Source organism: Hemiscyllium ocellatum, chromosome 16 (genome assembly GCF_020745735.1).
Source record: "Hemiscyllium ocellatum isolate sHemOce1 chromosome 16, sHemOce1.pat.X.cur, whole genome shotgun sequence".
Lineage (NCBI taxonomy): Eukaryota > Metazoa > Chordata > Chondrichthyes > Orectolobiformes > Hemiscylliidae > Hemiscyllium > Hemiscyllium ocellatum.
Genome location: NC_083416.1, coordinates 68440795 through 68699821, shown reverse-complemented (window position 1 = coordinate 68699821; position 259027 = coordinate 68440795). Strand labels below are relative to the sequence as shown.

Below are 259027 nucleotides of genomic sequence, written 5' to 3'. Positions count from 1 at the left end.
CCATTGTTTTTTATTTGTAGGAGCTTACTCCACACGTGCATTGTATGTTTTTGTTTCATTTGCTTGCGAAGCAGTGTTTGTTCACTTTGAATAAAGTGGATTTTATACTGTTTTCAACTGAAGTTTCAGCTGAGAATTAGGTATACTTAGCAGATCAATTCATGCTCTACAAACTGAATTTGCTTATGTAAAAGTAACATTGTACTTTATTTTTAACATACCATTTGTTATAATGCCAGGATCACATGTTAGAAAACTTTTGTGGTCGTGATTCTCATTTCTAGCTACGTCAATTAGGAAACATAGAAGAATAAAGTAGAACACAAACTAATTTGACAAGTTATTTCCTTACCCTAAAGTGGTGCTTTGTAATAGAGATGATGAGAAGGATTACTCAAATATCTCTGACCTACTTATTTTAAACTTTACATTTGATTGGGGTGTGGTGGAAATGAGTCAAACTGAAAGGGAATGCTTTGGAATTTAAAATTTGAGGATTTTTTGATGTGATTTGTGGGGAAAGAGGTGTTTTCTCATTGATTTAGTGATGTGAAAGGCCGAGCTTAAGATCTGTATAAGGGGACAATGAGGATTTATTTGTGTTGAGGATTGTTTGGACATGGAATGCTCAACCAGAAACAAGTGACAAATGGTAAAATCCATGATAGATTTTATAAGGGAGATAAATAGATATTTGACAATACTTTTAAAGATAACCAAATCAGAGCAGAGGAATTGTAATGGGTGGCAACTGTTTTAGAGCCACCACAGGCATAGAAGATCACCAGATGATCTCCAGTAGTAGAAAGTTCTGTGTTGGGTGAATGTAGATGCCTGTATAACTACAAATAAAATTTAGATTTGAGTCTACTGATGACTCAGTAATACTAGTGGGAAATTTAAAATGTGAGCCAGAAAGAACTACAGAATGTAGTCTCCTACCTAATCCTTTTGTGTTAACCTGTAACAATAAAAAAGGGACAATAATAGGTGCTTTTGATTGCAAAGGGTAGAAAAGTTGGAGAAAAATTGAGAAAAAAAGCGTTACCAATTATCAAATGACCCGAAACCTATGCCCTCTAGTTCTGGACCCCCTGACACCAGGGAAAAGACTGTCTATTTATCCTATCCATGCCCCTCATGATTGTGTAAATCTCTATAAGGTCACCCCTCAACCTCCAATGGTCCAGGAAAAAACCCAGCCTGTTCAGCCTCTCCTTATAGCTGGGTACTGGCAGGTGGGACTAGATTGGGTTGGGATGTCTGGACGGGTTGGACCAAAGGGTCTGTTTCCATGCTGTACATCTCTATGACCCTGAAAAGCACAGCCAGTCCTGCTTGGTGCTTTAGACATTGGTTGAGCTTAATGTTCATGACTTTTTGACTTCAGAGCAAACACATTTGCCCATGCTGTAGAAAACAAGTTATATGTTGGCTTTTTTAGGTTAAAAACCAGGCAAACATGAAATCATGTTTACTGTCTCCATCTAATGTCACTTATCTTCATGGTCTCACGTACACATATACCTTCACCTGTCCATTTTTGTTCAAAAACAAAAACTTTTAAAGTGAAGCATCATTTAATGGCCTAATATCTTCCTGAGTTTATTTTTGATCTTACAGGTTAGATGGTTAATTTCTTCAGATGAAAACACAATTTTCGCTGAGAGTATAGTTGGGACGGGAGGGGAGTCAATTAGTTTGAAGTCCCGAATAATCACTTCAGTACCAAATTATGTACCATTTTAGTGTAATTATTCAATAGGTAACTCACTTTCATATAGGGCATTTACAATTCCCATTCCAAGTTAAATTTTGCCATCATTTATAAATTGAATTGTAATCGTTTTTCCAACACCCTCCTTGTAATGGTATGCAGGGAGTTAATGGCAGTTGACCAAAATGAGAATTATCAACACTAATGAACATTTTAAAAATATTAGTAGCAGATTAGAGATTTGAGCTTTTATTCATGTAAGAAAACAATTTTTTTTAAGATATTAGTGTTCGGTGCACTGTATTTAAGCCTGAAAATGGAGGTTTGAAGGGTTTTTTGAGTTACAAATGAGAAAGGAAAACTGGATAATATTGGCAGTGAGTCTTCAATTTTTGACTGTCTTAAGACAGTGGCTCAGTGCTTAGCACTCCTGCTTCCCAGTGCCAGGGACCCAGGATCAATTCCAGCCTTTGTGCAGAGTTTTCAGAATCTCCCTTTTGTCTGCATGGGTTTCCATAATGAGCTCCAGTGGTTGATTAGACATGGTAAATTGCCCCATGGTGTCCAGGAATGTGCAGGCTAGGTGAGTTAGCTGTGGTACATGTGGGGTCATACGGCTGGATCTGAGTGGGATGCTCTTTGGAGGGTTCGTGCAGACTCTATCTGAATGGCCACTTTTTGAACTGGTAATGATTCTGATTCTGTTTGCTGATTGCTATTGAGCATTGCTTTCAGTTGTTACTGATTTGGCAACATGAGGAAAAGGTGATGTTTCCTGGCAGTTAAGCAACTATCCCAACACGATTGTGAGGTAACCACTGTGCTTGCTAGATATAGATCCCTTGCAATGAGATTTTCTGCAATGATATAATATATTTGGATATATTCTACCATTTATGATTTTTGTTAATATTTGTGTTTTGATTAAATGCTGATCGAAACAAGAAATCAGACTGCTGAATAAAAAATATATATTGATCTGGGCTCACCTGTCACCAAGTGCACTATGTTCATTCAACTGTTAAAGTATAAATACAGCTGCTTGATTGCTGGCAATGCAAGTTTATAATTAACACGAAGCAATATTGGGATCTTTGCCAGAAGTATGGAGTACTGGCTCAGGGATATGAAAAGAACTCAACACGTGAAGAGAAGATGGTTGATCATCTGAAATCTGCTCCATAGGCTACCAGGACAAGCTGAATGAACCAAGATTGGAAAGCGTATGAATGATTAAGTTAGAAAATATGGATAGGATCATGCATTGTCATTTTGGAAGCTGCTGATAATTTTTCCGTATTTGATAGCCCATGAGGAAATCTGCAGCTGGGTGGAATGATCTACATCCTGCCAAAAGATGCCTGAACATGAGGAAAGTAAAATTTACATCTAAAATTGGAGCAGTGACAGGTGTGGATTGAATTTCAACCGTGCAGGATAACCAGATGTGACTGGCTCATTGCCTATAATCAACAAATTGAGCTGCCTCAGTAAACTGAAAGATGCAAACACATGGGCACACAACTGAAATAATTATAGCAATTCAGCTATGGTGATGGCAACAGTTATATTGAAGAAAAACAATTTTCTCCCCTACATCACCACCACCACTGCATTCATCCAGAAGAATCCTTTGTAACCATAATATTGACAGTGTCAAGGATACAGTGTGAAATGTAACATGTAAGATTACATTATCTTGTAAGGATCCAGCTAGGAACAGGTTTGTTCCCCTTTTAGTTTAGTAGGTTTACACTGGACGAAAAGCAGCGGTTGCTAATCTGTATGCGGTTTTCATTTCAAAATGTTTGTTCTATTTACACATGAATCATTCGAGAAGCCTAGTAAATCATACTTGAAAACGTAATTGGAAGTACTTGGATTAACATTAACCTAAAATTATATAAGCACCAAACGGTTGCATTGCTGATTTGTTTATATGGCTAATTTGTTGACATCCATACAAGATCCAGGGGTGCCCTTGGCAGGGTGGATGTGAAAATGTTCCCCTTATGGGTGAATCTACAATTAGATAATACTTCAAAAATAGAGGGTCACTTGTGTGATACAGATAAGAAATATTTTAAATTTTTTTCAACTGGGTTAAGTATTTGCAATTCATCCTCTAATGGAAGAGTAGTGCTGCAATTTTTTCTCATTGAACACTGGTTCAACGCCGACTAGTATGTTCAACCAAAACTGACATCCATTTAGAAATGATGAAGTTTGTGGGAAAGGCCAAGGAATAAGGCATTTTTGGTTACACTGATATATTGGAGAAGTAAGGATTATTGTTTGAGAAGATTGAGGATCTTTAGTGAGCTGTTCAAAATCATGATTGAAAGTGACCCTTGTAGCTATTTGTTGCAGAACTGGAAACTAGACATTGATTTAAGGTGATTAGTAAAGTGGTATGATTTACAAGATGCACTTCAGTATACCTGGATCAAATATCATGAACTCCCTTCCTAACAAGAAGTTGTATAATATCGACTGCAAAGTTAAGTAGCTTCCCACTATCTTCTGATGGGCAATAAATGTCCGTGAACAAAAATGAAAAAAGTAAGCATATCAATTACTCCAGTTCCTAATCTTTGCTATCAAGCCTGCTGTGTTATTTAAGGTCATAATGGTTCCACTACCTCAAATCTATCTACCTGTTCTATTCTCAACTTTCTTCATATCTCTTGTTTGAAAGTGTTTAATACTGTGGCTCACAAGGGAAATTAGAGATGGATAATAAATACTGAGATTATTAATAGCTGAAGAAAGCAAATGTGTGAAAACAGTGAGTGCAATAAGTGGTTACAATCTGAAATGCACTGTTTGAAAGGGTGGAGACTGAATTTTGTAATCAGTCTTTGACACTAGAAGTTTCAGTTATAAAGACAATCCTGTTATAAAGTCTCCACTAGCTATCAAGTACGCTATCATCTTTGCAACGTAAGTTTTTGTTTTTGAGGCAATTACATGATCATTGTCTTCGGTCTTCTCTATGATGTGATCTCAACTGCACTATGATGTTAGTTTTATGAATAAAGTAGAAGAAGTTATATTTTATAAATGCTATTTTTTCCATCAAACTTGCAATGTATCCAGTACAATGTTTGGAAGTCAAATAGTATGATTTATTGTGCTTGGTACAATCGATGGTACAGACTTTTCCAAAATCTTGTGCTACCAATATTGTGCCATTACTGAAGCATAAAAAGCCTGAATTGAACCTTCTTAAGCTTTCTGCACCTGCATTGCTTTGTGCCTTTTTTAAAAAAAAATAAAAGGATTGAACCCCTACTTTTGATAAATAGGATCAGTGTTGTGTAAAAAAAATCATCTGTCAGCTTTGGATTTATGCAGTCTTTTGTATATTTTGGACTAATGTCTACTAACCTTAAACAAATGAGTGCAAGGTAGCCTTTTCAAAGAGTTCTTTACTGATTAGCGTTGACATTCTTGTTTGTCTGAGTAGTGCTTGTTCCTGGAGTTATAACCACCACTGCAACTTGCAGGCACAAAGCTGCTTCACATCAGCCCAATGACATTGCATACTTCAATGGGAAGAAAAACTAGTGGCATTTTTTTACTATTTTAATTTAAGTTGGTCCTATCTTTATCAGTGAATCACCGTATTGTTCAAAACATTGTAAGTTAGATGGATTAGTCAAGGGGAATGCAGGGTTACAGGGATGGGGTAGCGTGTGGGTCTGGTAGGATGCTATTCGGAGGGTTAGTGTGGACTGATGGACCAAATGGCCTTCCCACGTAGGTATTCAATGATTGTTCACTGAGACAATGGAGTATTGAATTTGCATTACCATCTGATCATAACCACCTCTTCAAAGTTACTGCTGAGATATAAAAATTACGCAAGGTTGAAGATATATTGACTCACTTCTAGACTATGGGTAATATAACTATAATATGCAAGTTCCTTATTGCAAACCAGGTTTTAAATGGGACTGAATGGTGGCTTCTAAATTCAATAATGTTTTTTGTTCATTCATGGGATATGGGCATCACTGGCTAGGCCAGCATTTATTGCTCATCCCTATTTTCCTGGAGGGCAGTGAAGAGTCATCCACATTGCTGTGAGTCTGGAGTCGCATGTAGACTAGACAGGTAAAGATTGCAGTTTTCCCCAACGGGCATTCATGAGCCAGATGGGTTTTTTTCTTCTAAAAAACCTGTTAGATGAGGAGCTAATGAGCAAGTTTGATAAAGGAGAAGCAGTGGATATGATCTATTTGGATTTCCAAAAAAGGCCTTTGACAAGGTGCCACACAGGAGGCTTGTAAATAAGACAGGCCAATGGTTTTAAAAGCATAGTACCAGTATGGATAGAGGATTGGCTAACTAGCAGAAGGCAAAGAGTAGAAATATATTTCGTATTTGAGTATTTTAGGCATCCTTTCATAAAGACCATGTAAACAGCGTGTAAGTATATTTTCAAGGTAGATCCTTTGTAAACAAAGGGTTGACAGGTTATCAGAGATGGGTGGAAATATGGATTTAAGGTTGCAATAAGATCATCCAGGATCATATTGTAGAGCAAACTCAGGCTGAATGGCACACTGCTGCTCCTTGTTCAAAAATGTGTGGGCTTTATACAATAGAGTAGGGCAGAGAGGCAGCCTACTGTTGTGGGGATCCAGAGATTATTGACCAGGCAGCTGTAAGCAGAGCTGTTCGTGCAGCGATTAAAATTGGGATTGCCCAAAACATCAAAATTAGATATGTGCAGAGATCTAACTGAAGCTCATACAGTTGCCATATAGATTGTTGAAGTTAGTGGCTTAGAAATAAAGTTTGCAATATGGACTGAAGGCAATACCTGGTCATTATCTAAAATATTAAATCTTGAGCCCATTCTAAACATTACAACAAAAGTAGCAGAAAATGGGGGTGGCAGATGCTGGAGAGTCTGTTGAAAAGTGTGCAAACTCAAAGGAATGTTAGTTAATCACAGTTATTTTAAAATGGTTTTAACCTTGGATTACTGCCAAGTAGTTAGCTCATTAGGATGCCATTGCATTGTAGAGGCAACAAGTAAGGTAACTCTTCCTCTAAAATCATATCACACTCTGTTATAAGCACATTAATATTTGTAATGATAAGCCATTTGCAGCTGTTTTTTTTTAATTTAAATCATCAGATGTGGCATCATTGCCAAAGCTAACATTTATTGGCCCATTTTTCATTACCCTTGAGGGTAATTGTGAACTGCTTTACCAAACTATGCAGACTATTTGATGTAGCTATGCCTTCAGTACTGTTAGGGAAGGAGTTCCAGGACTTTTAACATAGCAATAATGAAGGAATAGCAATGTAGTTCTAAAGTAGGATACTGTCTAACTTTAAGGGGCACCATCTGTTTGCTGTCCTTGTGTCTCTGGAGAGTAAAGGTCATTAATTTGGAAGGTGCTGTTGAAAGGCTTGGTAAGTTGTGTCAAGTTGGTGCAATGTATCCTGTTGGTAGTACTGAACAGTGTCAGTGAGGTGAGAGTGAAGTTAAAGTTTAAGGTTGTGAATGGATGTCAAATCAAGTGAATTGCTTTGTCTCATTGCATAGAGATTTGCGAGTGTTACTGGAGCTCTGCTCATCCAAGAAAGTTTAGAGTATTCTGTTAAAGTCCTGGCCAGTGCTTTGAGGAAGTTGGACTGACTTTGGAAGCATGAGATGACTTATTTGCCACAAAATTTCCAGATTCTGGCATCCTCTTGTGCACACATTTTTTCTCTAAAACCTAGTTAACTAATGTATATTTAAGGTGAATGGTAGGTATCTTTTTCCTTGGGGGATTTCAAAACTAGTGGGCATATTTTTAAGGTTAGAGGAGAAAGATTTTAAAGACATGAGCAATTTTTACAGTGCTCAGTGTGGAATGAACTTCTAGAAGTGGTAGACATGGGTACAGTTACAGCACTTAAAAACACACTTAATAAAATCCATGAATGAGAAACGTTTGGAGGGGTATAGGTCAAGCACAGGCAGGTGTGACTAGTTTTTTGTATTTCAAAAATATACTTTATTCGTAAATATTCATAAAATAATTTGATACACTGTACATTGGGTATTGCCATACATATGTTCACATTAACATACACAGTTTAGAATTTTCCTTCTTACATGCAGGTCTGTGCATTTCTCGCTCCTACGCCCATATATTGGGCTGAGGCGTCAGCAGAGCCCAAATGACTGCATGGGCCCCCTGATCTTCTTTAGGACAGGCAGATGTTAAACGGTGGTCCTTCCCCACCGCGCCTTGGCGGCAGCTGCTCAAGCTTCAGCGCGTCCCTCAACACGTAGTCTTGGACCTTGGAATGTGCCAGTCTGCAACACTTAGTCGGGGTCAACTCCTTCAGCTGGAAGATCAACAGGTATCGGACCACCCAGAGAGCGTCTTTCACCGAGTTAATGATCCTCCAGGCGCAGTTGATATTCGTCTCGGTGTGCGTCCCGGGGAACAGGCCGTAGAGCACGGAGTCACGCGTCACGGCGCTGCTCGGGACGAACCTCGACAAATACCACTGCATTCCTCTCCAGACTTCCTCTGCATAGGCACATTCCAGAAGGAGGTGTGTGACAGTCTCGTCCCCCCCGCAGCCGCTTCGAGGGCAGCGTGCGGTGCGGCAGAGAGTCCGGGCGTGCATAAACGATCTCACAGGTAGAGCCCTTCTCACCACCAGCCAAGCCATGTCTTGGTGCTTGTTGGAAAGTTCTGGCGATGAGGCATTCTGCCAAATTGCTTTGACAGTCTGCTCAGGGAACCACTCAACAGGATCCACCCTCTCCTTTTCCCGAAGGGTCTCAAGGATGCTACGTGCTGACCACTTCCTGATGGACTTGTGGTCAAAGGTATTTTTCTTCAGAAATTTCTCCACGAAGGACAGGTGGTACGGAACGGTCCAACTACTCGGAGCGTTCCGCAGCAGCGAGGCCAGGCCCATCCTTCGCAACACCGGGGACAGGTAGAACCTCAGTACGTAGTGACACTTGGTGTTTGCGTACCGGGGATCCACGCACAGCTTGATGCAGCCACACACAAAGGTGGCCATCAGGGCGAGGGTGGCATTGGGAGTGTTTTTTCCCCCATTGCACCGGTCTTTGTACATGGTGTCTCTTCGGACCCGGTCCATCTTTGATCTCCACGTGAAGTGGAAGATGGCCCGGGTGACTGCAGCAGCACAGGTTCTGGGGATAGGCCAGACCTGTGCCACATACAACAATACTAAGAGTACCTCGCACCTGATGACCAGGTTTTTCCCCGCGATGGAGAGCGACCGTTGCTCCCATCTGCCTAGTTTCTGTCTCATCTTCCTGATCCGCTCCTCCCAGGTCTTGGCGCACGCCCCAGCACCCCCGAACCAAATACCCAGCACCTTCAGGTGGTCAGTCCTGACGGTGAAGGGGATATAGGATTGGTCGGTCCAGTTCCCAAAGAGCATGGCCTCGCTCTTGGTTTATCTTGGCCCCCGAGGCTCGTTCGAACTGGTCGCAGATGCATAGGAGTCTGTGCACGGACAGCGGATCCCAGTTTAGTTTGAGATTATGGTGGGCATTGACTGGTCGGACTGAAGGGTCTGTTTCTATGGTGTATGATCCTGACTCTCTAACTTTCTGGTAAATGTTCATGTGCAGATTGTTCATAATTAGGTATTCACTGAGGATAATTCTTTTGTATGTCAAGGGAAGTTTATTAAATTTTGTCTTTTTGCAGATGGGCATTTTCTGACATCTTTGTGTATGGTGAACTGACAAACATGCAAATTAGGGTCTGGAGTCAGCCATTCAGTCCCTTTTGAGTCTGCTCCACTACTCAGTAAGGTCATGGCTTATCTGATTTGTAATTCAAAATTTTCATTTCCGTTTACCCCCTCAATCTTTCATCTGCAGAATCTACCTTGCTCTGCCTTAAAAATATTGAAGGATGTTGCTTCCTCTATCTTTTCAGGAAGAGAATTCTGAAGATTTGTGACCTTCTAAGAGAAAGAGATTCATGAACTAGTTCTATGACCTCCCAAATGATGAATTATTTTTCTCCATATCTACCCTGTCAAGATGCCTTATCTTCTATTTTTCAATTAATTTAAATACTTTGGTCCTTGTTTATTGATTTAAAAAAAATATTCTGTCCAATAAATATTTCTGATATCTGACCTTCAGGGCTCAGTGATACTTGCTAAGCTATTTCTGTTGGTGGACTTTAGGAACTCCATTCAGAGTACATTCTGTCCCTTTACAACCCTCCGTGCTTTCTCTAGCTTGTTTTTTTTTAAATTTTGGGATGTTTGTGTTACTGGCTGGGCCAGCTATTTTTTTGTCCATCCCTAATTGCCCTAGATCTACATGACTTGCAATAGCCATTTCAGAGGGCAGTTAAAAGTCAGCCACATTGCAGAAGGCCTGGAGTCACATTTTAGCCAGACCAGATAAGAATGGCAGATTTCCCTCCCTAAAGGACATTAGTGAACCTGATGTGGTTGCATGTTGTTCATGGAGTTGAATTTAATTGTCAGCTGATGGGAGGGCCCTATGTGGTAATCAGCAGAATACTTCCTTTGTCCATAGTTGACAACAGGGGTTCACATTCAATGTTGATGACTTCAAGGATCGTTTCATTTTGATTATATTCCATTCTGTTTCCACCACCTCGGCCAGGTCAATCCTATTTGTGAGGCAGTATGAAGTAAGGGATAGTGATGGATGCATCTTTGACGTGAACTGCATGGTCTGACTGTGTCAGGCTATTAATTAATTTGTTGAACAGGTACCCTTAATGCTAGTGGGGAAGACTTTACCTTTGTCATTTCTGATTATGGTAGAAAGATTTATAAAGGCTCCAACCAAAGCACTTTATTTAACAGGTGTAGGAAAAGAAATGCATGGTATTTCTGACTATGAAGGACAGAAAAATCTGTTTACCCTATTAGAAGTTGGAAATCACCATCTTAGCTATAGAAGGCAGAAAAATCCTAGAATAATTCAGAAGCCACCTTTTTAATTGTTGGAAAAGATTGCAAAATCTTGAAAAAGGTGGGGAAAAAAAAACAAGTCAGCAATGTAGAGATACAATGTTACGAAGTTTAAAAAGATTGGTAGATTCAACTTACAGAATAGTCTGTACGTGAGCAAATACATTTTAAAATTTATTGAAGATTTCAATGCAAAAGAAATAGTTTAAAAGATTTCCAAAAAAAATACATTGCTGTGATACAGATTCTAGTTCTAATTCAAGCTAGAGCTAATTAGAGCTAATGTTATACCCCTGTTTAAGGAGGGACGGAGGCTAAAGATGGGAAACTACAGACTGGTTAGCCTGATCTCAGTTGTTGGTTTTAGAGTCAAGAGTGTGATGCTGGAAAAGCACAGCAGGTCAGGTAGCATCCGAGGAGGAGGAAAATCGACACGTCGGGCAAAATCCCTTCAATAGTTTCTGGTTTAGGATTCTCTTAAAGTTAACATGAAGGTTCAGTTGGCGGTTAGGAAGGCAAATGCAATGTTAGCATTCATTTTGAAAGGGCTAACGTAAAAAAGCAGACAAGTCAGGAAACTATAGACCAGTGAGCCTGACGTCGGTGGTGGGCAAGTTGTTGGAGGAAATCCTGAGGGATGGGATGTACATGTATTTGGAAAGGCAAAGACTGGTTAGGGATAGTCAATATGGCTTTGTGTGTGGGGAATCATGTCTTACAAACTTGATTTGAGTTTTTTGAAGAAGTAACAAAGAGGACTGATGAGGGCAGAGGGGTAGATATGATCTATATGGACTTTAGTAAGGCGTTTGATAAACTTCCCCATTGAAGACTGATTAGCAAGGTTAGATCTCACTGCATACAGGGAGAACTAGCCATTTGGATACAGAACTGGCTCAAAGACAGAAGACAGATGGCGGTGGAGGGACGTTTTTCAGACTGGAGGCCTGTGACCAGTGGAGTGTCACTAGGATTGGTGCTAGGTCCTCTACTCTTTGTCATTTATATAAATGATTTGGATGTGAGCATAAGAGGTATAGTTAGTAAGTTTGCAGATGACACCAAAATTGGAGATGTAGTGGACAGTGAAGAAGGTTACCTCAGATTACAGCAGGATCTTGATCAGATGGGCCAATGGGCTTAGACGTGACAGGTGGAGTTTAATTCCGATAAATGCGAGGTGCTGCATTTAGGTAAAGTAAATCTTTGCAGCACTTATAGACATGATGGTAAGGTCCTAGGGATTGTTGCTGAACAGTGAACCTGTACTCCAAGGTGTCTCAGCTCCTTTGAAAGTGGAATCATAGGTAGATAGGATAGTGAAGAAGGCGTTTGGTATGCTTTCCTTTCAGTCAGAGTATTGAGTACAAGCGTTGGGTGGTCACGTTGTGGCTGTACAGGATATTGGTTAAGCCACTGTTGGAATATTGCATGCAATTCTGGTCTCCTTCCTATCGGAAAGATGTTGAGAAACTTGACAGGGTTCAGAAAAGATTTACAAGGATGTTGCCAGGTTTGGAGGATTTGAGCTATAGGGAGAGGCTGAACAGGCTGGGGCTGTTTTCCCTGGAGCATCGAAGGCTGAGAGGTGACCTTAGAGGTTTATAAAATTATGAGGGTTATGGATAGGATAAATAGACAAAGTCTTTTCCCTGGGGTCAGGGAGTCCAGAACTAGTGGGCATAGGTTTAGGGTGAGATGCAAAAGATACAAAAGAGACCTAAGGGGCAATGTTTTCACGCAGAGGGTGGTACGTGTATGGAATGAGCTGCCAGAGGAAGTGGTAGAGGCTGGTACATTTGCAACATTTAAAAGGCATTTGGATGGGTATATGAATAGGAAGGGTTTGGAGGGATATGAGCCGGGTGCTGGCAGGTGGGACTAGACTGGGTTGGGATATCTGGCCTGCAAGGTTGGGTTGGACCGAAAAGGGTCTGTTTCCACGCTGTACATCTCTGACTCTATGACCAAGATGAAGGGCGTGAAAAAATTGTAGCTGTAACAGCTGCTCCTTTTTTTATTTGAGGTATTTTAAGTGTTGGAGGTGATTTCCTTGAATTCCAGGAGCAACAGTTACTGTTTTATAAGCTGTTGTAGTTGTTTTGGAACTTTGGAGAAAGAAAAAGTCAAAACAATGGCACTTTTAAAAGAGAGAAAGACAGACAAAGGCGGCGCGCACATTTTCTGTAAGGGAGAGAGAGAGAAAAACCTACACTGCTAACTGACACAGCAGTGAATCTGCGCAGTTTCTGCCTGTGCTGTTTGAATTCATGTATCACTGGACATCGGAGTATTTTTAGGAAAACTTAACAAACAGCGAAAATCACAACTGATCTTGGAGGAGCCTGTTTGGGAGAGATCACAGTACAAAAATAGTTAAGTGAATAATTTTAAGAATGATTTGGAGATGCCAGTATTGGACTGGGGTGTACAAAGTTAAAAATCACACACCACGTCATAGTCCAACAGGTTTAATTGGAAGCACACTAGCTTTCGGAGCGACGGTCTTTCATCAGGTGATAGTGGAGGGCTTGATTGTAACACAGAATTTATAGCAAAAATTTACAGTGTGATTTACAAGTTTTAAGAATAGCCTTGTTGTGAATCTGCAATAAGGAATAGATTGGGCTCTTTCTTGATTATATGTTTTTATTGGGTTCTGTCTCTTGATTAAATTTTAAAAATATTAAGTTAGCCTGGAGCAGTGTTTTGTAGAGCAATAAGATGGTGCTATTTTCTGGGTCTGTAGATTAGAAGGAGAAAAGTTGCCTTTAGTAGAGTGATATGCTCCTCTTGTCGAATGTGTCAGTTTTGAGTGTGTTTCCGGGCTACTGACTATTATATCTGCAATAAATGTCGTTGATTGCGAATCCTGTCAGATCGAATGGATCAGTTGGAGCGACAGTTGGAGGTGGCGAGGAGCTGGGGGTGTGATGGATGGCTGTTAAAGGAAGGGAGAAAAGCTGCAGATACAGTCAAGTAGATGGGTTGACTTCAAGAAAGGTAGGCACGTAGTACAGGAGTTTTCTGTGGCTATCTTCATTTCAAACGAGTGTGCTGTTTTGGAAAATTTAGGGAGTGATGGACTTTCAGGGGTATGTAGCACAAACAGCCAAGTTTCTGCTATTTAGGCTGGCTCTAATGTAATGATGGGTACATTGGGTTCCAAGTGATTGATTGTGTTAGGGGACTCTCTAGTCAGAGGCACAGACAGACGTTTCTATGGCCAGCAGGGAAAAATCAGAATGGTGTGTTGCCTCCCTGGTGCCAGGATCAAGGATGTCTCGGAGAGGGTGCAGAATGTTCTCAAAGGGGAGAGGGAACAGTAGGAGGTCATTGTACACATTGGTACCAACCACATAGGAAGGGAAAAGATGAGATTCTGAAGGGAGAATATAGAAAGTTAGGCAGGAATTTTAAAAAGGAGGTCCTCAAGGGTAGTAATATCTGGATTACTTCTGGTGTTCCATTTAGTGAGGGTAGGGATAGGAGGATAGAGCAGATGAATCTGTGGCTGAGGAGCTGGTTTATGGGAGAAGGATTCATATTTTTGGATCATTTGAACCTCTTATGGGATAGAAATGACCTGTACATGAAAGATGGATTGCATCTGAATTGGAAGTGGACTAATATACGGGCAGGGAGATTTGCTAGAGCTGCTCAGGAGGATTTAAATGAGTAAGGAGGGGGGAGGGGATGGACCCAGGGAGATAGTGAGGGAAGAGATCAATCCGAGACTGGTACAGTTGAGAACAGAAGTGAGTCAAACAGTCAGGGCATACAGGAACAAAGCAGAGATCAAAGAAAGGACTGATAAATTAAACTACATTTATTTCAATACAAAAAGCCTAACAGTGAAGGCAGATGAACTCAGGGCATGGTTAGGAACTGAGACTGGTGTAATATTAAAAGATTAAATGGGAATATCTATCTGCATGTTAATGTAATATTAAAGGGTTGAACTGCACTGTCTTTGGGTGGGTGAAGACAATCATGAAAGAATATGGATGACTATCCATTGCAATTTCCATTTCCATTAAGACAGTAATTTGCTATTACACCCGTGCTATTGTCAAGTTAAAGTACGATGCAGTCTCTTCCATCCAGAAATGCTTTCTGGCCAGAACCATGTTGTAGCTGCATTGTCTTGAGGAATCACTGAGTCAGGAAATCATCTGCATAATGATTCCTCAGGATTAAGGAATTAGTATTTGCCTTATCTCTGAGGATGATCTCATCCTGCCATTTTACCAGGGGTAGAATGTGACTGAGTAATTGGGGTTTGTCTTGAGTGGTATGTGACTGTGGGGGAGTGGCCAGAGTATCTGTGAGCATGGCCAACTGACCTGTTTAAAGGGGATACGTTTTCTTTGTTCAGGGCCTCACTTTGACCCGACTTCACTTGTCTGTGAAGAGGGTTAACGAGATTGTACAAGCTTTAATAAACTTTAACTGTTTACAGACTGTGTGTGAACTGCATCTAGTGTGCGAAACCTCTGGAAAAGAACCTAACAATGGGATATCATAACAATTATAGAAATGTGGCTCAGTGATGGGCAAGACTGGCGGCTCAATATTCCAGGATACAAACGCTATAAGAAGACAGAAAGGAATGCAGAAGAAGAGGGGGAGTGGTGCTTTTGTTAAGGGATAGCATTTCAGTTAGGGAAGATATTCGTGGAAATACATCCAGAGGGTTTATTTGGGTAGAACTGAGAAATAAGAAAGGGATGATCACCTTATTGGGATTGTATTATAGGCCCTCTAATAGTCAGCGAGAAGCAAATTTGTAAGGAGATTTCAGTTATCTGTAAGAATAATAGGGTGATTATGGTAGGGGATTTAACTTTTAAAACATAGACTGGGACTGCCACAGTGTTAAGGGTTTAGATAGAATGGAATTTGTTAAAAGTGTACTAGAAAATTTTCTGAGTCAGTATGTGGATGTACCTACTAGAGAAGGTGCAAACCTTGATCTACTCTTGGGAAATAAGGCAGGGCAGGTGACTGAGGGAGCACTTTGGGGCCAGCGACCATAATTCTATTAATTTTAATATAGTGATGGAAAAGGATAGACCAGATCTAACAGTTGAAGTTCAAAATTGGAGGAAGGCTAATTTTGACTATACTAGGCAAGAATTTTCAAAAGCTGACTGAGGGCAGATGCTCGAAGGTTAAGGGTGGTTGGAAAATACGAAATGAGATAATGAGAGTCCAGAGAAGGTATATTCCTGTTAGAGTGGAAGAATGACTGGTAAGTATAGGGAATGCTGGATGACTAGAGAAACTGTGGGTTTGGTTAAGAAAAAGAATAAACCATATGTCAGGTAGAGATAGGAGAGATCGAGTGAATCCTTAGAGTATGAAGGCAGTAGGTGTATTCTTAAGAGGGAAATCAGGAAGGCAAAAAGGGGACATGAGATAGCTTTGGCAAATAGGGTGAAGGAGAATCCAAAGGGTGGCAGTGGAGTGTAATTAAGATAAATGCAAGGTACTGCATTTTGGGAAAACAAATCTTAGCAGGACTTAATATACTTAATGGTAAGACCCTAGGGAGTGTTGCTGAACAAAGAGACCTTGGAGTGCAGGTTCATAGCTCCTTGAACGTTGAGTCACAGGTAGATAGGATAGTGAAGGAGGCGTTTGGTATATTTTTATTGGTCAAAGAATTGAGTACAGGGGTTGGGAGGTCATATTACGGCTGTACAGGATATTGGTAAGGCCACATTTGGAATATTGTGTGCAATTCTGGTCCCCTTCCTATCGGAAAGATGTTGTGAAACTTGGAAGGGTTCAGAAAAGATTAACATGAATGTTGCCAGGGTTGGAGGATTTGAGCTATAGGGAGAGGCTGAATAGGCTAGGGCTGTTTTCCATGGAGCATTGAAGGCTGAGGGGTGACCTTAGACGTTTATAAAATAATGAGGGTCATAGGTAGGATAAATAGACCAAATCTTTTCCCTGGGGTGGAGGAGTCACTAGGGTGAGAGGGTAAAGATATAAAAGGGACCTAAGGGCCAATGTTTTCACGCAGAAGGTAATGTGTATATGGACTGAGTTTCCAAAGCAATGGAGGCTGGTACAATTACATTTAAAAGGCATCTGGATGGGTATATGAATAGGATGCATTTGGAGGGATATGGGCCAAGTGCTGGCAAATGGGACTAGATTAGGTTGGGATATTTGATCGGCATGGATGAATTGGATCAAAAAGTCTGTTTCTGTGCTGTACATCTCTATGACTCTCTGACTTCATGTATTGCTAAGGCTATACAAGGCTCTAGTTAGAGTACATTTGAATATTGTGAATAGTTTTGGATCTTGTATCTAAGGCAGGATGTGCTGGCCTTTGAGGGGGTCCAGAGGAATTTTACAAGAATGATCCTGGGGTTGAAAGGCTTGTCATATGAGCAGTGGTTGAGGACTCTGGGTCTTTGGGTAGTTTAGAAGGATGAAGGATAATATGATGGAAACTTACAGAATACTCATAATCCTGGGTAGAATGAACATGGAGAAGATGTCTCCTCCAATAGGACAGACTAGGTTTCGAGGGCACAGTCTCAGAGTGAAGTGACAGCTCTTTAGGACAGATGAGAAATTCCTTGAGCCAGGGGGTGGTGAATCTGTGGAACTCATTGTCGCAGAGGCCTGTGGAGGCTAATTCATGGAGTGGATTTAAGAACAAAGAAAGATTCTTGATTAGTCAGGGGATCAAGGGTTACAGGGCGAAAATCATGAGAGGCAGAGGTGAGGTGAAGAGCCAAGGCCTTTTTCCAAGGGTAGGGGATTCCAAAACTAGAGGGCATAGGTTTAAGATGAAAAAGGACAGATTTAAAGGGGACCTGAGGAGCAATGTTTTCACGCAGAGGGTGGTGCATATGTGGAATGTGCTGCCAGAGGAAGTGGTGGACTCTGGTACACGAATAAGAAGGATTCAGAGGGATAAGGGTCAAATGAAGGCAAATGGGACTAGTTCAGTTTTGGAGACCTGCTTGATGAGTTGGATTGAAAGGTCTGTTTCCATGCTGTATGAATCTATAACTCTACAATGAGATTGAGAAAACTATCAGCCATAACTGGCCAAATTCTTAGGTCTTATCTGGCTTCCCAGGCATGGCATAACCTAAACAGAAGGAGGAATCAAATAAGATAAGTTATGTTAGAATAACAAAACTATTTCATGTTCTCAACATAGAGAAAGTCACAGATGTCATAGTGGAAATATTCAATCCTCTATCTTCTAGAACAATCAATGTCTTGAAGAGAATAGAGTGCTATGTCTGAAGTTAAGAGACCAGTGGAAGATGTTTGATGGGTAAATGTAGCACAGTAAATATGTGATTTTGTAATGGGTTCAATATGGGGAAGAAAGCTTGCGGGGGAGGGGGGAGATATTTTATAAGGTCATGGTTCTGAAGAGATTTTGTTCAATTTGTATTGGCTCCACCCATTCTGCTGATGTCACATACAGTCTCGTGAGTTCTACTCCAGTTTTCAGAGGAAACAGATGTAACTGTATCAGTTCCACCAGGTCAGAGTAAATAAGCCTGAGTAAATGTGATTGTACTTACTTCTATCATGCAATGCATTTACTTGTTATCTCAGAACAGTGCCTCTCCTGTTGGTACTCTGCAATGATGTATCCATCCACTAATTATCAACCAGGCCTGAGACAAAGCAAGGATCAAGGAGGATTTGGTGAAGTGAACTATGTCAAGCATCTTACCCTGTGCCCCACGTTGGTAGACATGGCAGGTCAGCTCAGAAAATATCAGAGAAACCTGACAATTCGTGAATTTTGTTTCCAGTCAGGTTTTAGTTTCAGGTAGTCTACGTGCACAGTTTTCTCTACAATGGCAATTTAGCTTATTTTTTTTTTAATTTTCCATTTGAATTGCAGGTTTAAAATATGAAATTCACAACACACTTAATGAAAGATTCATCCCTATCTATATTCTAATCATTCACAAAGTTCCAGTAAGTTTCTAACATTCTCTGTTTATCTGGCAATTTTATATAGCCAAACAAAATAAATCTCGAAACACTGGAAGCAACATCAAAGAATATCCGATATACCTTTCGGATGTGTGGTCAGAATTTTTGAATGTAGCCCTCTTGACATATCTCACAGTGGAGATTGCATCTTTTACCCAAGACAAAGGCATCTCTTTAACTATTATAAAATCATTATTAACAAGAAACTTGAAAGTTGACTCTTGAAATAACTCCGTAGAGCCCAGTATCCTACCAACAAATCACCATTTATTGACATATGCATAGTACTTGGCATTGGTCTGGCTTCCTCTGACACTCTTGTTTATAGCTGTCAGCCAGAGCTCCCTGATTGAAGCTGTTAATTTGGTCCGATCAGCAAACTCATTCTATGAGGTACACTTGGCTGACCTTGTTACAATCACTCCATCCTTTCAGCACTAGTCCTGGGATGTAGGCCTGTTCTTTTTCTTCTAGCCTCTCCTGGCACATTTTTGTACAGGGTCTAGTTCCTCCAAATCAACCTCAGATGTGGGTGTCATGAATCGGAGTGTAGCCTGCCTCTTCCCTCCAGAGCATCTCGCAAGAAATTCATTCCCTTCTTCAGGTGCTAAAGACATCGAGGCTGCAACATCTGCCGTATTCACCTCAGACTCTGAGGTCTCTTCAACACTGCAAGGAGGGGGCGAACCTATAAGTTCCAATAGCCTTTCTAGCTGTTTTGAGGAGCTGAGTGTGTTTTGTTCCTGCCCAGTTTGCAAGTTTTCAGCTTTCATGTGGTCTATTTGCTTGGTCAGGACCACCTCACTTATCAAACTTTGTACATCATGGGACCTGAGCTCACATTGACCATGCCTCTTGCTCATGCCGGTCCATTTCTGTGGTTCCCTGAAGTAAACCTTCTCTCTTGCTGAGTGGAGTCTTGTGTCCGGCATTGATATTCCTGATGCCAATTCACTCCCCACCCCTACCGACCCCTGGAACAGGAAAATCAGATGTACTCTGGTGTGGAGTCTTGTCCCCCTTAGCAACTCTGCTGGAGCTATTCTGTAGTTATAAGAGGAATGTTCTGCTAATCAAATTGGAACCAGGACGGTTTGGTATTGAGTGAAGGTGGAGGCTGTTTCTTTAAGCCTGTCTTCAAAGTTCTTTCTGCCAAATTATTAGATGGTGGATGGTGTGAAGCTGTCTTTATATGATGAATGCCATTTGACTTTAGGAAATACCCGAATTCCCTGCTGGTAAATAATGGCCCATTGTCTTTGACAAACACTTCCAGGAGTCTATGTATTGCAAAAGATACATGCAGCTTTTCTATTGTTGTCTGTTTGTTTGATAAATGATCTCTATGCATGTCCAACCACTTTAAATGGGGTCCCTAATGACTGAACGTTGACCTGCATAGTTGATTTCTAACCAGGTCCAGGGTTTACCCCCCAGTCATTCCCTCCAACATAGGGGAAACTGCTGGTAGTAACCTTTGACCTTTTTGGCACTCTGGGCACTGCCCCACCAACACGGCTATGTCTGCATTCAATCCTGGCCACCAGACGTAACTCTCACCAACATCTTCATTTTGGATGATTCTGGTGGAGGTCAGCCAGTATCTGGTGGTGACCTTTATTTGGGACAATCACTCCTGCTCCCCATAATAAAACCGCATCTCTATGATGATCTGGTCTCACTGGGTGCGGAAAGGTTTCAATTCTGGCTGTGATGACCCTTTTGCTTCCCTCATCACCACAGCTGGTTTAGATCGGTCAGGACCGGATCTTTATGCATCCATAGTCAGTTATTATTAGCTGTAACCAGAAGGACATTCAGAAAGTTTAAATCTAGAACAGACTCTGTCAGCAGCGGCACCACCAATGGAGTATCTGCTAGCTCAAGGTCTCCTGGATAGTGTTCCAACTTGTAATATTACACACTTAGAATGAGAGCCCACTGCTGAATTCAGCCTGAAGCTATGGGCTGTACAGCCTTGTCTTCTTTGCATAATGCTGGCAGGGGTTTGTGGCCAGGTAAATAGTGCTGTGAAGAAGGCATATGGCGTACTGGTTTTTATTGGTAGATGAATTGAGTTCCGGAGTCCTGAGGTCATGTTGCAGTTGTATAAGGTTCTGGTGCGGCCGCATCTGGAGTACTGTGTGCAGTTTTGGTCGCCATACTATAGGAAGGATGTGGAGGCACTGGAACGAGTGCAGAGGAGGTTTTCCAGGATGTTGCCTGGTATGGTAGGAAGATCATATGAGGAAAGGCTGAGGCACTTGGGGCTGTTTTCATTGGAGAAAAGAAGATTTAGGGGTGACTTGATAGAGGTGTACAAGATGGTTTGGGGTTTAGATAGGGTTGACTATGAGAACCTTTTTCCACGTATGGAGTCAGGTATTACGAGGGGGCATAGCTTTAAATTAAGGTGGTAGGTATAGGACAGATGTTAGGAGTAGATTCTTTACTCAGCGAGTCGTGAGTTCATGGAATGTCCTGCCAGTAACAGTGGTGGACTCTCCCTCTTTATGGGCATTTAAACGGGCATTGGATAGGCATATGGAGGATAGTGGGCTAGTGTAGGTTAGGTGGGCTTGGATCGGCGCAACATCAAGGGCCAAAGGGCCTGTTCTACGTCTGTTACTAATACAAATTTATATCTTTGAAGGTATTGGTGGAACTTTCTTACACCAAATATACATCCTTCCCTATTTGGCCATATTTGCAGTCTGCATCAGCCAAAGTCCAGGAAGCATACGCTATTGAACATTCTTCTCCATTGGAAGTTTATGAGCAAACACTACCTTGATACCATATGGGGAGGCATTGCATGTCAGCACCAGATCTCAGTTCAGATCATAGTATGCCAACATTTTAGACAATGATAGTTGCTTCTTCACCTCCCTTAAGGCGACTTCTTGACCCCAAAGCCATTTCCAAGGCTGACCCTTTTCAACAGCACATGAAAAGATGCCATGATGGAAGCCAGGTTACCTATGAGCTTTCCATAATTATTTATTCAAGGAAAGACCTAAGCTCTGGTACAGACGTGGGAGCCGGGACACATTTTGTCACCCTCAATTTATCTTCCAACACGTGTAACCCAATCTTGTCGACTCTGTGGCTCTAGTAAGTCATTGGGCTGCCTGGAACATGCACTCTTCTTTCTAAGGCATACAGCTGCCTTGAAGAAACATCTGAGGACTATGAGTAAAAAGTGAGGTCTGCAGATGCTGGAGGTCAGAGCTGAAAATGTGGTGCTGGTTAAAGCGCAGCAGTTCAGGCAGCATCCAAGGAACAGGAAATTCGACGTTTCGGGCAAAAGCCCTTCATCAGGAATGAGGAAAGTGTGTCCAGCAGGCTAAGATAAAAGGTAGGGAGGAGGGACTTGGGGGAGGGGCGATGGAAATGTGATAGGTGGAAGGAGGTCAAGGTGAGGGTGATAGGCCAGAGTGGGGTGGGGGCGGAGAGGTCAGGAAGAAAATTGCAGGTTAGGAGGGCGACGCTGAGTTCGAGGGAATCAACTGAGACAAGGTGGGGGGAGGGGAAATGAGGAAACTGGAGAAATCTGAGTTCATCCCTTGTGGTTGGAGGGTTCCCAGGCGGAAGATGAGGCGCTCTTCCTCCAACCGTCGTGTTGTTATGTTCTGGTGATGGAGGAGTCCAAGGAGCTGCATGTCCTTGGTAGAGTGGGAGGGAGAGTTAAAGTGTTGAGCCATGGGGTGGTTGGGTTGGTTGGTCCGGGCGTCCCAGAGGTGTTCCCTGAAGCGTTCCGCAAGTAGGCGGCCCGTCTCCCCAATATAGAGGAGGCCACATCGGGTGCAGCGGATGCAATAGATGGTGTGTGTGGAGGTGCAGGTGAATTTGTGGCGGATATGGAAGGACCCCTTGGGGCCTTGGAGAGAGTTAAGGGAGAAGGTGTGGGCGCAAGTTTTGCATTTCCTGCGGTTGCAGGGGAAGGTGCCGGGAGTGGAGGTTGGGTTGGTGGGGGGGTGTGGACCTGACGAGGAAGTCACGAAGGGAGTGGTCTTTGCGGAACACTGATAGAGGAGGGGAGGGAAATATATCCCTGTGGTGGGGTCCATTTGGAGGTGGCGGATATAACGGCAGATGATACGCTGTATACGGAGGTTGGTGGGGTGGTAGGTGAGGACCAGTGGGGTTCTGTCCTGGTGGCGGTGGGGGGGCGGGGCTCAAGGGCAGAGGAGCGGGAAGTGGAGGAGATGTGGTGGAGGGCATCGTCGATCACGTCTGGCGGGAATCTATGGTCTTTGAAGAAGGAGGCCATCTGGGCTGTACGGTATTGGAACTGGTCCTCCTGGGAGCAGATGCAGCGGAGACGAAGGAATGGGGAATATGGGATAGCGTTTTTACAGGGGGCAGGGTGGGAGGAGGTGTAGTCCAGGTAGCTGTGGGAGTCAGTCGGTTTACAGTAGATGTCTGTGTTGATTCGGTTGCCTGAGATAGAAATGGAAAGGTCTAGGAAGGGGAGGGAGGAGTCTGAGACGGTCCCGGTGAATTTGAGGTCGGGATGGAAGGTGTTGGTAAAGTTGATGAACCGTTCAACCTCCTCGTGGGAGCACGAGGCAGCGCCGATACAGTCATCGATGTAGCAGAGGAAAAGGTGGGGGGTGGTGCCAGTGTAGTTGCGGAAGATGGACTGTTCCACATATCCTACGAAGAGACAGGCATGGCTGGGGCCCATGCGGGTGCCCATGGCAACTCCTTTAGTTTGGAGGAAGTGGGAGGATTGGAAAGAGAAGTTGTTCAGGGTGAGGACCAGTTCAGTCATTCGAAGGAGGGTGTCAGTGGAAGGGTACTGGTTGGTGCGGCGGGAAAGGAAGAAGCGGAGGGCTTTGAGTCCTTCATGATGGGGGATGGAGGTGTACAGGGACTGGATGTCCATCGTGAAGATAAGGCGTTGGGGACCGGGGAAGTGAAAATCATGGAGGAGGTGGAGGGCGTGGGTGGTGTCCCGAACGTAGGTGGGGAGTTCTTGGACTAAGGGGGACAGAACCGTGTCGAGGTACGCGGAGATGAGTTCGGTGGGGCAGGAGCAGGCTGAGACAATGGGTCGGCCGGGGCAGTCAGGTTTGTGGATTTTGGGCAGGATGTAGAAACGGGCTGTGCGGGGTCGTGGGACTATGAGGTTGGAGGTGATGGATGGGAGATCCCCTGAGGTGATGAGGTTATGGATGGTCTGGGAGATGATGGTTTGGTGGTGGGAGGTGGGGTCATGGTCAAGGGGGCAATAGGAGGAGGCATCCGCGAGCTGGCGTTTGGCCTCAGCGGTATAAAGGTCGGTGCACCAAACTACTACCGCGCCTCCCTTGTCTGTCGGTTTGATGGTAAGGTTGGGGTTGGAGTGGAGGGACCAACTTCCGTCATCACGCGTAACCCCACCCTCACACCGAGCTTCGTCACCACTTCTAACCCCGCCCTACGTCGATATCCGCCCCCGCCCTGCCCCTAACCCCGCCCCTGCCCCTAACCCCGCCCCCACTCCCAGCTCCAGTCCCACACCAAGTCCTAGCTCCCAGCCTTGCCGGATCTTCACCATCCCTCCAGACCTCCCCCTCTCTGAGGATGAAAGATCAGTCTTCAGCAGAGGCCTCACCTTCATTCCCCTACGCCCTCGGATTAATGAGTTCAACACGCGGCGAGATATTGAACAATTCTTCCGCCGCCTTCGCCTCCATGCCTACTTTTACAACCAAGACTCTCGCCCACCCTCTGACGACCCCTTCTCCCGCCTCCAACACACCCCATCCACCTGGACACCCCGTGCTGGCTTCTTACCCGCCCTCGATCTATTTATAGCCAACTGCCGCCACGACATTAACCGACTCAATCTGTCCACCCCTCTTACCCACTCCAACCTCTCACTGTCAGAACGTGCAGCCCTCCACTCCCTCCACTCCAACCCCACCTCACCATCAAACCGGCAGACAAGGGAGGCGCGGTAGTAGTTTGGTGCACCGACCTTTATACCGCTGAGGCCAAACGCCAGCTCGTGGACGCCTCCTCCTATTGCCCCCTTGACCATGACCCCACCTCCCACCACCAAACCATCATCTCCCAGACCATCCATAACCTCATCACCTCAGGGGATCTCCCATCCACCACCTCCAACCTCATAGTCCCACAACCCCACATCGCCTGTTTCTGCCTCCTGCCCAAAATCCACAAACCTGACTGCCCCGGCCGACCCATTGTCTCAGCCTGCTCCTGCCCCACCGAACTCATCTCCACGTACCTCGACACGGTTCTGTCCCCCTTAGTCCAAGAACTCCCCACCTACGTTCGGGACACCACCCACGCCCTCCACCTCCTCCATGATTTTCACTTCCCCGGTCCCCAACGCCTTATCTTCACGATGGACATCCAGTCCCTGTACACCTCCATCCCCCATCATGAAGGACTCAAAGCCCTCCGCTTCTTCCTTTCCCGCCGCACCAACCAGTACCCTTCCACTGACACCCTCCTTCGAATGACTGAACTGGTCCTCACCCTTAACAACTTCTCTTTCCAATCCTCCCACTTCCTCCAAACTAAAGGAGTTGCCATGGGCACCCACATGGGCCCCAGCTATGCCTGTCTTTTCGTAGGATATGTGGAACAGTCCATCTTCCGCAACTACACTGGCACCACTCCCCACCTTTTCCTCTGCTACATCGATGACTGTATCGGCGCTGCCTCGTGCTCCCACGAGGAGGTTGAACAGTTCATCAACTTTACCAACACCTTCCATCCTGACCTCAAATTCACCGGGACCGTCTCAGACTCCTCCCTCCCCTTCCTAGACCTTTCCATTTCTATCTCGGGCGACCGAATCAACACAGATATCTACTATAAACCGACTGACTCCCACAGCTACCTGGACTACACCTCCTCCCACCCTGCCCCCTGTAAAAACGCTATCCCATATTCCCAATTCCTTCGTCTCCGCCGCATCTGGTCCCAGGAGGACCAGTTCCAATACCGTACAGCCCAGATGGTCTCCTTCTTCAAAGACCATAGATTCCCGCCAGACGTGATCAATGATGCCCTCCACCGCATCTCCTCCATTTCCCACTCCTCCGCCCTTGAGCCCCGCCCCCCCCACCGCCACCAGGACAGAACTCCACTGGTTCTCACCTACCACCCCACCAACCTCCGTATACAGTGTATCATCTGCGGTTATCTCCGCCACCTCCAAACGGATCCCACCACCAGGGATATATTTCCCTCCCCTCCTCTATCAGCATTCCGCAAAGACCACTCCCTTCGTGACTCCCTCGTCAGGTCCACACCCCCCACCAACCCAACCTCCACTCCCGGCACCTTCCCCTGCAACCGCAGGAAATGCAAAACTTGCGCCCACACCTCCTCCCTTAACTCTCTCCAAGGCCCCAAGGGGTCCTTCCATATCCGCCACAAATTCTCCTGCACCTTCACACACACCATCTATTGCATCCGCTGCACCCGATGTGGCCTCCTCTATATTGGGGAGACGGGCTGCCTACTTGCGGAACGCTTCAGGGAACACCTCTGGGACGCCCGGACCAACCAACCCAACCACCCCATGGCTCAACACTTTAACTCTCCCTCCCACTCCACCAAGGACATGCAGGTCCTTGGACTCCTCCATCGCCAGAACATAACAACACGACGGTTGGAGGAAGAGCGCCTCATCTTCCGCCTGGGAACCCTCCAACCACAAGGGATGAACTCAGATTTCTCCAGTTTCCTCATTTCCCCTCCCCCCACCTTGTCTCAGTCGATTCCCTCGAACTCAGCACCGCCCTCCTAACCTACAATTTTCTTCCTGACCTCTCCGCCCCCACCCCACTCTGGCCTATCACCCTCACCTTGACCTCCTTCCACCTATCACATCTCCATCGCCCCTCCCCCAAGTCCCTCCTCCCTACCTTTTATCTTAGCCTGCTGGACACACTTTCCTCATTCCTGATGAAGGGCTTTTGCCCGAAACATCGAATTTCCTGTTCCTTGGATGCTGCCTGACCTGCTGCGCTTTAACCAGCAACACATCTGTGGACTATGTCCAAGTTTTCTAAGTACTTTTTGTTGATGTTCCTTACTTTTAGCACATCATCCAGACAGATGGCAACCTGTGGCAGACCATGTACAATGTTTTCCATTGTGCACTGAAAAGTGGCACAGACTGATGTTGCAGTCTCATACATTGGTACAAACCCTTACAGTTATTCATTATAGCATATGTTTCGGAATTCTCAACTAATTGCAAATGCAGTTATGCATGACTCATGTCCAGCTTCGTCAAGGGCAGACCTGTCTGCCAGCTTTGTACATTAGTCCTCCACATGAGGGTTTAGGTATTTATCCAGCTGCAAGAAGTGGTTAAAAACCCCACAAATGTGGACTGATCCATCAGGCTTCACAATCAGTACGACCGGTGCTGCCCATTCCACAAACAGGACTGGTTTGCAGATTCATTTGCATTCATGCCTCCTGATTTCCACCTCTACTTTTGCCCATAAGTCAAATGGCATTGGACGGGCCTTGCAGAGTCATAGAATTACTTCCTGGTCAACATGCAATGTCCCTAGACCTTCCTGAAAAGCTTCCAGGTATTTAATTAGGACTTCACTCAGGCAGCCATTTTCTTATCGAAAAATGTTGAGCCAATCAAGGTGAATCTTCCTCAACTAATTTTACCCCATCAAGCTTGGGTCTGATCTTTTTACTCCAACCAGTGGTAACTGGACCAACTGCTTCTCATATGAGACCAGTACAAAAGTTGTACCCTTAATCTGTAAAGGTTCCCTGCTATAGGATCTCAATTGAGCCGAGGTCTTGCACAAACTTAAGGATTGGAGGCCAGAACGAATTTTTTAAAGGCTGGTTCTGCAATCAGCTGCACTGATATCGACCTCCATGAGAACCGGGTGACCATTTATTTTGATTGCTTAGCAACATCCAAATCAGAACTAATGTAACTCTTCCAAGTTTGATGTAGGTGGGCTTTCCTGGGCGTGCACTCTCTTGGATACCGGTCCATGAGTTCTCTTACTCAATTCAGGCCTAGTGGGACTCTTCTGCTGTCTTGAGTCTGCTCACTGGCAGTAACTACAATGGCTTGCCAGCCTGTGTCCTGAAGAAAATGTTAACTGTTTGGCTGAAGTTTAGCTTTGTTTAGGGGTTTTGCTGTGACTGAACTTGAGCCCCTCTATTCGGGATATGTCCTGGGTGAGGCTATGCAATTGTCCCGTAAACTTAGTCGGCCTGACGAGGGTGTCCATTTCCATTGGCATACCCTGTAACTCATATGCTCCTCTCACTGCATTTCTAATGTCAAAGGTAGTTATAGCACCTGTTTGAAGTCTTGTTGGGCTTCAGCTAATAGGCGCTTTTGCATGGTTACTTCATTAACCCACATATCAAATGGTCACTCAGTGTCTCATTAAGGGTTAAACCAAAGTCACATGCTTCTGACAGTCATCTTAGTCTAATCAAACATCTTGATACAGATTCCCCTAGTTATTAAACTGCCGAGTAAAACAAATAACATCTCAGAATTAGAGGATGCTTGGGGTCGTAATATTCCTTAACTAAACCTGTCAACTCTTGAAAGGCTTTAGTATCTGATGCCTCAGGAAACATTAGGCTCCCCATAACCAAACAAAAAACTGTGGACTCACAAGCTGTCAGGAGAATTACTCATTGCTTTTCATCTGCCTCAATGTTGTTTGCCCTGAAAGATTAATACACTTTTTCCAAATACTGGGCCCAGTTTTGAAGGCGGGATTGAACAAGTCAAACTTCCCAAATAACAGCATGATGTAAGAAATGGTTAACTCAAGACAAAGTTGACTATTGTGAGTGAATTTCTTCATGACTGTAATTTTTTCTCTCATCACCACAGAGGCTGGTATCCTGTCACCAAGTCACCCTTTATTTATGCACTCATAGTCCTTGACACCGCTTCAGGTTCCTTAGAGCCAGTTCTCAGAGTGAACAGAACCTCTGACACTCCTGTTTATATCTATCAGCCAGGGCTGCTTGATTGGATCAGCCTCAGTCAGGGAACTTTAGTTCTATGAGGTCCACCTGACTGACCTCATTACAATCACGACAGCTATAACTCAAATCTATTTCCAGACCTACTGAAAGTAAGTCTTGTAACCTAAATATTTTAGTGTCAGCCTGAGATGTCATTAAAAAGTCAAAAATAGCTTTATTTCTACAAAAGTTAGACCTCGGAGTTATCAATGTGTCTGTTTCACTAACTGACAAGGACAAGTTGTCCCATTGCACTTATCAGCTTGTGCGGAACTCAGTCTAAAACAAAAGAGAACCTAAAATCAGCCTCAAAGCTAATTTGTTACAAAAGGAAAGGACGCGAAGGTATTATCAGAGAATCTCTCCCTATTTGGGAGAACACCAACTTCTTCTTCGTCAGAAATGCCTCATACGTGCAGCTATCGTCGCTTTTCGAAGTGATATAGAGAAAGCACTTTTCTAGTTTGAGAGGAAGGATTGTCAGTTGTGAGAAGACTTTATCCTTTACCAAATCACTGCCAGCATGGGGTTAAGTTAGGAAGTACCTTTTTATAGACTTTGGTAGTGTAGCAGTCTACTTTGAAGTTGGGGGAGCTCCCAGAGGCAGCACTACATTTTGTAATCAAGCTCCTCTGAGTTTTATTCTTGTGACGTGTCATAGACTTATAAAATGTTACTGAGTTGAATATTTACTGTGGAGAGAGGTTTATGTTTAGGTCTCACACTTTTTGAACTGATATGGAGGAGCCAGTGTTGGACTGAGCTGGACAAAGTTAAAAATCACACAACACCAGGTTATAGTCCAATAAGTTTATTTGCAAATACTAGTTTTCGGAGTGCTGCTCCTTCATCAGGGAGCTGTGGAACAGGATCATAGGACACAGAATTTATTGTAAAAGATTACAGTGTCATCCAACTAAAATGATATATTGAACAAACCTAGGTTGCTGTTAAGTCTTTCATCTTTTAGAATGGATTACAGATTTTGGTTCATTAATATGTAAATCCCAGAAAATCTCTCGAGATAATTTAAGGTTAATTTATGAAACCTTAAGTTAGCTTGAGAATGTGATTTAAACAAGTTCTGGGATTTACATATTAGTGAACTGAAACCTGCAATCCATTTTAAGAGATGAAAAACATAACAGCCACCTAGGTTTGCTCAATATATCATTTCAGTTGGATGACACTGTAATCTTATACTATAAATTCTGTGTCTTATGATCCTGTTCCACAGTTACCAGATGAAGGAGTAGTGCTCCGAAATCTAGTGCTTCCAAATAAACCAGTTGGATTATACCCTGGTTTTGTGTAATTTTTAACTTTTTAAACTGCCTTTATTTGGCCTACTAGAGACCTATTACAGTGGCAATTTTCTTTGGTAATACTCCTACATCAACCAGAGGGATTGATTAATCAAAACTAGCATCATCTCTTGATCGACTGCTCCATTAAAAGACTATTTTTCCACCCACATTTTCCAGACATTTCCTTCCCTGTAATCCCTCTTCTAGGTATTTCATCTAACCACCATTTCTTTTGCATCTCCCTTTAGCTAAAACAAGTGTCTCACACTGATATATATCTCTGCGTGGGCCTGCACTGACAATATTATCAGGTCATTCAGCTACAGGTGGCCTCATAGTTAAGACCAATCCTTTCCCAATTGATATTTACATGTGAATTTTCCAACACTAATCTACCAATAACGATCAAGAAATAGAACAAGTGTCGGAGAAACTCAGCAGGTCTGCCAACATCAGTAGAGAGAAAGACAGAGTTAACATTTCCAGTCCATTGAACCTTGAACTTGTGACCAATGAACTCAAAACACTAGAGACAATGTTTTTCTCTCTACAGACCTGCTAAATTATTCCAGCACTTGTTATTTTTGTTTCAGATTTTCAACAGTACTTTAATTTTAATTGAATCAAGACATGAAGCACTGGTTGGTGTTTATTTTTTCTTTCCAGGTGCAAAATGTTTTGTAACAGTTATATTTGCCCTCGAGTGGTCTGATAAAAAATGACTTTGAAGCAATCACATTACACAAGGGTATGCATGTGATGATGCATGAGTGGGTGGACACTTCTAGGACTGCGTGCACAGTTGTTATTAGATATAATATTTTGTTTTCAAGTTTCTTTTTATTTTATCATAAATTCCTTACTGATTATGCCATGCTAAGGGACCACTTGATTTATAGTGGATGACACAGAAGTAACCTAGTGAGGCGGGATAGAGAGAAAGAGAGATAGACAGAGGGAGAGAGTGTAGGACAATAGCAAAGGAACACTTATAGAGTCTTCAGTAAGGACAGTACCAGTAAAGGAAATGTGTGCGGAAGTAGTTGGAGCAGAATTCTAGACCAGTGGGTCAGCCTTGAAGAATGAAAACCAAAGTGCAGACCATAGCTCCTGCTGCAGGAGACTTTATTGGACCATCTGTCCAGATCTTTGAGTTTGAGAAGTTACAAGGAGAGGAAGGTCTCCTTTGTGTATGGGAGGCAAGTGATTACATTGTCCCAGGAAATCAACAGTAGGAATTCTTCCAATTGAAATCATACCCAGCTAATTGGAGATCAGGAATTAAACTTTACAACGGTATCATAATGTGTATGCAGCACCCATTAAAAGTAGTTATTTCCTTAAGCTGTGCTGTTGCATTAATCTTTTATAATGATTTGTTGATAGAAGCATACTTTCAATATGTTCTTTGAGCTTGCATGTATTTCTGATTGGCATTAGCTTCCAAACTATCTTTAATGATCACTTCCTCCAGAATTATTTTTGTTGGTTTAGATGAATAAAGCAGCACCAAATGAATTTTACTTCTATTATTCAGACCATTTTTAAGTTTAATGAAGAGGTGCACCACAACGTTCTGAACACATTCATTTTCGCCCCACTGATTCTTCAAATGTGGAGCCTAATTTCTGCATCTTCGCAATTTCAAGTACGTATTTGCTTACTTTCTTACTGTTCAATTATTTTTCAGGTTTTGGTATTTTGTATTCAGTTTAACAACTGCTCCAATCAGTTCAATTGGCTCGGTATCAGAGTTATCAACAGATCCACTTCACGTGTTGATCACTTCAGCATTCCATACATTTTGGGAATTTTTTTCTCCATGGTTCCCAATTGCTCTTGAAACATTTTCAAATTACTCATCAGGCCCTTATTCCGGTCCTTAAAACTTTTTCTTGTGACTTTTAAAGTATGGATTTGCATTGGAGTTCTCCACTCTCTTTGTACTTTTCAAAGTGAAGCTTTAATAATTTTCTAGTCTCAGCCTTTAATTCTGTATTCAACCAATTGTTCAGCTTCTTCAGCCAATTCTTTCTCCTGCTCATTGCATTTTCACAATACTTTGCCTGTAGTTTATTGGGCTTTAATTGGAGTTCTGTCTCAGTTGAACCTCTGCAGGTTATATTCCTCCAGACTTTGAGGAGACAATGAGCTTGTGGTATTATCACTAGACTATTAATCTATTCCTGATGAAGGGCTTTTGCCCGAAACGTCGATTTTCCTGCTCCTCAGATGCTGCCTGACCTGCTGTGCTTTTCCAGCACCACTCTGATCTAAACATTAATCTATGAAATTCAGCTAATGTCCTCTGGACCACTTTCAAGTCCTGCCATGGTAGATGGTGACATTTGAACTTAAAAAGAAAATCTGGAATTAAGAACTACTGATGACCATGAAACGATTGCCAGAAAAACTTATCTGTCTCAGGGAAGGAAATTTGCCATCTTCAAACTGCTCTGGCCCACATGTGATTATAGACCCACAGCAATGTAGTTCACTGTCAGCTACCCTCTGAAATGGCCTAACAAGCCATTCAATAGACAATAGACAATAGGTGCAGGAGTAGGCCATTCTGCTCTTCGAGTCTGCACCACCATTCAATATGATCATGGCTGATCATCCTTAATCAGTATCCTGTTCCTGCCTTATCTCCATCACCCTTGATTCCACTATCCTTGAGAGCTCTATCCAACTCTTTCTGAAATGAATCCAGAGACTGGGCTTCCACTGCCCTCTGGGGCAGAGCAATCCACACAGCCACCACTCTCTGGGTGAAGAAGTTACTCCTCATCTCTGTCCTAAATGGTCTACCCCGTATTTTTAAGCTGTGTCCTTTGGTTTGGCACTCACCCATCAGTGGAAACATGTTTCATGCCTCCAGAGTGTCCAATCCTTTAATAGTCTCATATGTCTCAATCAGATCCCCTCTCAGTCTTCTAAAGTCAAGGGTATACAGGCTCAGTCGCTTCAGTCTTTCAGTGTAAGGTCATCCCGCCATTCCAGGAATTGGTTTCGTGAACCTACGCTGCACTGCCTCAATAGCCAGAATGCCTTTCCACAAATTTGGAGACTAGAACTGCATACAATACTCCAGGTGTGGTCTCACCAGGGCCCTGTACAGCTGCAGAAGAACCTCTTTGCTTCTATACTCAATCCCTCTTGTCATGATCTCCCTCGTCCATCTTCAGAGTTACATCCTCAAAAAATTCCAGAAGATTAGTCAAGCATGATTTCCCCTTCATAAATCCATGCTGCCTCTGACCTATCCTGTTACTACTATCCAGATGTGTCGTAATTTCATCCTTTATAATAGACTCCAGCATCTTTCCTACCACTGACGTCAGACTAACTGGTCTATAATTTCCTGCTTTCTCTCTCCCATCTTTCGTAAAAAGTGGTACTACATTAGCCACCCTTCAATCTGCAGGAACTGATCCCGAATCTATTGAACTCTGGAAAATAATCACCAACGCATCCATGATTTCTTCAGCCACCTCCTTCAATACCCTGGGATGTAGACCATCAGGCCCCGGGGACTTATCAACCTTCAGACCTAACAGTCTCTCCAACACCAATTCCTGGCAAATATAAATTCTCTTAAGTTCAGGTCCTTCAGCCAATGTTACCTCAGGGAGATTGCTTGTGTCTTCCCCAGTGAACACAGACCTGTTGTACCAATTGCTATGAAATCTCAACAAAGAAATGAAACTGGACAAACCACCTGGCATTGACCTAGGCACTGGAAAAGACAACAACAGGAACAGCCCTTTTGATCCTGCAAAGCCCTCCCATCTGGGGGCTAGTACCAAAATTGGCAGAGCTGTCTCACAGACTAGTCAAGTCACAGCCTGATATTGTCATACTCACAGGATCATACCTTACAGATAATGTCTCAGACGTTGCCATCACAATCCTGTGATGTCCTGTCCCACCAGCAGGATTGATTCAGCAGAAATGGGACCACAGTGGTAAACATTGACCCTGGACTCCATGAAGTCTCAGCTTCAGGTTAATCATGGGCAAGCAAACACTTAAGGTGGCAAGGCAGAAAATGCACTCTTGGAGGGATTTCAATGTCCACCACTAAGAGTGGTTTGACAGCAGTATTACAGATCAAGCTAGTCAGGTCCGAAAGGACATACCTGTTAGATTGGATCTGCAATCAGTGGTGAGAAACCAATAAGAGGGAAAAGCAAACTTGATCTCGTCCTTACCAATCTGCCAGCTGCAGAGGCCTCTGCCTACAACAGTATCAGTAAGAGTGACCACCACACAGTTGTTGTGGAGATGAAGTCCTGCCTTCACATTGGGAATAGTTGCCATTGTGTTGTGTGACACTATCATTGTGCTAAATGGGGCAGACTTTGAAAAGATCTCAAAACTGTGGGCCATCAACAGCTCAGAATTGTATTCCAGCACAATCTGCAACCTCATGGCCCTGCATATCCCCCACTCAACCATTACCATCAAGCCAAGGGCTCAATCCTGTTTCAATGAAGAGTGCAGAAAGGCATGCCAAGGGCAGCAGCACGCATACATAAAAACGAAGTGTCAACCTGGTGAAGTTACAGGACTACTTGCATGTCAAATGGCATAAACAGCAAATATGGACAGAGCAACGTGGTCCCAACAGAACAGATCTAAGCTCTACAATTCTGCCACATCCAGTTGTGAATGGTGGTAGTCAATTAAACAGCTCATTGGAGAAGGAGCCACCCTAAATATCCCCATCCTCAATGATGGGGGACTGTAGCTCATCAGTGCAAAAGATAAGCCTGAAGAATTCACAATAATCTTCAGCCAAAAATGCACATTGAATGATCCATCTTTGCTTCCTTCAGTGGGTTCTATCATTACAGATAACAGTCTTCAGCCAATTCGATTCATTCTAAGTGATATCAAGAAATGGTTGGAGGCACTGGATACTGCATAGGCAATGGACCCTGATGACATTCTTCAAAAGTCCTGAAGACTTGTGCTCCAGAACTTTCTGCTCCCCTAGCTGAGCTCTTCCAGTACAACTGCATCACTGATATCTTCCCAACAATGTGGAAAATTGCCCAGGTTTCCTGTCCATAAAAAAAAACTGGAGAAACCTAACCCACCCAAATAAAACCAGGTCAGTCTACTCTCATTCATCAGTAAAGTGATGGAAGTGGCATCAACAGTGCTATCAAGCAGCGCCTGCTCAGCAATAACCTGCTCAGTGATGCCCAGTTTGGGTTCCACCAAGGCCACTCAGTTCCTGACCTCAGTACAGCCTTGCTTCAAACACAGACAAAAGCCTTGAATTGCAGAGGTGAAGTGAGAGTGATAGCCCTTGACATCAAGGACATATTCAACAGAATGTGGCATCAAGGAGCCCTGGTAAAACTGGAATTGATGGGAGCAGACTCTCTACTGGTTGGAGTTATACCTGGCACATAGGAAGATGGTTATGATTGTTGGAGTCATCTCTGCAGGACACCTCTGCAGGGGTTTCTGAGCATAGTATCCTAGCCCTAACCATGTTCAGTTGCTTCATGAATGATCTTCCCTCCATCATAAGGTGAGAAGTGGGGGGGATGGTCACCAATGATTGCACAATGTTCAGCACCATTCATGACTCCTCTGAAGTAGTCCATGTTCCAATGCAACAATATCTGGGCAATATCCAGGCTTGGGGTGATGCTGGAAAAGCACAGCAGGTCAGCCAGCATCCGAAGAGCAGGATGCTCTTTCATCATTCCTGAGCAAAGGCTTTTGCCTGAAATGTCAATTTTTCCTGCTCCAGCATCTGCAGTCCTCACTTTCACCTAATATCCAGGCTTGGGCTGGCAAGTAACATTCAAGCCATACAATTGCCATGCAATGACCATCTCCAATGAGAGGCAATCTAACCAGCACCCCTTGACATTCAATAGTGTTACCATCACTGAATCACCCACTATTAATTCCTTAGGGTTATCATTGACCTGAAACTTAGTGGATTCACCACATAAACGTAGTATCTATAACAGCAGATTAGAAACCAGGAATACTGTAGCAGGTAACTCATCTCCTGACACCCCAAAACGTGTTCACTTTCTACATGGCACAAGTCAGGAGTGTGATGGAATGCTCCTCACTTGCCTGGATGAGTGCAGCTCTAACAATACTCAAGAAGCTTGACACCATCCAGGATTGATTGACACCACATCCACAAATATCCACTTCCTCCACCACTGATGCTCACTAACAACAGTGCGTGCTACCTATAAGATGTACTGTAGAAATTCACCAAAGATTCTTAGACAGCACCTTTCAAACCCACAACCACTTCCACCTAGAAGGACAAAGGCAGCAGATAGATAGGAATACTACCACCTGCAAGTTCCCCTCCAAGCCACTCACATCCTGACTTGAAAATAGGTAGCCTTTCTTCTCTGCATCAAAATTGTTAAATTCCTTCCAGAAAGGCATGGTGGGTCAATCTATAGCATGTAGACTACAGCAGCTCAAGGTAGCCGCTCACCACCATCACCTCAAGGGCATCTGGGGGTGTGCAATAACTGCTGGCTAGCCAGGTCCTAAGACTGAGTTAAAAAAAAGACCAATGTCCCATTCTGACATTGAACCTTTTCAAAGTTTCAGGATTTGGAGATGCCGGTGTTGGACTGGGATGTGCAAAGTTAAAAATCACACAACACCAGGTTATAGTCCAACAGGTTTAATTGGAGGCACACTAGCTTTCGGAGTGACGCTGCTTCATCAGGTGACAATCACCTGACGAAGGAGCGTCGCTGCAAAAGCTAGTGTGCTTCCAAAGTTTCAGTGTACCCTGCTGTAGATTGAACTCAGTCACGGTAAAATTGTCATAAACCCAGAGAATCATAGGACTCATTAGAGAGAATGACAACTGGGGCTGAGTTTAACCTCAGGCAAAGGGCAAGTTTGAAAAGGTGTGTCCTCCATTGTAACATCAGCTGGTGTGGAAATTGAACCAACGCTGTTGGCATTCGGATGGCTGAATTGAACTAAATCGTTATACAGTCTCAATCAATTATAGTAACTGGAAAGAAATAACAAGTCTGGTGAAAGTATGCCTTATATCTTGTTCTGAGCTCTGTCTCTTTCAAGTGAAAATGGATATTTAGCAATGATTGCCTAATGTGGAGGTACAGATTACAATTTGAAATAAATAAGGATCCGATGGACTGTTATATCATTGATTATTTAAAGAACACAACCGACAAGTTGCATCAATTAATCAATCTTTTTTCTTAATTAGAATTCATGCTATATGCCACAGAAATGTTACACTCCTATACACATCAAAGGAAATTGCCAGGAGCACAATTATACACACCATTGTTATTAGGTTTGGCCCCAGTCTGTTGAACTGCAATGATTCATGTGGAGTTGTACTGCACTTCTGTCAGTTACATTTTCAAGTCGCCCTCTGGTGTTCTTGGGTTGTACAACACCATAGGCAAATACATGGAAGAGTGAAAGCTCTGTTTCAATAGGATTTTGATTGGAGAGCGACGAAAGGTAGTGATAGCAGTAGTTTATATATAATTCTTTCACAGTAGTATATTGTATTTTTCACTCAAGAAGCAGCAGGATCCATACTGGGTGGACCAATCACAGAATTGATAACTGCTTTACCGAATCACTCCATTCAGTTTGCAAGCATGACTCTGAATATCCAAAAGCTTGCCACCTTAATGGTCCATCTTGCTCTTATCCTCACGTCCTTGTCGTTGTCTTGAGGAAGTGTTCCAATGAAGCTGAACAGAAGCACAAGGAGGAGGCACATTTACAGCCTCTTGAGCTCAACATTCAGTTCAATTGCCCAAAACGTTGATTTTCCTGAACCTTGGATGCTGCATAACCTGCTGTGCTTTTCCAGCACTGCTCTAATCTTGACTCAACAATATATGTCTGCAATCTCAGCCTCAGACTCTCATTTTGTTTCCCTTTCTTAGCATCTGTTGGTCTTATCTTATTTTCTTTGTTTTTGCTTTTGGGCAGCAGCTGTTGATTATTCCACCAGCCACACCCTCCCGGACTCATTGTTTCTTTCTTTACTCTGTCTTATTGTCCTTCATCACATGGAATAAGGTTATAGTCCAACAGGTTTATTTGGAAGTACAAGCTGTCGGAGCATTGCTCATTCGTCAGCTAGCTAGTGGAGCAGGATCATAGGACACAGAATTTATAGCAAAAGGTCATAGTGTCATACAATTGATGTGATATATTAATGGAGCCCAAATTGGAAATTTGATGTACACAGTGTACCTGAGGCTGGGGGAGTGCACTGTAAATCCAGTCCTACTACTCTACAGGTCACAACATAGAGAAAGAAAGCTTTTTCCAGAAACCATGCAGCTTAGGGGAATGTTGCATGCAGCATCTTCCCACACTTGGTCTTACCCATGCAAGACACTCCCCCACAGTATTCACCCTGCAAGGTCTCTATGCTATCTACTCATTCACTCAGGGTAGTCACCACCTTTCCATCATCTGCAGCAGCACTAAAAGCTAAGCCAGACACAGTCACTTCACTCAATCCCTCCCTTTCTTGCATTGCAAAGGAAACAGCCCACAACAGGGCAAAAAGAGCAAGGTGAGTGGTGGTGTGCCCAGTGCATGGCTCCTCACCCACAACGAGAGGACCCTGACCGCTGTGAGCATCTGGCTCACCATACCCAAACCCTTGGATTGATACCTGAAGCTGTCCTTGAATGAACCAGGACCTCCTGACTGTCAGCGTCTTCCTGAACTTCATCAAAGACTACTCCCCTTAGACTTTGAGGAAAGGCTATTTGCTTGCAGCACATGCAGTGTGTTTGCCACATAAGCTGCAGGCCTCCATGGTGCAGGTGTGGGGTTGTCAGAGCAATGTGCTATGCAGTAACACGCCTGTCCTTTTGGCTGATAACTTCTGACAACCAGGCCAAACTGCTTGTTATTGTGTTTACACCAACTGACAAGGCAATTAAGCTGTACTGTGAGCCTTTAAACTCTGGCTGAAGCTGCAAATTGTGAAAAGGCAAGATATATTAGGGATGCTATAATCATATGAACAGTCCTGACATGCAACCTGGTCCAGTGTGTTCAGGCCCTTGAGGTAGGTTCCTATCAAGTGAAAATTGAGGATGAGTTATCACTGATCTCTCACACAATCTGCATTCAAATGTACACTCGATACCTTTGTGTAGAAAAATAAAGGAGAAAATTGGGCATATAACCTCGAGCAGACTAAGCTTCATGATCAAGCAGTCTAACTGTAATCAACTAACTTTACAGCTAAATATTTGATGCAGTGAAAGTTTCAGAGACACTATTCCTGTATTGGCTTGGAGGAGTTACAGTTATATGTGGCTATTTATCCACATGTCAACATTCTCCACTGTCATTAAGATCGGATCATTTGAGGCTCAATTCTTTACTACTATAAGGACCAAAGGTTGAATAGAGTGGCGATCAGTAATCATTTTAATCTTTAAAACTCTGACAGAACATTTAGTTCTTTCTCACGGTCTACTGAACTCTTTTTTTCCGATCACTCTTTCCAAGTTATGCTCTAGTGCTCTATCTCTTTCTTTCTTGTTCTTCCATTACCTCTTTCAAGCTTCAGTGCATACCCACTCTCACTGTCATTTATTCTTTCTCTCTTATCATTTAATATTCCTGTCAGATATCTCTCTTTTATTCTCCAGGTGCTCCCTTCTTGATCCAATTCTCGTTTATTTGATGTTAACTTCCTTGCTCCATTAGTTGCTCCGTTGATTGCTCACTCATTTTCCCTCTGATAAACTGTTGTAGATTAGATTACTTACAGTGTGGAAACAGGCCCTTCGGCCCTACAAGTCCACACCGACCCGCCGAAGCGCAACCCACCCATACCCATACATTTAATGGGCGGCACGGTGGCACAGTGGTTAGCACTGCTGCCTCACAGCGCCTGAGACCTGGGTCCAATTCCCGACTCAGGCGACTGACTGTGTGGAGTTTGTACGTTCTCCCCGTGTCTGCGTGGGTTTCCTCTGGGTGCTCCGGTTTCCTCAGTCCAAAGATGTGCGGGTCAGGTGAATTGGCCATGCTAAATTGCCCGTAGTGTTAGGTTAGGGGTAAATGTAGGGGTATGGGTGGGTTGCGCTTCGGCGGGTCGGTGTGGACTTGTTGGGCCGAAGGGCCTGTTTCCACACTGTAAGTCTAATCTAATCTAATCTAATCTAATCTAATCTACCCCTTACCTAACACTACGGGCAATTTAGCATAGCCAATTCACCTGACCTGCACATCTTTGGACTGTGGGAGGAAACCGGAGCACTCGGAGGAAACCCACGCAGACACGGGGAGAATGTGCAAACTCCACATAGTCTGTCGCCCGAGTCGGGAATTGAACCCGGGTCTCAGGCGCTGTGAGGCAGCAGTGCTAACCACTGTGCTGCCCACGGTTATTTTTGATCACCCTGTCAATCTCCCTTTTTGTTCTTGTTCTTTTCCCCTCATTCATTCAAGTCTCTCCTTATCACCTCTTTCTGACATTCAAACTCATCCTGATACTACTGTCATTCCACTATTTGCTGTTTTATTTCAAGTACCCAATCTTGATCTTTCTCTCCAGTTTTCCACTCGTTGTCTTCTAATTTTATTGATTGTCTGCTGTTCCATTGTTAGCCACTTAGCACACCATAACAGCATAGCGTTATACTGTGATTTGAAGGAGTCTCCACTGAACTAATTTCCAGCTGTCACATTGATATCTAAATGTTTTGATTCCTGAAATTCTGGATTTTTAAATCTTTAGAACAATCATGAGTCAGAAGGTAACATAGTTAGTTCTTGATAGCTTCTAAAAACCTTTCTCTTACTTGCATTATGCTGTGCCATTTCATGTCATCAAGAACATTTCAAAGCGTTTTACCCACTGAAAGCTTTGCTAGTTCAGTCATTATTTGTAGGCAAATAGATTGTCTCTGTGTGCACCTTCCCATCAACATTTATTTCTTGAGTGAACATCTTGCAGTTGTACGAGAAGTAGCAATTTTTATTTGAAACAGAGACAATCTGACAAAATTTAACTCTTTGTAAAATCAACACAGCAGTGAGAGAGGAGGCAGTAAATGGATATATTGAAAAACGGATATATTGACTCAAAGCAAATGAAATGCTGGCATGATAACAAACAACTATTTTACAGTCATTTAGCTGCATTTAGCTGTCATCTGCTAGAACCAGGATCTGGATTAGTGGTGCTGGAAGAGCACAGCAGTTCAGGCAGCATCCGAGGAGCAGTAAAATCGACGTTTCGGGCAAAAGCCCTTCATCAGGAATACAAGCAGAGAGCCTGAAGGGTGGAGAGATAAATCAGATTTGTCAGATTATCCCAATAACCTTTCTCTTACTTGCATTGTGCTGTGCCATTTCATGTCATCAAGAACATTTCAAAGCGTTTTACCCACTGAATGCTTTGCCAGTTCAGTCATTATTTGGAGGCAAGCAGATAGTCAGTCTCTGTGTGCACCTTCCCATCAACATTTATTTCTTGAGTGAACATCTTGCAGTTGTACGAGAAGTAGCAATTTTGATTTGAAACAGAGATAATCTGACAAATCTGATTTATCTCTCCACCCTTCAGGCTCTCTGCCTGTATTCCTGATGAAGGGCTTTTGCCCGAAACATTGATTTTACTGCTCCTCGGATGCTGCCTGAACTGCTGTGCTCTTCCAGCACCACTCTAATCCAGAATCTGGTTTCCAGCATCTGTAGTCATTGTTTTTACTTGCTAGAACCAGGAGTCAATCAAATCCTGTCCAGCCTGCAGAGCCCGAAGCAGCTAAACTCTGTCATGCACAAGGAGAGCTTTCTCTTCTTCAATGTTGTCATCGGCCTTAGAAGTCTAGTTTAATTAGACGAGTTCCTCAGCATCCAGCACATTTCTTACTTACAGTGTGGAAACAGGCCCTTCGGCCCAACAAGTCCACACCGACCCGCCGAAGCGCAACCCACTCATACATTTACCCCTTTACCTAACACTACGGGCAATTTAGCATGGCCAATTCACCTGACCCGCACATCTTTGGACTGTGGGAGGAAACCGGAGCACCCAGAGGAAACCCACGCAGACACGGGGAGAACGTGCAAACTCCACACAGTCAGTCGCCTGAGTCGGGAATTGAACCCGGGTCTCAGGCGCTGTGAGGCAGCAGTGCTAACCACTGTGCCACCGTGCCGCCCACAAATTGATCGGATCACTGGAGGATGCAGCATATAATGGAGACCAACCTCAGCCTGACACCTGAAACTCAGTTATAAAATTCACCTTGTTGCTGCTGACCTCAAGATAGGCATTGCTGCTGACCTCTCAGATGATTTTCCCAGATATTTTGCTATAGTCCAAGTCATTCAGGCCCCTATAGCATTCTCCTAGTAACTTGTTTAACATTTGACGATGAACAGTATATTATGCGCACATAGTTGCCTGATCACACTGGCTCAATTACAAAGAGTGCCTGAATTAGCTTTATTGTCACGAATTGAATTAGCTGGGGTGTGAATCTTTATACTGGAATGTCATATTTCATTATGCCATTTGACTGTCCTAAAGGTGCAAGCCTGTCTTGTCTGGAATCAATGCCAATATAACATCCTCCCGATTCCCTTTAAAGAAGGGATTCCATTTTCCACTAACATGTGTGAGGATATACATGGATATATCATCTCTTTACATTCAGATAACATCTTGGTGGACAAATGGACAACCAGATTTAATCCTTATACAGTTACCTTGGATGATGGTGTAGATTTACTTGGCAAAGTGCTACCTTTCATCATGGGTGATGATACATATCATCTTTGTAGATGTATGGTTATGGTCTGGCATAATACCATTCATATCTAAGTCGTCGTCATGTGTGGTGGTGGTTGGTTTGGAGATGCTGTCTATTTTTTCGTGAGATTTGACCGTCACAATGCCCAATGATCGAGATAGACACAATGTATCTTTCCAGGAACCCACTGAAAGTCTTGACTTCAAAAACCTTGAGCTGGGATCTGTCTCCTAGACATAATAACTGTTAGTGAAGGTAAACCACTGCCTAGAGAAGTAACATGTAGATTTAACATAGCTATATGAAAATATGGACAAGTCAATCCATATTTAATTAGCAGGGATTTTTCTGTACAAGTGGTACATTCTGACAGCTTGTTTGACTGACAGTAATGAGGAGAAGATATAATATGCTGGACACCCCATTTTCTTCATGTGTTGAAAATCCTCCTTCCATTAGTGTCCCAATATAATGTATATTATTTGCATCCAGAAATACTTTTCTGAATAAATTGATGCATCTAAAGTCGAGAGTATGGTGAAGGAAAAGCGCAGCAGGTCAGGCAACATCCGACGAGCAGGAGAGTAGACATTTCAGACATAAGCCCTTCGTCATGAATGAGGCTTGTGGGCCAGGTGCCTGAGAGATAAATGGTGGGGGGTGTAGGGTAGTGTGGCTAGGGGCAAGGTAGCTAAGAATGCAATAGGTAGATAAAGGTGAGGGAGATGGTGATAGGTTGGAGAGGAGGATGGAATGGATAGGTGGGAAAGGTGATGGACAGGTCAGGAGGTGGTGTCCAGTTGGAGGCTTGGGACTGAGATAATGTGGGGGAGGGGACATGAGGAAACTGTTGAAATCCACATTGATCCCCTGTGGTTGCAGGGTCCCAAAGCAGAATATGGGCAAGGATAGATTCCATAAGCCTTTTAGCTAAATTAACTTTGGTGAATCCAGGTTTGTATCTTTACATTATAAATTATGTATATAAATTATTTCACCAGGCTATTGCCAAAATAACATGAACTTAAACTGTGCATAGATTGTTCTGCTATAACATACATCTTATTAACACAATTTCGCTGTAACATGATTGACGAATTGGGGACACTGTTTCTAAAGCGCATTTAAAACATGTGTTGGCTGTAGCACAACTAAGTTGCCAATACATTAAGCATAATTTTTCTATATTACGGGGTTGTACAAAAACTACCTGTATCCTGAAAATAACTTGAATTTTAAGTTAGTCTTTCATGGTTTGAAATGTTTTCAGCATCTTTGCAGTTATCATCAGAAAAACCTTTAGATGTAATTCCTTTTAGTACATCATTTCCCAAAACACTGAGCATCTTGAATCATTTATCTTTCTTTCCCAATTTGAATTAGAATTAGAATTAGGGTTATTGTCACATATACTCAAGTACAGGGTTACATGAGTACAACAAAAAGTATACAAAATTGCCAGTTCTGACACCATCTTAGGTACAAACATATCTAGGTACAAAACCTGAGGTATAAATTTGAAAAATAAAGAAATAAAGTTAAAAGATCAGGAAGTAAAGATCAACTTTTGCTTTTGCTATAATTCTGATTGGAGGGACTGTGCACTGGAAATCAAGTCCCACCACTCCCCAGGCTATGATGTGTGTAAGTGCCCTTTTCAATCACCATAAAATGGTCAATGTATTTATCATTATGACCATTAATTTGAACAAAAGAAACATTTACCATATCTTTCAATATCAAAAATGATGTTTCTTTTTAGCAAACTAGTTCTCAACTAAGGCAGCAAGCAAATTAAATCATGTCCCTTTAATACTAAACGCATACAGGCTAAAAATACAAGACGTACCAACACTGGATAGCAATTAAGAGTGAAATAAAAACTGAGAAATCCTCTGGAATAAGAATCCAAATTAAAAGGCGGAATGAAGTGACCTTCTCACAGTTTCTTTGGTTTCTGGTCGACAAGTTCACGTTGATATTAGTTGAGAAGAGTAGAAAATATTTAGCTTAGATTTTAGATTCAGATGAGAAGCTGTTTGAAGTTCTGATATTTGAAATGTCATCAGTTTTGTTTTTCAAACACTTTACTGGGAGATATAGAGTATGCTGGTTTGGAGTCCAAGCTCTGATTTTTATAGTCTGAGAGAGACAGTACTGCATTCTTGAAAAGTTTTCCACAAACTTGTCACAGCTTCTACATGGGCACTGAAAGAACAGCAATTCTCTCAGTCCAGAGACAGTTGCTAGGCATTGGCAGAAGGGATTTTCAGGTCTGTTTGCTCAATGAATAAAGCAAGATTCACCCTTACCCCTCTCTCTCTCTAAAATATAATCAATTTTTCCATAACTAGGAAATAGACCATATTCTCCCTTCAGTTTGCACTTTTCAGCAAATATAAATAAATCCTTTGTAACCTATTAATGTTCAATTTCCATTTTCCAGTTCTCATAATGAATAAATATATGCATTCCCAAAGCTACAATCAACTGGAGATCTGTCAGAATGTCAGTGGAATACCAATTCACTATGTGATTTCTATATTTTCTGTTTTGCATTCTATGCTCTTTAAAATGTCAGATAAAAATTTGAATTGCAGCATGGCAATTTTTCTATTATTTTGTTTCTTGCTGTTAGCTTCTCTTTTCTTTTATTTGTTTCTTTATCTTTAAAAGTAACAATTGGCTTCTCATCATGTTGGTGTTGAGTATTTCAAATATCATCGCTTTCTGCTCTGGAGTTGTACCTTTAGACTTTTCAGGATTGCAGTTGCAGATTTTAGCCTGTAGGTGGAGTTCATGTCAAAAGGAGTGTTGTTATTGCACAAGTTTTATTTTATTTTTAAGTCTTTTCTTAAAAAGAAAATAGCAGAATCAATTGATCCCTGGAACACAGGGAAGGACTTTTTGGAACAGAAATAATTTGTTCGATGATTTTAAGCAATACTTTTTGTTGAGTGTGCTTCGGAACTGACCTTTTAAGACCATTTAAAACCCATACTTCAAATCTGATTAGCAGCAGCCTCTTGTGTTTTTGTTACAAGAAAGAGTCAGAAAGCAAGATAAAGTCTTCAGTATGCTCTAGTATAAGTTTGCAGCCATTAGGTTTGGTTTTCACCCTTTAGTTTTAGTTGTAGTTGTAACTTCAGCTCTGAGCTCAGACAGATTGATGAATGACTGTTAGGAAAAAGACTTTTCACTACTGACTTTATGATACGACTTTTTCACTCTTTAGTGTCTAATTACTTCCATTTGCTAGCTGTTATAAATAGCTTTTGATGCCCACTTGCTGCAACCACGATATTGACTGTATGTTTTTATAGGCTAGCCAATGTAGCATATATTACAGATAGTCAAATTCTTGTGCATTAAACACCTTGAGGTTTATTTGCAAAGCTATGAGCCACAGATTCACACACACAGAGGGCTGAATCTTATGACATGTTTTCTAACTGTCAATTTCATTGAGTTTCATGGAGGGATTCTCTCTGTGAGACATGGTGAGTTTTCTAGCATTATCATCCTACACTCCACATTTTGGTGTATGCTGTCTATAGAATCCCTACAGTGTTGAAGTAGGTCATTTGGCCTATCAAGTCCACACCACATTCCAAAAAGCATCCCACCCTATCATTGTAACCCTCTATTTCCCACGGCCAATCCCACCTAACCTGCGCATCTTTCGAACATGGGAGTAAACCAGAGCACCCAGAGGAAACCCACATAGACACGATGAGAATGAACAAATTCCACACAGATCTGAGGGTGGAATTGAACTCAGCTCCCTGGCACTATGAGGCAGCAGTGCTAACCACTGAGCCACAGTACCTTACTTATGTATTTGAAAAAAGACTACATATAATTTGCGGTGTTTGTTAGTCCAAACAAGGAGGAGCTCAGAAATGATTCCTATTGAGTGACTGCCCTGCAGGTTGAGTTTCTTTCATTGTCATGGTTCCATTTACTGCCTCCTTTAATTAATGAAGAACTTTGAATGTGCTGTTTGTCACCTCAGCAAAACCACATATATTTTATAATCAATGAAATACAGTCATTGTTGCAAAGTAGGAATAATTGTGATTTAAGTATACGGAGGGAGGGTGGGATTATGGTATTGAGCTTGATGAGCAGTCATAAACATATTGAACAGCACAGCAAGCTCAAGGTCCTGAATGGTCTATTCTTGCTCCTGTTTCCTATGTTTCTTTGTTGTGGTTCTGCTCGCCGAGCTGGAAGTTTTTGCTGCAAACGTTTCGTTCCCTTGCTAAGTTTGCAGCAAAAACTTCCAGCTCGGCGAGCAGAACCACAACAACGGATACCCGAGCTACAAATCTTCAATCAGATTTTAAACTCCTATGTTTCTTTTATGCAGCCAATTGTAACACTTCAAAAGTTCATACAAAGGAAGTAAATTATCACCAAGTGCATTATTTTAATGGTTATGGCTGAAAGGTAAATACTTTCCAGGGTAAGTCCCCTGCTCTTCTTCAAAAGGTGCATGGGATTGTTTTATATTCACTCAAAAGGACAGATGGGGCTGTGGCCATCTCCAATGAAAGGCAACATCTCCGATAATGCCCCATTCTCTCAGCACAGCATTAAATACATTTAAGAATAATTATTTGCATTGATACCCACTAGAAAGCATCAAATTCCTAGGACAGCTCCTCAGATGCTGGCTGACTGGCTGTGCCTTTCCAGCACCACACTCTTTGACTCCAAGCACAGCCGGACAAAGATGTTGATTAGTCATCATAGAATCATACAGTACAGAGAAGCCCTTTGGCTGTGAGTCAGTACAGTCAAATATGCACTAAATCTATACTAGTCCCACTTTACAGCATTGGGCCCATAACTTTAAACATGATGACACTTAAAAGTTCTCATTCAACTACCTTTTAAAGGTAGTTGCTTCAACTACCCTCCAGATCCCTACCACTCTCTGAATGACAATCCTTTTCCTCAAGTCTCTTCTAAACCTCCTGCCTTTCTACCTTAAATGCGCATAACTTATTATTGGCCTATTAACTAAGGGGAACAGCTGCTTTCTATCCAGCCCCTCATCATCTTATATACTTATCTCAAGTTCCCCCTCAACCTTCTCTGCTCCAAAGAAAACAACCCGAACTTACCCAACCTTTCTTCATAGCTAAACTGCTCCATCCCAGGCAACATCCTGGTGAGTTTTCTTTGCAACCTATCCAGTGCAATCACATCCTTTCTCTGGTGTGGTGACCAGAACTGCACACAATACTCTAGCCTAACCAAAGTCCTGTACAGCTCCAATATAACTTCCATAATCCTATAATCTATGCATTGACTAATGAAGACACGTGTCTGCATGCTTTCCTAACACACACTGTTGCTTTCAGAGATCTGTGGAAAAGCACCCAAGATGCCTCTGTTCCTCTGAGCTTGCTGGTGTCCTGCTATTCATTGAATACTCCTTTGTCTTGTTACTTCTTCCAAAGTGTACCACCTCACATTTTCTGGATTAAATTCTATTTGCCACCAATCTACCTATTTGAACAATCTGTCCATTTCCTTTTGTAAGCTAAGACTTTCTTCCTCATTGTCAACCACCCAACCAATCTTTGTGTCATCTGCAAACTTACTTATCATCCACCCCCACATCTTCATCTACATCATTTATATAAAGTGTACAAACAGTAAGAGACCCAGCACTGATCTCTGTGATACATTATTGAATACCGGCCTCCAGTAAACAGCTTTCTACCACCACCTTCTGTCTCCTGCCATTTTGTTACTTTTGGATCTATTTGTTTAGGTGTTCATTCTATTCATATTCTATCCAAGCATGCCTTGATTTAGAGTCACAGACACATACAACACGGAAACAGACCCTTCAGTCCAACTCATCCATGCTGACCAGATATCCTAAATTTACTTAGTCCCATTTGTCAGCATTTGGCCCAAATCCCTTCAATCCTTTTCTAATCATATACTCCTCCAGATGCCTCTTAAAGATTGTAATTGTACCAGCCTCCATCACTTCCTCTGGGAGTTCGTTTCATACAAGCACCACCCTCTGCATGAAAATGTTGCCCCTTAGGTCCCTTTTAAATCTTTCCCTTCTCACCTCAACTCTATGGCCTCCTAGCTTTGAAGTCTTCTACCCTAGGGGAAAAAAGACCTTGAATATTCATCCCATCCATGCTCCCTACGATGTTATAAACTACTATAAAAGTCACCTCTCAGCCTGTGATGGTCCAGGGAAAATAGCTCCAGCCTATTCAGCCTGTCCCTATAGCTCAAACCGTCCAACCCTGGCAACATCCTTGTAAATCTTTTCTGAACCCTTTCAAGTTTCACAACATCATTTATTCCCTGGATACCCAATATTTTTAGAATTCAATTCTTTAGATCTTCTTGTTAAGCACATTCAGTTGAATCTGAAGTGATCTATATTTTGTCTGTTGGGCTCATGTAACAAGACTAATACCACGGGATTTGGAAAGTGTGTCACAGATCGGGCAAAATGTAATAATAGCACTAAGGTCTGAAATGACGCAAATAAAACACCATGCAGCTCCTTTCTGTATTTGCAGAGGACATTCTTCTCTAATGTATGAATAATTCTAATGCAATGGCAATGAGCCATATTCAAAAATCTTTTGATGTTTCATATAGTTTTATCCAGGCCTGAGATTTTTTTTTTGTTGTTTCCTGTGTAATTATGTGTATGTTTATTTCAGTCTATATGTGTAATTATGTGTTGTGTTTCTGGATGCTTCATGTTTCTGTGTTTACGTTCGACATAATGTCATTTAGCAAATCTAAAAACAAAGCAGAGTATAGAGGAGCATATTTTGATGCAGTATGATTTCTTGGAAAATCCTCTGATCTTTACGAGACAGAGGTAGAAACAGATGAACTAGTCTTTTAAAATCAGTCACTGTTTATAACTTTTGGATCAGTTCAAATGAAAGCCAGTCGGATCTTATAGTGAAGCTAGGCTGGAGGCAGAATCTTTATGTTTCGCTGTGACTTTTATTCAATATGTCTCTGCATTCCCAAATTTCTCAACATTTTCAGAAACTCCAGCTGTATTTCCAACCTTTTATTGCCCTGAAAATAATCATCCACAATGTTGTTTTATGTTGTTTGAGGAGGTATTTCATAGAATTACTGTTCTCCTTGTGATTCAGATAACAGTGTTTTACATCAAACAGTGGAACAAAATGACTGACCTTCAAGTGTGTGGAAAGCAAGAGGAATACATTAAAACAATAAGTCTTTACTTAGATATGATTAATAAGGCACTATTACTCTAAAGGATCTTTAAATTACAATGAATTACTGAAGGATCATTAGCTAAGCAGAAGCATTTTATTTTTATTCCAACTTTTTTTAATTAAAGAGATTATTTTGTAATTTTGACCAAACAATGTAAATAGACACTGAAGGGTATAGTTCAAAAAAAGACATACACATTTTAAGGTTTGGATTTAATGTATCATTTTGACCATAATTAATGATTACCATAATTAGACTCTGGACAAAAGTATTATGAGCAGTATAGGCACAAAAATAGGTGGGAAGGCAAGTGGTGAGGATGACACAAAGAGTCTGCAGGGGAATACAGACAGGTTAAGTGAGTGAGTGAAAATTAGGCAGAAGGACTATAATGGAGGTTTTGCAATTTGGCAGAAAGAACAGAGGAGCTGACTATTAATTAAATAAGAAAGACTGCAAAAAGCAGTGGAACAGAGGGACTTGGAGTTCATCTCTATGAGTCACATAATATTAGCATACAGATTTAGCAGATAATAGGAAAGGCAATTGTAATGTTGACCTTTATTTCAACAGAATTTTAACAGTAAGGAGTTCTTGCTAAAAACTATACAAGTCGCTAGTCTGACCACAGCTAGAATACTGTGAACAGTTTTGGGTCTTATCTACGGAAAGATGTACAGGCCTTGGAGATTGTCCAGTGAAGGTTCACCAGGCTGATACCAGGACTATCTTAAGAGGAGAGGTTGAGTAGATTAGATCTGTACTTATTGGAAATTATAACAATGAGAGGTGACCTTATCAAAACCAACAAAATTATCGCAGGAAGGACAGATAATGCTGATGAAACTCAACATCTCTGGCAGCCTCTGTGGAGAGTTAAAGTTTTGAATCTGGTATGACTTTTCTTCATAACTGAAAGGTGTTGGAAAGTCAGTTCTTTTTAGCCTTTCATAGCTGAATTACTTACTTACAGTGTGGAAACAGGCCCTTCGGCCCAACAAGTCCCCACCGACCCGCCGATGCGCAACCCACCCAGACCCATACCCCTACATTCACCCCTTCACCTAACACTACGGGTAATTCACCTACCCTGCACATTTTTGGACTGTGGGAGGAAACCGGAGCACCCGGAGGAAACCCACGCAGACACGGGGAGAATGTGCAAACTCCACAAAGTCAGTCGTCTGAAGTGGGAATTGAACTCGGGTCTCAGGCGCTGTGAGGCAGCAGTGCTACACTGCCTTTTTACATCTTTGTTTTATTTCTCCACTGTTAACAACCTCTGTCTTTTGAACAAGATCTCTATACCATCTGTACTCTTGCTCCTCCTCTGCCTCTATCGAAAGTATAAAAAAGATCCTATTTTCCAACACCTTTCAGTTCTGAAGAAGAGTCATACTTGGCAAGAAATGCTAACTCCATTCCTCTACAGACGCAACAAGATCTGCTGAGTTTCTCCAGCATGCTCAGTGTTTGTTTCTGATTTCCAGCATCCACAGTGTTTTGTATTTAGCTAAGATCTTAGGGGACTTGACATTGTAGAGAGTTTGTTTTTCCTTGTGGTGAACTTAGGACCAGAGGGCATTATCTCACAATAAGGGAGTCACACATTTTAAACAGAAATGAAGAGGAATTTCTCCTCTCAGAGGTTAGTAAATCTATGGAATTCTTTACCAGAGTGGACTTTTGAGACTAAGTCATTAAATATATTCAAGGCTGAGATATATTGATTTTTAATCAGTAAGCGAATCAAAGATTATGGGAAAAGGCAAGAAAGTGGATTTGAGGATTATTAGATCGGTCATGATCATATTGAAGGGCAGGGCATACTCAATGGACTGAATGGCCTAACCTGTTCCTGTACCTAATGGTCTTATGCTGCTCGCACCCACTTACAATAAAGGTGTGGAATGCTTTGCTTGACACACATCAGCATTTTTCAAGTGAATAAGACCAGATGAGCTCTCAGCTGCAATTCTGATGGAAGGGGCCCAGGGAAGGACCTTTACTTATAGTGAGGAAGGATGCTGCCTCATTCTCCTGTGGCCCTGCCCTGCAGCAGCTACTTGTGCTTTGTCCATCTTCCAATCCTTGGCCATTGTTCTTTGGGAAACCTAGAAAAGACACCCATGATCAACCATTATACTTGTGACTCCTATACCATATCTAGTAAGGCAGAATAGCACTTACTACTTTTACATATCGTTCTCAGGGAATTTCCAGAATAAATGTGGTGTAAATGTTGGTGAAGTTCTAACAAAGGTTCTCAGAGTTTCCCCAAAGTGTTTCAGAAATCCTCCTCATAGTTCCAGAAACAAGAAATGGTGGGAGTATCCTTCTTCAGAAATCACCATCAATGTTGTTATTACTTCAACAGCTGCATCAGTCAGGGCACCTACCATCAAAATGTCTTGCAGCCTCATAATGAGTGCCAACAAGTATTTAAAGTGACAATGTATCGCTTAATAAGCCGGGTAACCATTCCTAATACTAGCTTCAATGTTACCAAGATGTTTTCTTATACAAAGTGCTAAACTGGTGTTTCAGCTGAAGACCCTATTTTGGACACTTCTTTAGCCTTCTAGCATTGTTTACAATATTCAGTGAGAATCACATAGAGCTAACCACATTATGTGGGAGTGGAAATGCTCATTCTATGATTCTAATACAGAATCATAGAACAGTGACAGCACAGAAGGAAGTTGGCCAGCTCATCAATTATTATAAAATAAGTAATCCTGTTACATTTCAACACAGTAACTCTATTTTTCAGGTATGAGCCTTTACATTTCATTGAAATCTTTCACAGATGGCCTTGTTGTTTAGTGAGTTCAAATCTGTCTATCCATGTACTGCCATAACCACACTGCTTAGCTTGACCTAACTTAATGAATGATCCTGGGCTGTACTTACTTTTATTAAATAACTCTTAAATTATTGTGTTTGCATGATGTTATTATCCTGATAATTTTCAAGCAGTTTCCATTACACTGTAAAAAGTTCTTATTGTACCTTATACTTCACCTTCTGTGAAATTTTGGTTGTATTATAGGACTCCATTTAACAAAAAACAATTATGGGGGACTGATGGATTTATTTATAGCAAAGATTTGAAATCAGCAATTAAATTGCATGGACCATTTATTTCCTTTTTTCCTGACCCATCATGCTTCTCCAAGGCTACCATCTGCTCCAGTCAAACACTCTTGATTGTTCATACTCTTTCATCTATCTTTTCCCTCTCTAATCTCATCCTTGGTATCCACCTCCAGTTCTCTTGACCATCCTCCCTCTCAATTTGTGAAGTATCAATTCTCCTTCTCCTCATCATTATTCTTCTCTTAAGAAACAAAAACTGGATGAGACCATCCAGCCTGTTAAGCTTGGACTATCATTCATTACAGAGCTAATCATTGTCTTCAACTTCATGTAACAAACCATTCTCTGTAATTCTTGATTCCCTGAGAGACTAAAATTTTGTCTATCTCAGCCTTAAATATATTTAATGGAAACTTCCAAGGATTCACAATTCTTTGATCCTGAAGTACCGAAGACTTATGCTCCAGAACTTCCAAATGCCCTGGACAAGTATAGTTACAACACTGGAATCTACCTGACAATGTGTAAATTGCCCAGGTTTATCCTGTATGTAAAAAAAACAGGGGAAATCCAACCCAACTAGCTACCGCTCCATCACTCTACTCTCAATCGTCAGTAAAGTGATGGAAGATATGATCAATAGTGTTATCAAGCAGCATCTTCTCAGCAATAACCTGCTCAGTGATGCCCAGTTTGGATTCTACCAGGGCCATTTGGTTCTGACCTCATTACAGCCTTGGTTCAAACATGGAGATGGATTCTGAATTCCAGAAGTGAGGTAAGAGTGACTGCCCTTGACATCAAGGCTATATTTGATTGAGTGTGGCATCAAAAAGCCCCAAGAAAACTGGAATTAACAGGTATCAGGGAGCAATCTCTCCACTAGTTGGAGTCATACCTGGCATATGGGAAAATGGTTGTGGTTGTTAGATGTCAGTCATCTCAGCTCCAGGACATCTCTGCAAGTGTTTGCCAGGGTAGTGTCTTAGGCCCAACCATCTTTAGTTGTTTCATAAATGAATTTCCTTCCATCATAAAGCCAGAAGTGAGAATGTTCGCCAATGATAGCACAATGTTCAGCACCATTTATGATTCTTCAGATACTGAAGGAGTCGCTGACAAGTGGTAAGTAACATTCATGCCACACAAATGCCAGGCTATGACCATTACCAATAAGAGACAATCTCATCAGCGCTCCTTGACATTTAATGGTGTTACCATCCCTGCATCCCCCACAATCAAGTATCCTGGGGGTTACCATTAGCCAGAAACACAACTGGACTTGCCACATAAACACGATGGCTACAAGAGCAAGTCAGAGGTAAGAAATACCGTGGTGAGTAAATCACCACCTGACTCCTCAGAGCCTGTCCACCACCATTCAGAAGGCACCAGTCAGGAGTGCAATGGAGCACCCTATTTTGCTTGTTTGGATGAAGCTCCAACAAGCTTTAAGAAGCTTGACACCATCTAGGTCAAAGCAGCTTGCTTGATTCGCACCATATCCACAAACATTCGTCATCGACTGTGTGTGCTATCTACAAGATGCATTGCAGAGATTCACCAAAGATCATCAGACAGCATCTTCCAAACCTATGACCAGTTCTACTGAGAAGGACAACAACAGCCTATTCAAGGGAACACCACCATCTACAAGTTTCCCTCCAATCCACTCACCATCCTGACTTGGATATATATTGTCATTCTTTCATTGTTGCTGGGTCAAAGTCTTGGAATTCCCTTCTTAAGAGCATCATGGGTAAACCCACAGCAGGTGGACTGCAGCAGTTCAAGAAGGTAGCTCACCACCATCTTCTCAACGGCAACTCGGGATGGGCAATAAATGCTATGAATCGGTGATGCCCACATTCCCATGTCTGAATAAAAGAAAAAAAAATTCTCTTTATCTCAGTCCTAAATTATTCCTTGATCTATGACACTATTTTTTAGCTTCTCTAGCTACAGGTTTTCAGGTTTCCAACCGTTTGAGAATCCTGAATATTCCAATGAGATAACATTTCATTTTAGCATACAGTCCCTCTAATTTCTGCTGCTGCTGTGGGGTGCTCAGTAGCAGCTTCTGGGACTGGAAATGAATATACCTGCTCATCAGTCAATGTGCGCAGTCCCTCCAAGTGGCCATCACTAAGCTTAGATGGAACATTGATTTAAAGCCCAAAGAATATAGAACAAACTTACTCAGTCTATCGTCATAGCACATCTCACTTGACCCAGGGATTGCTTGGATGAACATTCACTGTAAATGGAAAGTCACCATTCTCACATACAGCTGCTTTTTTTGATTAAAGGGAGACAACTGCTGGTGATTAAATCTGAGGGTTACCACCCCTCAGGTGTGGGGAGAGTTTGAGAAGGTCACCTCAGCCAGTGCAGGAACTAAACCTGTGCATTTTTTGTCACTCTGCATTGTAAACGTGCCTAATCCCAATAAGGGGATTGCCCAATAAACTAGCCTGATCCATTCAGTATTTCCAGCACTTTTCCTTGCTTTTATTAATAACTTTATGCTCCTTATATGATTGCACCTAAATCTCTTTGAACTTGAATTTTACAACTTCCCATCTCTTAAATAAAGTAAATAAAAGTGAATAACTCCAGACTTCCGTACATTATATTTAATCTATGACATTATACGCACTGACTCAGCCTCTAGATCTCTTTGTCAGCCTCTCTCACTGTGTTACAACATAAAGATACACTGAGCCTACATTTCAGATTACCTTCCACAAAATCTTTTGCATCTGCACCTCTTCCTTTACTTTTAAAAGCCTATGTTAACACCTATTTCTTTGACCTAGTTTTGTTTTCTTATAATATGACAATGACCTTGCTGTATAATATGTCTATGAACAAATCGCCTTGGGACATTGCTATATAAATTCATTTTGTCATTGTTGTTGTCAGGGAGCAGAGGTGAACACGTTTCTGTAGGAGTTAGAAAGTTGAGCTATGAAGAAAGGATTAGAATTTGATCTTGTTTTATCCAGAAAAGTCTTTCAAGTGATCCATTGAAATTTTGAAGCTTATGAAAGAATTCAAAAAACTGATTCGAACAATGTACCTAATATTGTGAATGTGGCGTTTGTTATTAAATAGCATTTTAGGAATCTAGTAACTTTGTTTGTCATTCAATGGCACTACCACTGCTGAATATTTAAGTGTCTCCACTCCCCAGAAACTCACATGGAATAGCTATATTAATGAGGTGACCAGAAGAGCAGATCAGAGTAGGCATGTTTACTCCCCAGAGGATTTGCACATTTGCAAGGCATATGGCAGGTCTTTGATGGAATATCCTTCACTGGCCTAGTTCAGTGTAGCTCCAACAACACTCAAGAAGTTCAATACCATACAAGAGAAATTAGCTTACTTGATTGTAACCTCATCTACACCTACAGCATTCGCACCCTCCACCAATCCTACAAGATGCACTGTATCAACTCAACAAGCAACATTTCCCAATCCTCCAGCCTCTACCATCGAATAAGAACAAAGACAGCAGGTGCATAGGAATATCACCAAATCCAAGTTTCTCTTCAAGTCATACACAGTCCCAACTTGGAACTATTTCACTTAACCTTCATTATTACTGTTTCAAAATCCTGGAGGTCTCTACCTAAAGGCACAGTGACTTTACCACATAGATTGGAGCAGTTCACAAAGGTGGCTCGCCATCACCTTCTTAAGATAAATACTGACTTTGTCAGCAATGTCCACATATCATGAACAGATTAAAAATAGATCTCCAGAGAAACTTGTGCACCCCACAGGTGTGCTGAATGTGAGCACTGTACATGGATTCATCAGATTATTAGGTGTGTTTCTGGAGAAATAAGGGAATAACTCATCTGCTGATAAGGTAAATTGATCTGTGAACAAGAGATAGGTCTGAATGAACTTTCCCTGTTCTGATGGGCTGGTTAGCTGGTTTGCAATGCAGAGTGATGCCAACAGTGCAGGTGCAATTTCAGCTCCAGCTGATGTTACCACGAAGAACCCTCTTTCTGATCCCTTGCCTGAGGCATGATAACCCTCAGCTTAAACCACCCTGTCATTTCTCTCTAATGAGAGAGAAGCCCTATCTTATAGAGGTTTACAAAATTATGAGAGGCATGGATAGGATAAATAGACAAAGTCTTTTCCCTGGGGTTGGGGAGTCCTGAACTAGACGGCATAGGTTTAGAGTGAGAAGGGAAAGATATAAGAGAGACCTAAGGGGCAACTTTTGCACGCAGAGGGTGGTACATGGATGGAATGAGCTGCCAGAGGATGTGGTGGAGGCTGGTACAATTGCAACATTTAAGAGGCATTTGGATGGGTATATGAATAGGAAGGGTTTGGAGGGATATGGGCCGGGTGCTGGCAGGTGGGACTAGATTGGGTTGGGATATCTGGTTGGCATGGACGGGTTGGACTGAAGGATCTGTTTCCGTGCTGTACATCCCTATGACTCTATAACTATTACTTCCTTAAAATTTTCTGAATATTTTGTTGCTTTGTCACATGATCTGTACCCTCCTCCTGCTGTTTTGTGTCTCAAGCCATCTGCCTGTGCCCCCTCTCTTTGTTTCCAATAATAACAGTGAATCAGTATTAAAACTTCTTAAGGTCTGTGCCTTGCCAGAACTCTACACACTTTCAAAAGGCTCCTCAAAATATGCTTCTCTAACTGCAACTGTGGTCAACTCTGCAACTGAACTCAGGAATTGCTTGAATCAGGGAGGGTCCCAGAGGTCTGGAAAATCGCTAACATGACACCCCGGATTAAAAAGGGAGTAATGCAAAAGACAGAGCATTACAGATCCATTAGTCCAACGGTCATGGGTCAGATCATGAAATCCATTGTGAAGGGTGAGACTTCTGAATACTTCGAAGTGTGTGGTAAAATAGGGCAAAGTCAACATGGTTTCATCAAGAGGAGGTCATGCCTGACAAATCTACTAGAATTATTTGAAGAAGTAACGAACAGGTTAGACCAAGAAGAGCCAATTAATGTTATCTACCTGGACTTCAAGAAGGCCTTTGACAAAGTGCCACACAGGAGGCTACTGAATAAGATAAGGGTCCATGGTGTCAGAGGCAAGGTACATGTATGGATTGAAGCTTGGCTATCTGGAAGAAAGCAGAGCGTCCTTCTCAGGATGACAGCTGATGAGAAGTAGTGTTCAACAAGGCTCAGTTTTGGGACCATAACTTTTCACTTTATACAATAACGATGTAAATGAAGGAACTGAAGGCATTCTGGCTAAGTTTGCCGATAATACAATTATATGTGTAGGGACAGGTAACATTGAAGAGGCAGGGAGGCTGCAGAAGGATTTGGACAGGTTAGGAGAGTGGGCACAAAAGTGGCAGATGGAGTATAACGTGGGAAAGTGTGAAGTGTGAAGTGTGTAGGACCTTGGTGGGAAGAATAGAGGCATGGACTATTTTCTAAATGGGGAAAAAATTCAGAAGTCTGAAGTGCAAAGAGATTTGGGAGTTCTAATCCAGGATTCTCTCAAGGTAAACTTATAGGTTAAGAATGGAGATGAGGAGAAATTTCTTCAGCCAAATAATAGTGAATCTATGGAATTTGTGGGGTCAGGTCACTGAGTATATTTAAGACTGAAATAGAAAAGTTCTTGAGTATCAAGGGGATCAAGGATTATGGGGATAAAGCGGGAGAATGGAATTGAGAAATTTATCAGCTATGACTGAATGATGGACCAGACTCAAGAGGCTGAATAGCCTAATTTCTGCTCCTATGTCTTACGGTCTTATGGTCTTATGAATTCTTATTGATATTCCACTGCAACGTTCTGTAAAACATTTTTTTTTAACTACACTCAATGGGCTGAACACTCTCTTTCTACATTGTTGGGATTCTATGATTCTAATGGCACTGTAGTTGTGCAGGTTGGAGTTGTTAAATTATTGGATGAACTCTGGGATGGCCACAGGAATCTAATCAGATTCCATCTCCATCCATGAGTGCATTGGCAACAATTTTTTTTAAAGATTTTCCATCAGATGCATCAAAAGGTTCTGCCCACGTCCCATGATAGTCTTAGAGGAATTGTGGATGGAAGACTGACCAGCATCAAAGTTGCATTGTCAACCTCATGTGGCCAATGTGTTACCTGATGGAACTTTGCCCTTTCAATGTGCCCCTGAGATCTTGAGCCTGTCACTTTCTCCTTGTATATGGATACAAAAAGACATTTCCTTCATATGGTGGTTGATTTGACTCTATGCCACTTGGATGAAGACTTACTCTTTAAAATTTAATGCCATCCACTTGTGGTGAGTTTGGTGGTCTGAATCATTTTGTTGGGTTGAGGGCAGTTTTGGGTGGCTACCCTGTCACCTTCCTTCCACTATCCCGCTTAGATCTGTGGTAGGAAAGCTCGGGGACAGTTTTCTTCCCCTATCACCAATTGAGGCCCTTCAAGAGAGGTCACTGTTAGCTGCATTCATTTCTGCCAACTATATAATTATAGTCCAACCTTTAACTTGACATGTTAAAGCCCACCACATTAACACAGTGGTACAAGAGCAGGTCAGAGGCTAAGAATACTGCAGTGAGTAACTCACCTCCTGCCTCCCCAAAGCCTGTCCATCACCTACAAGGCACATGTCAGGAGTCTGTTTGAATATTCCTGACTTGCCTGGAATGGTACATCTCCAACAAAACTCAAAGAACTTGCCACAATCCAGGACAAAGCAGCCCACTTGATTGTCACCATATCCACAAGCATCCACTCCCTTCAACAGTAACACTCAGTAGCAGTGGTATGTGCTATCTGCAAGATGCATTGCAAAATTTTGCCAAACATACTTAGACAGTACCTTCGAAACCATTGACCTTTTCCATCTAGAAGGACAAAGGCAGCAGATATGTGGAAACACCACCACTTGTAAATTCCCCTCCAAGCCATTTACTATCCTGACTTGGAAATATATTGCCATTCACTGCTGCTGGGTCAAAGTCCTGGAATTCACTCTCAATAACATGTGGATTGTAACACTTAAAAATGCAGCTCTCAACCAGTTCTCAAGGGCAACTAGGGATGGGCAAAAAATGCTGATCAGACAACAAAACCCATGTCCCATGAGTGAATCAAAAAGAAACATATTTCTTTTTGGATGCAATGTGTTGGTCAGTCACCTGGTGTGACACCAAGTTAGTCTCCATGCTGTGACAAGAACCATGGTGGAACAAACAGTAGAGCTGTTGAAAGCTAAGTTCTGCAGCTGTGTCTATAGATGCCCTCCAGTAAAGTCTGGAGAAAGTGTGCTGCACCATCATGGCATGCTGCGCTCTGCACATTTGGAACAGGCAACTATGCAATCTGATAGATGCTGGGGACCCGCGAGAACAGAACAATTGTCTGAGAAGAAGGACAAAGACATTGAGTTGGAGGAGACTCTCCTTGTGGCAGTCCAAGCTTAGTTATATCAGACCTTACAAGACAGACACAGCATGATTGGCACCCAGTTCCAGTAGATGCCAGCTGGATGCAATAGATCATCATGGACTATCAAGGTCAAAATGACAACACTTAGTTCATGTTGTCAGGGTGAACTGCAGTCTGTGCTGGTTTCCTTTGTGTTCTCTTTTGTTGGTTGTCAATGAAAACTCATGTTTTGCCTGTATAGGATGTTCCCCTACTGGACAATGTCAAGACTCAGGTGACTACTGGGCATTGGAAAAGCATATCAGGGTGTTTCAGTGGGATGTATTTAAAGGACATGTAATATGTGACAAGGTGGTTAAAGAGTTGACTATGGTGCGAATATATAATGCGAATAGCTGTGGCCCTAACACTGAACCCTGCGGGACACCGCTCGTCACCGGCTGCCATTCTGAAAAAGAACCTTTTATCCCAACTCTCTGCCTTCTGTTAAACAGCCAATCCTCAATCCATCCCAGCAGCTCACCTCGAACACCATGGGCCCTCACCTTGCTCAGCAGCTTCCCGTGTGGCACCTTATCAGAGGCCTTTTGAAAGTCTAGATAGACCACATTCACTGGGTTTCCCTGGTCTAACCTACTTGTTACCTCTTCAAAAGATTCCAACAGGTTTGTCAGGCATGACCTCCCTTTACTAAAACCATGTTGACTTGTTCTAATCAGACTCTGCTCTTCCAAGAATTTAGAAACCTCATCCTTAATGATGGATTCTAGAATTTTACCAACAACCGAGGTTAAGCTGATTGGCCTATAATTTTCCATCTTTTGTCTTGATCCTTTCTTGAACAAGGGGATTACAACAGCCATCTTTCAATCATCTGGGACCTTTCTTGACTCCAGTGACTCTTGAAAGATCTCAACCAATGCCTCTGCTATTTCTTCAGCCACCTCTCTCAGAACTCTAGGGTGTATCCCATCGGGGCCAGGAGATTTATCAATTTTAAGACTTTTTAACTTTTCTAGCACTATCTCTTTTGTAACGGCAACCATACTCAACTCAGCCCCGTGCCTCCCTTTAATTGTTGGGATATTACTCATGTCTTCCACTGTGAAAACTGGCGCAAAGTACTTGTTAAGTTCTCCTGCTATTTCCTTATCTCCCATCACTAGGCTTCCAGCATCAGTTTGAAGTGGCCCAGTGTCTACTTTTGCCTGTCGTTTGTTTCTCATGTACTGAAAGAAACTTTTACTATCATTTCTAATATTACTGGTTAGCCTACCTTCATATTTGATCTTCTCATTTCTTATTACACTCTTTGTTATCCTCTGTTTGTTTTTGTATCCTTCCCAATCTTCTGATTTCCCGCTGTTCTTGGCCACTTTATAGGATCTCTCTTTTTCTTTAATACATTTCCTGACTTCCTTTGTCAGCCATGGTTGTCTAATCCCTCCCCGGATAATCTTTCTTTTCTTGGGGATGAACCTCTGTACAGTGTCCTCAATTATACCAACAAACTCCTGCCATTTTTGCTCTACTGTCTTCCCGGTTAGCCTCTGCTCCCAGTCTATTTTTGTCAGTTCCTCTCTCATGCCCTCATAATTACCTTTATTTAACTGTAATACCATTACATCCGATTTTGCCTTCTCTCTTTCAAACTCCAGACTGAACTCTACCATATTATGATCGCTACTTCCTAAGGGTTCCCTTACTTTAAGATCTTTTATAGAGTCTGGTTCATTGCAAAGCACTAGGTCCAGAATAGCCTGCTCCCTTGTGGGCTCCATGACAAGCTGTTCCAAAAAGCCATCCTGTAAGCATTCCATGAATTCCCTTTCTTTGGATCCACTAGCAACATTATTTACCCAGTCCACCTGCATATTGAAGTCTCCCATGATCAATGTGACTTTGCCTTTCTGACATGCCTTCTCTATTTCCCGGTAGATGTTGTGTCCCTGGTCCTGACCACTGTTCGGAGGTCTATACACAACTCCAATTATGGTTTTTTTGCCCTTGTGGTTCCTCAATTCCACCCACACAGACTCCACATCATCAGATGCTATGTCATTCAATACCATTGATTTAATTTTGTTCTTAACTAACAAGGCAACCCCACCCCCTCTGCCCACCTCTCTGTCTTTTCGATAAGTTGAAAAACCATGGAGGTTTAACTGCCAGTCCTGACCCCCCTGTAACCAAGTCTCTGTGATGCCTACCACATCATAATCATTCACTATTATCTCTGCCATTAGTTCATCGGCTTTGTTATGAATACTACGAGCATTCAGGTAAAGTGCCTTAATGCTAACTTCCTTATTATTAGAGATGTTGGAAGTCAAATGATGTCCTAAGTTATCCTTGCTTTTTTCTGCATTCTCAGTCTGCCTCAATTTTAAATCCGCCTGGACACATGCTATCCTGCTGCTTATCTTTCCATTTAACGCCATACTCCCTGTCGCTTTCACTTTCCCTTCCCCCCAACTCAGAAGTTTAAAGTCCTACTGACCACCCTATTTATCCTCTTCGCTAGAACATTGGTACCTGATCGGTTAAGGTGGAGACCGTCCCAACGGTACAGATCCCCCCGTTCCAAAACTGATGCCAATGCCCCATGAAGTGGAATCCCTCTTTCCCACACCAATCCCTTAGCCACGTGTTTACTTGCCTAATTTTCTTGTCCATATGCCAATTGGCACGTGGCTCGGGCAGTAATCTGGAGATTATGACCCTTGAGGACCTGTGCTTCAATTTCCTGCTTAGTGCTTTGTAATCCCCAAACAGGTCCTCCACCCTAGTCTTGCCTATGTTGTTAGTACCAACGTGGACCACAACAACTGGATCCTCCCCCTTCCGCTCCAATATCCTTTCAAGCCGGTCGGAGATGTCCCGCACCCTGGCACCGGGCAGGCAACACACCATGTGAGACTCCCGATCCGGCTTGCAAAGGATACTATCTGTCCCCCTAATTATAGAAACCCCTATAACCACTACTTGTCTATTCGCTCCCCCCTCTTGAATGGCCTTCTGCACCATGGTGCTGTGGTCAGCTGGCTCATCCTGTCCAGAGCCCTTTTCCTCATCCGAACATGGAGCAAGAATCTCGTACCTGTTGGACAAGGTCAAGGGCTGAGGCTCCTCCACTCCTGAACTCAGGTTCCCCCTACCTGCCTCACTTACAGTCACACTCTGTTGTGCCTGATCACTAGCTGAATGTGAATTACCTAATCTCCCAGGTGTGACTGCCTCCTGAAACAAAGCGTCCAGGTAACTCTCCCCTTCCCAGATGTGCCGCAGTGTTTGAAGCTCAGATTCCAGATCATCAACTCTGATCTGGAGTTCTTCCAGCAACCAACACTTGCTGCAGATGTGGTCACTGCCGTTCACAATGGGATCAGCCAGCTCCCACATCATACAGCTACAGCACATCACCTGCCCAGCCATCTCTGCTTAGTTAGTTAATTACTTAGTTACTTTGTACAAGTTTGAGTTAGAATACTTTCTGATACCTCTCTGCTATAGTTTTTCCCTAAAAAAGGAATAATATATATACACACACAAAAAAAACGAAGTAAATTTTTAACTAGTCACTAGGAAAGATATAAAAAATCCTTACCTTTAAAAAAAAGCCCAGAGTAGTTAAGAAGGTTAGAGGAGGAGGGTGGGTGGGAGATACTACAGGTGTAGAATCTCGGGTCTAGCTGTCTTCCTGAGTTGTATACTCACTGTTTTCCTTCCCGGCTGCCACTCTGCTTGCCGTCACTTCCTCTGCTGCTCCCGCTCTTTCTGTGAAGAGAGAGAGAAAAAAAAACCACATGATAAAGAACACCACATCAATTATGATAAATTTTAGCAAGATTTCCCATTCAGAGGACATTTGTACCAGCATTTTATCACCCTTTGATAGTTAATGATGATCAAAGACATGCTTTGAGTTGGTTCTGTCCACTGGAGAATGAAATGACTCCATTGTGAGCTTCAGTAATATAGCTTCAGTGTACTGTTACATTGAGTGATTAATTAGAGACCCACTAATAACAGAAGCTCATAATAAATATGTGTTAATATTTGTTGTGTTTAAATAGAGAAGGCATACAAAACATGATGCTTTAGTCAGTGAGATTTATTTTCTGTTGTTATACCTCTTACTCTGTTTACCATTAAGCCTATAACCTGTGGCTGATGTGTGCCAAAAACCTCAATTTAACAATAAATATTTCTATACACAAGTAAACAATTAAGTACAATCAGGCACATTCACTGTGGTAGCTTTATGGTACCACTGTCACCTTGTGATTGTAAAACATAATCTGACACTTCCATACCCATAGTATACATCCAATTTCCATAGTCATCAGTGGCATATCAAAACTAAATTCTAGAGTTCTAAAGTGTCCTGTACTCCTATTAGATCTTCTAGAGAAGTCAACTCCCAAACAACCACTTAGACAGTGCTATGTTCTATTGACGCTTGTGTTGGGTTTCCTGTTTATAGAGGTCTACAATTAGCATGAGAGAAACTTAGAATACTGCCACCAGTGCCACATTTGACAGTATTATTGGGGATAAGCTTACAAAGTAGACCTGTTTTAGCACAACATGATGCACCTGAATAAGTTCCTGTACATTGCACTAACTTTATGGAGGGGACCATAGTCCATGGAAGGTAATCATTCCACAGAACAGGAATAAGTGATATCTTTTCCCTGGAACCTCAGTTTCCAGGGACATTGACGATTTTACTATTGCAAGATGACAATCGAGAAGAAGAAGAAAAAACTATGATACAAAACTTTGCAGGTGAAGAATGGTAGGGTATTTGTATAACTTGCTGACTCAGGGATACAGGCCAACAATAACTATTTAACCTGCTGTACCAGGTTATGTAGTCAGCATTTGTACTTGTATCATTTCAAGCACGAATGTAACTGGTAGTATCCATTACATGCACATCTAAATTCATCCTCACTATTCCATGGAATAGTAGATGCTTTCATGGCAAACCTGCCTTTAAAATAGCAGCAAGGTCATTTTCTTCCCTTGAGGTAGCTTTATTTGTACACTAATTCAAGTTGTCATGTCCTATTTGATTCAAGATGTGATGACTAATGTGTGAATAGCTCACAATATATAGATTTGTGTTATTTGGCTTGCACTTTTAACTATAACTGGTAAGTTAATAATTATTAAAAAAAGACTATTCTCAAGTTTGCTGGATTTCTTACATAGTTCAAATGTTTCCAGAGAAATTAGGGATGCACTGCTCAAATGATCATGTCACCTTTCTGAATGTCCTGTTGGCTGACCTTGGTGGTAACTCCTACAGAAGTAACTTGCATGACACTCCATCGACTCCACAACTATTTGTGACAAAACTCTGCTTGCAAACTGAGCTCCTCTTCTCGGCTGCTGCCATTGTTCCCACTTCCCACAGTGTCCTGCCTCTGCAGTTTATTCATTGAACAGCCGTTCAATCACTAAGGAAAAGTGAAACAAGCATAACATTTCTTGTGGTTTTGGATTCACCAAGTTTCTAGTATTAGCTTCAACTCAATTGGGAAACATAGGACTTAATTTTACAGGCTGTCAGAGGCCACTGGTATTTTCAACAGAGTTGTATGTATGTTTATCAATTATTTAAATCTGGGGCAATTTTGCTAGCTTCAGTGAACTATGGAGGGAACTTAAACAAAAGCATCACTAAATCATTTAACGTTACCAAATATTGATATTTGTACTCTTTTTAGCAATTACTGTGCCCTGTTATATTAAATTATCAATTTAATCTAAATATAAAGACTAAAACATAAGACCATATGACCATAAGACATAAGAGTGGAAGTAAGACCATTCGGCCCATCGAGTCCACTCCACCATTCAATCATGGCTGATGGGCATTTCAACTCCACTTACCCGCATTCTCCTTGTAGCCCTTAATTCCTCGAGACAACAAGAATCTATCAATCTCTGGTAATAAGTTGGTAAAATACCAAACTAACTAGATCACTGTGAATTGTGTTCATAATGGACAAGATCACTGGCCAACTGACTAGGTCACTGTAGTTCCTTGAAATCCTGTTGATGTGAAAGTAATCCTACAGTAAAGAAAGGCCCACCATCTGTCAGCTTTAAGCTAACAGTAAATAAAGACAAATAAGAAAGGGGACAATTGATCTGCAGAGAGATGAAGCAGGTCACCACCTCAGTGGAGCCCACCTTGCCAATGGAAAGCAGATAGGACTGGTGATGGTAAGTATATTTGAACATGGCAAGTTAACTATTTTACTTTCACTCAATTGTTGAGAACAGATTTGAACTGGGTTCTGGTGTTGGTGTCTGACCTTGTAATTCATAGAATTACAAAATTGTTGTGGCACAGAAGGAGCTCATTTGGCCCATCGCGCCTGCACCAACTCTATTACTTAGTGCCAATCTTCTGCCTTTTCCCGCTATCCTTGCACATTATTTCTATCCAAATAATCATCCAATGCTTCAATTCCTGCACTTGCAAACAACAAGTAGAGTTGAACATCCACACAGGAGGGGCATGTAACTCAAGGGTTACAGGAATTCTTCCCACGGAGGAGATGATCCAGCTAGGGTACTAGTTGAATCCTGAAAGGCAAGATGTCCATAAAGAAGGGGCCTAAGAAGGAGAATGTGCTCATACTTGGGGAGTGAGAGCAGAGCCTTGTTGGTAAAAAGATGGATTTTAATCATTGAAGGAAATGATGTTATGGCCCCTGTGGGAAAAAGCACCATGGCAGACAGCTTATGACAAATGCCACCAATAGGATCAAACAGAAGTAAGAACCTTCAAGAAATAAGGTAAAGGTCTTGAATGTGAAATTCAATGAGAGAGAGGCAATGGTGAATTCTTTGACTGAAGAGTTGAGAAGAAAAAAAGTACAGACAGAAGCAGGACTTAGAAATTAGGAAACATAGAATCCCCACACTGTGGAATCAGGCCATTTGGCTCAAAGAGTCCACACCACCCCTTTAAAGTGCATCCCATCCAAACCCGACCCCCTATCCCTGTAAGCCTGCTTTTCCCATGATTAATCCACCTAGCCTGCACATCCCTGGACACAATGAGCAATTCAGCATGGCCGGTCCACCTAATCTGAACACATGGGAGGAAACTGGAACACCCAAAGGAAACCCATGCAGACACAGGGAGAATGTTCAAACTCCATGCAGATAGTCACCTGAGGGTGGAATCGAACCTAGGTCTCTGGCCCTATGAGGTAGCAGTGCTAACCATTGAACCACCATACAGACCTATGGTTATGGAAATGATTTATCACAACTAAATGTATACTTTTGAAGAGGAGGAGGCAGAGTTTCAGGGTATGTTTGAGGGACAGTTAAACGAGTCATGGCGAAAATGTAAAGGGATTACAGCAGCCTATGTGGTCACACAAGAACAAAGTCACAAAGGTACAGGCCACAAGTGGAGGCAGAGAGAAATGCAGAGATTGAAACAACAATTTCAGTTGCAACAGTTTGTGGTTAATCTGATGGGAAAAGCAACTTGTCATTTTAATTATAAGGAACTTCCGAAATGTAACCCCACCAATGTATCCTTTGACAACAGATAAGACATGGTCCTGCAGATGCAGTTGGATAAAACCCTCCACTGTTTAGCATTACACAAGAGAGTTCATGGGTTTCAAAGTAACGCAAATCAAAGATGTCCCCTCCAAATACTTTGGGAGTAATGTCAATGTTCTTCAAATGGATGGTTGAGAGAAAGGTCATTGAGGACAGTTGATAGTGGACAGCCTGTCTCCTCAGGCCCATCCCCTCAAGATATGCAAGGATTTTGTTGGGATAAAGACATGGAGGCTAATGGATGGCAGCAAGGATGCTATAATGAATACTGTGGTAATCCATTCCTAGGTCTGAATGATATAAGGCAGGAGCCTATTCAAGTTATATATAGTTATGCACAGAGGAATTGTGGAGACATGATGTTGAGTTGGATAATCTCGTTCAAAGAAAATAATTTGCGGCAGGTTGCATGGGTAAGCTGTATGCAATCAGGACCACAGATAGGATTCAAGGGTTAGATGGAAGAGTGGTGTGATATACAGGACTAGAAGGCTATAGAAAGCACCTAATATCAAACAGGATGAGAGGGAAGAATGATGCAAGAAAACCAAGTGATCCATGAGGAAGCAAAACCTAAACACACTAACAGTGGAATAAAGACCAAACATGGGGGGATCCAAGATGGCGGTGACCCAGCAAGTCTGAGTCTACAGTGCTCCTCCCAAGACTTGGGCAAAGTGGGTCACCCCCCACCACACTCACCAAATCATTTAAAATAGCTGTTTAATTTAATTAGTTATTTAGTATTCAGTAAAAGTGACTAAAGGGAAGGGAGCCCACAGCTCTTCGCAAGCAGGAACCCCTCCCCCACCCTCTCCAGCTGCAGCAGAGGCGTTCGCAGCCGCCTCGGGGGACTTACCTACGGTGGCGAGCCTCATGGAAATCATCCCAAGCTGGATGCGAAGATCAATGCTTTTATTGAAGAATCCCAAAGTTGATGGGACTCACTCTTGGTCACGCTGCAAAAGCACGACTGAGACATTAAGGAAATCGAGCGCTGAGTCGGAGGGGTGGAGATAAAGGTCGTTGAAAAAATATTCGTTTGCTGGGCCTTCCCGAACGGGAAGAGGAAGGCCAGCTTACAAGGTTCCTTGAAACAGTATCTTCCACAGCTGTTAAATCTGGAGGCTGGATCAGGCCAGGTAAGGGTAGAATGGGCCTACCGGGTTGCAATACGTGGGCCCGGCTCGAACCAGCGCCCCCGCCTGGTCCTGTTCCAGCTGCAGAGCTCTAAGGAGAGGCAGATACTCCTAGAAGCCTCTAGAAATCTTGGAAAAGATCCCCAAGCCATGATCTATAAAGGATCCAAGATCATGTTATTCCAGGACTTTTCCCCAGCTCTGGTCCGAAAGAGGAAGGCATTTGATGAGGCGAAGAAGTGTTTAAGAGACTTAAATATTCAGTATTCCTTAACGCTACCCAGCCACGCTATGCTTTAACCATGAAGGATCCGTGTATAACTTCAGATCACCAGAAAAAGCCAAGGAATTTTTGGACTCTCTTAGATAAATTGTAAGAGATAATTGATGTTGGTTTGCCTTCCCCCCACTCTGGTTTATATCACCCCCCTTTTTTTTACCTTACTGTTTAATATTATCTCGGGGGAGTGGGGAGAGGGATTTATTTATTTGTTCTCTACTTAATGATTTTCTCCCCCCCTTGGTTTTTTAAAAATTATTTTATATATATATATATATAGACTGGGGGGGGGTGGGATCTAGTTAGTGGGGGGAGGTGGTTACCTTATTCTATTTTACCTCTGTCTTTAGGAGCGGGGTTGTTTTCCCTTGTTATTTTGTATTATTATATTTAATTATTACTTGTTGAGGTTGTAATTTTATTGTTATATGTGTTTATATATGGTATTAACATTACCAAATATATCCAGGCGTTGATGTTGGTGGGGGGGTGGGGATAGGGTGCTCACTGTTAACTCTAGCTCTGTAGTATATTTGAATTTTCCTCATCCTATTGAGGAGTGCCTGGGTCAAGGGTGGGGCACTGGTTGGGAGAGGATACGATGGACCTTTGGAAAGGAAGTGATACCCCCTGGGAACAAGGGGGAAAATCTCCATTTAAATATGTTTTATATTGTTTTTATTGAGAAATAGTTTTTTAATTATACTGTTGTGAGTGTATTAGAGAGCCTTTATTTTTATGAATTTTATATGCTCTATGCTTGGGTGTTCTGGATAGGGTTTCTCCTCCCGAGGGGTCTCGGATTTGCCCGGACGATTATGGTTGATCAGTCAGTTAAGTGGTGCACCTGGAATGTCAAGGGGAGTAATTCGCCAGTCAAAAGGAAGAAAATATTATCAAATCTCAAGAAAGAAAGAGTTGATATAGCTCTCCTACAGGACACACACTTGTTGGATAAAGAGCACTTGAAATTATGACAGGGTGGATTTGATCAGGCCTTTTTTTCTTCTTTTAGCTCAAAAAGCAGGGAAGTTGTTATTCTTATTCGGAAGAATTTCCCTTTCAAAATCCTAAATCAGATAAAAGACGAATCTGGATGATATATTCTGATTAAAGCCCTTATAAATGGAGAGGAATATGGGATTTTAAATTTGTATTGCCCCCCGGCACATCCTTTTAAATTTATAACGGAAGCCTTCTCAAAATTGATGGCTCTCGGTGCCCATCATACAATTATAGGGGGAGACTTTAATTGTATTATGGATCTGGAAATAGATAGGATTCCCAAGAGTACTGCAGGAGTATCTCCCAGATCTGGACAATTGGTGGATTTGAACAAAGAACTAGGATTAGTAGATGAAGGGAGATGTCTTCATCCACAGGGCAGAGGTTTTTCTTTTTACTCCAATCCACATAAATGTCACACCAGAATTGATATGTTTTTTGCCCTCTTGATTTTTTAAAATTCCATATCATCCTGTAAAATAGGTAGTATAGCAATTTCCGATCACGCTGCTGTATATATGGAAATCAAGGCGAGGAACAATGGGACATCCCCTCGGCATTGGCATATGGACCCCTTCCTGATGAAAGATAGTAAATTTGTAAAGTACTTCTCTCAAGAATTTAAAACGTTTTTAGAAATTAATTTAGGTACGGCTAGCAACCCATCAATGATGTGGGAGACATTAAAGTTTACGTGCGAGGTTTGATCATTTCATACTCAGCGACCCAGCAAAAATTAAAGGGAGAACAACAGCATCTGCTTGAAGCTCACTTAAAAGCGGCTGAAACAGCATACGCTAATAGACCTTCTATTATCAAATTGCAAAGGATTACGGCCCTTAGGACAGCTCTAAACACCACGCTTACTCAAACAGTTAAGAGGGAAATATTATTTGCAAAACAAAGGTTGTATGAATTTGGCGACAAACCAGGTAGATACTTAGCATTTCTTGTAAAGAAAAAAAGGCCCCTCAAACTATCACGTCTATCAAGGAAAGTACGGATATTTTGACTCATGATCATTAAAAGAATTAACGCAATCTTTTGAAAGTTTTATTCTGATTTATATAAATCGCAGGACTGTGAAGACAGAACTAGGAGGATGCAATCATTTTTAAAAAAATTTGACCTTTCTGGACCTAACTCCGGAACAGGTATCGGTCTTAAATGCTCCCCTGACAGTCCAAGAAATACTTGACACAATCAGACAACTTCAGAGCGGTAAGACACCTGGCCGAGATGGCTTTCAAGCTGAATTCTATAAAGAATTTACAGGAATATTGGCTAGTCCACTTATGGACATGTATAACTACACATCCAGTCAGGGCTGTCTCCCGCCTTCGTTGAAAGAGGCAAATATCTCTCTTATCCTTAAAAAAGGAAAGGACTCAGAAGATTGTGTGTCATACAGACCAATATCCTTGCTAAATGTAGATTTTAAAATCCTTTCTAAAATGTTAGCATTGAGACTAGAAAGGGTATTGCCACATATCAAAAAGGATGATCAGACTGGGTTTATTAAGGGCCGTAGATCATCCAATAATATTAGAAGGGTTTTGAATATGATTCAAGCCTGCCATCAGGGAAAGATACCAGGAGTAGTAATCTCATTAGACGCGGAAAAGGCATTCAATAGGGTTGAATGGTCATATTTGTTTTATACATTGGAAAGGTTTGGCGTTGGAAAGGTATTTACCAAATGGGTCTCAAAATTGTATAGTGATCCCAAAGCAGTTGTAGTTACCAATGGATTAGGCTCGGATAGCTTCAGTGTGGATAGGGGCTGCCGTCAGGGATGTCCTCTCTCACCATTCTTATTTACGCTAATAATTGAACCACTAGCAGAAGCTATATGGGCTGATACTAATAGAACGGCCCTGAGGATTGATACAGGTAAACATAAAATTACCCTTTATGCAAATGATGTTCTTCTATTCCTCAGTAATCCTCTGATGTCTGTGCTTCACTTAATCCAAGTTATTAATACATTTAGTGCATTCTCAGGCAATAAAATTAATTTCTCAAAATCGGAGGCTATGCCTTGCTATGATACCCCACTTAGTGGACGGATCCCACTTTCCCTTTCGGTGGTCCCTGGAGGGTTTCTTATATTTAGGCATTTTTATTGCCCCAGTATTTGGTCAGTTATACAAGGCTAACTTTGTGCATTTACTGGAAAGGATAAGGCAGGACCTCCAGCAATGGGGAGACCTTCCAATTTCCTGGCTGGGTAGAATAGCACTAATTAAAATGAATGTCCTGCCCCTATGAGAATGCTTCCGGTGATGCTGCCGAGGCTGGCACTAGTTAAATTATATGGCTGGTTGGGTGCCTTTATCTGGAATCATAGATGGCCCCTCAAAAAGCTGAAGAAAGTACAGCTTCCGCAGGCAAGGGGAGGATTGGACTTCCCAGATTTTAGGAAATATCAGTTAAGTTCCCTATTAAGTTACAGAGCTGATTGGATCTTGTCTGACCCGCAATCAATCTGGCTGGACATTGAGGCTTCTCAAGTAAAATGCCCACTTATTAACCTTTTATTTTCAGACTAGAGGAAAATCATTACGGATCACTGTAAAAACCCTATAATACTAAACACAATTAAAGCTTGGAGTATAATGCGGCAAAATGGGGGCAACTCACATAAAACATCCCCCTATGCTCCGATAGTGGGAGCATGGGGATTTCAACCGGGGTTTACAGATGCCACTTTTAAACTCTGGAGATCCAGGGGTATCTCATGTTTAGGGGACCTATTTACAGAAGGGGTCCTGATGTCTTTTGAACAGCTGCGTCAGAAATTCAGATTACCTAATGGAGACCTCTTTCGATACTTCCAAATTCGAGATTATATACAGAAGAAGACTGCATTATTAGATAGTCTTTATAAATCAGATAGAGAATGTAGAGTGCTACGGCCAATGGGGGTATCTTCCGTCAGTACTATTTATCATTTACTACATGATGAAGTATCGGGAGATATGGACAATTTGCTTAAAACATGAGATCAGAATTTGGGACTAGAAATCTCTATAGAAACGTGGAATGACATTTGGGAAAACACCAGAAGAATCACCATCGCAACAGAACTCAGGCTATTCAGCTGAAGATACTTCATAGGGCCCATATAGCACTGGATCGATTGGCAAAATTTAAGGCAGGAGCATCTCCAATGTGTCCCAAATGTAAAATAGAGGTGGGGACTCTTGTACATTGCCTATGGACCTGTCATAAGATCCGTAGATACTGGACTAAAGTAGCAAGTACCCTGACAGAAATCTTAGGAACGGAAATTAAAGTGGACCCTGTATCTCTCCTTTTGGGCTTTTTGAACTTACCCTCCCTGGATATGCACGGGAAGAGATTATTTTCTATTCTCTCTTTCTGTGCAAGGAAAAATATTTTGGTGAACTGGGTGGCTGAGGGCCCCCTGGACTTTCAAATTGGCACAGATTAATGATGGAATGTATTCCCCTTGACTTCCTGACAAATATAGTGCACCGAAAGACCGCATTATTTCATAAAATATGGCAGCCCTTCTTGAATTATATAAATACAGATATTTCGGCTATCTTAACAAGGGCTTTTATTTAATTGAGATTGCGAACCTGGGTGGTCCGGGGCCCTTGAGAGAGGAATCCAGCACGAATACAGGTTTTGTTACATTTGATGTTAACACATTCCGAGCATGTATCTCACTATCCAATTTCTGTGTTATCCATTGGCTTTTTTTTCTTTCTCTTATTTGAATAATGTAAGAGACTTAATTATACACTCTGGTTAGTTGTAGGTTAGATTTGTAGTTAGTTGAGTTTTTTTTTCTTTCAGCATTTTTCTTTTGTTAAATTTTGTTTATTATTTATTTAAGATTTAATTGTATATCAATGTTTGTACTTGAGAGATTTTTTTATTTTTTTAAACTTGTAAAAATGTTAAATTTCCAATAAAAATATCTATTAAAAAAAGACCAAATATGAGAAATGTTATTATAATTGCATAAGGCAAGGCATTTTTTTCTGGGATTGTAAAGCCTCTGTAAAAGACCGAGTGAAATAGAAATCAAAAGAGGGCAGGGAGAAAGGAACCTCTGATCAGTCAGGAGGGATAATACAGTATGAGCTAAAGACTGAATTGAAGAAACAAAGGCAGGAATTGCTGGTGAGATTTTGTTTCATATTTTCAGCATCCACAGTTCTTTGTTGTACTTTATTGAAGGATGCTCTTTCAGAGTTAATGGCAGAAATTAGAGCAGAGAGAGAGATCCTGTGAATATGGGAAAGGAAAAGACAAGTGAGTGAAACTCCAAAAGGGATGATTTGCAACGCTGAAGAACTTACACCCATCATGAATATCTGTATCCCTTTGGGCAGCACATGTGTTGACCTCAATATTAGTGGTTCAGCTTTGATAGTAAATGCAATAAGAATTCTATTGGTCCTCATAGTCTGGCAAGAAACCATACAGCTTAGAGTGCATCAAAGAAAAAGCTGAGACTGGGGTGGCGTTTCACTTTGTGATTCTGTGAGAGGGATCTTTGAAGACGAGTGAAAAGTAAAATTGATGAAAACCCCACACAAATAGGGCAGGGTGTGTAGAACTCACAGCATCTTACATGTTTGCAATATGTGTCTATGGCAGATAAGAGAAGAAACTGAAGATCTTGTGATTTTTCCAAGTGATATGGGAGTTATCCCAGGAGTGGTAGATAAATATAATTAAAGTCAGCTGTTGGAGCATTTATGGTCAGTATGAGAGATTCAGAGGAAAGCTTTGGCTGAGCATAAAGATGACTTTCTAACCTGTTCTTCTAGCCACTGCTGTTAAGTGTCTAGTCCAGTTCAATTAGATGTTGAGGAAATGATCAGTTCCCTGCTAGAGTAGAGTTTTTATGCAATCCAATATTTTGTTCAGTGCTACTTCCCCAGTGATTGTTATTTCATTTAATTCCTCTCTTCCCTGAACCTTCTCATTTACAGATATGATTGCAATTTTTGTATCCTGTCTTTTGACGACAAAAGCAAAATATTTATTCATTATATTCACCATTTCGTTGTTATCTCCTATTAACTCCTGCTGCTCCCTCTCTAGAGGGCCAACACTCACTTCACTTACAATGCTCCCTTTTAGATACATATAGCAACCTTGCTATGTGTATTTTACAATTCTAGCTGGCTTCCTCTCATGCTTTAATTTATTTGTCCGATGTAATCTTTTAGTCATTCTCTCCTGTTCTGTGTATTCTGACAGGATATCTCTCCTATCACTCACCTTTGAGCATGATATACTTTATCATTAAGTTAGCTGTACTCCACGGCTTCTTTAGTGAAGCATGATTAGTGGGTGCACCCCTTGGAACTTTTCTCTGTGGTTAGAATGTATTTACTTCGAGCCTTCTGGAGTATTCCTTGAAATGTCTTTACTGATCTCTCTCATAAACTAATATCTCAGTTCACTTTAATTAGCTCACCTTTCATGCCCATGTAACTGCCCCTTCTAAAGTTTAAAATATTAGTCTTAGATCTTCTCTTCTCCCTTTCAACGGGATATAAAGTTCAATCATATTATGATTGCTGCGACCTAGAAGTATAGTTACTCTGAGGCTAATTAATTCTGTCACATTACACAATACCAAGTGTGTTCTCTGGTCAGTTCCAGAATATGCTACTCCAACAAGTTATCTCAAATGCTTTCTATGAACACCTTAACAAGGCCACTATTGCTAGTCTGATCTCTCTATTTTATATGTAGATTAAAATATAATTATTATCACATCACTTGTGTTACAACTGCATTGCAGCAACGTGAAACAGCTATCTTCACCTGTTACTTAAAGTTTTGATACCTTCTAGGGTAATGTGAAGTAGACTCAGCAATTTTCAGGACTAAAAATGTTGCCCTTTGACCCATCCATCAATGTGTGAGCTATCTAGTGAGTAAGTAGGGCAGCTAATACAAAATTTACTTCATGTTCAGATCGTAAGTTTTGTCTCTTTTATTCTATTCAATGGTGTTGAGAACGGATTTGAAAACAAATTTTTTGTTGGTATCACAACTTGTAATTATAGTGCTTAAGAACAAAGAAAGGGAGTTGAAAAGATACAAATATAGAATTGCTACAGTGTGGAAACAGGCCATTTAGGCCATCACGTCCACACCAACTCTCCAAAGAGCATCCCACTTAGGCTCATCTCCAATGGCTACCTACATAACCCTGGAAACTTCTGGCCAATCCTCCTAACCTACACATCTTAGTACTGTAAGAGGAAACAAGACCACCCAGAAAAAAAACAGGCAGACACAGAGAGAATGTGCAAACTCCATATAGATAGTTGTTCAAGGCTGGAATTGAACCCAGGCTCCTGGCACTGTGAGGGCGCAGTGTTAACTACTGAACTTCCATGCCACCCCTGTCATGCCAGGGATTTGTAACCCAGTGGACACAGCTACACTCTGGTAATGTGCAATCCAGGGAAATGGCTGCACACCAGGGGCATATCACCTGGGGTGTATGACTACACATTGTAACATGTAACCCAGAGGATGTGGTCTTCTTTTTGGACTCTGATTGCCAATTAGAGACTCCATCACCCCTCGCTTTGTCAATCTCGTTCCAGCAAGACCCCATTTTGGAGACATTTATGGATGTGGCAAACCTCTTGATTTACCTGTTGGCCTCCAATTGGCTAGCATTTTATGAGGTATAACTCCTTTCTGCAAATTGGAGGAAGTCTCATCTTATACTAAGTAAAGGGCCAGCACCTAAACAGTTAAAGTGGAACAAGCTCAAAACTTGCACTTGGTTTGTGGGGATCCTGCCCTCAGTGGAAAACTAGCTCGTGAGAGATTTCCAATGGCATTACCCTAAGTTGATGAAATTAGACTATCAGCAATGAAAATAACAAAAATGGAAGACGTACTCACTGTTTGTAAGGAGAGCTTGGCATATTCAAGAGGACTACCAGAGTTAGTCACATTTATCTTCAGAAAACTGTTCTTGACTTTGTTTCTATGTAGTGTAGTGATTGGAACCAGGGCTGAAAATGTATTGCTGGAAAAGCGCAGCAGGTCAGGCAGCATATCAGAACAGGAAAATCAACGTTTCGGGCATAAGCCCTTCCTGAAGAAGGGCTTATGCCCGAAACGTTGATTCGCCTGTTCCTTGAATGCTGCCTGACCTGCTGCACTTTTCCAGCAACACATTTCAGTTCTGATCTCCAGCATCTGCAGTCCTCACTTTCTCCTGATTGGAACCAGAGTCTGGTAGATCCCATTGACTATGAGATCTTTGATTGGGGTTGTTCATTTGGGGCAGTCAGGGAGCCTTGGCTGACAGATATAAACAGGACATTCAGAAGGTCTCCTCAGTCTAGGGACTGGCTTGGAGCAGGCTGATCAGAGCCAGTGTACTGTGCACATGTAAATAAATGGTGACTTGGTGACAGGATACCAGCCTTTGTGCAGTTATTTCAGGCCACATATTAATAATGGGCAAATAAGTAATCACAGACAGGAAAAGGGCCCTTTGTTTGAAACCTCACAACCCATCATGCTTCACTATATATAAACTTGACATTTTGTCCAAAAACCATATGACTTCTTGGAAGAAGTAGTGATCGATAACAATCTAGGCCAATCATGAAAAAACTTAGAAAATTCTGCTTAGACCTCTTTTAAGTGCACAAAACCATTGAAGAAGACCACTCCTCTCCTCGATAATGTTATATAGTATCTATTATTTTGTAAGAGGTGATCTCCACCTGACCAGAATATGGGCATGGTCAAACAATGGCTATGTTATTGCATCCAGGGGGCAGGGTAATAATCCGGAGACATGATTTCAAATGCCATCATTGCAGTTCGGAAATTTAAGTTCAGCTAATTAAATAAATCTGGTTATAGAAATCTATCATACTTAGAATAAAATTAAAGCCACCATAGTCAGACCAGACTATAGGGAAGCTCTTTCTTTAGAGTGACAACTGGTGGTAGCTTAACCCAAAGATCATGAGCCCTCAGGCAAGGGAATAGGTTGAGAAGGCAGGACCTTCATGGGAACTTCAGTTGCTGCAATTGATTAAATGCTGTTGGTATTATTCTACATTACAATTATACAGCCAACCAAGCTAACTCAACCCCAGTAAAAGTACATGTGAGACTGCAGAATTGTGATAAAACCCCATCTGATTTAGTAATGCCTTGTAAGGAAAGACAACTATCATCTTTACTTGATCTGCCATTGTGACTTACAGCAATGTGATTGTATTTTAACTCCCCTCTGAAATAGCCTTGTAGGACACTCAGTTGTTTTAAAGAAGATGAATCATCACTATTTCTTCAAGAATAATTGGAAATAACAAGTCATTGCTGGTCTGGCCCATTATACTGACATCCAATGGATTAACATTAAAGCAAAGAAGTATATCCAACTCTCATTTGAAAAAATTCAGTTATTAAAACAAATTTCTTTTCTTCAACTAGAATATCGCTTTAAGTGGTATTTACAGAGATTGAAGCAGTGCTGAATTCATGACATGCACTATTCATAGAGTCAGGAGGTATGGCATACAGGGAGATTTGGCTCTCTGGATTCAGAATTGGTTGGCTGACAAAAGGCAGAGAGTGGTTGTAGATGGAAAGTATTCTGCCTGGAGGTCAGTGGTGAGCAGTATCCCACAGGGCTGTTTTCTTGGGCCTCTGTTCTTTGTATTTTTATAAATGACTTGGATGAGCTCGTAGAGGAGTTGATTAGTAAATTTGCTAATGACACAAAGATTGGAGGTGCTCTTGATGATATCGAGGGCTGTTGCAGGCTGCAGCACAACACAGACAGGATACAGAGCTGGGTTGAGAAATGGCAGACATAGTTCAACCTGGGTAAATGTGAAGTGATGCATTTTGAAAGGTCGAACTTGAATGTTGAATATAGGATTAAAGACAAGATTCTTGGTAGTGTGGCGGACCAGCGGGATCTTGGTGTTCAATTGCATAGATTCCTCAAAGTTGCCACCCAAGTGGATAGGGTTGCTAAGAAAGCATGTGGTGTGTTGAGTTTAAGAGCAGCAAGGTTTTGTTGCAGCTCTACAAAATTCTGGTTAGACCACACTCGGAATATTGTGTCCAATTCTGGTCGCCCTATTATAGAAAAGATGCAAAGGCTTTGGAGAGGGTGCAAATAAGGTTTACCAGGATGCTGCCTGGACTGGAGGGCTTGTCTTTACAAAGAGAGATTGACTAAGCTTGGATTTTTCTCTCTGGAGAAAAGGAGCAAGAGAGGAGACCTGATCGAGGTGTACAAGGTAAGGAGAGGCATGGATAGAATTGATTGCCAGAGGTTTTTCTCCAGGGCAGGATTGACTGCCATGAGGGGTCATCATTTTAAGATATTAGGAGGAAGGTAGAGAGGAGATGTCAGAGGTAGGTTCTTTACGCAGAGTCGTGAATGCATGGAATGCATTGCCAACAGTGGTTGTGGAAACAGAGTCATTAGGGATATTTAAGCAACTGCTGATGTGCACATGGACAGATGTGAATTGAGGGGTGCGTAGGTTAAGTTATTTTATTTTGGATTAGGATTAATCTTTGGCACAACATCATGGGCAGAAGGGCCTATTCTGTGCTGTAATCTTCTATGTTCTATGTTCAAGTTTGTCAATGATTTATTTACTAAGTTATATAAATATTCTCATACCCATTAACAATAATTCACAAGCACATAACAGTGCATAAAATCTGTTATGATTTTGGCAAATTTTAACTTCGATAATCTGATTGTTATACCTGAGATCTTTCACAGCTTAAAATGGTTTTAAAAAAGGACAAATGTGAACCTGAACACAGGTGGAGGTAAGTCGAAACGGCAATATGGAATTTAAAACATAAAAACTGCCTGCTTTTTTTTCCAAAAAACATTGAAAAAGATATTGAGAAATTTGCATCTCTTATTTAAATTCATATTCATTTTGATACTTTTGATACATGTTAAGAGATGAAAGGCTCTGCTCTGTTATCTAGCTTTGAAAGAGAATGAAGCCAGACTCTGGAAAACACACTGAATTTCATTTCATGTAACATTGTTTTAGAAAAGGGGAGAGAAAAAAATGAATTTGTAATATCAAGAGTTGGGCATTTCCCTACCTTTCCCTGTTTGCTCCTCATGATGTAGAAGTGAACGCCTGGTCAGAAAGCAAATTGAGGAAACAATCATTCACTCAGAACTCAGATATCCCAAACTTCACCAATGCTGAGGATACCAGTCAACAATTAAACAATTATGAATTTAGATTAAGAAACTTAACACTTCAAGGAGTCTATGGACTTTTAAACTGCATAGCCATTCTACTTAATATTTGTACTAGACTCTGTGTCTTTTAAACTTATTGTGCATATGTTTGATGTTACATTTTTATTATTTGCTCGTGTGTCAAAAATTCCTCTTTCTTTCACTGAACAAAACAAAAATTGACTCCTTCATTGACATGTAATAGAGCTGTGTGTTGGAAAAAAATTGTGGTGACCAACTGAGAGTGAGTTAGAAAGAGGGAAACCAAACCATTTTTCCTCACCTGGTCATAACAAAAGACAATGCAGCACTCATTTTGACACATATCCTTATTCAACACAATGTATCTTCAGCTTGCCTCATAAAATGAGAAATTTGGTCATCTTGCAGTGGATCACTAATTGTCCACATATCAATTTGAAGCAGAGATATACAAAGGAAGAGGCACAAGCCATTTGTGTTGATTTTAATGAAGAGACATCACTGGTGATTGATGATAAATTAACTGTTACAGAGCAAGGGCCTACCTTACTGAGTATTGTTTAACTGTTCATACCTACGTTTTGAGCTGGTGATGACACCAACAATAGTATGGAGGTATTTGCCTCCTCACATATTGAATGAGAAGGTGTTGTGTACAGCTTTTGCAACCTCCTTAACAAGTTGTGAGAATAAAGGATATCTATGCTATATGTTACATGCTGTCAGCAATTCTGTATATGATAATAAAAGCACGAGCTGCACAGGAAACCAAATGAAAGAGCAATAGATACATTAGGAGCATTATTAATGTTTCCACTGCTATTGTGAAATTTGGAAATTTCAAGACGATCTTTAGAAGTGATGTACATGGCACAAATGTTAGTTGGTTAGCAATCATGTCAATGCTAATTCTGATGAAGGATCACTGGATTCGAAACATTAACTGTGGTTTCTCCCCACAGACATTGCCAGACCTACTGAGTTTCACCAACAATTTCTGTTATTGTTTCAGATCTCCAGCATGCGCAGTTCTTTATTTTATCATACAAATATCTTGCAAAGGGGACATAACGTGAAACTCCAGAAACTGTCTGATGAGTTATGGCTCATCCACAGAAAAATTTGACACTTATTTGAAGCAAATGCACATCAAAAAGACATTAAACACATGCATCACCATTACACAATATTAAACGCCATTTACTATATCTTACAGTCTGCAAATCGCAAGTGCAGAAAAGGTCATGTCAGCTGTGAGAAAAAGCAAGCAAAGCTTCTCTCTTTGGAGCTCTTGTCCATATTTGCCTGATGACCATTCAAGTTGACAGTACAGTTTTTGGTATCACTGGGTAGTGCATTGGAGTTGACCAGCTGTCCACTGCAGGTTTTCATGCCTGACATGAGACATCTCAGGCATAGTATCCATGGCTAGACTCTGCTCTTTATGCATTGCTTCTCTACCCTTTCAAGGTGGCTACCTGCTTTAAGAGGTAATTGCTCATTATGAATCACTTGTTGTGCTCCACTATGTTTAATCAGTTATGAACATAATGGAGACAAAAGACAAGCTTCCTCCAAATGACTTTTAGCATGAATATTAAAATTATGTCATTCATTTACCTCAATACTCAATTAAATACTTACTTTTTGGTTTGCTGGAGGAATGCTGCTTGAGATAATCAAAATAAGCCTTAATAAAATTATCATTATCATTATTTTGGAGTAACTGAGTATATTCTTAAATTAAATAAAATAAATAGCACTCCATGAAATAGGTTAGACCTGGAATTGTGTTGCTGTAGTATAAGCAGGTAAACTAAAATGGGGATATCATTCATTTCCTTAAGTATCTGGATTAAATATCTTTTCACTCACCTTGCTGGACATTTTTTACACTGAATTAAAACAAAGAACCACCACTCAGCTGAATTTAAACACACAATCCAAAGACACCAACAGAATAGTTCTGAAAATGTTTAATTTGGATTGGATCAGAATTCATAAATATATCTTTATATACAGTGATTGCCTAAATTATACATTCTCTTCAAAATTAAAGAATTAGCAATGGGCAGATTACCATTTCATTTATACAAGCCAAAAAATATCTCATATTCTGTTTATCACATATTCATGCAAAATTACATATGTGTAAAGTACAGGATTTATTACTGTATATAAGTGAAACAAATCTGCCTGATGCAAATTGCTTCACTTCGTGCTGATGAGTTCCAGCTAAAATAAATTAAAACAATTAATTAAGGTTACACCAATCTTTAATTATTTCTTCCATTAGTTCCCCTGTTTTTAGTTCTACACAGTTTGGCACAGCTCATCATTGGCATGAACTCAAAACTAATTCACTTATGACTCAATTTGATTATAACCATTTGTATGTAATTGAAAGTGATGCTTTGCCAGATGAGTCATTTTGAAGGAGTTTCATGTTTTTCAAGCTCCCATTCATGGTGTTATTGCACTGGTATTACATATTATATTGCTCATGCTTTGCATAAGTGTATGGCTCGCAAAAACTTTGACCAACTTCTGTCTCACTGGAGGTGTAAATCTACTGAAGAGCAACCAAAGTTTGAGAAGTCATATCTAGTACCAAAGACTTTTTTCTACTATTTATAATTTCATCTTAACCATCATAGTTGGCCTTGTTTGAAATACATTGTCCAAAGCAATGAATTTGGATAAACTCAAAAATTCTTATTCTAAATTCTAATCTTAAGAGCACAGAATATGAATTTCTTGTGATTGATGAGTCTGAGGTCATAGTTTTTTTTAAATTATGGAGGCTGAGTGTTTTTAGATCCTGTAGCCAAATTGACACGATCTTACCAAAATCTCTATCAGGGATCACCAAAGACTAAAATTGATCTAAATAGACAATTTTCTGATCAATGAGAAAGTACCTCTGAATCATCATTAATACATTCTTCCTTTCTCATTGATTGGATATTTTGTCCAAATCCTGCAATGAAATCAATTATGACATACCAATTTTGACTGTTGGACATATAAAGAATATTAACCCTTGATATCAGATAAACTCCAAGTTATCTAGATGAAAATTATTCAATAATAATGAATCTACTCTTGATATTAGATCAATATATACACACCATTGCTAATATTTGACCAATAATGACACTCATTCCTATTTTAGGGTCAAATTGTAATTAGACTTTGCAACTTCTTGTTCAATATTCCTTTGATATAATAATATTGCACTTCCCACTATTGTTTGTACATGCATTTGTCTACATAACTAGAATAACTACAATTCAAAAGTAATTAATTGGCTGTGCAGTGCAATGGAACATCCTGAGGACATGAAAGGTGCTACATAAATGCAAGTTATTTCTTACCTTCACTAAATGAAATATATTTATGAATTTAAAATGAACAGATTTGAAACAACTTAATTTTCTTCTTGTTGTTCATACTTTATTGGTAAACTGGGAAATGAGACTGATGTTGTCGTAGATGTGACCAAGTACTGTTCTGCTGCTGCACGAAAGAGAATAGTTTGCACTGCATAAAATGGAACTTGAGAGAAATACTACAGCAATGAGATGAAAATAGGCCACAGAATACTTAAAGAATGTTATCATATGATGGTTGAAAGCGCTACAGGGAACAAGACAGATTTCAAAGATCTTTGTAAAAAATTGGTGTGACCTTAAATGGGATATTTTAGATCAAGCACATGATGTTTATTATTATATAGTCATTCCATTTTTCTCAAGATTTATACAGATCAAATGATCACATAGAGGAGTCTAATGAACCTCATATATAATATATTTAATTATATGAAAGATTTTTTGACTGTATCTTCTCCTGTGTAATGCATCTGTATTGCAGTTTATAAGGATGCCTCCCTTCAGTCTGACTGTATATAGAAATTCTCTTTTATATATTGCCATATTTCCATTATAATCATGCCTTACTGCATTGCTTTGTGCCAGATGCCAATATTCTTCCTGGCAGTGGAGCGTTTTTTTCCCTCTCCAGACCTAGTCTTTGTGGATATCCTCACTCCTCACGATCTTGTAGATCACCCAGTAGAAAATATTAAAAATCAAGAAGACAAGGGGAAAAGCCACTCGTGATACTGTGTCAATTCGTTTTGCTCGGTGGATGAAAAGTTTCCTCGTCTCATCAGATGATTTTGCCGGAGGTGAAGACGACTTTGCTGTATTGTTATTGCCCTTAATGGCAACTCCATCCTTCGCTTGCAGGCAAGCAGGTCCCATTCCATATGCAGTGAAGCTGAAACGGCCTTCTACCACCTCATCCTCCTGGAACAAATGAGAAAAATTGAGATCATGAAAGCCCTCTAACCTTTTTTACACATGGGATGTTTCAGCAGAATTTGCAGAAAGTTGAAAGTTCAAGTGCGATTACTGGCTTAGTGCAGTTCGAAATAGTTTCATTACTGACATTGGTGTGTCTTTCTGATCTAGATACACTTTAGGTTATGAGCCTGATCTGACATTGACTGAATATTTTACAAAAATTGACTCCGATCCAGAATGCTTCTCCCAGGAGACCTCAAACGAATGCTTTAACAAGTGTTGTTAAGATAAACAGACAAGGTGGATTGAAAATAAGCAGCACAACAATGAAATTATCTGTTCATTGAAATGTAACCAAGAATACGTTTCTGAAAATAATTTCCATGAATTGCTGTGAGTCAAAATCCTATTGATGTAAAGAATAAAGAACAATCCTCATAGGAACAGGCCCTTTGGCACTCCAAGCCCACGCTGACACAGTTTGCCCTTCCATACTAAATCTGTCTTCACTTTACAGGATCTGTACCCTTTATTCCCTATCCCTCCAGAAAATTTCCAATGACTTTGCCTCATTTTTCGGCCTCAGGAACATTGCTGCTTGCTTCTCTCCCTTTCTGTTCATCGGTGTCTACTTATGTAACTAGGAGATCATTGAATGCCTCCCCAGCCCTAAGCCAATTATAACTCATGTCTACTTGTTCATAGCAATTGTTATTTATCCACTAGAACCCGCAAAAACTCCTTTCTTCAAAAGAAAAATAATTCTCATCCATTTTTCAAATGTATCTATGGCTTGGCCCTGCCCTAGTTTTTTAATTGCCTCCAAGACATCTTTTAATTCCAGTCTTTGGAACTACATTATTAATGGCCGTGCATTCAGATTCCTAGGGCCTAAACTCTGAAATTCCCTCTCTACCATCCCAGCTGACCTTACTCCTCTAAGACATTTTTAAAGTCTACATCCTTGGTTATATTTTGCTAGTCTCAGCTAGTGTATAATATGGGTGGCACAGTGGTCGGCACTGCTGCCTCACAATGCCACAGACCAGAATTTGATTCTGGCCTTGGGGTGACTGTGGTGTGGAGTTTGCGCGTTCTCCCTGAGCCTGTGTGAGTTTCTACTGGATGTTCTGGTTTCCTCCCACAGTCCAAATATGTGCAAGTTAAATAGATTGGCCATGCTAAATTTCCCTGTCGTGTCCCGGGGTAAGTGGGCTAGGTGGATTAGCCATGGCAAAATGCAGAGTTACAGAGATAGGTGGGGCTAGGTGAGATGCTTTTCAGCAGATTGATGAAGACATGATGGGCTGAATGGCCTCTATCTGCACCATAGGAATTTTATGTTGCTTTTTGGAGAATTGATAATCTGTCAGTTGTTACCTATTCCTACCTTACCATACTTTCAATGGCTCTACACAAATGCAGAAATGCTCAATCGTTCTCTTGATACACAGTGCTGAGGGATCACAATATTTAGCAGAACATTTTCCTGTTGAACCGAGTGACAATTAAAACAACGTAAAGCTTCTTTTTCCTTTTAAGATTCTGACCATGGTACCTGTGGGCATTGACTCCATTTTCTCCTGACCCACAGTCCTTTCTCTCCACTTAGTCTCTGCCAGGGTATTTAATTTTGATCCTGAACTATCACGCCTTACAGGACCTGCGAGATTTCACTTACTCTGATTTTTATGGGAATATGCTTAACCTTGACATCATTGAAATTTAAAGCAGTAATCCTAGTGTTACGAGTTGAACATTGAGCCATCCCTCCATTCCATACTTTAAAAAATGTGTGTAATCTTCAATTTTCTCCTCTTTTGTCCCATGTCCTTGTCTGGTCTTTCAACCATTTACATGTGTTGATGGATGAACAATGAGCTGTCCTTGTATTGGTGCCTGATTTATGTCAGTTGTTGGCTCTGTGATGTACAGTTATAAATAGCTGCAATGCAGGCAGTTCATTTCCAGAAAACATTCATTCAGGCCTTAATTTTGATTCATAACTTCACCTTTGATTGAAATCAGAACTAATCCCTTCTGTAATGCCTGCCCTATATGACTGCTGTGCATGTCGGACCTGGATATACTACCACTGGAGCAGTGAGAACAAGGAATTGAGTACCAGGCACTATAAAGACAAATAACAGGCGAATATAAAAGAGTAATGGAGACAAAAGGAATGGGAATATTAGATACAGTGAAGTACCAGGCACAATAAGTGCATGACAAAGGCAAAGAGAATCCCAAACAGAATTGAATGGAGGGAGTCATAGAAATGTACGGCAGGGAAACAGACACTCTGGTCCAACTCCTCCATGCCGACCCGATATCCCAACCCAATCCAGTCCCACCTTCCAGCACCTGGTCCATATCCCTCCAAACCATTCCTATTCATATACCCATCCAGATGCCTCTTAAATGTTGCATTTGTATGAGCCTCCACCACTTCCTCTGGTAGCTCATACCCTTACACGTACCATCCTCTGTGTGAAAAAGTTGTCCCTTATGTTTCTTTTATATCTTTCCCCTCTCACCCTAAACCTATGCCCTCTAGTTCTGAATTCCCCAACTCCAGGGAAAAGACTTTGTCTATTTATCCTATCCATGCCACTCATGATTTTATAAACCTCTATAAGGTCACTCCTCAACCACCGACGCTTCAGGGAAAACAGCCCCAGCCTGTTCAGCCTCTCCCTATAGCTCAAATCCTCCAACCCTGGCAACATCTTGTGGATCTTTTCTGAACCCTTTCAAGTTTCACAACATCCTTTCGATAGGAAAGAGACCAGAATTGCACGCAATATTCCTAACTAATGTCCTGTACAGCCGCAATATGACCTCCCAACTCCTGTACTCAATACTCTGACCAATAAAGGAAAGCATACCAAATGCCTTCTTCACTACCCTATTTACCTGTAACTCTACTTTCAAGGAGCTATGAATCTGCACTCCAAAGTCTGTTTGTTCAGCAACACTCCCTAGGACCTTTCCATTAATGCATAATTCTTGCTCTGATATGATTTTCCAAAATGCAGCATCTCACATTTATCCAAATTAAACCCTATCTGCCACTCCTCAGCCCATTGGCCCATCTGATCTAGATCCCATTGTCCTCTGAGGTAACCTTCTTCGCTGTCCAGTACACCTCCAATTTTGGTGCCATCTGCAAACTTACTAACCAAACCTCCCATGTTCAAATCCAAATCATTTATATAAATGATGAAAAGCAGTGGACCCAGCATGGATCCTTGTGGCTTACCACTGGTCACAGGCCTCCAGTCTGAAAAGCAACCGTCCACCACCACCCTCTGTCTTCTACCTTCAAGCTAGTTCTGTATCCAAATAGCTAGTTCTCCCCCTATTCCATGAGATCTAACCTTGTTAACCAGTCACCCATGGGGAACCTTGTCAATCACCTTACTAAAGTCCATATAGATCATGTCCATACTCTGCCCTCTTTGTTACCTCTTCAGAAAACTCAATCAAGTTTGTGAGAGATGATTTTCCACGCGCAAAGCCATGCTTACTGTCCTGAAGCAGACCTTGCTTTTCTGAATACATGTAAATCATGTCCCCCAGGATTCTGTCCAACAATGTGTCCTCCACTGATGTCATGTTCACCAGTCTATGACTCCCTGGCTTGTCCTTACCACCTTTCTTAAACAGTGGCACCACATCAGCCAACTTCCGGTCTTCTGACACCTCACCTGTGACTATCGATGATACAAATATCTCAGCAAGGGGCCTAGCATTCACTTCTCTAGCTTCCCACAGAGGTCTAGGTACACCTGATCAGGTCCTGGGGATTTATCCACTTTTCTGCATTTCAAGACATCCAGCACCTCCTCTTCTGTAATATGGATATTTTTCAAGATGCCACCATCTATTTCTCCACTTTCTATATCTTCCATGTCCTTCTCCATGGTAAAACGCATTCAGTATCTCTGCCATCTCCATAGGCTGCCATGTTTATCTTTGAGGGGATCTATTCTATTCATAGTTACGTTTTGTCCTTAATGTATTTGCAAAAACCCTTTGGATTCTCCTTCACCCTATTTGCCAAAGCTATCACATGTCCTTTTTTTGCCCTCCTGATTTCCCTCTTAAGTATACATCTACTACCTTTATATTCTTCTAAGGATTCATGCGATCTCTCAGATCAGTACCTGACATATGCTTCCTTCTTTTTCTTAGCTTAAACCTCAATCTCTCCAGTCATCCAGCATTCCCTACAATCACCGGCCTTTCCTTTCTCCCGATCAGAAATATACTTTCTTTGGATTCTTGTTGTCTCATTTCTGAAGGCTTCCCATTTTTCAGCTGTCCCTTTACCTGTGAGCATCTGCCCCCAATCAGCTTTTGAAAGTTCTTGCCTAATACTGTCAAAATTAGCCTCCCTCCAATTTAGAACTTCAACTTTTAGTTCTGGTCTATCCTTTTCCATTACTATTTTAAATCTAACAGAATTATGGTCGCTTGCCCCAAAGTGCTCCCCCACTGACACCTCAGTCACCTGCCCTGCCTTATTTCCCAAGAGTAGGTCAAGTTTTGCACCTTCTCTAGTAGGTACATCCACATACTGAAGCAGAAAATTTTCTTGTACACACTTAACAAATTCCTCTCCATCTAAGCCCTTAACACCATGGCAGTCCCAGTCTATGTTTGGAAAGTTAAAATTCCTACCATCCTATTCTTACAGATAACTGAGATCTCCTTATTAGAGGGGTCTATAATAAAATTCCAATAAGGTAATCATCCCTTTCTTATTTCTCAGTTCCATTCAAGAGTCATTGGCAGAAATGGAACAAAAAATCTAACAAAATAGCAGATATAAGATGAACTAGTGTGCCCAAGTAATGGGAATTTGATGTCAAGAAATATCGCGAACAACAAGTAGAAAATTAAAGTCATACTTCCTGCAAGCACTAAAATACTGAGTACAACCAACAGAAACATAGTGTACAAGGTGTGACAATCCAGACCTAATGAAAAACTTGACATCAGTAGCAGCAATGCACAGGCAGAGAAATAAGGGGCATTAATAGCAGCGAATAGAAGCACAAGCAACAGAAATAATATTTACACACCAGAAATGCCTGGAATAGACTATGGAGATACTGTGCACAAGCAGCAGGACTAACGAGTGCAAGTAGCAGCAATACTGATAACAGGCATTAGTAAGACTGTGTACAGCAACTGAAATGCTGAAAACAAGCATAAAACATATTGCATAGAGTCAAATGCTGAACATAAGCAGTGTAAAGATCTCGTACAAACAACATGAATACTGATTTAAAATATTGTGTCCAAGCAACAGGAATACTGATCACTAATGGAAAAAGCATTGTAAGAATGCAGATTAAATACGGATATAAGGAGGCTACTTATTATATACAAGCAGCAGGAATATTCATAATACCTTTTAAAAATAATGTGCAAGCAGTGGGAATGCTGAACATAGGAAGTTACAAATACTGTGTACAAATTGAAAAGCAGTGTAAATACTGGGCATAAACAGCTTCTATACTGATCGCCTGTGCAAATATTGTGTACAGCAGAAAACAAGGGAGGGTGGGGGGAATCCCATGTACAGTTTAAGGAAATACTCATAACAGGGTGTATAAGAACCATGTAGTTCTGGGTTAGTACTGATTATAACCGATATAGTTGCTGTATATAATCAATAAGAATATAAATAACAAGCAGTATAAAGGTTGTGTGCAAGCAGCGGGAATATTTATAGGACAAGTGGTATGAAAGTTTTGCAAAACCAACATGAATATTGGTAACAACCAATAAATATACTGTGTTATAATCGCAAGTATAATTCTACTATGATAGCAATTATCAGTAGAAATGCCATGCACAAGCTGCAGACATACTTATAGCAAGCAACATAGATACTATGTGCAATCAATCCTCAAACTGATAATAGGCAAGGCAAACACCATGGAAAAGTAGTCAGAAAGCTGAGTGCAAATTGTCTAAATATTGCATAAAAGCATCAACAATAAAACATTAAAAGTATTTGTACACTATCAGGAATGGTGAAAACAAGCAATAGTGTGCAATCAGCTTACATTATGATAAGAATAATTATTATGTACAAACAGCTGGAGTACTGATAACAAGCAGAATGTATATTTTACAAAAGCAGCAGGATAGCAAAAAGAATAACATGCAAAAGGTGAGAATACTGATAACAAGCAAAATAAATATTGTGTGCCATCATCTCATTTATAGATAACTCATAGTATAAACACTGCATAAGCAGAAGAAACACTGATAGCCAGTGGAATAAACGTTGTGTACAACTGCTGGGATTACTGATTAAAATCAGTAGAAACATTGTGTATGAAAAAAAACTAAAGTACTGATCACAAGCTGAATATGTATATAGTGTACAGTCAGCAGTAAACAGAAGGAATACCGATAACAAGCAGAATTAAAACTGTGCACATGAAGCAACAATACTGATGATATTCAAATAATTATTGCATACAAGATGCAGTACTGATAATAAGTGGTATAAATACTATGTAGAAGTGCTGAATGCGAGAAACAGAAATACTGCACAAGTGATTGCAATTCTGATAACAAGCAGTATAATGACAATGTACAAGCTGTTTAAATAATGATAAAGCAGATGATAAGTATCATGTACAGGCAGGCTAACAACTGATAACAGTATATAATACTATTTACAAGCAGCATCACATTCATATAGATAACAAGCAATATAAGTTGTGTGCACGAGCCATGGGAATACTGGTAATAAGTGGTATAAATATTGTTTACAAATACCAGGTAAACTGATAACAAGCAGAATAAACATAATATCTGCCATTGAGAATACTGATAAAAAGCAGAATAAATACTGCTTAGATCAGAAAACAATTGTTTACAAGCAGCAGCATTACTGTTAAAAATAGTATGAATGTCTGTAAAAGCAGAAATAGTGCTGTTAACAAGCGGTATAAATATATGTACAAACAGAGTTAATACTAATAACAAGTAGTATAAATATCTGTACAAGCAGAGGTAATACTTTTAACAAACCCAGTATAAATATCTGTATAAGCAGAAGTTGATAATAAAGAAGAATAAATTGTGTACAAGCATCAATACCCACGAATATGGATATAAATACTGTTTACAACCAGTGGGAATGATAATGATAAACAGAATAAAGGCTGCATATAAGCAGGAAGTATACTGATGAGAAGTATAAATATTGCATCCCGTAGTGAGAATATGGATAAAAAGCAGAATAAATATTGCATAACGACAGAATTAATATTTTATAAAATGGCAGCATTACTGATTACATGTTGTATAATTACTGGATCCAGTCAATTTAAATAATGATAATTACTAGAACAAATATTGTGTAAAAGTAATGGCATCGCAGATAACAGTAAAATACTGTGTACAAACACCTCATATATGGATGATACACAGTAACAATACCATGCACAAGCAGGAGAACACTGATTATAAGCGGAGTAGATACTATGCACAATTTATGGGATTACTGATTAGAAGTAGTAGAAGTATGATCACAAGCAGTTCAAATGCTATTACAAAGCAGAATATATCTTGCGCACAACCAAAAGTGAATACACATAACAAGCCAAAAACTGGGTACAAGCTACAGGAATGCTGAGGATAAGCTAGCAAATACTGCGTACAAGACTGCGTAAAAGCAGCTTAAATAATAACAATGCACAAAATAAAATGTACACGCGGAATCAGTTCTTTATAAGGTGCAGCAATACTGAGAACAAGAAGAATGAATAGTCTTTAAAAGCAATCTGATAAAACAGAATCAATGTTGTGTAAGAGAAGTGGAGTGCATAAGTAGCATGAATACCTTGCACAAGTAGCTTAAATACTGATAAGAAGTGACTACAAGCAATAGCAATACTGATAAAAGTTGAAATATATTGTGTCTGCAAATTTGTAGCAAACCTGACAACAAGTGATATAAATATTGTGTACAAATAGTGGAAAGATTATGAACAAGTGTTATAAATATTGTGTACAAGCTGAATAATAACTGTAACCAATATTGATAACAAGCAGAATAAATATTGTGTGCAATTTGTTGCAGTACTGATAATAAGTGACATAAATCTAGTATATAAGCAGCATAAATACAGATACCAAGCAGAGTAAGTTATTTACATGCAGCAGCCATGGTGATAGCAAGTGTTTCTAAATATATTGTACAAATAGTTATAACATCAATTACAAGCAAGGTAAGTGCTGTGTCTAGTGTTAGGTATGCTGATAAAAAAGCAGAATAAACATTGCACATGTGCAGCAGTAACATTGATAATAAGCAAAATAAATATTGTGCATAGACAGCTGCAATATAGATAACAAATGGTTTAAATACTGAATACAAGCAGTTGTAATACTTTTTAAAATGTCATAAAAATACTTGTTTTAAGCAGTAGTGATAACAAGTAGAATTAATTCTGTGTAAAAGCAGTTTAAACACTGTTAATAAGCAAAGTAAATAATTTGTACAAGCAACATGAACATTGATAATTAGTGGAGTAAATATTGCGTGTGAACATTAGGAATATTGACAACAAAGAACATATAGGAGCATTAAAATAATGGTAACAGGGGAGTAAATAGTGTTCAAACAGCTGCAATGCTGTTAACTGTTAAATACTGTCAACAGACAGAATAAATACTGTATTCAATGTGAGATAATAATTAAATTACAACAATGTTACAGTGTAGAAATAAACTATTTAGCCCACTGCACCAATACTTCAGATGAACTTCATTGCCTACTGTCAATCTTCTTTCTTCCTATACCTTTGCACACTACTCTTATTCAAATAATTATCCAATATTTTCTCTTGAATGCCTCAATTGAACCTGCCTCCACTACACCAACAGGCAGTTCATTTAATGCCCTAAATGTTCACTGTCAGAAATAGTTCCTCCCCACCTCACATGTTACTTCTTGTGCCCTGTAGTTCTTAATCAGGAATAGACTCTTCCAATCTAATCTGTCTGGACCCATGATTTTGAGAACTTCTTATAGATCTCCGCTTTGCCTTCTTCTATCCCAGGAGAACAGTCTCAACTGTTCCGAATACACCCAATGAATTATTCTTCATGGCTATATCCATGGAATCCGACAATCACAATCTACATGACAATTAAAGTCATGCACGATTTATGTACTAGTTGGCAGATATGAAACAAAAGTTAGTCACTTGTGTGGCACTGCCGGGATCAGCATGTGGACCCCAGCTATTCAGAATCCATCTTAATGATTTTGTTGAGGGAACTAAATGTAATAAGTATCTCCAAACTACAGATCACACAAAACTGGGTAAGAGAGTGAACTGTGAAGTGGGTGCAAAGAGTATTGAGTGAGTGGGCAAATGCATGGCAGATGAATTACAATGCGGATAAATGTGAGGTTATCCACTTTGGTTGCTAAAAAAAATGACAGGCAGATTGTCATCGGAATGATAATAGGTTGGGAAAGGGGAAGATGCAAGAAAACTTGGCTGTTTTGGTACATCAGTCACTAAAAGTAAGCATTCAAGTGCAGCAGTTGGTGAAGAGGCAAATGATATGTTGGCCTTCATAGCAAGAGGATTTGAGTACAGGAGCAGTGATGTCTTGCTACAATGCTTTAGGGTCTTGGTGGGATCACATAACTACAATATTACAAAAGGAAAAACTGTATTGAGTTGTGCAGATGCAGGTGAGGGGGATGGGGGCTTGGGGGTCTCTGTGGAGAGGAGAGGCAATGCCTCATTTTATACTTCTGGAGCCAGAGGGTGAAGGAATGTTTTGGCTTCCCAAAATAACTTGATCCATCCCATCTTAATCCCTTATGCTCTGCTCACTCCCTATATCTTGGCATGTGGCAACACTTAAAACCCCTTGATAGCTGAGCTGTGTTATGCCCCTGATTGGCACATGCAGCTTGCTTGATTTATTTTAGGGAGGTGTATCTGAAGTTTCAATATTGCGCATATCCAAAATCATATCTAGCAAATACTGGAGCTCTATTTTGAAACAGGAATAAATAACCAATTTGAGAACATTCGTAGGCTATTATACTTTCAACAGATTGAGTGATACTTCTCTGCTCAAATCACCTTCCTTAGCGGGAAGGTTATAATAACATTATTATGCTTCACAATATTGTAATTTGATGGCACTTACACTATCTTGAGTTCTATTTGAAGGCTCAAGGATTTGAATGAATAAAACTAAAGAAAAAGACTTAGCAGACACCAAGTGACAATTTATTTGTTCTTTAAACCAATCTCATACATGAAAATGAGTGTAGAGTTTGAGATTTATTGGATGATTTCCCAAGAGAATGTTTAAAATTTAGCCAAATCAGGTAGTTCGTTCTCCAAACAATGCTATTGTATATTAGTCAATTTAAAAACAAGTTCTCAACGACATATAAAACCAGTGCAAACAAGAACATCTGGTAAACATTCATTGAGATGAAATGTTAACTCTATTTCTCTCTTCAATGATGCTACTACACCTGAAGAGTTTGTTGTATATGGGTCTAACATAGTTAATGCTGAGAAGTGCAATAAGTACCACCCATTTTGATGATGTCATACAGACATGGAGGCAGAATAGTTTAGATCCTAAAGGATGAAACCTAATATCTGGAACTCCTCAAAGTTTCTGTGAGAATGTCTATCATATCAATGCAATTTGTAGTTAACAGGTATGTTGTTACCACAATGTAACTAGCTGCTAATGTGCAAGAAACTACTTTCTGTTCAATTCAAGAGACACTTGTAGTTGGACCAGTCATAGGATTTTTCTCTATCACACATGAAACGGTAGGTTGTGTATATTCTATACTTGGTGGCAGGAATCCTACTATGCGAAGAGGTGCAGACTTTATTTAGTTACACAAGCAACATGGTGAGCAACTGCAGTGGTCTGGAGATTTTACAGCATTTTCAGCCTCAGCTTTATGTCACCTGCTTATTGAGAGAGTCAGCAACAGGAAAGAGCCTTCAAAAACCTCACAAAGGAAACACTCAGCAAGATTCAACAAAAAATAACTTGCAGTTATTTTTATTCATTCAGGAATGTGGGGTTTGCTGGCTGGGTCAGTAATTATTAGTTTTCCCTAGTGTTTGAGAAGATGTAGTGATCTTCCTTCTTAAACTGTTGCACTCAGTTTGGTGAAGGTACATCCACAATGCCATTAAGGAAGGAGTTCCATGTATTGACACAGCAACTGAAGGTGATATACTTCCAAGTCAAGATAATGGGTGGCATGGAGAAGAATTTGGAGACACTGGTGTTCCAATGTCTTTTCAGCCCTTGTCCTGTGCGATGGTAATACTCGTGTGTTTGCAAAGTTCTGTTTAACGAGTTTTGGGGAATTTCTGCAGTGCATCTCATAGATGCTATTATTGAGTGTTGGTGGTGGAGTGAGTCCATGATTATGGTACCAATCAAGCTGTTTTCTTAGTCCTGGATGGTGTTAAGCTTCTGGAATGTTGCTGGACCTGCACTCATTAAAGCAAACGGGAGAATTACATCACAGACCTGATTTGTGACTTGAAGATGGTGGGCAGGTTGTGGGGAGTCAAGAGGTGATTTACCTGCTGCTGAATTCTTTCACTCTAACCTGTTCTTGCAGCCGCAGTATTTACATGGCTAATTAGTTCAGTCTCTGGTGAAAGGTAGTATCCAGAATGTTGATGGTAATGCCATTGAATATCAAGGGGCCAATGTTTAGATCCTCTATTGTTGATGATAATCTTTTTTTGGGAATTGTATTGTGTGGATATAACTTGCTTCTGAAACACTGTGAGGGAATGGAGGGACGGCAACTTCATAAAGAGTGGAAGAGAGTGTGGAGGATGACGTCAAAACGAACAGGAGAGAACATGGGAGAGAGAAGCTGGAGCACAACGCATGAGAGGGACAGCTGATTCTGAAACTGAATAAGAGTGTGGGACATCAGATTATGAAACTGAATGAGAGTGTGGGACATCAGATTCTGAAACTGAATGAGAGTGTGGGACATCTGATTATGAAACTGAATGAGAGTGTGGGACATCAGATTATGAAACTGAATGAGAGTGTGGGACAGCTGATTCTGAAACTGAATAAGAGTGTGAGACATCAGATTATGAAACTGAATGAGAGTGTGGGACATCAGATTATGAAACTGAATGAGCGAATGGGGTCAGCAGATTGTGAAACTGCACAAGACAGTGGGGACAGCAGATTCTGAAAATGCACGACAGGGTAGGGACATCAGATTCTGTAACTGAATAAGAGTGCAGACAGAAGATTCTGAAACTGAATGAGAAAGTGGAGACAACAGATTCTGAACCTGCACAAGACAATGAAGAAAGCAGATTCTGAAACTGAATCTGAGTTGAGACAGAAGATTATGAAACTGCAGAGAGAGAGGAGACAGAAGATTCTGAAACTGAATGACAAGAGTGGAGACATCAGATTCTGCAACTGAATAGCAGAGTAAAGACAGATGATTTTGAAACTGAATGGGGGAAGTGGAGCCAGAAGATTCTGAAAATGAATTAAAGAGGGGGAAATTCAGAATCTGAAACTGAATGGCAGAGTGGAGACATCAGATTCTGAAACTGCACGAGAGTGAGGGGACAGCAGATTCTGAAACTGAAGGAAAGAGATGAGACATCAAATTCTGAAACTGCATGAGAGAGTGGGGACCGCAGAATCTGAAAATGAATGAGAGAGTGGAGACAGAAGATTCCAAAACTGAATAAGAGAGTGGGAACATCAGATTCTAAAACTGAATGACCAAGTAGAGTCAGACAATTCTGAAAATGAAGAAATGAGTGGGGACATAAGATACTGAAACTGCATGAGAGAGTGGGGACGTCAGATTCTGAAACTGAACAAGAGAATGGCAACATCAGATTCTGAAACTGCATGAGAATATGGAGACAGAAAATCCAGAAACTGAATTAGAGAGTCGAGACAGAAGATTCTGGAACTGAATAGGAGGGTGGAGACATCAGATTCTGAAACTGCACAAGAGAGTTGAGACAGAATATTCTAAAACTGAATGCAAGCGTGGAACATCAGTTTCTGAAACTGAATGACAGACTATAGACAGTCGATTCTGGAACTGAATCAGCGAGTGGAGACAGAAGATTCTGAAACAGAACAGAGTGGGCAAAGCAGATTCTGAAACTGCAGAGACAGAGGAGACAGAAGATTCTGGAATTGAATAAGAGAGTGGGGACATTAGGTTCTGAAACTGAATGAGAGAGCGGGCACAGCAGTTTCTGAATCTGAAAGAGCGAGTGGGAACATCAAATTCTGAAACTGAATGAGAGAGTGGAGACATCAGAGTCTGAAACTGCACGAGAGAGTGAAGACACCAGATTCTAAAACAGCACGAGACAACGGAGATGTCAGGTTCTGAAACTGGATGACAGAGGAGAGACAGATGACTATGAAACTAAATGAGGGTGTGGAGACAAGATTCTGAAACTGAGTGAGAGAGTATGGGCAACAGATTCCAAAACTGAATAAAAGGATGGGGTCATCAGATTCTGAAATTGCACAACAGAGTGGAGACAGATGATTGTGAAACTAAAGTGACAGAGTGGAGATAGAAGATTCTGAAAGTACATGAGTGAGTGCATATAGAAGATTCTGGAACTGAATGAGAGAGTGGGGACAGCAGATTCTGAAATGGAATGAGAGAATGGAGACAGAAGATTCTAAAACTGAATGAGAGAGTGGGAATATCAGATTCTAAAACTGAAAGACAGAGTAGAGTCAGACAATTTTGAAAATGAAGGAGTGAGTGAAACTGAGTGAGAGAGTGGAGACAGAAGATTCTGAAAGTACATAAGTGAGTGGGGACATCAGATTCTGAAACTGCATGCGAGTGTGGGGATAGCCCATTCTGAAACTGAATGAGAAAGTCAACACAGAAGATTCTGAAACTGAATGATAGGGTGGGGACATCAGATTCTGAAACTGAATGACAATGGAGACATCAGATTCTGAAACTGAATGAGAGTGAAGACATCAGATTCTGAAACTGAATGAGAGTGAAGACATCAGATTCTGAAACCGCGTGAGAGAGCGGGGCCAACATATTCTGAAACTGAATGAGAGAGTAGAGATAGATGAATGAGAGTCGAGACGGAACATTATGACACTGATTGAGAGTGAGGGCACAGCAGATTCAGAAACTGACTGAGAGAGTGGAGACAGAAGACTCTGAAACTGAATGAGAGGGTGGGGACATCAGATTCTGAAACCGTACGAGAATGTGGAGACATCAGATTCTGAAACTGAATGACAGAATAGAGGCAGGCGATTCTGAAACTGAATGAGGGCATGGAGAGAGAAGATTCTGAAACTGAATGGGAGCGTGCGCACAGCAGATTGTGAAACTGAGAGGATGGGGACATCTGATTCTGATATTGCACAACAGAGTGGAGACAACAGATTAAGAAACTGAGTGAGAGAGCGGAGATGGTAGATTCTGAAAGTACATGAGTGAGCGTGGATAGAAGATCCTAGAATTGAATGAGAGAGTGGGGACATAAGATTTTGAACCTGCATGTGGGTGTTGGGGACAGTCCATTCTGAAACTGAATCAGAGAGTGGAGAGTGAAGATTCGGGAAGTGAATGAAAGGGTGGGGACATCAGATTTTGAAACTGCACGAGACAGTGGGATAGCAGATTCAGAAACTGAATGAGAGAGTGGGGACAGTAAATTTGGAAACTGAATGAGAGGGTGGGGACATCAGATTCTGAAACTGAATGAGAGAGTGGGCACAGCAAATTCTGAAGCTGCAGAGAGAGAGAGAGAAAGAGGAGACAGAAGTTTCTGAAAGCGAATGAGAGAGTGGGGACATCAGATTCAGAAACTGAATGACAGAATAGATTCAGACAATTCTGAAAATGAAGGAGAGAGAGGGAACAGAAGATTTGGAGATTGAATGAGAATGTGGGAACAGCAGATTCTGAAACTGAATGAGAGAGTAAGGACAACAGAGTCTGAAACTGAATGAGAGAGTGGAGACATCATATTCTGAAACCACCTGAGAGAATGGGGACAGCAGATTTGAAATTGAATGAGACAGTGGAGACAGAAGATTCTCAAACTGCATGAGAGTGTCGGGACAGCACATTCCGAAACTGAATGAGAGATTGGAGATTGACGATTCTAAAACTGAATGAAAGGAACAGGACAGCATATTCTGAAACTGAACCAGAGACTGGGGACAGCAGATTCTGAAACTGACTGAGAGAGTGGAGTCATCAATTCTAAAACTGAATGAGAGAGTGGGGACAGCAGATTCTGAAATAAATGTGTGTGTGTGAGAGAGAGAGAGAGAGAGAGAAAGAGAGAGAGAGAATCTGAAACCGAATGAGAGAGTGGGGATAGCAGATTTTGAAAATGAATGAGAGAGTGGAGACTGAAGATTCTGAAACTGACTGAGACAGTGGGCAGAGCAGATTCTGAAACTAAATCAGAGAGAGAGAGAATCTGAAATCGCAAGAGAGAGTGGGGATAGCAGATTTTGAAAATGAATGAGAGAGAAAGAGAGATTCTGAAACTGTACGAGAGAGTGGGGAAAGCAGATTTGAAACTGAACGAGAGAGTAGGATCATCAGATTGTGAAACTGAATGAGAAAGTGGAGACAGAAGATTGTCAAACTGCATGAGAGGGTGTGCACTTCATATTCTGTAACTGCATGAGAGATTGGAGACCGATGATTCTGAAATTGAATGAGAAGGTCGGGACAGCATATTCTGAAACTGAATGAGAGAGTGGGCACAGCAGATTCTGAAACTGAATGAGGGAGTGGGCACAGCAGATTCTGAAACTGAATGAGAGAGACAAAGAGAAACTGAAACCGCATGAGAGAGTGGGGACAGCAGATTTTGAAACTGAATGAGGGAGTGGGCGCAGCAGATTCTGAAACTGAATGAGAGAGACAAAGAGAAACTGAAACCGCATGAGAGAGTGGGGACAGCAGATTCTGAAACTAAATGAGAGAGTGGGCACAGCAGATTCTGAAACTGAATGAGGGAGTGGGCGCAGCAGATTCTGAAACTGAATGAGAGAGACATCGAGAAACTGAAACCGCATGAGAGAGTGGGGACAGCAGATTCTGAAACTGAATGAAAGAGTGGGCACAGCAGATTCTGAACCTGCAGAGAAAGAGGAGACAGAAGGTTCTGAAACTGAATGAGAAAGTAAGGACAACGGAGTCTGAAACTGAATAGGAGTGTGGCAACAGCACGTTCTGAAAGTGAATGAGAGAGTGGGGACACCATATTTTGAAACCGCACAAGAGAGTGGGGGCAGCAAATATAAAACTGAAAGAGAGAGTGGGGACATTATATTGTAAAAATGAATGAGGTAGTGGTGTTAGAAGATTCTCAAACTGAATGAGAGGTTCGGGACAGCACATTCCGAAACTGAATGAGAGAGTGGGGACCACAGATTCTGAAACTGAACAAGACAGTGAACAGCAGATTCTGAAATTGAACAACAGAGTGGGGACATCAAATTCTGAACCTGAATGAGAGAGTGGAGACAGAAGATTCTGAAACTGAATGAGAGAGAGAGAGAGAGAGAGAGAGAATCTGAAACCGCACAAGAGAGTGGAGACACAAGATTCTGAAACTGAATGAGAGATTGGAGACAGAAGATTCTGAAACTGAATGAGAGACTGTGGCCATCAGATTCCTAAAATTGAATGAGAGGATGGGGACATCAGATTCTGAAACTGAATGAGAGGTTGGGGACATCAGATTCTGAAACTGCATGAGAGAGTGGTTGCAGATGATTCTTAAACTGAATGAAAGGGTCGGGACAGTCTATTCTGAAACTGCACAACAATGTGGAGACATCAGATTCTGAAGCTGAATGACAGCATAGTGTCAGACCATTCTGAAAATAAAGGGGAGAGTGGGGTCATAAGATTCTGAAACTGCACAAAAGAGTGGGGACATCAGATTCTGAAACTGAATGAGAGAGTGGAGACAGAAGATTCTGAAATTGAATGAGAGATTGGAGACAGAAGTTTCGGAAACTGATGGAAAAAGTGGGTGCAGCAGATTCTGAAACTGAATGAGAGCGTAGAGACAGATGACTCTGAACTGCACGAGAAAGTGGACACATCAGATTCTGAAACTGAGTGACAGAGTAGAGACAGAAGATTCTGAACTGAATGAGAGAATGGGCAATTCAGCTTCCAAAACTGAGTGAGAGAGTGAGGACATAAGATTCTGAAACTGTACGAGACAATGGGGACATCAGATACTGAAACTGAATGACCGTGTGAAAACAGGCGATTCTGAAACTGAATGGGAGAGTGGGCACAGCATATTCTGAAACTGAATGGGAGAGTAGGCACAGCATATTCTGAAAGTGAATGGGAGAGTAGGAACAGTGCACGGGAGGGTGGGAACATCAGATTCTGAAATTGCACAACAAAATGGCTACAGAAGGTTTGTGAAACTGAATGAGAGAGTCGAGATAGAAGATTCTGAAAGTACATGAGAGAGTGCGGACAGAACATTCTAAACTGCACACAAGTGTGTGGACAGCCCATTCTGAAACTGAAAGAGAGAATGGGAACGTCAGATTCTGAAACTGAATGACAGAGTAGAGACAGCCAATTCTGAAACTGAATGAGGAAGTGAAGACAGAAGATTCTGAAATTGAAGGAGTGGGTCTGGAAGCACATTCTGAAACTGAATGGGAGAGTGGGCACAGCAGATTCTGAAATTGCGCAAAAGAGTGGAGACGGAAGGTTGTGAAACTGAATGAGAGAGTGGAGATAGAAGATTCTGAAAGTACTTGAGAGAGTGCAGATGGAAGATTCTAACCTACACTTGGGTGTATGGACAGCCCATTCTGAAAATGAATGAGAGAATGGGGACATCACATTCTGAAACAGAAGGCAGGAGTAAAGATACACAATTCTGAAACTGAATGAGAAGGTGTGGACATCAGATTCTTAAACTGCATGAAAGAGTGGAGACATCAGAATCTGAAAATGAATGAGAGAGTGCAGACAGAAGATTCTGAAACAGAATGGGAGAGTGGGGACAGCAGCTTCTGAAACTGAATGAGAGCGCGGGGAATTTAGATTCTAAAACTGCATGAGAGAGTGGAGACAGAAGATTCTGCTAGTGAATGAGAGAGACAGGAGACAGAAATTTTGGAAACTGATGGAAAACGTGGGCAGAGCAAATTCAAAAACTGAATGAGAGGATGGGGACATCAGATTCTGAAACTGAGTGAGAGTGTGGAGACAGACGTTTCTGAAACTGAATGAGAGAGACGAGACAGAAGATTCTGAAACTGACTGAGAGAGTGGGCACAGCAGATTCTTCAAATGAATGAGAGAGTGGAGACATGTGATCCTGAATCTGCATGAGAGAGCAGACAGAATATTCTGAAAGTGATTGTGAGAGCGCCGATGTCAGATTCTGATAATAAATGAGAGGGTGGTGACATCAGATTCAGGCACTGAATGAGAGCATGGAGACCGAATTTTCTGAAACTAAATGAGAGAGTTGAGACATCAGATTCGGAAACTGAATGAGGGAGTAGGGCATCAGATTTTAAAACAGCACGAGCGTGAGGGGACATCCGATTCTGAAACTGCATGAGAGAGTGGGGACAGCAGATTCTGAAACTGAATGAGAGAATGGAGACTGAAGATCCTGAAACTGCCCAAGAGAGTGGGGACATCAGATTCTTAAAATGAATGAAAGTGAGTCATGAAATTCTGAATGTGCACAAGAGATGAGACAGAATATTCTGAAAATGAGTGTGAGAATGGAGACATCAGGTACTGAAACTGAACTAGAGAGTGGGCACAGCAGTTTCTGAAACTGAATGTGTGAGTGGAGACATCAGATTCTGAAACTGAATGTATGAGTGGAGATATCAGATTCTGAATCTCAATGAGAGGGTGGGAACATCAGTTTCTGAAACTTCATGAGAGCTTGTACACAAACGTTTCTGAAACTAAATCTGAGAGTGGAGACAGATGATTCTGAAATTGAATGTGAGAGTGGAGATAGAAGATTCTGAAACTGAATATCAGAGTAGAGACAAACGATTCTGAAAGTGAATAAGAGAGTGGAGACAGAAAATTCTGAAACTGAATGAGAGAGTGGGATGAGTAGATTCTGAAACTGTAGAAACAGAGGAGACAGATGATATACTGAAACTGAATGAGAGAGTGGGCAAAGCAGATTCTGAAACTGAATGAGAGAATGGCGACATCAGATTCTGAAACTGCACGTGACAATTAGGACAGCAGTTTCATAAATAGAATGAGAGAGTGGCGACATCAGATTTTGAAACTACACGAGAGAGTGGGCACATCAGATTGTGAAACTGAATGACAGAGTAAAGACAGACGATTTTGAAACTGAATGAGGGAATGGTGACAGAAGATTCTGCAACTGAATGAGAGAATGGCGACATCAGATTCTGAAACCGCACGTGACAATGAGGACAGCAGTTTCATAAATAGAATGAGAGAGTGGCGACATCAGATTTTGAAACTACACGAGAGAGTGGGCACATCAGATTGTGAAACTGAATGACAGAGTAAAGACAGACGATTTTGAAACTGAATGAGGGAATGGTGACAGAAGATTCTGAAACTGAATGAGAGGTTGGGCGCACCAGGTTCTGAAACTGCAGAGAGACAGGAGACAGGAGATTCTGAAACTGAATGAGAGAGTGGGTCCATCAGATTCTGAAACTGAGTGAGAGCGTGGAGATTGATGTTTCTGAAATTGAATGAGACAGTCGAGACAGAAGATTCAGAAACTGAATGAGATTGTGGACACAGCAGTTTCTGAAACTGAGTGTGAGACATCAGATTCTGAAACTGCACAAGACCGTAGTGACAGAAGATTGTGAAAGTGAATGAGAGAGTGTGAACATCAGATTCTGAAACTGGACGGGAGAATGGGGACATCAGATTTTGAAATTGAATGAGAGTGTAGAGACAGATAATTCTGAAACTGAATGAGAGCATGGAGACAGAAGATTCTGAAACTGAATGGGAGAGTGGGCACAGCAGATTCTGAAATTGAATGAGAGAGTGGGCACAGCAGATTCTGAAACTCAATGAGAGAGAGAGAGTGACAGATACCAAAACCACATGAGAGAGTGGGGACTGCAGATTCTGAAACTGAATGAGAGTGTGGAGAGAGAGGATTCTGAAACTGAATGACATCATAGAGTCAGACCATTCCGTAAATGATGGAGAGAATAGGAACATAAGATACTGAAACTGCACAAGAGAGTGGTGACAACACATTCTGAAAAGGAATGAGAGTGTGAAGACAGAAGGCTCTGAAACTGAATGAGAAAGTGGTGACATCAGATTCTGAAAGTGCACAAGAGAGTGGGGATTCTGAAACTGAATGACAGAGTAAAGACAGATGATTCTGAAACTGAATAAGGGAATGGAGACAGAAGATTCTGAAACTGAATGAGAGGTTGTGCACACCAGATTCTGAAACTGCACAGAGACAGGAGACAGGAGATTCTGAAACTGAATGAGAGAGTGGGTCCATCAGATTCTGAAACTGAGCCAGAGCATGGAGACAGAAGATTCAGAAACTGAATGAGAGTGTGGCACAGCAGATTCTGAAACTGAGTGGCAACATCAAATTCTGAAACTGCATGAGAGTGTGCAGACAGAGGATTCTGAAATTGAATGAGAGAGTGGAGACAGAAGTTTCAGAAACTGATGGAAAAAGTGGGCGCAGCAGATTCAGAAACTGAATGAGAGCGTAGAGACAGATGACTGAAACTGCACAAGAGAGTGGTGACAGAAGATTCTGAAAGTGAATGAGATAGTGGGGAACATCAGATTCTGAAACTGAATGTTAGAGTGGAGAGATCAGATTCTGAAACTAAATGAGAGATTGGGGACATCAAACACTGAAAGTGAATGAGAGAGTGGAGACATCAGAGTCTGAAACTGAATGAGAGAGTGGGGAACTCAGATTGTGTAACTGAATGACAGCATAGAGTCAGACCATTCTGAAAATGATGGAGAGAATGGGGACATAAAATACTGAAACTGCATAAGAGAGTGGCGACAAAGGAATGAGAGTGTGAAGACAGAAGGTTCTGAAACTGAATGAGAGAGTGGGCAAAGCAAATTCTGAAAGTGAACGAGAGGGTGGCGACATCACATTCTGAAAAGGAATGAAAGAGTGGAGACATCAGATTATGAAACTGCATGAGAGCGTGGAGACAGAATATTTTCAAAGTGATCGAGAGAGTCGAGACAGAAGTTTCGGAAACTGTTGGTAAAGGTAGGCGCAGCAGATTCATAAACTGAATGAGATGGTGGCGACAACAGATTCTGAAACTGAATGAGAGGGTGAGGGCATCAGATTCTGAAAGTGCACAAGAGAGTCGAGACAGAAGATTCTGAAACTAAATGCGAGAGTGACGACATCAGCTTCTGAAACACGAAATGGATAAATCCCTAGGACCTGATCAGGTGTACCCTAGAACTCTGTGGGAAGCTACAGAAGTGTTTGCTGGGCTCTTGCTGAGATATTTGTGTCATTGATAGTCACAGGTGAGGTGCCAGAAGACTGGAAATTGGCTAACGTGGCGCCACTGTTTAAGAAGGGTGGTAATACAAACCAGGAACTTTAGACCAGTGAGGCTGATGTCAGTGGTGGGCAAGTTGTTGGAGGGAATCCTGAGGGACAGGATGTACAGGTATTTGGAAAGGCAAGGATTGATTAGGGATAGTCAACATGGCTTTGTTTGTGGGAAATCATGTCTCACAAAATTGATTGAGTTTTTTGAAGAAGTAACAAAGAGGATTGATGAGGGCAGAGTGGTAGATATGATCTACATGGACTTCAATAAGGCATTTGACAAGGTTCCACATGGGAGACTGATTAGCAAGGTTAGATCTCACAGAATACAGGGAGAACTAGCCATTTGGATACAGAACTGGCTCAAAGGTAGAAGACAGAGGATGGGGACATCAGATGCTGAAAGTGCACAAGAAAGTGGGGACATCACTTTCTGAAACTGAATGGCAGAGTAGAGACAGAAGATTCTGAAATTGAGTGAGAGAGTGGGGACAAAAGATTCTGATAATGAGAGAGTGGGCACAGGAGATTCTGAAACTGAATGAGAGAGAGAAAGAGAGAGAGAGATTCCAAAACCGCATGAGAGAGTGGGGACTGCAGATATTGAAACTGAATGAGAGTGGAGACAGAAGAGTCTGAAACTGAATGAGAAAGTGGGTCCATCAGAATCTGAAACTGAATGTGAGTGTGGAGACAGAAGATTCTGAAACTGCAAGAAGAGAGTGGGGACAGCAGATTCTTAAACTGAATGAGAGAGTGGAGACAAAAGATTCAGAAATTGAGTGAGAGAGTGGGTACATCAGATTCTGAAACTAAATAACAGCATAAAGTCAGACCATTCTGAAAAAAAAAGGAGTGAGTGGGAACATAAGATTCTGAAACTGCACATGAGAATGGCAACATCAGATTCTGAAACAGAATGAGAGAGTGGAGACATCAGATTCTGAAACTGCACGAGAGAGTAGGGTCCTCAGATTCTGAAACTGAATGAGAGGGTGGGGACCTCAGATTCTGAAACTGCCGAGAGTATGGGGTCCTCAGATTCTGAAACTGAATGAGAGGGTGGAGACCTCAGATTCTGAAACTGCACGAGAGAGTGGGGTCCTCAGATTCTGAAACTGAATGAGAGGATGGGGACATCACATTTTGAAAGTGCACAAGAGTTTGGTGACAGCAGATTCTGAAACTGAATGAGTGAGTGGGGACATCACATTCTGAAAGTGCATGAGAGAGTGGGGAATGACAGAGTAGAGACAGATGATTCTGGAAATGAATGAGAGAATGGGGAATTCAGATTCCGAAACTGAATGAGAGGGTGGGGACATCAGATTCTGAAATTGCATGAAAGAGTGGAGACAGAGGATTCTGAAAGTGAATGAGGGTGTGGGAAAATCAGATTTAGAAACTGCACAAGAGTGAGGGACATCAAATTCTGAACAGCATGAGAGAGTGGGATCAGCAGATTCTGAAACTGAATGAGAAGTGGAGACATGAGATTCTGAATCTGCACGAGAGAGGAAACCGAAGATTCTGAAAATGAATGTGAGATTGGAGACGTCAGGCTCAGAAACTGAACGAGAGAATTGGGACATCAGATTCTGAAATTGAATCAGAGAGTGGAGACAGAAGATTCTAAAACTGAAATGAGAGATTGGAGATAGAAGATTCGGAAACTGAATGAGAGAGTGGGCATCACAGTTTCTGAAACTGAACGTGAGTGGAGACATCAGATTCTGAAACAGCATGAAAGAGAGGGGACATCAAATTCTGAATCTTAATGAGAGGGTGGGAACAGCAGTTTCTGAAACTGCATTAAGTGTGGAAACAAAAGTGGACAAAGCAGATTCTGAAACTGAATGAGAGAGCCGAGAGACAAGATTCTGAAACTGAATGCGAGCGTGGGATCATCAGTTTCTGAAACTGAATGACAAAGTAGAGACAGCAGATTCTGAAATTGAGGGAGAATGTGGAGACATCAGATTCTAAAACTGCACAAGAGAGAGGGGACAGCAGATTCTGAAACTGAATGAGAGAGTGGAGACAGATGATTCTGAAAGTGAATGGGAGAGTGGGGGCAGCAAATTCTGAAAGTGAATGAGAGAGTGGGAACATCAAATTCTGAAACCGAATGAGGAAGTGGGGAATTCAGATTCTGAAACCGAATGAGAGAATGGGGACATCAGTGTCTGAAACTGCAAGGGAGAATGGGGACATCGGATTCTGAAACTGAATAATAGAGTAGTGAAGGATGATTCTGAAACTGAACAGCAGGGTGGAGACAGAAGATTCTGAAACTCAGTGGGAGAGTGGGCACACCAGATTCTGAAACTGAATGAGAGCTTGGGAACATCAGATTCTGCAAGTGAATAAGAGGATGCACACATCAGATTCTGAAATTGCACAAGAGTGGAATTAGAAGGTTATGGAACTAAATGAGAGGGTCATGACAGCACATTCCAAAACTCAATGAGAGAGTGGGGACAGCAGATTCTGAAACTGATTGAGAGAGTGGAGACAGAAGATTTAGAAATTGCATGAGAAAGTGTGGGAAGCTGATACGGGAATTGAATGGGAGAGTGGAGACAAAAGATTCTGAAACTGCAAGAAGAGAGTGGGGAAAGCAGATTCTGAAAATCAATGAGAGCATGGGGACAGGACATACTGAATCTGCATGAGTGAGGAGACAGAAGATTCTGAAAATGAATGTGAGAGTGGGGACCTCAGATTCTGAAACAGAATGAGAGGGTGGTGACATCAAATTCTGAAGCTTCACGAGAGCATGGAGACAGAAGATTCTGAAATTGAATGAGTGTGGAGACAGAAATTTTGGAAACTGATGTAAAAAGTGGGCACAGCAGATTCTGAAACTGAATGTGAGAGTGGGGACATCAGGTTCTGAAACTGAATAATAGAGTTATTATTAAGCGTGGAGACTGAAGCTTCTGAAACTGAATGAGAGAGTGGGTGCAGCAGATTCTGAAACTGAATGAGAGTGGAGACAGAAGTTTCTGAAACTGAAAGAGGGAGTGGGGACATCAGATTCTGAAACTGCGCGAGAGTGAGGGGACGCTAGATTCTGAAACAGCATGAAAGAGTGATAACTGAACATCTGAAACTGCACGAAGAGAGTGGGCTCATCAGATTCCTTAAATGAATGAGTGTATGGAGACTTGAGTTTCTGAATTTGCATCAGAGAGGAGACAGAAGATGCTGAAAATGAATGTGAGAGCGCTGATGTCAGATTCTGAAAATGAATGCGAGAGTGGAGACAACCGATTCTGAAACTGGAGGAGAGAGTGGCGACATAAGTTTCTGAAACTGCACAAGAGAATGTTGACATCAGATTCTAAAACTGAATGTCAGAGTAGAGACAGATGTTTTTTGACCTGAATGAAAGTTGAGGCAGAAGGTTCTGAAACTGAATGCGAGAGTGGAGTCTGAAGTTTGTGATACTTAATGACAGGGTGGGGACATCAGATTCTGAAACTGCACGAGAGAGATTGGGGCCATCAGGTTCTCAAACTGAATGACAGAGTAGAGAAAGACAATTCTGAAACTAAATGACATTTTACAGACAGACAATTCTGAGACTGAATGAGGGTATGGAGACAGAAGATTCTGAAACTGAATGGGAGAGTGTACACAGCAGATTCAGTAACTGAATAAGAGGACTGGGACATCAGATTCTGAAATTGCATGACAGAATGGAGACAGAAGATTATGAAACTGAATAAGAGAGTAGAAACAGAAGTTTTGGAAAGTACATGAGAGAGTGCGAGCAGAAGATTCTGGAACTGAATGAAAGAGTGAGCACAGCAGATTCTGAAACTGAATGACAGTGTGGCGACATCAGATTCTGAAACTGAATGAGAGATTGGAGACAGAAGATTCTGAAACTGAATGAGAGAGTAGACGCAACAAGTTCAGAAACGAGAGAGAGAGAGCAGACAGAAGATTTTGAAACTGAACGAGAGGATAAGGGCAACAGATTCTGAAACTAAATGAGACAGTGGGCATAGCATGTTGTGAAACTGAATGAGAAGGTGGGAGTCATCAGATACTGATTCTTAATGAGAGAGTGGGGACATCAGTTTCTGATACTGCACAGGAGTGTGGAAACAGAAGTTTCTGAAACTGAATGAGAAAGTGGAGACAGAAGAATTTGAAACTGAATGAGAGAGTCGGCACAGCAGATTCTCAAACAGAATGAGAGAGTGACCATATCAGATTCTGAAAACGTACGAGAGAGTGAGGACAGCAGGTTCTGAAACTGAATGAGAGAGTGGAGAAATCAGATTCTGAAACTGCATAAGACAGTGGGACGTCAGATTGTGAAATTGAATGAGAGAGTGGGCACAGTAGATTCTGAAACTGAAAGAGAGAGTAGAGACACCCAGAAGATTCTGAAACTGAATGAGAGAGTGGGCACAGCAGATTCTGAAACTGCAGAGAGGAGACAGATTATTCTGAAACTGAATGAGAGGGTGGCAATATCAAATTCTGAAACTGCATGAGAGAGTGGGTATAGCCCATTCTGAAACTGCATGAGACGATGGGAACATCAGTCTCTGAAACTAAATGAGAGATTGGAGACAGCAGATTCTGAAACTGAATGAGAGAGTGGGGACAGCAGATTCTGAGGTGAATGAGAGGGTGTGCATCTGATTCTTAAACTGCACGAGAGAGTGGAGACAGCAGATTCTGAAACTGAATGAGAGGGAGGAGACATCAGACTCTGAAATCGCATGAGAGTGGGTACAGAAGATTAGATTCCTACGGTGTGGAAACAGACCCTTCAGCCCAACAAATCCACACCGACCCTCCGAAGAGAAAGCCACCCTCTTTATTTACCCCTGACTAATCCACCGAACACTACAGGTAATTTAGCATGGCCAATTCACCTAACCTGCACATCTTTGGACTGTGGGAGGAAAGTGTAGCACCTGGAGGAAACCCACGCAGACACAGGGTGAATGTGCAAACTCTAGACAGTCAGTTGCCTGAGGCGGGAATTGAACCCAGGTCCCTGGTGCTGTGAAGCAGCAGTGCTAACCACTGAGCCACTTGCCACCCAGAAGAATCTGAAACTGAATGAGAGTGTGGACACAGCAGATTCTGAAACTGCATGAGACAGTGGGTACAACACATTCTGAAACTGGATCAGACTGTCGAGGCTGAAGATTCTGAAGCTGCCTGAGAGAGTGGGGACAGGAGATTCTGAATTGGAATGAAGGAGTCGGGACTACAGATTCTGTAACTGTGTGTGAGAGTGGAGACAGACGATTCTGAAAATGAAGGAGAGATTGGAGACAGCAGATTCTAAAATTGAATGAGACGGTGGGGTCATCAGATTCTGAAAGTGAATGAGAGAGTGGGGACATCAGATTCTGGAACTGATTGACAGAATAGAGACAGAAACCTCTGAAACTGAGTGATAGAGTAGTGTCAGCAGATTCTGAAACTGCATGAGACAGTGGGAACATCAGTCTCTGAAACTAAATGAGAGATTGGAGACAGACGATTCTGAAACTGAATGAGAGAGTAGGCACAGCAGATTCTGAAACTGCAGAGTGAGAGGAGACAGAAGCTTCTGAAACTGAATGAGAGAGTGGCGATATCAAATTCTGAAACTGCATGAGAGAGTGGGTACAGCACATTCTGAAACTGGATGAAACAGTCAAAGCAGAAGATTCTGAACCAGTCTGAGAGTGCGGGGACAGCAGATTCTGAAACTGAATGAAAGAGTGGGCACAGCAAATTGTGAAACTTAATAAGAGAGTGGAGACATCAGATGCTGAAACTGCACAAGAAAGTGGGGACAGCAGATATTGAAACTGAATAACAGAGCAGAGACAGATGATTCAGAAACTAAATGAGAGAGTGGAGACAGAAGATTCTGAAACTGAATGAAAGAGTAAGGACAGAAGATTCTGTATCTGTATGAGAGAGTGAAGACAAAAGATTCTGAAACTGAATGAGAGAGTAGGGACTGCAGATTCTGTAAGTGTGTGTGAACGAGGAGACAGAAGTTTCTGAAAATGAAAAGCGATTGGAGACAGCAGATTATGAAATTGAATGAGAGGGTGGGCATATCAGATTCTGAAAGTGAATGAGGGAGTAAGACATCAGATTCTGAAACTGAGTGAAAGAGTACAGCCAGAAAATTCTGAAACTGCATGAGACAATGGGTACAGCACATTCTGAAACTGGTCAAAGAGTCAAGGCAGAAGATTCTGAACCAGCCTGACAGTGTGGGGACAGCAGATTCTGAAACTGCAGAGAGAGAAGAAAGTGAAGATTCTGAAACTGAATGAAAAAGTGGGCACAGCAGGTTCTGAAACTGCATGAGACAGTGGGTACATCATATTCTGAAACTGGATCAAACTGGGCACTGCTGAGGCTGAAGATTCTGAAACTGCCTGGGAGAGTGGGGTCAGCAGATTCTGAATCAGAATGAGAGCAGGGACTACAGATTCTGTAACGTGTGGGAGAGTGGAGACAGAAGATTCTGAAACTGCAAAAAGAGAGGAGGCAGATGATTCTGAAATTGAATGAGGGGGTGGGGTCATCCGATTCTGAAAGTGAATGAGACAGTGGGGATAGCAGACTCTGAAACTCAATGACAGAGTAGAGACAGAAAACTCTGAAACTGAATGAGAGAGTAAGCACAGCAGATTCTGAAACTGCAGACCGAGAGGAGACAGAAGATTCTGAATCTGAATGAGATGGTGGCGACATGAGATTCTGAAACTGCATGAGACAATGAGTACAACACATTCTGAAACTGGGATGAAAGAGTCAAGGCAGAAGATTCTGAAACAGTCTGAGAGTGTGGGGACAGCAGATTTTGAAACTGAATGAGAGAGTGGGCACAACAGATTGTGAAACTTAATCGGAGAGTGGAGACATCAGATGCTGAAACTGCACAAGAGAGTGGGGACAGCAGATTCTGAAACTGAATGACAGAGTAGAGACACATGGTTCAGAAACTAAATGAGAGAGTGGAGACGGAAGGTTCTGAAACTGATTGAAAGAGTAGGGACAGAAGATTCTGTACCTGTATGACAGAGTGGAGACAAAAGATTCTGAAACTGAATGAGAGAGTAGGGACTGCAGATTATGAAATTGAATGAGAGATTGGGGACAACAGATTCTGAAACTGAGTGAAAAAGTATAGCCAGAAAATTCTGTAACTGCATGATAGAGTAGGGACAGCAGATTATGAAACTGCATGAGATAGTGGGTACAGCACATTCTGAAACTAGATCAGACTGTCGAGGCTGAAGATTCTGAAACTGCAGAGAGAGAGAGAAGAGACAGATGATTCTGAAAATGAAGGAGAGATTGGAGACAGCAGATTCTGAAATTGAATGAAAGGGTGGGGTCATCAGAATCTGTAAGTGAATGAGAGAATGGGGACATCAGATTCTGAAACTGAATGACAGAGTAGAGACAGAAAACCCTGAAACTGAATGATAGAGTAGTGATAGCAGATTATGAAACTGCATGAGGCAGTGTGGACATCAGATTCTTAAAAATAAATGAGAGATTGGAGACAGAAGATTCTGAACCTGAATGAGAGAGTGGGAACAGCAAATTCTGAAACTGCAGAGCGAGAGGAGACAGAAGATTCTAAAACTGAATGAGATGGTGGCAGCATGAGATTCTGAAACTGAATGAAAGAGTAGGGACAGAAGATTCTGTGTCTGTATGAGAGAGTGGAGACAAAAGATTCTGAAACCGAATGAGAGAGTAGGGACTGCAGATTCTGTAACTGTGTGAGAAAGAGGAGACAAAGATTTCTGAAAATGAAAAGAGTTTGGAAACAGCAGATTATGAAATTGAATGAGAGGGTGGGCACATCAGATTCTGAAAGTGAATGAGAGAGTGGGGACATCAGATTCTGAAACTGAATGAGAGAGTAGGGACTGCAGATTCTGTAACTGTGTGAGAAAGAGGAGACAAAGATTTCTGAAAATGAAAAGAGTTTGGAAACAGCAGATTATGAAATTGAATGAGAGGGTGGGCACATCAGATTCTGAAAGTGAATGAGAGAGTGGGGACATCAGATTCTGAAACTGAGTGAAAGAGTATAACTAGAAAATTCTGAATCTACATGATAGAATAGGGACAGCAAATTCTGAAACTGAATAGGAGCGTGGAGACATCAGGTCCTGATATTGAATGAGAGGGTCAGGACAGCAGATTCTGAAACTGCACGAACAGAGTGGGGACAGTAGATTCTTAAACTGAATGAGAGGGTGGAGACATGATATTCTGAATCTGCATGAGAGAAAAGACAGATGATGCTGAAAATGAATGTGAGAGTGCAGATGTCAGATTCTGAAAGTGAATGTGAGAGTGCAGACATCAGATTCTGAAACTGAATGTCAGCATAGAGTCAGATCATTCAGAAAATAAAGGAGAGAGTGGGGATATAAGATTCTGAAACTGCACAAAAGATTGGTGATATCAGATTCTGAAACTGCATGAGAGCGGGGACACAGAAGATTATAAAATTGAATAAGAGAGTGGAGATAGAAGTTTCAGAAACTGCTGGAAAACATGGGCACACAGATCCTTAAACTGAATGAGAGGGTGGCGACATCAGATTCTGAAACCGAATGAGCGAGTGGGCACAGCAGATTGTGAAACTTAATCAGGGAGTGGAGACAGACGATTCTGAAACTGAATGAGTGAGTGGAGACAGAACATTCTGAAACTGAATGAGAGAGTGGCGAAAACAGTTTCTGAAACTGAATGCGAGGGTGGGGACATCAGATTCTGAAACTGAATGAGAGAATGGAGACATCAGATTCTGAAACTACATGAGAGAGTGGAGAGAGAAAATTCTGAAACTGGGTGAAAGAGTGGAGACATCACATTCTGAAAATGCACGAGAGTGTGGGGACAGCAGCTTCTGAAACTGCATGAGAGCGGGGACACAGAAGATTATGAAATTGAATAAGAGAGTGGCAACATCAGAGATAGAAGATTCTGAAAATCAATGAGAGAGTAGAGACAGATGATTATGAAATTGAATGAGAGAGTGGGGACATCGGATTCTGAAAGTGAATGACAGAGCAGAGACAGAAGTTTCTGAAACTTCATGACAGAGTGGGGACATCTGTTTCTGAAACTGAATGGGACAGTGTGGATATCAGATTCTGAAATTGAATGAGAGAGTGGAGACATCAGATTCTGAAACTGCATGAGAGTGAGGGGACATTAGATTCTGAAACAGCATGAGAGATTTGGTTCAGCAGATTCTGAAACTGCATGAGAGAGTGGAGACAGACGATTCTGAAACTGAATGAGAGGGTGGGGACAGCAGCTTCTGTATCAATGAGAGAGTAGGGACTGCAGAATCTGTAACTGCATGAGAGAGTGGAGACAGAAAATTCTGAATCTGCAGAGAGGAGACAGAAGATTCTGAAAATCAATGAGAGGTTCGGGACAATAGATTCCGAAAGTGAATGAGAGAGTGGGGACAGAAGGTTCTGAAACTGAATGAGAGGATGGGGAGATCGGATTCTGAAACTGAATGGGAGAGTGAGCACAGCAAATTCTGAAAGTGAATGAAAGAGTTTGGACATCAGTTTCTGAAACTGAATTAGAGAGTGGGGACATCAGATTCTGAAACTGAATGACAAAGTAGAGACAGACGATTCTGAAACTGCTTGAGAGCATGGGGACAGCAGATTTTGATACTGAATGAGAGAGTGGAGACAGAAGGTTCTGAAACTGAATGAGAGTGTGGGGACATTCGATTCTGAAACTGAATGAGAGAGTGGAGACAGAAGATTCTGAAACTGAATCAGAGAGTTGAGACATCAGTTTCTGAAACCGCCCGAGAGAATGGGGACAACTGATTTTGAAACTGAATGAGAGAGTGGAGACAGAAGATTCTGAAACTGAATGAGAGAGTGGGTAAAGCAGATTTTGAGACTGAATGAGAGGGTGGGTACATCAAATTCTGAAACTGCACGAGAGAGTGGGACATAAGATTGTGAAACTAAATGAGCGAGTGTGGACTGACAATTCTGAAACTGAATGAGTGAGTGGGGACATCAGATTCTGAAACTGCAGAGAGAGAGAGGAGATAGTGGATTCCTAAACTGAATGAGAAAGTGGAGACAGAATATAGTGAAACTCAATGAGGGGTAGTTGAGAAAGAAGATATTGAAACTGAATGAGATAGTGGGTATAGCAGATTCTGAAACTTGATGAGAGAGGGAGAGCAGACAGAAAATTCTGAAAATGAATGATAGAGTGGGGACATCAGATTCTGAAACTGCATAAGACAGTGGGGACATCAGATTGTGAAACTGAATGAGAGAGTGGAGACACAGGATTCTAAAACTGAATGAGACAGTGGGTACAACACATTCTGAAACCTGGTCAAAGAGTAGAGGCAAAAGATTCTGAAACTGCCTGAGAGAGTGAGGACAACAGATTTTGAAACTGAATGAGAGAATGGGCACAATAGATTCTGAAACCTAATCAGAGAGTGGAGATATCAGATTCTGAAATTGCACAAGAGAGTGGAGACATCAGATTCTGTAACTGAATGAGAGAGTATGGACACCAGCTTCTGAAACTGAATGAGAGAGTATGGACACCAGATTCTGAAACTGAATGAGTGACTGGAGACATCAGATTCTGGAACGGAATGAATGAGTGGAGACAGAACATTCTGAAACAGAATGAGAGTGTCACAAAAGCATTTTCTGAAACTGAACATGGGGTCATCAGGTTCTGAAACGGAATGAAAGGATGGGGACATTAGATTCTGACACTGCAGAGAGAGAGGAGACAGAAGATTCTGAAAATGAATGAGAGAGTGAGCGCAGCCCATTCTGAAACTGAATGAGAGAGTGGCAATGTCAGATTCTGAAGCAGTACGAGAGAGTGGGGTCAGCAGATTCTGAAACTGCAGGGAGAGAGGAGACAGAAGATTCTGAAAATGAATGAGAGAGTGAGCGCAGCCCATTCTGAAACTGAATGAGAGAATGGCAACATCAGATTCTGAAACAGCACGAGAGAATGGGGACAGCAGATCCTGAAACTGAATGACAGAGTAGAGATGGACAATTCTGAATGAGAGACTGAAGACAGAAGATTCTGAAACTGAATGAGAGAGTGGGCACAGCAGAATCTGAAACTGCACAAAGAGAGGAGACAGACGATTCTGAAACTGAATGAAAGGGTGGGGACATCAGATTCTGAAACTACATGAGAGTGCGTGAACTGCACCTTCTGAAACTGACTGAGAGAGTGGGCACAGCCTATTCTGAAAGTGAATGAGAGAGAGAGATTCTGAAACCACATGAGAGAATGGGGACTGCAGATTCTGAAACTGACTGAAAGAGTGGTGACAGAAGATTTTGAAACAGAATGAGAGGGTGGGGACAGCAGAATCTGAAACTGAATGTGAGTGTGGAGATAGAAGGTTCTGAAACTGAATGAGAGAGTGGAGACAGAAAATTCTGAAACTGACGAACAGGGTAGGGATAGCAAATCCTGATACTGAATCAGAAAGTCAAGATAGCAGATTCTGAAACTGAATGAGAGAGTGGGGATATCGGTTCTGGAGGGCGGTGCCGAGTTGGAGGTTTGGGACTTGGATAATGTGGGGTGAGGGGAAATGAGGAAGCTGCTGAAATCCACATTTATCCCATGTGGTTGCAGGGTCCCAATATGAAGCATCAGGTGGTAAAGGTTTGGCGGTGGAGGAGGCCCAGGATCTGCATGTCCTTGACAGAGTGAGGGGGAGTTGATGTGTTCAACCACGGGGTGGTGAGGTTGTTAGGTGTGGGTGTCCCAGCCATGTTGACACCGGTGTCCTCTGCATCAGGGAGACAGGACACCCTCTTGCAGATCGTTTCAGAGGACATTTCATTATCCCAGTTCCAAGCCTCCAACTCAGCACTGCCCTCCAGACCTGTCCATCACTGCTAACCCTGACCTATCACCTTCTCCCTCACCGTCATTCACCGATCGCTTTCCTAGCTACTTTCCTCCAACACCATCCCCCTTCCCTTTATCTCACAGCACCGACCCACAAGCCTCATTCCTGATGTAGGGCTTATGCACAAAACGTCGATCTTCCTGCTCCTCGGATGCTGCCTGACTGGCTGTGCTTTTCCAGCACCACATGCTTGACTCTGATCTCCAGCATCTGCAGTCCTCACTTTCTCCTAAGCGGGTGTAGACATCAGATTCTGAAACTATATGAGAGAATGGAGACAGAAGGCTCTGAAACTGAAGGTCAGAGTGGGGACATCAGATTCTGAAATTGAATGAGAAAGTGGAGAGAGAAGATTCTGAAACTGAATGAGAAAGTGGAGAGAGAAGATTCTGAAACTGAATGAGAGAGTGGGGAGAGCAGTTTCTAAAACTTAGAGTTTCGAGCAGCATATTCTGAAACTACTCGAGAGAGTGGTGACAGCAGATTTTGAAACTGAATGAGAGAGTAGAGACAGACGATTCAAAAAATGAATGAGAAAGTGGAGACATGAGATTCTGAAACTGCATGAGAGAGTGGGCACATCACATTCTGAATGAGAAAGTGGAGACAGAAGATTCTGAAACGGAATAAGAGGGTGGGGACATTAGATTCTGAAACTGAATGAGAGTGTGGGCACAGCAGAGCCTGAAACTGCAGAGAGAGGAGACAAAAGATTCTGAAACTGAATGAGAGAGTGAGGACAGAGGATTCTGAAACTGCACGAGAGAGTGGGGACTACAGATTCTGAAACTGAATGACAGAGTAGAGACAGATGATACTGAAACTGAAAGAGAGAGTGGGGACAGAAGATTCTGAAACTGAATGAAAGGGTGGGGACAGCAGATTCTGAAACTGAATGAGAGAGTGGGATATGGATTCTGAAACTGAATGAGAGAGTGGGGCACAGCAGATTCTGAAACTGAATGAGAGGGTGGCGGCATCAAATTCTGAAACTGAATGGAGAGTGGGGACATCAGATTCTGAAACTGAATGAGAGTAGAGACCGATGATGCTGAAACTGAATAAGAGATTGGGGACAGAAGATTCTGAAAATGAAGACGAGATAGGAGACAAAGATTATGAAATTGAATGGGAAGGTTCAGACATCAGATTCAGAAAGTGAATAAGCAGACGCAGAGTCGGGAGTGTGGTGCTGGAAAAGCACAGCCGGGTAGGCAGCATCCAAGGAGCAAGAAAATCGACATTTCGGGCATAAGTTCTTCATCGGAAATGATGCTTGTGGGTCAGGCTGAGAGATAAATGGGAAGGCTGTAGGATTGTGGGTGATGTATCTGGGAAAGCGACAGGTGGATGAAGATGTGGGATAAGGTTATAGGTCAGAGTTAGCAGTGATGGACAGGTCCAGAGGGTGGTGCCGAGTTGGAGGTTTGGGACTGGGATAATGTGGGGCGAGGGGAAATAAGGAAGCTGCTGAAATCCATATTTATCCCATGTGGTTGCAGGGTCTGAAGGCGAAATATGAGGCATTCCTCCTCCAGGTGTCGGATGGTAAAGTTTTGTCGGTGGAGGAGGTCCAGGATCTGCATGTCATCGACGGAGTGGGAGGGGGAGTTGATGTGTTCAGCCATGGGGCAGTGGGGTTGCTGGGTGCGGGTGTCCCAGAGATGCTGACACTGGTGTCCTCTACATCATGGAGATAGGATGCCCTCTTGTGGATCATTTCAGAGAACATTTCATTACCCCAGTTCCAAGCCACCAACTTGGCACTGCCCTCCAGACCTGGCCATCACTGCCAAATCTGACCTATCACCTTCTCCCTCACCTTCATCCACCTATCGCTTTCCCAGCTACCTCCCTTTCAGCACCATCCCCCTACCTATGTATCTCACAGCACCGACCCACAAGCATCATTCCTGATGAAACTTCGATCCTCCTGCTCCTCAGATGCTGCCTACTGGCTGCGCTTTTCCAGCACCACACGTTTGATTCTGATCTCTGCCATCTGCATACTAAGCTGGTGTAGACATCAGCACCGTGTGGGCAGCACGGTGACACAGTGGTAGTGGGCAGCACGGTGACACAGTGGTTAGCACTGCTGTCTCACAGCGCCTGAGACCGGGGTTCAATTCCCGACTCAGGCGACTGACTGTGTGGAGTTTGCACGTTCTCCCCGTGTCTGCGTGGGTTTCCTCCGGGTGCTCCGGTTTCCTCCCACAGTCCAAAGATGTGCGGGTCAGGTGAATTGGCCATGCTAAATTGCCCGTAGTGTTAGGTCAGGGGTAAATGTAGGGTTATGGGTGGGTTGTGCTTCGGCGGGTCGGTGTGGACTTGTTGGGCCGAAGGGCCTGTTTCCACACTGTAAGTAATCTAATCTAATCAGATTCTGAAACTGAATGAGAGAGTGAGGACATCACATTCTAAAATTGCACAAGAGTATGGGGACATCAGGTTCTGAAACTGAATGAGAGCGTGGTGACATATGATTCTGAAACCATACGAGAGAGTGGGGAAAGCAGATTCTGAAACTGAATGAGAGAGTGGGGACAGAAGATTCTGAAAATGAAGGAGAGATTAGAGACAGCAGATTATGAAATTGAATGAGGGGGTGGGGACATCTGGTTTTGAAACTGCATGAGAGAATGGGGACATCAGATTCTGAGACTGAATGAGAGAGTGGGGAGAGTAGTTTCTAAAACATGTTGAGAGTGTGGGGCAGCAGACTCTGAAACTGAATAAGAAAATGGGTAAATCAGATTCTGAAACTGAATGAGAGAGGGAAGACAGCAGATTCTGAAACTGAATGAGATAGTATGGACATCAGATTCTGAAACTGAATGCCAGAGTATAGACTGATGATGCTGAAACTGCAGAGAGAGAGGAGACAGTAATTGTGAAAATGAAGGAGAGATTGGAGACAGCAGGTTATGAAATTGAATGAGCGGGTGGGGAACAATAGAATCTGAAAGTGAATGAGAGAGTAGAGACTGACGATACTGAAACTGAATGAGAGAGTGGAGACATCAGATTCTGAAACTGAATGAGAGGGTGGAGACAGAAAATTCTGAAACTAAATGAGGAATGGAGTCAGATGATTCTGAAACTGAACGTCAGAGTGGGGACAGGAGGTTCCGAAACTGCACAAGAGTGGTGGGGCAGCAGATTCTGAAACTGAATGAGAGAGAGAAGACATATGATTCTGAAACTGCACAAGAGACATCAGATTCTGAAACTGAATGGCAGAGTAGTGTTAGACGATTCTGAAAATGAATGAAAGACATTGGAGACATCAGATTCTGGAACTAAATGAGAGGGTGGGGACATCAGATTCTGAAACTGATTGAGAGGGTGGATACATCAGATTCTGAAACTGTATGGCAGACTGGAGAAAGTCGATTTTGAAACTAAATGAGAGAGTAGGCTCAACAGATTCTGAAACTGCAGAACGAGCAGACATCAGATTCTGAAACTGCACAAGAAGTGTGCGAACAGCAGATTCTGAAACTGAATGAGAGAGTGGAGACAGAAGATTCTTAAAATGAATGAGAGGGTTAAGACAGCATTTTCTAAAACTTAATGAGAGTGAAGGCCAACAGATTCTGAAACTGAATGAGAGAGTGGGGATAGCAGATTCTGAAACTGCAGAGAGAGAAGACAGAAGATTCTGAAACTGAACGAGAGGGTAGGGACAACAGATTCTGAACCTGAATGAGAGAGTGGAGACAGATAATTCTGAAACTGCATGAGAGCGTGGGGAGAGCAGATTCTGAAATTCCATGAGCCAGTGAGGATAGCAGATCTGAAACTGAATGAGAGATTGCGAACAGAAGATTCTCAAACTGAATGAGTGAGTGTCAACATCAGATTCTGAAACTGCATGAGCAAGTGTACACAGAAGATTCTGAAACTGCAGAGTGTGGGAGAAAATATTCTAAAACTGTATGAGAGAGTGGGGACAGAAGATTCTGAAACTGAATGACGGGGTGGGGACCTCCAATTCTGAAACTGCATGCAAGAATGGAGACACAGGATTCTGAAACTACATGAGAAAGTGAGGAGAGAAGATTCTGAAACTGAATTAGAGAGTGGGGACACGAGATTCTGAAACTGTACGAGAGCATATGTGAACAACAGCTTCTGAAGGTTTGACAGAATGTAGTGAGAGCAGGTTAATTGCTCAAGATGGGTGCTCATGGTATTGGGAATAATTGGCATACTTGAAGATTGCTTGCTACAGAGAAAACAGTTTCAGGCTTATTGGATCTTTTCTTTTAGTTGGAAAAATGTACCTAGTGGAGTGCCACAACTATATGTCCTAGTTTTTCCATTATTTACTGTCTATATTAATAACTTGAATGGGGGAAGAGAGTGTATTATGTTCAAATTTGCTGACAAATCAAAAATAGGTGGGAGGGCATGTGGTGATGAGGACATAAGGTATCTATGAGGGAATATTGCTTGGGAAAGACAGAGTTACAGATGGATGCACAGAGATCTACAGCACAGAGAATTGTCCTCGATAATGGCACAGTGGTAATGTGACTGGACGAGTCATCTTGAATTAAGATCTAGGCTGTCTCCTTAACATGTTTTGAAGGGGTTTGGTCTGGTCCAAAACAGTTGAGAAAATCTGGAGTTCTCCACCGCAGAGAGTTATGGAGGCTAGATCACAGTGAGTGTTTTTCCCCTACCAGATGAGACCAAGTAATCTCTGTAGATCATTACACTTCAAGAAGGCAGTGGTTGGAAACCTGCCACAATGTGAAGTGCAGTCTCAGTCAAGCGGCACACAGAGTGAGTAGTTCCAGCAATTTTTATTATTCATGGAGAAGCTATGATACTTGGATAAAATCTCCAATGAATTTTGTTTACAGGGCAGTCATATTCAAGATATTCATCGGAAGTTATGTAAAGAATGCTAATTTTTTTTCATAGGGTCATAGAGTCATAGAGATGTACAGCATGGAAACAGACTCTTCGGTCCAACCTGTCCATGCTGACTGGATATCCCAACCTAATCTAGTCCCACCTGCCAGAACCCGGCCCACATCCCTCCAAACTCTTCCTATTCATATACCCATCCAAAAGCCTCTTAAATGTTGCAATTGTACCAGCCTCCACCACATCCTCTGGCAGCTCATTCCAAACACGTACCACCCTCTCTGTGTGAAAAAGTTGCCCCTTAGATCTCTTTTATATCTTTCCCCTCTCACCCTAAACCTATGCCCTCTAGTTCTGGACTCCCCAACCCCAAGGAAAAGATTTTGTCTATTTGTCCTATCCATGCCCCTCATAATTTTGTAAACCTCTATCAGGTCACCCCTCAGCCTATGACGCTCCAGGGTACACAGCCCCAGCCTGTTCAGCCTCTCCCTGTAGCTCAGATCCTCCAACTCTGGCAACATCCTTGTAAATCTTTTCTGAACCCTTTCAAGTTTCACAACATCTTTCCGATAGGAAGGAGACCAGAATTGTGCGCAATATTCCAACAGTGGCCTAACCAATATCCCGTACAGCCGCAACATGACCTCCCAACTCCTATACTCAATACTCTGACCAATAAAGAAAAGCACACCAAATGCCTTCTTCACTATCCCATCTACCTGCGACTCCATTTTCAAGGACCTATGGACCTGCACTCCAAGGTCTCTTTGTTCAGCAACACTCCCTAGGACCTTACCATTAAGTGTATAAGTCCTGCTAAGATTTGCTTTCCCAAAATGCAGCACCTCGCATTTATCTGAATTAAACCCCATCTGCCATTTCTCAGCCCATTGGCCCACCTGGTCAAGATCCTGTTGTAATCTGAGGTAACCCTCTTTGCTGTCCACTACACCTCCAATTTTGGTGTCATCTGCAATCGTACTAACTGTACCTCTTATGCTCGCATCCAAATCATTTATGTAAATGACAAAAAGTAGAGGACCCAGCACGGATTCTTGTGGCACTCCACTGGTCACAGGCCTCCAGTCTGAAAAATAACCCTCCACCATTACCCTCTGTCTTCTACCTTTGAGCCAGTTCTGTATCCAAATGGCTAGTTCTCCCTGTATTCCATGAGATCTAACCTTGCTAATCAGTCTCCCATGGGGAACCTTGTTGAACGCCTTACTGAAGTCCATATAGATCACATCTACTCCTCTGCCCTCATCAATCTTCTTTGTTACTTCTTCAAAAAACTCAATCAAGTTTGTGAGACATGATTTCCCACGCACAAAGCCATATTGACTATCCTGAATCAGTCCTTGCCTTTCCAAATACATGTATGTCTTGTCCCTCAGGATTCCCTCCAACAACTTGCCCATCACCGAGGTCAGGCTCACTGGTCTATAGTTCCCTGGCTTGTCCTTACCACCTTTCTTAAGCAGTGGCATCACATTAGCCAACCTCCAGTCTTCCAGCACCTCACCTGTGACTATCGATGATACAAATATCTCATAAAACAATAAAATATCTTTTGATTATTTTGATTGAGTATAGGAGCTTGTAGTTCATGATGCGGCTGTACAGCACCTTGGTTCGGCCACTTTTGGAATATTATGTTCAGTTCTGGTCTCCCTGCTATAGGAAAAATGAGGTGAAAATCGTAAGGGTTCAAAAAAGATTAACAAGGATGTTGCCAGGGTGGAGGGTTTGAGCTATGAGAAGAAGCTAAATAGGCTGGAGCTATTTTCCCTGGAGCATCAAAGGCTGGGAGGTGACCTGACAGAAGTTTATAAAATCATGAGGGGCATGGATCAGATGAATAGACAAGATCTTTTCTCTGTGGGTGGGGGAGTCCAGAAGTGGAGGACATAGGTTTAAGGCAAGAGGGGAAAGATTTAAAAGCGACCCAAGGGGCAACTTTTCACATAGATGGCGATACATGTATGGAAGTTGTGGAGGCTGGTACATTTACAATATTTAAGAGGCAACCCTATGAGGTTATGAGTAGGAATCGTTTAGAGGAATATGGGCCAAATGCTGGCAAATGGAACTAAATTTATTTAGGATATCTAGTCGGCATGGTCAAGTTGAACCGAAGGATCTGTTTCCTTGTTTACATCTCTATGACTGTGACTTTATGATTGATTGGGTCAGAATATTATCTGCCCTGATTTGATGAGGTGCTTACTTAGCAGACTTAGTAAAGTATGGATGAAGCTGCAATAATTTTAGCCAATTCACATCAATATGGGCAAATACATGAAAGAGTCCAAAACAAGAACATTGCAAATATCTTAACCTTAATCTTTCAAAGTTTTTAAAGATTGAAAAATTGTGCACATTACTCTGTCATTTAGGAAAGCTGACAGAAGAAACTCAGGTCAGTGTCGACAGGTCACTTAACATCTGTTGGTGCTATACTGGTAAGTGTCTGGAATTAAGGACAGCGAGACTGAACAGGTTGAAAATTTTCAGCTGGCCAGAGATAGAGTCAGGGTAGATTTGTAGAAGGTAGATTATGCCTGAAGAACTGATTGAAGGTTTTGAAGAGGTGATTAAAGTAAGAGACTGGAAAATGAGCATAGGAGGTATTTTATGTGGACTTCCAGACAGCATTTAAGAAAATCCCTCATTGGAGGCCATTAAATTTGAAGCCTTTGAAATTGAAAGCCAAGTACTCACCTGAATAGAAAATTAGCTGAGTAGCTAATTAGCTGAGACAAAGAGTTGGGATAATAGCTATGTGCTCCAATTGGCAGAATATGACTAGTGGAGTGTCACAAAGATCTGTGCTCAATGCTCAACTAATTATGATATTTATTACCAACTTAGCTATTACGATAGAAAATTCCATGTCAAAATTTGCAGAAGACATAAAGATGGATCATTAATATGTGATGAACAGGAACAGTAAGTAAATAATCAAAAAGGAATGCTGCCCTTCATATATTGGAGACTAGAATTCACAAAGTTATGCTTTGGTTATTCAAAACTCTGGTTCGACTGTGCCAGGGATAATATGAATAGTTCTGTGCATTACACCTGGGCAACAACATATTGATCTTGGAGCAGAATACCTGGCCTCCAAGGGTTACATTATGTCGAGAAATTATATTAGCATCTGAAAGCTTTGGGAATACAAAGGCCAATTTGAGTGACTTTTCAAAATGCTAATGGGGAACAGAGAGTGGATAGAAAGAAATTAGCTTGGAGTCTTCTATCTAAACTTCATCTGGGCACAAAGTCACATTTCAGTGCACAAATGGCCACAGTTAAGTTTTGTTTCTTGGAGAAACTCCAATTTTCAAATAAACCTGTGATTAAGAAATGGGTGTAAGCCCTTCAGTCCCTTGAGCTTGCTCAGCCATTCACTAAGGTCATGGTTGATCTGATTGTACTTGTTTGTTACATGAGTCTATTTAACTCTGCCTTAACACCTTTCAGAGACACTACTGCCACCATCTTTACAGGAAGTGTGTTCTGAAGACTCATAACATTGAGTTTAAAAACAAATGCAGTTTCTGTTTTAAATGAATGATTTTTAAATAGTGATTTTAAAATAGTGACCTTTCGTTCTAGGTTCTACCATAAAATGAAACATCCTTTCAAGGTCCACCCTGACGAGTTTCCTCAGGATCTCAGATGTTTCAAGTAAGTCACCAGTAGAAGCCAAGCTATCCAATCCTTTCTGAAAAAAACAATCCAGTTGTTCCAGGTATTACCCTGGGAGGTCTTCTCTGAACTGTATGCTATTCATTTATATCCTTCCTTAAATAAGGCGACACAGTTCTCCAGATACATCTCATCAGTGCTCTGTATAACTGAAGCATAACCACTTTACTTTTGTATTCCACTTCCTTGATAATAAATAATAGCATTCTGTTAGCTTTCTGATTATTTGCATACATACTATACATACTAACCTTTTGTGATTCATGCACTAGGACACCCAGATCCCTCTGCATCTCAAAGTTCTGCAATCTCTCATCATTTAGATAATATTTTTCTTTTAATTCTTCCTGCCAAAATAGACAATTTCACATTTTCTCACATTACATTCCATTTACCACATTTTTGTCTATTCAATTAACCTATCTATATATTCTTTGTAAAGAGGACATAGACAACAATTTACTTTCCTTTCTACACTTGTGTCATCAGCAAATGTGACAAACATGCTTTCTGTCCTGTCATTCATGCCATTTATATATATTGTTACATCCCTACGGCACATGATTGTGATAACCTTAAAAAGATTCATTGATGGTAACTTTCTGCTTCCCATTAATCAACTAATCTTCTGTCCATGCCAACAATCCACCACCTACACAAAAAGCTTTTATTTTCTGCAATAATGTTAAATGAGGCACTTTCATAAATGCAATCTAGAAATCAAAGTATAATATATCCAAGCAGTTTCCCATCTGCATGGCATGGGTTACCTCCTCAAAGAACTGTATTAGATTGGTCAAATATGATTTTCCTTTCACTAAACTGTATTGACCTTGCAATGGATTTAACCAAGTGTCCTGCTAAAACATCTTTAATAATAGCTTCTAACATTTCCATTTAACAAATGTTAAATGAACTGCCCCATAATTTCCTACTTTCTGTCTCCCTCCTTTTATGAACACAGGAGATATCCAACCCAAACTCATTTCTCCTCTGGCCTTTTTATGAAGGGGGAGTGTCTACTAAGGTTGGAGTCTCCATTATAAATGGGTATGTATACCATTTTCCTCCACAGGTGCAGAAGTTTTAAAGCTACATCAGGTTTGAGAGTTTGTCAAATGAATGGAAAGCTGGTGAATCTGAAACCTTTGGAAAGGTAAATAGAAATGGTTTTCTCAAGTTCAAAGCTACTGTCTTGATGTGAATTAATGCAGTGATCTGTCATAAGGATCTGACCATGAAATAAGATAGGTTGACGATTACATTGACCAGCATCAGTAATTGCTCACACTTTTACAGTACTTTCTAATAGAAACAGTACCAAAATGTAGTGAAAATATCTTTTAAAATATCCTGTGTCTTTTTTACTATTATTTTACGTGTCCTGGCTGTTTTAAAAACACAGCTTTTGATGCTTGTAACAAACTTTTGACACTTTGTTAGGAATCTCCTGTAGACTTGAATCACATCAACCAATACCAACTCTGCTGCATCAAACATGACAGAAGCCCACTTTCATCATGGATTCATGTCTGATAAGTTCATAACTGATGTATAATATCATGAGGGAAGCCAAATTTTTTTTTTTATCTTGTTACATTCACACGCTGCCATTTATACATTGTGTACTACTTCCTCTTTCACATAAATGGAAGATTCATTGCCAAAGAATCTTTGACATTCAGGTGTTATGAAAGCACCCAGATAAAGAGTATGTAAGTTTTTTGCTTTTCTGGGAAGCAATCACAAGGTGAACCTCAAATGAAAAGAAGATTTAATATTTTTGTAAAATAATTCCAAAGTTTGCAAAAGTCCTCAGAGTTCAAATTGTGAAATTCTGAAATGGTATGACCTGGATTACATTCAGATTGGCTGATAAAGTGGCAGATAACATCCCCATACAACAAACATGCCAGACAATAATTATCTCCAACAAGGAAAAGAAGCTAACTATCTCCTCCTGATACTTGTTACAATTGTTGAATCCTTGCATTAACGTTCTTGAGATTGCAATTGACTATAAATTTAACTTCACAAGCTATACAAATACTGTGGCTACAGGACATAAAGGAAGGAATTAACTGTCAGTAAATCTCTTGAATCTCATCCAAGTGTGGATGAAGCTGGGCTTTGTTCAGCTGAAGGATTTGTCAATATTTTTATGACTGAATTTTTCTCACCATTTCAATATCCTTTTGAGGCATGGTTGCAAGTCCATTGTTCTGTCAATAGTTATTATGCCAAATGGAAGTCTCATCCCATTTCCAAAGATAGGCCAAAAGACTTTGTTATTATTAAATCGCCTCAATTATGTTTCTTCTGTTTCTCTTTTTTCCCCCTTTTAGACAGTCTCCTGCTCCAAGTTGTATTTTATCTGTCATTCTTAATCTTTATCCTCATGAATAGCAAATACTTTGTACCTGTTAGATAGGATCAGCTTCTGCAGATTGTCTTACAGTATCCAACCTGAGGTTCATTTATTCCACATAAAAGCTGCCATACAAACCCAGTTCTTAACCTGTACCCCTTCCTGAGGTGGGATTGCAGATAGGAGCTGCCTGCCAAGATACTTGTCTGTCACCACAATTTCTCTTGACTGTTCTTGACTCCCATTCCTGCTCAATGACCAAAAGCTGAAGATTTGATTGAGAAACAATTAACTGATTGGCAGATGAATTTGCAACTGTAAATCTACAAGAATATAATTTGTCAACAAATATGGGGCCAAGTCAGTTTACTATGATTTTGATTTCCAATGTTAATATCCTGTCTTGCTCTTAATCCCCACATACTAAACATTTGCAGATTGAATGAAGCAGCAAGATTATTGTTATCAATATCACAAAAATACTGAACAGAAATCATTTCCAAAAGTTCAAAGGCAGAGGAATGTCCTCAAAGAACATAAGATCTTCCACATTTTTCCTAAAGAATGTGAATATTCCCATGAACTCAGAGTGAGCTCCTGCATCTAACTGGAAACTACATTAACTGCAATCTTTGGCAAATCAGCATAAATTCAATGCTAGGCTTTTTATTTTGGAAAACAACATAATGATAATATTTCATTTTTCATGTTTGTTGTTTGAAATAAAATCTGCCAAGCAGATTAGCAGGCACCTTACCCAGACTGACAGAACCTGCCATTACACCATTTTCTGTTCCCATCATACATATCTGGCAGTGAACATGGAATTATGACTCTGGGGGCCTTGGATCATTAGGGCACAACTCACAAGTCAATTCCATCCCTTACTGTGTCACTTGTGCTCAGTCTGAACCAGAATGGAAGACACCATTCCCTGTAAGTTTGATTTTCTTGAAATAATCCTTTCCCAGATTTACAAAGAGAGGCTCTGCACTATCTACCAATTTATTGGGCATCGATGTAGGAACCAAGTGATTGATCCTTCAGTCAGCATAGCCAGTATTTCTTTTCCTGTACCATTGACCAGCACCAGACTTCCTAATATGGTGCAGGCTAGCTGTATTGGAAACAAAGGTATTTACCAGAATGTCCCTGCTCTTTACATATCACTAGTAAGTGCTCATCATTATTCCATTCTGTGCAGTACAATCTTTATCAGTACAATCTTCAGTATCTGTGCTGGTGTTCGAAATTGTTGGCAAAAGGGGTGCAAAATATTTTTAGTGGCTATTATTTTACTGCATTGACATAATCCAATGATTATAAGAATTGACAAACATTATATTGTTGTCTCAAAGAGACACTTTCAACTCAAGTCATTAACAATTGTAACTTTTGGATGGTGGATCCACAATAAAGTTTCCCCTTTAAGGATGTGTAACATGCCTGAAGTACTAACAACAGACTCTTATGTTACCAGGTCAATGAGAATTTTTAGTTCCAGTGGGGTCAACACATATTTGATCCAACGCCTGTTTAACTCATTACAATGAGTACCAATCAGATCTATTGATCAACTAAAAAGGTTGATATGGTTCTTATGAATTAATTACAAGTATTGGTCAAAGAGATCTTGCCAAATGCATTTATGTTCATATCACACCAAAGATATTCCCATGCCTAGTTTCTGCTTATTCCATGCATATGAGGCAGAGGTAGGGAATTCAGTTGTGAAGAAATTTCAATATATACCTGCCTCTGATGGCTCAAAAATACACTTCAATGGAGTTCCAACTGACTTTTTTCTTTTTGCATGGGGGATGTGACTATCTCTGGCCATTTATTGGCCATTTCTAATAACCCTTGAGAATGTGGTGTTGAGCCACATTCTTGATCGTTGCACTCCATGTGGTATAGACACACCCACAAAGTTCTCTATTCGGAATTATGGCCCAGTGATAGTGAAGGAGTGACAATATAGTTCCACTTCAGGAATATGTGGGACTTGGAGGGAGACTTGCAGGTGCTGATGCTCCCTTATTTCTGCTACCCTTGGCCATGACATTGGAGGGTGCTATCGAAGAAAATGTTGATAAGCTGCTGCAGTGCATTGTGTAAATGGTAAACATTAACACTTCAATGATAGAGGGAATAAATGTTTAAGATCATTTGGGTGCTGATCAAGTAGGTTACTTTGTCTAGTATGGTATCGATCGACTTTAGTGCTGGTGAAACTGAGCTCTTTCAGCAAAATGGAGAGTGTTGTAACATGCATCTGACTTGAATCTTGTGGATGAGGTGTCAGAGATTAGTTACTTGCCAAAGAATTTCCAGCCTCTGTCCTGCTCATTTAACTGTACTTATTGAACTGGCTTATTTCTACTTCTGACCTGACCAATGGTAACTCTGAGGACATTAATGAAAGACACTCAGCAGTGATAACACCATTGAATGACAATAGTACCTGTTTAGATGCTCTCTTTTTGGAGACTGTTATTGTCTGGCATTTATGTGGCATGAATGTTCCTTTCCAACTACCATTGCAAGGCCAAATATAATCCAGGACTTTCTCAATTCAGATCTGGGTTACTTCATTATCTGAAAAGTTGCAAATTATTCCAAATATTGCAATCATCAGTGAATATCCACACTTTTGACCTTATGGAGAAAAGTTCATTGATGAAGCAGTAGAAGACAGCTGTTGCAAGAACACCACACCAAGGAATTCCTGCAGTGATACTGTACATCTGAAATGATTGCAGTTGTTGGAGTTTAATCATCTTCCTTTGTGTTATTTATGACATTAAGCAATGGAATATTTCCTTTTTGATTCCCTTTAACGTCAATTTTTCAAGGGCATCTTGATGCCAGGCAGTACTACTCTGACGATCACTGTGCTCTCTTATAAATCATTTCCGTTATTATAATTGAAAATTCAGAGAGACTTGGATGATCTACCGCATGTTCACCTCTGCAGCATGGATTTACATTAGGCAAGATTGATAGTGTGGAAATGTATTCTCAATAGCAACTGCAAAGACCTTATGAAAAGTCATGTTGAAGCGACAATCCAATACGAAATTGCTCATAATTAGTTCTTAAAGTATTAAATTAGAAGTCAAGCTCAGCTAATACCAAATGGTTGTGTGTCTATTGCCTTTTTGCCTGACTGACTATTTTATTTGCATAGTTAAGAAAACATGGCACTTCAAAAAATATTTTATTGTGCAATTTTCTGAGATATTTAGGCATAACATGGTGTGAGTATTTGTATTAAGGAAAACCCGTAAGAATGATTGGAAAGGAAACATTATGGTGGGGAGAATAAAAATGCTATTCTAGGATTGAGTTGAAGGAGTGAAGTGAAGTCAGTTTTATTCCACATCTGACTCTGATCTGTAGAAATGTAACATTGGCAATGGATGTAGTTATGGACAAATTCAGTTCCCTAACATCTTGGTAGGCACATTTATATGCCACTCCCACCTGCCACAAATATAAAGAAAGATAATACACCGTGAACCCTTAATGCTTAACACTATGAGTATATTATCAATAAAGCAGCCTGATACCATAATTTGCAGTTCATTTGTTGTCATGATCTGAATTTAGATCAAAGTCATACAGTCATAGAATCATACAGCTGTACAGCATGGCAGCAGACTCTCCGGTCCAATTTGTTCATGCTGACCAGATATCCTAACCTAATCTCGTCCCATTTGCCAGCATTTGGCCCATGTTCCTCAAAACACTTCCTATTCATATACCCATCCAGATGTCTCTTAAATGTTGTAATTGTACCTGCCTTCACCACTTCCTCTGGCAGCTCATGCCATACACACACCAGCCTCTAAGTGAAAAATTTGCCCTTAGGTCCCTTTTAAATCTTTCCCCTCTGACCTTAAACCTATGCCCTTTAGTCGACACTCCAGGGAAAACATCCCCAACTTGTTCAACTTTTTTCTATAGCTGAAACCCTCCAAATCTGGCAATATCCTTATAAATCTTTTCTGAACCCTTTCAAGTTTCACAACAAGTTTCTGGTAGCAGAGAGACCAGAATTGTATGCACTATTCCAAAACTGGCCCAACCAATATCCTGTACAGCCACACCATGACCTCCCAACTCCTGTACTCAGTGCTCCAACCAATAAAGGCAAGCATACCAAACACTGTCTTCATTACCCTATCTCCATGCAACTCCACTTTAATGGAAGTATGAACCTGCATTCCAAGGTCTCTTTGTTCAGAAACACTCCTCAGTCCCTTACCATTAAATGTGTGAGACCTACCCTGATTTGCCAAAATTAAGCACCTCACATTTATCTAAACTCCATCTGCCACTCCTCAACCCAATGGCCCATCTGATCAAGGTCCTCTTGTACTCCTTTGCTGTCCTCTGTACCTCCAATTTTGGTGTCATCTGCAAACTTACTAACTATACCTCCCACGTTCAAATCTAAATCATTTATATAAATGGCAAAAGCAGTACAGCATGATCCTGTGGCACATTGCTGGTCACAGGCCTTAATTCTGAAAAACAAACCCCCACTACCACCCTCTGGCTTCTACTTTTGAGCCAGTTTTGTATCCAAATGGCTAGTTCTCCTTGTATTCCATGTGATTAACCTTGTTCACCAGTCTACCATGAGGAACCTTTTCAAACCCCTTACTGAAGCCTATGTAGATCACATCCACCACTCTGCCTTAATCAATCCTCTTTGTTACTTATTCAAAAAACTCAATCAAGTTAGTGAAATTTGCCATGTACAAAGACATGCTGACTACTGTTAATCGGTCGTTGCCTTTACAAATACCATAATTTCCAAATACATGTAAATCCTGTCCCTCAGGATTCCCTCCAACACCTTGCCCTGCACTGATGTCAGGCTCACCGGTCTATAGTTCCCTCGCTTTTCCTTAACACTTCTCTCAAATAGTGGCACCATGTTAGCCACCCTCCAGTCCTCTGGTACCTCACCTGTGACTATCAATTATACAAATATCTCAGCAAGGTGCCCAAGTCATTTAAACACAAATTCAATCCCAGTAATAGTTCCTCCTGACACAATTTTTAATGTTAGGGATGCTTTCTCCCTTTCACAAATGGTCATTACCTTCAAGTAAAGAAATTCCTTGAAAGTGTGTATTTATTTTCTGATAAGAAGAACCCTTCATTAAGGCACCCCAAATTTCAATTCTAAAGATCTCATTCCTTCCTATCTCTGTAACCTTTACCTATCCCACAACAATCCAAGAATTCTATATTTCCACTAACTGGTTTCTGGTGCACATCTCACACCTTTTATCCCAGCATTAATAACTGCACCTCCAAATGTCCAGGCTGTTCGCTGAAACAATCCTTTCATAAAATTTCTCTATTTCTGTCTCTCCTGCTATTAACACCTATCGTTGATCACGTCTTTACTGATTTCTCCTTATAATCTCAACAATAATTAGTTTTCTGTGAAGCGCGTTGATATATATTTCTGTATGAAAGGTGCTAGGAAAATACTAATTATAATTCACACATCTTGAAGAAATAATTTCTTTGTTCTTCAGTTTGGGTTCATATCATTATCTATAGACACATAAACCAACAGTCCTCTGTCTCTATCTGTCAAGTTATACCCTAATCAAGTGTGTTTTTACAAAAGGGGTCTTTTTCTTATCTCTCTAGTCTCTACCTTGTGCAGGCGTCTTCGCCGGCGAAACCTCAGCAGTTCTTTATGTTGACGAGACACAAAGTTAACAGCTGCATATTCCAACAGTGCAGAGAAGACAAAGAGTAAGCAGACAGCCATCCAGATGTCAATGGCTTTTACATAGGATACCTGAAGTAAGGAAAGACAATTATTATTTGTGATGCTGTTATTAGCATCCGCATATTAGTCAGATAACCAAACTTTAGTTGCTGTTCCATTCAACAGAGTTTCACTTGAATAAGCCTTTTAATCATTTTCCACCACAACATAATTTGAAAGAGAAACAGGAGATGGAAGCACAGTTTGATCCACTAAGAAAGACCTAAAAGAACAGAAAAAAGATATGAGCAAGTGATGGGAAAGTAGGTATTGGAAATATTGGGATTGTCCAACAGATATTGTCAGGAATTTCTCACAGATACTGAGAACTGAAGGACAAGAGAAAGTTTTGAATAAGAAAAAATTGCACCCACAGTCTGTGCATAACTGCTTCAAACATGGATTTCCCTCTTCCCTGCCATGATATTGGTATTTTTATTAATCGAAATGGCTCAAGCAAATCTCTAGCTGTAATAATTTCATTATCCTTATAGACCCAGAGGACATCTATATAACTCTCATTTTCCTTTTTCATTTGATATTACTTTAAATTATTTTTAATCATAACAGTTACCCAAGCATAAAAGCAGCAAATTCTGGAAAAAAAAGTCAACATATCTAGCAGGGGAGGTGTCATAGTGACATTGCCACTGGCCTAGACTCTAGAATGCTGTCTAACGTTCTGGCAACATATGTCCAAAGCCCACTCTAACAGATGGTGAAATTTAAATTCAATAAAAATGTAGAACTGAAGGCTGCACTGTTAATGACCACATGACTACTGCCAATTGTTGTTAAAAGGCAAAAAAAACTATCTGGTTCATTATAGGGAAGGAAATCTGCTGTCTACCTAGTTTGGTCTAATGTAACTCTAAACCCACAGCAATGTGATTGACTCTTAACTACCCTCTGGGCAATTAGTCCTGATTTAGCCAGTGATGCCCACATTGTCTGTGTCCAGACAGCGAGAGAAGAAAAGAAACGGAGCTTAAAATTTTCAGGTCATGACCATTCATTAGAACAGACAAAATATCTTGACCTGAAACAATAACTGTCTCTCTCTGAAGTTTTCCCAGTATTTTCTGCTATTATTTCAGAATTCTACCAAATGCAGTATGTTATTTCTGAATTAAGTTTGGTAGGCTGTACTTTATTATTACTTTGGAACAACTAAATTATTAAAATCCATATTTTTTGAGTTCTTTGTTCACTGTCAAACTAAGATAGTTATTTCCCTCAACCTTAGTGCAACACAGCTTATGGGTGGCTCAGTGGTTAGCATTGCTGCCTCACAGTATCAAAGATTTGCGTTCAACTCCAGCCTTGGGTCACCACCTGTGTGGAGGTTGCACCCCTCCACATGTCTGTGTGGGTTTTCTCTGGGTGGTCTGGTTTCTTTGTGCAGGTTAGATAGATTGGCTGCAGCAAGTGTGGGGATCTGAATGGAATACTCTTTGTGGACTCAATGAACTATTTCTGTACTTTAGGGATTCTATAAATCATTCTTGCACATTTTATTAATCTAAAGACCCATATCATATTGTTTAACTTTTTCAAGTGAAGATATATTCTATTGCCTGAGTTTTTCTTATAATGTAGTCTCTGAGACGTGCAATTACCCTTATTACTTGATGCTGAGTCTTTTCCAGTCTACCTATATTCTTGTGAAGGTGTTTATAAATTGCATAAAATACTTCAGATTTGGCCTCATTAGTAACCTATGTAAAAAGCTATTCCCAATGTTCTAATGTAATATCCAAAATAAACAGAAGTACCCAACTATATAATTTATTTTACTGCTGCAACTACCCTTGGGAAATAAAGCAGGGCATGAGACTGAGGTGTCAGTGGGGGAGCATTTTGGGGTCAGCGACCATAATTCTATTCATTTTAAAATAGTGAAGGAAAAGAATAGACCAGATCTAAAAGTTGAAGTTCTAAATTAGAGAAAGGCCAATTTTGACGGTATGAGGCAAGAACTTTCAAAAGCTGATTGGAGGCAGATATTCGCAGGCAAAGGGATGGCTGGAAAATGGGAAGCCTTCAGAAATTAGATAACAAGAATCCAGAGAAGGTATATTCCTGTCAGGGCGAAAGGGAAGGCTGGTAGGTATGGGGAATGCTGGATGATGAAAGAAATTGAGGGTTTGGTTAAGAAAAAGAAGGAAGCATGTCAGGTATAGAGAGGATAGATTGAGGAATCCTTAGAACAGTATAAAGGAAGTAGAAGTATACTTAAGAGGGAAATCAGGAGGGCAAAAAGGGGACATAAGATAGCTTTGGCAAATAGAATTAAGGAGAATCAAAAGGGTTTTTACAAATATATTAAGGAAAAGAGGGTAACTCGGGAGAGAATAGGGCCCCTCAAAGATCAGCAAGGCAGCCTTTGTGTGTAGCCACAGAAAATGGGGGAGATACTAAATTAATATTTTGCATCAGTATTTACTATGGAAAAGAATATGGAAGATATAGACTGTAGAGAAATACATGGTGACATCTTGCAAAATGTCCAGATTACAGAGGAGGAAGTGCTGGATGTCTTGAAACGGTTAAAGGTGGATAAATCCCCAGGACCTGATCAGGTGTATCCGAGAACTCTATGGGAAGCTAGAGAAGTGATTGCTGGGCCTCTTGCTGAGATATTTGGATCATTGATAGTCACAGGTGAGGTGCTGGAGGACTGAAGGTTGGCAAACGTGGTGCCACTGTTTAAGAAGGGTGGTAAAGACAAGCCAGGGAACTATAGACCGGTGAGCCTGACCTCAGTGGTGGGCAAGTTGTTGGAGGGAGTCCTGAGGGACAGGATGTACATGTATTTGGAAAGGCAAGGACTGATTAGGGATAGTCAATATGGCTTTGTGTGTGGGAAATCATGTCTCACAAACTTGATTGAGTTTTTTGAAAAAGTAACAAAGAAGATTGATGAGGGCAGAGCAGTAGATGTGATCTATATGGACGTCAGTAAGGCGTTCGACAAGGAAGACTGATTAGCAAGGTGAGATCTCATGGAATACAGGGAGAACTAGCCATTTGGATACAGAACTGGCTCAAAGGTGGAAGACAGAGGGTGGTGGTGGAAGGTTGTTTTTCAGACTGGAGACTGTGACCAGTGGAGTGCCACAAGGATTGGTGCTGGGTCCTCTACTTTTTGTCATTTACATGAATGATTTGGATGCAAGCATAAGAGGTACAGTTAGTAAGTTTGCAGATGACACCAAAATTGGAGGTGTAGTGGACAACAAAGAGGGTTACCTCAGATTACAACAGGATCTTGACCAGATGGGCCAATGTGCTGAGAAGTGGCAGATGGAGTTTAATTCAGATAAATGCGAGGTGCTGCATTTTGGGAAAGTAAATCTTAGCAGGACTTATACACTTAATGGTAAGGTCCTAGGGAGTGTTGCTGAACAAAGAGACCTTGGAGTGCATGTTCATAGCTCCTTGAAAGTGGAGTTGCAGGTAGATAGGATAGTGAAGAAGGCGTTTAGTATGCTTTCCTTTATTGGTCAGAGTATCGAATATAGGAGTTGGGAGGTCATGTTGCGGCTGTACAGGACATTGGTTAGGCTACTGTTGGAATATTGCATGCAATTCTGGTCTCCTTCCTATCGGAAAGATGTTGTGAAACGTGAAAGGGTTCAGAAAAGATTTACAAGGATGCTGCCAGGGTTGGAGGAATTGAACTGTAGGGAGAGGCTGAACAGGCTGGGGCTGTTTTCCCTGGAACGTCGGAGGCTGAGGGGTGACCTTATAGAGCTTTACAAAATTATGAGGGGCATGGATAGGATAAATAGACGAAGTCTCTGGGTCATGGAGTCCAGAATTAGAGGGCATAGGTTTAGGGTGAGAGGGGAAAGATATAAGGGGCAACTTTTTCATGCAGAGGGTGGTACGTGTATGGAATGTGCTGCCAGAGGATGTGGTGGAGGCTGGTACAATTGCAACCTTTAAGAGGAATTTGGATGGACATATGAATAGGAAGGGTTTGGAGGGATAGGGGCCGGGTGCTGGCAGGTGGGACTAGATTGGGTTGGGATATCTAGTCAGCATGGACAGGTTGGACTGAAGGGTTTGTTTCCATGCTGTACATCTCTATGACTCTGACTCTCTAACTACTTCACATTTGCTGCATAAATTTTGGGCAATGTTAAAAATCAGACAATGACAGGTTATAGTCCAACAGGTTTATTTGGAAGCACTAGCTTTCAGACCGCACTTACCTGCTTCCAAATAAACCTATTGGACTACAATCTGGTGTGGTGTGATTTTTAACTTTGCCCAGCCCAGTCCAACACCAGCATCTCCAAGTCGTAATTCCTGGGGACATAATAATTCCAAGTCTCTTTCCTTTCCGATCCCTCTCAATGTAAAGCATTTCACACTATTCCATGTTACATCGTTATCTGCAATGCCAGCGGCTACATTATGCCTCCATTAATTGAAGAGGCTCCTTTGGGTAATTCTGAATATATTCTGTTTATTTTTTGGTTACATGATGTGCAGGACAAATCTATAGGGGACCAACTGATGGGCCTATGACCGAGTTTGGTCAAACCAGCCATCCATAGACCCATGATTCCTTTAACTGTTTGCACATGTTTAAAGTCATAATTTTTATCCAGGGGAGCATTCAACAGAAGCATGTGGTGACACAATATCTTCCTCCCATGAAAAATGATCATTGTTTTACATTTTTGTTTTTGTTTGGATTTTCCCCAGATCCTATAATTTTGGTTTAGTTTTTGTTATTCTGTTGGCTTCTTTCGTTTTTTTTTACAGACGTCCAGTCAATAAAGTTCAAGTGGCATTGCTATTTTTTGGGGAAACATTTTACGTATTTTGGCAAGTTTCAAGTTAACCTAATCCTGTAGTCCTGTTGGCTTCTTCCGTGCTAAACAAATATTTCCAGTCCCTTCCAATGTTCAATATGTTACCTCACACTGAGCTGAAGTATACTGATGGACTTGGGAAACGGGAGTGAGACTGCTTTCAGGCTTAAACCCACCTCCAGTGGGAAACTGATTAAAATCTAGATTTTCATGTCTGTGAGCCCTTAACTAACATGGGGATTGACTCTCAGTTTTCACAGAAGCATCCAGCTGCAAAGCAAAGCAAGTAAGTGGGAGAATGAGTCAAGCGGAAGGCATTTTTCTAAATACATTTTCAAATTTTAACAGAAAAAATACAGTAACTCGCCACAGAGTGGTGATGGTGGTTTGAGAAGTATTGGGCCCGTCAATGGTCTGTACTTTGGCTGTACCTCCCAGTCAGTCAAATATGGCCTTATAAGAATGCTTAAAAATGTGTTGCTGGAAAAGCGCAGCAAGTCAGGCAGCATCCAAGGAGCAGGAGAATCGATGTTTCGGGCATAAGCCCTTCTTCAGGAATGAGGAGGGTGTGCCAAGCAGACTAAGATAAAAGGTAGGGAGGAGGGACTTGGGGGAGGGGCGCTGGGAATACGATAGGTGGAAGGAGGTTAAGGTGAGGGTGATAGGCGGGAGAGGGGGTGGGGGCGGAGAGGTCAGGAAGAAGATTGCAGGTCAAGAAGGTGGCGATGGAGGGGGCCAAGGACCTGCATGTCCTTGGCGGAGTGGGTGGGGGAGTTAAAGTGCTGCCAGACCATGGCAACATGAAGCCTGGAGGAAGAGCGCCTCATCTTCCGCCTAGGAACCCTCCAACTACAAGAGATGAATGCAGATTTCTCCAGCTTTCTCATTTCCCCATCCCCCATCTTTTCTCAGTCCCAACCCTCAGACTCAGCACCGCCTTCTTGACCTGCAATCTTCTTCCCGACCTCTCTGCCCCCACCCCCTCTCTGGCCTATCACCCTCACCTTAACCTCCTTCCACCTATCGTATTCCCAGCGCCCCTCCCCCAAGTCCCTCCTCCCTACCTTTTAACTTAGCCTGCTTGGCACACCCTCCTCATTCCTGAAGAAGGGCTTATGCTCGAAACATTGATTCTCCTGCTCCTTTGATGCTGCCTGACCTGCTGCGCTTTTCCAGCAACACATTTTTAAGCTCTGATCTCCAGCATCTGCAGTCCTCACTTTCTCCTTATAAGAATGCTGACAGGCCCAGTCTACTGGTGGGTGCCCAACTCTGGACAGTTGACCAATCACTTTCAAAAACTGAAAATTGACCGCAGAATTCCAATGTGTCTCCACTAAGGCACCAGTCCAGGTGAATTTCCTACTTCCTTGTGAAGGTGATGACCTTCCTGGCATTGGAACACACCGGCTAAAGCTGCACTTTCAGGAATGGGGTGAAGAAGACAAAAAGCCAGCACACTGATCTGTTTCATAATTTTTAGCCCCATCCATAGCAAACCTTGGCAATAATAAATCCTGAAAGTTTATCCCAAAATGTCTGTGCCAATTCTCAACCTATTTAACCAGCAGGAATAATTGCTTCAAAATATTAGCAGTTTCTTATTTTCTCAACAACTGCATACAGGTACTTATCTGCTTGTATTGCTAGTAGCTTGCTTGATCAGGAAGCATCAAATAACCAAGAAGGCAAGACTGTGGAGGACCACTGTGGATCAGTGCATCACTATTACAGCAATTCCACATATCACTATCCTTTCCTGTTGATCAATCATTTTCACTCCATATAATCTGTAATCTTGCACCAGCCAACATAGGTCTGAACTTTCTCCTCTTGACGCTGAGCAAATCTGCCTCTGGGTGTCCAAATGGGAGGTTTGCATGGCTTAAACTGCACACGTTTACACCTGCCACGCCAGTCCTGCTGTGCTTCATGTTTCATTTAACAGTGAGGATGGCAGATTATAAACTGGCACTCGACAAATATGATTTTGAGTTTGTTGTTTAAATATGTTCTCCAAAGACAATTTTCCCTAAGATTGCTATTTTCACCAGAGGAGGATGGGTTCACAAACCGTACCATGTTAAGAGATTTGATTGGCTCAATCTGTTTTTTAATGCATGTGAGTCTGTCCTGGTGACATAGATGACAAGATTAAATTGACCAGCATTGTGTGAGTGTTCACATACATTAGTGTTCCTTTATCTCAAAATGTCCTTCGGCATTCAGCAGTATGAAAACTCAGATAATTATGTAAGTGGGATATACTGTGGTTTAATTTACATATTGATTTAATGTTGTGATATCTGCTGAATGTTTGAAGCAGTTTCCAGTATCCACCAAGAATAGAAGCAATATCACAAGTCTTTAAAATGCTCACAAAACATTGATCTTTCCAAATCCCTTTTGAGAAGAATTATCCCTTTTATGAGCTCTTAAAATGCAAGTAGAATACATGCATTCATACATGAAAACATTTCTAATTTCAACATTTCTAATTCAACTGACATGCATTATTCCTGTACAAATAAACAGACAGATTGATGAAAATACTTTAAAGAAAGATATGCTTATTTGAATACTATAAAACTGTCAAACAAAGCTAGTATGTTCATTTGCAGCTGTATAAACAATCCCCTACAGAGCTGAAGCTGAAGTGAATCTTGGATCTCCACTAGTATTCATAAAGAGACCATTTGCTGAAACTGGTTCTAGCCATTGTTCAGTCTATTTTATTGATTCAGTTGCCCATGGGAGTTGAATGAGAGGTAATGGCTGGAAGCTCTAACAACCATGAAGCAAATTGGGCTCTTGTCCCAAGAAATGAGGTTGCACCTTACAACCTGCTCACCAAGGCATTTGTCCACTTTTGTTGCTGCATTAGGCAGTGGCAAGGCTGACTCCAGGCTATTCTTGATTCTCAGACATCAAATTCCAGATGAATGGGCTGCCTTCCAAAGTTGCACTATGATGTTAGCAGGTAATAACTTGCACTTCCTGAGCTGAAGTTAAGCCCATAATGCAGAAAACAAAGGTTATGCATTGAATGTTGTTATAAGTTATATACATGCAAAATTCCGGACAGAACAAGACTTTAAAACTACATGTAAAATATGTAAAGTGCTTATGATTTATACAAGACAACTTTGCCCTTCCATCAATTTATGGTCTGTTACCTTTGGTAGAGATGCTCGGGATCCTGAACTCTGAGTGGTCATGGTAAGCACAGTTGTAATTCCTAGACCAACACGTGCTGGTGCTGCATCCATATTGATCCAGAAGGAGACCCAGGACAGGATAACAATGAGGAGACTTGGGATATACATCTGGATTAAGTAGTAACCCATCTGTCTTTCCAGGTGGAAACGTGCCTCTATACAGGTAAATTTCCCTTAAGTGGGACAGAAAAGTCAATGTGATATGAATTAGGTTAGTTTAAATAAAGTCTGCATTGTTTCAAGGAATATTCAGTGTGTTTCAGAGAAACTGTCTGCATTGGTGGTAAGGTCAATGACCAGAGAATAGAGATTAAATAAAGATAATCAGCAAAAACATCAGAAGGGCGATGAACAGAGTTTCGATTTTTTGGCATATTCGTTTTTTTTGACATGGAACCACATGGAGTGGTGGAATCAGATTCAAAGTAATTTTCAAAAGGGAACAACAGTACATGGATAATAACATGTGCAAAGACATGCAAAGCAATGGGGAAAGAGAAGGGGAGAAGGACAGCTCTTTTAAGGACCTTGTAGAGACACAATGATGAATGATCTTCCATGCTGTATGATTCTATAATTCACCTGGTGATTGTAAGTAGGTTAGGGGTGTGTTTAATGGGAGTATGAATGGCTGTACTGTTGAACATTTTATGTGTTTCTAAGAAGGACAATTTTTTTCAAAAGTGATTTTGAAGGGCTGAAATTTTTTGAGCATTATAAAGATTTGCTCAGTCTTAAAGGGCTAATACTCTGACTTTGTCTACCAGTAACGTTTCTCAGAAATCTGGAGTTAGGCTTCCCATGAATTTCTGATGACTTGCAATGGCAAAACACAAAATACATAATCTGTACACAAATTTCTGACATACGTTTTCAGCAAGCATGCCCCTTAGCCATGCTGTAAAATTGGGAAAAGATTTCTTTAAAGGCCTTAAGATAATTGATATGTGTAATTTAGATAGAAACTTAGACGCTATAATGTTCTCATGGTCCTGTTGGTCTTATCTGGCTATCTGTAAGAGGAGGTGGGATTGAGGTGTGCTACTGTAGAAGTCTTAGTGAGTTTCAACAATGTACCAAAGTGGAGGGAGTTATGTCTATGGTGGTGGATAGACTGCCCAATAAACAATTGCCCTGGACAATGTGAAACTTTTTTTTAGTGCTGTTAGAATTGTACTCATCCAGGCATTGGCAAATACTCCATCACACTTCTGACAAGCCTTGTAGATGCTGAAAAGCCTTTGGGTAGTTTGAAAGTGCAGAATTTCAAACTTCTGACCTGCTCTAGTACTGTCGTTATTTATGTTGCTGATTCAGTTAAGGTTCTGGTTTATAGCAATCTCTATAATGTTGATGGTGGGAAATTCAGTGCTGGTTGAACATTAAGGAGAGGTAATGATACTCTCTTTTCGGAAATGGTCATTGGTTGATATTTATGTCCCACTCATCAGCATACACATGGTGGTTTTCCAGATCTTGTTGCAAGTGAGTACGTATGAGCTAACTGTCTGAGATTTTGTGCATGGAACTGGACATTTAATGTACTATTTACTGTATAGACATTACATTCTCCTTAGTGGGATTGATTTAGTTAAACAATGCTTTTTCCATTGCGTATGAAATTGAAAGAAATACATTTTAAAAACAGCACATATATATGACAACAAAGTCAAGAGTTTTATTTAAAATGTGTACAGATTAAGAGCAACTATTGTAAATGTTACATTTCCTATTCCCCCAAATCAATCACATTATGACCTGAGTGAATAAATTGGCACAGCAAGTGATTTATCACTCAGTTCCAGACTTGCAACAGCAATTTTGTCGCCTCTGGGACCTGTTTAAAATTTAGATATTTATTCAGCAAATTGTAACACATTTGGCAATGGCAAGTGCAAAAATCCATGAAATGCTATACCACATCACATGCTTTCCTGATAAAGTACTATCCATCAAAGCTGAGCATCAAAGCAAAACAATTTAACAGACACAGAATACCTTGAGTCAAAAATGCTGAACAATGATTAAAGGCAAATTATTTACATTTTTTTATTGATTGGATTTAAATGTCTTATTTAAGTTATCCAAAAACATTATTAATGCAATGGAAAACTTAAATGGGAAAAAGAATAATTTGCAGCACAGAATTCTATAAACTCAATAATTAGAAGGTAAGATCTATGGTTACAACAGGCTCTAACATTTAGCCTTCCAGTGTTAAATGTTTATGCACAATTGCTGAGCATATAATGTTTACCAAGCCTGTTGTAATGGCACCTTGCACATCACGTTGGTGACAATGTTTCTGGTTATAATACTGACCTGTATTGTAGTGCTTTGTGCAGTCTCTTAAATCTTTCTCCTCTTGGAGAATAAACTGTGGTAAAGTTAATCCGTCAGCTACCTGTACAGCTTTTTCATCCCATTGAAATATCAAATCATTCATAGTGTAGCCAACTGAAGGATAAAAGAGGGAAAGAAATTTCATATTTGAAAAACCTAATACTGCAATACTGAGCATTTGAAAATTCTCATCAGGTTACATGAGTCACTTAGAAATATGTATAATGTCCACCATGTGCTATTTTTCATATCTTTATCAATACTTTTTTGTAAATCTGCAGTGTTTTAAGATATTTATTGAAATCAATTATAACAATAGGAGAACAATTAGGGGCAAATGAACAGTTTCTCTAAATACTCCAAAAAAGTCTAATGAACAGGGGTTAGAAGCAGAAGACTAGTACAAATGGAAATGCTTAAAAGGTTTCTGTCACCTCAAGGTAATTCGCTCTGAAACTCAGTGGCACTTTCTGGGAGACAGAACATTGGTTTCAATGGTGGGAAGGTCCATGAAGTCAGGATACACAACATTGGTTGCATGTGGTGGGATGGACAATAGATAAGGTGATAAAAAGCAAAATACAGTAGACACTGGAAATCTGATAGCAAGACGTTTCATTATTTTCCCCAACAATATCCATTACGGAAGTGAACTTTCACTCCTAGCTTAACTCTTCCTTTTTTTTTAACTTGACAGAATCTTTCCAGGTATTATGGTCTCGAGATTTCTTGCCCGATTAAAATTTTATTTGAACTGAACTCAGGTTGCTAGTGACCCATGGGCTACTTTCTCAGTTGGTCATAAAAGTTCAATTTTGTGGTGGGGATCCAAGATGGCCGCGATCTGATAGGTCTGCTGTGCGAGGTCTGCACCAAGTAAGGTAGGCTTTCACACCCCCCTCACTAATCATCCGTAAGAAAAATCGATAAAACAAAGTAATACAAAATTCCTAGAACCTTTTTGATTCTGTTTCTAACATTCTGGGAATAAGATGAAGATGAATAAAGGAAAGGGAGCGAGAGGATCTCAGCAAGCAAGGCACTCCCCTACAGTGCCAGGCACATCCATGGCTGCAGCCCTGGCTCCTGCGGCAACGCCCTTGAACCTGTTGGAGCAGCAGAAGCTAGTCTCAGAGTTTGTAAAACTTCAAGAGAAAATCGGCGCTGGAACCAATCTCTGCCATGCTACAAAAACATGACCAGAAGATCCAAACGCTGGAACGAAATGTTGAGGTAGGCGAACAAAGGACCTGTTGTTGGAGACCACAACGGAGAATTCTGAGGGGCGGATCCAAATACTGGAAGGCCAGGTTCGGGCCCCTGCTGGACCAGGTCAATGACCTTGAGAATCGAGGTTGAAGGAAAAACTCATGGATAATCGGGCTCCCAGAACGTAAAGAAGGTGAGAGTCTGGTCAGTTTCCTTGACCAGTGGCTCCTGCAGCTTCTGGGGCTGGTAATCGAGTTGGACCGAGTGCGTATGGAGTGGTCCCACTGAGTCACGATGTGCAGGTCTGGGTTAGATCAGCACCCCTGCCTGGTCCTAGTGTGACTCCAGTGTTATAAAGAGAAGCAACTTATAATGGAAGCCTCCAGAAGGCTGGGAAAAGACTCACAGGCTCTGGTGTACAAAGGTTCAAAAATTATGTTTTCGCAAGACTTCTCTGGGGCTATAATCAAGAGGAGGAAATCTTTTGATGAAGTCAGGAAGACATTGAGAGATTTGAATATCCAATACGCTGTGAGGTAACCAGCAGGATTGTGCTTCAACCATGAGGGTCTTTCTCAACAGAGAAAGTAAGGGATTTTTGACTCTTTGAAATAAATGATCTTGGTTGGAGGGAAAACAACAAAGCTATGGACAATGGCCTATCATTTCCTTTTGTGGTTGTTGGTCCTACAGCCCTGGCATTGCTTTGATGTAAAAAATCCATTTTTTTCTCTTTTTTAATAATTTTTGTTATTTCTTTGTTTCCTCTGGTGTGGGGTGGGGTTGATGTATGGAGGGGATGGGGTGGGCATCTACTTTTAACTCTCACTTGTGTAAATGATAGTTTTTCTTTGTTTCTGTATTGCTTGGGTTTGGGGAGCAACCATAGCTGGAAGGAACCAGAATGGTTGTAAAGTTTGGGATGAGTGCCTTCTATGGGCAAGGGAGGAACTCTCCAATGATTCATTGTTCATGTGTTTCTTTGTTTACTTTAAGAGTATTGGTTAGTTTTTTAAATAGTTTTGGTAGTATTTTTAGTGGTAGTTTTTAGATTTTTATAAATTTTGTATTCTCTCCACTTGATGCACCATGAATAAGCTTCTTCCTCCCAGGGTGGGGGAGCTGTGGGCTGCTCTGGGCAGTCATGGCTAGTGGATCATTTAGATGATGCACCTGGAACATAAAAAGGAGCCATTCCCAGGTCAAAAGAAAGAAGGTGTTCTCAAACCTCAGAAAGGAAAGGGTTGACATCACCCTGTTACACGAAACACATTTGAATGACAAGGAACTGACCGGCTTGAAAGGATATTGGAGCGGGAGGGGAAGGGTCCAGTTGTTGTGGTCCACGTTGGTACTAACAACATAGGCAAAACTAGGGTGGAGGACCTGTTTGGTGACTACAAAGCACTTGGCAGGAAATTGAAGCACAGGTCCTCAAGGGTCATAATCTCCGGATTACTGCCCGAGCCACGTGCCAATTGGCATAGGGACAAGAAAATTAGGCAAATAAACACATGGCTAAGGGATTGGTGTGGGAAAGAGGGATTCCACTTCATGGGGCATTGGCATCAGTTTTGGAACAGGGGGGATCTGTACTGTTGGGACGGTCTCCACCTGAACCGATCAGGTACCAATGTTCTAGCGAAGAGGATAAATAGGGTGGTCAGTAGGACTTTAAACTTCTGAGTTGGGGGAAGGGAAAGTGAAAGCGACAGGGAGTATGGCGTTAAATGGAAAGATAAGCAGCAGGATAGCATGTGTCCAGGCGGATTTAAAATTGAGGCAGAATGAGAATGCAGAAAAAGCAAGGATAACTTAGGACATCATATGACTTCCAACATCTCTAATGATAAGGAAGTTTGCATTAAGGCACTTTACCTGAATGCTCGTAGCATTCATAACAAAGCAGATGAACTAATGGCACAGATAATAGTAAATGATTATGATGTGGTAGGCATCACAGAGACTTGGTTACAGGGGGGTCAGGACTGGCAGTTAAACCTCCATGGTTTTTCAACTTATCGAAAAGACAGAGAGGTGGGCAGAGGGGGTGGGGTTGCCTTGTTAGTTAAGAACAAAATTAAATCAATGGTATTGTATTGAATGACATAGAGTCGGATGATGTGGAGTCTGTGTGGGTGGAATTGAGGAACCACAAGGGCAAAAAAACCATAATTGGAGTTGTGTATAGACCTCCGAACAGTGGTCAGGACCAGGGACGCAACACCTACCGGGAAATAGAGAAGGCATGTCAGAAAGGCAAAGTCACATTGATCATGGGAGACTTCAATATGCAGGTGGACTGGGTAAATAATGTTGCTAGTGGATCCAAAGAAAGGGAATTCATGGAATGCTTACAGGATGGCTTTTTGGAACAGCTTGTCATGGAGCCCACAAGGGAGCAGGCTATTCTGGACCTAGGGCTTTGCAATGAACCAGACTCTGTAAAAGATCTTAAAGTAAGGGAACCCTTAGGAAGTAACGATCATAATATGGTAGAGTTCAGTCTGGAGTTTGAAAGAGACAAGGCAAAATCTGATGTAATGGTGTTACAGTTAAATAAAGGTAATTATGAGGGCATGAGAGAGGAACTGACAAAAATAGACTGGAAGCAGAGGCTAACCGGGAAGACAGTAGAGCAAAAATGGCAGGAGTTTGTTGGTATAATTGAGGACACTGTACAGAGGTTCATCCCCAAGAAAAGAAAGATTATCTGGGGAGGGATTAGACAACCATGGCTGACAAAGGAAGTCAGGAAATGTATTAAAGAAAAAGAGAGATCCTATAAAGTGGCCAAGAACAGTGGGAAATCAGAAGATTGGGAAGGATACAAAAACAAACAGAGGATAACAAAGAGTGTAATAAGAAATGAGAAGATCAAATATGAAGGTAGGCTAGCCAGTAATATTAGAAATGATAGTAAAAGTTTCTTTCAGTACATAAGAAACAAACGACAGGCAAAAGTAGACATTGGGCCACTTCAAACTGATGCAGGAAGCCTAGTGATGGGAGATAAGGAAATAGCAGGAGAACTTAACAAGTACTTTGCGTCAGTCTTCACAGTGGAAGACATGAGTAATATCCCAAAAATTAAAGGGAGTCACGGGGTTGAGTTGAGTATGGTTGCCGTTACAAAAGAGGTAGTGCTAGAAAAGTTAAAAAGTCTTAAAATTGATAAATCTCCTGGCTCCGATGGGATACACCCTAGAGTTCTGAGAGAGGTGGCTGAGGAAATAGCAGAGGCATTGGTAGAGATCTTTCAAGAGTCACTGGAGTCAGGAAAGGTCCCGGATGATTGGAAGATGGCTGTTGTAACCCCCTTGTTCAAGAAAGGATCAAGACAAAAGATGGAAAATTATAGGCCAATCAACTTAACCTCGGTTGTTGGTAAAATTCTAGAATCCATCATTAAGGATGAGGTTTCTAAATTCTTGGAAGAGCAGAGTCTGATTAGAACAAGTCAACATGGTTTTAGTAAGGGGAGGTCATGCCTGACAAACCTGTTGGAATTTTTTGAAGAGGTAACAAGTAGGTTAGGCCAGGGAAACCCAGTGGATGTGATCTATCTAGACTTTCAAAAGGCCTTTGATAAGATGCCACACGGGAGGCTGCTGAGCAAGGTGAGGGCCCATGGTGTTCGAGGTGAGCTGCTAGGATGGATTGAGGATTGGCTGTTTAACAGAAGGCAGAGAGTTGGGATAAAAGGTTCTTTCTCAGAATGACAGCCGGTGACGAGCGGTGTCCCGCAGGGTTCAGTGTTGGGGCCACAGCTATTCGCATTATATATTAATGATTTGGATGAGGGGACTGGGGGCATTCTAGCGAAGTTTGCCGATGATACGAAGTTAGGTGGACAGGCAGGTAGTACTGAGGAAGTGGGGAGGCTACAGAAGGATCTAGACAGGTTGGGAGAGTGGTCCAGGAAATGGCTGATGGAATTTAACGTGAGCAAGTGCGAGGTCTTGCACTTTGGCAAAAAGAATAAAAGCATAGACTACTTTCTGAATGGTGAGAAAATTAGTAAAACCAAAGTACAAAGGGATCTGGGAGTGCTAGTCGAGGATTCTCTAAAGGTAAACATGCAGGTTGAGTCCGTGATTAAGAAAGCGAATGCAATGTTGTCTCTTATCTCAAGAGGGTTGGAATATAAAAACAGAGATGTGCTATTGAGACTTTATAAAGCTCTGGTTAGGCCCCATTTGGAGTACTGTTTCCAGTTTTGGTCCCCACACCTCAGGAAGGACATACTGGCACTGGAACGTGTCCTGCAGAGATTCTCACGGATGATCCCTGGAATGGTAGGTCTAACATATGAGGAACGGCTGAGGATCCTGGGATTGTATTCGTTGGAGTTTAGAAGATTGAGGGGAGACTTAATAGAGACGTACAAGATATTACATGGCTTGGAAAGTGTGGATGCTAGGAAATTGTTTCTGTTAGGTGAGGAGACTAGGACCCGTGGACACAGCCTTAGAATTAGAGGGGGTCAATTCAGAACAGAAATGCGGAGACATTTCTTCAGCCAGAGAGTGGTGGGCCTGTGGAATTCATTGCCGCAGAGTGCAGTGGAGGGCGGGACACTAAATGTCTTCAAGGCCGAGATTGATAGATTCTTGTTGTCTCGAGGAATTAAGGGATACGGGGACAACGCTGGTAAGTGGAGTTGAAATGCCCATCAGCCATGATTGAATGGCGGAGTAGACTCGATGGGCTGAATGGCCTTACTTCCACTCCTATGTCTTATGGTCTTATGGTCTTATGGTCTTATGGAACATTTGAAGTTACAGCAGGGAGGATTTGGTGGGGTATTCTTCTCCTCTTTCAATTCTGAAAGCAGAGGAGTGGTCATACTAGTACAGATGAATCTCCCATTCCAGATAATGGAACAAATTAAGGATGAGTATGGGCAGTTTATTATCCTGAAGGCCTTAATAAACATGGAAGAGTATGGCATCTTGAACGTCTATTGCCTCACGGCGCACCTCCTTAAATTCTTAATTGAAGCAGTCTCCAAATTAATGGCTCTTGGGGTGCGCCATACAATTATAGGAGGAGACTTCAACCATCTCATGGATCCAAAGGATCTTTTTTTTTAGATTAGACTTACAGTGTGGAAACAGGCCCTTCGGCCCAACAAGCCCACACCGACCCGCCAAAGCGCAACCCACCCATACCCCTACATTTACCCCTTACCTAACACTACGGGCAATTTAGCTTGACCAATTCACCTGACCCGCACATCTTTGTGACTGTGGGAGGAAACCGGAGCACCCGGAGGAAACCCACGCAGACACGGGGAGAACGTGCAAACTCCACACAGTCAGTCGCCTGAGTTGGGAATTGAACCCGGGTCTACAGGCGCTGTGAGGCAGCAGTGCTAACCACTGTGCCACCGTGCCGCCCACTTTGCCACCGTGCCGCCCACTTAACCACCGTGCCGCCCACTTTGCCACCGTGCCGCCCACTCTCGGGTATCTTCCTGCAATCCAGACAGTTAGTAGGCCTGTGTGGGGATCTGTGGCTGGTGGATGTGTGGAGATGTCTCCACCCTAATGGGAGCAATTTTACCTTTTACTCCAACCTGCACAAGTGCCACATGAGAATTAGTATGTTCTTTGTTCCGTTGACCTATCTGGATTCAATGTTATCCTGCAGGATTGGAAACATAGCCATTTCAAACCATGCGGCAGTGTACTTGAATGTAAAGGTCAGGGATAGTAGAATAGACACGCAGCACTAGTGCATGGATCCATTTCTTTTGAAGGATAGCAAATTTATAGAATACTTCACAAGGGAGCTTAGGACCTTCTGGGACATCAACTCGGGTGCGGTAAGTAACCCATCGGTGCTTTGGGAGACCACCAAGGAGTATTTAAGGGGTTTTGTTATTCCATACTCAGCACCCAGGAAAAGACAGAGAGGAGAGCAGTAACTGTTGCTGGAGGCCTGGCTGAAAGCAGCCGAATCGGCATTTTATGAGAGACCATCTGTGGTTACGTTAGAGCGGGCCACAGTTCTCCGGGCTGCTCTGAATTCAGTACTTACCCAGGAGGGAAGTCTTCTTTGCGAAGCAAAGGTTATTTGAATATGGGGATAAACCAGGTAGATATCTGGCATACCTGACTAGGAAGAAAAGTACCCCGCAGTCCATCCTGTCTATCAGGGAGTACTATTACTCGTGAGTTGACAAAGATGAATGCCATATTCAGGGAATTCTATGCAGTGTTATACTGGTCGGAGGGCTATGCAGATAGAATAGCAAGGATGGAATCCTTTTTTTGAGAATCTGGACCTCCCAGGTATAAATGCAAAGCAAGCCTTCCTTTTGAATGCACCCTTAACAATACAAGAGATACAAGAGGTGGTAAGGCAGCTCCAAAGTGGCAAAGCACTCGGTCGGAACACGTTTCCAAGTGAGTTCTACAAGAAACTCATAAACGTTGGCCGAGCCAGTATTGAGTATGTCTAATTATTCATATAGCCAGGGCTACCTTCTGTCCTCTCTAAGGGAGGCCAAAATCTCTCTTATTCTCCAAGAAAGGGAAAGATCTTGTGGACTGTTCCTCATACAGACCTATCTTACTGCTGAAAGTAGATTTTAAAATCCTGTCTAAAACACCAGCTCTGAAATTGGAGAAGGTATTGCTCACTATTATAAACGAAGATCAGAAGGATTTTATCAAGGGTCATAGCTCTTCCAATAATGTCAGGAGGGTGTTGAATATAGTGCAGTTATGTCAGCAGAGGTCAACTCCAGGCTTGGTGATCTCCTTGGACACGGAAAAGGCATTTGATCAGGTGGAATGGCCATATTATTTTGGTCTTGGAGGGAGGTGGGGTGGGGACTTCACTAGGTGGGTCACAGTGCTATATAATGACCCCAAGGCTGTGGTCTTTATGAACGGTGTAAAATCAGACTATTTTAGCATTGGGAGAGACAGCTGACAGGGGTGTCCTCTCTCGCTACTGCTATTTACCCTAGCAATTGAACCGTTGGCAGAGGCTATTAGGAAGGACTCTGAAATTGTGGCACCAAAGGTAAGAATGGGAGAGCACAAAATTACTCTCTAAGGTGACAATGTTCTTCTCTTTTTGGCTAACTTGGAAAAGTCTGCACCTCGGCTAATACAAAAGATTAAGTTATTCGGCACTTTCTCGGGTTATTAAATTAATTTTACAAAATTGAAAGCCTTGCCTGTGGGGTCTTGGTGGGAGTGCCTGACTTGGAGGATGGAATACAATTTCTTTTCTGGTGGTCACAAAAAGGTTTTATTTACTTGGGTATTTTTATTAACCCTGCTTTCCACCAGCTGTACAGAGCTAACTTTGTGTATTTGTTGGATGGGATAAAACAGGAGCTGCAACTTTGGGTGGGGTTACCAATATCATGGTTAGGCTGAATAGCCTTGATTAAAATGAATGTTCTTCCTCAGCTACCTCCATTATTGTTTTTCAGAGATGCGTTGTGGAAGCTCAATGGCAGGCTGGGGTCCTTCTTGTGGGGTCATTGATGCCCTCTTATTAAACTTACCAAGTTGCAACTCCCACTGGGTTTGGGGAAGGTGGATTTCCCAGACTTTAACAGGTAAGCGCCCTATTGTCCCATGTGAGTGATTCGGTGTGTAAGGATCCAAAGTCGATATGGCTTGATGTTGGGTTGCCCCGGGCAAGATGTCCCCTCCTTAACTTGCTATTTATGAACAGGATGAAATCTGTTGCTGAGCAATGTAAAAGCCCGATCATTATAAACACAGACAAAGTGTGGAGAATGATGTGGCAGGGGGAGGGTAATTTACATAAGACCTCATTGTTCACCCCCTTAGTTGGAGTCCCAGTATTTAGGCTGAGATCAATGGATTCCAGCTTTAAAGCATGGGAGGTTAAGGGAGTCTCCTGTTTTGGAGACTTATTTGAGGGAGAGTACCTGGTGTCTTTCGACCAGCTAAGTCACAAATATGGGGTACCTAGTAGAGAAATCGTCAATTATTTTCAGATTAAGGATTATAAACCGAGAAGGACCACACTTAATGCTCAGCCCTATTAGTCTGATATGGAGAGAAGAGTCCTTCGGTGCTGGGCACTCTCTTGGTTAGTACTCTACATCATTTACAGAGAGGGGCACCTTGGAAGAGTTGGGAAGACTCTACCGAGTCTGGAATCAGGAACTAGGAGTATAAATTACATTTGAAACATGGGAGGACATATGGGAGAATGTGAAGAAAATCTCAATATGCAATAAAGCGCTGGCAATGCAATTGAAGATTCTTCACAGGGCCCATATGACTCCAGAGTGATTAGCAAAGTTCAAGAAAGGAGCACCCCCAGAAGGTCCTAAATATAAAATAAGCTTAGGCACCCTTATTCATTGTCGATGGTCATATCATAAGATCCGTAGGTACTGGGGTGCCATAGCGAGTGAATTGGAGGGAATCCTGGGAATTGAAGTTCGGACAGATCCAGTATCCTTCTTTTGGGACTGCTGAACCTGTCTTCATTAGATGAACATAGGAAGAGATTATTTAACATTCTCACGGATTGTGCAGGGAAAAAACATTTTAATGAACTGGATCTCAGAAAATCTCCCACATCTCATGGGATGGCACAGACTAGTGATGGAGCATGTCCCTCAAGATTATCTTACGAATGTGGTGCACCAAGAAATGGAACTATTTTATAAGTCGTGGTGGCCCTGTTTATTGACCAGGGACTTTATATAGCCATGAAGGCTGGGTTTGGTGGTCCGGGGGCCCTTGGGGGAGGAAGCTTGATAAATATGAGTATAATAACTGATATCCCCATGAAGGAAGCTTCTGTTGATGTGCGTCGAGTGGTGTAATTTAATTTAATTTATTTTCAGTTAAGTTAATCCAAGGTGATTTTATCTAATTTGATCTAATGTAAGATAGGTCAGTCTAGTACAATTTATATTAATTTAAACTAATTTGCTTAGTATAGTCATTTATTGAATCTTAACATGGAAAGATTGTTTTGTACCTGTGTGATAGTTTTGGTTTGTTCTGTAGAGTAGTAGGTAGTTTATTATTAAAGTTTTTGTAATATAAGATTGCTATACTACGTTTAGTATTTTCTTAATTTTGTAAAAAAAACTTTCAATAAAAAAAATCACTTTTGTAAATGCTTTATCAATTTGATTCACCAGGCATCCTGCCAGGCATCTAACTGATGTCACATGCTTTCTTGGAACTCATGTCATTAGTTCACTGTTCCAAATTACATTCTGATTCTTTAAAAGAAACTTCTCAAAACTGAAAACAAACGCTTATTTTACTTTAAAAACTAAATTCATAAAATGACAATAAAATATTTTCCCACTTTATCACACAAAGAACAACATGATAGAGAGAGAGAGAAAGTATTTCAGGAATTGAATGAAACTTGTAAATTGCACCTCATCATATCATTTTCATACCAATTATGAGCAATGAACAAGACTAGGTTAGTTCATTTTAGCTGGGGCAGTATGAAGAAGGTGTAATTGAATTTAACATTTCTGGCTTAGGTAGAGAAAACTCAGCCAGAATTTCTTTTCCTGATAATGACTTTATTCAACCCCAGCCAAGCATGCATGAAAAGGACATTTAGTGAGGTAGCATTGTGCTCAGCTAATATTTCTCCATGGTCAGCAGTGATTGTGCGGCTCATTAGACAATGTGTACATGGAGTCTCTTTGATAATGTGACATTGAGAGAAACAATGTTTATGCAATGACAACAGAGAACAGAGTGCAACAAAATAGGGAACGTAGATAACTGGAAGGTTTCATGTTATCAGAAGTTAATGAATACTATAACGTGACCAACCATTACTAAAGAAACTACACAGATACTCAATGTAACCCAATGTAACAATGATTGTAATAACAATAAAACTGACAACCAAAAAGATCAGTCAGAATCATCAATCAGTAACAAAGTACATGGAATAGATGTTGATTTCACTGCACTAGCAGTCCAGAACCTCAGGCCAATACTTCAGTGACATCTGTTCAAATCCCACCTGGCAAATGGTGAAATTCGAATTCAGTAAAAGTTCTGGAATAAAAACTGGCCTAGTGGCGACCACTACTAATTGTCACTTAAAAACCCATCTGTTCACTAATGTCCTTTGGGAAAGGAAATCAGCTATCCTTACCTGGTCTGGCCAACATGTGACTCCAGACCCACAGTAATGTGGTTGATTTAACTGAATGCTAGCCTTGTCAGCATCAACCGTACCCCCTGAACAAATTTTTATTAATATCTATGCACTTATAACAAAGGAGACTAACTATTTGGTGATAACACAGTTAAAGCAAAGTATCAGCATGGATAAAATCATAGGAAATCTGTAATACAGAGCAAATAAAGAGTGAAAGTTTGTGAAGAGAAGGAACATGGTGCAGGTCAAAGCTAAGGTTAGTAATTTTATAGGTTCACTCCTGATTATGCAGTAGGGAGCAGGCTTTGGACGGAAGATGATTCCTAAACTCAGTTGACATTGTGGTGCCAGGACAGTTGCATACTGGAGGAGGGATTCTTAACCTTTGCTGCTTAAAGTTGCAGCAACTTATCATCATGAATAAAGCAGAGTTAAAATTGAGACATTAATTTCTTTTCTCAAAATTTTTGAAGTTGCTCCTGTCCAGGCTCCTTGTCGATTGCACCTTCCAGTAACCCATAACTATGTGAAAATTGAATATTCTATGTATGAAAGCTTGATATTAGCATTGAAACAAAAAGGTCAAAGATAGGCAGATATTGTTGTCTCACTTTAATTTCACATAAGGCTGAATCTATTTTATGCAGTTGTACCTGCCCTCTACAAATGGAAGTAGATGGACAAGACATGGCAAATTACATTTCATAAACATTTTAGCTCCATTCAACCCAGATCCAACACAAACCGGTCTTGTCCATTTCATGCAAAAATAGAACAATGGTATTAATTAACCTTAGGTCACTGCAATAGTACCAAACTGACACATTTTATCGAAGTGATTTCACTTAAGACTGTAGTTTTCAGCAGCAATCATGTGATGGGCAGTTATTGTACAGTGTGTTAAGTAAATCAGCTTTGTGGCTTGTTAATTTTTAAATTAATATTAAAATAACCTTATTCATAGAGAATACAATAAAAACGGTATGTGCAGGAGGAACTAAGCTGGTCTGGCTATGACTGGTCAAAAATCACGTGACACCAGGTTATCGTCCAACAAGTTTCCAGAGCCTCACTCCTTCTTCAGGAGAGAGGGAGACGTCAGAAACAGAATTTGTAAGTAAAAGATCAAATGGTCATATAACTGATGCAAATTAATTGTACAAACCTAAGATGGCTGTTAAATTTTTAATCAGTTAGAGTGGAGGTGCAGATTTCAAATGATTAATCTGCAAATACCAGAATTTCTTTCAAGTCACTGCCCCAAGATAACTTAAGGTTTATTCAGTGTAAAGTGGTGACATCTCAGGTCAGACAATGCATTTTAAATGCAAAGTTTTGTTTAGAGTCTATACAAGACCTCACAGTTAAGACACGACAGACTCTAAAGAAGGAGCAGTGCCTCAAAAGCTTGTGTTTTCAAATAAACCTGTTGGACTATAACCTGGTGTTGAGTGATTTTTGACCTTGTCCAACCCAGACCAACACCAGCACCTCCACACCATGACTATCTCTGTGAAGAGAGAAATGGAGTTAACATTTCAAGTGCAATGCCTCTTCATCAGAACAGAGAATAGAGAATGCTTACAGCTTTCAAGTTGCATAATACATGTTTGCACATCCATTGGGAAATTCTTCAAATCCATGGGACAGGAAAGACTCAGTGTTAACCTTAGAAGAAAAAAGAAATTATATTGGGTTCAAAGGTCATATTAAGTGGCTGTGATACTTTTTGGCTGGGACTGGCCCTACAACATTTGAAACTAGTCTGAACTATCAATTTCTTTGAACAAAGAATAATAGCATAATGAACAGAACATTCATCAAATGTTTAATACAGGACAGTTGTTTAATCTATTCTGAATGCATGGTGCAGATTAGCACTACAATTCACACCATGATAGCTCTACTATTGTTCCTGTTAATATTACAGTTATGGTTTAATGTTAAGATAATAGCATTAAACAATGAAATCTCTCCAGTGTTCCAGGGGATTAATAATAGGAAAATAATATTACCTGTGCTTCTCGATGAAAACAGTAGATGGTAAATTGATCTATAGTGGGTTATAGCTTGAGCAAATTAATTTAAATGAAGTGGATATGATTTGTGGTATCGTGCTGGTTACCATGATATTTCCACCATCTCTCTGCACCTATTGTGGTTACATCATGCAAGTTATTTTGAATAATCTCCACAAGACTACAACCATTTACTCCTACGCTAGTTAATACATTCATTTCTCCTTTCCAATGGTCTAATCGCTCTCTACTAAATGTATCCTTTTTTGAAACTAATTGTTATGATCACTGTGTCAAACATTATTGTAATTATTTGCCCACTGTAATTAATTATCTCTCCTTTCTATATACAATAACACAGAAGCAATTGGTACAATTTCTGAGCCTACTATTGTTTATTTAATAAATTCCCTATACTCATTGTGATGAATCCACTGTTATCTATCATTGTTCTGGAATCTCCAAGTATTCTGATTTTTTTCCCCTTGCACACATACACATGTGCACATTAAAGGCATCACCCACATTGACATGTTCTTTGTTTTAATTCATGGTATATAGGCTTAACTGGTGAGTTCTAACTGCTTGTCCTTAATTGCTTTGTAGAAGACATTGGCAAGTCAAGCTTTTGAATTAATCTAGTCTGATTGGCGAAGGAACAGCATTAGTGAGGGACAGCCAGGACTTTACATTGTGCCATGAAGGAATGGCAAAATATTTGTCAAATCACAAGGATGTGTAACTTGGATGTCTAGAAGATGGTGACGGTGCCATACATTTGCTCCTCTTGTCCTTTTTGATAGTGGAGGTTATAGGTTAGGGAGGTGCTGTCGAGGAAGTTTTCATTTGTATCAAGTTGGTTGTTTGTCCTGAATGTTATTGAGTCTCTTGAATTGCACTCCTCCAGGCAAGTGAAGTGTATTCCATTATTCTCAAGACTTGTGCCTTATATGTGATGGTAAAGCTTTTGGGAGTGGGAGGTCAGTAACTAATCCCAGAATGTCTAACTTCTGATCTGCTATTATAGTCATAGTATTGACGCAGTTGGCCCAGTTAAGTTTTTGATCAGTGCTGACTCCAGGAAATTGATGGTAGGATATTTGGCAATGATAATGCTATTGAATGTCAAGAATAAAATATTACATTCACTCTTTTATAGTAGATCATTACTGTCACTTGTGTGAATGTTACTTGCCATTTAGCAGTCTATGCCTGAATGTTGTTCAAGACAAGCTATATGTTGGCTGTATCTGAGGAGTTTCAAATAGAACCGAATACTTTTAAATTATCAGTAAATACATTTGCTTTTGACTTTATGATAGAGAAGGTGTTTGTGAAGCAGCTAAAGATGGTGGAGCTGAAACACTACTCCAAGAGCCCCTGCAGCGTTGTCCTGGAGTTGAAATGATTAGTCTTTAAAGCTAGACTGATCATCCTTTGTGTTCCATAAGACCCTGGATAGTGAACTTTCCCCAGTTCCTATTGGCACTTTTCCAGGGCTCGTTGATGCCACACTTGACCAAGTGTTGCTTTGATGCTAAGTGCAGTCACTTTTGTTTCAGTTCTGAATTTCAGCTGATTCCCCTCTGTTACACTGAAACTTTAATGAAGCTGGGAGTTGAGTGGTCCTGGCAGAACACAAACTAAGCTTCAGTGATCAGACTATTACTGAGAAAGTAGCATTTGTTTACGCTGTTGAATCCTGTCTTCCATCACATGCTGACAATTGAGACTAGGCTCATGGGACAATAGTGATTAAATTAACTATGCCTTGCTTTTGGAAGATTGGACATCCTGCACTATTTTCCAATTTGTCGGCTAGACATAGTTGTTGTAGCTGTTCTGGAACAGCTTGCCAGCATGGTTTCACAATCGTTAGCACTGTAACCTCACAGCACCAGGGACCAGGCTGTGATTCCAGTTTTGGGGGATTGTCTGTGTGGAGTTTGCACATTCTCCTCTGTGTATGCATGGGTTTCCTCCAGGTGCTCCGGTTTCCTCCCACAGTCCAAAGATGTGCAGGTCAGGTGGATTGGCCATGCTAGTGTAGAGCATGTGTTGGCTAGAAAATTATTTACAGTTAAGGCAGGGGTTACTGGAATAGGTTGGGGGTTTGGGTCTGGGTGACATGTTTTTCAGAGGGTCAGAGCAGAGTCAATGGGCTGAATAGCTACTAGCTGCATTGTATGCAATTTATGACTAGATCTAGTTCTCTTGTACACATCTTCTGTACAGGCAGGATGTTGAATTCAGTGCCATAAACTGACTTTTGATATCACAAAAAATGAGTTGAACTAGCTGAAGGCCGGTCTTTGTAATAGTAAAGACTTCAGTGAATCATTTACTCAGCATTTCTGGCTGAAGATGATTGTAAACACTTTTGCTCTCATCTGCTGAGCTCTGCAGTTAATAGAATGGAGGGCATTCAGAGAATCTCATTCTCCCATGACTTGTTTCAGTTTCTGCAACAATTAATGAGTGATTGTGCCAGGACTGCACAGTTCCATTATATAAATACTGTGATTACAAGGGCAGACCAAATGCTGGAAATTCTGCAGTGCATGATTCACTTCTTGACTCCCCAGAGTGTATCCACCTTCCATAAAGAACAAGTTTGGAGTGTGATGAAATATTTTCCAATTGCCTGTTTGAGTTCAGCTCTAACAAAACTCAAGAAGCTAAACACTATCCTGGGCAAAGCAGCCCACTTGGTTGACTCACCATCCATTCGAGTCAATGTTCACTTACTCTACCACTGACAATAATTGCAGCTGTACGTACTTGCTTCTAGATGTATTTCAACAACTCAGCAAGGCTCCATCAAAAGCACCTTCAGAATCTGTGACCTTTCATGCCTAGAGGGACAAGGGTAGCCAATATATGGAACACCACAACCTGCAACTTCCCCACCAAGGGACCCATCATCCTAACTTTGAGCTTTATCACTGTTCCTTTACTGTCACTGGGTCAAACTTCTAACAGCACTGTGGCTGTACTTGATCTCCATGGACAGCAGTGGTTCAAAGAGGCAGCTCATCCATTTACCTTCTCAAAAGCAATTACAGATAGTTACAACAACATCTCATGAATGAATGAGAAAAAAAATCCAATGTTTGTATCATCACTTAGCTCTACCTATTGTGTAATATCACTTCTATTTAGAAGGTATGAGGTCCCGTATTGGAAGATTGCAAATTTGTCATCTCATTTTTAAGTGTTCCTGATACTGCGCCAGGCTCATTCTTCCATGGACCTGGGTTTGACCCCTGACTAACTGCTATTGAAAAGCAAAGGATATACCTGGCCATGGGGCAACACAAATTTTGGTGCAATGTTATTCTGCAGTTGAAATCCACAGAGTTTCCTGGATCAAGAATGTGGTGCTGGAAAAGCACAGCAGGTCAGGCAGCATCTGAGGAGCAGGGAAGTTAATGTTTCAGGCAAAAGCCCTTCATCAGGAATGAGGCAGTGAGTTGAGGTGGTGGAGAGATAAATGGGAGGAGGGTGGGGCTGGGGGAAAGGTAGCTGAGAGTGCGATAGGTAGATGGAGGTGGGGGTATTGGTGATAGGCCAGAGAGGAGGGTTGACTGGATAGGTGGGAAGGAAGATGGACAGGTAGGCCAGGTCATCAGGATGGTGCTGAGCTGAAAGGTTGGAAATGAGATAAGGTGGGGGGGAGGAGAAATGAGGAAACTGTATAAATCCACATTGATGCCATGGGGTGGAGGATCCCCAGGCAGAAAATGAGGCATTCTTCCTCCAGGCATCAGGTGGATAGGGAGTGGTGATGGAGGAGGTCCAGGACCTGCATGTCCTTGGCGGAGTGGGCGGGGGAGTTGAAGTGTTCGGCCGTGGGGTTGGTTGGTGCGGGTGCCCCGGAGATGTTCTCTGAAGCGCTCCACGAGTAGGTGTCCTGTCTCCCCAGTGTAGAGAAGACCACTTCAGGAGCAACAGATACAGTAAATGACATGTATGGGCATTCAGGTGAAGCTTTGATGGATGTGAAAGGCTGCTTTGGGGCCTTGAACGGAGGTGAGGGAGGAGATGTGAGCACAGGTTTTGCAGTTCTTGCAGGGGAAGGTGCTGGGAGTGGAGGGTGGGGATGTGGAGAGAGGAAGTCGCGAAGGGAATGGCCTACCAACCAATACCTACCAATACTGTCATGGAACAATTATGTTTGTGACAAATACACTAGTGAGGACAAAACCAATAAGCATTTTTTTTCATGTTGATTCTCTCATCACCTGCTCCAGACCCAGTTTGGCCAATATGTCCTGTAGGACTCAATCAGTTCATGAAACTACCATTCCACTCTTGCCGATGGACCCTGTAGTTGCCCACCCTCAATGCTCCATCCTCAGGTGTTTTCTTTCCCATGATTAACCTGAAACCATTTAATGGCATTCAGAACCAATATTGAGAAATCCTGGGGTCAACTCTTCCTAAAGATAATCGCCATTTCTTCCAAGTCGAAGAGAACATGCGCAGGAATGGTGATGGTCATGCACAATTTCCATAACTCTATGAAGACTGGGAAGTTGGCTACAGATATGACTCTGTGACTATGACTATGTTTGACTGTTGCTTGACTCAACTCTGAAACAGCTCTCCCCATTTTTGAACAATCCTCTGAGTGCAGGGTCAACTGGATTATGTGCTTAAGGTGTTTTAGTATCTGATATCTGTTTCATACTGGGCTGTAGACCCAATTCTATTCTTATTATACATTGTTGTCAAGCATGTTACAGGCTTACTAGGCATTTTCAGAGGACAGTTAAGAGTTAGGCATGCTCTGTAAGTCATTCCACGAACAGGTTCCCATCCCTGAAGGACATTAGTGAAACAAATGGATTTTTAAAACAACATGATTATTGCATGGTCACCATTATTGCTGATAGCTTTTAGTTCCAGATTTATTTACTTAATTAATTGAATTTAAATTCCCCAGCTGTCATGGTTGATTTTTAAATTTGTATCTTCTGATCATCAGTCCAAACCACTGAATTACCAGCCCAGCATCATACGCACAGGCCTTTCATTCTCCAATCACTAGATATTCACAAAAAGGTTGGTCCACCTCCATGATGTTCATAAACGTACTGTGAGATGGAACCTATATGTAATTTTTGACTGTTTACTGAAAATATCCAGTCAATTAGATATATCCATGTGTTGCCAATATGACTAATCAAACACTGGCATGCAATTCAAGGACAACCAATGACAAGCCAACAGACGTTAAGCTTACCCTTACATAGATTATTCATGGACCAATTTACTGTATTGAAAAAGATTAAAAGGAATAATCAATCATCCTTCAGCGGTACAGACCTCATTTGTGTTGGAGAAACGATGGTATATTTGTGAGCTGAATGATTAGTATAAGCCCATGTTAAATGTGATACACAAAGCATGGGTTCATGAATATCTGCTCACCCAGTAATTATTTTTGATGATTGGAGGGATTGAGCAGCAGTGTTATTTTTGTGATGCTGGACTGAGCTTAAACTTTAGCTTAAAAACCTTAAATGGTTGAACTATCCTCCTGTTGGGGGTCTGACATTTCTTAGCTTCATTTGCTCAGTGGTGAAATTGAAAGCTAATTTAGTATCTCTGAAGCTGTAGATGGAAGCAGGTTATTTAATCTGAACTAAGAATATATAACCATAGGTTACCATTAACAAACTAAGTCTCCAGCAAATCTCAGGATTAGAAGGAATTGATTTCTTTTATCTTTCCAAAAAAGCACAAATAGTTATCACTCAGCTTGGGTTCAGGATCCCCTTCTGATATGTTGCCAGCTTCCCACACAATGTAATGTCTTTTTGGGGACTGTGGTGGGCTGGGGGAAATCACAAAACTTTGTTTCTTAGATTAAAAAAACCCTTTCTAATCCAGCCTCTTCAAAACTTGTATTCAATTTAATATATATCATTAGTAAGTACTACCTCATATCGAATTTAACATGTAGTTCTTCAATTAGTTTGGGAACTTCACATCATTTTTGATGTACATTGATGGAACAGTGATAAGGTTACTTGTGAATCACATCATCAATCTGATTTGTTTATCTCTACTTGCTGGGAAAGGACAAATGACGTAATTACACGAACATCCCGATTTGATTTAAAAAGCTCCACTGGTCTGCTGATGTATTAGAAATGGTTTGAAACCTCAGATGGAATGCTATTAATATAAGGGAAGGGTTTGCATCCTCTCCTGTGCCATACTAATATTAGAATTTAACTATGAGCAAAGGTTATCGTGCACATAGTGAGTGCATGCTGCAGAGATTAACTCCTGAAGACGACAGTACAAGATGATAACAACCACAAAATTAAAAGGTCTGTTCTAAAAAAAACATAACTGGGGAAAAGTGCAAGTTCAGCTTGTATTGTAACATATATTTTGTGCACTGGCCATCGCTTCTGCTCTGGGACTGGTTCAATTAAAGCAAGAAAGCAAGGATCAACTTCTAGAACATCTTTGGATAATGAACATGGCTTTCATCAAACCTGAATCCAATTTATATCGGTAAAGATTAATGTTATGATAAAGAGCTTCCAATTACTTTTGGCTTAAAATAAATGCTTTCAAGCACTTATTCGATATTGTATTGGAACTTATAATCCATGCTGCATTTTTATCCCTGAAATATTGTTTCCTTGTTTTACATATCCTGGTTTCATATCTGCTTCTAGTGTGATATGATATTTGTAACCATTTTTCTAAACATATGGTAATTTATGTTATTTAATTCTAGATAGATGTTGCATTTCCTCCATTTACTACTTGCCCTTTTTCTGACTTATATGTCCAATGTCACCTGTGGTTCAGTTTGTAGCACAGAATCATAATATTTTGGGTTCAACTCTCACTTTAAAATTTATGAACAAAAATTAAAGTTGGCACTCCAGTACAATACTGAATAGGTGTGGTCTTGAAGATTAAATCACCGTCATAGAATTCTTACAAGGTGGAAAGAGATCCTTGGGCTCATCATATCTGAGCTGATCACCAAACAATACAGTTTAATCTAATTTTCCAGACCTTAGCCTGTAACTTTTTTATAATAGAATGTTTCAAGTGTTCTTTTGAATTGTCTTGAGGGTTCTTGACTCTTACACCGCAATTTTATACATCTCTTTTAGGGACTTCCTCAGTCCTCCCTGTACTCAGGGGAACAACACCAGCCTATCTTTTCCCTCCTCATGGTTGTAATGCTCCAGCCTAGGCAACATCCTGGAGAATCTATTCGGTATACTCTCTCGTGCAAGCGCATCCTCCGACAGTGTGACAACCAAAACAGCACACAGTACTCCAGTTGTGGCCTAACCAACCTGATGTACTGCCCCATCATAATCTCCTTGTTCTTGTATATTTTTCCCAACCAACCTGTTCAGAGCAATTGTTACAAACTTCTGGAGCAAGTGGTACTTGAACCAAGTCCCCTGGCCCTTAAGTAGGGACACTATCACTGCAACAAAAGCGCCCTCTTTGTTTTTATATTCAATACCTTGACAAATAAAAACAAATGCCTTCCTAATCTACCTTATCTATCTGTTCTGCTGCTTTCAAGAATCTATAGACACATGTATCAAGGTCCTTCTGATCCGATGTACTTCCTTAGAATCATACACTCAATGTGTACGCCCGTGTGTGCTTGTCCTCCCAAAATGCATCACCGCACACTTTTTCAGGATTAAATTGCATTTCTCACCGTGTGGCCCATGTACCGAGACCATTTGTATTATCTTGTAGTCTCTGGCTTTTCTCTGTGCATTTTACCACACCACCAATTTTCATGTCCTCTGTGAACTCTCTGATCATATCACCTATTGTGTCTAAATCATTAATGCACACAACAAATGGCATAGTACCCAACACAACTTCCTGATTACCATTCAATACAGTTTTCCAGTCACAAAGACACCCTTCAACCATCATTCTCTTCTTTCCACCAAGCCAATTTTAGATCCAATTTGCCAAATTGCCTTAAATGCCATTGGCTCTTAGCTTCTCAATCTGCCATGGGAGAACTTGTCAAAAGGCTTATGGAAGTCCGCATTGACCAAATCAACTGCACTACTCTCATCTACCCACCTAGTCACTTCTTCAAAAAATTCAATCATGTTTGTTGGACATGATATCTTCCTTATAAAACCCTGTTGATGTTAATCCTTTCCTCTCCAAGTGGAGATTGATTCTGCCCCTCAGAATTTATTCAAATTGTTTCCTGAACTGCAGATATTAGATTCACTGGCCTGTAGTGTTGTGGTTTATCCCTAACACCCTTCTTGAATCATGGTATCACCTTAGTTGTCATCCAGATCTCTGATAGCCCTCCCGTGGCCAGACAGGTTCGGAAAGTTAATGATGTGGCCTTGAAATCTCCTCCCTTGCCTGTCACAGCAGATACATCTCTTATGAATCTGGTGGTTCATCCACAATCAAGTCAGTTAAAACTGCTAATACCTCCTCTTTCTCAATGCAAATTCATTAAATATATTCCAGCCTCCCTCCCTGATTTCTATGCCCGCATCATCCTTCACTGAATACAGATGCAAAGTATTCAGATAAAACGTTAGCTGTGCCTTCTGGTTTCATATAACTTGGTGGTTTCCCTGGTTATTCTCTTTCCCTGAATATACTCATTAAATGCCTGTGGATTTTCCTTAATGTTATCCTCCTTTTTCATGTCCCCTCATCATTCTTCTGATTTGTTCTTTAAGCAATGCTACATAAGGCTTTTGTCTTGTTTCCTTAATTAATACCATACACCCCGTGACATGCAGTGTGTTTTGAATTTGTTGATCCCACCCTTGCCCTTTGTGGAACATGTCGGCCCTGCATTCTCATTATTACCCTTTTGAATAGTGCTTTTATGTGGATTTTCCTGCAAATAATTGCACCCAATTCCCATTGGCCAGATCCTGTCTTGTTTAATTAAAATCAGCTTTCCCCCAATTCAGAGACCTTATTTCTGGTTTATCTTTATCTTTATCCATAATACTCTTAATCTTACTCAATATATGGTCCCTGTCTCTGAAATAATCCCTTTGCCACATGTAGCACTTGCCTAGATTTGTTCCTGGAAATTTGATCCAATCTCTCTTGTTGGACTCTCTTTGTGCTGTCTTAAAAATCTTTCCTAGTCACATTTTAAGAATTCTGCCCACCTAAGCCTTTCAGACTTTGTCTATCCTAGTTAATATAGATGAAGTTGAAAACTTGTACTATTACTGCTCTATTATTTTCACACTTCTGTGAAATTTGCCTCCATATCTGTCTTTCCATCTCTCTCTAATTGTTTGAGGGTCCTCACAAAGTGGGTACCACCATTTCTTTTTTTTTAACTTATACCCTTACAGCCCCATCTGAGGAACCTTCTAAGGTAAATCCTTCTTTACTGCAGCAATTGATTCCTTGTTCAATATTGCTACACCACCTTCTCTTTTACACATCACTCTCCCTCCGTACCTCACCTAACAATTTTCTATATGGCAAAATTTTGAAGGGAAGTAGTGAAACTATTTCTGGTGACCTGACTAATACTTATTTCTCAATTGACATCACAAATACCAGATTATCTGATCATTATCACATTGCTGTGTGTGTAGATTGCTGGTTGCAAATTGATTTGTTTCATTTCTGACATTTCCAAAGTAATTAATTGGTTGTAAAATACTTTGAGGTGTCTGTTGGATGAAAAATACACTGTGTAAATGCAAATCTTTTTTAAATACATCCCTCAGCCAGCATCAATTTCCCACGTTGTGTTCAATGCTGTGTTTGCACTCATTGAATGAGATTCCAATATTACCCCTCACTAAATAACCTGCACCCTCTCCTCATCCATTTAGCTGCCACTTACCTGATACTGTAGAGGACGTTACCATTTTTAAAAATTCGCAGTAATTTGTTGTCTGTAGTAATTTCGTGAAAATGAGCACCTTTCTCATTAGCAAAGAACAAATCTGGTTTCCAAATCGAATCCAACATAGATGGATCCAGATCTAGCGAGTCATCAGGAAACTCGCTGTAGGCCAGTCGCGGATCATTCCATTGCTGCCGAAGGAAAATATTGAGCCTATAGTCCTGCAAGGAAGTGATAGGAAAACAGAGTTTATACACTGTGGTCTCAGAAAGAAACAGAATAACAGTGTGCCATTAATGAGAATAGAAGATTATTTATAGACAGCAATGAATTTCCCACTTTTTCCTTTGGTTTTTACTTCAAATTCCACTCAGTCTGTTCTATCTGCCAAACCAAAATGAGATCAAATGATCAGTTACATAGTCATAGAGTCATGGAGATGTACAGCACAGAAACAGATCCTTCGGTCCAACTCATCCATTCTGACCAGATATCTCAACCTAATGTGGTCCTGTTTGCCAGCACTTGGTCCATATTCCTCTAAACCCTCCCTATTCATATAACCATCCAGATGTCTTTTAAATCTGTAATTGTACCAGCCTCCACCACTTCCTCTGGCAGGTCATTCCATACACGCACCACCCTTTGTGTGAAGAAATTGTCCCTTAGGTCACTTTTATATTTTTCACCTCTCACCTGAAACCTATACAGTTAATTTAAAGGGAATCAAGTCTTCGTCTGTCAGTGCAAGATCACAGGACATTCCTAAAGTATTCACTACTAATGCAGAAGCAATGCCAAAAAGCAATCACAATTGACCGAATGGCAAGCATCAAGGAATTGAAAACTAAACATCAGGACTACTTGCAAGGGCAGCAATGCATTGGAAGTTTTCATAGAGGAGAAGATTGAGTTTGTCAGGGCTTGATGAAAATGTGGATGCAGTTTCAAAAGGGTATGAAGAAGAGTATTGAAAAGTACATCAACTGGGTAGAAGGAGGGTTTGAAACTGGCATTGAGTTGACATATGGAATCTTAGAGTTCATTAAGTACTTAGTTTGGTGATGATATAGTATTGAGGAATGGGATGATGAATTTGACTTACTGTGAATGTAAAAGATATTAAAGGATTTAGGGAAAATGGATGAATGGCATGATGTTAAGTGAGGAAAGCTTTAAAAGAGAATTCAAGAATATATTATTTTACAACACAATGGGAGGCTGGTAACAGAATAAGAGAACAGTTGAACAGAGAGATCTCAGAGGATAATTCAGTGAAGGAGAATAACCTTAGATACTTTGGAGCATGGAGAGCATTAGAGGTGACTTAATTTGAGGCATTAAAATCAAGCACCAGTATCTTTCTCTCTGCCAATTGTTCAGCCATTTAATTCAGTCATTGCCAAATTCAATGCTTTTCCTGAACATGACCATGAATTCCATTGCCTTGACATGACTGTGGAAAACCTAAGGGATTTGGTAAGGAATATATGAACTGTCATCTTGTTGAATCCATGGATTATGGTGATCAAATATTTAGTGACAAAATGAACGTAAGGATTTTAAAAGACCAATATTATATAATGATAGAAAAGACTGTAAAATATCGGACTAAGAATGTGTGATTGAAAATATTATGTAAATATATGTAGAGCAGATCAGTCTATCAGATACTCTCTCACAGTGGTAGAACTGGCAACCCTGGGAACATGCAATGTTGAAGGTCAAGCAGACATAGGTGGGGCTATTGAAGATCTAATTTATTAGTAAAGAAGCAAAATGAAGACAATTGTGAGAACTGATGCAAATGCCCCAACTAAAGTAAATACATGAGATTAGAAAAGGAAAATAGAAGAGTTTTAATGACTAGGCTTTAAGCTTTGACTGATGATCAAGTTTTTCATTTGAAAGCATTAATACCATTCTCTGCCCATTTTTTCATCTGCAAAGGATAATCATTTAATTCTGATGTTTAACTCAACTACTCTGAATACCAAATGTTCTAAATGAGAATTTGTGAACCAAGGAGTCATAAAAATGTTACGGCACAAATAGAGGCTGTTCTGACCTACTTTCCAACTCATGACCTTTTTTTGAGCTAGAATGCAAGTTCTATGCAACTTTAATCAATGAGTTATCTTTGTAGTCTAATACACTAGCATTAGTGTAGAACAGAGCAGTTTACTATTGAAATGTTTAATCATTCATCAGTCATAAGGATTAGAAATAGCTAACAGTACAGAATAACATGTGAATTTAGTTGGTTTGAACTACAACAAAGGCAGCAAAATAATAATTTGTTGATAACACCCAGCAAATCATGGCTGACTCTTGGAAGAAGCATAGAAAGAACCTTTAGACACATCAAAGACATCCAATAATTGGCACGAGGTAAATGACACCAATTTGGCACCAGGTGAGGGAAACAATCTGACCAGAGTTGGTGAAATATGTGACACCTTACGATGTATGGACAGATATCAGGGTGAAAGTGTCTAATCATTACAACAGCAGGAAGGTTAACTGACAGTTTTATTAATTTGAGTCACTAGTTTCTTACTCAGTAATTATATTAGCCTGAAGGATAATTACCTTACTCTGCCATATGCAGACCTCATTTAGACTTACGGAGCTTTACTATATATGGGTGTAAAACAGATTTATCATACACTGACGTCAATGCCAATCCAAGGAGATAGTAGCTGTCAGAATAAGTTGATGAATTATTTCTGGAAACTCGACTGTTTGTTCACTAACATGAAACAAAGGACAAATAATGAGGATAATGCATAAGGAAAAGTTAAGGCTATAAAAGATGCATGCTGCGCTGCAGCTGAGACAGCTCATTTACCAAAGCAATGTCTCAAAGGAATGTCTGATTCAGCTTCTGCAGCTAACAAGGTAACATGTGAAACTAAAGCTAACAAGGTATTTCACTTTGTAATTCAGCATTCCATATATCTGCACATGTAACGAGGTGTAGGCTTCACTTCTTTCATATTCATCTCCTGAAATGAATACTATTTTCTTTACAGATAAATAGCATTTAAAAGGCAGTAAATAGCCTTTTCCTAGCTGAAACACGTTGCCAAACATCAAAGCAACAGGACAGCAGAGGTCATTGGGATAGCACTCTCAAGCCTCACAATTTCTGTCCCAAAGTGTAATGAAAGAACAAACTAATCTAGCCTTCAGCTGTATAATTGTTTTTATTTTCCAAAAAATGAAAACGATTACCTCCACCCAAACATAACTGGATTGGCAACTTTCATCACGTAACCATAAGAATTAACATTATTGAAAACAGACTGCAGTCCAATAATACCAATGTGGGGGCTGAAGGAGCGTGACAGACTAAGGAGGGTATGTAGGTAAATATCTGATCACATGTTAGGAAGAGGCAGCTGTACTGGGCTTTTAAAGTCATAATTCTTGAAAAACCACTATGAAATGCAAATACATGCATAAGTAAGAGCAGTAGAAAAAGGCTCTTGTTTTAATTTATGGGATGAGGCAAAAATGATAAGTGTGTAATGTGGAAATTGTATTCTCTCTCCTTGACTGTTGCCTTTTTGCCCTGACATACTCCAAGCATCCCAGTTGTTATTGTGGCTGAAATCTGAGTTCCTGCCAGCAAATGACAATAGAGGGAGCTGGACAGAGAAATTGCTCTGAGCAAGAAGTCATAAGTTGGAGCTGAAATGGGCTTGTTGGAAGGAGCCTCTGAGAGAGGTGATAAGAAGTTAACAGACCATGGACATTGTGAACTGATGCCTGGAGTTACAATCAGGTGAAATGGGCTTGAGTAGTTCCCTAAATTCCCACTTGCCAATAAACTGTAACCAAGCTTTTTCTTTAAGCAAACCAGAATGTGTGGGAGAAACTCAACAGATCTGAACTGCATCTGTAGACAGAGAAACAGAGTTAATATTTTGAGTTCTGACTCTGACAAAGGCTCACTCTGATAAAGGCTCACTTGGCTCAAACTTATAACTCTTCCTCTTTCTACAGATGTTGCCAGACCTGAATAGTTTCTCTGGCACTTTCATTTCTGATTTCCAGCATCCATAGATGTTTTTATTTTAGTATTATTTTTCTTTTAAGAAAAGATATACTTGCCAACTTAATATCTATCGTTTACATGCTATGACTATAAAAGACCAATATTTATTTGTGTTGTTAAAAAGAGAAACTCAGCTAATATTAAACATGAAAAGGTTCAGAAAGGATTTACCAGGATGGAGGATTTGACTGTAGGGAGATGCTGAAAAAGCTGGGGCTATTTTCTCTGAAAAGTGATGTTGTAGAGGTTTATAAAATCATGAGGGACATGGATAGGGTGAATAGTCAAGACCTTTTCCCCAGGGTAGGGGACTCCAAAACTAGATGGCATAGGTTTAAGATGAGAGGGGAAAGATATAAAAGGCAACTAAGGGGCAACTTTCTCATGCAGACCTTGGTGCATGTATGGAACAAGCTACTAGAGGATTAACTTAGAATATCTAGTCAGCGTGGACAAATTGGACCAAAGGCTCTGCTTCTGTGTGATACATTTCCATTACTCTATTTTCACTCATTTGAAGAAAATAATGAATGTGCTCCGATACAATGGACTGCATAGAATCATAGAGTCATAGAGATGTACAGCATGGAAACAGACCCTTTGGTCCAACTTGTCCATGTCAACCAAATTAATCTAGAGTTGAAAAGTGTGATGCTGAAAAAACACAGCAGGCCAGGCAGCATAAGCCCGAAACGTCGATTCTCCTGCTCCTCCGATGCTGCCTGGCCTGCTGTGTTTTTCCAGCACCACACTTTTCAACTCTGGTCTCCAGCATCTGCAGTCCTCACTTTCTCCCAACCAAATTAATCTAGTCTCATTTGCCAGAGTTTGGCCCATATCCCTCTAAACCCTTCCTATTCGTATACCCATCCAGATGCTTTTAAAATTTTGAAATTGTACCAGCCTCTACTTGCCACTTCCTCTGGCAGCTCATTCCATACGTGTACCACCTTCTGCATACGAAAAGTTGCCCGTTAGGACTCTTTTATATTTTTCCCCTCTCACCTAGCCTGGGAAAAAGACCTTGGGTTTTCACCTTATTCATGTCCCTCATGATTTTATAAACCTCTATAAGGTCAGGATAGATGAAGCTCGATAAAGGCTGATTCCATGTCCAAAATTCAGTGTCCAATTTGCTCATTGTGGGTGCTAGGTTGGAAGAGATGGGATGTGCTATTGATAAGCTCCTTAACAAGCAATAATTCCTCTTAATGGGCAACTTGCTGCTTCCTAACCAGAAGCCTGTCTTGGCATCTGGAACTTATTTCAGAGGTGGTCCTGCTTACTGTTGACACAATTCTGCCACCTTTCTTGTTGTAATCCACAATATTCAGGCCATATAAGATACCATCCTTTTTAACATCAGGGAGCATACAAGTTTTGAAGTTGGTGACTTGGTTGGCTTCAGGTTGACCTCTGTGGTTCTTCTCGGTTGGTGTCAAGGCAGTTTGAAGATGTAGTTGGACAACTTAACTTCTTCTGACATAACAGCTGTGGGTGTTGGGTTCATCTGAAAATATCTACCTGCGGGACATGAAGAATCAAAATGAAATGGTGGACTGAGTTTGAAAATTTCTAGATGTCTGGAAAGAAGATGGGAAAGGGCAATCTCCTATCCCATTAGCAAAGTGTTCACATAATCATCTGGAGTGTTCAACTAAATAGAGACAAGCCATCAGATATAATCACTTAGACAATGGGCCTCTGGCTATGATGTATCCAATAATGTGAGAATATTTGGTGAGAGAGGGAGCCACAGAGAACCACACAAGGCCCTTATTTCTACAGAGCTTCATATACTTACCATGATCTACAGAGAAAACAACTGCACAACCACGCAAAAGTTTAGCACATTTGTCACATGATCTCCCTTTTCAATTGCCCAATTACCACAAACGTGGTTGTGGCACAGTGAGTTCAAGATGCCTGTCTCACATTTCTGGATGTGACTTAGCACATTTCTATCATAGCCAGAGACCCACTGTTGAAGTGATTCTATCTGGTGATTTGTCTCCACTCAATTGAACTCTCCAGGTGATTATGTGGCTATTTTGCTCACGGGAAGATTTATCCCATTCATTCATTTTCCAAGGCAATTCTTCTTCAAGGCAATTGTACCCTTGAGACTTTGCAAGCAGGTAGGTTCCACTTTGCCGTCTTGGAATGTAAAATGTATAGTGCTGTAAATGTGCAGTCTTCTTTGACTTTGATTGGAATGTGGTTTAGGTCTTACTAAGAATTCAATAAGTGGTTGCCAGTCAGTAATCATGGAATTGTTTTGGTGAAGATGGTGAGCAGTCAGCCATTTTGTGTGCACTGGCTCTATTATCTGGTCCTACTTTTATTATCTGGTGCCAATCTTTTATCTTTTTCCCTTATCTTGCACATAATTACTATCCAAACATAAATCCACTGTCCTTTTGAATGCCTCAATTGAACCTGCCTCTACTTTATTTCCAGGCTATGCATTCTATACTTTAACTATTCACAGTGTGAGAAGCTTTATCTTCTCACATCACTCTTGTTTTGTTCACACATCACTTTAAATCTGTCCTGTCTCATTCTTATTTCTTTTCAAGAGGAATTGAAGAGTGATCTGTGAATCTGAAAGAAACAATCACATGAATTAAATAGATATGGGGGGGAAAGAAACAGGAGATGTTACATGGTTTAGCCTTTCAAAATGGCTTTGACTGTTGCAAAGAGTTTTCATGGAGTCAAAAATGTAACAGTGGATGATTTGAAATCCAATTTGAGAGTGTAAGCAGACAGGTTATAAGTAGAAATAAAAGTAGGATCTCATAAGAGTAACAGGCCTTAAGTAATTAGCAGTTGGAAGTAAAAGGAAGGAAAACTGATGGGACACCACTAAAAAAAAATCAATTGGAAATGAAGAACCAATCTTGAATTCTGAATAAGAAGAGAAAAGAATGAGAAAAAAGAGCAATGGAAAGGGAGGAGAAACAAAGAGGGCAAAGAAAGCTGGAATTAAGAAACCTTGAATTACAAAGTGAAGAGAAAGAAAAAGAAAGAGAAATGCAATTAAAAAAAAGGTTAAATTCCAAGGAGAGGTCAATCAGACACATTACTTGGCAAAAGAAAAGCTTAGAGTGAAATAATAAAGAGTGGGCAGTCATTCAGAGGATAAGTCTCACACCATTGAGGGATTCATTTTGACTGGAAATTTGTATTTAGTGCCTGAGTTTACAGAAATGGTATTGAAAGATATTTCATTTAATTTGAAAAGACAGCTGGGAAGTTGAAGTTGCTAAAAAATGCTTGATCCCTAATGTTATAAAGGATAGAATCTTATATGGCCTGAATATTGTGGATGACAACAAGAATGGTGGCAGAATTGTGTCAACAGTAAGCAAGGCCTACCTCAACTTCAGGACCACCTCTGAAATAAGTTCAAAATGCCAAGACAGGCTTCTGGTTAAGGAGCAGCAAGTTGTCCATTAAGAGGAATTATTGCTTGTTAAGGAGCTTATCAATAGCACATCCCATCTCTTCCAATCTAACACCCACTATGAGCAAATTGGACGCTGAATTTTGGACATGGAAATCAGAGTGGGTACCTGGCAAATTCAGCTTGCTCTTTCCTTCAAAGGACCTTCATGTGGTACACCAAGCATTAATATTTCATGAGTCATGAGCATTGACTACATGAACCCATAGTAATTGACATTGGTGTTGACATGTGTCAGCCCAGAAGAACCTTCAGTGCCCTTCTTCAATTCACTTACAGGATGCTTCAATGTTGCACTTTGGGGTGCAATATCAAGAATTACTGTAATGCTGCAGCAAGGATACCGTGCATTTGGGGACTTGCACTCAGTTCATGGACTGGACCAGGCTGCATCTCTCAGTTGTTTATGTGCTCTCTTTACACTCACTCACTTTGATCCTAATTGGATGCTCACTGTATCCCTGCTTTGCATTACATTTTGAGCCTTGCCCTTCAGGTAGAGATACCAGACTCAAAGCCCTGCTATATTGCTGTGATGATTAGCACAGAGACAAAGCCAGGAATCTTGTTAAGATTATCAGCAGTCCCCATTCAAGTCAAGCAAGAGTGCCTTCAGTCAGGGCTTCCAGCACAGCAAGTCAAGGTAGCCTCCAATCCCAATCCAGGAGCTTGGACATGGATAGTTACCCGCTTGGGCAGTCAGAGTCAGGATCCTCTCCATATAAGGGACAAGGACCTGAACATTGGGCAGCACATGGCCTATCTTGTTTCTTTCTGTCCTACTGTGGGCTGTTTTCCTCCTGAATGAGAGAGAGGCAGGTAATAAGGCAAGTGAAAGGGATGGCACTGTTATTACCTTTAATGCAGGTGGAGAAGTGTCTCGAGCAAGTTAATAGGCAGTGCAAATGGCTATGATGAAGGGCTCTGGCCCGAAACGTCAAATTTCCTCTTCCTTGGATGCTGCCTAACCTGCTGTGCTTTAACCAGCAACACATTTTCAGCTGTGATCGCCAGCATCTGCAGACCTCACTTTTTACTAGTGCAAATGGCACGCACGGTTGGTGTTGTTGGGTATCGAGGTAGGTTGGTCAGTTGTGATGATGTTACAGGCTGTAGTGAGAGTGGTACAGCATGAGCATTGTAGGAGACAGGCATAGGAGCAAAGATGGAGTGTGAGGTGTCAGAGAGAGGATGTTGGCACTTAGTGATAGAGTCATAGAGAACTACGGCATAGAAGACAGCTCTTCAGCCTATCAAGCCTGTGTTGGTCAAAAATAAGAAGCTAACTACCCTAATCCCATTGTCCAGCACTTGGCCCATTGCCTTGTATGCCTTCGCATCACGAGTGCATATCTAAATACCTCTTAAATGTTATGAAGATTTCTGCCTCTGCCATCTTTGCAGGAAATGAGTTCCAGATTCCCATCACCCTCTGGGAAAAAATCTATCATTGCTCTCCAACCTTTCTGCTCTTACCTTAAATCTGTGCCAGGATTAGAGTGATGCTGGAAAAGCACAGCAGGTCAGGCAGCATCCGAGGAGCAGGAAAATCAATGTTTTGTGCAAAAGCCCTTCATCAGGAATCATTAAATCTATGCCTCCTGGTCATTGATCTCTCTACAAAGGGGAAAAGTTCTTTCTCATCTGTGCTCCTCAAAATTTTGTGCATGTCAATCATGTCCTTCCACAGTCTCCTCTGCATCTAGGAGAAGAATCTTAATCTATCCATAACTAAAATTCTTTAGCCCAGGCAACATCCTGATAACTCTCCTCTGTAACCCCTCCAGCTCTGAGCTGACTTTGGTTATGTGAAGTGCTTGCATAATTTGCAAGGAAAAATGCACAGTTATAGAATTAGGGATTCAGATTACTGGAAGTAGAGAAAAACATTGAGAAATTGAAGGAAATAAAAATTATGGAAGAATTCAAAAAATAGTGTCTAGCAATGGATCATTGACATAAATTGCAGGAGGTTATCTATGGACTGGTCAGGTTCATAGAGCAGTGGCAAATGGACTTCAATCCCAAAACATATGAAGTAATAAATTCTGGGTGAGTTGTGAAAGCAAAGGATTATACTACAAATAGTAGAATCCTGGAATGTACTGAAGATTAAAAGGACTTTCAGGTGCACCTCCACAAATCTCTGAAGATGGCAGGGCAGTAATGGAGGTTCTGAAGCTATGGGGATACCTGCCTTTATTATCTGAGGCACCTGCTAAGATCTCAGCTGAGGTTAATACTAGATAAATCAAATTCCAGACTGAATAACTGAAACTTATTTTTGTGTTTTTTTATGGGGTGTTTTAGCCAGGCAGTCTTTCACTGAAACACAAACACATGATGCTGTAAATTCAGTTTTAATAATAAATTTCATTATGCAAAAGAAATGAACTTAAAATTAAACAAATAAAGCTATTTACATATTATACAAATGTAAAGAATTAGAAACGCCCTTAAAAATGTAATCCCATTAATATCAAAAGCATTCCTGTAAAGTACTCACACCAGAGAGAATCCCCTTCTCTAAAAGATCTATTGGGCTTAATGTAAATGTAGGTTTCATATCTCATTTTGAGGTTTTGACAGCTTCTTGCTGTAGCTTTCATATAACTAAGCCTAGACTTTCTCAGTCTCAGACAACTCCTTCAGGATTGTATCTAAACACTTCTAATCTAGAACCTTCAGATTAAACTGCTTATCTTGAGGTAACCTATTTCTTAAGAGTGGCAAGCCATTTTCTTTCATTAGGAGTAATTCCAAAGCTTCAAACAAAACTTTTGCAGCAAGCTGAAACCAAAAAGCTTTTTTTTCCAAAATATGGGTACTTCCCCTAAACAATTGGAAAGTAACAAATCTCTGACTTTCTAAAGTGAAAACTCAATAGACAACTGTTTACTTTCTTTGTTCATAAAAACTCTCCCACTGAAAACAAAACTCCATTACACACCCAGATCTCTCTCATGCTGTTATTAAAATAATTGACTGGGGGTAGAGAATTACTTGTAATTTAATCATTAAACCCCTTTTGACACAGATCAAAACCCACATGCAACCAACTCAAAACAAACACACGAATAAATAATATATATATATAAATTACACATTTTACATCACACATCGATTACACAAACAGGGAGATTATTTTGGAACTGTATAAAATGCTAGATTCTGGATCAGTGGTGCTGGAAGAGCACAGCAGTTCAGGCAGCATCCAACGAGCAGCGAAATCGACGTTTCGGGCAAAAGCCCTTCCAGCACCACTGATCCAGAATCTGGTTTCCAGCATCTGCAGTCATTGTTTTTATCTGTATAAAATGCTAGCTGGGCCACAACTTGAATACTGAGTGCAGTTTTTGTCACTGCATTACAGAAGGTTGTGATTGCATTAGAGATGCAGAGGGGATTTACCCTGATGCTAGTTGGGCTACAGGGTCTCTCCACCCTTCTGGCTCTCTGCCTGTATTCCTGATGAAGGGCTTTTGCCTGAAACATTGATTTTACTGCTAAACCTCGGATGCTGCCTGAACTGCTGTGCTTTTCCAGCACCACTAATCCAGAATCTGGTTTCCAGCATCTGCAGTCATTGTTTTTACCTACAGGGTCTGAGTAATGATGAAAGATAGGATAGACTGGCACTGCTGTCCTTGGAACAGTGGAAGTTGAGAAATGACCTGAGAGAGGTCTATAAGGTGATGAGGTGTATTGATAGGATTGATTGAATGACACTGTTTCCATTAGTAGAGGAGTCAATAACTGGTTAGCAATAGATTTTAGCAAGAGACATAAGGCTAAATGGAGAGCTGAGGATAATTTTTATTCACTCAGATAGTGATGGGAGATTGGGACACACTATCTGAAATGAAAATTAAGTCATACGCTCTGTAAACCATAAAGCAGTATTTAGATATTCACTTGTGTTGCCATAGTCTCAAGAGTTATGACCCTAGAGTTGGAAAAGTGGATTGGAAAAGTAGTCAAGTCTTTGTTGACTGGCTCAGACCTGATGTGCAAAATGACTCCTTTAGTGCTACAAGTGCATAAGAATAATGTTTATGATAAAAATGCTTACTTTGCTGAATACCAAATATCGGACAGTCAAGAACTAATAGATCTGGCAAACACCTACGATATGTCATGTAGCCATTTACATGTTGGGAAATGGTTACATAGGAATACACAAGGGAAAAAGAGGAATAGAAAATCTTTGGATGCAACATATATTAGTCACTGTGAGCAAATAAAATATTAAAAGAGAAAAGCTAGAATGTAAAAATAAATATAAAGAAAATAAATATAAAGAAAATAATATGCTTCATGATAATAAGACTGGACATGTTAAAGTCATTTTCTTTAAGTTACAGAGAGACATTTGCACCAATAGGCGTACCAATAGAATTATCAGAAAAGGGTGCATCAGGAAAGAAATTTGGTAATATGATTGTAACAGTGGTACAGGTGGAATTGTTTTCATCAGAAATCAGTAGGAGGGGAGAGATGGCTTAGGGAAATGAATAGAACTCTGTGTTGAGCAAGATAATCAGACTGCTGGAGGTTCTGAATATTTTATTTCAAAGGGAGATTTTTTTTCTTATTCTTCAAATCAAAGAGGTAAATCAATAAAGATATTCAAAAGCACTAGAGCGAGTCAGCCACAGATAGTAGTTGATGTTATAATATGTCTTGAAAGGGGGCTAATGAAAGCAAAAGCTATTAATTGGATGCATATAGGGAACTTACAAATCATTTCCTTATATAGATTTGGTTAAAGGAGTAGCTTCATTAATGGAAAGACTGCAGTTGGAGTAGTGCAACAAATCCTTATGGAGGGAATTGGTCAAGAATATTGGCTTCACTGAGAACATTACAACAAAAGAACTAGGCGCAAGAATAATCAATTCAGTCTCTCGAGCCTGCCTTGCTATTTGATATGATCATCTCAGTCTCAAATCCATGTTCCTGCCTCTCTGCTTCTGATAATCCTTCAACTCATTACTAATTAAAAATCTGTATCTCCTCTTAAATCTACTCAATGTCCCAGCATCCACCATACTCTGGGATAGTGAATTCCACAGATTCACAGTCTTTTGACAGAAGTAATTTCTCCTCATCACTGTTTAGGTCTGCTATCCCTTCTCCTAAACTATAATCTTTCATTCTCTACTTGCCTCACATGAGGAAATATCTTTTCTACGTCTATATGGTCATTCCCATTTGGCATCTTATATTTCTCCATTAGGTCTCCTCTCATTCTTCTGATCTCCAAAGATCATAGGCCAAACCTGCTCAACCTCTTTTACAAGACAAAGGCCTCATCTCAGGAATCAATGTTCTGAACCTTCTTTGAATTGCCTCCAAAGTAATTACATCCTTCCTCAAGTAAGAGGGCTAAGATTATACATGATACTCCAGGTGCAGTCTCACTAAAGCCTTGTACAGTAAACAACACTCACCTGCTTCCATTCTTTTAGTAATAAATGCTAAAATTCCATTTGCATTCCTTATTGCTGGCTGTCAAAATGTGTGGTGCTGGAAAAGCTCAACTGGATAGTTAGCATCTGAGGAGCAGGAGAGTCATGTTTCAAGCATAAGCTCTTCAACAGGAGCTTATGTTCGAAAGGTTGACACTCCTGCTCCTCAGATGCTGCCTGACTGGCTGTGCTTTTCCAGCATCACACATTTTGACTCTGATCTCCAGCATCTGCAGTCCTCACTTTCTCCCAGTTTATTAACTGCTGTACCTATAAACTACTTCTCTGTGATTTGTGCATGAGACACCCAGGTCCCTCTGAAGCACTCTGAAGAAATTACTTCTGTCAAAAGACTCTGAATCTGAAGTCCCTCTCCATTTAGATAATAAATTGCTTTTCTATTGCTCTGACCAAAATGGATACCAACTCACACTTATCCATATTAAATTTCATCAGCCATATTTTGACCCATAATCCTAACCTATCTATGTCCATTTGTAAATCTTTTATTTCTTCATTTCAACCTATTTTCCCACCTATTTTAGTATCACTTGAAAAGTTGGGTATAGCACTTTCTACTATACTTAACTTCTGTTAACTTGTTAACTTCTGTTACTGTGTCTCGAGGCAAGACAGTACCAGAGAGAAACATATCTGTTGAAAGTACAGAAATTCAATGAAAGGATGTCATATGTAACTTTGTCAATTGAGTCAATTTTAAGAAATTTTAGAGTGCAGAATAAGAGTGAGACTTCACTGGTGTTGAGCATTTGTAAAGTATATTGCTGGGTAAAAGGGTTGACTCTGCTGCTCATGATAAAATATTTTCACATTATTTTCTAGCTTTGTTTTCTCTTCTTGTGTGTAATAAATATTTGCTATCATTTTGTTGTAGGTATGTTGGCAGCCTCTTGTGACTATATTCAGTGACTGACCCCTATGGAAATTGTATTTAAAAAAATAAAACTTATGGTCTGCGAAGCCAGCTTTCACTCCAGAATCTGACTTATCCTCTATTAACTTCAAAAGAGATCACATCAGTCCTTTCAGGAAGGGAGTTCCAGGATTTTAAAAACAGTGACAGTGAACAAACAATGGCAAAGTTTCAGGACAGGTTAGTGTGTGCTTTAGAGGGTATCTTAAAGATTGTTTTCTGTATCTTAATTGGCAAAACATAGATCACAAGATATCAGGTTCTTGTTGAGTCAGATTCCTTGAAGTTTATTAATAACGCTAACCACTTACATGACTACAATATCACAGAGTTACATATATGGGTTCTGTGCCCAGTGGTGTGACTGTCCATTGCATGTACATTAATGAATGACTGAACACTTTACTGAGTCCATTGCACTGAAAGAATGGCAAATGATGATGTGGATATTTTTAAACTGGAATGCCATATGTTATGATGCCATGTAGCTGTCTTAAATATACAGGATCTAGAATCTATGCACTGATACACCAATGTTGCTCCTATATATCTGCTGCCATTGTCCTTTGAGGTGAAGGGTTTGGAAGGTGCTGTGACAGAAGCTTTTCTGATTTGCTTCAGTGTGGGATGTTGATAAGTCGGAATTCAGTGAAAGCCAACGTGCAATGGTATGATTCTCTCTTGTTAAGGATGGTCAATGCCTGACATTTGGCATGGCATGAGTGCTACTAGCCACTTTTCAGCCCAAGTTCAACTTTTGTTGACATTTTGTTGTATTTGAACATGGATTACCTCAGTGTCAGTGAAGTCATGAATGGACCTGAATATTGTGCAATCATCAGCGGACAAGTCCACTTCTGATCCATTGATGGATGGGAGGATATTGAAGAAGTGGCTGATGATAAGGAATTATTGCAGTCATGTCCTGCAGCTGAGATCAGTAGTCATAACCATCTTCTTTTTAGCAAGTTATGATTCCAAATAGTGGAAAGTTTTTTGTTTCACCTAATTTTATTGGTTAAATTTTTTCTAGGCCACCTTGATGCTTTAGTTCTGTGAGTGGGCCTTGATGGAATCTAAATTGAGCATCAGTGAGCAGATTATTCGTTACTGGGCAATTTTCCATATTGTTGGGTCGATAACAATACTGTAACTGTATTGGAACAGCATTATTAGGGGCATGGCTAGTTCTAGAACAAAAATCTTCAGTACTATTACCAGGGACGCTGTCAGAGTCCCGAACCTTTACAGGATTAATTATCTTCAGTCATTTCTTGCTATAATGTTGAATGAATCATATTGGCTGGATACTGACAGTAGTGAAGTTGGGGACCTCAAGAAGAGGGCAAATTTAATCATCCACTCAGTACTTCTAACTGATTGATATTGCAAATGCATCAGTCTTATTTTGGGCACTGACGTATTGGTTTCTCATATTGTTGAGGACATGGGTTCAGTGACAATGCTGAGGACTCCCAGCACAAATCCTTCCTTATCGTATTCCAGTGAGTCACTATCTCTGGCGGGTAGGACATGCTCAAGGACGATGACAACAATGTCTAGGACATAGTCACACTTACAGAATCAAAGTTTTCGCACCACTTCAGGGCATTACTTGATGAGTACATGGGACTGCTCACAGTGTCGCTAACGTTGGATTTGCCTTTACTCTTTCTGTCCCCTAGGTTGATGCTCGAGGTTTTATCCTGATACATTTCTTTTTCTAAGGCTTCATAGCAGTTTCACATGGCTGAGTGCCTTACTGATTTATTTTGAAATGGTTTGGAATCACATGTCAACCAGATGTGACAGATATTTTTCCCTTACAGAACATCCATGAACCAGATCAGTTTTTAATGACAATTGTTTGATGGTCACCATTAGACTGTGTGGGATTTGAAACTGAGACCTCAGGATATTAGCAGCACGGTGGCACAGTGGTTAGCACTGCTGCCTCACAGCGCCAGAGACCTGGGTTCAATTCCCGCCTCAGGCAACTGACTGTGTGGAGTTTACACGTTCGTCCCCGTGGGTGTGCTCCGGTTTCCTCCCACAGTCCAAAGATGTGCGGGTCAGGTGAATTGGCCATGCTAAATTGCCCGAAGTGTTAGGTTAGGGGTATGGGTGGGTTGCGCTTCGGCGGGCCGGTGTGGACTTGTTGGGCCGAAGGGCCTGTTTCCACACTGTAAGTAATCTAATCTTAGCCTTGTCCTCTGGTTTGTGACATTACGACAATGCCTTAATTTCCCTTCACCCTCAAAGTTGCAAGATATCCGATATTAGATTGACATCCACAGTTGATGAAATTTACAGACCAAATTCAGACAAAACTCCCATCTTCAGTTTTTGGTGGACAATTATTTCCAATGGGAAAGTGGAAATAGCGTAATGCTATTTCTGTATAATTAAACAAAAAAACCTGCAAATGCTGGAGTTATGAAGCATAATAAAAGAGTACTGGAAAAACTCAGCAGGTCTGGCGATCTATGGAAAGAAAAGCAAGAGTTAATGTTTCAAGTCCAGTAACCCTTCATTAGTTCTGATGAATTTTACTTGCATTTGTATGGACACTTTTGGAGCAAGCATTCTGAGATTGACCAACAAATTTAACAGGACTTCAATGTCCCTTTAGCGTTGACTAAAGTTCACAAGTGAGCAGAGGTAATTATATGATACTGGATAAAAAATGACATGAGAAATTAAATAAAATTTCATTGTAATGAAATGAAAGATGCTATAACCAGCATAATTTTTAAGAAGTTGTTTCTTTTGAACACTGTATTCTAAGACAAGGAACAATTCACAAAGTCAAAATTCTTATGATGATAGCAAAGGAATACACTAGTCTGAAGGAAACATACTTATTAGGTTATCCCTTACCATTTGGTGTTGAAAACCAATATAAATGGATAAGATCAGGAGATCAATTTTCTCAAACAGCTGTTAGTCTCATCCAGACTCAGGGCTTTGATTTTGTCAAGGTAATAAACCCTTGCACATTTTAGGATCAGTCACACAATCTGAAGGCAAACTGTTAATAAAATCTGCACAGAGAGATTGTCTTTGAATCCAAAATATGTTGGATAGATGCCATCTTCCAAATGATACAAAAACAGCATGACTAATGAGACAGGAAACCTTGGAGATTTTTCTCTGCTTGTGGTTCCCTAAGAAAACAGCAAGAAAGCTTGGAGGATTCATCACATACTCTGCTGCTACGTTCTGCTTGAGGCATGTCTCAGAACAAGAGCATTATGCTCATCAGCTGCTGGATTTACTCTCACATCGCAATTTCCTTTTACATGTGGAGATCAAAAGCTATGCATGTTAATCACTTTAAATGATTAATTGGATGAAAGAAAGAAATGTTCTGTTGGATCAGCCAACTTAGAAACTCACTGACACACATTCAAAGACAGTAACCATTTAGTTTGTTTCTCCAAAGAGGAGTCATGTTCCATTTGAATTAAGTGCAGGTTTTCTACATTGACAGTTCTTAAGTCTACAGGTTCTTTGAGCAGCCAAGATTGGGCCTCTTGATGGTTTCTAGAATTAAGCAGCCAGAAGGCAATGAGTACTTTGAAATATTCTTCATGGATTTTTTCCTCAAGATATTACAATTTCCTGCACAACCTTTAGCCTGTCCTATACCTGCAGTATGAGATGAGTCCTTGTAGTTGCAATCTTCTTAAACTTGTCCATTGCGGGTTGGGGTTAAGAGAATGAGCTGAATGACTGGCAAAACAGCAAGGGTTTTGAAAACACTTTTCTATGTTTTGTTGCTATGACAATCCTAAGTTTAGTCTACTGCAGGCACAGGCCCTCACAAAAGAGTGAACAGACATTAGGAGATCCCTGAGGAGTGCAGTGGGGACAGAGATCTGCTGAGATGGAAATGTGATTAACAGGGCAATTACACTCTCAGAAAGTGCATTCTTGCAAAGCTGTGGGTTCTCACAACTTAGTGAGTGGTAATCTTGCATAGCAATGTACTGCACTAGAAAGTGTCCTCTTGCTAACTCCAATGTTCAAAATAGTTCAACTCTACTTAATGTCTCACCATTTCTTATCGGGAGTACTGGCTTAAATGTTGACATGGAGCTTCTCGTCACAGATGATACTTGACCTGCTGGGTGTTTCCTGTATTTTCTGTTTATATTTGAAATCTTTCAAATCTGCAATACTTTTAGTTTGTAAGTAATTCCTTACAATCTTCAATTGTTTCTTTTGAAAGAAATTGTGCAAATCCTCTTGAAATTATTGACATTCTGTCTCCAGTGGATATTTAAACAGCCTTTTCCGCACGTTCTCCACTCCGTATTGATAATTAAATTTAAGTCACCAGCATTCACTCAACCTTTGATCTTATCTCAAATATCTGCAAACCTCATGCTATGGATTTATTGTGTAGTGAAAGACATTCCCTTAAATCTGAGTTTATCAAATTATATCACTACTTAAAGACTCAGATCATTGTTAATGTGAACATTTCGGAAGCACTCACCATGGTGGTTTCTGCTATCGAGCCAAAACTGTTGATAAATATGTTGCATGTGACATTAACTGGAGGACCTGAAAACAAACACAAATAAAATCTATTAACACTATATTTTCCTCAACTCTCAATCTGTAGCTTAAATCAAGCTCAAGGACATTGAACACTTATTTCTAAAATTAATAACATGGAGAAAGTGCACGGGTTAATTGGTTTCCAACTGCACATACTCAATTGGCCTGAAGTTATTAAAAGGGAAAATGGATTGTTGTCAAACAGATTAGGCTTCAATCAATTGTCACATGGCCGTGGCAATAGCTTCAACAACGTACAAAATATTGTGGGGAGTGCTCTTGTGGTGCAGTGGTAAGGTCCTGACCTGTGAGCTAAAACTTCTAGGTTCATGTCTCACCTGCTCCAGAAAGGTGTGTGGATATCTCTGAACAGATGATTAGGAACCTATCTATATAAAGCATCAAATAAACAACACAGGCATTCACCAGGAGGTGGTGATTTGTTAAAAGAAGGAAAATATAAATTATCAAATGACATCAATGAAAATTCTAAATAAAAAGCAGATGCTGTAAATCAGAAATTGCTGGAAAATCTCAGTTGGTCTGGCAGTATCTGTGGAGTGAAATTAGAGCTAAAGTTTAAGGTCCAGAGGTCATTTCTTAGAACTACATCCAATACTATGCTCAAACACATACTCACTATTGGTTAAAAAACTCAAAAAGGTGACATCTAGCAATTAGCTCATACATGTATTCCAAGAAATACATTATTAGGAAAAAATTCCAATGTGACCTTTCAGTTGCCCTTTTAAAGGCATTAATCCAAATATCAACAGATCTTAAGATAATTCTATTCAAACCCTTCAAATCTTAAATGCTCTAAAAAGGTTTATGAACAGATTCATAACACCTCCAACCTTGGACAAAATGGAATGACATTTTCTATTATGATGCATGATAAAGACAAACAATATACATCAAAATAAATTCAGAAATGAACCTATTCAGTCCTTACACATAACCTATACCGTTATCTTTGATAAGTTCTTTGCATGTAGACAATTTGAACAAAGTTACATTTTATGACAACGCATTGCTTTTCCGAAAATGCAAGCATTCTTTAAGCAATAAAAACTTTTTCCAAAAAGGCAGCAGAATATAGAAGCAAAGAAAAAAGAAGCAAGAGTAGGTCCTCCAGCCATTTCAGCCTGTTCCACCATTCTGTATGATTATGGCAGATCATTTAACTCAGTATCCTGTTCCCGCTTTCTACCCATATCCTCCCATCCCTTTAGCCCTAATATCTATTTCTAACTCTGACCAGTGCTTTTTCACTGAAGCAAACCTAGTGTTTCTTTTTACACTGTTCAGTACCTCATTTAGAGTTAATTTAGCTTTATAGAACAGTGTTTCATTGGCTTCTGTATGCCCACTCATCTTCCCATACAGAACTGCATCTGTCATTTCTTTGCCCAAATTTTCTAGCCTATCCAAGTCATTTTGCAGCCTACCTGCTTCTTCAAAATTAACGGACCCTCCACCTATCTTTGTGTCATCTAAAAGCTTAGCAAAAATGCCTTCAGCTCCTTCATCTGGACTGTTAACATATAATTTGAATAGTTACTGACCCAACAAAGATCCCTGAGGAACTCCACTAGTCACCAGCTGGAAGAAGACCCTTTATCCATATTCTCTGTCTTCTGCCAGTCAGTCAATACTCTATCCATGCCAGTACTGTGTCCCAACACAGGGGCTCTTATCGTATTTAGCAGCCTCCCGTGTGGTACCTTGTCAAAGGCCTTCTGGAAATCTAAATAGATAATGTCCATTGGCTCTCCTTTGACCAACTTGCTTGCTCATTGCCTCTTCGAAGAATTCTAACAGATTCATTAGCCATGACCTCCCCTTGATTAAGCAATTGTGATTCAGCCCTATTTTATCGTGTACTTCCAAATACTCAGCAATCTCATCCTTACTATTGGACTCTAAAATCAAACCAATCACAAAAACAGCAACTTGTGGAAAACATCTGCAGGTCTGGCAGCATCTGTGGAGAGAAATCAGAGTTAATGTTTTGGGTCCAGTGATAGTCCTTCTTCAGGAGATTAGGCTAACTGACATAAAGTTTTTCTGTCTTTTACTTCTCTCCCTTATTAAATAGGGGTTTAACATTAGCCATTTTCCGGTCATCTGGGGCCCTTCCTGATGCCAGTGGTTCCTGAAAGATCACCAATGCTCTCACAATCTCAACAGCTATCTCCTTCAAAACTCTAGGGTGGAGCTCATCTGGTCCAAGTGGTTTAGCGACCTTCAGGCCTTTTAGCTTCCTCAGCACCTTCAGTGACCTGATGACCATTACACTCACCTTTGTCCCCTGACTCTCTTGAAGTTCTGGTATGTTGCTGGTGTCTTGCATTGCGACAACTGATACAAAGTACCTATTCAGTTCCTCAGTCATTTCTTTGTTCCCTAGTAATATTTCTCCAGCCTCATTTTCCAGTGCTCCAATGTCCATTCTTGCTTCCCTCTTACATTTTAGATAGCTAAATAAAACTCTTGCAATCTTTCTTTGATGTAACTAGCTAGCTTACTGTAATATTTTATCTTCTCTCCCACTTATTGCTTTTTTAGTTTTCCTCTGCTGGTTTTTAAAGGCTTCCCTTTCCTCTGGCTTCCCATTAATCTTCACAGCATTGTATGTTTTGTCTTTTAGTCATAGAGATGTACAGCATGGAAACAGACCCTTCAGTCCAGTTCGTCCATGACGACCAGATATCCTAAATTAATTGAGTCACATTTGCCAGCATCTGGCCTGTATCCCTCGAAACCCTTTCTATTCATAATCCTCATCCAGAGGCCTTTTAAATGTAATTGTACCAACCTCCATCACTTCCCATGGCAGCTCATTCCATATGCACACCATGAAGTCCAACTGCCTTTGTCAGCCATGGTTGCCTCATTCACACCTTAACGCATTTCTGCTTTCTTGGGATGAATTCCTGCTGTGCCTCCCAAATTACTCCAAGATACTCCTGTCTACAATCCTTGGATATTGCTGCTCAAGTGTCTTCCCTGCTAGGTTACCCTTTCAATCAGGAGGACCATCTCCTCCCTCACGTCTTTGTAGTTAGCTTTATTCAGTTATAACATTGTTATATTTAATTCAATCTTCTCCCTTTCTAGGGACCAGTGACCATAATATGATAGAATTCATCCAGGATGAATTCTATCATATTATGGTCACTGGTCCCTAGAGGCTCCTTCACCTTCAACTCCCTAACCAAGTCTGCCTCATTATACATCACTAAATCCAGAACTGCCTATTCCCTAGTGGGCTCTACCACAAACTACTCCAAAAAACTGTCTTACAGGTATTGCAAAAATTCCTTGCTTCTGAAGTCCGCTATCAATTTGATTTTCCTAGGGAAGTCTCTAACAATTATCATAATCCTTGTGATTATTATAATAGTGTCTTTCTTACATGCCTTTTCTATCTCCCGATTTTATTTTCTTCCCCACATCCTGACTACTGCTGGGAGCTCTGTACACAACTGCCATCAGTATCTTTTTTTCCTTTCTGGTTCCTCAACTCTACCCACACAGATTCTACAGCTTCCAACTCTATATCACTTCTTGCTCTTGATTTAATTTCATTGCTTACAAACAAGACAACTCTCCAATGTCTGCCAATATGCCTGTCCTTTTGACAGGATGTGTGTTCATGGGTATTTAGTTCCCAGCCCTGATCTCCTTGCAGCCAGGTCTCTGTGATACCCACAACATCGCACCCACCAATTTCAATCTATGCTACAAACTCATTCACCTTGCTTCCAGTTACTGCCCTGCTATTGCACCCATATATTTATATTGCTCATCCAGTTCATATTCGAGTCAATGGTAATCCCAGGATGTTGATTGTTGGAGATTCAGCAATAGTAATGTCTTTGAATGCAAACAGACAATAGATTATCTCTTGTTGGAGATGTTCATTAGATGGCACCAGTATCATGAGACTATTACTCGCCACTTATCAGCCTAAGTGTGGAGTTTGACAGATCTTGCTGGACATGAATTGCTGCAGTACCTGAGGAGGCATAAATGATGTTGAACATTATGCGAACATCCCCACTTCTGACCTTATGGTCGAGAAAAAGTCATTGCTGAGGATGGTTGGGTCTAGGGCATTGTTTTGAGGAACATTTACATTGATGTGTTATGGTTGCTGGTTGACTTTCAATAATCAGACCCATTTTCCTTTTTGCTGGATATGATTCCAACCACAGAGTGTTTTCCCAATTGGTATTGACGCCAGTTTTGTTCGGGTTCTCTGATGTCACACGCTGTCAAACCCAGTCCTGCTCAGCAGCAGGAACTCTCACTTCACTCCTGGAGTTCAGCTCTTTTAACCATGTTTGGACCAAGATTGTCATATGTTCAGGAGTTGGAGGAAGCCAATTATTGTGTCATCGAACTGTAATTTTCACAGAATCACAGAATTTAAGGGCGGCATGGTGGCTCAGTGGTTAGCACTGCTGCTTCATAGCACCAGGGACCCAGGCTCGATTCCAGCCTTGGGTGACTATCTGTGTGGAATTTGCACGTTCTCCCCGTGTCTGTATGGGTTTCCTCCAGGTGCTCTGGTTTCCTCCCACATTCCAAAGATGTGCAGGTCACGTGAGTTGGCCATTCTAAATTGCTCCTAGTGTTAGGTACATTAGTCAGAGGGCAGTGGGTTACTTTTTAAAGAGTCGGTGTGATCTTGTTGGGCTGAAGGGCCTGTTTCCTCACTGTGGGGAATCTAATTTTCTCTCATTGTCCTCAAGCTGGCTTGCCTACTTTTACATTAGACTCACTCTCATTCTCCCCTGCACTTCTTTGAATTAACTCGAGAGAGCCCCACCTTTTGTGATGACTGAGATTTGAGAGATGGACTGCCTCCCATTAGCCCCAACACTCCACTGGTCACAGATTAAATTTAAGCATTTTACTGAATTACTAATGAGCAATCATATACTTTATTAAGTTTGGAATTAAATGAACTGAGTAACAGGTGTCATTAGTAAACACAATATGATTAATTTGTTGTGAAAACCAGGCTTATTGAGGTGAGATGAAAAGCCAGCTAACACAGTATTTGAAAGAAGGAAGTATAAACATCTATCTTTCCAAACATCCCAATGTACACTAATACGCTTTGCGAATATGTGCAACCGGGATTCCTTGCAGAGTTACACTTTCAGAAAAGAAGTTCCTTTATCCAATTATTTGTTAGATTTTGAAGATAAAAAGGATAAGATGAGAACAATCTGGTATGTGTGGACAGGTCACTAGACATATACTGGGATCTTTGCAGACACATTCGATGAGAAAATGTTGAGACAAACCCCTTCAAGGCCTTCGCACAAGAGCAGCTTAATCAATGCTAATGGATTCACAAGTTTCTTTTTTCCCAGAAAAAGGTGAACTAAGCTGGGAAGCTTCTTTTCTTTAGCAGGCTGATTGCACTGCATGCAAAACCCTATTCAAACAAAATCTGGCTCTCCGTCAGTCATAAAATCCAAACAGGTAACCTCAGCAACAAATCCAGTAATTAACAGAAAGCATATGATTTCCAAGATGTGGAGGTTCTGGCATTGGACTGGGGTGGGCAAAGTTAAAAGTCACACAACTTCAGGGAACAGTCCAACAGGTTTATTTGCAAGTACTAGCTTTCAGAGCAGTGCTCCTTCATCAGGTAGCTATTGGGGCAGGATCATAGGACACAGAGTTTATAGTAAAAGATCAAAGTGTCTTACAACCTTGCGATGTATTGAACGAACGTAGGTTGCTGTTAAGTCTTTCATATTTTAGAATGTGTTGCAGGTTTCGATTCATTAAGCCAAGTTCAGTACTCACGATGAAAACCTCAACTGGGATCTTGGGTTCATGTCACACTTCATGTGACCTCACTACACACACACACACGCACACACATACACACACACACACTCTGTCACAGGCTGTCACAATAGGACAGAACAGGACAACACACCGCAAAAAAACGGCACTAAAAGAAAAAATGGCCAAACTAACACACAAAACAGAGGACACTACAACACACACCTGGGTTAAAAACCTCTCCCACAGACAGCTCACAGACATGGAAAGAACTATACTGGCCAAGGGACTCAACTACAACCACAGGGATGCCAAGACAGCAGACTTCCTAGCAGCACTAGAATGCACACTCAGGAACAATGGACTGACAGAAGAGACACAACAAACAGTGAGACAAATGGTCGTAGCTATGATGATAAGAAAAAGACAAACACATAACCTCAGCACCAAGGAGAGGGAAGCACTGAAAGCACTAAGAAACGATAAGAACATATTCATACTACCAGCAGATAAAGGCAGAATGACGGTCATCCTAGATAAATCAGATTACATCAAAAAAGCACAACAACTACTCGCAGATACCAACACCTACCAAATGAAGGATTCTGACCCCACACCACAACTCACCAATAGAATAAATAACACACTAAGGAATCTACAAAAAAAAACGGACAGATAACCAAAGCTGACCTACAAAGAATGAAACCGGAAAGCAACAACACCCCCAGATTCTATGGACTACCCAAAGTACACAACCAGACATTCCACTCAGACCCATAGTATCACTACCAGGGACACCAGCATACAAACTGGCCAAAGAACTACAACAGAAACTGAAACACCTGGTCAGCGGATCCAAACACTCCATACAATCAACACAGGAATTCTTGGACGCCATCAGGAATACACACATAGACAAAGAAGAAACCATGATCTCATTCGACGTGACGGCACTGTTCACTTCGATTGACAAAACCCTAGCCAGAGAAACAATAGCCAACCTACTGGACATACAGAACAGAAAACAGGAGGCGGAACCTATCAACAAAGACGGCATACTTAAACTACTGGACTTGTGCCTCACTACACACTTTACATTCAACAATCAGATATACGAACAAATCAACGGAACACCCATGGGATCACCAATCTCGGGACTCATAGCAGAGGCAGTTATGCAAAGGTTAGAACAAACAGCCCTACCACAAATTCAACCCAAACTCTGGGTCAGATATGTCGATGACACGTTTGTAATCATCAAAAACACGGAAATAGAAAAAACACACCGGATCATCAACGCCACACTCACAGGAATACAATTCACGAGAGAAGAAGAAAAGGATAGCCAACTCCCATTCCTAGACGTGATAGTACAGAGAACACCGAATGGAGAATTCACCACAAGGGTACACAGGAAAACAACACACACAGACCAAGTCCTAAACTATGAAAGTAACCACCCCAACACACACAAACGAAGCTGCATCAGGACACTATTTAAAAGAGCCACAACACACTGCAGTACACCAGAACTGCGAAAAGAGGAAGAGGAACACCTATACAAGGTATTCGCCAAAAACGGATACCCGCGCAACTTTATCAACAGATGCCTAAGAGATAGACCACGGAACGATGACATGCCACAACCAAAAGGACTAGCCACACTACCATACATCAGGAGCGTTTCAGAACTGACAGCCAGACTACTGCGACCCTTAGGACTCATAACGGCACACAAACCAACAGCCAGGCTCAGACAACAACTTACTAGAACAAAGGAGCCGATACCCAACATGAGCAAAACTAATGTAGTTTACAAAATACCATGCAAGGACTGCACAAAACACTACATAGGACAAACAGGAAGACAGCTAACAATCCGCATACATGAACATCAACTAGCCACGAAACGACACGACCAGCTATCCCTAGTAGCCACACACTCAGACAACAAGCAACATGAGTTCGACTGGGAAAACACTACTATCATAGGGCAAGCCAGACAGAGAACAGCCAGGGAATTCCTAGAGGCATGGCATTCATCCACAAACTCCATCAACAAACACATCGACCTGGACCCAATATACCAACCACTACAGCGGACAGCTGAAACTGACACCCGGAAGCGGCACTATAAATACCGGAAGAAACATCAAAGAAGCGCTTCGCAGGAGGCTCCAGAGCACTGATGATGTCGCCTAACCAGGGGACGAAACGTTTGCAACAAAAACTTCCAGCTCGGCGAACAGAACCACAACAACGAGCACCCGAGCTACAAATCTTCGCACAAACCTTGCGCGTACACACACACACACACACACACACACACACACTCTCTTACATACTCACACATTCATGCAGACCCTCTCTCATACACACAGTCACTCTCAAACTCACACACAGCCCCCACACTCACACCCACATGCACACCCTCTCGCCGGCACATATTCCATCATACGTACACACTCACTCTCTCCCTCCCTCCCTCATACATACACGCACACACACACATATATAAGTCTATGGGGTGAATTTGCATTGGTAGAATTATAATTTCAGATACATTCCATTTTGTTTAAAAAGCACTCAGTCTGTTGGCGGTCAATCCATGTGACATTTGATCAAGGTGACATTCAAGGTGACATTGGGAGGTTAATTCCTTGAACCCAGTGCTTTCTGAACCTCAGAATGGGTAAACTGATTCTGGTGTTTAATTTTTTTAAGCACTAGTACATGAGAAGAGACAAAGACACCAAAAGAAATTTGAAAGTTTATTTGAGTTGAGAAATAAAGCTCAAAAGGAGCTCAAGAGGCTTGTAGGCAATAACTTATTAGAAAGAAAGAACTCAAACAGGTGTGATGTCACTGCTGGCACAATATCTATACTATCTTTTAAGAGTATTGGTTTAGAGTACAAGCTAAAATTAGGAATTATCGGTTAATCAAATGATTTTTTTCAATTGCTGTTATTATGGCTTGATCTCCCATCCATGTAACTTCTGCAAATTGACTCAGAACTACAGACATCTCAATGGAATAGAAAGGAAGCTGCAAAGTCTGAAGTGTCTGATTTGAACTAGATTTTGAATGTTTAATAATTTAAACATTAAAACAGTTGGGACTTGCTGAGATTAAAATGTTATATTCAACAGTCAGATGTGAAAATATGATATGTTAAGCTGGAGTGAGCAAGTAAGTGTTTGTACAGATAAGCGAAGAGAATGCAAAATGTATAATGAACTGCCAGGGGTTGTTGGGGTTAGTAGCATAATTACTATTGGTATAAAGATAATGAAGAGGTTTACACTCAAACATGTTGATGGGGTATTAAAAGACTTCAATTTAGTTCAATTTGACTCTGGTTAAAGTGATTGGCTAGTTTCAAAATTATCTAAGACATGCTCACAAAATATAGAACTGTTTCCATGCTAAAGGAACATTTTGCAATAAATTACATGTTTAAAAGCTCTTTAAAAGCCTGATTAGCAAACAATATGAAGGCACTGTACCCTTGTTTGTGGAATGCAGGTACCAAATTATAAATGGACATATGGTAAATGTTCACTTCATTTAATTTTGAATTTAATCCCAGGCTAAAATCTAGGGTTTCACTGATCCAAATTTTCTTTCTCCATTATTGTAATGCATATAAATAGGAATCTAATTGTAATGTATTAAGAGAATAATGCTGCAGGCAGATGCATGTTATTACAGTAAATGTATCAGAAAGAGCCAACATTAACAAGCAAGGCAAATGTAAATTTATGAACTGCATTCTGTGAGCAGATGGAATTATTCTGATTTAATATCTATGACACAAGCATTGAAGTGAGAGGTTAATCCTCTCTTAATTCACTCTGAGCCCAGATAAATGTCCAGAAATAATGAAGTTCAATTCTATGACTCTGACCAACATGTTATACTTGGAGGCAATATTGGAGCTCAGAAAATTGCTGTAAATGGTGTACTACATTAAAACACACTTAATATTGAGCCTGATGAAAAAGGTCTAACAGAACTAAGATTTTCCACAACAGGTTGTGATTCAGAGTTTGCAGCAAAGCATTATGTCTAGACTATAAATTGAGTGAAATACATGCACTCTGTTGTTTCAGTAAATTGCTTTTGTTAACACCACAAATTGTGCTTGGCACTACTTCTGAGTATGAAAAGTTGGAATGGTGAATTGTGTTTGAGAGACTGAGAGGGGAGGGGAATTAGAATGCATATAGTGAGCACGACTGAAAAGTATCAGAACATAGTGTAGGGCGATTTATGTTTAATAATTATTTTTAGTGTATGAGTCAGTTACCCTAATATTACATCACTGGGTTTAATTATAGACAATTCAGCACACCTAAGCATCATTTGACTGAACAGTTGTAACCCACTATTGTTTGAAGGAGAGGGCCCTGCTACACTCATTTTCATTACAGAGATTAAGAATTTTCAGTCTTTCAAGGCTGAATAAGCAAGCTCACATCATCAATTATTATCAAGGACCTGGTGTTGTCATTATCAGAGGAAAGTTAAAAAAGGCTTATTGTCTGGAAAGAAAAACAACAGCTGTGTTCTATGGTTTAATGTTAATTTGTAATCTTTTAGAAAGAGCAAAGAAGTCACATTTTTATAGATGCGTTATTTGTATTAGTAGAAAGCGAGGACCTCAGATGCTGGAGATCAGAGCTGAAAAATGTGTTGCTAGAAAAATGCAGCAGGTCAGGCAGCATCAAAGGAGCAGGAGAATCGACGTTTCGGGCATAAGCCCTTCTTCAGGAATGAGACTTCCGATATGGCTAGGAAGAACTGTTTGTTTAGTGTATGGATTCTTCTGTGGATGAAGAAGAGTAGAGGTCCTTTGCAGGTCTGTGAGAGTGTTGTCCTGAGCTGGGGTAGGGCTGACTGCAGGGAATGTAGGTAGCGGCACATGCTGCAAGCGTGGAGCACAGGATCCGGAGGGACGTCTGTTGCTGGAAGCTTCAGATTTGTTGTAGGTACTGGTTGTGCTGTTAGGTCCAAATTTTGTTGGTCTGAACGTAGTTCAGAGTTCATGCGGGGTCAGTCGGTTCCGTAGACAGGTGCTGACGAAGGAGATGTGGCTGTGGTAGCGAGCTTGTTTGAGGATGTGGCTGAAGAACTTCAGGGCAGAGGAGATGACTTGGGGGTGCAGTGAGAGAGGGACTCACTGAGATCCTTGTAGAGGGAGGAGGAGACCTTCTTCAAGGAAGGCATCCTTGCAAGAGGATTCGCAGTAGGTTAAAATCAACTAGGAGAAAGTGAGGACTGCAGATGCTGGAGATCAGAGTTGAAAAATGTGTTGCTGGAAAAGTGCAGCAGGTCAGGCAGCATCAAAGGAGCAGGAGAATCGATGTTTCGGGCATAAGCCCTTCTTCAGGAACTATTTGTATTAGTTCTATATTTGTGTGTGGTTAGTTTTGTGATGTGTTTTGACTATTAACTGAACATAAAAATATACTTCACTATCCTGTCTTTTATATATTATTATATACATAGTCTGTATGGTTTAATTAGTACTTCCTTTGCAATTTTTCTGTTTTAACTTTACATTGAATAGTTTTTAGTACTAATGTAACTTTATCAATTAAACTTTCCTTGACTTCAAAGCAACTACTTGTAAAAGCACACTCCACAGCAGATGACCTCCAGCAAATAGTCTGATTTAAGAAGGAACTCTCACCAATGAAACAATGATTAGATACAGTGTGGAAACAGGCCCTTCGGCCCAACAAACTGCCAAAGCGCAACCCACCCAGACCCATTCCCCTACACCTAACACTATGGGCAACTTAGCATGGCCAATTCACCTAACCTGCACATTCTTTTTTTGGATTATGGGAGGAAACCCACACAGACATGGGGAGAATATACAAACTCCACACAGAGAGTCACCTGAGGCAGGAATCGAACATAGGTCTCTGGCGGTGTGAGCCAGCAGTGCTAACCACTGTGCCACCCTGCCGCCCATAGTCCTAAACTGAATTAAACAAGTTCCATGTTTGGCTCATACTGTTGCTGCCTAATGTTTAGAGTAATGCCTTTATAAATTAATAAACATTTTCTGAGTTACATCACCGGATTTCTCCTGATCCCTGAATGGTCAAGCTTTCAAATGAGCCGATAAATATTCTGTCAGTGCAGATTCAGAGAACTTAGTTTTGAAAGAAAGTCAAAGCTTACAATTGTATTGACACTAGAATCTAAAGTATTAACTGAATAAGTTGGAGACCATCAGCAAGTCAGAATGATAGTATATTTGATGTGATGAGGTGTCACTAGCATTTATTGTCCATCCCTAAGTGCTCAAAGAGTTATAAAGCTTCAACCACATTGTTGTGATCCTGGAGTCACATATAAGTCAGACTAGGTAAAGGTGGCACTTACATTGCCTGAAAGACATTAGTGAGCCATATGGGTTTTTCCCAATAGTCAGTCATGATTTCATAGTCAACATTAGACTTTTAATTCCAGTTGTATTCTAATTGAGTTAAAATTCCACCATCTGTCTTGGTAGGATTGGAACCTGGCTCTTTAGAACACTACCTGGGTTTCTTGGGTTAATAGGGTAAAAATTGAGGTCTGCAGATGCTGGAGATCACAGTTGAAAATGTGTTGCTGGTTAAAGCACAGCAGGTCAGGCAGCATCCAAGGAATAGAAAATTCGACGTTTCGGGCATAAGCCCTTCATCTTGGGTTAATAGTTAGCTATATTAATAGTCTCTACGTTAACAGTCTCTGATAAAGCCATTAGGCCATTGCCTCCCTAAACCTAGGTAGGTTCACTTTGTGCGATAACTCCTGAAGTGTTTACTGATTTATGACCCAGAGAAAGGCAGATGGAGATGGGCCACTCACACATTGAGTTTGGAGAGGAATGATCCGTACCAGCAGGAGGGGAGTTTAGCTTTGATTGTCTTCAGGCTGTCAGAGTGAAGTCTTAAGCAGTTTCAGCAGTTCAAGTAGACTACTTTTTTTTTGAACGCAAGGGTCAACATGTATCAGTGTATCTTGGAGACAGACATAGAAAATCACGTGGTCAATGTACAGGCATTCACTGGATATAAATGCTCATAAACTTATAGAGTCACAGCATCAAACAACATGGAAACTGACTCATCAGTCCAACTCATCCATGCTGACCAAATTTCCCAAACTAAACTAATCCCATTTGCCTGCATTTGGTCTATATCCTTCTAAACTTTTCTTATTCATGTATTTATCCAAATGTCTCATAAATGTTGTAACTGTACTTGCATCTACCTCTGGCAGTTCATTTCACGTATGATTCAGCCTTTGTGTGAAAAAGTTGCCCTTGGATCCCTTTTAAATCTTTCTCCTTTCACCTTAAAAATATGTCCTCTAGTTTTGAGCTCAGCCACCCTAGGGAAAAGACCATTGCTATTGATGTAATCTATTCTCCTCATGATTTTGAAAAGCTCTATAAGGTCATCTCTCAACCTCCTGCGCTCAAGTGAAAAAGGTCCCAGTCTACCCTTATAGATCAACCTGTTCAGTCCTGGCAACACCCAAGTAACACTTTCTTGAGTCCTCTCCAATTTAAAAATGTCCTTCCTATAGCAGGATAATCAGGACCGTGAGCAGAACTCCAAAAGTAGCCTCACCAACATAGGCATCCTAACTCCTATATTCAATGGTCTGAGCAATGAAAGCAAGCGTACTGAACATGTTCTTAACCACCTTGTTTACCTGTGATGTAACTTTCAAAGGACAACATACCTGAACCCCTCAGTCTCTCTGTTCGACAAAACTCCCTAAGGCCTTCCCATTAACTGTATAAGTCCTGCCCTTGTTTGTTTTACCAAAATGCAATACCTCGCATTTATCCAAATTAAATTCCATCTGACACTATTTATTGGTCCAATTAATCAAGATCCCTTTGCAATCTTAGATAATCTTCTTCACTGTCAACTATAACACCAATTTTGGTGTCATCTGCAAACTTACAAGGAATGCCCCCTAACTTCTCATCCAAATCACTTACATAGATTACAAACAAAGGTGACCCAGCACCGATCCCTGTGAAACACCACTGGTCATAGACCTACAGACCAGAAAACATCCCTCTGCCATCACCCTCTGTCTCCTACCGACAAACCAATTTTGCACCCAATAGGCAAGCACTCCTTGAGTCCCAAGTGATCTAACTTTACTAACTAGCCTACCGTGCGGAACCTTGTCAAAGGCTTTACTAGGTCCATGTAGGTAATGTTTATCACTCAGCTGTCATAATCTCATTGATTACATTCTCAAAAAACTCAATCAAGTTTGAGAGATGTGATTTTCATGCACAAAGCCATGCTGACTGTCCCTAACCAGTCCTTACTTTTCCAAATTCTTGAAAATACTATCTCTCCGAATTTCTGCCACTGGCTCACTGATGTCACATGCACGCATCTATAGTTCCCAGGCTTCTCCTTACAGCCTTTCTTAAATAAAGGCATAACATTGGCCAACCTCCAGTCCTCAGGCACTGCACCCCTGTTTATAGATGATACAATCATCTCTGCTAGGGCCCCACAATTTCTTTATTTATCACAATGTCCTTGTTAGCTGAGTATGAAATTTTGAAATGAATGTAGGAGTGATACTTCACTGAGGTTGAGTACCTATGAAGGATAATGCTGAGAGAAAGAATTGAATTTTTTTTTGGTGTTAATGATAAGATATTTCAAAATTGTCTAATATACACATGGAACCTTTTTTTGTTGGTAGAATATCCATGTGTTATATTGTGTAAAGTACATTAGCACCTTCATATGAATATGCTCATTAATTGACCACCAATATAATTAAAAATGCAAAAATAAAACTCAGGTCTGTCAAACCCCAGATTTCACTCTGGAATCTGACGAGTGTTGTAGTACCTTCAGATGGAATCAAAACAATGTTTGCATTCGGAAAGCCCTCAATATATCCAGAAGATTCAATCTTTTTGAACTGGTATTCAAACATGAGCTGAGATAACCCCTTAAACTAACTAAAGATAAAAAAATCACAGAGAGCACACATTTGACATATATGCCACATTTGTGAGAAAAGCTAAATGAAGCATGAAATTTAGCTACAAAGCATTTGAGAAGTTCTCAACAAATAATGAAAATTAGAACAGATAAAAAAGCCAAAACTAGAAATTCTGCTGGTAGAGACTATTAGTATTGTCACCTCTCTCTGGTGAATCAATAATAGCAAGTCACTCTAGATTTCATGAAATCAAGAATAAATTAAATGTGAATTATGTAGTGAATACTTCAAGTAGGAGGAAAAATCGTCTAATGTGTTCATATGTTAAAGCAATATTAGAGTCGGCAGGAGAGTCAGAACAGAGGTGTGTTTACAACATTGAAAGAAATAGGAGGTGAAATTAAAATATCCTATGGATTTTAGAATGAATCAGAAATCAAAAATTGAACAGTTGACCGGTCAGTAATCAGATTGGATAATATGAAAGTGCTTAAAAAGTTAGTTGGAATATTATGCCATTTTTGAGTAACTTATTAAGGTGACCTACATGAAAGCTTGTCAAGACTCATATATTGACTTAAGTAAATAATTCTGGAAAAACGTTTTTGGCTGTACATAATGCTAACCTGGTGGATGTTTTACCGATCAAACAACATTCTTACAGACTAAACAGAGAGATTTGCTCATTTGTGAGAAGAGATCAAGTTTATGATGGACAATTATGTTCATGAAGTCATAGTAGCTGGAGATCACCTATTGTGATGGTGCAAAAGCCTGATGGCTCACAATGGTTGATTACAGATTATCACAAAATTATTTTAGAGCAAAGGTGGATTTGCATACAATTCCATGATTGGAGGATTATATTGAGGTGGTTGGACAACCTTCATGTGTCACAGAAATTGATATGTTAAAAAGATATTGGCAAGTTCCACTGTCTGAAACACTTGAAGAAATATGAACTTTTGTACACTTGTAAGTTTTCAATGATTAACTGACAAAATAAGTGAAGGATTAAGCAATTGTGGCATATACATAGATGACTTGATTGTCTTCAGCCAAACATGGGAAGAACACTTACAACATTTAAGTGAACTGTTTCAGTGATTACAAAGAGTTAATTTGGTCATAAATCTGGATAAAAGTGAATTTGTCAATGAACAAAGGACTTACTTGGACCATGTTATAGACAAAGCCAAACAACTCACAGAGAAGGAAAAATAAAGACTGTTTTGGAATTCCCTAAGTTTATGACAAAACATAAATCTTGCAATACATTAATGTGAATGGATCACTTCTTTCTGAATTTCAACACTGTGGTAGCTCCTTTGACAATTTTGTTGATGTAAGGCAAGAATCCTGAATGTCAAAGTGCCTTTGTCAACTTTAAACCTATACTGCCTTCTGTGCTGGCTTTAACCGCATCAAATTATGGTAACGATCTAAAATGCCTATTGATACCAATGACATCAGTTTGGGTTCCATTGTACTACAGGTGGATGAGATGGAGATTAAATAGTCTTGTTCTAGAAAGCTGTATTTGTGCCAACAGAAATATTCAATTTAAAAAAATGATGTTGGCTGTGCAACATTTTGAAGTCTACCTGTCCAACAAGTCTGTAAAGATTGCTGTTTATGTGGATCATACCAAAAAATATGATTATTATGAAAATTTTTGTTTGTTTTATTTAAATATGTTGTTACAATGTAAAATAAGAATAGTGATAAGAGGAAATTTTGACAGAAATTAAAATGCCATTTAAAGTTAAAGGGGAGGTATGGTAAAGGTTTATTATATATTTTTATAGGTTTGGAAACATGGTTATAATGTGGCAGTTAATAGATTTTTGGATTTAGTTTTGAGAAAGTGACTTGTACTTTTCAGAGACCATTTGCTTTAGCATTGATCCAAAATGGCCTTTCCAAAGAGTGGTTTAAGCTAAATGACTTGTAAAGCTACTTGTTGAGGTAATTTCTGAAATGATTACTTAGTTAAGATTTATGACCTAGAAAGAGACAGACGCAGAGGGATCACAAACAGATCTGGTTTAGAGAGAAATGAACCACAGCAGCAAAGGGGACTTTAGTTTTGGCTGTCTCCAGGTCATCAGAGGTGGAAGGATGTCTGAGGTTTTCTTATCCGTCTAATTTGGAAAGGCCCTGAGGTTTTCTTAATAAGACCATAAGGCATAGGAGCAGACATAGACCATTCAGCATAACACATTTGCTCCACCATTCAGTGGGATCATGACTGATATAGCTTGTTTATGTATATCTCAGGGAGAGATAGGGAGATTTTGGTGTATATGCAGAAAGTTACTGAAAGAAAATGTTCATGGCCTCATCAGTTGAATAAAAATTTTTAAAAGTGAAGAGTGATACTTCAGTGGAGTTGAGTATGTGTTTGGGATATTGCTGGGAAAATGGTTGAATCATTCATTTTGCTGATTATAATATAACCTTTCAAAATCATCTAGCTTTATTGCTTTTCTTTTCTTTTGTATAGTAAATATATATTCTTTTGCTAAAAGTATGTTGATAGCCTCTTGTAAGTGTGTTCAATAATTTACAATCATGGTAACTGAATTTTGAAAATTAAATATATGGTCAACCAAGCCAGTTTGCATTCTGGAATCTGATGTGTTCAATTCTACGATGAATGGTGATCACAGCATCATTATCATGTAAAAGAGAAGGTAATTAACCTGGAATTTTAATCTTTGTCTTTAACTATAATTATGTCCTTTCACAGATGTAGGTTGGATATTCCCAACATTTTCTCTGTTTATGACCAAAATATATCCTGAATTTTAGAATGTTAATCGTCCACAAATCCCTGCTGAGTCAAACTCTATTATAACATTACATTGTTTTTGTGTGTCCTCGATGTAAATGATCACTGAATTTAAGATTGGTCATCTTGCTTTAAGTAGCTGATTTTGTTTAATATGCCTACAATATCTTATGAGATTAGTTTGTGATTAAACCAATGTGTAAAGATCTAATAATAACTCTTAATTACTCAATGAGAAGCAATTCAATTAAATTATATGTAGCAATTGTAAGGTGAGCAAATGTCTACATATGATCAGGGTAGTCTGAAATTCAACATGAAATATCGTTTTGGACAATGCACCGATGCTCATAAATGAAGGGAGTATTTTGAAACAATAAATTTTAAAAAGGGTCAACTGAGTGAAGTAATTATAAAAGGAGAGACGTTGAGAGAAGTGGAATTAAAGATTTTAGCTCTGGTATACAGTTCATGAGAAATACTTTTGAATGACAAATTTGGGTACAAAGCAAAAGCTGGCACAGTTGCCTTTTGACCAAAAAGCTTAAGGAGATGGCTATAACTTTAGGAAGGAAAATATAAGGGCGTAGAAGGGAGGGTATTATCAACAAGGGAGCTCATCACACATCTTGGAAATAGCCAATAACAGGTAGGGTAGTCTATGAATAGAGTGTCTTGAGCCAATAAAGGAAATTTGTGGCACAATGGTGATACGACTAGATCTGTAATCCAAAGGTTCATGTTAATTCTCTGGGGATAGGGGTATTATTGAGACTCATTGAGGAACCCAAATGTGTGAGGTACTTCTGCTCTTGGGTGGGTGAAGTTTACTCATGCAATTATATTCATTTCAGCTCAACATATCTAAGACTATAAGGTGTAAGGGCAGAAGTAAGCCATTCAGGCCATTGAGTTTGCTCTACCATTCAATGAAATATGATTGATCTGATAACTCTTCACTCTACTTTCCTGCTTTTTCCTAATATCCCTTGATTCTTTCACTGACTAAAAGATCTGTCTATGTTAGCCTTGAATATTCTTAGAGTCGTAGCTCTATGGTCTTTTGGGGCAAAGAGTTCCATAGATTCACTACCTTCTGAGAGAAGAAATTCCTCCTCGTCTCTGCATGGTAAAGTGTATGGGCAGAAAATATGTTGCTGGAAAAGCGCAGCAGGTCAGGCAGCATCCAAGGAGCAGGAGAATCGACGTTTCGGGCATGAGCCCTTCTTCAGGAAATGTATGGGCAGGCAGGGTGGAAGGTCTGCCCCTGTTGAGGCTTCTATGCTCCAGTTTCCAGGTGCCATATTTCAAAGGCAACTGGGTGGTATTTCACTATCTGCAATTCAGCAGCATCACTCAACAAGTGTTCGTTAACACCACACACCTGTGGAGACGTAAGTGGCCAGGCAAAATGTGGCACCATGCCTTAGTGATGCCATGGAGAAAACTTCAGCTGGAGGGGCTGTGGTAGATAGCATCATTGAAGACTCAAGAGAACTTGTCTCCAGTGCCATAGAAAGATGATTGATCTGCAATATTCGACTGTCTTCTCAATACTTTATGCCCCAATGTATTTGAGTTAGCATTGTAATGTTGCCAAGGCAAAGACTATCATTCACAACATTGGTTGCCAGACAGATGCCTCATGTGCATCAATTTCTGCCACTTCATTGCAACAATCAATATAGCATTATTTGCTACTGCCCCTCACAAACTGCCAATGATCAATGATCAACATCAAAGGAACTACAACACTCACTACATCATGCACTATCAGCTCTCTGACCTTTCGTCACAACTAGGAAAACCTAGACATCTGATAGCTTTTCACCAAAGCCTTGGTTGGGACAAGGACACATCCAGAAACAAATTAGCTTCAGTTATTTTCTCTTTTGCCTCAGATTGGGAAATTGTGCAGTTGGATAGAGATGTCCAAGCAAATAAAAGTTCTCTCCTCGAATAAAATGATCCTACATGTGCACAAGTTTGCAAAGAAGCAGCGCTTTCTTTCTTCCTGTCATTGACTTCCTATGTCAGTAAGAGAAAATGCTCAAAGACTCCGAACTGTTAACTCAATAAGAGACCTGGGTCTAACTGACTTGCTGCTTGAACTGAGTTTTCCATTGCTAGCAAGCAACAATTTGATTTCAGCGAGTCAACATGGTTTTGTCAAAAGCAGGTTGTGTCTCACAAGCCTCATTGAGTTTTTTGAGAAGGTGACCAAGCATGTAAATGAGGGTAGGGCAGTTGGCGTGCTATACATGGACTTCAGTAAAGACTTTGATAAGGTTCCACATGGTAGGCTATTGGAGAAAATGCAGAGGCATGGAATTGAGGGTGATTTAGCAGTTTGGATTAGAAACTAGCTTTCTGAAAGAAAGCAGCGAGTGGTGGTTGATGGAAAATATTCAGCCTGGAGTCTGGTTGCTAGTGGTGTGCCACAAGGATCTGTTTTGGGACCACTGCTGTTTGTCATTTTTATAAATGACTTAGATGCAGGCATAGGTGGATGGATTAGTAAATTTGCAGATGACACTAAAGTCGGTGGAGTAGTGGATGGTATGAAAGAATGTTACAGTTGCGGGGAGACTTGGATAAACTCCAGAATTGGACTGAGAGGTGGCAAATGGAGTTCAATGCAGCTAAATGTGAGGTGATCCACTTTGGGAAGAATAACAGGAAGGCAGAGTACTGGGTCAATGGAAAGATTCTTGGTAGTGCGGATGTGCAGAGGAATCTTGGAGTTCACATACATAGATTCCTGAAAGTTTCCATCCAGGTGGATAGTGCTGTTAAGAAGGAATACGGTGTGTTAGGTTTCATTAATAGATGGATTGAGTTCTGGAGCCGCAATATATGCTGCAACTATACAAAATGCTGGTGCGGCCACACTTGGATTATTGTGTACAGTTCTGGTCCCCATATTTCAGGAAGGACGTGGAAGCATTGGAAAAGGTGCAGAGGAGATTTACCAGGATGTTGCCTGGTCTTATGAAGAAAGGCTGAGAGACTTGGGTCTGTCCTCATTGGAATGAAGAAGGCTAAGAGGGAATTTGATAGAGACATACAAGATGATCAGAGGATTAGATAGGGTAGACAGTGAAAGTATTTTTCCTAGAATGATGATGTCAGCTTGTTCGAGGGGGCACAGCTACAAATTGAGGGATGATAGATTTAAGACAGATGTCAGAGGCAGGTTCTTTACACAGAGAGTGGTAAGGGTGTGGAATTCCCTACCTGCTAATGTAGTCAACTCAGCCACATTATGGTGATTTAAACAATCCTTAGATATGGATGATTTTGGGATAATGTAGGGGGACGAGCTGAGAATAGTTCACAGGTCAGCGCAACATCGAGAGCCGAATGGCCTGTTCTGCGCTGCATTGTTCTATGTTCTACGTCCTATAGCTGGCAACAACATGATCTAATTTACAAATGGAAAGGATGGAAGAAATCCCCTCATTCCACCCTATCAACATTTTTTCTTCACTAGCGCCCTACACCCACCCCAAACTATTGTATAAATGCAGTACTCTCCACATTTCACTTCAGCTCTGATGAACAGTCATCTAGACTCGAAACATTACTTTCCTCTCTCTCTCCATGGATGCTGTCTGACCCGCTGTGATCTCCAGCATTTGATGTTTTCAGTATAACTCCAGCATCTGCAGTAATCTGTTCTTGCCTCATTCTACTCTAATGGTTTGGATTCTTGATCCATAGGATTTTTTTTGCCATATGTTTCATATCCATTGAAACTCTTCAAGGGTGTGTCTTGTCCCATTTCATCCTATCTGTGTATAAATGCATAGGGATTTGTGTTTTAAATTGAATACATAGGGGGACCCTGATTTTTGAGCATCTCGCTTAGAAATGCTAGTATTTATGAAAGTGATCTCATACAGCTGAGTAATTCTAAAGATCAAACATATGAACATTTTCTGCACTTATGAATGGCTCCTTTATATTGTCTCACATTGCATTCTGACTTGCATATAAATTAAATTGCAAATGGACTCCAGAAAGGAACCTTTTCACACTGCCTGTGGTTTAAATTTGCATTGTTGTAGGTAATAACAACTGTTTTGCTATGTCAAAGGCTACGTTTCTTCATTATAAATTAGCTTTTGTGTACATCGGAGTGAAACCTGGTTTGAGATTTTTACATCCGACATGACAGTAAACGTAAAACAAATGAACTGTTTTAGATATTCAGCTGGACATTTACACTTTGAGACATCTTGAACAGTATTAGGTCTTGATAACCAATGCTCTCCTCTGGTCACAGCCATAATAGTCCCTCAGACTACCTCTCTGAGGAGGGATATGCACTGTTTCAGTCTTCCACCAACACAGAGACAGTCACCTCAATGAGTAAGCTATCTCAAGTAAGCTCAGGGTTACAAACTGGTGAGTACAATATTAATACACCTGGCAGCTTCCAGAGGCAATAATGACAAGAGGTCTACTTTAAAGAAAACTATGGGAGCACAGGCTTTAGAAGACCCCCGTACAGATGATGAGTCTGTGGGCCCAAGCATTAATGAACTGACAGGGATGCTGGGGCAGGCAAGGAAACATCTGGTAGAGGTCTTAGAGATCATAGACAGACTGGAGTGATGGACAAAGGGGTGTCCCTGATGTCACAGTTCTGGCACGTGTGTACTTGGCTTTGTCTGTGGCTGCCACGGAGTGGCAGGTCCACAGACTCCTGCAAAACAATCAATATTTATCACTTTGCGCATAGGGACCTTCCCTCCCCCACTCCATCATGGACACATTTACTCACTGGCTAGGTGAGAGGAGACTGAGGATCTTGAACTCCCCGCATTTGTCCATTCTCTCAAGGGGCAAGGGAGCAACAGATAAGCATCTGGAGATTGTCATCTCAGGACACTGCCGAGGTGCAGTGCCATCTTACCTCTCCTCTGCCAAGGACCCAAAGAACTCAATCAAATTAGGCCAAGGAGGCCTTACTTCTGCAGAAACCTCCAGGGTTCTCTAGGCCCAGACCATCAGAATATATCCACCATAGTCATCTGAGGCAAGCTGGGTAAACAGTCAGCAGGCTTTCTCAAGTTCAGCTCTGGCTGCCAACATATAGCAATAGATAAATAAATACATATTAAACAACATGGAAGTCATTTTGGAGGCATGTGTTGTCCTCTGCACCATCTGACATTTGACATAAATATAGTGTTTCATATTATAGTCCAGTGTGCTCTTTCAGTTTGCTAAGGCTTCTGATTATTTATGTTTCCCTTGAGGACTACCGGAAGGGGTAATGCTCACTGCACACGCTCAGATGTGCATCATGTGAAACACTGCAAAAATACTGAGGCTGTCATTCCCTGCTGCCCTCTGAGAGGAGCGTGACCTTTGAAAAACCTAAGCGAGTTGTTGGGTTTGGCAGTCAATCAGTTTAGTTTAGCCCCTCTATGTCTCTGTAATAGATGAAAGCCACTCGCAAACTGAGGTTTAAGTATAATCCCTCTGTAATTCTGCAGAAGTCCATATTGATGCTCTGGGCAGGAAGGTAAAAGGGATGTTATTGATGCCCAAGGAATGAATTAGATTAGGTAAGATAAGATTGCCAGGTCCCAGAGGAAGATAGGGCTGTCCTCTCATTAGAAACAGTGTTCAAGTCAGCACAGCTCAGATGAAGGGAGAGGTTGAGAAGGAAATTCCTTCATGGTAATCTCAACCAGTGTGGCAATTGACGCCACACTGTTAGTGTCATTCTGCATTTCAAGCCAACTGCTCAGCCAAATGAAATAACTGACCCCCAAGATTAAATTATAATCAATGAGAAACAATTCAGGGCAGGAATGTTTCTGCACCATAATTGGCTTGTTTTGATTATCCACATATATAAATATAAACTTACTCACCCTCAAAACTGGATCAATCAGGCCTCTTTCAGTAGTGTTCTGGCTTCTTCAGCACTTGGATCAACAATAGCTTCCCTAATACCTCTGTATGACACACCTTCTTTCTTATTTGAGAAGACAGGGCAGTGGTCCATCTCCTCATCATTCATATTCTCACTCTATCTTTGAGAAATGTTTTGCAGGGCACAGCAAACAATCACTGGATACTCTGTTGTGTGCCTCTTGAGTGATTTAGTCAATTATCTGTTCAATTATCACCCTAGTGAATGCATGAGCAGTCTCATAGTTCTGTTTGTTATCAGACTGATGGTGTCACACTGGAGTCATCAGATACGTCCTCTTTGTGACTTGCAACCAACCCTGGAGTTAATGTAGATGAGAGAACATTTGAAGAATCTGGGCACTTGCTGTAAATATTGCCTGTTTTCACAAATGTGCTGAACATCATGTGAGCAAATTCATTTGGCTGGATGATACCTTGCAGCTGATGGTCTCTTGTCCCTGACAGAGCCCAGTGGTGGCTACTAATCTGACATCTTGGGCACCTTGACATTCTGGGTCAATAGTGAACTGGATTTGCTTTCCCATAAAGGGATATTGATGAACTCACAACTGTAGCTCAACCATTGCCAAACATGCACCCAATTGAAGTTTCAAAATTACCAGTGGTGAGGAAGTCCAATGTTTCTGTGATCTTTAGTGCTACAGACATAGTGCCATCTCCAGAGACACCAAGCTGCAGATTTGTCTGTGGGAGGTTACAGGTGTAGGTGGCATTGACCCTAGTCATGCAATGATCTCTCTGGAACTGCATTTCTCTCATCTGCAAATAATTAAATACCTTCAGTTCATTCTCTCCAGCCACACTGCTCAATGACATTGAAGACCCTGGTTCCTCTCTCCCGGTGCTGCTTGTCCATCCACAATTGGGTACCCCTGAGCCTCATGTTGATGGCTCTGTTGGTGATTGGTATTCCTGCTTGTATCCCTCCTTCTTATTAACCTCAGCCAATATAGCTGCTAGGTTATTGCCTGAAAGTCGACTTTCCTGCTCCTCGGAAGCTGCTTGATGACCTGCTGTGCTTTTCCAGCACCACACTCCCTACTCTGATCTCCAGCATCTGCAGTCATCCCTTTTGCCTAGCTAGGTTAAAGCAGTCAAACATCTGGAATAGAGTTCCTGTTCTCTGAAGGAATGTCAGGAATGAAATGTTTGTTTTCCACTTGGGATCTTGATATCGTCAATCTATCCTTTGGGTCCTTATCAGACTGCTCAGGTACTGGGTGAAAACGTGACCTCCAGCCACCTCTACATAGTGAGGTGCATCCTTCATGACCCATGATTGATTTTCCTCTTCCGTATTCAGCCATGTACAAGTTTCTTGTAATCTTGATCTTTACATAGCTTTCCATGCTTGAGGCAATTAGCCCAATCTGATTCTTGGCGCCTTCATTATTCCATGTAATTCTGCTGTCCAACTTGGAATCTACAGCCTGTATACATGTTTCAACTGCATTTCCTTGTTTTTTCTGACTCATGAGTTGGTGGATGCTCTGTAAATTCATGGATGTGTGTACAATAATGACCCCTTTGCCATCACCACTATTGGTGCGTCTTAGATTCCTTTCTTCTCAGAGTTAAATAAATCACGTGATCTGGTTAAGATGTTCATGTTCAGCGTCCACAAAGCTTATTTGCCATTATTCTACTGTTAGTGCTTCCCATTAATGCTAAGCCATTAAAAGGGCATTTATGCAATTGTATTGTTCATTTCTGATTTGATTCCTTATTTGGGTGTATTTTAATTGTATATGAGCAAGTGCAAACAGGATTCAGGACCCCCATATTCTCTGTGAGGCTTTCTTTTGCAAATGATTTAGGAAAGGGATGTTGGTTGTCAATTTTTCATTTGATTAATTTATTTTCTACCCTTCCTGAGTAAACTGCATCTTTTCCCATCACTATGGATAGCCTTCTCCTTTCCTCTAGTGGGACACTTTCTTTCTTAAATCCTCATGACTTTTAGCCATTTTACAGCAATCTCCATTGATATTTCTATGCTTCCCCGTGATCCCACTTTTATCTAGACCCCATACTCAGCCTTAGCATTGCACCATCCATTTTCTCTCCCTCTCCAGTGCACTCATCACTCCAATTGTGTTCCCCATTACAAATCAGCAGCACCAACAATCCCTTTCCCCCTCACTCTTTCTTCCATCTGCATCCCAGTTTCATTCCTTCATTCCTAAGGATTTTTCTGGTGCCACTGACAACTACACTCATTATTGTTCTATTCTTGACTGGACTAAACCTAAGGAGAAAGTGAGGACTACAGGTGCTGGAGATCAGGGTCGAGAAGGTGGTGCTGGAAAAGCGCAGCAGGTCAGGCAACATCCAAGGAGCAGGAAAATAGACGTTTCAGGCATAAGCCCTTGATCAGGACTAAACCTATCCCACCCTTATCTGAAGCTTATGATTTGTGCCCTGTTTTGAGTTAAGTGCTTTTTTTTTAGTTAAGCCCTGCTTGTTTGTCCCAGTCAGATTACTGATATGGGAAAACATGGTTGACTCACTTGGGCAGGCTTGTTGATGTGATCAGATTTCACACTGTAAATGCTCAAGTACTGCAAGGGCATGACTGCACATGACAGAAAGTTATCGTAAGGTGATTGATTTGATCAGATTTCACTTCTTGCACTTGCAACCATTTGTGCAAAGAAAGATTTGGTTGTGTTGGTGCTAAGTTACTGAAGGAATTTGTACTCTCTGGAAGTTGATGTAAGAAATCCACCATAAGGTACACAATTCATGTATTAAGATGGGTTTATGAACACGAGTGGTTTCCCACTTTAACCGGCCAACATTAAATGCAATCCCATTGAGCTGGCAGGTTAACAAGTATTCATGGAATGCTAATAAATATAAAAGAGGTACACCAACCCACATGACAAATTGTGATAATGTAATACCAAAAGGTTCACTCGCCATCGAGAAACTGATTTTTTTTTGTCTCTAACCCAAATAGGTTCCCTGCTTGCTCTTCTAAAATATCTAAGTGAACCCAGATTTCACACAGGTTTGATTCTGTCCTCAGGTGACTGTCTATATAGAGTTTGTACATTCTTCCTGTGTCTGCATGGATTTCCTCTAGGTACTCCAGTTTCCTCCCACAACCCAAAGATGTGCAGGCTGAATTGCCTATAGTGTCTTTGGGAAATGCAGGGTTACAGGGACAGGGTAGGGGGTGGGTCTTGGCTGGATGGTCTTTGGAAGGGGTGGTATAGACTCGATGGACTGAATGGACTGCTTCCACACTGTAGGCATTCTATGATTCCACTGACTACAAGAGATCAAAGAGCACAGATTAAAAGGGGTAATGTAGGGGGAAGAGATCCAGTGTGGTTGTTGCTTTCATTTTTTCACTAAGTACCTCAGAATCCAGAGGCCCAATGTTCAACTCTTTGTTACTTTTTTATATTATTCAGTGGTTTAATAGTGATGAATCTGATTGACCAAACTTATAAAATAATTTGGATTTTAGTGTTATTGAGGGGAGAAACAAATAATGTTGTTGCATCAATACAACAATTACTTTTGAATTAAATGTGTGATAATTCTGAATCTCTGAGACAAATACTTAGTTGCAAAGCTGTCTTTGGTGCAGATAGGAGTGCTATGATTTACAGAAGCAGTCAGGTACATTATGATTCATTATTTTGCACTCCTTCATTCATTATCACTTATGATGCAATCACAAAGACTTACAGCTGACTTTTAGAACTCTTTGGCAATCTCAGAATTTTGCTGACTTTGTATTGTATGATTTACCTGAAGAGATATCATTAAGTAACCAATATAAATTGGCTGCTATCTCTCATGTGTGGAAATTAAAGAGGAAAGAATGTCTCAAATATGTTTTAGATACACCCCTTAAAATTCTATCTATTTTCTAGAAGTTTGAAGAAAAGGGCGAGGTTGTAGAAGTGATGATTTGTGTTGCTTATCTAACCCAGCTTAAATAAGATCTTTAAGAATCACTGGTAATTCTTTCAAAAGTCCAGCTAGCCTCATCGGTAATAATCATTACTGAAAAGATCTAAACAAAGTTTGATGTACAATACCACAAGATACTCTTATTTATTACTTCAGTGGCAGTTAATGATATATTGGCTACTTGGGGGTTGGTTAAGCCTAGATGGTTGGTTTGCAAAGCACTGTAATCAATAGTGTGGGTTCAGTCCTCACATTGGCTGAGGTCATTATGGAGGGCTCTTCTTCTTAACCTCTCTCCCCTTGCCTGAGGTATGGTGGCCTTCATGTTAAATCACTATCATCTCTCTCTAGTGGGAGAGCAGCCCTATGGTCTGGTAAGACCATGACTCATGAGATGCCCAAACAAATTTGGCTGAGAGGATCTCTGAGCTACATCAATGAATAGTTGAATGTGGACAGTGCATCTCCTTTTTGATCTTTTAGCATCCCACAGTATATGGTACACTACCTTTTTCCTCAAGAGAAAGGGTTGGAAAAAATTACATAGACCATTGATGACTTTGTAATTGCTCTGTGTAGACTTTTATTTCTGTGTAGGGGAACTAGATCATAAAATCATAATTTTGTAAGATGATACTCGTCATGTCCTCCTAGCTTTCTCTTTTTTGAACACATTACGTCCTTTTTAGGTAAGATGTCTGGTGCCTCTTCTTTTGATTCTTCTTGTCTTCGTCTTCAGATACAACATTAGAGTTTGTATGAGGGATCTGAGACAGAATGTTGGCTGGACGGTCTGTGAGGAAATCAATGCATGTTTTGTTAACATTTGCCTTTGAACTGCATTTTTGTTTTGTTGTAGACATCGCTGGCTGGGCCAGCATTTATTGCCAATCCACAATTGTTTTTGAAAAGCTGGTCATAGTGAACTGCCTCCATGAACTGTTACAATCCATTTGTGTATTTACACCTATAGTATTGTCAGGGAGGGAGCTCAGGCAGGATTTTGACCCAGCAACAACAAAGGGATAGCAATGTAATTTCAAGTCAAGATGGTGAGTGACTTGGAGGGGAACTTGCGGGTGATGATGTTCTCTTGTATCTGTTGCTCTTGTCCTTCTAGAAGGTGTGGTCTTGAGTTTGGAAGATGATTTCTAAGGACCCTTAGTGGATTTCAGCAGAGCAACTTGTACATGATAAACATTGCTGTTACTGTGGGTCAGTGACATTGAAGAAATTGTGCCAATCAAGGGGGCTGTTTTGTCTGGATGGTGTTAAGTTGCCTAAAGTTGTTACGGTGCACTCATCAAAGCAAGTCAGGAGTATGCCATCGAACTCCTGACCTGGTTATAGATGGTGGACAGGCTTTGGGAATTCTGAGGTAAGGTTCTTGCTACAGGATTCCTAGATGTTGACCTCCTTTTCTAGCCACAGTGTTTATTTACTCGTCCACTTCAGTTTCTGGTCAATAGTAACCTGCAGGATGTTAATATTAGGAGATTCAGTGAAGTAATACCATGATTTAAAAAATGATTGACTTAGGCATTGAATTAATTTTTAATGCTCAAAATATAATGATTGTAGATCAAAGCTGACAATTATTATGCTTTTACACACCTTATATTACTGATATTCATACAAGGGAATAACTTTTATTTATGTAGCATCTTTCATGACCTCAATACATCCCAAGCACATTGCTGCCACAAAATTACTTTTGAATGCAGTGACTGTTGCAGTGTAGGATACAGAGTGACCAGTTTGTGCTCAATAAGTTCCCACAGACAGCAACAAAAGAAATGATCAGATGTAGTTTGAGGCCAGGGCTATTCTCTGAACAGTGCACTGGCACCTTTCATTTCCACCTGAGAAGGTAAGTGATGCCCTGTTATAACATTTCTTTATAGAGGTAACATCTCTGCCAGTGCAGCATACCCTCTATACTACACGTGCCATTCTAGAATGAAGTGGTCCGGTCTCTGACTTGAGTCCACAATGTCTTAACCAGTGAGAATGCTACTACTGAATTAAGGCTAAGAACTGGATATTATGAATTTTGTATTAAGTAAATTATTAGGTTTTACTTTTAAGTAAGATACCTGTTTACCAGAACAAAAAGATCAGTTGACTTTGTTGCTCTCATTCATAAAATTAAATTGTAATAACGTTTTTGACTTCAGCAGCAGTCAATAGCTCATTTCCCCATCCTTACCCATTCTTTATTAACCTTTATCATAACCCACCAACCATACTTTCATTGTGAAGCTCTTAGGGTTTTCTGCACTTGTCCCCATTCTTTTCATTAAATTATGAACAACTTTACATTAGAAGTATTTTAGCTGAGACATTTCACTGTTCCTTATGCCCAACTAATTGTCTTGATTTCATTTTCATTTCTATGTGTTACAGTAATGCCATATTAAATTCCACAAGGATATATAATTTTGTCTGCAATTTTCTACAACACATCACTGAGGAAGAACAAGTTGTTGATAAGATCACACTTTTGCAGCTGGTAAACTTGTATTATGCATGAATAAAAAGACTCACTTTCTTTCTAGTGCCACATTCAGATTGTTTATAATTAAGATTGTATAGAACATCTAAGCTGGGCCTTCTGATCAGTGAATCTTTTTCTAATGTTTCCATTTACTACACCTAACCCAACCTAAACTTCTTCTGTCTCACCATCAAGTCCTGAAGGCATTAGTTTTGTGGCAGATTTCAATGGTCAATAGAGTCGCATTATTTCTTGTTCCTACCCATGCTAAACTTTAAACTTCTTAGTTTTTCCATAAACACATAAAGAAAATGCATGTTTATAAAATTATTAAAACTTATAGATTTATTGATGAGTTCAGGAGATTTTATTATAATAGGTTACTGGAACAGAGATGTATTCTAATTCTTAAACAAATGCCAGGATTTCATTAGGAATTTAGGAACTTAGGAGTTTAGGTGGCACGGTGGCACAGTGGTCTCACAATGCCAGGAAACCATGTTCTATTCCAGCCTCAGGCAATTGTCTGTGTGGAGTTTGCACATTTTCCCTGTGTCTGCATGGGTTTCTTCCCACAATTCAAAGATGTGCAGTTCAGGTGAATTGGTCATGCTAAATCACCCAATGTTTTGGGTGCGTTAGTCAGAGAGAATTGGGTCTGGGTACGTTACCCTTCAAAGAGTTGATGTGATCTTGTTGGACCAGATGGCCTGTTTCCACACTGAGGGGAATCTAATCTAAACCTCCTCTGTACACCTCACTTGAATTAATATAACTTATTCATCAGTTTACAACTTTAATTTCCTGACATCCTGTATTCTGCCATTATATTTGTTTGGTTTACGTCAGAGTAAAATTATATACTTTATCAAATATCTCAAATAAATGTTGGTCTTCTAAATTAAACTTGAGATGGGAAGATTGAGAGGGTTTGTGATGAAAATAGCTGGAGTGAACCTACTACCCATTTCCAGCCCCATGACATATTTTTGGGTTCTTCTGCACGCTCAACTAGACAGTCTTCCAAATTGGAGAATTACTAGATACAAATCAGCGTAACAGAATCTAACTGAAATTTTGAGTGACAACTCAGTGAAGCCTGCGTTCTAAATGCAAGACTGACTTATACAGAATGGTGTCATGCTCACAAAGTATGAAGAGAAATCCAACTTTCTTCCAGGAAATTATCATCACTTGTTTCATTTATAAATTGGTGTCGTACTGCATGTGACATGAGTCGTATAAAAGAAGAGTATGTAACATAGTTGCTTTTAGAAATTTCCAGCAGTCACCAGAACAAAAGCTAAGTCATCATCTCTCTGGAATGTCGTACTTCCATTTGTATAAACATTGTTTTTGTTTTTTTCTGTGTGTGTTACTTCAACATGTATACCTCAGTCAGTTCTGAACAAAGGAAACCATTAAAACTCATTGTGGCTGAAATGTTGCAAATGGCCTCACAGTTACCTCCTACAATGCACATGCTTTTTTGATGAGAGGCATCAAAATCACCTTGTTAATTTGAATTGTCCCATTTCAAGATTATGGTTGCATGACTGATTTCAGAACAACTTTAATTTTAATTTTAAGAACTCCTTTCTTTGACTTCTTTATATCATCAGGATAGACAACAAACAGTTCCAGATTCAGCTATAGCCTGCCTAGAATTTTGACTTTCCTGGAAACCTGATTTCCCAGAAGAAAACTGAATTTTCACTTGAAAAGTGAGTTAATCCTCAATCTACATGAATCCCATTCTTACCCCAAGATTGCACCCAAACTCTTACATTTGAATACATAATTATGGGTGCAATTTTGTCAATTGGAAGAAGGAAGTTTTGAAAACAATATGATCATTTAGGTGATTCATGTTAAAAAAGGCTGAGCTATTTTTAGAACAGCCCAATCAAACAAGATGTGGCAGATATGTAGTGTACATCAGTCATGTGACATTGCTTTGTGGGGAATTGCATTTACACATAAGTTTCACAAGGACTGCGATGACTTCTCTGAATGATGCTGGAAGATTTGCGTGCTATGCATTAGTTTTGGGAAATTCCAACTTAAAATGACAGATAAATATAAAATCGCTGTCAAATGAAACTCAGCAGACCAAACTATTTAATCATCGTAGTAGTGATGCCAATTTTTATGTCACAGACAAGTTAGACATATGCCACTTAATGATTCCAACACCATTGTTTTGACTTACATTACAAGTACTTCAATAATTTAGAGCATTTCATTCATTCCAAACAAGAAACTTGATATCAAATACAAACTATGTTATTTTCAAGAGCATTGAAAGGAAAAATGACGTCAATATTTTGTGGGTCTCATTAAATAGAAAGCTTGTATTGAAATGCAACACCTTTCAATAAATTTCAAAGATGAGAGCTGTTTCAGAGTGATCACTTTTCTCTCAAATAATCATCTCTACAATGAAGCTTTCAAAATTATAAAGGAATTCTGGTGGGAATGTTATGATATTGATCAGGTTTAAATCCTTCACTCGGAGTAAAATGCTCAGCTTTCTACAATGTCAGAAAAGTAGTTACAAATAAAACATTATAATTCTTTCATTGATTATTATTGCAAAGCAGTGTGCCTATCCAGAGTAGTAGAATAAATTGTGTTCACAAGATTGTAGACATATTAAAGCAGGAAAAGGTGGACACAATATACATGGAATATATGCATCATGGATTCAAATAACATGACAGACTTCTCTTCTTGATATAATCTTCATTAAATTATCTAATGTTTACAAGACCAGTATCTTTCATGAAAACTTGCACATATACTAATGAACACACACACTCAAGCTAAACTATTATTACGAAAGTACATTAGCATGATTACCAACAATATTATAGTGTTCCCAGTTATATCCAGTCAACATAATATCTCTGCTACAAATTGCAAATTTTTTCCCAGGGTCACAGGATACTTAAGAATGGGGAAACCATTTGCCCAGTAATTTATCCAACAAAGAAGAGCCTTGGGTCTCTCAATTTCAGCATACAATTAATTTAGTTAGAAAAGAAAGAATTTCCATCTTTAATATGCCACCTTATACTTCGTTCCATACTTGATGTGAAGAAGAATGTTATGACACTATTTCAGTATTTTAATAACAATGTATACACTTGTCTTACTGTTGCTTATTGATTTAAAATGTTTTGATTTTGATTTTTCCATTCTATAACAATCCTCTCTCGTTGAATAACATCACTTCTCAAGAGTTTGCCTTCAAGGCTGAAAAATTTAAATCTCTTCAGGATTTTTTCATATTATCTAGGATATTTAACATTATAGATAAGCCTCATAACTTGTACTTAAACTATGGCTCAGCAATCAATATGTTTACTGTATAGAGTCATACAATCATAGAGATGTACAGCACGGAAACAGACCCTTCGGCCCAACCTATCCATGCCGACCAGATATCCCTACCCAATCTTGTCTCACTTGTCAGCCTTTGACCCATAGCCCTCCAAACCCTTCCTATTCATACACACATCCAAATGCCTATTAAATGTTGCAATTGTACCAGTCTCCACCACTTTCTCTGGCAGCTCATTCCATACATGTACTGACCTCTCTGTGAAAAAGATGCCCCGTAGGTCTCTTTTATATATTTCCCCTCTCACCCTAAATCTATGCCCTCTAGTTCTGGGCTCCCCCACACCAGCGAAAAGATTTTGTCTATTTACCCTATCCATGCTCCTCAATTTTGTAAACCTCTATAAGGTCACCCCTCAGCCTCTAACACTCCAGGGAAAACAGCCTCTCCCTCTCTCTCAAATTCTCCAATCCTTGCAACATCCTTGTAAATCTTTTCTGAACCCTTTCAAGTTTCACAACATCTTTCCAGTAGGAAGGAGACTAGAATTGCATGCAATATTCCAACAGTGGTCTAACCAATGTCCTGTACAGCCACAACATGACCTCCCAACTCCTGTACTCAATACTCTGACCAATAAAGGAAAGCATACCAAACACTTTCTTCACTATATTATTTACCTGCGACTCCACTTTCAAGGAGTTATGAACCTGCACTCCAAGGTCTCTTTGTTCAACAACACTCACTAGGACCTTACCATTAAGTCTTGCTAAGATTTGCTTTTCCAAAATGCGGCACCTCGCATTTTTCTGAATTAACCTCTATCTGCCACTTCTCAGCCCATTGGCCCATCTGACCAAGGTCCTGTTGTAATCTGAGGTAACCTTCTGCGCTGTCCACTACACCTCCAATTACGATGTCATCTGCAAACTTACTAACTATACCTCTTATGCTCACATCTACATCATTTATATAAATGATGATAAATAGAGGATCCAGCACCGATCCTAGTGGCACTCCACTGGTCACAGGCGTCCAATTTAAAAACAACCCTCCACCACCACCGTCTGTCTTCTACCTTTGAGCCAGTTCTGTATCCAAATGGCTAGTTCTCCCTGTATTCCGTGATGTGAATTGCCTAAGAAACATCCTGTCAACTAAAGGAAGTAATTTGATTAAGTGCTAGGAGAAGAAAGAGACGATGCAAATTAAACCATGAATGAAGACATAAATATTCCTTACCAGAGTAGAAGACAAGTAGCATCATCAGAGACCCAGAGATAGCTTGTTAAAGGAAGCAGGGTGATGTCCTATCTTACTTGAACCTGTGTGAAGTCCATTGTAAAAAGAACCTGAGAGGCTAAAGTCTAAACAAGTGATTTTGCCTCTCTGTGTGCTGGTGATTTATTGATCTACTTTTGTAAAGCGTGCTCTCCAAAGTAAAGGTTCACAAGTTAAAATAAATAAAAGTCAATTGTTATGATTCTCATGAGAGAACAGTAAACCAAAATAACAATTTACTGGATGACCTCCAAATGGAGAAATTATCAACAAGGTTTAATTTTTTGTAGCTTTTACTTTAACATGAATTAACAGGCAAATGATAATTCAACTACTTTAAATTAACAATATGACAAAGATGCATCTTATGCAACCATAAATTCTGCATCATGCTGTATACATACGTGTGGCACTTGGCACAACATAACTACATAGACTTATATATACTGTACAGTTCTTTATTCGGAGTTCACGCAGGTTAGGTCAGGAGCTGTATCCAGGTCATGGCACTCCTGATGGTGTGCAATCCTAAAGTTATTTTTCAATTAATCAATGAATAACACCCTATTCATAGTCTGGCCACTCCTGACACAAATCTTCAGCTCTTTCCATGCTTGAATAATTGACATCACCTTTTTAGAACTTAGTTCCCTTTACCTTACTCACTCCCTTGTGGCTTCCAGATGTCTATTGTTCTTCCGACTGCTGAACAGAATACTAATTTTCTTATATTTAGATATCATGCTTCAACTCAGCTGCTCTTTCAGGCTCTGTCTTATTTCCCCATGTGTCTACATCCATGGACTGATCACTTTCTGCCCATAGCTTTCCATTGTATCTGCAGCTCTCCTTTATGTTTGACTCCAATTTAATGTGTTCACTTCCTCACATTGGTACTGCTCCTTGTCAAAAGTCACTAGACCATTCTTCAATATATGTCCTTTTCCAAGATAAATTAATTTGTAAAGATATGTTTATATATAGATTGGAAATGGGGTGGTGTGAATACGCTGAATCTGCTACAGTTGTCAAAGGTATGCTCTGCAAAACTATCTTTCCAAAATAACTGTTGTGGTTGTATTTTCTGAAATTGATATTTTTGATACAGATAACAGCTCATAACTAAGGAATGGTTGCATAACTGTGAGATAGTTGAGTTTGGTAGCATTCAATAGGCAAGTGCACCAGATATCATGTGGCTAAACAACTACTTTCAGAAGGAACATGCTGAGAAACCAGCTGTGCATGATATTATGGACTATGTTAAGCTTGATATAGACCCATCAGAAACTAATCACATACCCCAGAAGCCAATGAAAGGGTTACAGATGGATTGACAAGAGGACAATTGCTATATGTTCAAAGACTCAAATGAAGCTAAGAACACACATTGGCATGGTACTGTCAGAAATGAGACCATCAAGAAAGGTCCTGCTGAATGCAAATTGATCCTATTTAGATTAGACTCAATCAAGCTACAGTTTATTTAGACAGTCAAGCTAGACTGACTACTGAGAGGGTAATTGTATCTTTTCTAAATTACATGTATTTATTTAATTTGTAATCTTTTTGCTAGTTAAAACAATTGGATTTACAATGAAATTGAGTCAGTTATGATTCTTAAGTCTTAGACATTACAAATTGATCATTTAAAATTATGCAAAATTTTAAAACTCATTTTCAAACATTCTTAAAAACAACTATATATTGTGCAGACATTTTAAATAAATAATCAATTCCCTTTCTGTACTGCTTCTGTACTGTTACACAACATAAGACTGATGCCACATCAATGGTTAAATTTAGCGTGGATGACTGGATAGCATAGTGAAGTTGAAATATGGTAATTGTTTGAGAATAATGACTTAGTTACCACATGCTGACAGCATTGTGATGAATCTTTCCAGATGGCTTCAGGAAAGGGAGCCCAAATGGTTTTCCACGTTTGTCTTTTGACTTTGTTAACACCTTGTTAGCAACACGATTGAAGTAGCACCATTCACTGCATAAGTTGTAACGTTAATGCTAGTTTCTGTTTAAACTATTCAGTTAACAACTAATTAGAACTCTGGTGAATACAAGAGATAGACTAATTGCTTTCCGTAAATACATTTGATTTACCAAAGATTGTGACTTAAATAAAGTTTTAAAGCTTTTAAAAATCTTCCTAAAGATGGGGCTGAGTTATATATCAAGCATAAAATATGATTCACTGGGAGTTGGTACAGCATAGCACATTTCAGTTCACCAGTCACTCTGTCAGCTATTTGGTACTCTGACACATTTCTTAGCAAATCATCCCATATCTCTGCTTGATCCTACAAGGTGACTAAAATCCTAAGGATATTTCTCTGAGCTGAAGTGTTAAAGCCAACTCCTAATGCAAGTCCAGCCATAAATACACATTGTCTTGGATCCGGAGTGTCGACTGGAATGTATATTTTCTTGCTGAAAAGGATATCGTATAGCCAGAATCTACATTTATCTTTTATCCTTCAAAATCATTTGTCTTAGTTTAAAAATTTTCTTCTATCAAAAATGAGTGTGAAATCACAGTGTAAGGTTGATCTATAGAATTACAAGAGTTGAAGTATATGTGAAGCTCCAGTATGCAATCTAATCAGAAACAGATTCAGGTGGCAAAGGAAACCAGTCAAAAGTAGTTGATGTCAAACTTGGTTCCAGAAGTAAAGCTCTTGATGTTGAAAATTAAGCATCAGATGCATATTATTATGTCCATATCAGCAAGATCAATATATTATAATGTTTGACTTCAGAATCTTTTTCAATCAATTAGTTGCATTAAACAAATGAAAGATTACATGTAAATTGAAATGTTGGTACTGGATACTGGAAAGCTGTACGCTCTGCCACAATATAGTTACACTGAAGTTTTATTGCCAATTTCACTCCAGTATATCAACTTCACTTTATTGGGAAATCTTTTAAAAGTGGTGGCATTCATGCAAAAGAAAGCAAAAATATCACTGCATCTCTTACTACAATGGCCTTGTGCCCAAGGCAAATTTACTATTTTAACACAAAAAGAATTAGTGTGAACCTGGCTCCAAAGGTTGATGCAGCAATGCTTATATTATCTCCCATACATAAGAAACTGAGAATAGATACCAAAATACTGAAAGTCCAAAAGACTACAACTAACTATTATCTACAAAGTTAAAAATCACACAACACCAGGTTATAGTCCAACAGGTTTAATTGGAAACACACTAAGCTAGTGTGCTTCTAATTAAACCTGTTGGACTATAACCTGGTGTTATGTGATTTTTAACTTTGTACACCCCAGACCAACACCGGCATCTCCAAATCATGACTATTATCTACAAATATTGCATTCCTCAGGTACTTAACTATTTGGGGTTACATTAGTTTACAACGGGGAAGCAAGCTGCCAGTAGAGTGTCATGTTTTGATTGATCTGCAGTAAGATAGGGCACAAGGTCTTTATTCCCTCGTGCTACGATGCAGTGATATTATGAGCATGCCTCTTAACATACTGACTAGGAAATAAACACAACATTTCCCCTTTTCCAAAGATAAAAACTTGTCCCAAACAGGCATGAATGGATTACATAAGTATATGTTTCAAATAGGTAAGAACAGTGTCTATTAAATTAACGTTACAAATGTCACTCTAACACTCTGGTGGTTTGACAACTCATCATGATTTGGTAATCGTGTACCTGTCTGGAGGCATATGCATTGTTTTCTGATGCACCAGTTTGACAACTTGGTTATCACTCATCATCACCACACATATCAGAGTTGGTTTGAATTCAGTTCTGATGAAGCGTCACCGGATTTGAAACATTAATTCTGGTTTCTCTTCACAAATGCTGCCAGACCTGCTCAGCTTTTCCAGCAATTTCTGTATTTGTTTCTGATTTACAGCTTCCACATTTCTTTCCATTTTTATTTAATATTAATATATTTATGCTCTTTATTGGGAAACATTGGGCCATTGCCTTTGTTTCCCACTTCAAGGTTTATTGATTATCCACCAACTCAAACCCACTCTCTGACAATTAGTTAAAGCTGAACCAAACCATTGGAACCTTGGTGTCACATTTCACCCAAGACGCGATTTAAACCACATATCCACATTATGTTCAACATCACCTACTTTGTCTTCAGTATCATCAGATTCAGTCCCTGCCTTAGCCTAATAAATGCTGAAACTTTCAACCACGTCTTTGTTATCTCTAGACTCTATCAAAGCTCTCCTTGCCATCCTCCAATTTGTAAAACTACATAAAGCTGGTCCAAAATTCTGTTGCTTATTTCTTAAATTACACAAAATCTTATTCCCTCATCGCCTCTGTGCTTGGTGACCTACATTAATCTTGTCTGTTAATTCCTCAACTCGCTTAACTGTAACCTCCTCCTGCCTGACGAGCCTTTGCAATCTCTGAGCTCCTCTAATTCTGGTCTCTGCATCCCCAATTTTAATTGTTGCATCTCTGGTAGTTGTGCATTCAACTGTTTGGTCTCCCTGCTCAGGAATTCTCTTCTTAAGCTTATCTTTGATCAAGCTTTTGGTGAATGGGTCATGAAATCGAGGGCTCAGTTAAAGGTGAATGGAACAAATCAAAGTAGGAGGAAAATACCTTTTCTCTCATATGGTTAAGCTGGAATGCATTGCCCAAGACCATGGCAGAGGCAGGTTCAATCATGGCTTCTGAAAGAAATAAGCTGAATGGACAAAAGAATCAAGAGTGTGAGGAAAGGATGGATATTGAGAGGTGCTCTTGCAGTGAGCTAATACAGACACAAAGCGCTGAATTCCCCTGTTCTATGAACAATCCTTCTTGATGAACACTGAGCTATACAAAGCTGTCAGCATTTCAGTTCACCATTAGAGATGCTGCTCCATCCCCTTTTATTGTATGGGTCTACTTGGTGGAGGTAAAACACTTGCTAGTCTAACAAGAGATCAGGCAGCTCAGGAGATGGAGAAGTCAATGTTTTAGGTGTGACCCTTCTTAACGTTAACTTCTCCACCTCCTGATGCTGCCTGGCTTGCTGTGTTCTTCCAGTCTCCTGCTTATCTATATTGGATTCCAGCATCTGCAGTTTTTTTTTGTCTCTAGTCTAACAAGAAAAGCTTCTTGGCAAGTGTAAATAAGTCTATTGCATTTATCAACAATATACACGTTATGTCAAAATGATAGTCATCACTATAGAGAATATGAGGAGACCTGGATGATAGATCTTACTGAAACGAGATTCTAACCTATTTATCCACCAAGTCCAGCTGACATTGTTGTGGATAGTGTTCAAGGCACTTCCTAATCTTCAGGCCTTTAAAATCTCCACAAGCTTCTTCAGCCCATTAATTGTAAAAATCTTTAAAAATGATTACATTCACTGCCACTCCTTTACTCTCCAAATACCTGGCTGCATAAATTCAAATAGGCTGGAGATTTCTCTGCTCTCTTGGAATATATTCTCTTCAGACTTGGAAGAATGGTAGGTTTATGGGTTGAAGACTGTTGACTTTGATTCTTTTTATGATGTTGAGATGGCTGAATATCCCCTTTTTTTGTGTTCTTCATTGGGATTTATCCCAGTCAAGCAGGGGTGTGGACAATCAATCCACAATAGAATGAGGTTCCTGTGGTTTCATTGTACAAATTCTTCTGTTGTGTGAACAATTTAGGAGTTCTGATGGTCTGCAGCTCTTTGAATAAGTGTACCTTTGTTGTTAATGTCCTCGATCCACATCTGTTCCTCTCAGCCCAAATGTGTCAACTATTTCATGTGCTATACTTATTATTATTATATGCGTCCTGTGATACATGATTGGACTTTATATACATCTTGATGATTCCATGAGTATAAATGAGGGGTCAACATCTTCAGTAGGATGGGAAGCTGAAAGGTCAGTATTCTTCCCATCATCAACTTTGTTGGTGATAGACTATATTGGAGAGTTCAAAGTTTGTGAAAAGATTTGTAGCTCGGGTGCTCGTTGTTGTGGTTCTGTTCGTCGAGCTGGGAATTTGTGTTGCAGATGTTTCATCCCCTGTCTAGGTGCATCCTCAATGCTTGGGAGCCTCCTGTGAAGCGCTTCTGTGATCTTTCCTCGGGCATTTGTAGTGGTTTGAATCTGCCGCTTCCGGTTGTCAGTTCCAGCTGTCCGTTGCAGTGGCCGGTATATTGGGTTCAGGTCGATGTGCTGATTGATTGAATCTGTGGATGAGTGCCATGCCTCTAGGAATTCCCTGACTGTTCTCTGTTTGGCTTGTCCTATAATAGTAGTATTGTCCCAGTCGAACTCATGTTGCTTGTCATCTGCATGTGTGGACTAAGGATAGCTGGTTGTGTCATTTCGTGGCTAGTTGGTGTTCATGGATGCAGATCATTAGCTGTCTTCCTGTTTGTACTATGTAGTGTTTTGTGCAGTCCTTGCATGGGATTTTGTACACTACATTGGTTTTGCTCATGCTGGGTATCGGGTCCTTCGTTCTGGTGAGTTGTTGTCTGAGAGTGGCTGTTGGTTTGTGTGCTGTTATGAGTCCTAGTGGTCATAGTAGTCTGGCTGTCGTTTCGGAAATGCTCTTGATGTACGGTAGTGTGGCTAGTCCTTTGGGTTGTGACATGTCCTCGTTCCGTTGTCAACAATTCACCAGAACAAAGAATCCGATACCCAGCATGAGCAAAACCAACGTAGTATAGAAAATCCCATGCAAGGACTGCACAAAACACTACATAGGACAAACAGGAAGGCAGCTAACAGTCCGCATCAATGAACACCAACTAGCCACGAAACGACACAACCAGCTATCCTTAGTAGCCACACATGCAGATGACAAGCAACATGAGTTTGACTGGGACAACACTACTATTATAGGACAAGCCAAACAGAGAACAGCCAGGGAATTCCTAGAGGCATGGCACTCATCCACAGATTCAATCAATCAGAACATCGACCTGGACCCAAAATACCGGCTACTGCAACGGACAGCTGGAACTGACAACCGGAAGCGGCAGATTCAAACCACTACAAATGCCGGAGGAAAGATCACAGAAGCGCTTCACAGGAGGCTCCCAAGCACTGAGGATGTCACCTAGACAGGGGACGAAATGTCTGCAACACAAATTCCCAGCTCGGTGAACAGAACCACAACATATTGGAGAGTGGTGGAACAGTAATTTGGCAAAGCTGTACAGAATCAGCATTTTTCTTGAGAATTGGCTTAACTATCTGGAGATCATGCTTGGCTTCCTCATTCAATTCTGGATATCTTGATAGTGTGTTACATGTTTAAATCAAAAACTGGCTGCAAATTGACTGATGCATTTTTAATGATTCCCAGTTGATGGAACACTGCACAAATCAGAGCCCAAAGATATTTAATTTTTGCACTCAACTAATGAGGTACTTATTCACTGATATATATTCAAACGAGGCTACTGATATTCTTTAGCAATAGAACACAAGTTAATTACACAAGAAACAAGCTGAGACAGAAGATACTTAGAAAAATCTTAACACAAGCATGAAAACAAAGTTTCAACCTTTTCTCAACACTATCCTTTCTGGAATATTCATTTCCAGTGAAAGTCCACTCATAAGTGGGTCAAAAGCTTTGCTTTCAAAGCCACATTCTTGCCAACACTTTCCCATTCATTAGTGAGACCAGGGATTCATTGATTGTCTCTATCACCACCAAAGATATATTCTGTAAATCTCTTAAAACTCCATGTAAACAATAGCCTCTTTCCCAATCATGCCATGCCTTGTTTTTGCGTGTCTTACAGTTTCTGTTATGCACAGAAGAGTGGTTTATTACATTCATATGATTGTTCTTGGAAGAGAATGGTTCCTAAGCCTGTAGATGAAGCCAACAGTTATGGTGCTTGGAAAGGATGGATTACAGTAGGCTAGGACATTGATCCTCCAAGAAACATTCTCCTGATACAAGTTTCAACATCATAACTTGCATCTTCTTCAGCCTGAAAAGGTTTGTGTTAGATACCAAGTGAGGCAAAAATTTTGCCAATCAGTTTAATACCCCTAAAAATCTTTATAAGTCATGAATGGACTTTGAAATGGAAAACTCTTTAAAATTTTCTATGGCTCTGTCCTTATGCAATGACTGTTGGTAAATGTCCCAAAAAATGAACAGGTTATTGTTAGAATTCACAGACGTCATTAAGGGTAAGCTTTCCTGCCTGTACAGTTCTGAAGGCTGCACGCTCTTTCTGAGCATGGTCAGTTTCTCTGTATATCATTGTGATATCCATGTGGTATATGATTCATTGAAAACCTTGTAAAATGTTGGGTATGATCTACTGAAAAACTTTGCATGAGAAGCGATCTGAAATGCTTGAACCAAAAAACTCCCATATAAGAAACAGTGCTGTTTTCTCATCTTAATCACACCTGTCAGAATCCACTGTTAGCATTAGCTTTTGGGAAAACATAACTTTTGGAAATGTTAAACAAACTCTCCTCAGTCATAGGCTTGGGATGGATTTCTCACACCACCACCTTGGTGAACTGTGTGAGGTTGGCACAAATTCAGATGTATCCTTTATGTTTGGGGACTGCAATCATTCCCAAAGACTACTCAGTTCATTTCATAACTCAGAAATTACATCCAATCTATCATCTCTGCAAGTTGTTTCTCAACTTGATTCATGAGATGATGCAGAACCTTCTACCCTAATGAAGGTTTTACTCTGTAAGGTCTTTGAAAGCTCAACTCTTCCTGCTGCTGACCATCTGCATGAGCTGGATTCTTAAAGCTGTGTCTAAAGAAATATTCTGACCATCAACACAGCCTGCAAGTTGTATGAGGCACCTAAATGGGATCTGCACCGCTGTTTACCATGCTGTATAAGGCAGTCTGCTGCATTGCTCACCATATGTTAGGTTGGCTGTCATCATCCTTTTTAACGGTAGAAATCTACAGGGCCTGTTTGGTCTGGTGCTGTGAAGGAAATCCACTTACTACTCTAATAAGAAGACATTCTGCTATTAAATAAGGTACAACATATTGCATCTTAGCAACTGAGTAAGAAGTTGCACTGACATGGTAATTCAGTAATAGAAAATGGGCAGCATTGGCTTATTTAGCATTTGTTGGTCTTCAGTAATTGCCCTGGAGAAGATGATGGTAGGCTGCTGTTTTCAGCTGCTGCAGTCTTTGTGGTGTAGGTACACATTGTCTTTAGAAAGGGAGTTCCAGAATATTGACCCATGAAGGTGAAATAGTGATGATATAGTTCCAAGTCAGGATGATGCGCATCTTGAAGGAGAGCTTGCAGGTTGTGGTGCTCCCATCCATTGGTTGCCATTGTCCTTCTAAACGGTAGAGGTTGTATGTTTGGAAGGTACTGTTTGAGAAGTTTGGGTGAGTCATTGCAGTGTATTTTGCAGATAATACACAATGCTATTACTGCAGTGAACGAACTGAACGTTGAACATTGAATGTTGAATGCCAATCGAGTATTGTTACAAAGATGTGGAGCACCTGGGTGGTATGTCTTATTATGGAATCCTAAGCTGTTCTACCACCATGGCCATTTGATATCATCACACTGACTGGTACTGAAGGCACTCCACACTATTAAATCTTTCATAGCCTTGCATCTTTCTGCAACAGAAAATGTTCCTAAAAAGTGATTTGAGAAACTTTAAAAATGCCATAGAAATGTAACTTCTTGTTGCATTTACAGAATGTGTGATAACTGACCCACCAAGAATGGTAATACAAGTGGTACTGTCAAAGGACCTGATGATATCCCTAAGTCAAGATAGACTAAAACATATACAGCTCCTGGGGCTCTTCTAGACTATTTCATTTATTCCAAGACAACTGCTGATTAAATAATAAGCACAGTTTTCAGTTCAGTGAAGTGTTAATATTTTGCTTTGCAGGTTTTAGCAATTTAGCCAAATGAAGTCAAATGTGTTACTCCTCAAAATATGTTCTTTCCAAAGCTGTCATTTTTTTAATGTAAGTTAAGTGTTATGATTCAGGTAATGTGAATCAAATACCAGGATGTCATGTATCGATGCAAATAATATTGTATCTCAACAATATCTCACGTCAACATTGCAATCTGAACCCACTTGCATTACCCATTGTTTCTGCACTAAGCAGGGGATAAAATAAGCTGTTAGATGCAAAAACCTCAAGCTATGAAAAGTTTGACAACTGAGCTTTGAACTTAAATGGTTTTATGTAAAAGCAATAAGGAACAAATGCTGTTACCTGGAATTCAGTGCTTGACACAGTTGACAGAACAATACATGGAACAAGTAAAACAAATTTATTTAAGGCAATTTCCCAGCATCAAGTATGTTAAATATTCTCTATCAAGTTCAGTGAAGGCAGCAATTTGAGTCCCTTCATTATTTGTTCACATTGTGCAGGTCTTTGGGAAAGTGGAGACTTGCAATGATAAATCCTGAAGACCCAAAATGCATGCTACAGCAATTGACAACAACCATTCACTTACTTTACCTGCAAAATATATTGCAAATAATTGGAATTTTCTGATCTTCAGACTCCAAACACCACAATTCTAAATCCTCTGAGAATTTCATTTGTAGCAGAATTTTATAGCATCAAAATGTAAGCTCCTTTGTTATGATTTCAAAAAGTAGTCACTATAAAATTATTGCACAAAGCTGCTGTCTCATATTGTAATATTATGGACCAATAAATCTTCTTTTCTCTTAACACGTGCTAAATTTCACTTCCAGAATATGGTACAAATACTGAATTATTAAACTGCTCATTGTCAGTGATTATTCCATGTATTTTAACTTTTCCAAGCAATTAACCATCCATTGAGAGACAGAGTCAGATTTTCAAGCACTTCCATAGGAACAAGAGAGAGCTGTTTCTGCCTCACTGCTGTTTAAACAACAGCCATGTCAAGTCGAATGTATTTCCAGCTCAGCATATTTTATAGGAAGTCTGTCCCAGGCTTTATGGCTCAGCCATCCTGAGTTTTTTGTTGCAGTTTTTTCTTTGGAACTGACAAAAGGAATCGAATAAGTTATTGCCAGAAAAGGTCATATTTCCAAAGAGGCTGGTAACACCGAAAGTGTAAATCAGTGTCTAAAGAACATTGCTCTCATTCGAGTAGTGATAAAATGTTAATGTCTCCGATAAGAATTTCTTTTGAACTTAAATCAATCTTATTTTCAACTTTAGGCCTATGCACTCTATATTTTATCTAACGCAACAAGGATTATTGACACCTAATAGCACAGTGTTATATTCTACATAAATGATTCACAAGTAATTGTGTCACTGGCTTAGTAAACAACTCAATGCAAAACCACAACACGTTCCACATTCCTCAGTATTCCTCAATTCACTCTGCTGCTCTTTTAAAGGCACTGACTCAGGCTGAATATGGATTCTTCAATGACAGTTGGATGATTTCACAATTGACCATTATTCCTGTGCAAGCCTATTTCATGAATGTTGGCAATCTATTTGACCATAGCACAAGAAAATACCACAGACACAATATTCAAGACATTTCTGGCAGGAATTGTGGAAGGGTGATCAAAAATGATAAACCCAATTGACTCCTCTTCCCTAATTGAAGCTTGACAACTGTATAAACTATAGTATTTGTTATATTATCCTTATTGATATCAATTGACTCAACTCTTCTTGGTCTTTATGCCAAACAATTGAGGGTTGTATAAGAATAGCAAATATGGTTTCGTTTCGTCCTTCAAATAATGCTGGTTCAGAAATGTGACATGAAGCACAACCTGTAGTGCATTGGAAGGGTAGACTGCAGTTATGTTTCTCAGCATTGAGTTCTTGATTGCAGTTGTACTGTAGTTGCTGTTCAAGCAGAAGCAAATGAAATGTTGGTAATGGAAGCACAGAAAACATTTATGAAAGCTTGAGTAATTCTGTGTGAAGGAGACCAAACAAAGAGCACAAAATCATCTGCAAAAACATATTAAAGCACACTACTCAATGCAATGTTTACCCCAGTGCAAAATCAATGAAATATTGAACTAACAATCATAATCATATTTTTGCACTATCATTCTTAACAAAATTCAATTGATTTAGTTAGCAAATTTTCAACAAATCTGCTATGGTTATTAATAAAATTATTCTAAGTTGTCTAATAACATTTTCAATTAATCTTTCAACATTATATGAAGCACAATTTATTCATTGAAGCAATTTTAAAACCTGTGATTATTTTTGACCATCTCTTAAGTAATATTCACGTTGATGAATTGCACTGAAATGTTACTATTCACATAGGCCAAAAGGGATTTTGTGCAATCCTGATGTGGTTAGCGAAATGTGGAATAAGCTGGGTCAAACTTCAGAAATAACATTGTTGAAAATGTTGATTAATATTCAAATGTGGTTGGCATAATTTGGCATAGGATCATATATTTTTTAAAAATAATTTCCATAAATTGCCTTTGGAAAAGTGCATATCACCTTGTTTGGCTAGACTGATGCCATATTTGAATAACAAAATATTTTGGACCACAGACTTATTGATTAACAAAATAAAATTATGCAGAAATTAGATGTGGAAAAGCAAGATATAATGCTCACAGTGATAGCAATCATTACTGTAAATGTATTGTTCTACGAACAAAACTGTTATGAACAAAATTGACTGTTCTAATTGGACTTAGCTTATTTCCTCAATATTCAAATGAATTTCTGAGCAAATTTGTTGCTGGTTAAGAAGCTTTAAAATCCTAGTGAGTTAGGATTGGTGTAATACACTCATCAAAAAGAGACGGAAGACCAGAGTATTTATATTGGAATGAATGAAAATTCACATGATTGCAGGGTAATTTGTCAGATATGTTTAGAGTTATGGAATTGATGTTCATAATTTTGGCATTGTAAGCAATTTGAAAGATCAATTGAAATTATTTTTAGTTTATGGAATCTGAATTCAAATTACAAAATGTACACATTGTGCAAACTTTAAGTTTAGAATAGAATTTGACTTTGGGCCAGCTGCTGAACTTTCAGGTTCTTTGGTGTTAGGCACAATTAACATCTCCATCTTTTTCTGCTGGTCTTTTCCTGTGCAGGTCTATTAATTTTGCTTTTTTTGATTCTGGCTATCCTTGGTCTTATCCTATTTTTCTCCACTATTGGCTTTTGAATGCTCCATATCCATTGACAATGTGAATATATCTGTGCCTAGCATATGTAAATAATACTTCCATCCCCATGCCCATTATTGTTAATACTGTGCCTGTCATCATTTGAATAAGTCTCTGCTCAACCACTTATGTTCATTTTTCTTGTTGTTCCCTCCATACTGAGAAAATGCTATGATTAAATTTATCACATTCCTATTGCTAATATATCGTATAGAACTATCAATGATATATTACCTTAAATCTTGATGTTTAATTTTTAATGTGCAATATATTATGGAAAGTTAATTGGATATTGCCAACTTTCCTTAAGTTAACTCTGCTGATGTTTATTAGCTTTTATAACTGAGCTGCGATATATAGTTTTTCAATATGTTAGGAAAAATACAAATAGGCTTTCGAAAGGGATGGTAAATTTCTCAGCACCTTCTTGTCCTTTCCACATTTAATCTTAAAAAATCCATTTGTGTTTTTAACATGCTCTAAGCTTCTATATTTCGGCAATCCTCTTGATCCATTTGTTTGAATTTTTTTATAATTTACACTGGGAAGTCACCATTTACTGTCTGTTCTTGAATACCATAAAAGGTTAGTATTCTTACTTTAATTATGTTGGTTTTCTAGACTAATTCTGAGCATACTGAGATTTAACACTGCAACAGAGTGACCAAAGCAGGCCAGAATGGCAGCTTCCTTACATTAATGATTGATTTATAGGAATATTCTATTATAATAACATTTTAATATTATATTATAACCACATTGACTTAGAGGAATGCTCTAACACAAAAAAGAAGCTATTCATCCCGTTGCTCTGGTGACTGCTATTTGCAAGTGATATCCAATTAGATGGTAACCTGCTGTCTTCCTATAACATTGTAACATTTTTCCTCTATGTATAGATCCAACTTTCCCCTGAGAACTGTTGTATCCGTGTCCATCTCACTTTCAATAACATCTTAGAAAATCCCATTGTAATGATCAGGCACACTATTCTACATGCAGCTTAACTAATGATATTTTACCTCTTTGTTTTTGAATTCTATGATTTTGTTTATGAAAAATATCTTTTCAGCACTTTTGTTCACCAAACTAAGAATTGCTAACGTCGGCACCAAGGCTTGAATGTTTTGTTCTGCCATCAGAATCCTGAGATTAGATAAGGTTTTGGGTCCCAATCTACATTATGTTGACACCTGATGCAACCTTTGTAGAGCAGCCAAATCAGTGGACAGAGTGGTTGTTTTCTATATATTTCAGGATGATGCTCTTGAGATTGATGTGGAAATAAAAGGTCCTGTATCACTCTCATATTTGCAGCCTGACCAGAGATGAGCTCTATTAATGTTATATGTAGGCATGTGTGAGTGGGGAGTGGGGGCTGCAGAAGTGGTGGTGTGGTGTGGTGGAAGGTAGACAGCGTTCTTTCGAAGTGATTAATATCACAAATATTTACAGCCAAGTTGCTATCATGGATGTTCAACTGTATAACTCGAGAGTTAGCAGCTTTGGTTGTGGTGTGATGGCAATAGCAGGTTCAGGGCATGTTACGTAGGTTCTTCCCTTCTCAGACTGCCACCATGAATCTGCATTTCAACTACATTGGGGTACCCAATGCTAATGGGAGAGTAGGCTTTTTAATTGGCCTCATGGTTACACAGGCTTGTGGATAGGGCATTGTTACCCTTTTAGCAATTCTTCAAAAAATGACTCTGAAGTGGGACCTTTGTGGGAATTTGACATGACAGGCATTGATAGTCAATTACAGAATTATCAATTACAATGCCACTTCAAGTGCCATTTAAATTTTTTGACTCTGAATATCTCTATCTCATTTTAAATATTTTCAGAGTAGATTTCTTCTTTTCAAAATGTCTTACAATTATCTGCATTGAATTTTAACCGACATTTACCTGCCCAACTACCTGAACTTAGAACTTACTAATATGTTTGAACATGTTATGGGTACAGTCTTCTTTGTAATTAATCTCTCACAATAATAATGTGTCTTTGATTTTTATGTGCTGTGTTCCCAGTATCGAAGTTTAAGTGAGTTATATTGTTATGAAGATGTGCTATCATTGACTGGACATATATCTATACTTTGGACATTTTGGAAAGAGCACATTGCAAAGCAAAAGGGAAGTGGCTGCAGCAAGAAGAAAATGTTTCAATTACAAAGAACAAGAGTTGCTGGAGTGGAGTCACTGAGGGGGCAATACCATCATGAATAGCTTATATGATCCAGTTTGTGGGTGTACTAAATCTATTGGACTTTGAACACAAGCAATCAAAGAGATACCTTGCCTGGAGCAAAAACCTTTACTTTCCCTTTCTTCCCTGTGTTTCTCTCTGTCATTAAAATCTGAGAACTGAAAAATGACTGGAATGTCTCACTGCAAGCAAAATATTTCTACATAAGAATTCAAAATCTATATCATCTCCAGAAAAGAGAAATTAGCCAACCATAACTGATCCAGGATGCCTTCTTATTGCCAGTGTATGTAGAAAACACATGTTCCAAAATTTGGACAATCTGTGTATAATTATTTTTCCTGAGCTTAACTATTACTTGGCTGAAGTACTTTTAAAAGGACATGCAGATTTTTTCTTTAAAATTCTTTCTATGTTCCTGTATGTTACAAGAGAATTTCGAGCAAGATGTGACTGCATTATGTACATATTTACACAGCTTAAACCTTTTAATGATCATCTTTGTATGTTGGCTAATTAAGTTTGCTTGCAAGGAATGACTTTCTTACTAAAGGAACCTCGCTAATTGATACTGAATGATGCAGCCTTCATATAATATATAAGTAATCACCTCCCATTTTAATTATGGTCTTTATTGTGACAAGTGGAGAAGTGGGAGAAGGAAGGGGGAGAATGTGGTTGCAAGAGTATATGTAAAGACTAATTATCTAAATACTGACTCCAACTGAGGAGGCAGTGGCATAGTACTATTTTCACTGATCTAGTAATTCTGTGATCCAAGCTACTGCTCTAGGGATATGGGTTTGAATTGCATCACAGCAGGTGGAGAAATTTGAATTTGATTATACATCTGGAATTAAAAATAAAATTTAGTTTAGTTTAATGGAGAACAATACTCTTCAAAATCTCGCTGGTTCATTGATGTTCTTCAGGGAAGGAGCTCTGCTGCCTTTACCTGATCTGGCCTACACCTATAGCAATGTGAATGGCACTTGATTGTTCCCCATGAAATGGCTGAGCAAGCTGGTCAGTTCAAGGGAAATTATGGGTGGGCAAAAAATGCTGGCTTTGCATGCAGTACACATGTCATGAAAAAAAACCCCATCAAAACCCACCTGAAACTTGTGTGCTGAATTTATGTCTTTCCTCTTTAAGAAAGAGCCACAAACCATAAATACGTAAATTCCTGCCCTTTAGGCACCATCCTAGTCATGTTGCTACATTTGAAACCAAGTAACTAATCTATGAACAAGTCTCTTATGTTACACTTAGTATTGAATAAAAATCATAGGGCCAATACTCACTGCATTTCTTATGCATTTCATTAGTTCTTCAAGGCCTACATGCATAGGGACTTTATAACCACATCAGTGAATATTTTGGTACGAGGCAAATTGGGGTGGAAAAACAATCATTGGAATTGTAAATATCAATTTCACCTGACTTGGCTTTGCTTATTGTAGGGCATGAAACATATTTCCTGCCATGGATTAAAAACAAAACAATTTCCATTGGATAACTTTGCACCTGCAAGACAAATCCAAAACATAAAACTTTACATACTTTAGCATTTGATATATTACTGAACTTGCATCAACTCTCAGAATACTGCTTGTGAAACAAAGAAATAACACACTGGTATGGGGTTTGTGGGTGTCAGTGTGCTGAAGTTGTTCTGACATGAGAATTAGGCATAGTGTTTAGCAGAGCACACAAGTATCACTGGCTTGGGAATATTTCATACTAAGAAATGGGAATTCTCCCACTTGCCTCAATTCGGATACAGCATTTCAGAGGAACACAATATCCTCCTCACCTGAGCATAAGCTTGCCAATACAAACATAACCAATGCTTCCTAGGGAAGGCATTTTATCAGGTATGATTAAAATCAACTGGTCAGCAGAACTAACGGTTTTTTTGATGTTTATTTATGGGGCTTGAAAGATTGTTGAAACATATAAACTATCCACTTCAATATTCCATATTTACTGACTTGCAGATGTATGCTAAACTGAAGTATCAAATCCTGTGAGAAACGATTTTGATGTGTTGAATACCAATGAAAATAAGCATTTCAACAAGATATCACAATGACAAAATCACAGCAAAAAGTCGTTTCAATTGATTTTATTGGGCTCATTAAAAAAAGGTCAGTAGAAATCATGTTGCAAGAAGCATGTTCGCCAGAACATACTAGGAACAGTAGAGAAATTTCTTGAGCTATTTTCAAATACTGTTGAAGACAACACAACCCAGTAACTGTCTTAATTATAATCTCAGTCGATGAAACCTATCATGACTCACCACTCATTTTTGAATACGCTGCCCACTAAATCCTTTTTGCTCTTAACTTTATGTTCACCCTTGTCCAAAAAAAAGAAATCTAGGCATAAAAGATAGCTATCCCCAACCAGACAGTACACAAGTATTATTCGAGGTGTTTCTAATTGGAGTAAAGTGTCCTATTCGGCAGCGGGATGCTGACATTGGCTAGCGTTAGGAGTGTACAGCTACTGATTTATGTTGGCTGCATTGCTGCAAACATTTTCAGCGCTTGTAAATAATACCTTTGAAATTCGGCCTGATCCTTGCATCATAACCCGATGTCCTGCCCATCAATTTGTCCAGAAAGTCCGACGGTGACGGGGGTTTGTTGGCAGCTCTGGCGGCTTGCACCTCTTTAGACGCCGCCAAACTGTGCGAAGGGAACACAGAGAAAGGCAATGTCAGTGAGGAGCCTCCAATGTTTTGCCTAGCCCCAGTACAGTTACACGTCAAACGGCAAAATACTTGCTGAACGCCAATAAACCAATCCTGTTAAATGAATGCGGATGATGAAGAGATAAATGAAAGACATGGGGTCTGAAGTTAAGCAACACGGGTTTCTTTATAAGTCATGATCTTAATGTCAGTGTACCATTACAATGAGCACGTCCGCTCTGCTGTGCGGATGATAATTGTTTCTCTGCAGCACAGAAGCCAATGCTTGACTTAACATCACAACCGCCCCCGACTGCAACTCAAAAGAGATGAAAATCACCGCCGTACGTGAAGAGGGCATTTCACCAGCTCTTCAGCAATTGCCGTTCTACCGGGATTATCACAATATCGGGACACTTTCTCATGTTGAACGGCCTCGCTCCACCACCAGAATATTTATCAAGTCTAGTTGTCAGTAGTTTGAACCATAAATGTGAGGAAAACTCGACTTTTGTTTTGCCTGTAACGGCAGATATGTAGTGGGCCAAGTTCAGTCCATTCCCAACAGCCAGTATTAATTAACCTTCACTATTCCGAGAAGCACGTTTAAATTCTCGAGTGCGCCAAATCAGAGTGCATCTGGAGTATGAACCGAACCATCGCTTATGAAACCGAAACCCTGTGAGGAATGTTCGTTTATACGTGTACATGTATTCCTGAAGCCCTCTTTATTAGTCAGGGTGATCAATGTCTCCTACCAATCCCTACTCTAAATGCGAAGCGCTATTGAAAGGGGGAGAGAATTCAATTAACCGGGATTGTGCAGACGCCAGCAGTGTGCGCAATTTCTTGGATCATCAACATTAACACTCAATATTCAAAGAATCTAACCCACCCCCGCGAGTAATTTCAATTATCTCGCCTCCTAATGTCCTCCTCAGAAGGAGCACGGTTGGGGGAGGTGGGGGAAATGTGAATCATAGATCTGTATAATGGCTCCCCCCTTTTCTTTTCCCCCAGTGCCTGACACCCTTATTGCTGCATCGGCTCTGATGCGCTAGTTAGCCCCTTGAAGTCGATATCTTCAAGGGATGAAACTAGGTCCACCACTGAGCGGAGACGCATGAGTCAAGACTATCAATTAGCAGCGCTTGCCCCACAACTTGACGGAACTGATATGAAAGGTAGTAAGATGAGTGATGGCTTGAAGCACACGTCAGTGCAGCTTCCAAGTGGTGCAGAAACTTTCATCTGCACCTGGTGTAGCCCAGATAGCGAATCCGCTGCAGCAGCAGATGTGAAAATTAGTAACATTAAAACCCAACCCAATATGCACCCCTAAAACTGATGTCACAGCGTGCATTGTGCCTGGTTATGGGTCGTGCTATGCTCAGAGATTTGGGGGCGTGTTCTATCCCGAACTGAACAGTTAGACCAGTTGCAACAAGCAGCACGACATCTTTGCTTTAAGATGGTTACTTGTCAGTAGTTTCTTCACACAGTCGGCGTGTGGTGCAGTCCGCGACCCGACCGGTAGTTGGAGCTGTTGCCCAGCGAGCGCCGCTGGTCTGGCAGCTTCAGTGAGCTACAGATCACTGCGGTCTAATCCAATGCAGCGCAATTAATATTGTGGCTTTAGCTGCACACTCGTCAAGCCGAAATGAGATTACCGTGTGCCACTTAATGGTGATTTGGCAAAGCAGGTCTAATGAAACGGGTGACATTCCTCAAAAAAAGCTAACTTACAATCATCCCTCGTCATCTATCTTTGTATGTGTGTGTATTAAAAATCTTAAATGGTGCACAATCCAGTCTGTGTGTGTGTGTGTGTGTGCATTTTAATTAAACGCGTTGATTTCCATGCCGCCACTCACTGTGAAAACAAAACGAGAACACAGCAATGGTTATAAAGAAGAAATCTTACCTGAAAAATACGATTGTCTCCCACAGGTAGAGGCGGAGAGCTGCTAGACTGTACATCTTCGAAGCTAACACGGTGCTAGAAAGTGCTGTTGATGCAGGTGTCGTTAGGAATCTCCAATAGTCTTGGTGTATTTTTTGTTGTGGTTCGCTCTCTCTCTCTCTCTCTCGCTTCTTCCCTTCCAAGCTCCGGATTCTTTCAGCGTCCTGGGATAGGTAATAGCAACGTGATGTTTACAGGACCCTGGACAGCACCACTGCTGGTTCGCTTGCTGGAGAGCCCCAGCAAAGGGCGATTTTTTTTAACCTCCCTGCCAAATTATTGTGATAGTAGAAATTTTATTTTGGGGGAATAAAAAAATCCACAAGTTTTCGCTTCCCACGATAGCTCCTTGATCGCTCTTCCAGTTCCAAAACACTTTATCGAGAGGAGAGAAATCCAAAGGTATTCGCGATGGCTCTGGATTCAGACATAGCTACGGCTGTTCCAGGTAAGATTTAATAGTTTCAATGCTGTTTCCCCAGGAAAAAATATTATTTCCGCCTTGAAAAATGTCCCATCGCTTGGGGTTGCTGAAGAGAAGAAGCCTAGGGGAGGTTTCATGGCATTTGATGGTGTTAGGGGTTCGCTCCTTCCCTTTGTCTATTTGCCCTACATTGCCGTGTTGGCTGTTGAGTTCTGGGGATTTTTTTTACTGCAGTAATTCTAAACTCTCACACTCCCGAAAAACTTCATCTCGCAGGAACCCGCCCCCCTGGCCTGCTCCTATTGGTTCTCGGCACTTTGTTGACATTTTCTGACAGGCTGGCCAGTGGAAGCGGCAGTCTGGGACTTGGAGTGCCTGCTCATTCCCACAAAATGCAAGCGGCCACTTCACAGGGACTGCATTTCCCGAGAAGCCCAGCGATTGGGAACTCAGCTCCGAGTCCGTGCACGCTCTGCGGTCGGAGCAGATGGAGTTTACTCCTGTGACCTTCCATGGACTTCCTGCTGCTCAGCTTGAGCTAATTGTGGTTGCTGAGGTAAGTTTGGAACTTGCTGCTTTTAAACATCTGAACTTGGGAGTGGGAAGCCAAGTTATTCCGAGTTGAAAAGTAGTGGCGTGGCGACCGTGAGTTTGGTCCTCCAAGGAAGAGGTTATCATTATTGTTAGGATTTGGACAGTTACCGCATGTGGTAGGAAGGGCAACCCCTTATTTGGTAACTTTGTGGACAGTGGTAACTGGTTTGTTGAGTGACTCCACGGGGTGGAAACAAAACTGAACTCCTAGAGCTGGGGATAGGGCCTTACACTAAAAAGATGTGGAGGTGTTATGATCCCGTCCCTGGACGAAGTTTGTCAAAGTGCAAAAGTTCCAGGTCGGATGACGATTCTTTATTCACCTGCCCCTCTGCTGGTGGCAACAACGTCAATTTAAAAAAGGATCACATGTCCTTGTGAATACTGTTCTCCCAAACCAAATGAATTTATATATTAAAAGGAGCCAGCCATTTTAGCCAGGCTCCCTTAACTTAGCAAGAGGGTGAGTTCATTTGCTACTAAACACAACAAATTAGAATTGGAAAATGAGTCCAAAGAAGAGTTAAAAGGCAAGCAGCTCAGTCTCTGGATCATTTACACATGACAAGTTGCTGTGGTTACTTTGAATGATACCGGTAATGTTGATAGTTGAGTAGTTAATTTTAGGATTCTTAACTTTGCAGGCCAGCTGAAATTATTTTGTTCTGGTTTACTTTGACTGGCTTTGCTGTCTGACTTCCAGACTCAGAGTGAGGTAGTCTTCTACCTTCAATGCAATAGAGCCTCATGGGCAGCTGTTTGACTTTCACAACACTCTTGTATTCACAGGGTAAGCTATATACCTCTGCTCATTGCCACACATCAGCAACTCAGCCCATTAGCATACACAGATGAGAATGGATTTTGATGTTTAATCCCTGGCCTTGTGAAAGGCGAAAAGCATAAGTATGTTTTTAAACAAGACTGTTGTCTTTTCCTCCATCACGTTCACAATCTGAGCTACTCACAGGAGACTGCAATTCAGATAGTAGTGCATTTTCCCGTTTCTAATGATATGGTTTAGGCAACTTAGGACCGAGATGAGAAATGTCTTCACTCAAGGACAGGTGAACCTGTAGAATTTTCTGCCACAGGAAAGAGTTGAGGCCAAAACATTGAATAATTTCGAGAAGGAGAGTGATGCAGTTCTTCAAACTAAAGGATTCAAATGGTATGGGATGAAAGTGGGGTAAAAAATGAGGTCTGCAGATGCTGGAGATCACAGCTGAAAATGTGTTGCTGGTTAAAGCACAGCAGGTTAGGCAGCATCCAAGGAACAGGAAATTCGACATTTCGGGCATAAGCCCTTCATCAGGAATGAAAGTGGGAACAAGTTACTGAATAGGATGATCAGCCATAGTCTGACTGAATAGTGGAGGAGGTTAAAAGGGCTGAATGACCTGCTCCTGCTCCTATTTTCTAGGTTTCTCTAACAATTCTTTGCCATTTTCAGCTGTGATAGCTCAAGATTCCACTCCAAACAATTATTAACTGTTCATTGGTAGTCATCTTTTGGCTGTGCCTCCTCTATTTTCCTGAAAAAAAAACACATTGTAGTTAAAATTAAGTTTGTTGATAAATGTCCCCAGATTATGACCTATGGTGGAAAGAAGGGTTAGGTGAAGGGAAATTTATAAATCCATAAACAGAAGTTAAGGCAGTGTAATGGTTTGCATTAAGACAATCTGAGAGGACAGTGAGGAACACAAGAGTTGATTAGTAAAAATGCACTAGTGATCAAGGCCCCTGGAAAGAACAGTGGTGAAATAAATGCCTGCTCTTTATCTGAGTGTCTGAAGCATTTGTAAGTTTCTAAAGTATGATAAAATTTAAAGTTTATAGACTAGTGGTAGAAATGTAGAAAAATAGAATAGAGCTCATAGTCTTTACAGAGAGATGTGATCATATTTCTCATTTTGTGTCAGGATGTCTGGCTCAATTGAAGGTCCAATGCCTACACAATGTTGGGGCCAGAAGCCTGAAAATAGGCAAGTTCCCTGGGCCAGTTGGGATTTATCTGAGGATTCTCTGGGAAGCTAGGGAGGAGGTGTTGGAGCATTTGGCTTTGATCTTTGAGTCGTCATTGGCTACAGGCTTAGTTCCAGAGGACTGGAGGATTGCAAATGTTGTACACTTATTCAAGAAGGGCAGTAGAGATGATCCAGGTAATTATAGACCAGTGAGCCTTATGTCTGTTGTAGGAAAAGTTTTGGAAAGGATTATGAGAGATAGGATTTATAATCATCTAGTAAGCAGCACTTTGATTGCAGATATTTAGCATGGTTTCATCAAGGGCAGGTCATATCTGACAAACCTCATCGAGATCTTTTGAGAAGGTGACCAAGCATGTGGATGAGGTTAGGGCAGTTGATGTGGCATACATTGACTTCAGTAAGGCCTTTGAGAAGGTTCCACATGGTAGGCTGTTGGAGAAAATGCAGAGGCATGCGATTAAGGTTGATTTAGCAGTTTGGATTAGAAACTGGCTTTCTGAAAGAAGGCAGCGAGTGGTAGTTCATGGAAAATATTCAGCCTAGAATCCGGTTACTAGTGATGTGCCACAAGGTTCTGTTTTGGGGCCACTGCTGATTGTTGTTTTCATAAATGACTTAGACGCAGGCATAGGTGGATGTGTTAGTAAATTTGCAGATGACACTAAAGTCGCTGGAGTAGTGGACAGTGTGGAAGAATGTCATAGGTTGCAGGGGGACTTGGATAAACTGCAGAATTGGGCTGAGAGGTGGCAAATCGACTTCAATGCAGCTAAATGTGAGGTGATTTACTTTGGGAAGAATAACAGAAAGGTAGAGTACTGGGTCAGTGGTAAGATTGGTAATGTGGATGTGCAGAGGGATCTTGGACTTCATGTACATAGATCCCTGAAAGTTGCCACCCAGGTTGATATTGCTGCTAAGAAGGTATATGGTGTGTTAGTTTTTATTAGTAGAGGGATTGAGTTCTGGAGCCGTAATGTCATGCTGCAACTACACAAAACACTAGTGTGACTGTACTTGGAATATTGTGTACAGTTCTGGTCACCCTATGGCAGGAAGGATGTGGAAACATTGGAAAAGCTACAGAGGAGATTTATCAGGATGTTGCCTGGTCTGGAGGGAAGATCTTATGATGAAAGGGTGAGAGACTTGGGTCTGATCTCAATGGAAAGAAGAAGGCTAAGAGAGGATTTGATAGAGACATACAAGATGATCCGACGATGTCAGAGGCAGGTTCTTTACTCAGCGAGTGGTAAGGGCATGGAATAACCTGCCTGCTAATGGAGTTAACTCAGCAACATTATTGAGATTTAAACAATCCTTGGATAAGCACATGTATGATAATTAGATACTCTAGGGGGATGGACTTAGATTAGTTCACAGGCCGGTGCAACATTGAGGGCCAAAGGACCTATTCTGCACTGTATTATACGCTCTATGTAAACCTGACAGTGATTTTGTCTGAACTGAATAACGAGTGCACTGGGAGCAGATTTAGTGTCCAGTTAAGTACAGGGGGTGGGCTCTCAATCCAAGGGGCATTAGGAGGCCATTGAGGATGTAGACATACAAACAAGGAGCAGGAGTATTCCATTCAGATCCTCAAGCCTGCTCCTTCATTGAATAACATTATGGCTGATCTGATTTTAACCTCAAATTTGCAATGCTGTCTACTTTTTACTTGATGCCTGCCTTCACAGGTAAGGGAGAGATAGGAAGTCACTTTCTTGCGGTGCCCTCTCAGCAGTTAAAAAAGAAAATCAGGAAGAAAAATATGCCAAGTGCCAGGCCACCATTATGAGGGAACCCCCTCCGCAGCTTACCTTCGCAGGTATGAGAGGGTCTCAAAGGCATTCTGGAGGGCGGGTCCTCTGGCCTATTGGTGATTGCTTCCAGGTTGAAAATTCCAGTCAACCTCTGAAAGCTAGTATTATTTTCTAAATTACATCATCTAAATTAGTGACATCTGCCTGCAGGTGAGTAATCATTCCAAACCCAGAACTGATGTCAATTAAAATGACTTGGTTGAGTGTGTTCATGAATTGGAATGTCTACAGTTGGAGCAAAATGGCCCAATTGCTCACATGTGTTCTTGCATTTATATTCGTAAGGTTTGTGAAGGTTTGTGGCTCAGGTTGCACTTATATTTACAGGGAAATTGCACCCGTGGTGTAAAGTGACTATTTTTGGATAAATTGACATTGTGGCCCTGAACATAGAGGAAGATGTAAGGACAGGACAACATAAAGATCTTGGAACAGGAAGTACAATTAGATTGGGTAGAGTTGTGGAATAAAAAGGGTGAATAAATGTTAGGTGGAAGAGGTTGTATGTCCCCAGACCTATTGATGTGGTTAATCTCTGACACAGACCATTGGAAGACTCAGGTAACTTCATGTTTGTTCAAAGAAAGCTTGTCTTTGACAGGCTCAACAGAATTCTGTCTGAAAAGTTTCCCTGCTCTGCATGGCTCTATCAAACCTCTGTCCCAATGCATGCAGAAAATCATAAAGATTCATAATCCAATGATCACGTGCACACATTGTTTACAGTTAATTCTTATATAATGAACAAAAATCTTTTGTCCTAGACCTATCTCTTGTTTTGTCTATGAGAATCTTCTTATGCTCACTATTCTGCTCTCAATTTTGATACAGGACCTAGGGTTTACAAGGTTCATCTGCAGCCATTTTTGCCGATTTGGGCACTTAAGGTGCTCATGGTTGATGTTTGCACAAATGTGCCCTACAGTCTGACTTCCTGTCATCATTTCTGATTATAAAATCTTATTTAAGTCCCAATACATTGTTGAAGGAAATACTAAGAAAGAAACAATTGGACCTTGTAACAAAGTGAATGCAAGAACTTAAATCATCATTTGACTGTGCAAGTCAAGATGGCAAAGGCAGTCAGGAAGACAAATGTGTGGAATACATTTGAAGATAATTCCCCAAAGCAATAAGTTGTAGAATGAGCAAAATAGTTCCAGATATAGAAAGAAAGAGGGTGAATTCATTGTGACTAATTTGAGAATGACAATGCTGGACTGGTAGTTGGTAAGTAATCTTTTGTGACATGAAGTTCAAGGACATTGATACCATCCAGGTCAAAACAGTCCGCTTGATTGGTATCCTATTTGCAACTTCAATATTCTTTTGCTGCAATGCTGACTCATGGTGGCAGCAATTGGTACTATCTACAAGGTGCACTGTGGTAACTCACCAAAGTTCCTTTGACAGCTTCTTGCAAACCTGCAAACTTCACCACCTAGAAGGACAAGGCTAGCAGGTGTATAGGAACATCACCACCTGAAAGTTATACTCCAAACCATACATTATCTCTACTTGGAATGATATTACCATTCCTTCACTGACACTTGGTTAATTTCTTCAAGCTTCCTATGTGGAGATTGTGGTGTAATGGTAATCATAGAGTATCACAGAATCCCTACAGTGTGGAAACAAGCCATTAGGCCTAACATGTCCACACTGACCCTCAGAAGAGTAACCCACCCAGAGCCATTCTCCTACCCTAATATTCTACATTCCCCCTGATTAATGCACCTAACATCCCTGAACAGTATGGGCAATTTGGCATGGCCAATCCAGCTAACCTGCACATCTTTGGACACGGGGGAAATGTGCAACCTCCACAATGACAGTCGCCCGAGGCTGGAATCATACCAGAGTCCGTGGCGCTGTGAGGCAGCAGTGCTAACCACTGAGTCACTGTGCTGCCCCAAATGTCATGGCTTGGTATCGTGCCCTGTAAATATAGGCCCTAATCTCATCAAAGTACCTTGTGGAGTTTAAATCCGAAAAATCAAATCTGGACTTAGAAACTAGTCTCAGTAACAGTGACTATGAAGCATCAATTTGGTAAATCTCATCTGGTTCATCAATGTCATTTTAAGGGAAGGAAATCTGTCATTTTACATGGTTTGACACATATAAGATTCAAAACTCAGAGCAATTTAGTTGACTATGAATTGCCCTCTGGAATGACCTAACAATAATTTCAAGAAGTAGTTATTGATTGACAACAAATACAGTCCTTACCATTGATGCCTACATCTCATGAAAGAATAAGTTTAAAGAAAAGCACTGCAGTTATTCCAACACCTCATGGACGGTACCAGTTCAAGAAGGTAACTCACCACCATCTTCTCAAAAGTAATTGAGCAATGCTGGACTAATGATGCCCACATCCTGTGAAAAATAAACTAAAGAAAACTCTAATCCCAAGTAAGTACCTTGAAAGGAGTCTTGGCTGAAGGTACAGCAGTGAGGTGAAAAGTAAATACTGGGGCTGTTCAAATACCCAATTTAAAACACATATATGTTTATCTTTAACGAGGTGGGTTATTGCAGGGACAAAACATAGATTCGGGTTTAACATTAAAACATAACTATATTATACAAAAAAGTGAAGATATTAAAATATGGAAGATGAAATAAGTGAAATATAAACAGGGACATGGATCTGACCAACAAAATAGGTTTTTATGGTGTTTGAGGGATAGATATCGGCCCACATACTTAGGATAGCTCCCACACTCTCATTTGACATAATGCTAATGTTTTACATTCCCCTGAACAGGCTGATATGTCCTCCCTGACAGTATAATGTTTTCTCATTGCTGCACTGGAGACTCAACCCGATCTTTGTGCTCAAGTTCTCGAATGGGACATCAACCAGAATAATGTGATTCAGAGATGGTTCAGGATAACTTAGAATTGTCAAGTTTGAAAGTTGTAACTAATTGAGTGCTTCAGGGATCAATGCTGGGACCTCAGTAGTTTATAATTGATATTACCAATTTAGACAAAGACACTGAGAATAATGCATTCATGTTTGTTCATGATACAAAACTGTGTGAGAATATTAACCCTTGAGGAGGGTAAAAGAGGCTGCAAAGATATAGAAAGGTTATCTAAATGGGCAACAAGATGTCAGCTGGAGTAGATCATGGTGAATTGAAACATTTTCAATTTTGTTGATTAAAAAAAACTGCTTTAATAGTCCTAAAGGCAAAGAAAGTTGGATTTAAAAGTACTCATATCAGCAAGCAGGAAGTTAGAATAAAAATACAGCAAGACATTAGGAAGCAAATGGAGGCCTTTATGGCAAGAAAATTGGAGTACAAGAATAAGGAGGGCTTGTGACAGCTTGACAGGACTTTGATGGTACCATACCCAGATTACTGTTTTGGTCTTCATATCTTGGATACAGCACAATATTGTTCATTGGCTTGGTTTGGTAACTGAGATGATAGGGTTGTCTTAAGAAAGGCTGAGTAGATTTGGTATGATTTTAGAAGAATGAGCAGTGATATCATTGAAACGTGCAAGATTCTTGAGGAAATTGTTTTCCTCCACTTGCTCTGTTAAAACACTCCATAGTTTTGAATGTCTCCATTAAATCTTTCTTTAGCTTTCACAGCTAAAAGAAGAACAACCTTCTCCAATTCCTCCAATTAACTTGAATTTCAGGACATCTACAACTTCACAAAGCTGATCACTGGAGAATTTCATGAAGTTCTTATTGATGGTAGTCCTGAACTATGAGGAGGAAGAGAGCCAGCTGTAAACCAGCATATTTTGTGGATTGCTTGTAAAAAAATGTCACCTTATTAAATGGTCCTACTTGGCCTCTTTGCATTCTTCACATATTTGACCAGACCATTTCTCCCCACACATTTTCCATTGTTATCCTGGAACTGCTTTCAAAAGGTTCCATTCTTATCTTTGTGGTCATACCTAGAATATCTTTTCCTGTTCTAGTGTTGTTACCTCTGGTGTCTCAATAGAACTATCCTTTGCTCCCTCCTATTTTTCATCTGCAAATTGCCCCTCAATGATAGTCATTGGAAGGCACATTAATTTTCACATATGCCTGCCCTGTTGGGAAAATTGAAGACATTGTTTTTGAACTTCACTGTATTCTAACCTCTTCCCTGGCAATAGTCTGAGATTAAACCAGTCTGTTCACAATCTCAATGCCACATTTGATTCCAAGATAAGCTTCCAGTCTCATACTTATGAAATCACTGACACTATTCCCACTGTAGCAACTTTGTGCCCACATGGGCAGTCAGACCATGTGTGGAAGCCCCTGAGCTTGAATTTATTTTTTAACTGATTGTAATGTCAAACCTTATTTCTAACTTATTCTCCAAACACTATAAAGTAATGCAATTACTTTTCTTTTTATTCGTCTTTTGTATCTAAGATTTGTACCTCAGTGCTTTACCTAAGATAGTGCCATAAGATGTGACGTTGTAAAACCTTTCACTGTTCGCTTTTACTTGAGTACACACTACATTAAAGGATATTCTATTCTATTCCTGCTGTTGAGATCCTCATTCGTGTCTTTATTAACTGAGACCTCACTTTTCCTGGTTGGTTGCTTCTTGTAATCTTAAGCTCATCCAAAACTTTGTTGCCCTCTTCTTAATTCACACCAAGATCCATTCACCTAAAATCCTCACCTCACCCTGATGTTCATTCCACCCGGTCAAGCAACATATTGATATTTAAACCCTCACCCTTGCTTCCAACTCCTTACATGGCCTCAGCCTTCCTTAGCTCTGTACCTTCCTTCTATTTCACAACCCACTGAGACATCTGCCCTTCTATAATTTGGCACTCCTGAGTATCCTCAATGACATCAGTGACCTCACCTTCAATTGCCTATGCCACAGCCTCTGGAAGTCTCTCCCTAAAAATTTTGGCTTCCTGACCACACTCTCCTCCTTTCAGCCACTCCTTAAAACAGACCACTATTACAAAAACTTTGGCCTGTTGACCTATTATCGCCTTATGTAGTTCAGTGTCATTATTGCTTTAGAGTACTCTTTTGAAGCACCTTGACATATTTCTTTTGTTCAGGAAACACAAGAGTTGTTCTTGCTCAGATAATGCATTGCAGCATTGGAATATGGCATATTAATAATGACTTGATGAAACTGGACATTGTTATACCCAGAAACGGAGCAGTTCAGGGAGGAGCACCATACTTGCGACATCATGTAGAACATTAATAATTAGACAAACTGCAGTTCAACCCAGAGGAAATATCATCAAAAGTCATTATGCAACTTATTAGGCCAGGATTCAGACGAATCCTATCAGCAGAGGGGGGTGTGTATATGCAATGAGCTGCCAAAGGAAGTTGTGGAGGCTGAGACAATTACAACATTTAAAAGGCATCTGGATGGGTATATGAATAGGAAGAGTTTAGCAGGGTATGGGTCATGTGCTGGCAAATGGAACTAGATTAATTTAGGATATCTGGTCATCATTGATGGGTTGGACCGAAGGGTCTGTTTCCATGTGGTATATCTCTATGACTCTATGACTATATGTTCTATCCACAGTAACCAGGGTAAATCCTATCCAGCCAATTACCTCCCCAAAATCTCAATAATCAGCAAAATGATAGGTATTGTCCCTGAAGGTGTCATTAAGCGACACTCACTGAACAATAACCTGCTCACTGATGCTCAGTTTGGGTTATATCAGGACCTGGACTTTGTTACAGTTCTTGTTCTACCATGGATAGAAGTTTTGAAGTCAACATGTGAGGTGAAAGTGATTGCTTTAGACATCAAGGAAATAGCATTTAACTCAGTGTGGCATCAAGGAGCCCTCACAAAACTAATGTTGATGTGCATTGAAGGTTGTATTGGTTGCTGTCTACCATATACAAAAGAAGATCAGTCATCTCAATCCCAGTCAGTTTTGCAAAAGACTCATCCACTTCATCAATGACTTCACTCCATCATAAGTTAGAAGTTGAGATGTTCCCTAATTATTATGCAGCACAATTTCTGACTTCACAGATTCTGAAGCAGACCATGTCTAATTACAGCAAGACCTGGACAACATTCCGACTTGGGCTCATAATGGCAAGTAATATTAATGCCTCATAAATGCCAGACAAAAAATACCTGTAACAAAAGAACACCATATGTCCTTGACATTCGATAGTGTCACTGAATCCCTTAATGTCAACATCCTGGAGTTTAAACACTGAATACTGAACGTGGGCGGCACGGTGGCACAGTGGTTAGCACTGCTGCCTCACAGCACCAGAGACCCGGGTTCAATTCCTGCCTCAGGCGACTGACTGTGTGGAGTTTGCACATTCTCCCTCCCACAGTCCAAAGATATGTAGGGTAGGTGAATTGGCCATGCTCAATTGCCTGTAGTGTTACGTGGAGGAGTAAATGTAGGGGTATGGTTGGGTGGTGGGTCGGTGTGGACATGTTGGGCCGAAGGGCCTGTTTCCACACTGTAAGTAATCTCTAAATAATAAATGAAGTGGACCACCCAAATAAATACTGTGACTAAAACAGCAGGTCAAAGGCTGCTGCTGGGAATTCTGTGCTTAGTTACATAACTTTTGACTTAACAGTGCCTCTTTAACACTGACAAGATACAAGTTGATTGATTTATTATTGCCACATGTCCTGAGATACAGTGAATAGTGTTGTTTGTGTGCTAAATGGGAAGATTGTACCCTACAAAGTGCATCAGGGTAGCAGAGCACAGTCCTACAGCTGCAGAGAAGATGCAGAGAGAGAGATTAGAATTAACATTAGAGAGTCTGTCCAAAGTCTGTTAACAGCGAAGAAGAAGCTGTTCTTGAATCTATTCATGTGTATTCACACTTCTTTTCTTCTGCCTGATGGAAGAGGATAGAACTGGGGTAGAAGGGGTCTTTGATTGTGTTGGTTGCTTTCCCTTGGCCATGGGGGGTGTAGTTGGGAGTCAATGGATGGAAGGCTGGTTAGTTTGTGTGATGGACAGGGCTGTATTCACGACTCTCTGTAGTTTCTGATGTTCTCGGGAATAGTAGTTTCCATACCATGTTGTGATGCATCCAGATAGGATGCTTTCTATGGTGCATCTATAAAAATCAGTAAGAGTCCTTGTAGACATGCTGATTTCCTTAGGAAGTAGAGACATCGTTGTGCTTTCTTGACCATTGTGTCAATATGGGTAAACAAGAACAGATTGTTCATGATCAATATTCTCAGGGACATGCCACACACTCCCTTTCCTGAAATCAATGACCAGCTCCTTCATTTTGCTGGCATTAATGGAGAGATAGTTGTATATACACCATGCCACTAAGCACTCATTCTCTTTCTTGTATTCTGTCTTGTCATTATTTGAGATCTGACCTACAATGATGGTGTCATCAGCAAACTTGTAAATGGATTTGAGTTGGAATTTGGTCACACAGTTGTGCGTGTACCAGAAGTATAGTAAGGGGCTGAGTACGCGGTCTTGCAGGAGATGGTGCTGAGGATTATGGTGAAGTAGATGTTGTCGCCTCTTCTTTCTGATTGCAATCTTTGGGTCAGGAAGTCGAGGATCCAGTTAGAGGTGAGACCTACACTCGAAGTTTAGAGATAATTTTGTTTGGAATTATACTGTTGAAGGCGGAACTGTAATCAATAAGTAGAAGCCTGGTGTAGGTATTCTTGTTATCCAGATGTTCCAGTGGGATGGTGTCTGCTGTGAACCTGTTGCACCGGTAGGTGAATTACAAAGGATCAAGGCAATTTGGGAGGCTTGAGTTGAAGTGAGTCATGACTAACCTTTCTAAGCAGCTCATAACTATGGAGGTCAGAGTCACTGGTGGTGCTCATTGAGGCACACTGAATCATTTTTCTTTCACACTGGGATGATGGTGCTCTACTTCAAGCAGGTGAGGATTTTAGATCATAGTAAGAGCAGGTTAAAGATGTCTGCAAATACCCCCGCCAGCTAGTCCGCGCAGGAACTGAGTGCATGCTTTGGCCTCCATCTGGGCTAGTGACTTTCCTTGAATTCACTCTCAAGAAGGCTGATCTAATGTTTGCAGCAGTGACCGTGGGTACAGATGCATCTGAAGCTGTTGGAATAGGTGACATTATCTCACTGACCTTCTGTTCAAAGCGAGTGTAGAATTCTTTGAGCTCATTGGGTTGGGATGCATTATTGCCTGAGTTCCTGTGGCATTTTCTTAGTAGCTTGTTATGTTGTGTAGGACTTGCCACAAATGATGTGTGTGGTGTGGCTGGTCCGAGCCTCTGTCTTAGTTTGGTGTTGCTCCTTAATGTCTCTGATAGCCTTATGAAGATCATATCTGGTTTTTCTATATAGATCAAGGTTACAAAAGATCAGTTTGGATGTAGTCATTTGTGGGCTTGTCAATTACTGTCTAATCCACTTGAAGCTGTTGAGCTGAAAACATTTTCCTCCTGACTCGCAATGTAGAGAAGATGCCATCAGGAGTCTATGTGGATGCTTAATTCATATGGATGGCATTGTAGCACAGTGGCTAGCACTGCTGTGTCCCAGTGCCAGGGACCTGGGTTTGATTCCAGCCTTAGGTGACTGCCTGTGTGAGATTTGCATGCTCTCTGCGTGTATGCTTGGGTTTCCATTGGGTGCTGCTCACAGTTTCTTCTCACAGCCGAAGGTTGTGCAAGTTAGATGGATTGGCCTTCATACTCTGACCAGATTGTAGTGTTGCTGTCCAATTCGAGAGAGATCACTGGTGATGGTTTAACCAGAGGGTCACCCATTCCTCAGGTGAGTGGAGAGTTTGAAAAGGAGATTTCTTCTTGGCATCCTCAGCCAGTACAGGAATTGGTGTCACTCTGCATCACAAATCATACAGTCCACTGCGCTAACTGACCCCCAATTTAAGACCTTCAAAGTCCTAAGAGTTCTGTGCTACTATACAATGTTTTCTCACTACCTTTTTGGCATTTATTCAAATGTTGCATTCTATTTTAATTAATTTCTTCTAATTTAATTTTCACGGCAGCGATTATAATGAGATTAGCCAGGTGGACCTCATAGAATATGAGTTCCCTCATTGGGATTGTTCATCTGGTCCAATCAGAGAGCCCTGGCTGACAGATAAAAGCAGAGTGTCAGACATCCTGTTCACTCTGGGAGCTGGCTGTGAGGGGACTGGACCAGTGCCAAGGACTTCCCACATGTCAATAAAGAAAGACTTGGTGAGGGGAAACTGGTCTCTCTGAAGTTATTTGAATCACCTTAATAAGAGCATAAGGAATAAATAATTAATTTCTTCATTTTACATATTGTCTCCATTCTATGCTATTTTTAACGTTCACTGTACCTGCAATCTAATTATTGCAAATTTAGTTTAAACAAGCTTTCAGTCTGTACAAATAAGGATTTGAAACCGTAAAACTGACTTACGTGTGTTGTGAAGTTTAAGGTTTGAGCCTTAGCCATTGTTACGGAAAATTAAGAAATTTTATATTTACTGTGAAATTTGGAAGAGAATGCCTTTCTAAAATTGAATGCTGTGCTGAGCTTTGTAAACAATACTTTGATGAGGTTTGCAGCCAACTTGTCTCTATTTGAATTTTGTAAACATTTAACTCAACCTTGTGACAGTCGAACTCAGCAAAAGCTGAAGAACTGTTATATCCAAGACCAGGGAATGAGAGAATAACAACTTGAGTTTTCCCAGTCTTTGCCCTTGAGAGCATGATAAGAAACAGTATAAGGCAAGTATTTGAACAATGACCAGGTACCCCTTACATTGAGGCATCTAGCTGAATGAACTGGGCCAATTCAGCAGAATTTAATTAAAGCTCTTTCTTTGCTCTTGCTAACAGTTGAATCAAGTCGATTTAATTTCCACAACACCATTTCTCGGTTAAGTACAAGTTTGGTAACAGTATGTAATGCCAAATTTGTAATAGTGGACATTTGCTTTCCTTTATAGTAGTGATGCAATTGTAAATCCATTGTTTACAAAGAAAAAGTTTTGATACACATACTGAGTAGCAGAAATGTTTCCCTTGGTACCCATATGAGATTGTTGGAATTGTCTGGGTACCAGGTGCACCAATTTAAACTGCTGTTGACTACACACGTGAATCTCTCAACAGATCCTCTCAAGTGCCTACTCAAACACTGGGTTAACAGAATGAATGAAATCTTTTGGGACTGCAAAAGAATGCCCAATGTGAATACATAACATTCTGGTTTTATTGAGAGAATTTTGTGAGCACTGTTTCATCTGTCTTTCCTTAATTATAGTTAAACTACATGGCACTCAGTACTTACCAAGTATCAGATCACTGTGTGTATAATTAATAAAAGCAACACCTATATATTGAAAGTTATAGTTAGAATTCATTCCATCAAAGTTTAAGTACGTACATTAGCTTTGACATTTCTGTAAAGATCATCAAGATATTTTTATTATTACTGGGAGTATCCTGTAAATTATAGTATTATTGCTAATTTACTGTCAGTTGTGTTGTTTTACTTCAGTGGTAGTGTGTGCTTCTGTTTACGGTCATAACCTTGAAGAGTCTACTTACTAATAAACAATAGTTTAATTTAAACCAAACCAGCAATTATTCGGGACTAGATAATTCCTTTACAAATGAAGGGGCTGTTCTACCTCTCCTTCTCCCACCTCCCCCCTTCCACACATCCTCTACTCTGAAGCAGTGCATTCAAAATACAGTATGTGTGTCTCGTGTTGTTATCAAATCTAATATTATTACTGGACAAGATCAATCTCAGTCTGAAATAGAACATAGAAGAATACAGTGCAGTACAGACGGTTCGGCCCTTGATGTTGCACCGATCTGCGAAAGTATTCTGATGCCCATCTAACCTACACCGTTCCATTATTATTCCTTTGCATGTCCAATACCCATTTAAATGCCCTTAACACTGGCGAGTCTACTACCTTTGCAGGCAGGCCATTCTATGCCCCTACTATTTTCTGAGTAAAGAAACTACTCCTGATATCTGTCCTAAATCTATCACCCCTCAATTTAAAGCTATGTCCCATCGTGTTAGCCTTCACCATCCAAGGATGAAGAGTCTCACTGTCTGCCCTATCTAACCCTCTGGTTATCTTATAAATCTTGATTATGTCACCTCTCAACTTTCTTCTCTCCAATGAAAACAGCCTCATTTCCCTCAGCCTTTCCTCATAAGATCTTCCTTCCATACTAGGCAACCTCCTAGTAAAACTCCTCTGCACCCTTTCCAAAGATTCCACATCCTCCCTGTAATGCAGTGTCCAGAACTGCACGCAATACTTCGGGTGCAGCCTTACCATTGTCTTGTAAATCTGAATCTTAACCTTGTGGTTCCGAAACTCAATCCCCTACCAATAAATGCCAACATGCCATACGCCTTCTTAACCATCCTATCAACCTGGGTGGCAACTTTTAGAGATTTATGCACTTGGACACTGAGATCTCTCTGTTCATTGACACGGCCAAGAATTTTACCATTAGCTCAGTACTCAGCATTCCTGTTCCTTCTTCCGAAGTGAACTCCTCACTCTTTTCCGCATTGAACTCCATTTGCCACTTCTCAGCACAGCTCTGCATCTTATCCATGCCCCTCTGTAACCCACAACCTCCTTCGGCACTGTTCACAACTCTGCCTACATTAGTGTCATCAGCAAATATACTAACCCATCCTTCTGTGCCTACCTCCAGATCATTTATAAAAGTGACAAATAGCAGTGGCCCTAAAACAGATCCTTGCGGCACACCACTGGTAACTGAGCTCCAGGATGAACATTTCCCATCAACCAC

The 259027-nt window shown here is 40.6% G+C and overlaps 1 protein-coding gene across 1 annotated transcript; it reads right to left on the bottom strand.

The window, feature by feature from the left end:
* Positions 1–84898: 84898 nt before the first annotated feature.
* Positions 84899–242420, bottom strand: glra1 (glycine receptor, alpha 1). The gene is made up of 9 exons (XM_060836892.1): positions 242365–242420; positions 240308–240435; positions 187682–187749; positions 169238–169461; positions 158931–159013; positions 145958–146092; positions 143594–143808; positions 135472–135618; positions 84899–85183 (listed from the first exon to the last, which is right to left on the bottom strand). The coding sequence occupies exons 1-9, from the start codon at positions 242418–242420 to the stop codon at positions 84899–84901; spliced, it is 1341 nt and encodes a 446-aa protein (XP_060692875.1).
* Between the last annotated feature and the right edge of the window lie 16607 nt (positions 242421–259027).

What these genes read in the sequence shown, in the direction of transcription:
- glra1 (XM_060836892.1), bottom strand. Translation starts at nt 242,420, where the DNA reads ATGTACAGTCTAGCAGCTCTCCGCCTCTACCTGTGGGAGACAATCGTA. An exon ending in GAGACAATCGTATTTTTCAG is followed by an intron (nt 240,436 to 242,364) that starts GTAAGATTTCTT and finishes CCCTTCGCACAG; the next exon opens with TTTGGCGGCGTCTAAAGAGG. An exon ending in CCCGAGCATCTCTACCAAAG is followed by an intron (nt 135,619 to 143,593) that starts GTAACAGACCAT and finishes TCCTTACTTCAG; the next exon opens with GTATCCTATGTAAAAGCCAT.